Raw genomic sequence first — 234659 nt, 5'->3', positions numbered from 1 at the left:
GAAACTTAATTAGCTGATGTACACAGTCAGGGGTGTAGCTCTCTATGTTAAGGAAAGTTACGCGTCCCTGCAAGCCGATATTGGCGACCAGGGTGGAAGGCTGGAGACCCTCTGGGTTAAAATCTGTGGGGAACACGGCACAGGGGACACAATGGTGGGAGTCTATTACAGACCTCCCACCCAAAGTCCTGAGCTTGACCAGGAGTTTGCCCAGGAACTGGCTGAGACAGCTTGCTCCAGGACCACGGTTGTCATGGGTGACTTCAATTACCCAGACATCTCATGGGAGGATCGCTCAGCAAAATCTGAGCGGTCGCAGAGCTTCCTCTCGTGCGTGGATGACCTCTACCTGACTCAAGAAGTCTATGGGCCAACGAGAGGCAAAGCGCTGCTCGACCTAGTACTGGCTACTGGGGATGACCTAGTCGGCGACCTAGTGATCGATGGGAAGCTGGGTGACAGCGACCACGAGCTGATCACCTTCACCATCCGCCGAAAAGCTGGCAAGTCAGTCAGCAACACGCAAGTCCTTGACTTCAGGAAAGCCAACTTTGACAAGCTCAGGAGGCTTGTCAGTGAGGCCCTAAGGGACTGTGACCACAGGGAGAGGGGAGTTCAAGAAGAGTGGTTGCTCCTCAAGGGAGTGATCCTCAATGCACAAACTAAGTCTATTCCATCTCGGAGGAAAGGCAGCAAGAGGGCACAGCAGCCCCCCTGGCTCTCCAGGGACCTAGCAGACCTCCTGAGGCTAAAAAAGAAAGGCCTACAAAGGATGGAGGATGGGAGTCACCTCCAAGGAGGATTATTCTGTACTGGTCCGGTCCTGTAGGGAGCTGACCAGGAAAGCCAAGGCTGCAACTGAATACCAGCTAGCTTTGAGCATCAAGGACAATAAAAAGTCCTTTTTCAGATACGTGGGGAGCCGGAGGAAAAGCAGGGGCAACGTTGGACCCCTGCTGAACCAGATGGGGCAACTGACAACTGACGCCCAGGAAAAAGCCAACCTATTAAATAGGTACTTTGCGTCGGTCTTTCATCAGACCCATGGGACGCCCATGCCTGCTACAGGGCCGGGAAGTCCGGGTGAGGGTGATCCCCTGCCCTCCATTAATGCTGACTTCGTGAAGGAACATCTTGAGAAGCTGGATACCTTCAAGTCAGCCGGCCCTGACAATCTTCACCCCAGGGTACTCAAGGAGCTGGCGAGCATCATAGCCCAGCCTCTAGCGTGGATCTTTGAAAACTCTTGGCGCTCTGGTGTAGTGCCCGAAGACTGGAAGAAGGCCAATGTGGTGCCTATCTTCAAGAAAGGGAGGAAAGTGGATCCGGCTAACAATAGGCCCATCAGCCTGACTTCTATCCCGGGGAAGATCTTAAAAAAGTTTATTAAAGAGGCCATCCCCTTAATGGACTGGCCGACGCCAACATCTTAAGGGATAGCCAGCACGGGTTTGTTGCGGGTAGGTCTTGCTTGACCAATCTCATTTCCTTCTACGACCAGGTGACCTATCACCTGGACAAGGGAGATGAGATTGATGTCATGTATCTTGACTTCAAAAAAGCCTTCGATCTGGTGTCCCATGATCGTCTCTTGGAGAAACTAGCCAATTGTTGCCTTGGGTCCTCCACGATCCACTGGCTGGAAAATTGGCCCCGGGGTCGGACCCAGAGCGTAGTAATTGATGGAAGTCACTCATCGTGGTGTCCTGTGACCAGTGGGGTCCCCCAGGGCTCTGTCCTTGGACCCATACTGTTCAACATCTTCATTAATGATGTGGACGCTGGAGTCAGAAGCAGACTGGCCAAGTTCGCAGATGACACCAAACTTTGGGGCAAAGCATCCACACCAGAAGACAGGCGGGTGATCCAGGCTGACCTGGACAGGCTCAGCAAGTGGGTGGACGAGAATCTGATGGTGTTCAACGCCGATAAATGCAAGGTTCTCCACCTTGGGGAAAAAAAACCTGCAGCATCCTTATGTCATGACCCAAAGGTCTGATTTTTTTGTGTGTGCTTCGGCACTAAGAATTATCCCCATGGGTATACAGCTTCATTGCATGGAGGAGTTCTGTTGCGCAGAGAACTCGCGTGCAGGGAAGTGTTTCCGCCACTTTGCAGCGATCTTTGCAGGGTGCATTTCCTTTGCAGCACAGAAATGCACGGTGCAAAGGTTTCCTGCTCGTCGTATGCAAATTCGTGCCCCGCAATTGGCTAGTGCTAAATTATTCACACGTGGCGGCTAGCGATTGGCCTGCTAGCCATATAAGAGGCTTGAGCAGTTTCCGCCCAAGCTGAAGAGGACTCCGCATCCATCTCGTGGGGACTCTGGGTGTGCGCGGCAGGGTAATAGAAACCCTGTGTGTCGCTCAGAGGGGTTTGGCAGCCTGATCCACCGCCCACCTCTTCCCGTCTTCGAACGGAGCCTACTATAAGACGTAACGACGAGTTTTATGCGCGCTTGTCCTGGACATCCGGAGTTTGTCTGTGTGGAGCCTAGCAACCTCCACATGATTGTTCGTGTTCTGTCTGCGTGGAGCCTTGCAACCTCCACGTGTGTTCGTGTTTTTTGTTGTAACCGCAACTCAAGCAAGTTCTCAGCCTACACCACGACCATCTCGGTGTAAGTAAAATAATCTTAAAATCAACCGTTACGTGTCTGTGCCTAATTCTAGCTCGGCGACCTCCCTCTCTGACCTGGCCTGCCCGTGCAGAGCGACGAAAGCGACCCGGGGTCAGACCCGGCGCGCACACCTTATAGGCTCGGCAGTGCTATGTTGGCTAGCACTATGGAAGAAAGAGACTTGGGGGTCATCATTGACCACAAGATGAACATGAGCCTGCAATGCGATGCTGCGGCTAGTAAAGCGACCAAAACGCTGGCTTGCATCCATAGATGCTTCTCAAGCAAATCCCGGGACGTCATTCTCCCCCTGTACTCGGCCTTAGTGAGGCCGCAGCTGGAGTACTGCGTCCAGTTTTGGGCTCCACAATTCAAAAAGGATGTGGAGAAGCTTGAGAGAGTCCAGAGAAGAGCCACACGCATGATCAGAGGTCAGGGAAGCAGACCCTACGATGACAGGCTGAGAGCCCTGGGGCTCTTTAGCCTGGAAAAGCGCAGGCTCAGGGGTGATCTGATGGCCACCTACAAGTTTATCAGGGGTGATCACCAGTATCTGGGGGAACGTTTGTTCACCAGAGCGCCCCAAGGGATGACGAGGTCGAATGGTCACAAACTACTACAAGATCGTTTCAGGCTGGACATAAGGAAGAATTTCTTTACTGTCCGAGCCCCCAAGGTCTGGAACAGCCTGCCACCGGAGGTCGTTCAAGCACCTTCATTGAACACCTTCAAGATGAAACTGGATGCTTATCTTGCTGGGATCCTATGACCCCAGCTGACTTCCTGCCCTTTGGGCGGGGGGCTGGACTCGATGATCTTCCGAGGTCCCTTCCAGCCCTAATGTCTATGAAATCTATCAAATCTATGAAATCTGTTATGGACATATTTTTATGTTGGCAAATTTTTTTGCAAAACCCCCCAACAAATCATCTCCTTTTCTGAAGGGAAACTCTTTTGATGACTTGACCTACCCTTACTTTCCTGAAAACAACATGACATAAGAATTTAGCAAACCTTACAAATTCACCTGTTTAAAAACAAACCTAGTTCCTTTCTTGAAAAGGAACTTCAAGAAATAGATATTTAGTATACCAGAAGTGAAGGAATGACCCATATAAAGAGAATGAAAGCCTATAAGGAAATCTTGAGACACTGAATAGGGATATGGGACCGGAAGCCAAGGGGAAGAAGCGTGTATCTGGAAGTACAAAAGGCACCACTGAGGAATGAGAGCTGTTTGCAAAGTGGACAAAGACTCTGGGACAAATTTTTGAAGGTCAGTGCAAGGGAATGCTATAGGCATTCCCACAAACTAGCCAGTCACCAGCTTGTCACACAAAAGACAAGGCTGCAGCCCACAGAGTCTTACCTATTGTAATAATATTTAACAAAGATACGTATCTTAATAGACTGCTACTATCTTAATAGACTGCTACTACTATATCCAAAGTCTGTAGGTTAAGCATTTGATGCGATTCTAAGCAGACATGTAGAGAATTCATTTGGAACACTATGTATGATTCCAATTTCAAGAAAGTGGAGTTGCTGTGTGGATAACATGGAGAATGAATGGCCTATTCAAACTCTTGGTCTCCTCTTGTACAGTAACTGAATTTGTTTGAAAAAAAAAAAAATAACAACACATTTTGCTTCCAGAGGAGGAAAGTATTGCTGTATCCCCTGGTTTTGGCCAGAATGGGCAGGCTGATCTTTGCTCATAATGGCATACTTATTCATAATTTAGGTAATATCTTTAATGGTTTGAGCTCAGTCAAAATTTGGAATGGAAACGACAGGGTTTGCATAAGTGTTCCAAATCAATTGTAAAATTCCTGCTGAAATCAGTGGCTAAATAAAAGTTCACCGACTTCAACTGGGAATTAATAAAGCCACTTCGAGAGCTCTTGAAAAGTCCCAGCCAACAAATATGAATATTCCCCACTTTAAAGAAGGCTAATCTTTATCTTTATATTCACTAGATATCAGCATGTCATTACTTACAAATCACCTCAGGAATTGAAAATTTGATTACATCACTGTCTATTGCTCCCAATACATTTACTCGAAGAAGCTACAATTAAAACAAATACTCACCTGGTGCCACACATCATACTGAAAATCTAAAAGAAATAAAGACATTCATTCTCATAAAATCTACCACACCACAGGACAATTCTTTAAGCTTTAGAGTATACAAAACCAGGTGCTACAGAAAGCACTTTGTACAGTAATACAATACTGTCAAAAGTCTTTCTTAAGAAAACAGGAAAGTTTATATACAATTCAATCTAAACTTTCTCATTTAAGGCTTTGGGGAAAAATCTCATAATTGTAATAATTAAAGGTGTTGTTCTGAACAACATCTGTTAACAGTGGTTCTTGTTCTCCTACCCCTTTGATGTAATAAATTTTATTTTAATATCTTTCAACAAAGTACTTCAGTGAATTAAAAATTAAATCAGATCTTTCTCTGGAATATAAAACACTTCCTGAAATTTGTATAAAAATAAAATTGGTGAAAACTTCGTAAAACTAATTCTTTACATACTTTTACTGACAAAACAAGCTTGAAACAAAAATTGTACTGAATGGGGTAAACTAAATTACATTTAACGATCGAAATACTATGTCAACATGAGGAATATAATTTAGTAGAATATTCAATTTTGAAGTGATTATGGAAAATTGATACAAAATAATTACAAGTTCCATTTACTAAAGTATCTAGCTAAATTCTGGTTCATATAGTTCAAATTCTGTACAGGTTTCCCTCGCCAACCACTGGGGTTAGGTTCCTGAAAGTTCCCGTGGCTAGTAAAACCATGGTTGGCAAGACAAAAGGCTTATGGGAAAAATGGCAGGTGGCAGGCTGATGTGCGGCCACAGAAAACCATGGTTTCTCAAAACTGTATACCGTGGTAGCCAAAACGGTATATAGAATATTAAGCATGGTTACTCAAAACCGTGGTTGGCAGGGGAAACCTGTACTACCATCCGAAATGCTTCTTTTAGGTTAGATAATGAAGGCTCTTTGCCTTTGTAGTAAACAAATGTAATGCTATGTGGAACCAGGTAGGAGAGGACACCTTCGTTTAAATCAGGAGGATGACAGCTGTTATGGTCATAAAACTGACTTGCAAAAAGAAAAGAACAGAACAGAACAGAAAAGGAGAAGATTTTACAAAATTTACAAATGATGTTCACTAAACGTTAAGGTATCAATTCTGCAGTCTAATCTACACAGGGCACCTATGCCCATGAAGGGGCTCCAGATGCTATAACGGTCCACCCCCTGGAGATCCAATGGGATTTGGAGCCCAAGCTCAACACAGAGCAGTCACTCAGAAGGAAATACATTGATGACCAATACGTGTGTTATAAAGATTACACTTAAAAACAGCTGAGTGTCAAACCAAGAAAACACAATCTTTCATAAATGTCTTCTACTACACACGAGAACAGATGCAGGATGTGATGTTTTCTTAGTTTATTCATTTATTTTTGCAGGAATCTGCAACTCTTTGAGTATGCACTTTCTGGAGGTACCATGCATGCATAGCCTCTTAATGCCTTTGTACAATTTTATTTTTTAGTAGTAAGTTCATTCACAGCATACACAAATCTAAAATGTAGAGACACCATATATACAGGATTTAACAAAATCATGTCTTGTTTTAATGAGAAAACGTAACGGTTTCACACAGCAGGAAATATGGATCAGATACATGGGTACCACCATAAATAAATAAATTTTCAAGAACACAGTTAAAAAAAAAAATCATTTCAAGGTCTTGAATCTAAAATGATAATATTGCATTAACTCCACCGACCTCTGATTATTCAAACAAATTAAAAAATTGCATTAATATTTATGGACATAAATAGCAACGAAAATGCCCCAAACTAAAAAAATATGGTAAACTGCAATTATGGCCAACTTTATTTAAAGTTAACATTTTGGAAGAAAATAAAATAGGTGTAGCATGCAGAGGCAGTACTGACTACATTTTTTTCTCCTTTCTTTCATTATGGGGATTGGAGATTCACTGTAGGAGCAGACCATATAAGTTTGACAGTGCCAAAAAAGCTGTTGAAGTATCTATGAACCCAACCTTTCACCTCTTACTATGAAAGCCATTTTCACATTCTAGGGTATACCACTAAATTTAAAAAAAGGCTTGATATGAACATAATTTCATTTTTAAGCATATTTAATATTCTCACTTTCTAAGTTTTTTTTAAATATTCTTTATTTTTTGCGATCCCAATTTCAACTCTTAAATATTCCTAAATTCAATTCCAAAAGATTTTACAATCAGTCAGTGTAAAACTCTGTTGCCATTATAAAGTCAAAATGCGAGATGTGTAACTCAGACAGATACAGTAACTGAAAGAAAAAAACATTAAAGAAAACACGATTTAGTAGCATGTTACGTTCAGGAAGTACTAAGACTGAGACCAGCTCTTTAAAAATTATTACACTTTCTCATCATACCTCCCATCTCAAGAGATAACACGTACTCACACATCCCCCACCAGAGTCACGCACACAATTCATTCTGTTCTAAGACTATCTTACAAAGCACTATCATTTACTTCTTAGCCCCCTTCTTCCTCTCTCAAACAAGCAAAAGTTGATAATTACATCAAATTAGAAGCATACCCAAGTTTAGGATTTCTTTTGGTTTACTACATTTTGAAATATTTTCCACAAGCCGCATTCTAACAAAAACTTTTAAGAACTACAGTAGTATTTCTCCAATTTAAGGGAAATCATCTTAACAACCTACTAAATAGAAAATAAGCTTTTATAAAAAGTTAATTTGATTTTGCTGTTCATCTATTCTGAATACCTAATGTCCACATTAGTTACCAACTGTACCATCTATTAGCACAGCTGAGAGAAAGTTCAGTTATTAAAAAACAAAACAAAAAAATACTAGTGCATAAACTCAACACAACAGCATCAGCACCCCACCATCCACACATACAGACACAAAACTTTTATACAATACAGTGCATTTTATATGCCAGCTGACATTAGGGTTTTATGTGCATTAAATAAATATTACACAAACCAACCTTTTTGGCATAAACTACAGTTCAGTTGGGGCACAAGAGGTGTCACCTGCTTTTAAAAGGAAAAATGCATGATCTAAGATTTCAAACACAATCTGTGTTCTCACAAACTAAAGATATTCAAGTACCACAAAGGTTTTACTATTAATGTTTGAGCATGGACCTTTCCGAGTAAAAGAACAAACAGAAATATTTAATACTCTTTGTACAACCAACAAATGAGAGTAATGAAAAGATTAAATACTATAGGATTTTTTCGTACTTCCCATGTGACGGCACTGCCACTTTTCCAAAAGCATCTCTCAGGTTGTCCTGTGCTTGTTAACGAAAACTATGAATGTCTCCTTATACCAGTAACCATGCAATTGTGATTATTAGAGCTCATAGAATTTATGGGCTGCATGCATTTTTTTTAAAGCAGCATTTTCTGTTTCAAAACAAAGTGGCATAAACTGTTCAAGCATGTTACCTCTACTCTCATTGGCTGACTGTCCTTTTAGTTGTTATCATTTTATAATCCCAGGATAAACTAAAACTGTTAACAATTCAACAAAAATAGGACTGAACAAAACACTAAAATCATACAAAGGCAAAGGCGTCATACCAAAAAACTATGGAATTATCAGTACTGAGTAACTGAACATACAAACAGGTAATGACATTGTCATCTCTCAAGGAAGAAAAATATTTCAGTTTATCCTTCTCCCCGCCCCCTCATCCCCACCCTCACTATCCATTTATGCAGGCAAAATGACAAATATTTACTTGCATTTTAAGTTCCTCTGGAAAGTGGGGTTCTTTTTCAGACACACTGCGTTCTTCACAGAACATCAAAAAGCCATTATGAATGTATAAAAAGAACATTTTAATTCCGATGCCTTTGACTTAATTCCGCTTATCAATGCTACACATTTCAATAAATCTGCTAGCAATCAATTAAATAGCTTATTTAAAGATTATGCTTAAGATCTGAAGAGTTCAGGAACATATTTCAATATCATACCAGATAAAATACAAGTTCCTGACATGAGTCACAAGATCACAGTTTTGTACTGTTAACTTTAAAAATTGGAGGGAGGGAAGACAACAGGATAGCAATATGGTCAATATAAGAAATACTTCCCCTCAATTGCTGTGAAAGTATTCAGCTTTAAGTTCTGGTGAAAAAAATTCAAACGCACTGCACCAGCTTTGACCAGTACAAAACCTACCCTAATTCAGTCACACAATTTATCATCATCATTCAGCTGCCCAAACCAAAAAGTTTTGATTTCACAATTGAGTACTTTATTACACCAACCTGAAGCATTCAAACAAATTGAACATCACCTTATTGATACAGTATTCATGTGCATAAAAGTACCAGTAGGATTTTTAGTTTGCAAATATTCTGTATTCTTCACTTGATTGCAAACATTTCCTGACCAAAATTTAAAAAAAAAATGCCGTGTGCAACTTTTTGAGGTCTGGCATCTGCTATTTTATACAGGCTGGTTTACAAACAAATGTGCAAAGAAACCTTTATTGAAGAGCTAATATTGATTAATTGTTTTTCAGCTAACTCAGGTTTGGGGCACAAAGTACCTTCTGTGCTGTAAACATGAATTCTTCACAAAATTGGAAGCTGAAAAGGCCTAAGTAACAGGGCGCAAACACGTCTCATACATATCCATGGCTGAGCTCAAGTCTTCCAAACAGAATTTGGAATAGTTCTGCATTTGGCATATGTTCACTGTACTGCTACAGAGCACAGTCTCAGAAGAACGTTGTATATAAAAGCATACTTTACTTTTAGCTTTAAAACACAATGGCCTAATGAAATCATGCAGCAGTATTTTCATCTGTAATATGATAGAATTACTTCTTAGTTAATTACCAGTGTTGACACAGGTTGGTAGCACTGTACAAGCAAAAGGGATTGTAAAATCACCTCTGATTGTACTTTCGTAAGGTAATGTAATACCTCATTTACTCACCTAAATCACAATTCAAAACAGCACGTTTTGTGTAGATTTAAATTACCCTGAAAAAAGCAGCAATTACAAATACCCTTCTCTTTGTTTTCTGTGTGTTGCAAAATGTATGGTTGCATTTTCCTGTCTTCCTTTTTCAGTAGTTTACAATCTAGAAGCACAGGGAGCCTTTGTTTCCAGCTAGCTGTGGCCAGGCAAATCAGCCCTGGCTCTTCAGTTTTTCTGGATACCTGTAACATTTCACACTGTGACTTAAAGGTCTGAACTTAAAAAAATTAAAAAAAATAAAAAATAAAGTGAGGGTCACTGAGCAATAACTAGAGCCACAGGAAAAAAACAGTAGCAGCTTTCTGCCTCTCTGTGTACATTCTTCAGAGTGAATCCTTCTCTGGGTTAGGGGATCTTTTCTGCCTTGCTCACCACAACGGGATAAGAAAAAAATATCCTCCCCTCCCCAATTATTCCTTAGTGTGGCATGAATGGAAAGAGATTCACGTGTATGTCCCCTTTTCCAATTTGAAAATAGTTGGTTGGCAAAGGCCTGGCAGGCACTGAAAGGTTCCCCATGTTTCCTTCTCCTACGGCTGTTGGCTCAAGAGCCCGTTTTCAACCTAATGCAGCCCCTTTCTGAATTTCAGGTGTACCGCGGCATTTCACATTGCTCACAGCGGTTTAGAGCTGGGTGGTTCAAAAATGTGCAGCTATCACAGTTCCATGGAGCCCCTTCAAAGTCTTCATCTCTTGGCTGAGTCCGTGGCATTTGTTTGGAGCTGGTTTGATGCTCTACAGAAAAAAAGTCAGGTCATTTTTCAAATAAAGCCTTTATTAAATAAGAAAGATCTAAGATTATATTACTAAATGGTAATATTAATAATAAATGCTATATTAACATGAATCTGGAAATATTACTAAAAAGCTGCATATTACATTTGAAAGCATAATATATATATTTTTCCATTTTCACTATAAATAATAAAAGCTCTATTCCTGCACCTATATAGAATCATAGAATGTTGCTGTATAAGAGTGGCTGCTACTATTATTTGGTTATTGGTACGGTTACAGTTGAAATTTCAAAATGCTTGTCAAGAACATTCTTCTATAACCCTCTTGAGAGTTTAGTATGCATTGGTTTAAATGCGCCAGTCACCCTCCCAAGCTTTCCATTTTCCATGAACATTTTACCTGCAAAAGTCACTTTGAAAATGTTTCTTCAGAAAAGATGCATAGAATTAAAGTCTGTCACAAACTTCCTTTTTCAATATGAACATACTAATGTAGACAATTTCCCCAATTCAGCAAAGACCACCCCCTTGCTTCCTGCCAAAAGATCCTGAAAGGAAGCAATGTGGTATTCGGATAAGTTCTTTTTCATAAATATTTTAGGTACAATAGCATGAAGGAGGCTATGCAGATATTTGCAACATTCCATTGCCCTGATGATCAATAAGTGATTAATTTGCTGAAACTGTATCTAATATTACTTACTATGTTTTGAATTAAATGGTTTATTAAATTTATATACCTTTTCCTATTATTATTATTTTGAAGAGATGTTATCAACTAGCAGACATATCCAGAAGGGGTGCAGCAGTGGGGTCACACGCTACTTTCATTGTATCGCACGTAAGCTTTCATTGAGGGGTCTAACCAGAGCCCTGCTTTTGCACAGATCCACAGACCAGAGGGCGAGCACAGCTACAGCTGCTCATTAGGCCCATGCGAAGTGGCTAGTATTCACTTCAGATTCAGCTGATTCAGGGAACAGCGATTCAATTCAGTGATTCGAATCACTGTCCTGAATCAATTTGGCCAAATTTGAATCAGATATTCGTCCGCTGCTGAATCGGCCAAATCTCTGAATCAAACAGGCCCCATCCCCTGCCTGCTCTCCCAGCCCCGTCAATGGCTGCCCTGCCCCAGCGTCCCGGCTTTTTATTCATAGATTCATAGATGTTAGGGTCGGAAGGGACCTCAATAGATCATCGAGTCCGACCCCCTGCATAAGCAGGAAAGAGTGCTGGGTCTAGATGACCCCAGCTAGATACTCATCTAACCTCCTCTTGAAGACCCCCAAGGGTAGGGGAGAGCACCACCTCCCTTGGGAGCCCGTTCCAGACCTTGGCCACTCGAACTGTGAAGAAGTTCTTCCTAATGTCCAGTCTAAATCTGCTCTCTGCTAGTTTGTGGCCATTGTTTCTTGTAACCCCCGGGGGTGCCTTGGTGAATAAATACTCACCAATTCCCTTCTGTGCCCCCGTGATGAACTTAAAGGCAGCCACAAGGTCGCCTCTCAACCTTCTCTTGCGGAGGCTGAAAAGGTCCAGTTTCTCTAGTCTCTCCTCGTAGGGCTCTAGTCTCTCCTCGTTTAAGAAAAAGAAAAAAAAAGCCCTGCACTCATTGGCTCCTTCCAGGCCGGGGGGGGAGGGGGGCCATCCCCGGTGCCCCACACTCCCCTGCACTGCATAGGGGTGCTCTGCCACAAGCCCCAGAGGCCCCGATGGCCACTACAGCAGCCATTGAGTGCTGGCCTTTTTTTTTTTTTTTTTTTTTTTTAAAGCGCCAGGATGTTGGGGCCCAGCGGGGCAGCCATGGGGCGGGGGGGGCAGATTGGGGGGGCAGGCGGGGGTCAGGGGGCACAGGGAACAGGCAGGGGTTCCCTCCACCCTCCTCCAGCCCTTCCCCTCCACTCCCTACTTACTGGCATGGATTGCGGGTCCAGCTCCCTGCGGCAGCAAGCAGGGACTGCCAGAATCACCTCTGAATCGATTCAGAGGCTTTGGATCAATTCAGACCGTTTTATTGGTCTCCCGATTCGATTCAGATATTCGGCTGCCAAATAGGGCTAAATCTCCTCCGAATCGAATTAGCAAGCGAATCTTCGCACAGCCTTACTGCTCATTCCCCTCAATTCAGCAGGGAGGGGAAGAGAAGAAAAGGGTGAAGAGCAGAAGCATTTACCCCATGGGCTCCACAGCCATGCAAGAGAAGAGGTTTCAGCCAGACCCTGACTTGATAAGCCGGTGACCTCAGAGCTAATTGCTCCACAGAGCCCTGGAAGGAGCCAACACTGATCAGGCAGTGAGCTCAGAGCTCATTGTACATGTGTCCCTTTTGTCTTGTTCCTGAATTCACTACTAGCAACTAGCAGCATCTGAGTTAACTATCATTTACAAAGCATTTAATAGTTCTCCTTTCTACTGCCTCCTTTCTATTTAATTATAGACCTGGTGATTATTTCAGAACATTAAACAGAAAAATATTAACCTCACAAGCTGGAAAATGATCTGATTTGTACAAAAATGTCAAAAAGACTTTCAAAAGCCTGATTTTTCTTCCTTGAAGAATGTTTTCAAAGAAGATGTACTAGCAATCAGAATTTGTTTATATAACCTGTACTTTCAAACCATTCCCCATTCACATGCCAGTGTATTTTCCATTACTTTAGCAAGTGTCGTTTAAACAGTTGCCAGTAATTTCTCGTTCATATTCCTTATTAAAGACGATGGCGAATTCATAATGATATTTACCTAATGGTGTGCTTTGTTCAGTACCCTGGCTGTCCACTGTAGAATGCTTCAGAGGCAGATACATATTTTTACATTGCAGCTAATTTTACCATTTGAGAATAATTATTTCAAGATAAGTCAAGAACTAAAATAAAATAAAAATGTGCCAAAAACCACTGAAGCAGGATCTGGCAACCTACATTCAAACGGGTGTTGGTAACCTGCTTGGCATATGGGATCCAGCAGCATGCAGCTGTGCTGAGCCACCCATTTCCTCTGTAGCCCTCCTGCTGCTCTCTCATGCCTGTGCTTACACTCACAACAGAGGGACTGGCTGAGGGTAAGCAAACACAGGTTGGGCTCTCTGGGGGATCCTTGATATGCATCTGCTGCAAACTCTGGTCCCTGGTGGCAAAAGGTTGACCTCTACACTAAGGGATACCTGTCTGTTCCACAGGTTCCAATCTGAGCACTCTGATACCAGCCTTTCACTGTCAGCATCCTTTGGGTGCCTTTACACATGCGCTTAAAGGAGGGAATGAGGTTATTCACAAACTAAATTAACTCTTCTGTGGCCCTTAGCAAAGTGGAACCCCACACTAGAGAAGTTGTGACAATGCTGTATAGAGGAAGATTCCTCCATACAGATCCTCCACTGCCTATATTGCCATAGCATCCCTGAACTTTACCTCTGCATCTATGTGACTTGGAAGAAAATCACATCTCCTTACCCTAATTCCTGATTGACTGTCTCTATCTGGCCTCCTGGAATCCTGATGCTGTTTACTTATCTTACTTGCTTCCTAGCTTTTAGTCTCTGGGTCATGCCCTTAGGCTTGATGCCCACCTACTGACCTATGGCACCTAACTTCTTCCTAGCAGCCAACTACCTGCTAGAGCTATTGCTGTAGTCACAAGCCCAAACTGTTCCGAGTATGATGGACATCAATGAAAACAATAGTAGTTGCTGTGATTGGGCTAAACATAATGCTGTTGGCATGGATTAGCCATGCTGCAACAGCATCACAACTGCCAGATCAGGCCCCTCATCTTACTTTAGCTGTAATTTCTATATGCAACTTTTTCAATAAAGAACAAAAGGATTTGAAAAAAACAAATGCTGATCAGTACCTACATCTCTCTTTTCGTATTGACCTACCTTTCAAGAACACTAAAGCTTGTGAAGCCATTGCCCTGTATGACTCTGCTGGAAGGCACCAGGGCAAAGACAGTGAAATATAGGTGTACCTCTGATAAAAAAAAATATCTGACTGCCATATTCTAATACTCACCATCCTCTACTTTGTGTTCCCAACTCCCTTCCCCAAATCATCTACTCCTATTGAAAGTGATAAGAAAGCACTCTTGGGGTGCACGATACATCAGTCCATATCATATCAGCATCCGTAAAAGGAAAATTGACATTATCAACAATTGGCTTTTTTGGAAGATAACTTTACTGATAAATGCCATGTGCATGTGCGCAGCCGCAGTATGCATGCAGCCAGGAACACAGCCCATCAGTGTGGAGACCAGTGCCGGCCCGTAAGTCTGTTGGGACAAAGGGGTGGGGGGAGGCAGATGCGGGGCCCTGCAGTGAGGGAGGAAGTGGGGCTGGCACAGGGGCAGGTGCTGCCCAGCCAGGAGCAGGGCGGGGTTTGCAAGGGAGCCACGAGCAGCTTGCCCAGGGGACATGGGTGGCTCTGGCCACTGCACGCACCCCCAGGCGAGGCATGGGGGGAGTGTGTTGCCCGGATCTGTGTGTGGGGCAAGGGCAGGCTGCCGTTGTGGGCTGGGGCTGGAGGCAATGTCGGACTCTTCCCAGAGACTTTGCCCCGGGGCTGTACTTGGGGTGGGCAGTGGCAGTGCTGGGAGGGGGGGGCTACAGGGTGGGTTACAGCCACCCCAAAATTTGCTATAGCCCACCCAACACTCACCTCACAGCGCTGCTGCCACCTGCCCTGAGTGCAGCCCCGACCCAAGCCCCCACCCAGAAGAGCCAGACATGTCCCCTGGTCCCAGCCTGCTGAGGCAACTCACCTTCATCCTGTGCACATATCCAGGGGGCACATTTCCTACCCCCCGGTCGTTCCCTGGGGGTGCGTGCAGTGACAGAAGCCGACCCTCTTCCCATCCCCTGAATGAGCCACTTGCATCTGTGCCCTGCCCCAGCTGAGCAGTGCCTGTCCCTGCCTCAGCCCCACTCCCTCCCTCACCATGGGGGCCTTGATCTGTCCCCCACCCCCACACTTTTTCCCTCTCTCCCCGCCCCTTTCCCCCCCAACAGATTTACCAGCCAGACGCTGCTCTCCAAGGTGCTGGGCTTGCATATCAGCAATTGGATTGATATTGGCCAACATGGCTTGTTAATAATCATCCATCGGTACCGGCCCAAAAAAATCTTTATTGGTGCACCCCTATGCTGTAATAAGTTCTTTAAAACGGGATCTAAATTAATTCATATTATCAACTGAAAGTTTGAGAAAACCATGCAAAATACAGATGTTCAGTATTTCTAGAAAACACTCACCTTTTAAAAGTGTAAATATAGATTGAGGAGCCTTATCTATAAATAAACAACCCACAAAAGCCATAGATCTTCACAGTAACTACTACACTACTCTGCAAACACAGTGTCGCCAGAATTGCTGCTGCTGTATCAAGGTAAACCTGTTTAAATATTTTAATGGCACAGCTTGTAAAATGTATAAATAAAGTAACGTGTTTCCTGCTAGTACTGACTGCGCTGAAATAATTTCAGTAATATTATTAAACAAGGGAACTCTCAATCTGAAAGTGAAACCTTGCTGAGGTCTTATTCAGCAATATGCTATTGTCTCACAAAACAGACAGATGCGTATTATTGCCATCCTTGGTGCTTATTTGACAACTCACCTTTTTTACATGGCTTTGGTGGCACAACAGGACCAGGCTCTATATTATCATAAAAGTTACTTGTGGCTTTTGGATCAAAGTTCCCTGTTAAGAGAAATAGAGGAGCAGTTAGAAGAAATATTAGAGTTTACAGATCCTTGCACATTGACTTAACTTTTTCTCCCTCCATATTTTCCTGACTTATATACATACCATCCTATTGCTCTCTTTTACTTTTGAAACATCTTACTTTATGGAAGAAATTGTAGCAGACTGCTTAGCAAATCTGGAAATTATGCTACTCTCTGTAACTATATTGATCAATAAAGCTACAGTATTTTGTGCAAAGCAGTGATAATAAATTCAGGTCTAAAAATAATGCCCCAACATTTCTAGAAGCAAAATGAAGATAAATGAGAGGCAGTAATGTAGTTAAAGAATTTTGGTTAAATTGAGGTCTTTGACTAAAAGGAAAATTAATCTAGATAAGCAGACCTAAAATTACCTTGGTAACTGTACTGTACTAATGTTCTAAATTTAAGGCTTTATTATACATGTCCTTTCCACATGTGGACTCCTGAGAGGTATACTTCAATAGTTAACTTGTTTTGTCATATAAAGTTTCAATACTTCCTCTGACCTTTTGGTCTAGCCTCCTGATTTTTTGTTTTACTCGCTTTAGATTAAACTTTATCATATCTTCCACTGCTCTAATTTCAAAACATAATTGAAATTCCAGTAGGTTAGTTGTGTTTTACAAAGACAAATGAATTCTAATACAAGCACATGCAAGAATTAAAGGAATTACTTCCATACCCTGGATTAAAAGGGCAGATTAAAGTGATCTTGGATTTCAGTAGCGATTAGCCCTCATCTCTGTATAGGTTCTCTTTGTGCCCTGGTTGATATGAAACCATAGGCAGTTTCTATTCTTTCTACAATTTCATTTATTCACTGCAGTTTCGCTGTACATTTTTCATTGCTTTTGAATTTTTTTCTTGCTCTGTTCTCCATTCTGCAAGAATACAATTGACTAATTCATTTTATTTGTTTACAGATTCATAGATATTAGGGTCAGAAGGGGCCTCAGTAGGTCATTGAGTCTGACCCCCTGCCCTAGGCAGGAAAGAGCACTGGGGTCAGACAACCCCTGCTAGGTGCTTGCCCAGTCTCCTCTTGAAGACCCCCAAGGTAAGGGAGAGCAACACCTCCCTTTAAGGACCTTTATGTCAAGGTTTTATTTCCTTTAATGGACTGATGCTCCTTTAATGGTCTCAGATTTTTACACATCAGCATGCAGATGTCTGCCAGGTAGTTTATGTACATATAACAACAATAATGGCATGACATCTGAGAGATTTAAAGTGTGGGTCAGATGTGTGGTGTGGAACTGGTCCACAGGCTGGATCAGGCCCATGAACCCCCTTCCTTTCCTCCTTCCCCTCACCCAGCACACCTGATTCAGTGACCAGTTCAGCTAGTTTGGGACCTGCATAGTGTGCAGTGTGGATCCTGGAGCAAAGGCCACCCTACCCAAACAGTGTCATACATAGTGCCCGCTCTGGGACGCATGACACACATGGTACCCACTCCAGATGGATCTGCATTGCATGACATGCTCATAGCTACCATGTGACATGAGTCCCACACTGGCTGTAGCAGGTCTAGTTGTGCAGCAAGAGTGGTGTTGTGTGCAGCACTGCTGCCACTCCAGTAGAACTATAGTGCACGTGACGCTTGTTCCAGCCACTGCGAGTCACAGACCACGTACTGGATCAAGTATGCTGGGGGAGAAGGCAGGGTCTATAGGCTAGATCTAGCCAGAAGACAAGCCCTGTGTGGGTCTGATCTTTCCCAGGACAGCACAGGTGCTGGCCAGTGGGGCTCCATGGGCCAGATCCAGTCTGCAGGCCATGTTTGACACCCTGATTTAATGGACACAATTGAAACTGATCCCCAATCCCAACAAAGAAATGTTATTTAAAGATGCTGTTTTTAGTTGGTGATACTTTCTTGATATACCTATGATTATAAAACAAAGTATTCTTAAACTTTTTAGATTATTAGTTACCATGGTCTTTTTGCTATCTTGGAAAGCTGGCCCACATGTTAGCACAATGTGAATACAGCAAGTGTGTTCAAAGCTTTAAAGTGGCAGCTGTGACACAGTGAGATTACAGATGCAGCAATTTATTTACTACCAGTGTCACAAAAAGTAATAGCAGACACATGTTTACTTCTCTCAGGAGACATGTTTACAACAAAAAGCTATAAATATATTACGAAGTTGAACACTTTGATTCAGAAGCATTATCTGAGTATATGCATCTGCTACTTGATTGTCTTGACAAAGCTCTTTTTAGCTACAAATTCCAAATATTAATTTATTTAAATGTGGGCAATATTTAATATTTTTATTAGCAAGCTTTATTGACATAAAAAATCATCTAACTAGTTCGTAACTGGGGAAAGGGAGGGGAAGATAGAGGTATCATTCATTCTGAAGTAATGACTTGGTAACAGTAAAATCCAGTTTTAGTTGAAAAGAAAAATCCCAAGCTACTAGTCTCACAAACTGTATTAAACTTACATTTTACAAATAATAACCAAGCCTATACCTCTCGACTGAAGGAGGTCAACTTCTTTCAATGTACAGTCAACATTTATCTGGAGCTGTCTGTTCAGGCTTCTCAATCTGGTCATTTCCTCCGGCTAGTAAGAGAGGACCCAAAATAGCAATTGTGGAAAAGTGAGCATCAACTCCAGCAAAGATGCAACAATCTTATACAGTTTTTAATAATGTTATCAGGGAACAGGCAGGGTCACCATATGCGGGTATAATTGCACCTGAACCTGAATGAGAACAAGAATGTTTAATGACTGTTTTAATGGACTGTGCATGGGGCATTTAGGGAATGAGCAGGGACTAGAACAAATTCTAGTTAGTTAAAATTATCAGGTGTGCTCAAGCTTTTAAAAAGACAATGACAGAAACAAACTTATGATGGAAGTACTTAGATGCAAAGGATGCCTGCACTATATTACACATTCAGCTGCATATTGCCTTTAATATCTTTGAATGAAGCAAATTCTGTTCTTAGTTAAACCAAGGATGACTCCAGTGAAATCAGTGAATCCAGTTTTATATCAAGCTCAGAATTTCACTTGAAGTTTGTGTTAACCATATTACCATTTTCACTTCTGTATAAAGTCACAAGTAACATTTTTTTCCACTTCAGGGAGATCTGATGTCACAGAAAAACTTACAGCCCAATATAAGTTGGGCTAACACCTCTGCTGCAGAGAACTGATAGTCTTAAGTAAGGAACCAACTTTTCCAATGTGACATTTGCATAACTGAGTGTGGATGTTGGCCCTTTCTATACTAAAAAGTTACCCATGTCTAATAGCAGTGATTAATAATGGGTAAAGCTAAATTGATTGGTATAACTTAGCAACAAGCCTTAGCATACCCAAGTGCACCCAGTTAAAATAGAGGGCACAAGTTTTGCCTTAAATAACCTTAGATTTTCCACAGGTAGGAGGTGGAAGGAAGTAGTTTAGGAGTACAGATATATTCCAAACAGTGAGAGTAGCCCAGCTTACTGAAATTAGTTTTTAATAATTGTTGTGGGGCCTGCACAGCAAGCTCCATGTATGCCAAAACAGGTTTCCTGATTAGACCTTATTTTCAAATGTGCTCGCACAATGTTTTGAAAGCAACCATTGCTGTGGAGCAAAAGAAAAAAAAAGCAGGCATATATAGGTTTCTCTATGTTCCTAAAAGATGCCCCAAAAATATGACTCATTTTTTTCTTAAAGTACTAGATAGTAGCACAAACTGCTTACTGTTGGGATTGAGGTTGTACAGCTTACTCTTCTAAGTCGCCTCTGAATCAGATCATGCTCCATACCATTAACCTCAGCTTTCAGTCGCTCAAGCTCCTCTTTCTCAAACTTCAGTTCTTTTGCTAATCTCTCCATCCTTGCTCGCTGATGCAATAGCAAGGCTATAGTATTACAGGGAAGAAATAGTTAGCATAATAGCTGGCATAAAGATAGAAAACTCAACTCTTACACAAGTGACCTTTCCAAAAAATAGGTGATCGTAAACATGCAGCTGAGTATCAGTGTAAAGATGCTTCATGCCAAATGATCTATGATTCAGCACAATAAGGTCTTCCTGAACAAAAACTGTCTTAGTAATTTGAAGTTGATATTACCATTTTGGTCAATGCTTCTTTTTTGTATAGGGTCTTTCTCCTCTCAAAAATACAAAGGCACCTGTACAAGGAGAGAGCTTCTCAGGATGAAACAGCAACCTAATTATAATAACATTGCACTGACAAGAATACACACCAGAGGCAAGATTTCCAGAGTATAAAAGATGCATGTCACAGCTGGTGTTTAAACATGTCATCTGATTACTCACAAGTCCTCAAACATTAACCAAATGTCAACCTCATCCTTTGCAGTACTAATGCAGAATATGCAATTAAGTTTTTAAAATTGCTTCTGGCCTTTGAAACAGAGCAACTTTAGATTCCAAAGGCAATAAATTCACTTATGTTCACAGGCAAAAGTAATAAACTTGGAAAAGTCCTGATTAAAGTAACATATCTAAATAGTTATAATAATGTGACTACAAAGAGATCAATTCCTCTAGGATTTAACTCCACAATTCCATTTCCAAAAACCTTGCTCAATTTACAATTTTCCTCAAACATTTGTCCTTCTTTGGGCTGAAATTTATCACCTAGAGTTGCAAGCAAAGAAATCTGTCATTATGTTGAGCTCCCGAGGCAACTCTTGAGCAGGTTCATTTTCCAGAACAGAGATCAGAAAGAATTTTCCTCAGTATTTTACCTTGATGCCACACAGGTTTAGTTAACCCAGATGACCAGTCTGATATCTGCTGCTTTCTACCTTCTTGACAAGAGGAATGCAGAGGGGAGGGCAAAGGGAAAAGAGTTTTGCTTCTGGTATTCATAAGGGAAAATTGACCAAGTAACAGTTTTACCTGCAGATTGATTCTATGTGACTATGTTCCTGCTGATAAGCAGGGATCCCGGTTTTCTGTTTAAAAATCCATAATTCTGATAAAAATCCAAAATTTTGATGAAAAACCCAAAATCCACATTTTTCTGTGATTAAAATGAAACACCACTATACATATAGTTATCAGTTGAACACAATATTTTATTGATATATTTACAATTTTAAAACTATTTGGAAGCCTACCAGTGCCTCAATCAGTATAATAAAATAAATTCTAAATACCTATTTTGGCATTTGATTTTGTTTTATCATAGAAAATCAGAGCTCCCCCTGCCCCTTTCACTCACCAGGACATGGGTCCAGCTGCTCCACTCTACCCCCACTCCTGCCCCTAGCTGCTTTGTAACACTGAGCTGTGTGCCCTGCCCCTGCCCCTAACTCCCAAGCCATAGCCCCCTGGCCCTACTGGTGCCCGTCACTCCCAACCAACAGTCCCCTACAACTCCCCAGCCGTGCTGGTGCCCTCACTCCAAATCCCCAGCCTTGCTGGTGGTCCTCACTCCTGACCCACTGCCCCCTGTCCCACTCCCACGTGAGGAAGGGGACTGGTGTGTGGAGAACAGGGTGGATGTGTGGGGGGGTGTGGGGGAAGTATGGGTACAGGTGATGTGGGGGCAAGAAGGGTAGCACAGGAGATGCACAGTGGTGTGTGGGGGAAATGTGCTCCTTTAGATTTCTGTGCCCAGAGGGGCATGGGGCTGCAGCCTGGCCAGACCAGCTCCAGAGGGGAGCTGCCTCTGCCACCCAGAGGATGGGACCCAGTGTGGGAGGGAGCACCGTGCTATGGCCACCAAGGTGAAGTACCTCCTACGCACCTGCCAGCAGCAGGGGACACAACTGTGCGCTACCACCACACCTGACTGGCAGCCATGGCAGCACGACACTCCCTCCCATGCTAGGTCCTGCCTGCTAGGCCATGGAGGCAAGATCTACCGGGAGCTGGTCTGACCAGGCTGCGACCCTGCACCGCACTGTGGGTGAAGAAATCTGAGGGGCACATGCGTCCCCCTGATGCATTGCCTGTGCCCTCCTATGCATTGCCTATGTCTCCCCCCACAGACTTACCTGGAGAGAGCTACAGGAGCTGCTCTCCACTACAATGCCTGGCTGTCAAGTGCATGCGTGCGCGTGCCACCCCCTGTCCCCTGGTCCCCCAAGCAGTCCCTTGCAGGCTGGAAATCTGCCAGCCTGCAAGGGAAAACCCGCAGTTTACTGCGTTTTTCTCCTTTAAATGACAAAATCCATATTCTGCCACATCAAACGGAAAACCTGGATCCCTGCTGGTAAGTTAAAAAAAGAAAGCACAAAATCATTACAGAATCTGTAAGTGTTGCTACATGCAAAGCATCTGCAGTCCCTCTCTTTCTTGACCTCTATTCAAAATAATATAAATAGAAAGTTTATTAGAAGGAACAAAATACTGAAAGTAGAACTGCATATCAAAATGAAAGAGAAGAATGGGCTACAGACAGAACTAAACAAGGACGTGACAGATTTTACTGAAGTAGAACAGAAAAACAGGAGGTAAGCCAGAAGCATGAAAATGCAGTATTCTTATTGGTTGCCACTTCTGTGCCGGAAGCAGTAGTACTTAAACCTTAGAATTTATTCATAGATTCATAGACATTAGGGCTAGAAGGGACCTCGGAAGGTCATCGAGTCCAGTCCCCCGCCTGGAGGCAGCAAGTCAGCTGGGGTCATAGAATCCCAGCAAGATAAGCATCCAATTTTTTCTCGAAGGTGTTCAATGTAGGTGCTTGAACCACCTCCAATGGCAGGCTATTCCAGACCTTGGGGGCTCGGACAGTAAAGAAATTCTTATGTCCAACCTGAAACTGTCTTGCAGTAGTTTATAACCGTTCGACCTCGTCATCCCTTGGGGTGCTCTGGTGAACAAACGTTCCCCCAGGTACTGGTGGTCACCCCTAATAAACTTATAGGTGGCCACCAGATCACCCCTGAACCTGCGCTTTTGCAGGCTAAAGAACCCCATAGCTCTCAGCCTGTCATCATAAGGTCTGTTTTTCTGACCTCTGATCATGTGCGTGGCTCTTCTCTGCACTCTCTCAAGCTTCTCCACATCCTTTTCGAATTGTGGGGCCCAAAACTGGATGCAGTACTCCAGCTGCGGCCTCACCAAGGCTGAATACAAGGGGAGAATAATGTCCTGGGATTTGCTTGAGAAGCATCTATGGATGCAAGCCAGCGTTTTGGTCACTTTACTAGCCGCAGCATCACATTGAAGGCTCATATTCATGTTGTGGTCAATGATGACCCCCAAGTCTCTTTCTTATAGAACCTTGAATTAAAAATGCAGTAAAAATACAGGGATTAAAAAAACCAGGAAATCTTATTAAATTATAATACTGAATTGAGAAGTGGTTAGTTGAGTTAGTTTGAAGCCACGCAGAAGGTAGAGCAGGACAGCATCTTAGAAGCTAGCTGGTTCAGAAAAGCATGAGCCTTTCTAGGCAACAACCTACTCTGTCAGATGTTAGAAAGGAATAAATGGAATCCTGTATCTTAACCTGGGCAAAGACATTTAACCGACAAACTCAATGAAATGCATGACTTGCATCTCATGCAAACAAGGAGTTTTAGAGACCATAACTATACTATCAATTTTTAAAAAAAATACATCAACACAAATTGATCTAAAAAAATTTTAGTCAACCAAATCTTATTTTTAATATGCTTATTCATCTTCCAATAAATGACAGATACTGGATCTCTCATTTATGAGGAACCTTATTAGGTTATAATGTTATGGATCAATGCATTGAATCAAAAGCGGCAGCTGCAGTTCAGTGGTAGCTTTGTCTGCCATGTGGGAAACTTTGGGTTCAATTCCTGGATGCACATGTAACTACAGCCTTCAAGGCACTGAATGCCTGGACTTGGTCTGGCCTTTGGATTCTGTCTCGGTGATATAAAGGGAGAGATGCACAGTCTGGGTAGCTTCCACTCCTCCATACTCCTGTCTAGGCATGTGTGTCAAGAGGTCCTGATGACCTCTTATGCATATGCCATGATCCAGAAGGACTGATGGTTGCCTACTACATATATCTGATCACTTTCACTGATGACAGAGATTTAGAGTCAAATGTATATTTCTCAGATCAGCAAAATATGTAAACTCTTCAAAGTTCTCATCTTTAAATCTCAGTTCTGAAACATAAGTTAAAAATATACTATTTCCAACAGCACCAACATCACTACTGGGGCTTTGCTGTGCTACACACTACCTTTTATGCCACTCTGGCTCATGACAGATGCTACATTAAAGGTGCAACTGGATCCAATGAGGAATCCCAACAATCGCACTTTCTACCATGCCACACATGCATGGAAGGAGGTGCAGTTGATGGACTGAGCATCAGATCTTGGGCTTCCCTTACACCAAAAGTAGCAAGCTTGGTTCTCTAAGTACCCCTAGCTGAGCACCCCATTCAGCTGAGGGAGCTCCCAGCCTCTAGAGCAGGGGTTCCAAAACCGGGGATACGCAAGACATCTCTGGGGAGTATGCGGGAGAAATTGTGTAATGCAGGATTTCATTTTCATTATAATAATAATTGGTATTTAAGGGGCTTAAATATAAAACATATGCTGGTAGGGGTACGTGGGGAGCTAGTAAATCTGGTAAGGGGGTATGCAATAAAACAAAAGTTTGGGAATCCCTGTTCTAGAGCACACAGGAGTCTAGAAAGGCTCCTGTGTGCTCCAGATGCTGGGAGAACTGCCCACATGGTCAGTTAATCATGTGATGGGAACCAGCCAAAGTTATTACACATAATTTGTGTACCAAAATAATAAATAAGCTACACATTCATTAACTGAATTAAAGTGTGGCTAGGTCACTATTTAAGATGTGATTAACCAATTAATTATGTCTTAAGTGTAAAGTCTGTCAGGGTACATAATCTGTTGCAAAAAGCATATACACACACACAAAAAAAAAAGGAAAAAAAAACAACAAATCTGGAACAGATGCAAACATTTAATGACAAAACACTGATGATGAAGTCAGCTATGTTTTCTCCAGTAGTTTTGACACAATCTATGATATAGTGGATTATTTGCCAGTTGTTAAAGGTTATGTGGAAGTTACTAAGGAGATCAGAGATGGTATATGGACAGGTTGGAATTGGTAACTAAAGCAAATACCAACTGACTCACCATTCTTATTCATTTCCTTCCCACTCCTGACTGCTTTCACACCATTAATTAACTTATGATTCAGTCTAAATGGAATGGAAAGGATGCAGCAAAAAGCAATTCTACCTTGGGATGCCAAAAGAGCTCAAAGGATGAAAGGTAGAATGAAGGGTCAACTCCTCCTGTACCAAGTTAGTGAAATGGGGATTATAAAATAAAAAGGAAGAACAGAGACAGCAAAAGAGAAGGGTAGACACTTCTCATGTTAGGGGTCTAAAAATGAAACAAACTCTGAATATCTGCTGCTGGTTAGCATTATGCTGTTACTACTGTTTGAACGGCTCGAACGCCAAACTTAAATGCTAACTTGTTTCCTCAGGAAAAGTTTTAAGTCTAATCAGACAGATTTCTGAAACTAACTCTGAAGAAAGCACTTTTCTACCAAAAATGTTTGCTTTCTGATGGAATTCAGAATTAATTATTAGTTCTCATTTACTTTATACTTGGTATTGTGGCTGTAATTATTTATCCTCCTCCCCCCACCTCCACCACACACACAGAACACGTGTCCTAAACCTGTTTGCCAAAAAGGATTTGGACACACTTAACAATGTGTCAGTACACCTGTAGGTCAAGATGACTGTGTATAGGTAGTATAAACATTATCACATCTTCCCAACACATCCTAACGCACATTTCCTCCATGTAGTTTGATAAATTACTATAGTTTTGAAAAAAATTAAACTAATGACGTTCTTCTACATCAAAGCAAATAATGGATTTATTTTATTTTAATCCCTGTCCTAAATCTCTTCCCTTCTTTTTTCACTTAGTACTTGTTTTGTTTGGTTTTGTCTAAAATTAGACTCAAATTCTTAGCAGCAATTGTTTTCGGTTTTGCATGGCTACCCCAGAACCGCATGCTAAAGAAATATATCTGTTGTCAAAAAGTCATTTTAGTTCAGTTATCCATTTTACATTTAAAGTGGTCTCAATGATCATCAAAGCAAAACTTTTACAAAATAAAAACATTTGCCTTTTAAAATTTAACAGCACAGGTTCTCAGTTTCTTCAGATGTCTCATTTTCTTTAGAGTGGTAGCAAGCCACTCCAACACGGACAACCAATCTCACCAATTTATATGTATAACATTAAAATTTAAGAAATACATCAATATTTCCCATTAAAGCGTCCAGAGAATTCACCTATGGTTTTCTGAACAGACTCAATATTCACCACTTTGCAGCAGATGAATAAATTTAAAGCTGCATTTTAAAGATAATTTTTTTCAAGCTTCATTCAGTTAGAAGTTAATGAGTTTACCTTGAGTATAAGCATAGTCATCTGATCCAGAACTAGAACTCCTCTGGTATTTATGGCTTCCTTTCTCTCCTCCAGATCCTGGCATTACTGAAATGGGCTGAATAGGTTCTGGTGCTGCAGAACGCTCTTCTTGGTCCACTAAATTTAACAGATTCTCAGTTGGTGCTGGACCTACTGTGATTTTAAAAACTGTTGGGTTTGGCTGAGATACCATTACCCGGGGAGATTGTGTTGGTGCACCTGTAGGTCCAGTTGGTTGTGTGTAGGTAATATATACTGGATTAACACTAAACGGATGTTTTGGTTGACCTGACATACCTCTTGAAGGTGAGCCTGAAGGTGGAGTAGTGGCTGCATATAGTGGGTGCTGGTTTCGTTGAGATGGTTGACTACTTATTGGTGAAGGACTTCTATTCATTGGAGTCACAGGTCTTTGTGGTGGCTCAACTGTAATTTCTATTTTGTTCATGGAACCTTTGGATAAGTTAGGTCCACCATAAGGAAGGTAAGATACTGAATGACCACCTAATTTTTGACAACTTGGGGGCACTTGTTGATACGGATGGGGTGAAACAGTTGAAGGACTAGGAGGCATAAACACATGTGAGCTCTGATGGCCTAATTGAGTAGACTGCACTTGGTGCTGAGGTGATCCAAAGGGAGAAGGGCATTGAGAAGGAGGCGGTGATCTAAAAGCTGATTGAGGCATCTGGGGCTGCTTAGGAGAATACTGAGAAGGTTGGTAGTTCTGTTGATGTGGATATACCGGCAGAGGACGTGGAGTATAATGTGGAACTGGGCCCTGTGGCGATGAATGCCATTGTGTATTTTGAGGAGTCTGTCGTCCTGAAGAACTTTGAGATGTCTGTCTTATATATATAGAACCAGGAGTCCCATAAAGATTGCTTGGAATCTGTGGAAGAATTTGTAAAGCTCTGGGTACAGTTTGTCCAGAGGGGAGGTTCTGTGATACTGTAACAGTAATAGGATTTGTACTGTATCGAGGTATGTGCATATATGGAGGAGGAGGAGGGCCTTGCATAGCAGACGTGTTCATTCCTGGTTGGATGGAAGATGGCTGTTGAGGTGGTTGTGGAGGTGGAGTAGCTGCATTTCTATTCTGGTCATTCATGAAAAATGGATTGTAATTCGGAGAAGCAGCCACAACAGCTGGAGCAGAGTGCGGCTCTTGAACTAAGCAGATCAGCTGTTTACCTGCTGTGCGCTGTGGATCAATGTGTCCATCACTTGAGCTATGTACCAGTGTACGACCACCATTAAGTTGAGTTCCATCCCCTGCATGATAGCTGGTATGAGGATGGATACCCAGATTAATGTGCAAAAGGCGATTCCTATTCATTCTGGTGTCATCAGGGCTATGGTATTCCATATATAAGTATTTGTTGCTCTCCTGTGCAAGGACTCGACAACAGGCATCAAGGTTGTTGTTGTTCTAGGAGCAAGAATTGACACCTATTATTTTCAAATTACATTTAGCAACACTAACCGACTATATAACTCACCATATATTCAACTGAAGCTCCAATCAAGCCTATCTTGAACATGTTAAGGATAACATATCATGATAAGTGGCATAGCTATGAATCCTGAAATAAATTAAAGATAATCCCTAACAGCTCAAGCAGCCTGCAGTGAAACCCTATGATAACACTGCCTACTGAGTGACAGACATAAAATATAGCAAGTCCAATTAAGGGAAACAGAACCTGGTAACAGTTAGTGCTTTTACATTAATTCCTGAAAAGCCTCTCTTCTCAAGGAAACCATACTTGCATATATTTAATTCTATTTCAAATGAGAAAAAACTCTGCATGTGATAACTCTCTCACAACCTCAACCTTTACAGCATTCAAAAATAAACATTTCCATCATGTAGTATGTTATAGCCAAACCTCAATAGTTACTAATTTTCTAATCAAAATACCAGTTAAATATAGGTTTGCTACTTATTTTACTGGCAATTAAAAATAAAGTGAAACATTAAACTACAGGTTTTAGAATTTCCCTTAATATATAATTTTTTATTCTGCTCAACTTCCCTTGCAATAGACTGCCTTTGATTCCTGGACTTTATCTCTTTCTTTAACACACTATTTCAAGGATTTCTTTATCATGAGGACAATGTAGATATGACAAATATCCAAAAGGATAGCCAAGCTGATAAATACACATGCAGAGACTTGAGACATATTTTCTTAAAGAGTTAAAAAGATTATAAAGGGCCACAACCCAAAGGGGAGGGGAATTCAGGATGAGTGGTTGCTCCTCAAGGGAGTGATCCTGGAAGCACAAGCAAAATCTATCCCGTCTCGGAGGAAAGGCAGCAAAAGGGCACAGCAGCCCCCTTGGCTCTCCAGGGAACTAGCGGACCTCCTGCATCTTAAAAGACAGACCTACAAAGGATGGAGGACTGGATCCACCTCCAAGGAGGAATACTCTGCACTGGTCCAGACCTGCAGGGAACAAACCAGGAAAGCCAAGGCTGCAACAGAACTCCAGCTAGTTACAAATATCAAGGACAATAAAAAGTCCTTTTTTAGATACGTGGGGAGCTGGAGGAAAAGCAAGGGCAACATTGTCCCATCTGGTTTAGCAGGGGTCCAACGGACAACCGACGCCCAGGAAAAAGCCAACTTGCTAAATGGGTACCTTGCGTCGGTCTTTCACCAGTCCCATGGGACACCCCTGCCCACTACGGGACAGGGAGGCCCAGGTGAGGGAGATTCCTTACTTTCCATCGATGCTGACCTCGTGAAGGAATACCTTGAGAGGCTGGATACCTTCAAGTCAGCCGGCCCTGACAGTTTACACTCCAGGGTACTCAAGGAGCTGGCTAGCATCATAGCCCAGCCTCTAGCATGGATCTTCGAGAGCTCCTGTCACTCTGGTGAAGTGCCCGATGATTGGAAGAAGGCCAATGTGGTGCCTATCTTCAAGAAAGGGAGGAAAGTGGATCCAGCAAACTATAGGCCCATCAGCCTGACCTCTATCCCGGGAAGGTCTTAGAAAAGATTATCAAAGAGGCCATTCTTAACAGAGTGGCCGATAGCAACATCCTGAGGGATAGCCAGCACGGATTTGTTGTGGGTAGGTCTTGCTTGACCAATCTCATTTCCTTGTATGACCAGGTGACCTATCACCTGGACCAAGGAGAAGAGATTGATGTCACAGAATCATAGAAGTAGGGTTGGAAGGGACCTTGTAGATCTTCAAATCCGACCCCCTGCCTGGGCAGGAAGAAAACTGGGCTCAAGTGATCCCAGCCAGGTAGGCATCAAGCCGCTTCTTAAAGACCCCCAGGGTAGGAGCCAGCACCACTTCCCTTGGAAGTTGGTTCCAGATCCTAGCCACCCTAACTGTGAAGTAGTTCTTACAGATGTCTTATCTAAACCTACTCTCCAACAACTTGTGGCCGTTATTCCTTGTTATCCCGGGGGGCGCTAGGGGAAACAAGGTCTCCACCAAACCCTTCTGGTCCCCACTAGTGAGTTTATAGATGGTCACAAGGTCCCCCCTCAGCCTTCTCTTGTGAAGGCTGAACAGGTTCAGGTCCCGTAGCCTCTCATTGTAGGGTCTGCCCTGCTGTCCCCGAATCATGCAGGTGGCCCTCCTCTGGACCCTCTCAATGTTGTCCACATCCCTCTTGAAGTGGGGTGCCCAGAACTGGACACAGTACTCCAGCTGCAGCCTGACCAGTGTTGCGTAGAGGGGGATAATCACCTCCTTGGACCTACTTGAGATGCAGCTGTGGATGCACGATAGGGTCCGGTTAGCCCTGCTGACCGTGACCTTGCACTGTTGGCCCATGTTCATCTTGGGGTCAATGACAACTCCAAGATCTCTTTCTGCCTCCGTGCTCTCAAGAAGGGAGTTTCCCATCTTATAAGTGTGTTGCCAGTTACTACTGCCCAAGTGCAGCACCCTGCACATGTCCATATTGAAACACATCCTGTTTTTGTTAGCCCACCCTTGCAACCTATCCAGGTCTTTCTGCAGTCTTTCCCTCCCTACTAGCGTGCCCACCTCACCCCAAATTTTGGTATCATCAGCAAATTTGAACAGGTTGTTTTTCACCCCGTCATCCAAATCGCTGATAAAGAAATTGAACAGTGCAGGCCCAAGGACCGAGCCCTGAGGGACTCCGCTGCCCACTTCCCCCCAGGTCGAATATGACCCGTCCACCACCACCCTCTGAGTACAACCCTTCAGCCAATTAGCAATCCATCTGACCGTGTAGGCATCGATGCCACAGTCGCCTAGTTTTTTAATGAGGATGGGGTGGGGGACAGTGTCAAAGGCCTTGCTGAAGTCCAGGAAGACTACATCCACGGCAACACCTGCATCCAATGCTTTTGCAACCTGATCGTAATAGGCAATCAGGTTGGTCTGACATGACCTGCCCCTAATGAAACCGTGCTGGTTGCCCCTGAGCATCATCCCCGATGCTGGCTCATCGTATATCTTGACTTTAAAAAAGCCTCTGATCTGGTATCCCATGACCACCTCTTAGTAAAACTGGCTAACTGTGGCCTCAGCCAAACCACGATCCACTGGTTGGGGAATTGGCTCTGTGGTTGGACCCAGAGGGTGGTGGTTGACAGAAGTCAATCGTCGTGGTGCCCTGTGACCAGTAGGGTCCCCTAGGTCTCTGTCCTTGGGCCTATACTATTTAACATCTTCATTAATGATGTGGACATTGGTGTTGGAGGTGGACTGGACAAGTCTGCCAATGACACCAAACTCTGAGGTAAAGCGTCCACACCTGAGGACAGGAGGGTGATCCAGGCTGACCTTGACAGGCTCAGGAAATGGGTGGATGAGAACCTGATGGTGTTTAACACTGAAAAATGCAAGGTTCTCCAACTTGGGAAAAAAAACCTGCAGCATCCTTATAGGCTCGGCAGTGCTACGCTGGCTAGCACTATGGATGAAAGGGAATTGGGGGTCATGATTGACCACAAGATGAACATGAACCTGCAATGTGATACTGCTGCTAGTAAAGGAAACAAAATGCTTCGTTGCATCCACAGATGCTTCTCAAGCAAATCCCAGGACGTCATCCTCCTGTTGTACTCAGCCTTGGTGAGGCTGCAGCTGGAGTACTGCATCCAGTTTTGGGCTCCACAATTCAAAAAGGATGTGGTGAAGCTTGAGAGGGTGCAAAGGAGAGCCACATGCATGATCAGAGGTCAGGAAAACAGATCTTATGATGACAGCCTGAGAGCCATGGGACCCTTCAGCCTGGAAAAGCACAGGCTCAGGGGTGATCTGGTGGCCACATATAAGCTCATCGGGGTACTTGCCAGGATCTGGGGGAACATCTGTTCGCCAGAGCGCCTCAAGGGATGACAAGGACAAATGGTCACAAACTCCTCCATGACCATTTCAGGCTGGACATAAGGAAGAACTTCTTTACTGTCCGAGCCCCCACAGGTGGTTCAAGCACCTACTTTGAATGCCTTCAATAGACATTTGGATGTTTATCTTGCTGGGATCCTATGATCCCTGCTGACTTCCTGACCCTAGGGCAGGGGACTGGACTCAATCTTCCGAGGTCCCTTCCAGCCCTAATGTCTATGAATCTATGAATGAGCTACCGTGCACTAATAATAAGCTACTGTGCAGTCAGTGTCCCCACAAAGCTGTTCAGGGACACTGCTGTAGTAACTCTGGTTACTGTACAGTCATTTAGTACTTTCATCTTGTTACTACTGCACAATAGCTCATTGCTACTGTACACTAGTTCGTTACTACTGCACAATCAGTGTCTTGTGTAGACGCAGCCACTGAGCATGCCTACATGTGCGTTAATATGCTTTTCCTAATGCACAATATGAGGTATTAAATAAATGTGCATTAGGCTATGGTAACGCAAAATAGCATAACTGCCCGCTTTTTACATGACACTTAATGCATAGTAGCCTATTCTACTGCACATCAGTGTAACAGCACTTTTTTTATGTGCCACTTTAATGAGCGGTAGAATAGACTACTGCGCATTAAAGCGCACATGTTGACACACCCAGTAAATACTATTACTGTCAAAATGAAAAGCATAAATTAAAATTTTAAATTGTTTTGACTTAACATCCATTTGCAACATTTCTTGTATCCTGACACTTCATGTTATACTTTTGTAAAGAGAAATACACTTTAAAGCTATTAAAAAAAGGTTTACGCAACTCTCAGATAAATGAAGACTCTAAACCCCTTCAAATTTCAAGAATGGTATGATTTATATTTATATGCCTAGATTGGTATATATGCCTTACATTTTTTAAACTTAATCAAATCCAAATATCAAAGGGGCTTTTCCCACATCCACCTTTTTATTAGTGGCTGAAGTCTTTTTATGAGGTCTTAGTCCAAGGTAATGATAAACAATTCTGAAAAAAATTCACATAGAGTTGCAGAGTTTTTTTATCCTTATTATTTATGACAAGTTAAACAAAAGCCTTGAATCTAAATCCTGGTCTAAACCTTACCGGAACTAATAACTGCTTGAGGCACCTTTGCCCAAAGGCTTTTTGTTATATTTTATCTTAAGACTGTTGTTTCTTATGAAGTACAGTATATCTTAACAGGCCAAAAACAATTCAATAATTAGGAACAAGGACTTATTTATACTTATGAAGTTCTCTTTTCCCACCAACAGTTTACTGAAAGATTAAAAAGTTAATGCCAAAATGAGTAATGCATTTTTTTTCACTTGATAAAGAGCAATTCTTTTAGCATGTGTAAACATTTCATCAAATTAAACCCTTCTCACATTGTTTTAGTATAAAAACATGTATACTATTTCAGTAGCTTCCTAAATGAGAATTAACTCCACTTTACCAGGTGATCTGCAAGTAGTCTAGACCAGGGGCACTTAGCCTCGAGCCTGCAGGCCAAACCTGGTCCATAAAGTTTTGGAATCCAGCCTATGGGTCTGGAAATTTAGCAGTAGGAAGCAGTGGCAGTTAATACTGCCGTCCCTCCCTGCTGCCAAAATCCTAAGCTCCACATAGCTGGGCCACAACTCTCCCCCAGTAGGGCCTGATTGGGGCTTAGCCAGTCCCCCTACTCTCCCTACAGCCAATGGAGCTGGGCCATGTCCCTTTCTCCCCACAAGGCTGGGCCATGCCCACTCCCCCTTTGCAGCTGGTTAGGGGCCAGCCCACACCTGCTTCTCTCCCTATCACAGGGATGGGACAGTCCCTCTTCCTTCCACCTGGCCAGGTTGAGGCTGGGCCACATCCCCTTTCTTCCATGAGGCCAGGATACACCTTCTCTCCCTGTGAAGCTGGTTAGACTATGGCACCCTTCTCCTAGCCATCATGGGGCTGGGTCAATCCCTCTTCCTTCCAGCCAGGTTGGAGCTGGGTTATGCCCCTGCCCCCACCCCGACCAGGGCTGGATCGGGGCTGGGCCAAGCCTCTTCCCCTGCACAGTTGGATCAAGGCCAGGCCCCCTGCCCCCATCTTCATGGACATCCAATTGAAACATCCAGCCTGTGGAGGGACTGGACTGGGCCCTGCCCATCCAGTCTGCTGGACAACAAGGTTCGGCACCACTGGTCCAGACAGTTAGTGTTACTATTATATTACGTTGTGGATTACATTAATACTGAGACTAAAGAAGAACATTCAGTATATACTCAGCTAAAGTTTTACTTCTGTTATTTTGTCTTCTCCAGCTCTGCTCATTTACTGGCTCTCTCTGATACCTCAGACGATGCACTGTTTTTATAATTTTTTTTAATATCTACTTCTGTTCACAGGTGAACTATGGGGAGCTGTCCAGAGTGACAAGAGCTGAAGAATTACAGTAGGATGTTTGGGAACCAGAGCCTTAAGTTAGAGTGAGTAACAATATGGCAGTGAGCTACAGACATAGTAGAGGATAGCCAATTGCTGGCAAGCAGCTCACCTGTTAAGTAACCAGGACAAACGCATGGTCTATATACACTTGCTTTAGCTGCCAGAAGTTCTGGTGGCAGACAGCAACCATCACCTCCAACATGCTCAAGAACATGCACAGCTATATGCTTCTGGAGGTTCCACTCAGCACCTGCTCCAGAACTAATATCTTGTCAGCAAAATGTTTTAGACCGGGCCTTAGTAAAGAATCCATAGTGCTCTTCAGTTCATATCATAATGTGACATAAGGAAGAGGACATGGGTGTAGGTTGTAGCTGTGTTGGTCTAAGGACATAGGCAGAAGAAATTCTTTGGGTAAATCTGCTATCTTTTATTAGACCAAAACAAATAGCTGGAAAAATTCTTCTTTGCAAGCTTTCATATATAAATACCCTTTGTCAGGCTGAGGAAGCATCTGCAGTTGGTACCTGCTCTTCCTGGATGCATGTGTGCATACCAGCTTCTGGCTTCTTTACTATTCAGTCCATCCAGGAAGAGTATGCTAATATCCAAATTATAACAATAACAAAGCTGTTGAAGCACTTCTCTAGCTAAATTAAAGGCCTCTACTCAGTTACCTCCTCTAATGATGTGGAGCTTGGAGCAAAAAGGATTCCAAAGCCTTCTGACAGGCCTAGCAACAAATAAAAAGAGCAACTCAGAAGGTTGAGATTTCTACAGGGAACCAGATCCTCTACTTGAAGGGAGGGACTATGCTGGTAAAGTTACATCTGACACATATATTCCTTATCCCACCATCAAAAACATCTACCCTATTGAATATTCTTTTCCCCAGGTATGCAGCCCTAGACAGACAACTGGAGGTGAAAGATAATAGGAAAAAAACAGGTGAATGGAGACAGTCCTGCCAGAAAAGATGCAGGCATATGAAAAGCATCATCTTGTTTTTCATTAGCAGGCTATGGGCTTACACATTTACACTGATGCAAACAATAAGCAAAGAGATGACAAAACCAGAAATCAGTTTATGTGCTTCAAATTCAAAAGCAAGTTATCCCTAGAAACATTTTTAGTAGAATAGTGTAAGTTATACCAGTAGTGTAGTGGGTAGGCAGTTGTCTGTTTTCATCCTGGGGGAGCCATCTGCTGTGGACCTATCTGGCTATTTAGATGCTTCCCCGAACACCTAGTGTCTATCACAAACAGCTACTTCTGGACAGCTCTATCTGTCTGCTTGGGATCCCAGTATAATTTACCATGATATACAAAACATAAATTACAGCTGTTGTAATTATGTCATATGTCCAGACTGAGTTTTATAGAGCCTGATCAACATAGCTGAGACACAGCTCTGGCCTGCACGCTAAGAAGGTAAATCATTTTGAGATCACTTTTAAATTCATACTATTCGCTAACTGAAGCCTGTGTACAAAATTTTACACCAAAAACAACAACTCCAGTTATACTGAAATAACTAACTAATAATGTGAAGTCACAGTTAGCTATTTTAGTTTTATTTGCCAGGTAGACAAGATTGAATTCTCTTCACTACAACCTGCAATTCATAGGCAGGTGCATTTTTTAGCTGAACAGGAATGAGATTTCCCATTGTGTAAAAATTCAAGTTTTCCAAAATTGTGCCTCAGTAGAAAACAGAGGCCTTTTGAAATTTACAATGAAACAGGAGAGACACCTTGCATCCTCAAGGAGCTAAGCTTGTAGTTAAGGCATTCTCACCTGGGATCTGGAAATCCCATTTCAGGTGCCACCTCTTACAGATGTTGAAATCCCCAGGTGAGTACTCTAACCACGAGGCTACTGGCCATTCCATCAGAAGCATTAGAAACCTTTCTAACACATTTCATCTCAATGACATTTCTACAAAACACTGCAATTTCAACAAAAAGATTCCAACTAGACCTAGATACTGGCTCCTTCCCAGAAGTTCCCCAGTTGCTGCTTCTGGAGTGGCTGTTCTCCTCCTATCCCACACATTCACAAGATAATCTTGCATTTAGTGAATGATAAATGTAATTATGATCTTAAAACGTGTTTAAAGCAGTGATTTTCAACCAGGGTGCTGTGGCACCCTGAGATACTATGACAGCCTTTGAAGGGTGCTGCTGGGATAGAGAAGACAAGATAAGCTCAGGTTCCAATGAGAAACATGTAGGCTCTTCCCTTGCAGCTCCACCTCCCCCAAGTCACTGCAGCACAGGCTGTTCCCTGCCAACCACTCCTCCTCCTTCTTGGCCCCTCTCTTCAAGGAGATAAAGGAGATAAGCACTATAATAAATAAACTAGTTTTTTAAATGCACAGAAGTTGCAGAGGGGTGCCTCCAGAATCTAGAGAGGTGGAGAACCACTGGCTTAACGGTTTTACTGAGAAAAGTGACTATAAAAATTGAAAACCTTACTCAACCCTTCCAGTCCAGGTGTGCCTGTTTAGACTCTAGGTCTATGCCCAGACAAGCAGGGGCGTGCAGTTGGCAGTGCCACAAACCACATTCGGGGAACATTAAAATGTGCCTCGCGCTGCAAATTTATCTTCAAATTTTGGTAGCAAAAAAAAATCCTGGTAGGAAAAAAAAGCACCAGGAAAAAACACAGCGTGGCACACACTATGGAAGCAAACATGCAACAGCAAAACATGGAGGTATGGTCCTCCAGGGAGATGCTCTGGCTGCTAGCCTGAGCATCTGCACTCCTGCAGTTGTGTCCTTGCTCCTCCAGCAAGCCGAGAGCCAGGAGGAGTTGGGAAAGGGCAGTTTGCCCAAAGCAGAATAATTTGTCCCTCAAAAAGTGCATGCACAGAGAGGTGTGTGCTGTGGCAAAATTAGAGATGTAAAATTTCTGGAAATTTTGAAACCAGAGGGGAAAAAAAAAGGTCCCCCCCATTTTTTCCTGGAAAAAATAGAAATTTGGGGAAAACTGAAATATATGAAATACTTATTTTCTTAGCACCCTTTACAGATCTAAATTCACTTTCCTACTTTAAGAACATAAAATGTATTCTGTATAGCTTGGTTTGCTCATAGGATTATCATGTTTGGTGTATTTATTACATTTAAAAGTATATTTTATGCAGACAATAATTACAAATTTACTAATTGAATTTATTTTAAATGTTTTTAATTTCTGTTACAAATGGAGCTACAAGCTGCTGAACTCTAAGGAACCTAGCACCTCTTAGTTTTTCCCAGTTTATGAGAAGCAGGCAAAAATTAAAGTTGAAAATAGAAGAAACCATCAACATTACAGTAAAACAAAAAAAGTTATTACATATTCTGGACTTAAGTCTTCTCCACAATGTTAAGCAGATACAGAAAGTACTCATTTTTAGAAAAAGAGCTGAGAAAAAGAGGGGAATAAAACCGAAGACTCATTGAATACAAATTTTGCTACATGAAACTTTGTCTAATCAGTCTCATTTTTTGAGCTATCACTATCAGCAGTTTCTGCTTCTTCTGATCCTTCACTTTTATCATCTTCATGGACTTCTTAAAACTGAAGGTTTGTCTGGATTGAGACAAGCTTCTCTACTCTTTCACGTGTTAGTTTATTTCTTGATTTGGTGTGAATATTTCCAAACATAGATCGGTTTCTTTCACATGCTGCAGAAGATGGAGGAATCTGAACCAGGTGAGAAGCAAGAGGAGTCAGTGGCTGTGTCCTGCAAAGGCCTTGCCACCATGTTGCAGGAAGAATATGCTTGGCACTAGTCCCAGACTGCATTCCTGGTCCAAATACCTGAAGATGTTCTGTATTCTGCAACATCTGAAAGTACCTTTCCAACATCAAGTCCTAAGTGTGTTGCTTGTTTTGTAATCCAGTTAAATGCAGTAACAGTGCTATCATTACCAACATTTCTGCCTTTGAATCTTGGATCCAAGAGATTTGCAGCAGCATGAATTGATTGGCAACAAAATTCTTCGTATCTGTTAATGAAGTCTTTCACTTTTCTTTCTTCTGTACTTGTAAGCGGAGATACACTTAGATTCTCAAAAACAGTATATTTTATCTGGGCCATTTCATAAGGAATGCCTGACAAAAGTACACTGTCTGATTCAGATGCAGTGATTGCTGAAGAAATTCGCTTTATAATCTTCACAGAGTTCTGCAGCTGAACCCAGAAGACATCCTCATCAAGTACCATGTTCCTTACACTTCTGGATACTTTAAGATCCTCAATTATTACTGTTTTTCGAAAAGCTTCTTTGTTTTTCAGTAAACTTTCAAATGAGATCACCACTCCACCCCATCTACTTTTACTACAGTTTGAGTGTTACTATTTTATTCTTTGCATTCTTTTCTTCCCGCTTCTTCTTCAAGGCTGCAGCTACAATGAGTAGCTTTTACATGTTTTATAACTTTTTTTGCTCTTCTATAGATATTCTGCAGAGTGTCCAACTTCATGATATCATTAAGAAGCAAGTTTAGCCCATGGGATGCACACCCTATTGCAGTAATATGTGGACATTTATCCATTATGATCTCTCAAGCTGCTTTCATGTTACTTGCATTATCAGTCAGCAAAGCAAATACTTTACCACTCTCAATCTTCTGTAGGACTTCACATATTTTACTACTGATATACTCTGCAGCATGCCTGTTCTCTCCTGTTTCAATGCTTCTGTAACAAACTGGTTGAGGTGTTGTTATTACAAAGTTTATGATTCCTTCTCCCCATACATTTGTCCATCCATCCATAAGTACTGCAAGACACAGTGCTTCGTTGATTTTTCCTTGCACAGATTGCATTACATGTTCATACTGTGGCTTGCTCAAAGAATGTCTGCTGGGAAACAGTATGATGGCCTTAGTAATTTAAAAGCTTCCTGCCAGTATGCATTTTCAGTTATTGACAATGGCGTCCCAGAAGAATGCATTGTTCTTGGTCAATTTTTTCCTGATCTTCAGGTGTCATTTTGTCTACAAATGAAGCTATTGAGAGTCTTTTGTATACCACTGGTTGCAATATTTGGTTACTTGAAGATGTTGATTGGACAACCCTTTCTGATGCTGATGTTATAGAATCAGCAGCAGCAGCAGCAGGAGGACTTCTAGATCGAGAACGTTGGAAAGAGCTACTTGCACTTTCATCATCATGATCCACCTCCTCCTCACTTACCATGAAGGATTTTTTAATGTCTACAGGACACTTCTTACATACAAGGATGTGTTTGGTCATCCTTGTAGCATTTGGAAATGCATATTTCATTTGACAGTATTTGCAAATCACATATTTCTCCTCGGAAAAACTTGCAGTGCGGAAATGCTTCCATATGCTAGAAGTTGGTTGCACCACTTTGCCAAGGGAGAAAAAAGAAAAATGTTATTTAGTGGCTAGCTTGCATATATAAACACTAAGCTACAGCATATACACATTTAGTAATGGACAGAGGAGAAGCCTCCTCAGAGTTAACTGTGAACAACTTCCCTGCCCTGCAGGCCTCACCTCACTGCTAAGGTTGGGCAATTTGTCACAAAATATGAGATTAGTAGGAATTCAATTATGAATTACATAGATTATAAAAATATACTAGTGCAGCTAAAATATAGTTTAATATACTGAATTCGGAGAAATTTAAACTCTTACCTTTCAATAAAGAAGTATACTTTCTTTCCACTCCTTTGTGCTGCTTCTGTACTTCTCAAGGTCACAGGGCCAGGAAGAGGCAGGTTCTGTCCAACTCCAAAACCTTTACTCTTGCTCTGTCTCCTCTCCTGAGGCTTTTGAGCAAGCAGGACAATAAGCTCCTTGTTTCTAATGTCTACAGGAACGAATGGATGCTGCTGCCAGTGTCCATTCCCAGTCCTTTGAGGCCTAGTCAGTAAGACAGGAGCAGATCCACCAACCTCTAGATTAAAAATAATAGAGGAAGTCCACGAGGAAAGAAGGCACTGAATTCTTCTTCCTTCTCTTGTGAAAATGGCAGTGCCCCCTGGGGGCAGAAATGCACCTTGCTCTTGCATTTGAGAGTTGTACTGTACTGCTTGTCCTTCGTGTACAGAAACTGTAATGATCTGATACTGTAGATAGTCTTACATAAAAGTCTTCCTGTTAAATAGTTATTAGAAAACATTTCTGGCAAGTAAAAGGTAGCAATATATGAACACCTCCTCTTAAACATGTTATTCATCATTCTAAAAGAAAATATTTCATAACAGTTTTTAAAAATTTTTTGGAAAAAAACAAAAACGTCATTGGAAAAAACTGGAATTTTTCTGTTTTTTTCCCCTGGGGCCTTCACATCTGTAGGCAAAAACTATTTTGCCGCTGCAAGCGCACACCCCTGCACATCTGGACATGACCTAGGGATGCTGACAGATGTGCGGGGGGGGAAAAAACAACAAACAAAACCAGTGCTTTACTGAAAGAGGAACTGCATCAGTTTGACCCGGCTCCCCAGTGTCTGTAGAGTTTGCGTGCTTCAGTGGGGCTTTTTGGCACTTTTATCTAATAGTTGATTGAATTTGGTTTAATTCACAAAACAGATGTATTATCCTATTGCAGTATTTTAGTTAGTTTTCAGAATAGAGCTACATTTAAATGATTACTACTTTACAACAATTTGCTTAGTATTTTACTAGTAAGGCCCTAAACACTCTTAAAAAGTTTGCTGTAATGAAAAATACAGTAATTCATGCATTGGTTTCAGAAATGGGTGGGCTGAGTGGTGTTTCTTTCAACTCTGCCAAAGGAAATACTAAATTCTTGTACATATTTACAGACATTAAAAAGAAAACTTCCTGTTTTGCTTCCCAAGAGCCTTTTAGCCTTTAGAAACTTAAGGAAGAGATGAAGCAAAGCTTAAGTGACCTCTAGGTAGGTGATTATGGAGGGATTTTTATACAACAAGGATAAAAGGTAGATGCAATAAATTTTACTGTTATTTTTTTCTGTTGAAGCATACCTGGAGCATGCACTGAGATACCACCCCTTCTGGAATCTCAGGGAAACGTTGCCGGAGGTCTTGGAGTACCTGCACATCGAGTTGCTGACTGCCCTGCGCCATGCCAGACTGATGATGTTCTGGATTCTCAAGAAATGGAAGTCAACAGGCCTTCCAGTGATTATGATCTTCTGATGCTTCAGGCATTTTCTACAATACAAAAAAAATAGCAATCACATAATTAATATTTAATGTACAGTCCATCTAAGATAAAATAAAAGCTCTTTTTCTCTTGCCCCAACTAATGTTAATATATGATTTACCAATTTCTATAACTAAAATGAAAAGGGCCTAGTCTAAATTAAAGTTGAGAGAAAGGACTTTATTACTGAGAAGTGATGGGAAACCATAATAAGATTTAAATTATGCAGAAGGAAATGTAATAGGGCAGTCTGCAAAGCATCTTCAGAGCTTCCATACAAATACTAGGAGTAAGGAGATATAGGAAGATCTACTGTAAAGAGACATGACAATTTAATTAACATTACTAGGTTGAATATCATGATTGGAGTATCAGCACTGAAGGGCATAACTTTTTCTGTCTATGCCACCTATGCCAGGGGTGCCATGAGGCATGAGGAGATAAGCAAAGTGTGAGAATGTAAACGGATAAGCAGATAAGGCAGGCTCAGATTTGTCCCTGCCTAGAGAACCTCCAACCCCTTCTGCTCAGCCCCTGTGTATGGAGGTAAGCACTGTAATATAAATTAGTTTTTGAAATTGGGTGCCATTCAATTCACAAAAGTTATGGAGGGGCGCGTCAAGTCCAAAAAGGTTGAGAACCACTGGTCTACATTAAATGAGAACAGCAAATATACTGAGGGTATCTAGCTGAAGATGAAGGCAGAAAAGAATAGTAATGATGTTACAATGGGGATTTTTTTTTAAACATACTACCAAAACAGAGAAGATAAGCCAGGCAATTTTATGCATATACAAATATATAAAATTTATATAATAATAATTTTAACTTCCCTGTTGAAAGGAAAATATAGAAACAAAATTTCCTGCAATTTTGTAATATGTGAGGGACAACTTTCTGTTTCAGAATGTTGAGGAAACCACTTTGGGGGTTATCTACCTTGGATCTGGCTCTGACCAGAAAGGACAAACTGATCATGATTCTAAACCAAGGAAATTATAAGAATAAGAAAACAAGGACACTGGACTTAAAAATAATAGATATTAATCAACCCAGAGAAACAGTAGGTCCCAGGAGTAGATAAATTAAAAAAAAACAAAACACAGTCTGGCAAGAGATTTAGGACATAAAATGGGAGGCTCAATGTCAAACTATTCCAACACCGGAAAAAGATAAATAACGCAAGTTAATATGGCCATGAAAGAATCTTCTTAGTGATCTGGGGGAGGGTGGAGAAAAAAAGACAGACAATGGAAGGTCAGTAAGAAGTGTACAAAGGAATGGCACAAATGTGTAGCAACAAAATTCATGGAGGTTAAATACAAAAATACAAGTTACAACTGGAAAACGACTCTAAAAATAACAAGTGTTAGAAGAGAGATCCTGAAAACAGTAGGTATGCTGCTAAGTGAAGGTGAGCTATTAATGCAAAGGTGCAAAACTGCTAATATTGCTTCAATCTTCATAAAAAGAACTGCTACCAGCTGCATAGAAAAACTAAAACAAAACAGGCAAGATCACAGAGGACTGGAAAACTGGTTAGCATAGTACTCATTTTTACAAAGGGGAAAAAGAAAGGCCTGGGGAACCACAGACCAGTAAAGCTTGAATTCAGTAGTTGGGAAGTAAGTAGAGCAAATTATAAAACATGTAATTCATAAATATCTTTAGGATGAAGTCATCTTTGTTAGTCAACATAAATTTGTTATGAACAAATCACACTAAAACAACCCGACTTCCTGCTCTAACACGATAGCAAGTTAGACAGGAGATTGCAAACATTTTAAGGATAGGATCAGAATTCAAAAGGTGCTCTAGACAAAAAAAAAGGTCAATGATGAATACAAGCCCTACAGAAGTGGAAGAAAAACCAAATGCACACATACAGAAGGGAGGTAGCTGGCTTGACAGCAGCATGACCAAAACAAATCTGGGGGCCACAGCTGATCACTGGGGAGGGGGGTTCCATTTCCCACAGGAAAACATACGGATTTTTCATTTTAGCAGAGAAACATGGGGATCTAGGAATTTTCCAAAGAGCTCTCTACAGGCTGACAGAGTGCCAGCCTGCAAGGGCCTGGGGAGAACAGGAAGAGGGCGGTCAGGCAGGGGGCGCCATGTGCATATACGCACTCACACGCACATAGCTGCCAGGAAGCCTGGAGAGCAGCTCTCACAGGCAAGTCTGGAGGGGCCAGGGGGAAGGAGGATTGAGGCCCTGATCAGGATGGCGGGAATTGGGCAGGGTTGGGGCTACTGCCCAGCCCAGGTAGTGCGTGGCTGGGCAGCACAGCTGGAGCGGAGCCTGTGGTGGGGGACAAGTGCAGGCTGCCCACTGTGGACTCGGGCTCCCCGCCCTGTTGCCCTCCTCTCAGGGCCTCCGCAACCCAGCGGGCAGGATCCGGTGCGACAGGGCAGATCGGGGCCAGGTGGGGAAGCTCCTTGCCACTGCATGCCCCACACCACCCTGGTGAGGTGCCCCCTGCCCTTCCATCAGGAGCAAGTGGCAAAATTCCACACAACCATCCCCACTGCTCCCAAGTAGGCAGGGGGCACCTTGCCAGGGTGGTGCGGGGCTTGCAGTGGTGGCACCGAGCTTTCCTACTCGGGTCTGCTCTGGCCTGCAGTACCACATCCTGCCCACTGGGCTGCAGAGGACCCAGGGGAGGGCAGCAGGGTAGGAAGCCTGAGTCCGCAGCTGGCAGCCTGCACCTGCCCCCCACCATGGGCTCTGCTGCAGCTGTGCTGCCCATGGGGAAGGGGGAGCTGGTCTCTGCACTCTGCTCTGCTGCAGCAGCCACTGCCTCTAATCACAGAATCATAGAAGTAAGGTCGGGACCTTGTAGATCTTCAAGTCTGACCCCCTGCCTGGGTAGGAGGGAAACTGGGCTCAAGTGACCCCAGCCAGGTAGGCATTGAGCCGCTTCTTAAAGACCCCCAGGGTAGGAGCCAGCACCACTTCCCTTGGAAGCTGGTTCCAGATCCTAGCCACCCTAACTGTGAAGTACTTCCTACGGATGTCTAATCTAAACCTACTCTCCAACAACTTGTGGCCGTTATTCCTTGTTATCCCGGGGGGTGCTAGGGGAAACAAGGTCTCTGCCAAACCCTTCTGGTCCCCCCTAGTGAGTTTATAGATGGTCACAAGGTCCCCCCCCCAGCCTTCTCTTGTGAAGGCTGAACAGTTCAGGTCCCATAGCCTCTCATTGTAGGGTCTGCCCTGCTGTCCCTGAATCATGCGGGTGGCCCTCCTCTGGACCCTCTCAATGTTGTCCACATCCCTCTTGAAGTGGGGTGCCCAGAACTGGATACAGTACTCCAGCTGTGGCCTGACCAGTGTCGCGTAGATGGGGAGGATCACCTCCTTGGCCCTACTTGAGATGCACCTGCGGATGCACGATAAGGTCCGGTTAGCCCTGCTGACCGTGACCTCACATTGTCGGCCCATGTTCATCTTGGAGTCAATGATGACCTCCATGCTCTCAAGAAGCTATGGGTGGCAACTGGAGTTTGGGCGCTGCTGCGGAGGGCAGGGGGTGCAGATCGGGGCCTGGCCCTTTAGTTCTGGCAGCTGGGGACCCCCTCCAGCAGGATTGGGGGGCAGGAGCTGTGGGTGGGGAGTGAGGGGCACCAGCAGGGCCCAAGGGGCTATGGCTTGGGAGTGAGGCGAGCAAAGGGGGCAGTAGGAGCTCTGATTTTCCATGAGACAAAATTCAAAATCAAATACCAAAATTTATAGGTAGTTAGAATTTATTTTATTACAGTGATTGAGGCACTGGTAGGCTTCCAAACTGCTTTAAAATTGCAAATATGCCAATAAAACATTGTGTTCACTTGATACCTCTATATATAGTGGTGTTTCATTTTAATTACAGATTTCAGGGGTTTTAATCAGAGATTTACTTACAATTTTTAAATAGAGAAAACCAAGTTCCCTGCTGATCCCACAACCAGCTTGTCAGAAATGTGATACTGATACAAAAATAGCAAATGCAATTTGGGATGCATTAAGAGAAGCACTGTATGTAAGACAGTGCAGGTGACAGCACCACTCTACTCAGCACTAGTTATGAGTTGTGTCAGCTTGAGTACTGTATTCAGATTTGGGCAGTGCTTATTAAAAAGGAAACAGAAAAACTGGAAGGGATCCAGAGGTGAACAATGAGGATGATTAAGGGGTTAGAAGGCAAGCCATATATAGCAAAAATGAAGAAGTTAGTTATGTTTGGCTTGGAGAAAAGGAGATTAAGGTGGTGGTGGTGGGAGCTTTCAAGTATATGAAAGGGAGCCAAAGACAGATGCAGAAATATTATTCTTCCTTGCCACCAAGGGCAGGATGAGCAGCAACGGATTTACATAAACATCTCTGGAGAAGCTCTCAAAGTATAACAGGGTGACAACAGAAAAAAACTGCCTAAGGAAATTATGCAACTTGTCCACTGGAGATTTTCCTCATATAACTCTACCAGGAATGGTTTAAGAATAGCAAATCCTACATCTGTGCAAGAGATTGGACTATACAACTGTTGCAGACCTTTTTCACACTTACAGTTTTATAAATCCTGATACCTAATCCTAGTTGGCCAAAAATCCCCTCTCTAACTTTGGATGGGACACTAAATTGCTTGTCTCAGGTACCCCTTTGCCATAATAATAATAATAAAAATACTGCTAATTATTTACCTCCCAGTGAAGTTTTGAATAGCTCACAGAGTAATTCAAAGGCATGAAGCAGTTTACAAAAAGGTCAAAGGTTCACAAGAGTCTAGTGTCACCTACATTGACTGCCTTTGATCCCACAGCCTACATTAACATGAACATGTTGATTAGGGATGTAACCTTTACCACAATTCTGAAGCCAGGCCTTAGTGCTATGGTACCAAAGACTGGATGCTTTAACTCAGGGGTGTCCAACCTTTTTGAATGTGGGGCCAAATCACTCAGTGGGCCGGCAAGCCATATTCGCCTGATCTACATGAGCATCACTCTGGGGGAGGAGAGATGGTGAGCAGTAGAAGTGCCCACCTGGTCTCTTCCATTCCAAACCACAGTGGTGTGTTCCTCTATAGCGAGGACCCCAAGGCAGGGCATATTAGGTACCTGCTTAATTGTGTGGAGCTGTGTAGAACAGTAACTGATTCAGCAAGGATAAGCTCATGGGTACTGGAGAAGCTCTCTGCTGGTGTGACTGTGATGGTGTTGCTGCAACTGTGTGTAGTTCTAAGCTGTATATACCTCCCAGGTAGCTGTGCAGGAATCGGTGCTGCATACGTGCTTGGGCACAACTGCATAAGCATAATTGTGAGTGCCTGTGAGTGCACCACTGCGTGCTCTGGGGGTCACTCTCTGCAAGGTGTGTGACGCCATAGGGCTGTTGTGATTATGCATGCATAGCAGGTGACTCCAGGGCAGCAGGAGTGTCTGTGCAGATATGCCCAGGTGTGCAAGTGACATGACAGTACCTGCGTGTGCCACTGCGTGGGTAGTGCTGCTTCACCTTGAGCCTTTGTTCCTCTGGGTCTATATGGCCCGGGGTGTACACGAGAACATGTGTGCATGTAGTGCCCACAATTTTGTGTGGGGGCAGGTGTGCACGTGCGCATATGTGCATGCATGTGTGTTTCTGAGTGCATGGGTGTGTGCACACCTGTGCTCACCCCTGGATGCTGCCTGCCTGCCCGTCCATCTGCGCTCATCCCTGCCCCTGCCTGCATGTGCGTGCACACCCTGCCTGTGCACACAGCAGGGGTGGGGGGTGGGGGGGTGCGTGCTTGCCTGTGCGAGCCTCCCCCGGCCACCTGCCTGCGTCCCCAAACCCCAGCCAGCTCCGCCCACAGCCGTAGCCCCCCGCAGCAGGTTCAGCACCTGCCTGTCTGGGGTCGCAGACAGCGAGAGGCATCCGGGGGGCACGGGGCACCAGGACCCAGCAGAGCCCCTGGTCCGGGGAGGCCCCAGCACCGGCACTGGCCAGGCATCTGCTGGGTCCCTGCGCCCCGCCGGACTGTGCCGCCACCGCCCACGCGGCCCCAGGGCAGCAGGGGCAGTGGGCTGAGACCGTGCTCTCGCCCCTGCGCCTTGCCCCGTGCCCGGCCAAGTGCTGCCCCCGCGCCCAGCGCAGCCCCCGCTGGCCCACAGGGCCAGCGGCTCCCCTCCTGCCTGCCCGGGGGGCATGCGCTGGAGGTCCCGGGGCAGGACAAGGGGGGCACGTCTGGCCATCCCGCCGTCCACTCAGCCTAACCATGCCCACGCCAGCGGTACTTCTAAGGTGTTGTTCCCAGCTTGCACCGTGAGGCACAGCCGGGGCAGCCCTGTATCGTGCAGCCCTCGGGGCGGCAGCAGGACCCAGCTCATGTGATGTGGGAGGTCACGCGAACCCGGCCCCGCAGAGGTGAGCAGCTCCCCTCCCCTCCCCCACCTGCCTGTCCCGAGTGAGTGATCTCAGGCCTCAGAAAATGGCTTAGCAGGCCGCATGTTGGACAAGCCTACTTTAACTGCTCTGCTACTGCAACCTGGTGCCCTCCCCAACACAAGTTATTCATAAATCATTTCTTATTCATAATTTTAGTAAGTAAGGGTTATCATGTACAGCAGAAACAGAGTATGGTGGGGGAGAACTTACCAATGTGTAAATACAGTTAGTAAGTACCTCTCCCCCATTCCTTTAGTGCATAGTTGTGCATGCATGCGCTCGCGCACACACACGCGCGCGCGCACATTGTAGGCCTCAATGCCATTCACATAAATCTTGCAGAAATTTTCTACAACTTGCTTGGAAAGAAACCCAAAGCTTCAACAGTTTATTCATTAATTATACTACTTGAATAGATGGCTGTTCTTAGGAATTAAACCCTTTTCCTTCTTGCATAAGCAACAAATACTTTGTGAAGCACAGGGAAAATGAGCCTGGCTGACTGACTCAAACAATTACCCAATGTTGCCTCAAACCTCCGGGCAGTATTGTACAAATTATAATATAAATCCATATCTATTTTTATTCCATTATAACAAATGATAATAATAATACATTTTTCAAAACAGAAATGGACAATACCAAATAAGCTTTTAAGCTTCCAAAACAGATGAGTATTCATTCAAATTAACATCAAGGTAACCGGAGAATAGGAATCTGTTAGGTGATCACAGGATTAAAGTGCTTGTCTTGGATATAAGATAAGTTATCTTTGTACTTAAAGGTGAGTGACAAATCATTTTGCATTTCAGGATTCTTATATAATGTAGCAGCATCATAACATACCACATGTGACTTAGAAAAGGGAGGACTCGAGAAACAAGTGCAGTCTGAATATAACAAAAATACTTACTGGTAGTAAAGTTCTTTGAGTTTTCCTGACCCCATACAAATTCTAACTATTGCACTGTGTATACCCAAAGCTTCAACTGAAAACTTCTTTGTATCTTATATGCAGACCTGCCCTGTCACCAGTGACATAAAGGGTGCCACCTCCTTCCAAGTTCCCTCTCTGCCACAGAGTCCTACTCTGTGTTAAGTTAACTCTAAGGCAAGGGAAAATGGTAGATATGGCCAATACATGCTGAAAAAATTGTTTACTAATAAATACCTTTTTTCCTTTGAGTGATTGCTGATATACATTCTCACTTGCAGGTGAAATCAACTAATGCCCACGTACAGAGGAAGGTCAGAGTTCCCCTGCGTTAGCAGTTGGCAATCTTTGGCCTGCCCCCTGGTGTTCAAGGTGCCCCTGGACGCCTGCCCCTAGGTGTCTAAGCCAGCTGCACTTAACCTGGTTGCTAATACCTGGCTCCACTGCAAAGAAGATAAGCATAGGCATGAAAGAGCAGCAGAGATGGCAGAGTGGTGTGCTGGTCTCACTCAGATCCCCAAATATCCCTCTTCAATAGCTGTCACGTGGTGGAATTTGACATTTTCCCAACACACCATGAATTCAGTATTTTGCTGCAGAATTTGCTATATTCTGAATTTAAGAATTCAGAATTTTGCTTTCTATTTCTCGATGACTGACACTTCTACACCGTTTCCTCCCCTAGGCAAGTCAGCTGGATGAACTATACAGTACACGTCTCCTTTGCTGTTCTACAGAATAAGTTAAGGGACAGCAGAGGTGGGGATGAATAAGAGAGACATAGCTAAAGTTTATTTTGCAGCCAGGGTACAAAAACCACCATAAGTTCAGGCTACTCACCTTGGCTAACTAGAAAGGGAAGTACAAGCTCCTGCCTTTGGACCCTGTGAAAATGAACTGAAGTCCACACAAAACTGTTTCTTACTTAACATACATAGGGTAAAAGATTAAATTGGACTGCTAAACAAACCTTACTGCTACTGAAGATCTACAGTACTAAGACACCTGGAGAACACAGCAAACCAATCCATCAAAAATTCTAATATTATGAAAGCCTAAGTCTGTCTCGCTGTCTGTCCGTAACACTTTAGTTGTACTCTGATTGGCTGACAAAAACAGCCAATCAGAGTGCTCCAAGCATGGGGGAGCGCCATGATGATTCCAAAGTCGCACTAATGTCCGGACAGGGAGTGGGGGAGCCGAGGCAAGAGGCAGAACAGCAGCCGCATGGGGTGTTAGGTGGCGGCACTCCATCTCAGCCTCCTCCTCACCCCATCATTCTTGATGGACAATTGGCTAGTAAATCAATAACTGCCCATCAATGGTTACTTTCAACTACAAATTGTTAGTTGTCTGTAAGTGTGGGAAGCACAGAAATGAAAGGGCTCATGGTTACATAATAAATTAATATTATTATTACCATAGAATTTAAGAGAGCTGACTGCAGAATTTGATCCTATTAGGCTAAAGGGTACAAGGAACATGATTAAGAGAGTCAACAGCACAATCTACACAGTAAAGCCCTCAAGTAACAGTCACTGTTACCCTATGCTGGCACACTAATCAGCTTTGCATATAAATTTATGTCAAAGTGTAGAATCAACTGTTAGTAAAGCAACAACACTATTAACAAATTTAATACCATTCCATTAAATCAGGGATAAAAACATATAGCCCACAGACCAAATCCAGCCAGCAGCACCTCATAATTCAGCCCTCAGTGCTGCCCACTGACCTACATACTGCACTAGACCAGGCCCATTCCTTGGGTGTTGCTCACTACGGCCAGCACCAAGCTGCGCTATGTATGTGACTCACAGGCTGGTATCCCAGATGAGCCCGGCCAGTGCCATAATTCCTTGATCAACAGGAATCAGGGTTTTCCATTTGCTACAGAAAAACGCAATAAAACTCGGATTTTCTCATTTTAAGGAGAAAAGTGTGGGAAACAGTGGGAGAACAGGAGGAGAATAATCAGGCAAGGGCGCCATGTGCTCTTTTGGCTCACAGGGATAGTTGAATGCAACACTCCCGCATTAAATCATTTATAAACACTGAATCAGGAAAAGAAACAAAGGTAAAGTTCTTTCAATCAACCATTTATTCCTTTCTTAAAGCATAATTACAGTAAAATTACTATATTATTCATGAGATAAAGTCAAGATGGTATGTTCTAATATATTAGAAGGGGAACTGAACCCCTTCTAATTCTTTCTAGGTTAGATCATCAGCAAAGATACTGGTTTTCTCTGATAAACACCCCCCCCCCCCCCATTTTCAGATTTAAAAAAGTAACCCAAAATCCACATTTGTCCACGCTAAAAAACAAAACACCACATACATATACATACACACACACACATATACACATGCACACACACATACACATGAATACACATATATATTTGGTGTTTCATGTTTATCATGGAAAAATGTGGATGGGGGGGTTATATCCTAAAATTGGGGATTTTTTTTTTTTTTTAAATCAGCGAAAACCAGGATCCTTAATCTTCAGAAATTACAAAGGCACAAGAATTATCTCTACTAACTCTGTTGGCTTCAAAGCAAATATATAAAATAACATAAAACTAACTGATGTATGGGCCATACAATTATAAAAATAAGTGAGATGCATAAGAGCAACTGCATAATTTTCGGAGGAATTATATTTCCAGATACAGGTTTTTTGCTGAGAGATACTCTTTCAAGTAAAGTTGATTTAAAATAATTTATTAGAATTTATTAGAATTTCACAATGATAGCTGGGCCTGAGGAAACGAGAGAAAATAAAATAAATAAAAAAGCAGAAAAATGGTTAATAAAAAGCATACATGCTCAGAAAGCTGCCTAGCTCCTGTTTTTCATTTCAATTCACTTAGCTGGTATTATAAGCACTTTTGAATAAAGGGGGGAAAGCATAGATTTATGAGAAGACAAAAACCCTGCTAATTCAAGCTGCTCTTCTGTGAGAATGACACTATCTAAATGACATTTGGGTGAATGGAGACAGGATTCTCTATATTTATTACACTGCCAGTCTTCCAACCAAACATACTCTGCTATTCACAGATAAAACACAGCTTGGGTATCATTATCAGTGATTAAAGTTGTACAGAGCATATTATCTTCCACTTCAATTATGCAACAGAAAGGTTTTCAAATGATGTTCCCAGGATACTCGGCAGTCAAAGGATTTCCACAAACAACAAATAAACCTTTGTAACTGAAATACACTAAAAAAGGCTGGGTTTCTCAAAGGAACCCAATAGAGTTGGAAACCCAACTCAAAACTAAATGTAAATAGACCAACCTCCTGTAAATTGTTCTGAAAAAATCCCAGACAAAATTCTTCTGATGCACAAAAAGTAAAAGAATCCAGATCCTTAATACTGACTTAATACAGGTCTCAACACATGGAGGAACCAGGATAATGTTATAAGTTGCTTCTAATGCAATTTTGTTACAAGGCAAAAAAGATCTCGATTCATTTAGAATTGAGGTAAACCAACCTGTTGGGGGTGATGCGGGGGTGGAGGGGAGGGGAGTTTGGCTAGTCCCTGTACTAAATGCAGGATGTAAACAGACTCAAGATGCACCATATTTAATTAGCTAAAATGAACAAAGTAGGCATATGCTTCCTAACAGAATTATTGCTATAAATATTGCAACAGAATTGATAGTTTTTCCAAGTATGAAAATAAATATAAAGTAGATATTCCAACAACGCTTTATACACAACAGTCTGCCACAATACTAATCTTTAATTTGTTCCCAAAGCGTAACTCCTATTGTTTATTTCTCACATATACAAACTCTAAACTCAGTTATCCTGTTTACACACTAGTGTCTAGCATTAGCAAGTGATGAATATAAAAATTTCAGATGATATGCATTTCACTGTTCCAGGATACTTGTTTTCAATAATAAAAGCACAAATCTTGTTTGAACTATACAGAAAGATACTATTAATTCTCTACTAATTCATAAAGAAAAAGAAATCTAAAAATACTTGCTTCGGAAGAACAGAAAATGAGTGATGCTATCAAGACTGCTGGACCAGAAACTAATAAAATTTACTTTAAAAGAGGCAGAACTCTTGTTTTACATCAGTTCCATTAATCCAGATGCACAATCTTTTCTGTCCAAGAATTAAAAAAGGTAATTTATAGAAAAGCAAAATCTTGTCCAGAAGAAAGAGTCTTGAGTTCTGAAAGAAACCTAATATTGTCTTTGCTTATCAAGTTAAGAAAAGCAATTAAGATATAAAGGGGTGCTGGTTATAGACATGTTGATCTAAGGACAGAGGTAGATAATCATCACCCCTCCATTAGACTATCTCTTGAATACTCAAGCACCAGTATTTCCTTTTCAGACACTATGATCAATATCTGGAATGGTAAGATACAAACTACCATATACAAGAAACCCATGGACCAACATACTGTACATATCTGCACAAAACCAGCAATCACCCTAAATACACCAAGAAGGCTGTGATATACATCCAAGCCCTCTGATATGACGGAATTTGAGCTAAGAACATCCATGATCTGTATCTTGCAAATCTCAAAAGGCCCTTTACTCAACAAGGGCACTCCTCCAAAGAGATAGACCACACTTTTGAAAGAGCCACCTGCTTAACAAGTGAAGAAATACTGCAGTAAAAAAAGAAAATCCCAACAAATCGCACACTATTAGTTATGACATACCATCCCTCCTTGGAACCTATATGGAAAAATCTTCACACAATTTCAACCCATAATAGAAGACGACCCAATACTTAAAGAGATATGCCCAGAATCACCCATCCTAGCCTTTAAACAAGCACCAAATCTCACCAATCTCATCACTAGAAACAAACTTCCTATGGCCCAAACCAAACCAGGCCATGCCAGGAAGAAATGTACAACCTATCAACATGTCTTCACCACTCCCACAATTACTATACCCCACAACAGAACCATCACCATTCTTGGATCTTACACTCCAGAAACGTAATATATCTCATCCAGTGTACTAAATGTCCTGATCAAAAATATGTAGGAGAAACTAAAGAACAACTGCATACCAGAATGAACATACACCAAAAATGTACCAACAACAAAAATATCCAGTGACCTGTGGATACACATTTCTAACAAGACAACCACTCTCCCTCCAATCTCTCAGCATTAATCCTCAAAGGGAATGTACAAAACACCTTTTGTAGACAAGCCTACAAACTTTACTTCATAAATCTACTGGACACAAAAAAATCATGGACTAAATACAGACAGTGGATTTACGGTACATTATAACCTGCCTGCCACCCCATAACACCAGGTAACATCCCTGAATTTTACCAGCTATATTCTATTGCTAGGCCTACATTTCCCTCCCCCCACCCCTGCTCCCCACATCTGTCTCACCTATTGTCTCCTATGACCTCTGATCCTTACTGCCACACACGTGCATTTTTACAGACCTACATTTTGCATATTGGCTTCTATTCCACCCAAGACAACACAAAACAACAGCAGACTCTTTCTATGCCTGAAGAAGGGTGCTTGTGGCTAAAAACTTGCAAAGAACAATTTTTCCAACTATTTAGTTGGTCTAATAAAAGGTATCACATTTATCCAAAGAACCTTGTTGGCAATTAAGATATAAACACATTTTATGAACCATATCAGTCTTTATCTTTACAGAGCTACAACCTACAATCTGTGTACCTAAGATCAGTCATGCTGACTAAATAAAATGTAGAACTTCTTTAGCTTTTCTGAATTATTTTTCCTTGAATATTCCCATTTAGTTATCTTGTACAAATGTATCTGAAGAATTATTTAGTCCCTCCAAAACCTCCCCCCAACGTATTTTTTAGTTTAGTGTCTGCAGTCATTTATGGCACGCATGGATTATGAAAAGGACCATGATGATAATAAGGGCAAATTCCAAATCATAGTATTTAATTGCAAATGTGAAGACAATCTTCTGAAAATCCCTGGGAAGCCTTTCTGAGTGTCCAAAATGTGCAGGAAGTTGGTGTTAGGAGTTTAAACAGTACATTGCCCCTGCACCCAAAGTTTGGCTATACTTGAGAAATTTTATTTTCTTTCACATGATTTTCAGTCTGAAAAAATGTACCAGGTCTCCTAACCATACTTTTGCCTACATTCCTCAAGGTCATCTTTGGCAAGTTGTTACAGTGGTCTGTTTTCTCATCACATGTAGAATTAGTAGCATTACACTGGACTGTACTTCTCTCTTTAAAAATAGTTTTACAGCTTTCTATAAATTTCTCATGCCCAGTCAATTGTACTGCATCTACATCTACAGCAATTTTGTTAGTTCTTTTAATTTCCTCCCTTCATTTAACAACAGGCCTAAAGTTTAAATCTGGAAGCATATAATTAAAGAAGATGCTTTGATAATTTTTTCTAATTTTTCATTTTGTTCTACCATGAAGCTAATATTAGCATAAAAGTACTTTCCTCTCAAGTTCAAGTCTTTGACCTTTACTAGTTAAGGAACTGCTAGGAAACCTGAAGTTTGCATCTACATTTTACTGACAATGACACTGAACCCTCCAGGGTCAAAAACAACATCCTGATCTTTGATTTCAACAAAGTCTTACTCAGTGGCACAAAAAAACTACTCTGTACTCCTTAAGAGAAATACAATTAGTGTTGTTTATCTTACTGAACATGCCTTGCCAATGGTATATGTTTTACTTCCTCATCCATCATATTTTCTACACTACTTTTATGGGGTTTTCATTTGAACTCTACATTTTACCTAAATCTGTCTCTCAAGCATGCCCAAAACTGGTACTTCTCCTTAGGCCTCACTGGGACCAAGAAGAATGAAATGATTATCTCCTTTGGCCTGGGTAAAACACTCTGCTTAATGCATTTCAGAACAATATTTGGCTGTACACATCAATACCACACTACTGATTCATTCAGTTTGTGGCCTACTCAGTAGCTTTACTAGAGCCGATTTAGAGGAAGCAGCACTCTGCACTCTCGCTCTCCAATGTTTTCAATACCCTGGGCACTTTGAATTCACTAGATTTACTTCCTGGGTCTACTACAAGCTTTCAAGTCCCCCTTTGCTGTTCTGCTGCCTACCAAGCCAGTTGTTCTCTATCCTGTACTTTGCATTTGATTCCTCCTTCCTAAAATATGGCACTCTGCACTTCTCTTTATTGAATGTCATCTTACTGATTTTAGAATATCTAATCTCTCAAAACTGTTTTGAACTCTAATTCTGCCTTCCAAAGTGCTTAACCCTCTCCTAGCTTAGTGTCACCCTCAAATAAGCTTCGCAGGGGCACCACACTCAACTGCACTGTGGGCTGCATCCGGAACACAGGGCTCCTTGCAGACCAGATCTGGAGCTGGTGACAGGAAGGTGGTTGATGTAGCCATCACTCACCACCCACCTTTATCCCCCGCAACATCTCCCTCCCCCCCTACACACTGCCGACATGCATATCCCTCAGGGCTGTGTCACGGGAATTTAGTGGCAGGTCCCACTCACAAGTTCCCAGTCCACCAGCCTGCAGACTGGATCTTTGACACCACTGCTCTATTCTAGTATTTGAATGAAAATATTGAGCAGTTCTTTACCCAGGAGAAATTCTTGTAACATGGCCTCACAGTTTGATAATAAGTTCTTTAAGAGCTAGTTTTCAAACTTTAATCAGGTGAATGCACATCTAGATCACACTTCCCTAGCTTGATTTTGAGAAAGTCAAGAGCAGAGTTGGGGAAAATGGTGAATCTGTTTGGTGGTTGGACTTCATTTCCCTGCAGACCCCGCCTACATCACTCTGGCAGGTCTCTATGGAGACCCCAGAAGTGTCGGGGATGCAACAGGATGGGGCCAGGGTCATCAGGGAGACCAGCCCGAGCAGCGTGGCAGGGCGGAGAGCTGCTCCAAGGCCATGGCTGGGATCTTATGGTGGTGACAGTGTGGGCTGGAGCCAGGGCAAGGCCGCAATCTGCTGCCTGCACACCCTTGGGGCAGTGCATTACAGCTCGGCCCTTGCTCTAGCCCGCATTGCAAGATCCTGGCTGCTCGCCCAGGTGTGGGAAGCAGCTCCCTGCCCAGCCCCACTTGGGCAGAACTCTATGGAGAGGCTGGCCCTGCTCTATCAGGGCCCCACCACTCTTGGGGTCTCCATGGAGACCAGCTGGAACAACACAGGGAGGGGCTGCTGGGTAATGGTGTCCACCGCAGGTCCAATCCCACCCATGGGCAAGAGAAATGGTGTCATCATAAAGCCTTACTGAAGTCAGGCATATTACATCTGACATTTCCCCCTTACTTGCTAGCACATTTCTCTTGACAAAGAGGAAACCAGACTGGTTTGATAAGATCTGTCCTCACTAAACCCAGGCTAATTGTTTCTTATCACCTTTCAAGTGCTTACAAACAGATAAGGCATAAATTTAAAAAAAAATCTCTAGACATTAGTCAACTCTATTGGTCTTCATTTTGCTCATTCATTTTAAATGTCAATCCCACAGAACCACAATAGTTTGTGGACTTAAGGTCTATACCCCTTGCAAAGATAAGCGCTGTGCATAGAGTGGAGGACTGCAAATAACTGCACCAAACAGCTGTGTGAGACTGCTGAGGCACTCCAGCCAAACATGGTACCTTTTATTCCAAAGGGCACTGCTTCTCCAAAAAAACCAACAGATCAGCTCCAGCCAAAAAGAGAAGCAGATCCCTTTGAAGTAAAAGTTGCAGCAAACCACTGCACAGCTTACCTTTACTTGGCAACCCACTGTAAGTTTGGCAGGTTGCAAACCACCTAGAGCCAGGTTTTACTGTACAATTTGTCCTTGCCCAGTCCTCAGGACCTCACGATGTCCTCTGTTGGCTCTTGAAGACAGTCTCACTATTCTGAGATTCCTTAGATTTGTTCCCTGGCTACTAGGGGAAATTTCTGTGGAGTATCTCTAAACATTCTTTAATTTGTTCCTTATTATGCCTTGGTTTCTACCTTATTTTTTAAAATTTCCCAAGATAGGGTTATATAATTTTAACTTCTTGTGTTTTAGGCTCAAGCCAAAAAAACCCAAACATCAAACATCCCAACCCTCTCTTTTATCCATTATCTGGTCACCTTCACCTTTAAGTAAGAGACCTATATAATCTTGTACCACTGACAGAATACTTTTCTGTACCATTGTATGTGCTTTGGCAATTGTAAATTATTTTGTACCTCTGCTTGATTGTGTCCCTACATGCTTATGCTCTTCTTTTGCATATATTCTGTCCTTCCTTCCTTCTACTTTTGATAACCTAAAAATAAAAATACTGGACAAAAGAACTCCAATACAGCAATAAGGGTCTCTTTTCCATACTACATATCTATCACATTGGGATATTTTGCTACTGTACACTTAATACTGTCTTAATTCTCCTCATTACTTTTCCTCTTATAATCCTTTCCCTTGGAAATATATTAATTCTGTGTTTCCTGAAGCCTGCTTTTTTTAAAGTCCACTGTTATCCTAACGCTCCCATACCTTCCTTTCCTTGGTATTATGAACTCTATTGTCTCAGGACCCAAATTATCTTTCACCTTCAAATTCTCAACCTACCCCACACCTGTCAATCAGAATCACACTCCTACTAGCTACAACGAAGTTGTCCAAAACACATTCCAAGAACTTGCTGGGACAGCCTGTGTCCTGACACTTTATCAAACAAAAATCACGTAGCTAAGTCTATTACCACTATGTCTTGTCCTTTGGATGCTTCCATTAAAAAAAAAAAAATCCTAGCTCAACATCTCCTAATTTGGTAATATATAGCACATGCACTTTCAGCCCTTTAACAAGGCAATTTTTTTTTTTTTTAAATCTCAAAGTGCAGGCATTCATGACCACTGAATCTTGTTTAAAGCTCTCCTCAAACATTGAGGAATTAATGCCTTAGATGTTCTTTTCCACTTCTTCAAATAGACCTTTCTCCCTTAGTCCTTCTTTAATGAAACCATGCTAAGGCTGGCTCTTCAGGGCTCCATGTCAACCATGGAGCTATCCCAAATACTAGGCTGATCCAGGAAGAAAGGCATGCACTGGACCTAATATTTTGCTCTTTCCCAGATGTAGGTGCTCCAATCATTAGCAATATTGTCAAGACACCTGTCAAGGACAGACCATTACCTCCTAGAGGAACAAATCATCATTACATTAACACTGCTGCCTGTAGTAAAAGCCATTAAATCTGTAGATCAATGATTCTCAACCAGACATCCTAGTGTGCCTCCAGATCCTAAGATGGAAAACCATGAGGTGTGACAAGATAAGCAGATAAGATAAACAGATAAGCTTGCCCTGCCTGGAAGATCCCCCACCTCACTGCCCAGCTCCTTTACAAGGAAGAAAAGCACCATAATATATACATTATTTTGAAAGTAGGTGTCACTCAATTCACAAAAAAGTTTTGGAGGGGTGACTTGAAGATGCTGAGGCACCTCCAAGGAGTTTGAGAATCACTGCTGTAGATCTTCAAGTTATTGAGAAACAAAGACATTCTAGGAGAGTTGTGAAATAATGTATCCTCAACCACAAAACAGAACATAGAACACGCTTTTCTCAAACACACTCCATAATCAGCTGTCAGTATGTTCTGGAAGCTGAAGGGTATTATATTTATACTGAAAAAAGCATGTTCTTTCTTTAGAATGAAGCCTAGGTATTTGAAACATATTGAGCAGATTAACATTTGGGGTAAGCAAAGAAGTACTAGAGAAAAGACTACTTTAAGTGGAAGATAACTATATAAAAATTAATAAATTTATCCTGGGGGGAAAGTGGGGGTTAAGTGGTAAGAAATTCAGCAACCAACTTGAAACAACAATTTTTTGTTTTTTTGTTTTTTTCTAAAGGGATCACAAAATTCAAAACATGGTCCCTAGAAATGATCAGTTGCACTGTTCATTCCTCTGATCTCTTTATGCATGAAAACATTTTACAGCACTATGCAAACAGAAGGCTCAATGAAGGTATAAACTGCTTTTGTCAAAAAAGTTACTGTCACGACCAGTTTGAAAGAGTGAAATGCTGATTTAATGATCTTCAGAGCAGAGCTCATCAAGCTTTCAATTGTGTGAGACTATCACAACAGTTTCTAACTTCACAACCTTGGAGGTCACAATCATTCCTGAACATCAAGCAATATAATGGGGACAGCACAGGAAATCAGTACTGATTTTGTAAGAAGGCTGATTAACTGGAAGAGGGGTTCAGTTGGATAGTCTTCTTGGAAGCCAGCTGGGGAGCGGGGGGAGTTACTGGCATGGGAAAGGAGGAGTTTAAATGAGAAGTGCTTCAACTCCTTGCCCAACCCTTCCTCCCCAACCCACCCATGCACACACCATGTCCTCCTTGTACCAGGAAATTTCAGCCTGAAGAGGATTACGATCCAACTGATCACAGTAAGCAGTGGAGGCAGCTGACTCCACACGACTGATATTATACCCATAATACTCTGAACTCCCCTGCTGCATTGGTCACGTACTTTCAAAAGATAGAGTACCTTCTACACACTGCATGCCAACAATAAAACATGAGAAGACAAGACGGGAACTAGCTCAGAAGATAGAATTAGAAAATACTGAATTTAAATATATTACTATTTTGGGTCTGTTGCTTAATACAGCAGAGCACACAAATAAATACGTTGTTATCCAACAGCCTGGGTGTTACTCCTAGGTGACGATATGCTGTTTCCCCGATGCCCCTCAACCCTTGAGCAACCAGGTAAAGTAGCCAGTTATAGCTGCACAGTTTACAACTGCAGAAATTATTTTTGACTGGAATAGAGATTACCAGCATAGCAAAGCATTAGTGAACAACACACATTTGGCAAACCACTCCATGCAATGGAATCGGAACATAAATCAACTTCTCTCATCAAGGATTAACTAAGCAAAAAGGGTCTTTAACATCTTATCCCATTCATATCTATCTATTCATTAAACATCTGCATCCAATTACAGCCTTGTAAAAATGACTTGTATGCGACCTGGGTGCACATACATTGACATAATCTCCCCCCTAATTCTTTAAACAGGCTTGAGGACCACTGCTGACCAATGGTGGCTTAATTTGAAACAGTTTCTGCAGTTCAACTATTAACTAAATGTATATAGTTTAAGCGATTCAGCCATACTGACATTAAGAGTAATAAAGTTTTTACATTAACTTTTCACTTATTTAACCATTCTATTTAATGTGTTAGTGGCACATACCTAACAGATTAGGAAAAACAAATTAGTTTTCTCCAAAACTTACACCAAATCAGATATGTCTCTTTACCCTCCCTATGAGCAGGTGAAGGCAAAAAAAAATTTATGGGGATGTGACCTCTATAAAAGCATCTGCTGGCTGAAACAACTCAAGGCACCAGCCACACAGGCCAGCTAAAATAGTTACAAGCTAAGTAGTATCATGTGTGTCTATACAGCTGCTTTTCAGCCATCACTAATTTTGAGGACGATAATGTGCCTTATTTCTAGAGTTCCATTCATTTGATTCATTTTGTGCAAGACACCACTCTGCCTCAGGAATCAGAGACTGACTGGAAACTGGAATTCGCAGCATTGCAGACTGCTATATACTAAAGTAGGGGTGGGGAAGAAAGAAAGAAGAGAAAAAAGGGAGAGAGAAAAGAAAGAGGAAAAGAAAGAAAAGAGAGAAAAAGAGAGGAGATAGAACCAGACACATGCACATACAGAGAACCACACACAGAAGACACGCATGCACGCACACACGCAGAACCAGGCGTGAGCATGCATGCATACACACAGAACCTGACACACACAGAACCACACATGACAAGACATACAACCACATGCACACACAGACACATACAGACACACTAGACAGACACACACACACACACACACACACACACACAAATGCAACCAGACAAATACACGCGCACACAGCCAGGCTACTATGCCGCAGGACAAAGACCACCCAATGATGCCCCAGCCCCGCTGTAGCCCCTGTGCTTCCCCAAGGCCCCCAGCCCAGAGCCTGCCCATCAGCTAGCTGCCTCCTCCCTTGATGCTGTGCTGGGCCCGGTGGGTCCCACTGCCCCATGCGCTGCAGCAGAATGGAAGCAGAGCAACAGCCTGGGAGGAGAGGGAAGTGAGGGCAGCGCCATCCCAGCCACGGTGCTCTCACCTTGGCGAAGCAGTTCCGATGCAGCTGCAGCAGCCATGAGGAGCCAGGGCAATGCTGCTGCTCCCTACTTCACAGCTATGGCTACGCTTAGCACGGCAGGGCTGGTAGCCCCTCTTCCCCCAGTGCCCTCCTTTACTCCCACCCTTTGCTCTCTCATGTGCGGCCACGCCCCGCTGGCAGCCTGCGGGAGGACAGGTCAGGGCAGGCAAGGCAGAGCTGCAGCAGCTGCCACTGGGCAGAGTGGAGGTGGGGAGCCAGTCTTGCTGGTGGTCGTACAGCAAGAACTGCCAAAGAGACTTCTTCCCCGCCCCCAATAGCTCCTCCCAAGGGCTCTTCAAGGCGGCATTTCCTCCTGACTCTTGAAAGAGCCTGAGCAGCAACTTAAAAAAAAACCTCTTAAACAATTTCCTTGGCACATCTGGAGTGCAGAGGAAAATGTCTCCACATACTACTAATTAGCATGGGTGCGAGGGGTTGGCTATCCCCGTCTTAAAGCTTTTAGAGTTTGCTGTTTTAAAAGCCTGGAAGCAGTGCTGCACAGAAATAAGAGCAGCACCCAGGGCAGTCAAGGATGTTATCTGAAAAGGAGGAAAAAGAGAGAGCGAGAGAGATCAACAATGTTACTTGAAAAGGTGGACTGAGGGGGAGGCAGAGGGGACACGTAAAACTGCACTGATTCAAAAATTTTGAACTGAACCACATGTAATATTGCAAGTTTCTAAATAAACCAAGGTTACTTCTTTTTTTGTGTATGCGGAACTGGCAGCTGTCTAACAAAGACATTTACTCATGAGACATTATTCTTCTGGACAAATGCTGTCATGGTACTTTGGAGACTGGCCATGAACAAAGACTATTACTAACCAACCACCAACATGGGGAAGAGAATGGAGGAAATGGTAGTGAGGTGTATACTGCAAGAAAGCAAGTATAAGTGACTCAGCCAAATAAAGCCAAGGGGCACTTTCAGTGTAGTTAAGAATTTTCAGGATGTGCTGTTCAGTTTCCCCCTGCATTTAGTCTAAAGTATTAAGACAACTATAATATGGTGGGATCAGAGAAGGTAAAATTCAGATGACTAAATAATTAGTCCTAATGACTAAATTAGTCCAGATGACTAAATAATTTCCTTCCCTTATATAGGGAAGGAAAGATGAAGATGCTATTATTGAACCAGAAACATCAAATACATCTTATTTCTGTGCCACGTTTGGGGAATTCCACCTACCAACTGGCTGTATGCCTCTTAGATTACGGTATGCTAAAATGTATTTCTGTTTCTCCAAGAAGGTATTTTGCATATAGCTTTCAGAGTCTGAAGAGTCAATGGGGATAGCTTTTGAAGCAAAACAATGCTAACTCTGATGTAAAGTTTCTGTAGCTGTTCTGTTGGTCAATATAGGTGAAAGAACAAAGTGGGTTTTCACCCATGAACCTGGTCAAAGGTCATGTTGGGCAAGCAAACTTTAAAAGGAATGTCAGATGTCATCATTTCATGCATACTGATACTGCAGAAGTGAAAACAAGGACAAAGTTTCCCACCTTCCTAGTGATCTTTTATTACTTATTTTTTAAAAGACTAATTGATTTCATTTAATCATTGAACAAAACATATGACTGAAAAGTATCTTAGTAGATACTATGAAGACAAATGATGCCACAAATTAAGATAATTTTCTTCTTTAATAAATATAAAAATATGTTGAGAAATGCAACCTATTGTGCAACATGGAAGAACTGTATGGAAGCACAATTACATTGCTTAATTGTATACACGATCACAAGCAGTGATAATTCTTATCACTGTTCTCACAGTACCCATATAAAGGATACCTGCAATCCCAAGAGAGGTAGGATTCTTCATTTTGGAAAAAGGAAATTAAACACTGCTGCTGAATGTGTGGAAGTGCTGATGGGAGATGGGAATAAAGTACAACAGGATTCCCAATTGCATCAGAGAACATCTCTAATTTTGAACTCTAGGAATAACTGCCTCAGTCTGCTAATTCCATCTCCCCTCCTATTTCCGCCTCTTTGAGCTCTGCCATGGCCTCCAGCTTCCTTTCTCCTATGCCCTCTGACCTCCCCAGAAAAATAACAACTTATCATTGTGGTAGGTGCCCAAAATTACCTCATTTTTATTTTCTTCCTCTTCTATCATAGATTAAGAGCCTCTGAAACCACTTTTACAAATGGCTTTTTCATGGTCAGATAGATTTAGAACTTGTGGGCACTGACAAACACGCAGTTTGCTCAGACTCGGATTCTGTTAAGGCAGAGACGGGCAATTATTTTGGCTGGAGGGCCACTTTTACAAGTTGGTGAACTGCAGAGGGCCTCAAGTGTAGCTCCCCCCGCTGGTCACCATCTTGGGACCAGAAGTCCCGTACCCTAACCCTTGTTCTTTGTCACCGGACATCCCTCCCCTTGCCCTTGGAAGTACTCCTTTTAGGAAGGGGGTTTGCCATCTTGGAACCGGAAAAAACAAAAAATTATATACTACAAATCAAACACTGACAATAACATATTTTAATTTTATTTTTAAAAAAATGTTTGTCCTGATTTTTGTGTGTTTGCTTTGCATATTTAGAGGTGATTGCATAATAGCTCAAAATGAAGTCTTACTCTTGTATATTGTGAAGGGTGTGGGGGATATGGGGTTTGTGGGGAGAGAGGGTGGCTGGAGGTGTGTGAGTGCAGGGTGTGTGATTGTGTGTTTGAGGGTATGGAGGGGTGTGCATGGGTGCCCCCACATGTGCACCCGTGTGCCAGTCAGCACCAACTTTTAGTTTTCACTTTTTTTTTTTTTTTATTTGACTACAGAAGCATAGTAGATCAATTCTTATTTTGGAAAGAGCTTGGAAAGACCACAGCAAGGCAGAATGGTTTCAACACTATGAAATCTCTGGGTTTACCTTGGGAATTATTTCATAGATTTCATAGACATTAGAGTTGGAAGGGACCTCAAAAGTTCATCAAGTCCAGCCCCCTGCCCCAGAGAAAGGAAGTCAGCAGGGGTCACAGGATCCCAGCAAGATACACATCCAAATTTCTCTTGAAGGTGTTCAAAGTAGGTGCTTGAACCACCTCCAGGGGCAGTTTATTCCAGACCTTGAGGGCTCAGATTATAAAGAAGTTCTTCCTTACGTCCAGCCTGAAATGGTCCTGAAGGAGTCTGTTACCATTTGACCTTGTCATCCCCTGGCGTACTCTGGTGAACAGACGTTCCCCCAGATCCTGGTGAGCATCGCTGATAAACTTATAGGTGTGGCCACCAGATCACCCCTGAGCTTGCACTTTTCCAGGCTAAAGAGTTCCATAGCTCTCACCTTCTTATCATAAGGTCTGTTTTCCTGACCTCTGATCTTGCATGTGGCTCTCCTCTGGACTCTCTCAAGCTTCTCCACATCCTTTTTGACTTGTGGGGCCCAAAACTAGATGCAGTACTCCAGCTGCAGTCTCAACAAGGCCGAGTACAATAGGAGAATGATGTCCTGGGATTTGCTTGAGAAGCATCTACGGATGCAAGCTAGCATTTTGCTCGCTTTGCTAGCCGCAGCATCACACTGAAGGCTCATGTTCGCTTTGTGGTCAATGATGACCCGCTAGACCTTTTCGTCCATAGTGCTAGCCAGCATAGCACTGCCGAGCCTGTAAGCATGCTTCATGTTTTTCTTCCCAAGGTGGAGAACCTTGCATTTTTCGGTGTTAAACACCATCAGGTTCTCATCCGCCCATTTTCTGAGCTTGTCAAGGTCAGCCTGGATCGCCCTCCTGTCCTCAGGTGTGGATGCTTTACCCCAGAGTTTGGTGTCATCGGCAAACTTGGCCAGTCCACTTCTGATACCAATGTCCACATCATTAATAAAGTTGTTGAATATAGTGTTGGCCCAAGGACAGAGACTTGAGGGACCCCACTGGTTACAGGGCACCATGATGATTGACTTCCACCAACCACCACCTTTCTGGGTCTAACCACGGAGCCAATTCCCCAGCCAGCAGATCGTAGTGAAGCCGAGGCCACAGTTGGCCAGTTTTGCATACCTAACAGTGCTCACATTGTAGGACATCCTGAAGCACCCTTAAAGGATCTCCAGACACCCAAAGGTCCCTCAGCACCCTGGTAGAAAATCACTATTACAGGGGTTATGAACTGGCTTGCTTGTTCACATAACTTAATGGTTTCTTGACTGAACATCTGTTAAATATTAGCAGAGGTGCATCAACTGCGATTTTTGGGGCCAACACTGATCGCCAATTTTTAAGGAGGCATATCAGCTGATACCAGCCTGATTTCCAATACAGCTGCGTGCAGCTGGTAAGTCTCTTGTGGTGGAAGGGGACGGGGAGGGAAGCGGTGTGGGGGGCAGATCAAGGCCCCTACCGTGAGGGAGGGAATGGGGCTGGGGCAGGCGCTACCCAGCTGGGGTGGGGCAGGGCATGGGGCGGAGCTGCAGCTCATTTAGGGCACAGCATCCACTGCTGCACGCATCACAGGAGGGTATGGGGAGGAGGGGGAGAGGTGCCCCCAGATCTGGACGGGATGGGCTGCAGCTGTGGGCTGAGGCAGCACTGGCTAGCCGGAGACTGCAGCCACCCCAAAAATTGCCATAGTCACCCAATAACCCCCCTTCCAGCACCACCTCTGCCTGGCCCGCTCAGATCCAGGGGCACATGCCTCCCCCCATACCCTCCCTGATGAGCGGTGGGAGCAGCAGCAAGAGCTGCCAGAGGAGCTGTGCACAGTGGCGGGAGCTGCCCCTGCCAGAGGCAGGTGTGGGGCAGACAGGTCGCAGTGCCTGGGCAGTGGGGATGGGTCTAGCTGTGGCAGCCAGAAAGAGCCACCACTACAGGGGCTGCTGGGAAATAATGTGTACTGAGGGCCAGTTTCAGCCCATGGGCCAGATTTTGCCCACCGCTGAGCTAGATAAAACACCTGAGCAGTAACCAGGGGTTTGGGTTGTAGCTGTGTTGGTCTAAGGACATAGGCAGACGAGGTTCCTTGGGTGAATTTGATATCTTTTATTAGACCAACCCAAATGGTTGGAGAATAGTTATTAAGCAAACTTTCGGGTTCAAAAACCCTTCGTCAGACTAAGGAAGCTGCAGCAGTTGGTGTGTGCTCTTCCTGGACCAGTACCAGTAACCAGGCACTATTAACATTGCTAACTTGCAAATGTCACAATATTGGCTTTGTTACAAGCAGTCTTGCAGTAATGCAAAAAAGTTAGAGCTGGCACACTTTTTTAGGAAAGCAAAACAGAAACATTCCCACCATACCATGCAACGTAGGAGGTAATCTACTAACAAGCAAGCCTACTGGCCACAAGTTCTTATGCAAACTGCTAATTTTTCTACACTTAAAAGTATTATTATCAAAAAAATATAGAGAGCAATAATGAGTACAGTTGTATTTTCATTGCAGCCTCCACATTTTCTCCAGAGGTCCCTGGAGTATGACTGCCTAAGGGTCAGTCCAGCACATACACAAATGGAAGGATAGCAATAGGTTATAACTAGGGGTGCACCAACAGAGATTTTGGGGAGGGCCAAAACCAATTTTTAAGGAGGCATATCGGCCAATACTGATCTGATTTCCGATACAGCCGGGTGCAGCTGATAAGTCTGTTGTGATGAAAACGGGGGGGGGGGGGGGGGGGTAAGGGACGTGTTACGGGGGGGCGGGGGGAGATCAATGCCCAACGTGGTGAGGGAGGAATGGGGCTGGGGCAGTCATTGCCCAGCCGAGGCAAGGGAGGCGTGGAACGGAGCTGTGGCTCATGTGGAGCCTGCGGGGAGGGTGGCAGCAGCTCTCACTGCTGCACACCACTGGTCCAGGAGCGGCTTGTTTGGTGGCTCCCACTGCTGCTCCTGCCACTCATCCGGGAGGGTACCAGGGGGCATTTGTCCCTGGATCTGCACGGGGCAGGGCAGGGCAGGCCAGGCCGGGTGGGTTGCAGGTACAGGCTGGGGCCATGCTGTGAAGCACTCGAAGGGACACTGATGGCAATAGAAGCGTGGCCCCTGTTGTACACACTAAATGTGCAATATAAGCCTTGGTTTTAATCAATCATTCTGAGCCAGTTTGATTGGTTAAATCCAATACCTTCTTCTATTATTTCTCTCTTTTCTAGAATAAAAGCTGTAATTGTATAGGCCAACTGATTATAGATTTCCCAGGAAAGCGCTCTCAAACTAGCCTTCTCAAACAATTTGAACTAGAAAGCCATTCTCAAAAGTAAAAACAGTGGAAAAATGTCAAATAAAGAAGTTGAACACAACTAGTTTTAAAGAGCTACTTATCATTCAGAGAAGGGAAAAAAACACAGCAAGACATTAAATTCAATATGAAACTATCAGAGAAGTAGTTTATTACTAGTTGCTTTTCTATACAGAGAAGAATTCCACAGACCTAATGGTATCTCTAAAGGAAAAACAGTCTACTATCTTAAGGAACACTAATAATTGAGAGCTTAGAAATTCTTATGTGGGTTTATACCATTCCCACCTGCTGGAAATATAACCTAAGATAATGTAATGGATTTTCCTAAGCCCTGTTAAAAGGTGTCAGAAGCATTTACTTATTTCTTTACAACAGTAAAGAACAGGATTTCAGGGCCGGACGGCAAATTTACTTTTTGAGTTATTTGTGCAGTGCATCACAGGGAGAAGACAAAACTGACAGCAATAACCAGACAGATTATGAAAAAAGAATTACAAGCTCTTACAATTTTCCTGTTTGTGAAACAGACATCATGAAAAGTCTTCAGTAAGAGTGATAACTTCTCTAAACTGTTTTTATATGAATACTACTTAACAGCCCTAGTAGTCTTCTGGTAACACATATTCCATCAGCTTTTCCTTTGCAGTTCATAGAAGGTTCATATGTTCTCCACTATATAAATTTTCTTTGGACTTGAATGTGGTACCTCTACCCTTCTCGTCTACCTGCCCCCAAAATCTCAAAATAGTTCAATACTCTGATGTACATAAAAAAGTAAAGTCTGGTTAGTCTGTCACTTGGATTAACAATGACCACTAATTATGCCTAACTGACTAATTGACAGTAGCTAGTTACTTTCAACTTAGTGGGACTTAGCCTTCATGCTATATCAATAAACAGTAAAGAATGTTCCTTGACATTTATAATGAAGACAAAAATATATTCCAAATATTCCAGAACCAAAGATGCACACATCTGGTTACTAATGCCAAAACATGTGAGACCAGATCTGCAGAAATAACAAGTGCTCATGACTGCATTTAAACTTAATCAGAACTGTAGTTAAGATGTGATATGCTATATAATGTGAAATATGCTGAAAAGTATTAGTTCCTATACATCCAAAATGCAGCAATCAAAGTTAGTGGACACTTCTGACCACCTCCATACCTTATTTGTTCCAAGCTGCAAAATGGAAAAATACAAATTTTATTTTCAGTGTGTTCTGAATCTATAGTTGGAACGCCACAAAAACACCCAGAGAAAATAATCAGAACTCTTGGGGGAGGCGATACCTTTTATTAGGCTAACTAGATAGTTGCAAAAAAAGTCTTTATTTGCAAATATTTCTATTCAGTGCAATGCTTGGCACAGTGTGTGCAATAAAATAAAATTTCTGACCATAAACTGGATAAAAAGAAGTAATTATTGTTAATATACTAAATGCAGCAGAGGACCTGTGGGGAAAATAGGATATGCTCACATAATTATTAATTACCAAAATACAGGTGCACAGGTGACATCATTCCCATCTTTAGTACAGTCCAGGGGAATGATGGCAAAGGTGGGAAGACAGTCCTGACACACAGCAGCCCACAGGAGACACACTGTCTGCCCATGCAAAAAGTCAAATTATCAGCTGACAAATTAGACTTATAATGACACAGATTTGTGGGTACAGCAGCCAGTCTAGTAACCTGACTTCTGCCAAGTAAGATCTGGCCACATTCCCCCTTGGTGGGTAGTGCTGACAGGAATCAGGTCAATCATGTTCTTGCCAAGTATTATGAAAATCCTAACAGATACGTTAACTAACACAACCAAAACAAGACTTATCTATAGAAGGAACAGCTCTCCAAGATCAGTGTATTGTCAAGTACGTCTATACATAAGGACCACTGTAATTCAGGCTCCAGCAGGGGGAAAAGTGGACTCCCTGCAGGCTCCCCAGAGACAATTTCAGGCATTTTTCAGGGTGGGCTCTCCCATGCCTCTGGCTGAGGGAGACCACCATGGGGCTGATTACCACTGATCAACAGCACATAGGCTGTTCTTCAGCTGTTTTGCTTACTGGTCTGTATGAAATTTCCTGCAGGAAACTGTTTCACTCGCTCCATGGCAGAAATTATTTTTACTAATTATTTATTGGCGCATCATCACACTGTTCTTGCTCATCTTTTGAGCTTGCACTGTGCAAAATGCTGAAATCCTAGAATCAGAGATGTAAAGTTGGAAGGGACTTCAGGAGGTCATCTAGTCCAACCTTCTGCTTAAAGACCAGCCCCAACTATATCATCCCAGCCAAGGCTTTGCTTAGCTGGCTGGATGGAGGGTGAATAGGGTGAGGTTGGGAGGGAGGGTGGGGAGGAGTCCCCCTTCTGGGTGCCTGCCCCCACATCTGTGTGTGGAGCAGGGGCTTCCCCTGGTCCCATGCTGGGTCTCCCGAGCCCTGCTTTGGTTTTCTGCCATGCCAGAGAGAAAAGGAATTTTCCCCTTCTCTTCTCCATGTGCTGGGGTGGAGTGGGGCACAGCAGACTTGTGCCAGGTGTCTGCCCCCAAAGCCAGGCATAGGGAGCAGGGTGCCACCCCCTGCCAGGGAATCCCTCCCTCCCCACCCTCAGCATGGGTTTCCTGAGCAGTAGGGGGAGAGGAAATTCCCCTCTTCCAGGGAGCAGCAAAGCAGGGCTTGGAAGAGGCGTGCGGGGGGGGGAAGAGGGAGAGAAGTCCCCGCAGTGGGCGCACCCAGTGCCCCATGCCTGGCTGTAGGTGCCAGTACCTATGTTTGCGGCCCCTAGGGGAGAAGTACTTACCTGCTCTGCTTTACCTAGAGCTTTTAAATTCCCTGCCAAAGTGGAGAATCAAACAACCTGATTGAGCCCTACCGGGGCTCAGCCTGTATTAAGCTGACCCAGGAAACACATGGGGCTTGCACAGTGTTTCCAGGGCTCTCTTGCCTTTCTTCTCCATGCTTCGGATACGTTTTATTTTGGGGGGGGGGGGGTGGTTAATAACTTTTCTCCCTTCCTTCCTCCTCTCCCATGGTTTCAGGCCATTTCTGGACAAATCCCAGTTTTTCAGGTCTTTGAGGAAAACACTAAATTTCAGGATGTCTCCTGAAATCCCCTGAAACCCGAATTGAGGTGGTTCCTGTCTATATGGCGAAACAGTGCCATGACCAAGACAGCCCCGTATGCATTAGCTGCAGGACTGAAAGCTGTACTGCTACCTGTATTAATTTTGTTTCCTGATCCAGAGCTCAGGGCAACACTATACCAGGCCCAGTGCAACACTAATGCAGGGATGCTGCTTCCCATTCCAAAGCTGAAACATCCAGAATTTGCTTTAATATTTCTCTCTAAGTCTTAGTCTTGTAACACGTAGACCCCAGTAAGCCAGATAGCATATTAACATCTAGCACTGTGCCCTACAGACATACCCATTTTATGTACAAACTAGTGGATACAGTCTTTACTTTATGGCATCCAATCCTTTAATGGATTTTGACAGATCACTTAAATATCACACACACCTGATTCTCTGCATTTATCAGTTCTGGTAGTGGAGAAAATAAACTGGAGCTAGAATTCTGTCAACAGGGTATCAACAGGGTGAAATATAGAATGAATGCCCATGTTTCCTAGGTAGGTTTCACATGAAGACAACTAGGTAAAATCAGAATTTTTAACAGACTCCAGACTCCTACTCCTCAGAAAAATAGGGCAATTGGCTAGTTACCTCAGTTGCCTGTACACGAATCCATGGAACCTGGGAAATAAACAGAAAGAATTGGAAGTCCTTGCATAGTCAAAGAACTATGACGTAATGGGAACAACAGACTTGAGATAGGTCGCATGACTAGAGCACTGTCATGGATGGGTACAAACTGTTCAGGAAGGACAGGCAGCGGAGAAGAGAAGGAGGATTTGTGCTATATGTAAAAGAGCTGCATGATTGCTCAGAGCTCCAGTAAGAAACTGGACATAGGCCTGTTGAAAGTCTCTGGGTTAGGGAGGAGAACAACGAGGGTGATGTCATGGTGGGGGTCTGCTACAGACCACCAGACCAGGAGCATGAAGTGGATGAGGCTTTCTGCTAGCTGTCTGAAGAAGTTTCCCGAATGTAGGCCCTGGTTCTCACAGAGGATTTCAGTCACCCTGACATCTGCTGGGAGATCAATATAGCAGTGCACAAGCAATCCAGGAAGATTTGGGAAAGTGTTGGAGACACCTTCCTGGTACAAGTGCTGGAGAGGCCAACTAGGGGCTGTGCTCTTCTTGACCTGCTGCTTACAAACAGGGAAAAATTGGTGGGGAACATACAAGTGGGTGGCAACTTGGGCAGCAGTGACCATGAGATGATTGAGTTCAGAATCCTGAGAAAAGAATGGAAAAAGAGCAGCAGAGTAAGAACTCTGGACTTCAAAAAAGAAGACTTTGACACACTTGGTGAACTGATGGACAGAATCCCCCCAGTCTGAGGGAGAAAGGAATCCAGAAGAGCTGGTTGTACTTCAAAGAAGCCTTGCTGGAGGCACAGGAATGACCCATCCCAATGCACAGGAAGACCTGCAATGTGCAAATGCAAATAAGCTTGTCTTAGCACAGAATTCTTCAGTGACCTAAAACACAAAAAGGAAGCTTACAAGTAGAAACTTGGACAAATGTTTAAGGAGAAATATAAAAGTATTGCTCTCAGGCATATAGGGATGAAATCAAAGCCAAAGTGCAACTGGAATTGCAGTTAACAAGGGATGTGAAGTGTAACAAGCATTTCTACAAGTATATCAGCAACAAAAGGAGGATCAAGTGTGGATCCCTTACTAAATAGGGGAGACAACCTAGTGGCAGATGATGCGGAAAAGGCTAACGTACTCAATGCCTTTTTCACCGAAGTCTTCACAGGCAAGGTCAGCTCCCAGATTACTGCACCTGGAAGCACAGTTTGGGGACGAGGTAACAGTGGCAAAGGACCAGATTGGAGACTATTTAGAAAATACAGACATGTACAAGTCCATGGGGCCAGATGCAACAAACCTAAGGGTACTGAGAAAGTTGGCCAATGTGATAGCAGGGCTGCTGGCCATTACCTATGAAAATTTGTGGCTATTGGGAGAGGTCCCAGATGATTGGAAAACGGCAAATCTTTAAGGGAGGAAGGAGGATCCCTATGCCCATCTTTAAGGGAAGAAGGAGGATCCTCTCCTCAGTCCCTGGAAAAAATCAGATCCTCAAGGAATTCATTTCTAAGCACTTGGAAGAGAAGGTGATTAGGAAGAGTCGGCATGGATTCAGCAAGGACAAATCATGCCTGACCAACCTGCCTCCTAGGATGAGATGACTGGCTCTGCAGATGTATGGAGAGCAGTGGACATGATATAACTTGACTTTAGCAAGGCTTTTGCTATGGTATCCCACAACAGTCTTACAAGCAAGCTAAGGAAGTACAGGTTGGCTGAAGGGACTATAAGGTGGATAGAAAGCTGGCTTGTCAGGCTTAGAAGGTAGTAAAGAAGTTAAATGTCTAGTTGGCAGCTGGTATTAAATGGAGTGCCCTGAAGTCAGTCCTCGGGCAGGTTTTGCTCAATATCTTAATCAACAACTTGGAAGATGGCATGGAGTGCACCCTCAGCAAGTCTGCAGATGACAACAAGCTGGGGGGAGCAGTAGATACACTAGAGGGTAAGGTTAGGATTCAAAGAGACCTAGACAAATTGGAGGACTGGAAGTTTACATTAGATATTAGAAAAAAAACTCTCACTAAGAGAGTAATAAAGTACTGGAACTGGTTACCCAGATAAGTTGTGGAGTCTCCATCCTTGGAGGTTTTTAAGACCTGGCTGGACAAAGCATCAGCTGGAATGATATAGCTGGAGATGGTCCTGCTTTGAGCAGGGGGTTGGACTAGATGACCTCCTGAGGTCCCTTCCAATTCTAATTTCTATGATTCTAAGATTCCACTGTTAGATGTTTTTGTTTTTGAAAACTCTACTTATTTTTCATTACAGCCACTGTCATCTTCTGTTAAAATTTTTCTCAGATGACACTTCATACCTGATGGCATTGCCACCAATTGTCCACCAATCAAAAAGGTTGGGTACTACAGGTATAGGAAGTTCTAACTCAGAACCGATTCGGAACACTTAACTCTCTTAGCTCAATAGCTACTGATGCCCCTTTTCTCCAAGAATCTGTCCGATCCCTTTTTGAATTATGGCTAAACTGTAAGCTCCCACAACATTTGGTGGCAATGAGTGCCACACTTTTGATTACATACTGAGTGAAAAAAAGTATTTTTCTTAGTTTTAAACTTACTACCTACTAGTTTCATTTTATCACCCCTTCCTCTTGTATTGCGAGAGACAGTAAATAATAAATCCCTATATACTTTTGCTTGGCCACTTGTTAATTTGTAAATACAGTTCACCTTGGTCTTTATCACTTTGAACATTTTTTGTCATCCACAAATCTGGCCACCTTGCTACTCACCCCTTTTCCAGATCATTTATAAGTATACCCCAAAATACAGATTCCTGGGGGACCCTGCTGTTTACTTCCTTCCATCCTGAACACTGACCTTTTATACTCACTCTTTGTTTTCTATCTTTCTAATCCACAAATGGGCCTTCCCTGTAGTCCCAGGACTACCTAACTTCATTAAGAGCCTCTGTTGCAGGACCTTGTCAAAAGTTTTTTGTAAGTCCAGATATCCTATGTCTACTGGATCATCCTGAGTCACCTGCTTATTGACACCTTCCAAGAACTCTAGTAAGTTCACGAGACATGATTTTCCTTTGACAAAACCAGGTTGATTGCTCTCCAGCAAGTCATGTTCATCCATATGCTGAACAGTTCTTTTTATTTTTATTATTATTTTTAACTATTTTTTCTATCAGTTTTCTGGGAATAGAAGTTAGACTCAGACTGCAGTTTCCTGGTTCCCTTCTACAGCCTTTTTTAAAATATGGGAGTGAGATGTTTCAGATAGCTCTACTTGGTGCCTCAATCCTGAGGCTAGAAACAGGATCAGGAGCAGACTGCAAGTAGAAAACAGATAATTCCATTCATGTTGCGGTCAGTTTCTGTAATTTTGGCACACCTGCACCTGGCATAGCAATGTTCAATGCCCAGTGATCTCATTTGATCACGACTATAAGTAACTCTTTGCTCCCACATTGAGAAGCTGGCATCAATCCAACTCTATATAGCAATGCAGATACTTTCAAGTAAAAGGGCAGATATTTCCAGTACCCTTATTATAGAGACAATTTATGAATAAGTATTTTCTTCTGTGGGACTTTGGACTGCTTCAACTGGCTAAATGGCCTGTATGCCTTTTTATAGTTTCTGGAAGAAGTCAGGATGGGAAGGGAAGTAAAAGTGGGTTCAGAAATTGTTCCAAAAATATTTTAAGTGGCTAATCTACACCACCTGCAAAGAGAATTAGATTATTTGCCTCCCATTCACCCTCAGGAGTTCATCTAGGTCTCTCCAAGAAAAATGCTAGCCAGGGGCTCAAGGATAAGCATCCAAGAGGTTTTCTCCATTCTTGCACTGAATACATGCCAAAAGATGCGTGTTTCCCTTGGATATCTCAGCGTGGAATACAAGTAGGGATCTGGGTGGAGCTATTAAAGAAGGAGCAGCTGGTCTTGCAACATTCTGGGGTTGACAGCATCCGTATTGCATTCATCACTCTGCAAAAAACTGGAAAGGGATTTTGAGGAGGCAGCAATGCGTCACAATCTGATGAACTGCTGCCAGCATGCGCTACAAGGATTCAGGAGCCAATTTGCATTTGGCATACTGCCCTTGCAGCTTCAATCACCTCAGTTAAGTGTGGGTGCACACGCACAGCAGGGACAGGGTGAAGAAGACTGCTTTCCTTGGAGCCCAAAATTTGACTCCTTTCCCACTCAGAGCAAAGGGAACTGAGGCAACCCTGCAGAGGCTGGACTGCAAGGAAAACTGTTTTCTGCTCACAGTGAAGCCCCACTCCACAAACAGACACTAAGAGGAAAAAGGGAAGGGAGCAGGAAACCCAGGCTCTTGAACTAGCCTTTTCTGAAACCTGAAGGGACACCATCTACTACAGGTTTATTTTAGATCTCTCTTAATACTGCTGTAAAAATATGAAAATATGTTTTGGAGATCTGTTGGGCACTTGTTTTCTTCCCAACCAATGCTAGATCTTTAAAGACCTAAAAAGGAGTCAGGATGGATAAAAATCTATTATTTTTTAAATAAAAATCGGATTTTTTATTTAAATCAGATTTCTTTGATTCAATTATAGTCTTTATTTTTTTTGTGAAAATGCTTTTTATAAAAAATAAACCAATAAAACAATAGTTTTAATTTGAGATGCATTAAAGCGCAAAGATATCATCACGGAATAGGAATTATTACTTCTAATGATATACTATTTGTGACAATATATTCACATAACCTTTAGGGGTGCAGCGATAGAGATTTTTTGGGCTAATACCGATGGCCAATTTTTAACGAGCCATATCGGCTGATACCGATCCGATAGCCAACATACAGCCCCACAGCGTGGAGAGCAGCAACCAGCTGGTAAATCTGTTATGGGGGAAGGGGTGGGAGAAGGGAAGGAGGGTGGGGGGGACAAATCGAGGCCCCTGCAGTAAGGGAGGGAGTGGGGCAGGGGTAGGCACTGCCCAGCTGGGGTGGAGTGGGGCACGGGACAGGGCCACAAGCGGCTCATCTGGGGGGGTTGGGGGGGTGCCCCCGGATGTGCACACGGGGCAAGAGCGGGCTGCCGCTGCGGGCTGGGGTCGGGGGAAGCGTTAGGAGGGAGCCTACAGGAGGGTTGCAGCCACCCCAAAATTATCTGTAGCTCCCTCCCAGAGCTGCCGCCATCTGCCCCAAGCACAGCGCAGCCCAATCCCCCATCAGGAAGAGTCCAGAGCAGCCCTGGCCCCAGTCCACAGCAGCAGCCTGCCCTTGCCCCATGTGCCAATCTGGAGGCACATGCGCCCCCATGCCCTCCCAGGGTGCATGTAGCAGTGGGAGTCAGCCACCCCCCGCACCATTCAAATGAGTTGTTCTCAGCTCTTGAGTTATTTAGAATTGCAGAATGTACAGAATTTAACAAGTTACACATTACACAAAATAATCAAACAATGCAGTAGAAAAGCAATTAGAAGGGTTCTTGCTATAGCTCCAGAAGTGCCTATTTGAACCTTGCTCCAGACTCGCATTAAAGACCAACGACACCTTTCAATTTACTCAACTGTATACAGATATCTAGTCATTCAGGCCAAGATGCTAATGGCAACTGGGTGCAATGCTAGCTACATCTATCCCTTGTATGTTATTACTTTAAGTGAAAAGGGTTTTCCAACTACTGCAGTGAGACAGGTAAAAAGGAGAAGTTGCTAAAGGAGTCTCATACATGAGTCACAACTAATACATCCTCAATGCTAGGACCTGCAATGTATGGCTCTGATGCAGAATATCACCCTGCACCAAGAGGCTCCTGGGATTTATCTAGATTGAATCTCATGAGAAATTAACAATGATGCACAAAAACTTGTAGGCTCAGGGGCCCACCTGCCCTCTACTGTCATGTAAATGATTATATTTTACTTCCAAGTTAACTTTTCATATACAACTTCAAATTACTTTAAACATTTTGACATTGCTCATTACTCAAGAAAACTACTTCAAATTTTAATAATTTAAAGATACATTCCTCCAGCATACCAGAAATGTAAAGAGAAAAATACCAAGTTAGGTTATAATCCTGCATTTTGATTGTGCAGAAATGCTGGGGACAGATCCAAATCGGTCAATTATATACCTAAACATGACTTAAATTCTACTTAAGTGCCTACATCACAAAAAGTGATTCAGATGAATTCCACTCCAGCCGCTGCAAAACCACTTGGGCGCACAAATTCATTAGGTACCTCCATTTGGCATGAAAAGATCCCTACGGCATGTAAACTTCAGCTTCTGAGCATGCTCAGCAATAAGCCAGTTCAAACAGGTAGGCACCTAACTCGGGTTAATTTCATCTGGAACCCAGATCAAAGCTGGAGAGGTGCCTCAGTCCATTACATGCCTCTGTGCATGCCTACTGAACACCAACTGCATTGAATTCAGTAGGAAGCACAGCACCAATGGTCAGTTTTACTCACAGAAGGGAGGAGGGGAGCACAAAAGAAAACCCAGGCAAGGAATGGTTATAGACAGATGTAACAACTATATGGCTATCAAAAGATAGCAACAGAAGCTATAAGGATGCAACTCTGCATGATTCTGCATCAATACAAGTCTGGCAAACCCACTCGCACTTTAGCCTTATTTTCTTCAGTGTCTGAGGCTGGGGCAATCAAGCTAACCTGTATCACTATGGGATACCACAAATGTGACTTAGATCTCAGCCATTTTAGACTCAAGGAACCCCTGAGAAAATGCCAGCTCTTAGATTTCACTCGTTTTTTACTATAAAAAAAACAGTAGGGCAATTCTTCCGTTCTAAATAACTCAGGACATGACAACAGTTTGGACTATTTTCTGACACTGTGGATTCCTATTTGAAATCTCTGGGTTTACATTATAAACAGTGTCTAAGTCCTAATATTGAGTAGCACCCTTAAAAGGATTTCATGGCATCTTAAGATGCTATAGCAACCTAGTTTAGAGTCGCTAAGTAGATAAAAAACAGCAGCAGCTCCCCAGTACCTACATTTGTCCATATTCACTGAATGCTCCCACTTTGCCAAGAGGTTACAGCACATGAGGTTACTGTAACAACTAGTAAACTACTAGTGGTCACAGCACTAGTTTAGAAGTTGGAGACGTGGCTCTATGCCTTCCTCAGCCTAAAGAGGACACTACATCTTCCACTCCCCAAGACTGTGTCCTAACGATGAGGCTTATAAACCATGCCAGTTGAATCTGGACCACTGTACAGATGGCAATGCAAGAACTAAGAAGCCAGAAGAACAAGCAAGAGGTAGCATAACAAAAAGCCCAGTGGTAAGGGAAGCCCTGAAGAGAAGGGTGGTGAGGTACCAGTCCCTATTTCATGAATTATTTAATGCATTTTACATTAGACAATCGGTAGACAAAATAGAAACCCTGGAAGCAGGCGCTAAAACACAAGCTCACCCCTTTTCCAGAATGAAAGGAAATAACTGAAGCAAGGACAATTGCATTGCATAATTCTGTAATTACTGCAAAAAACGGAGTCGTGTTAAACAGCACTGCTACATATTAGTGTTTTAACATGGTCAGTGTTAATACAACCTGCATTCAGTGTAATTAAAACATTAATATACAAATTATCATCTCATTACAACAAATAAATTAACTTTTCTGATAATTAAAGTATCACTGGAAAACTTAGTTACACACAGTGATTTTTTTTTTTAAATCAACAGCACTATTTAGTAGTAAATTATTTACTAAAACTGAGAATCAAATACATGCCACCAACCTAGGATTAATTTTTTCCCATTTTACGATTTGACAGTTTAGTAAGACACAATATTTCTTCTTACGTTTCTCTTTATCAATTTTCCTTTTTAAAATTACATCAAAATGCACAGAAATTTATCTCAGTGAAATACTAGCAAAAAATGTGGGAACACTTGTTTCAACAATATGCTGCAAAAGCTGTCTTCAGAGTTCTTACTGAATATTACAAACCAGTAAATATTTAATAGAGAGGTGCTCTGCAATTAACATTGTGGAACAGGGGTGTCAAACATTTGGCTGATGGGCCTGATTCAGCCTGTGGAGCTGTGTCATCTGGCTGGGACTTCAGGGGTAGGACTCATCAAATCAGGGATCCAGGTTCTCTATTTGCTGCAGAAAAACGTGAATTTTCTCCTCTGAAGGCACCCCCTGCCCACACCAGGGGGCACAACACCACGCTGCTGCCACCATCGCACCTCATCCTGGCAGCCATGGCAGCACGGTGCTCCCTCCCAAGCTGGGTATGATGTGCTGGGCTTCAGAGACAGCTCCCGCCTAGAGCTGATCCCATCTGGCTGCAGCCCCACACCCTGCTATGGGAACAGAGACCTTGGGGACACACATGGCCTCCCACCTCTGTGCCCATACTCCCCCTCCTCCACACACTGGGGGACTGATGCCTGGGGATAGGGCACAGTGGGTCAGGAGGGAGGGCACTGGCAGAGCTGGGGGGCTGTGGGTTATGAGTGAGGGGCACTGGCAGGACCAGGGAGCTGTGGCTTGGGAGCGAGGGACAACGATAAAGGCAACAGCAATGGCAGGTCACCGGCATATATTGGCCACTCAGAACTACAAATAAGTGGCGGGGACAGCTGCAGCAGGACCTGCATCCTGGTAAGTGAAGGAGGTAGAGGGAGCTCTGATTTTCCATTATAAAAAACTAAAATCAAATGCCAAAATACACAGGTATTCAGAATTTATTATAATACAATGATTGAGGCACTGGTAAACTTCCAAACTGCATTGAAATGGTAAATATATCAACAAAACATTGTGCTCAACTGATCTCTCTCTCTGCATTTCATTTTAATTGCAGAAAAATGCAGATTTTTGGGGTTTTAATCAGAGAATTTGGGATTTTTTTTTAAATCAGAGAATTTGAGATTTGTAAACAGAGAAAATCAGGATCTATGCCATCACTGAAAGCTGGGGCATTGAGTCACACTGGAGCTGCACTGCCACAGTCCAGATCCAGCCCACAAAGAGCCCCACAATGTTGATCTAGATCAAGGGCCAGAGTGACTGACACCCCTGCTACAAACAATACCAGATAATGAATTTATGCACCTTGCCAAAAAGCTATCTAAATAAGTGACAAGTAAAATTGTCCAGACTACTTTCTTTGTTGGTGTACTTCATTATTAATTTAATAAAATTAATTATTAACTAATTAAAACTAATCACTATGAATGATTATTTAACACTACCACATGATACCTCTGCAGTAGAGCTCCTCAGTAGAAACACTTTGCTATACAAGGTTGGGTTTGATATGCTACTTACAGCAATGGATCCAAAGTACTGATCTACCCTAAATAGACAGCTATATGAACAGTGTACAATACAGAAACACTTAGGAAAAGAATAGTCTTAGCAGGCCCAAATACTCTCACCTTACACATGCACGTTTTTATATTCTGAACAGACCAAGTAGCTGGTATCACAAACAGCTTCATTTAAAAATGAGTACAGCTTATACAAGCATGCAGCAACATTCATAAGCATTTCTACTACTGCCAATAAGACAAACCATGGTGGTTTAAAAAAAAAATTCTGGCTCACAAGTCAACATATCAAACCTACCTCCAAATACTGATAGTAAGAACTACTATTGACTATGGCTAAATTCTAGGAGTCGCCTCAGTTCTTCAAATGAACTGAAGACTTACATTATGACAAAGATGAACCTCAAGCAAATGTATTTAAAGTAACCCAAAAACACAGATTTATCATAGCCACATTAAAAAAAGCCCACTTTTCACTGTAATACACTTCTGTACTATTGAGAATAAAACCACAGATTTCACAATTTGTGTCACAGCTTTTTCCTGACTCTCAGACACACTGTATAAAACTATAAACAAACAAACCCCTTGCTAGCTGCTTTTCTCTGACACTTCACAGGACTTTAAAAACAAAAACAAAAAACCTTGCCTCCAGGGCATTTCTCCAAAAACATTTAGCAGGAGGAAAACAAGATATTAAAAAAAGAGAAAAGAACTTAGAATGTTTTAGAGAATAAAACAGAGGACTTATTCAAATAAAGCATTCATTTTCTTTTTAACAGAAATGAGGGGGAAAAATAGCTAGAAGAATTTTTTTCCTGGACTGCAATTTCTCTTGTTTCTTTCCCACCAATGGCCCATTTTCACTTCTTGGCCCTTCCATCTCTGTAACTTTTGAGGAAACAGACGGCAATCCTCATAGGAACCTGAAGGAAGTCCACACCAGTTTAGATTTCTGAACGAGACAAAGGTGTTTTTGTAATATTTTTACTGGACAGCCTGCTTTGTTGGGAGAGTTACTGGACAAGCTTTCAGGCACAAAATGCAATGCTCTATGCTCAACATCTCTCCCACTATACCCACTAAAGGTATCACCAAAGAAATCCTCATCTCATACATTTCCTTGCCTATCATGGCTACAATAGTTCTCCCCACTGGGGTGGGGGGTGAAGGGAGTGCAAGGTTTGACTCAAATCTGGTTGTGGTGGGTAGGGGGCATGCCCCAACTCTGATCTGCTGCCAAGGGCCTGGGAATTTGGCAGCAGGGGAAGGTGGTAGTATTGCCACTGTTCCCCTGCCACCAAACTGCCCGACCTGTGGGGATTCAGCTGCCATGGCTCTGTGGGCCAGGAGTTAAGCACCCCTAGTTTATATCATACTTAACACAATCCAGTCTGTAGATGATTTTTGTTCCATACGTCCATTTTTAAAGTTTTGTCGTCCAAGAACAATCACTCGAAGGTCAGCAATGGCATGTCCAAGGAGGTTAAATTGTTCCACTACAGAAGGGGTTGTTAACCAGATGTATGCATACTTGGGAAGGCCCCAGCGGGTACATGGCAGCATCAGGGAGAAGAAGGGGGCAGGGCCACCAACACTCTGCGCTGCTTGTGCTGCTGCACACCACCGGCGCTCTTGTTTTTACCGGTGCTTCTGCCACCGCACGCTGTCATGTACTCCATGTTTTGCCACTACTGATGCGCAGGGGACCCCCTGCTCATCAATCATCCGCCAGGAGACCAATGCCACTTGTCAACCGGCCGCCAGGGGACTCCTCGCTTCTTGACCGGCCACCGGGGATATACCAACCAAAAAAGGTTGAAAACCTCTGCGCTACAGGCTTGTCTGTCTTTCTGGTACAGCTGTCAGATCAGCGTTCATTCATTCTTACACACAGGGATCATCCTTCTGATGTCTTTTGACTCCCTTGTAGAAGGCTCCAAATATTAAACTAAAATAGTGAACAAAATACTAATTTTATTTGTAAAATATTCTTTACTTAGACATCACTTTAGACAGGAAAGTAAGTTTCAAGTGTTCATGCTGAAGTTTGTTGCTAAAACAGTATGCAAAATTCATCTTCAATGCACTGTCTTATTTCAACTTGCCAGTCAGCTTCTCCTATTTTTCTCAAAGCCCCATTCTGCACAAAAAACTGGACCTATTTTCTATACTGCTACTTAGGTAGGACTTGTTTTTTCAGATTCTCCCCGTGCTCCTTTTTGAGGTTAGGAGGTAACTCCTATAGACCAAGCCATTCATCACACTAAGTAGATAATAATGCTACCTTCCCAGCTGTCCACTGAAACTCACTCTTACAGAATTCAGGCCCCAACTTTAGCTGGTCTCAGCAAAGCTGGTACTTGGAGCAAGCCCCTTATTTCTGCAAAACACTGACTACAAGATCTGAAGCTTCATTTGGGACAGCAGTAGGTAAGTGTACCCTACTGGTGATTTTTCTGCCACCCAAGATGAATGGAATATTTCTATGACAAGGAGCCACCACAGGCCTAAACCATACACAGGACAAGGAGAACAGACCCTGAGCTCCACCAAAGAGCCACAGCTCCGCTCTGAACCTGTACATAAACCATTTCCGCCTCTGTGCCCACTCTGAGATTGTCAAAAAAACAGCTTACATTACAACCTCAGTCCTGAAAAACAGAGCTATGCTCAGCCTTAAGATCAACACTGATACTTCATAGAACAGGCTAATAAAGGCAATACCACTACTGGCATGGACAAAACCACATAACTGCAGGAAGCTGAGACACAACTTTGCAACACAGAGTTTTACAAACTCCTGACAGAGGACCCTATGGCAAAATACCAGAAGGAACTAGATAAACTCTTAAAGTAGAAACTGAAGCACTGTGCATTGTATGGATGGCATACATACACTACCATATTCTCCAAAAGGCAGAACGTGGTGTTAGACTGCTTCACTAACATCTGTTAGTTCACTGCCAGTTCCTGACTAAGTGCATACCCTTGCATAAACAGCACAATCTCCGTAGTTTGATCATTTCTGTTGCATTGGGAATGAGGAGGAAGCAGCATCAACCCACATACCTACTTTAGTAAGAAGTTAACCAAAACATGAATACATTTTGCATGTCACTACAAAGGCAAAACATTTACTAGAGAGGCTCACTGCAGCAGAAAATCAAATAGGAAGCACTTGGTACTAGTAGTAAGTTAGCCCCATTGTAAATCTGATGTACTTGCTGAGGACTGGGTAGATGGCAATATAGCGATAAGCATCCTACAAGCAAGCAAACCAGTCAAAAGCTTATAGACAGAATGGAGGAAAATATTATCCTGAATCTGAAGTGGTATGTGTACCTGTTCAGTCTGTTCAAGAAGGGGATACAATGAAGATCCTTTTTCTCATCTGTAATGATCAAGTATCCAAGTAGAAGCAATGACACCACCTTAAGAAAAAGGCTCACATAATTAGGACCACTGTAATTCTGGGTCTGGCAGGGAGAAAAGTATGCTCCCTGCAGGCTCACAGGAACCAATTTCAGGTGTTTTTCAGGTTGTACTTCGGATTCTAAATAGCAATCAATACTGCTTTTCTCATCAGATCAGGAGTCACATTACATGAGGAGCAGAAGAGCTTGTCACTGTCTGTATGAAGAGTGCCTGCAGGAAACTGCTTCACTCGATCTGTAGAAGAAATTTTCTTTGCTACACAGGGCATCTTCACACTGCTCTTGATCATCTTTTCAGCTTGTACTGTGCAAAATGCTGAAATAGAATCATAGACATTTAGGGTTGCAGGGACCTCAGGAGGTCAACTAGTTCAATCCCCTGCTTCAAAGCAGGATCAGCCCCAACTATATCATTCCAGCCAAGGCTTTGCTTAGCTGGCTGGATGTGGAGTGAGCGGCATGAGGCTGGGACAGAGGAGGGGAGGGGAGGGGAGGGCCAGGCACCCCCTGCCAGGTGCCTGGCCCTACAGCTGGGTGTGGGGCAGGGACTTCCCTTGGCCTGGCACAGGGTCTCCTGAGCCCTCCTTTGCTCTGCTGCTGCATGGGAGAGGAGGGAAATTCCCCCCTTGCCTTCTCTGTATGGCAGGGAAGAGTGGGGCTCAGGAGACCCATGCCAGGTGCTTACTCCCAAAGCTGGGCATAGGGTACATGGTCCCCCTACTGCAGGGGCTTTCCCCATCTGACACCCATCTCCTGGGCTCTGCACAGTGGGGCAGAACAGAGAAGGGGAAGGGGAAATTCCTCTCCACTCCTGTGCAGCAGCAAAGCAAAGCAAGGCTCAAGAGAGCCGCCCCACACAAGGGCAAGCCCCTGCGGCGGGAGCACCCTATGCCCCACACCTGGCATGTCTATGCCTGGGGTCACTGGGGCAGGGGGTACTTACCTGATCCGTTCTGGGCAGGGCTTATAAACTCTCCACCAAAATGGGAAACTGAACAATCTGATTGGGGCTCAACCTGTTCTAGGCTGCCCCTGGAAACACGTGGGGTTTCTGGGGCTCTGCCGTCTTTCTTTTCTGTACTTACAATTAAGTTTTCTGTTTTTCTTTTAAACTTTTTTCTCCACCCTCTCTCCCTGCCACACAGTTTCAGGCCATTTCTAACCAAATCACAGTTTTCCAGGGCTTTGGGGGAAACATTCAATTTCAAGCTTTCCCCTGAAGCCCAAATTACTGTGCTCCCTATACAAAATAAAGTGGCCCTGGAGAGGCAAGGAGTGACAGGGGGTCAAGAAAGAAAATTAATGAGAGCAGTGATGTTCAGCAACCATTTTCCAGCCAAAGTCCTATGGAATGAAAACTATGTTGCCCTGAAAACCAGTTTCTGTGCGCTTGTTTTGGTGTGTCACCCTAATTTTATGTCATACCTGCTGCATCTGGACTGGAGAATGATGCAAGATAAGGACAGAGAAAAACACCTTCTGAAATAACAGTCACTTCTTGGGCAAGCATGCAGGCTGAAGTAGGATGAAATCTACTAGTTCTATGTAAGGTGTACCTAAATAGCATCCATTGTTTGGCTGAGCTGGAAATACCCAAGAATCTTATATATCCCTGAAATCCTTAAAAAATGTAGCGTTTCATCACTTATAGTAGGTGTTTTCAAACTTTTTCGATGACTGTACCCCCAGGTGGCCGGACGCATACCTCTGGTTGACTACCCCTGACTTATAGCACCAAGTCAGTCCACTTGAACACTGGATCATCAATGTTCATCTGAACCTTCCTAGCAAAGTGAAACACCATAGCCCTAGATCAGATTTATCTGTTGCTGCCTAAAGGGCTGCTGTGGCCCCTATATGGCTATCTGTATCTCTCAAATCTTCCTTTTATACTGGCAGAAGCTGAAAGAATCATGCAGACACAACTATTCAAAAGCTTGAGTAGGTGAGGTGTATGCACACACACACACACTACATATAGATACATATATACACATACACACAGATATGCCCTCTCCTGCAGTGGGATACACACAAAGTACTTGAACAATACAATTTTTGCCTTAATAACAACTCTCATGATAGAGCACTGCAAGCAGATTTAACACCTGGCCTAACAAATGTTCAGGCTAATCTAAAAGCAAAGCAAATCAAGCAAATGGACATCCAAAGCATCCGACTTATCTATCCTGCTACGAATTAACCTGCATATCCTCAAACAAGCTCTCCATTGATATTAGCAACAGGAGCTTCTGTACAACTCACCTGGGGATTTACAGGACAGCAAACACCATACAAACAAGTTTTCTGCTCAGTTGCTACTTTATTTTTAAGCGGCTTTAGAAAAGTAAATTGGCCAGGTTCAAGCACAGCGCAAAATATGCTCAAGCCGACCTCTCTACCTACCACTTCCATCCCCTTCGTACCTTCTTCTGGCAACTTACCTGCTTAAAAGCAGCAACGTTAGCGTCGACTTTTTAAAACTCCTTCTCAGTACTTCCTCAAGATCTCAGATTAGCAAACAGTACCTGTTAGCTCTCCCAACTACCACTGCTTCCCAGCCCTATGCAAAGATCTGGAGCTTCCAGGTTTTCTATGCCATGACCATTTGCCTCTAAGATGTGGAAAAGGCTGAAAACACAAAAATGCTTCCTTATCCTATGTAGGGCCCTGGGAAAATGAGACATACCAAGTCCAAACTGAGAATTCACCAATTTGACTATTGCAATGCATGCAAGCTCACACAAGCACAACTCTTACCATTTGTTGAAGATCAAAGAAATGCCCAATACATAAGCTAAACAAAAAAATAGGACCTTCTGTCAGCTGATTTAAATCATCTGAGATGTTATCATCACCACAAATAGGTATGCATTTTTCTGATAGAAAGGGAATTTTCAAGTTGGTTACCCCTTTTAAAGGCAACCAAGGAAAGCTGAAGTTTAAAGGCGCAAACTTTTAGAACGTAAAATATTAACGCTGCTATGAACCTTTACGTCAAACTTGTGATCTGTAGAACTGAAATGTTTGGTTAATGCTAAATTTGCCTCAGCAAAGTTTCCGCATATTTTTGCCACAAGAAATGAAGAAAAGACTAGAAATGATCTGGTCCATAAATAAATGCTACTCTGTGTAACCTAATCATGTTGAAATTGTTCCATTCCCAAATTAAGTGTAAATGTTTTAAGTACATACCTAGCAGCTTAGGCAGACAAGGTTCTTTGGATACATTTTTATTAGACCAACTAAATAGTTGGAAAAATTGTTAGTTGCAAGCTTTCAGGTAGGGAGAGTTTAATGTTTCTTTGTGTGCTCTCTTAGGTGGAATGGAAGCCAGTGTGCATACTGACTTCCAGTCCACCCAAGAGAGCACACAAAGCAACAACAAACTCTCCCTGGGCCTGAAGAAGGGTGTTTGTACCTGAAAGCTGCAAAGACTAATTTTTCCAACTATTTAGTTGGTCTAATAAAAGATAATCACATTTATCCAAAGAACCTTGTCTGTTTATGTCTTTAAACCAACACAACTACAACCAACATACCTAATGGCATGTTTTCTTTAAAAAAAACAAATATAGCTTGCTGAATGCAATAAACAATTTGACAAAAAAACCCACTGTTCTAGTTCAAGATCTGTTCTTAATCAGCTATTAATTTTTTTTTTTAATCTTAGGTAAAATCAGATAAATAAGTTACTTTTCCACAGAAGCAAGGAGATAAAGAAATATGTACGTGTGTACAGAAATGGGTTTGCTGAGGTATACAATTTAAACAGTCCAGTAGTGAGATAACCATCTTTTTCTATCATCAAATTAGACAATGATAATGTGGAGACACCAAATTCAACGATATCTTGAAAAAGATATACACAGAAAGTTCTAAACTCTCTCATACCCATTTACACGGGATCCATTCTGTACCTAAGCTACTATGACTACTACTTCAAAATTACTTGCACCCCTCTGCCTTTTGGGATCTAAGCTTTCTTTGTTATTCCCTCAAAGGTCAAAATTCTCCACTGCTTAAAACCTTCAAAAAGGTGACAATTTTCTATTTGATAGCTTAAGGCAAACTTTACCATAGGCTCAAATCTGTCAGGAGTTAATCTCTCTGATGTTATTTTAAAATGAAAACAGGCTGAATTCAAATTTATATAGGATGCTGTCTTCAGACAGAAAACTGCAGAAGTCAACCAATAACTATTACAGTTGTGTTGACGTTGCGTTGGCTTGATTATTCTTGCTACGAGGATGTGATCTGGTTGCATCTGGACTGGTACAAAAGATGTAAAAAAAAGTTTCCAAATACATAATGTGTTTTAGTCAACAACTGAAAGTGTTGGCTTTTTTCAGATCAGAAGAACAATTTCAACCACTTAATAGCAGTTAAAAAAGAATCACTGATTTTTAAAGACAACTACCGGCCTGTTTAGATATTCAAAATTTATCAGAAGTAAAAATAAAAATGCATAGCCTAGACAACAGCTACATGAATGATTTATATAATCTTAAAAGTGCTTGATCAAATAGTACAATTTTAGTCCAAAGCAAGTATTAAGAAAAACGCAACAGCATTGGAAAAAAGAGAAAAATATTAAATTAAATCTTGCTTAGAACCCAGCACTGCTTCACACTCACAAAAAATAAGCTGATATATAATCTCAAGGGATAAACAATTCATCATTTCCATGTTATACTGCTAAGCTAGTCACTGTAAGACAGGACACAAAGAAAAATGCAAATATTCACACACCCTGTTAAGCAACTCATTTGGTAAAACTTGACATACAATTTGCAAAGTCTGCCTCCAATGTAAATTATATCAACAAGCAATTAACCTTTGTTTGACATATCCTACAATTTTTTCAAATGCTTTTTTGAATTTGAAACATACACAGTTCAAATATCTGACACAGGATGACAAACTTTCATACTTAAAGGTGATACATGATGAGATTTATTTGACCTTGTGTGTGTTTGAAAAGGGAACAAGATCAAGGAAAATGAATAAGTGAAAAACCAAGGCAAGAAATAAAGGAGTCAATGTTCAACACAGAGCTACATACCACATCCAGGTCTTTCCTCACTCACCTAGGATATCTACATGTCCACTAATGTCTTCATATTTCTTTCAGTTTCATAGACTAATAAGGCAATCCCATCTGAAAACAAAATGCCTTGTATACTCATTTATTCATAAAATCAGAGTCCCAAAGTCCTGGCTAATATCAGCAACAATTTCACTGAGGCCACAAACAAGATATCTACCTTTGCACAGAACAAACAGACAGAAGGCATTTGAGGATGTTTTGTACTACAGAAGTTTCTACAATCATGTCAGATAAGAATTCTTCCAATGTAGGACACAGTATGCAGGACATTTATCAATTGTTTTTAAAACCTTCAGCACTGTGGGTCTTACAAAGGATAGCTTTACACAAATCAGGGGTTCAGCAGAATCTGACAAGTTTGTTCCATAAGAAATTTGAGGCAGCACTAACATATGAGTAATGTCTGGCCCAACCTTCAATACTTTTACCCTTGAGACTCTCCTTTTCCTTCTGTTGGGTGTAAGCCCTCACATATTTGAAATTGCATACAAAAAAATGCCGTCTCAACAAACTTCTCTGAATTATTCTTTCCAAACGATTTTCAGAGAGAAATGAACCATCATCTATCCTTCCCTATATAGACATAATAGCACAAAAAAAACCAACGGTTATAAAAAGTGCAGCCTCCATTCAGTATACATTACATAGGTCATTGAGGGACACTTTCAGCTTACAAAATAAGTCTTTTTTTTCCAACCAATAAAAGTAACACCCAAAACAAGTTTGTTTACACTGTCCCAGGCAACTTTACTCTTCCCTCCATTTACTTTTCCTTTCGTGTTCCAGTCTATACACCAACAGGGAACAGGAAAATGAAACCATAAATCACAAAATGCTTTGTATATTTGTTTGACACTTTGGTTCTTACCCAACAAAAAGTCTAACAGAAGTTCAAAGAACAGACAACCTGATGCACTAACGTGAAGCCTCTCAACAGGCATTACAGTCAACTTGTAACTTATGCTTCATTGCAGTATTTGACAAATTTAACTAGAACATCAGAAAATATCCCACAAAAGGGGATTCCACACCTTACTAAGTTTTTATTAAATTTGGCATATTGACTCAATTTAGGAACGTCATCATATTTTTCACCAGGATTTCTGTATTTCAACTAACGTAACTAACTACAATAAATTCTATGATTTATTTATGTATAGCATTACACAGTGGTTTTGTTACAGAACTGTAGTTGTAGGAATAAGAACTTAAAAGTATTACCCAACTTGGATGCACAGATGTTGCAAGTTTCGTTCTACTTTGTAAAGCTAATTAATTAATTTCACATTTAAGCCATGTGACCAGAAACAGTTTGTGAAAGTCATACTTCAATGATGCTGTGTATGAGCCTCTGCAGGACTTTAGGTACTCTGCTGAAGTTTTGGCTAAACAGAGATGTTACTGAGGGTAATACCTGACTCACATAATTTTATTATCTATGGAAATGCAGAATCAGGAGATAAACCAGCCTGACCATCAGCTCCCAAAATGTTTCTGGTAAAGAAAAATATTTAACTATAAAGTGAGCTAACATGACAGTCACTGAGAAGAAACCCATGTGGTATTTTAAAGACTTGATTTTCAGATTACTATTGTATGTTTTAACTTGAGAAACACCTGAAGAAACAAACTCAAGTTACTTTCTAAGCACTTTAAAAATTATTCTGTGGATCTCAAGTTCCAAAGTCAGAAGAGGCCATTTTTAGCTAAAGGTGACTTCCCACAAAACATGGGCTATTAAAACTTCAACTGTTCCTGCTTCACATCTAATATGTCATCGGCTTGAATTGGGAACATACAAGAACCTCCATGCTACTATGCATGCAGCCCCATGCCTGCCTGCTGGGACTAACACCAACCCATGCCTCCATGCAGAAACAAGGGTTGACATGGGTCTTAGTTTACCAGGGATTCCCCAGGACCCATTCCACTTAACACCACTACACTGGGGCCTGTGCTAACCCATGCCTCCATGTGAGCTACAGGTCCCAGTAAGGAGGTGTGGGGCAGCAAGGAACACAGGGAATCCCCCCAGGCAAGGGAAACCCATTGCCCATTGTCCCACATCAGGCAAAGTGTGTTACACCCAATAAAGCAAAATGATTTTGGTAGGATGCGTCTCACCATGCACAATCCACACTTTGTTTGGCAATGTCTATTTTTGCCAAGGTATAACTGAACTGTTACCCTAACTCGAGCCCTGTCCACACACAAAAACTCAAATTTGCTGGTAATTTGAGTTGACTTGCCCACCCAGAGTCACAGGATACATCTTGGGTTATCAGCCGACCTGTTGCGTTCTCTATAGTTCAAACACTTGAAACCTGGCTGTCCTAGATACAGTTGAGTAAATTAACTGTAGAGTTAAGATGGCAATAGCAATTTTTCTTCTAATAAACCATTAACGACAAGGCAGCAAGGACTTTAACTGATATCTGCCCTTGCTAATGCACCGCAGACAGAATATGAGTGTACTGTGCCTACAAAATCACTACCATAAATTTACTACCCAACTTAACACTCAGAGAACAACACTGCATAGACAAGAGAGAGGTAAAACTTAACTCCTCCTGTATATGAACTTCTAAGTACTAGGACCATGAACCCCATTCTTCTCTTCCCAGATGATTAATTTGATTAAATAAACTAAAAAAAAATCCTTTGACCAGAAACTTCAAAAGCATAAACCTCAAGGAAAACTCTAATCTTTGAATTTCAACTTCACAAAAAGATTATAAACATTTTAGCTGCTTATACATGTGACAACAAATCAAACTTTTAAAAATGTGAATAGGCCATATAAATCACTTATGAAATATCAAATGCTACGTTCAATTGTAGCGCAACTCCACTAAAAAGTGACTATTAGAAAAATACCACATATTTTTCCTCTGTGGTCAATTTTTCTCCTTACTGTGGACAAGAAACATCCAACTCAACTTGACTATTTACAGATGACTGATAGAAGGAAAAGGTCATTTGATCCAGAAACAAACAAGTAAACGTGGAACTCCATAATAACCTCTGTACAGAGTTATTTTGTAGATTCTTTAAGTTTTGACATGAAACCATGATAAAAAATAAATTTAAGGTTCACAATCCGGCCGAAGGGGCCTAGCTGCACCTAAAACAAAGACTAGTATGTATGGTGATTTAAAGAAACAAAGTTAAAGATCAGATTCAATTCTAAACCCACTTCTTTTTCTTTATTCCTATTAAAATTCAGTAAGTGATTTTGTGTGAGCCAAAACACGCTATAGCAGCAGTGCTCAAACTTCCAGCCCTGTGGTCCAGGTAAGCAGCACTGTGTCAGCCCACAGGCCAGATCCTGCAGGTAAGGTCTGTTCATGTGCCTGATCTAGCACAGGGTCATCCACGAGTGTGATCTGGCACGCCAGTCCAGCCCCACATGCCAAATTCACCTGCAGACTAAACTGGTGCACTGGCCCAACTGTACGCACCAGATCAGGCCATATAGCCACTACACAGACCACATCATCTGACTCGCAAGGAAGCAGCAGTAATTAAAACTGCCACCACTATCCTACTGTCAAATTTCCAGCTCTGTAGAGACCCTGGCTGGTGACAAAGCCCTGCTGACCTGAGACTGAACACCGCTGCCTTATAACATTTATATGAAGACAAGGCACTGAAGCTGTCTTCCAATTTCTGCTATCAACCAACATCCTAACTCAGAAACAGGACCAGTAAACAAACTAAATATTTATAGTTTGAAAGGTCACAACGCCATTCCTTCCCCACTTCCAAGCATGGCCTTTGAATTATACCTAGTCTCACTGGGAAGAGAACTTCCTTCATTGCTCATGTTATTCTCCTGTAACCAGACCAGAAAGTACCAAACATTTAACCAGCAAAGAGATGTACCTTAAAAAAAACAAATAGGAAAACCCAAACAAATGAAAAGGAAACCAAAGCTACATTTTGCTTAGTGCTGTTTCTTAAGCATCCCAAGGACCTGCCCACCCTTGCTTTTCTTTAGGACTACTAATAAACCCACTCAACCCAGCTCCCATACAGCTGGCATTGGCAAGGCATTTTTTAAAAGTCCTCGGTCCCTCTGTGGTTTAAGGCCTGCCCAAACCAACCAGCACCAGGACCAGGCCTGCGCTAGTTGTGACTGGGACCTAGAAGCCTGAAGAGTCACTGGGGCGAGTGCCAAGCCCCAAACAGGCAAGACCGGACAGATGCTACCAGAGGCCCTGGCAGAACACCTGCCTCTTCTCTAAAAAGAGGGGAAAGGGTGGCAGGGGAGGGGAGGCAAGATGAGGCTACCCCAGGCAGGGCACAGAACAAGGAAGCACAAGTACGCACACACACACACATGCGTGTACACCTACACATATGTGCACGTGGAAGCACACACATGTACACCCACAACCATATAGGAGCATGTGTGTTTACACACCCATACATACCCAGTCAGGACAGCACATGCATGTACACCCCCACACAGGAGCACATATGTATGCACACACCCCCCCCCACACCCGGAAGCACATACATGTACACACCCACAGACCCCGGAGCACATGCATGCACACCCCCACACACGAGCACATACGTGTAGAAACAACCCCCTCCACACACACTCGCAGCGCCCGTTCTACTCCCCGCCCCCACCCCACGGAAACAAGGCGTGTGGGGGGGGGGGCGGGAACCTCGTTCTAGGGCTGCCCCTGACGCGGGGGTGACGGGGTTCCTACGCCCCGCGGAGCCACCTCGCCAGCCGCTCCCTAACCTCCAGCAAGTCTTCCCCGCCCTGCCCCCCCTCACCTCACCGTGCGCGGGGGGCTCGGCTCCGGCGGCAGCACCATGCCCAGCCCGGCCCCCGGTGGCAGCGGGGCGGGGGGGGAGGGGGCGACTCCCCACTCCTCCTGCGTGGTGCGCGGGGGGGAGGGGAAGGGGGTGGGGTCAACCCCTGTGCGCGCGGGTACCGAAGGGGCGGGGGAGAGAGGGGAGGGGGCGGGGGTCCGTCTCCGGGGGACAACAGCTCCTGGCAAGGGGAGCGGCGGTTAGCCGTAAAGCACTTCCGGGATCCAGACTGCGCCCCGCGCCCATGCGCAGGGCCCCGGGTAGAAGCCACCGCCCGCGCGCAAGGGCCGTTCTCGCCAGGCTCAGACATGGCGCCGCCCGGCGCGGTTCTCGCGAGACTCGGGAGGGAGGAGGAGGAGGGGTTAAATGGGAGCGGTATGAGCGCTTGGAGGCTGTGCTTCTGGCTGCGTCAGCGTAACGAGGGGTAGTATGGGGCGCTGGTTGGAGTCCTGCCGCCGGCTCCGTAGGTCCTGGGGCAGATCCTCTCCTGGAAAGGGAGGAAAAAAAAAAAAAAAGAAAACCCTGAAAAAAAAAGAAAGAAAGGAGCATCCCTTAAGACAGCCCTGCGGGGGCCCAGGTCCCTGCTCAGATCTTGAGAAGCCTGTAGTGAGAAGGACAAGTTAAAAGAAAGTAGGACTTTTTCCATGCTGTGTATTTTAAACAACGAAAGACTTATTAAAAATAAAGTATTAAAAAAAAAAAAAGCAAGACCCCAGAGGTTTTTATTCGTTTATTTGATGCATGCCCGTGAGTGGATCTAGGGAAGGTGGGGGCAGGTTGCGGATGGCGAGATGTATCCTCACCTGTCACCTAGTTTTGCTTCAGTCGAAATGATGCTGCTAGAAGCCATGGGTGACTGGCGCCTCCTGAGTCTGGGGGGGGGGGGCACCCACAAAAGCTGGCGGCAGTGGGAATGGGTACGGGGCTGGTAAGCACCCACAAACGCTGGCAGTGGTGTCAGCAGCACAGATGCCCCTGTGCGGGGGGGGGAGGGCACGTGCCCCCCTGTGCATGGGCAACTGGTGTCTCGAGTCTGGGGGGGCACCAGATCACCGACGGGGAGAGGAGGGTCCCCCAACAGCCAATTGCTGAGCCCAAAATCACCAACAGTGAAACAGGAAGTGCACTTTCCGGCAGCACTTCCAGTTTTGCAGCTGGTGCTTCTCAGGTGGTGCACATGCACCCGCATACACCCCCTATGCATCACCAATGCCCCCGTACCCCCACCAATCATTCGCCTATTCTAGAAGCTTTCCAAATATGCTGGGGCTGATGGAGGGTTATTTCCACTGAAGCAAGATCCCAACATCAACTTCATTGGAATGAGCTGAAAACCAAGAAGCAGAGCTGTGAAATAGGAGCAGCCAGCAAACGAAAGGCCGGCTTGACTGGTGAAACATCCATCCAGTCCATTAAAAGAAGAGGGAGTCACTGACATCCGTAAAATGAAACAAATAGAAGGGATTGGGTAGATCATCAAGAGCCATGACAAATTACTCCCTCAGCGCTAACTAGAAATGCTGCTGCTGCCAAGCATTTGGTTTTAAACTTTGGGTGCAGCTGGTATCAAAGAAGGGTGCAAGTACACCAGTGCCCTATCCCGCCTAGATCTGCACCTATGTGCATGTTTTGGGTTTCTTTTGTTTTGGCAAAAGCCAACCTGCATTTTAGGACTTGGGATGGTCACCATGTTCACATACATTCTCTGTGAACCAAGAAGAAAAAGGGTTGGGAAAGAGCAGTGATAGCATGTCATCAGCTAATCAAATGGGGGGAAAATAGCAATAGTCCAATCCTGTAGTGCCAATGGGCCTGAGCAAAATTAAGCCTATCATGCTCAGTGCTGTAGCACAGGGCGAGATACAGCCCATTTCCTGAAAAGGTGACAGTCCCAATAAAGAAGTATTTTTATCCCAAATATTTTATTTGCAACTGAAATACACAGACAGCCTAGATTATCTTTTTTTTTTTTTTTTTTTTTGCTAACAAACTTCTTTTTTTTTTTTATGATGGATGTTAAGGAAACATTGCTAAAAAACTGTGCTGGCTGCAGCTGGATTTGGGAACATTCAAGTACATTATTAATTCATTCTAGATCTGAATTTAGTATCAAACCCTCAGAGGTATGTGTGTACCTAAATACTATTAAAGCCAAAACCCATCAGCTGCTTTCACTATATGAAATCACTCTTAAAGGAGAGTTGATTGATCTACCTCTTCCTGATTCCATCCATTTGGCAACTGCAGCTATTAATGCAACAGGGAAGTAATATTAGGAAAGGATCTGATGTATTTTTAAATTTTGTTCTAATGCGATTTAGCAACTGAAAACAAGAAAAGTCAGCACCATTTAAATCAGCCAGTTCTTTTGAGATAGATGTTTAGGAACCAGTGCATTAGACATCACTATCATATATAAACATGTTTTGTTTTGTATGCGCTAAAGAAGATAAAATATCCTGATACCTTGAAAAATAGACTTCAATACTTTTTAATATTAACAATTCCTGGAATTAAAATGGAATGTATTAAACCTAGTCCCATAAAAAACTTCCAAAAGAAAATGCCCTTGGGTTCATTTTCTTAATTTAATGCTTATGGTGGTCATTACCACTCATGCCTGAAAGACTTCTGGTTTGGATTTAAATACAACCCTGTGTTCATTTCTGAAAATGAACAAAGAGTGTGGTTAGTTCTGCTTCCCTTCCTTTTGATGAACAGTAGTCAGAGAGACCTATTTTGGAAGAAAGCAATTTTCTGCATGTTTTGTCTTAGCAGTTACAGTCAAAGAAGCAACTAGATAAAAATGACTTTACATTGTTCCATACTTATTCTTGCTCTATGGTTTTCACATTGAATTAGCTCTATTAACAAATCAAAAGGTTATTTTTCTAACTGCCAGCACTACAAGCTAAAACTAGAATCTCTAGAAAAAAAAAAATCACTGTGTTCACTTCCTATTACATCAGAAATAGTAATAACATTTCTGTCACTGCAAATTAGCTGATAGTTTCATTTGATAATGCATAAAACATGATAGGATATTTTAATGTTTATGTTATTAAGCAATACAAAAGAAGTTCTCTCCCCTGCAAAGTAAGTAAACATAATTCAAAATACACAGAATGTATCCTAAGAACTCCTCTTTAGAGCTAAAAGATGCTATTTTTCCATATCTGCATGAAGACAAATGAAATCTACAGAAATTAAGGCTGACTCCTGCAATTTGTTGCACATAGGAATAACTGCACACCCAAGGGAGTGCCCCAGTGACTGCACCAATAGTTTAAACATGAAAAACTGCAGAGTTGGAGTTAAACAGGGTTCTTTAACCAAAAGTCTACAACATTCTTCAACCAATGTATCTATCATTGGATAATTTTTATTCTATCTATAGAACTTTATAGAGAATTATATCCCTACACTAAGCAGTTTTAAAAGTCTCAGACTGGCTTATCATCTGTTATTAAACCCTATTTGACTGTTTCATAAGAGCAGTTTATTTGACTGTTGCCACATTTTAAACAATATAGTCTTGATCTTTTCTGTATTTAATTTCTCTCATTGTCTTGTGCTCTAGAGACAATACAGAGAGTGAAATTCCTTTAGGGAATCCAACCTTAATCATAGCTTTATCCCTCCTTCCACTTTTCTCTTTGAAAAAAAAAAAAGACTATAAATAACATTTCTATTTCCATACAACTTTAAGGTTAACAAAGAAATGTTTCCCTTCGTTAGCAGTGATCACAAATTTAAATAATCTGATTTCAAAATGAAAATCTCATGGGATCTATGATGGAAGAACAAACACAGCACTACAGAAGTGGAAACCCCATGTTCTGAACCTAATTTTTATTTTGATGTCTTCATCCACCATACTATAAATCAGTTGCAACTGGCATTTGATTTGCCTTGGGGAGGGATAAGCAATACAATACCTATCATTTCTCAGGAAATGTCTAGGATTATCCAGCATTGTTAATTTGCTAAATCTCTGTTATGTCTCAGCCTTAGGAGTATGCTCGATTGGCAAATGCATATTGTCCTGCAAATTTTCCAAGATTGATCTTGATGTTCTTCAGTACTGTAACTATTTTCTCAGTGTGGCAGTAGGCACTGACAGCCCCTTGCTATTGTTTTGAAGGTATTCCTTTGACATAGAGCACAACAGAGACACTGCAAAGAGCAGAAGAGTGCCAGCATGCACCTTTTACTTGGCTTTTTTACATGACAGAAAAACTGCAGAGCCCATAAAAGCTGCAGTCCCTATTTACTCAGTTAGTTTTCCACATGATGTTTGTTATTTTTGAGATTGTGCTTCCTTCCTAGTCTGTAGGCAAGGAGGAACAAAATATTACAGAAATATAGACCCTCCACAAACAAAGATACATATGAAAAAACTCATGTTGCTTAAACTAGAATTTCTATATTACAGATTGACTTTGCTTTGGCATAGTCTCTTTCATCAGAACTAATCTTGGCCTGAAACCCTAGTGAATCAAGTCAATAATGCATATATTTAATAAGCAGGCCAACATAATATTTTCTGATTATCCAAGCAGAATGTGTAATGTGGAAAAAGTTTATACTATTGCAGTTTCATCCTAAAGGGGCTTTTTGCTTAAGACCTAATGCCTGTTTATATCTGGGCTCAAAAGTATTAGTAATAAGAATTCAAAAAGGACTAGTGTGTTCTCTTTTATTTTGTCACTGGAGACTCGTATGAAATTTATATTTGTCCTTCCCATGATGGAGTCCAGTGGGGGCCAACCTTATTGGCAGGCATGCCACAAGTTAACCCTGCATCCTCCTCAAGTGCCACTCTGAACCCTTTCCCCTGCCCAGTCTCCTGTTCTGCTTCTTTCCCTGTCTATCACTGTGTTGCCAGGCCCCTCCCAGATCTGCCATGTGCCACACACCTACTGCTCATGCCACCTATGCTACAGGTTGGCCACCCCTGATACAGTCCAATGGACAGCATCCTTTCATGGTGTTTTTCAGATTTAGCCTTAGTGTTCTGAACCAATTCTACATCTTGACTGGTATCCTAAATATCCAAAATCCCTCCCCCATTGTTTCAATAATTTAAAATGAGAGAGAGGTGTTGCTCTGGTCTCCTTTCCACTTTCCATGGTGTTACTGTGTTCTATAAAAGCCAGCTGCTATCATATCACCCCAGAGCTGGCTGTGCTTCCTAAGCATATCCATCTTATTATCCATGATCTAATCAGACTAAACAGATATTTAGATGGATAGATATTGAACTTGTCAAACATGTTTGTAAAGCATTCCAAGTTCTTTGTGGTTTAAAGGTACTAGTATGGAAACACTGCATTGCCTGTTCTTGACCACATGCTAGGAGTTTTTGGTAGACTGCAATCTATTCTGCAGTAGACTAATATTTTTGCCTTGGACTTCTATCAGACTCAGTTGGCTCTGAGTTGTTGTGTTGGTGATGTTGCTCTTCTATTTAGAAGATTTTTTTTTTTTTATGGAGGTGTGGGAGTTAGTACTTTCTGAGTTGTACTGACTGCCTGTCTAAACACATCATCATTTACTACTGTCTACTCCCTAGTCTTACCGACAATACTAGTTTAATGCGTGAACATGAATATAGGCAGCCAACAGATTAACACATCACAGCAAGTCTAGCTAATGGTAAAAGAAGTCTCAACCAGAAATGTTGAAACCTGCCAGAAACAAAGAAGTTGTATAAGAGGAAGCCCAGGAATATTTTCAAACAATGAGACCTTTCTGACCCAATGAAACGAAACTGGAACGCTGCGCAAGGTCTAGAGGAGAATATTACTGGCTAAGGATCAAATATATAATATTTTCTTTTCTATCACTACCCTCTTCCTGTCTGTGGAACAGATCAGAGGCCAATCAGGTAAGAAGAGTCTGACAGATTTTAGAAAGTATTACAAAGCCTTCCTCTATATAAACGCCTTTTTACCATAAGCGACAGTAATAATACAAATATCTCCTTCCATTCTGAACTCTTGATGAACTCCTCAGAACAAAACTTACCAAACCCCCCACCAGATGCCACACCAGTAATTTCACAGGTTTCTCAGAAGCAGGTTTCAGGAAGAATGGGTCTAGCCTTGCCCTGTTCATGACCTACTCTTCCAAGTTTGCTGACATGCTCATGGAAATTCACCAGTAAACCTTCATACAGCTCCCCCATTCTCAAGCTCTTGGTCTCTGGTCATATCTGACAGCAGGTATTGGAGACAAGACAGGGAACAGCCTCACTGGTGAACTACTGGCTCCTGAGCACATCAGCAGACCCAAAAGGGGTTTGACCCCATCCTCCACAAGACCCATTATTGCTACAGTATAAATGAACCTTATCAAGGCTTCAGAGAACTTTGCTTTTGATCTTGATTTTTCATGGAAGGAACTCATATACTATGTTGATGGGCACTGTAAAATCCTAGATAAATTAATGCTACATAAAGAAATTGCAATTGAGCCCTTAATGATTTTCTTTTGTACAGATCTGATTAGTCTGGCAGTCTTTTATTTGTAACTGGAACAAGATGGCAAAAAAGAGAGACTTGTAACAGTGCTCTTGAACAGTGCATCTTCTGACAAAAAAGAAAAAAAGTGTTATTTACACTCTCCTCCTACACAGTTTCAGAGCTTAAGCATAGTAAATAAATAAAGTAGTACTATGGAAAAATTATGCCAGGAAATAATGCATTTTAAATAGTATTTTCCCTCCATATGTAGCTTTCTATTGGTGAAAAGTGATATGCTTATTAAGTGCTATATTCTCCCTCATGCCCAAGTTTATGTCAGTACAAGAATAAACAAATGCATTCACTCTGCCTAATTTAGGTTTACCATTGCACGTCATTTTTTTTCCAACAACAGCTACAGAAAGAATGAAAAAAAGAAAAAATATATATGGTGCCTCCCTCCTTCCACCTCCTCGTGGAAATGAGAAGATGAATGAAGAAAACAATCAAATCTAAAATAAGAAGTTAACTTCTGAAATGACAAAGTAGTTAGGAGTTAGTCAAATAGGAAGGAGCATGTGTAACACTGCAAGAAATAGTTGTCTGGCAGCCAGCATACTTGTTTAAAATGTGTTATGGTTATTATTTAATTGTTAATCATGTTCCCACAGTAGGGTCAAATTCTCCCCTCCTGCACTGAAACAGAGTTTAGGGGAAATGTTGGCAACTGGCCCTACAGATTTGAAGAGCGTGACTCTTCATTCACAGATCAAACTGTGAGTGTGGAAGTTCCCGAGGAGTCAGAACATGTGGGCAGAGGCTGCTGATCCAGTAGTATAACTAGAACAGGATGACTGAGGAAGTAGGCCCAAGGAGCCAACTTGGGGGTGGGGGAGGTGCAGAAAAGCAAAAGCTACCGCCATATCTGCACAACTGCGCAGGCATCCTGTCAGCAACTGGAAATTACCATGGTCTTCTAGGTGCCCAGCTGCTGATTGTTATACCTCTGGACTGACCCACAAGAAATTCTATCCCCAAGTGACACTTAAGGTCACCCCTCCCCATGACAGCCTGCCACAACCTTCCACTCCCGCCTGCTCCCTCCTATTGCATAACACAGAATTATGGACCGCTGTAAGCCGTGTCAAACATGCTTGAACTTTTTTCTTGCAGCTCTTTAGAGATCAGTGGCTCCCAACCTTGGGGCGTGACCCAAATCAGGGTCGCAGGGGGTCTGCCCCTCGCTCCACCCCTCCCACCTGCAGGGCTCTCTTGGTGCATGGTCTGCACGGTTCTTGCTGCTGCTGCCCCCCGTGATCTTGGCCCAGTCCAGGCTCTGCTGGTGCCACCAGGCATGAGAGATTTGGCAGCGGGGGCAGGGGTCACAACCTGGATTTAAGGTCGCAGTAAAAATAGGTTGGAAGCCACTGCTATATATACCCCAAGTGGCCCATGCTACAAAAAGGGGACTCCTCAGTTCCAGCCGTAACAACAGATATGCTCTGATTTCCTATGCAGCCCGATGTGCAAATTAATCTTATGGATAACTAACCTTAACTGTAGGGTTAACATACAATATTACATATTTACAGTAGTTATGATATGGCCCAGTTATAGTAGCATTACCACTTGCTGTTGCTGCAACATCTTAGTGGTTGCAGAACTTTCCCAGAAAGTAGGAGGCATGAGTGGATCAAACCTACAGCTCCAACCACCAAGGAATCTGTCCTAACAACTAAGCTATAAAATAGATTATCCAACAACTTTTTAAAGCAAAATGCATATTAAAAAAATAATCTCTGGCCCAGTTTTTGCTGTACAGAAGCATCTACCCCCTCTCCTGCCCCCCTTCCTCCCCCCCCACACTTGATTGCCCCCATTCTGGTCTGATCAATTTTGCTGTCTTAGTCTGTAGGGGAAAATAAATAAATAAATAAATAAAACGTATGTAGTTTCCAGGCTCTCTTCCTTAGATTATGCCAGTGTGCATATTTTGATTACTTTGTAATTTTTAGCTGTCCGTGACAAGTTACCTAGATAGCGAAGAAACCTACAGTGTTACTTCATGGTTTCAGTTCTGTTGTCTCAGGGGACCAAGCAGCTTCTCCTGATTTTGGTATGACACACTTAAAGCAACTGACCACAAAGCCCATCAAGAGCTAGATGCCTATAAAAGTTTGTTAGATCGGGACTTGGAAAGAAACCTTGGCCATTTCAGTTAGTAGTGGCTAAGTTGCTTGAAATCTAATATTGTTTATCTAGAAGCCCAAGAACAGCAAGTCTTTAGAAGACTGAGATAACAGTCTTTTTCTACCATCAGGACTGCACTTTAAGCCTAACTTAATGAAAACAGCTGTTGATTCTATTTGACAATATATTAACATGAAGAATGCTGTAAGACTGAAGTGGCTATTCCAGGTACAGCCATCTTTCTATTCCTTTTTTGACTGGATTCAGTTTTATTTTAGCTCACCTTTTTTCTACAGCACCCAGTACAAGAGCACTAAAATGCTCAATCCCACTCTTGGTTCCATTTGGGCAGAAGCCCAAAACAATTATAGCTGCACAATTCCTGTTGCTGCCTGATGGTCCCCAATCAGGCACTGGGGCCCCTGTGTTCATTCCATTCCATTGGGGTCCAGTGCTGTTTTTTACATGCCAAAATTGTCATGGGGAGGACAAAAAAGATGATGTTGTGATGGGGGTCCGCTACAGACCACCAGACTAAAAGGATGTGGTGGGTGAGATTTTCTTCAAACAGCAGAAGTTTCCCTGTCACAAGCCCTGGTTCTCATAGGGGACTTTAGTCACCCTGACATCTGCTGGGAGAACAATACAAGTGTGCACTGGCCATGGGTGACTTGTGCCTCTTGAGTCCTGGAGGGCACATGCCCCTCCTGACACCAGTCAGGAACTGGGGGGCGGAGAGCCCCCCGGCAGCCGATCTCGCTGACGTGGGTGGGCCCAACCACCTTATCTCACTCACCAAAAAGTCCCACAGCCACTGCCGGAAGCGGTGTGGCTGCTTTTGCTGGCAGCCCCACTCCCTGGCCAGTGCTCGTGGGGGGGGGGGGGGGGGGCGGGCACTGGTGCTCCCACCTGCCCCACTACCCACCAGCTCAACAGGGAGCGTGGCCTGACAAGGAGCGTACCAGTGCTCTCCTGGGGTGCACACGCATCACCATTAGCAGCGGCAATCCAAGAAGTTTCTGGAGAGTGTTGGGGTCAATTTCCTGGTGCAAGTACTGGAGTGAACAAACAGGGGCCATGCACTCCTTGACCTGCTGCTCACAAACAGGGAAGAATTGGCGGGGAATGTAGTAGTGGATGGCAACTTGGGCAGCAGCAACCACAAGATGACTGAGCTCAGGATTTTGAGGAAAGGAAGGAAGGAGAGCAGCAGAGTAAGGACACTGGACTTCAGAAAAGCACACTGACTTGCTCAAGGAACTCATTGGCAGGATCCCCTGGGAAGTCAGTCTGAGGGGGAGAGGAGTCTAGGAGAGTTGGCTGTACTTCAAAAAAGCCTTACTAAGAGTGCAGGAATAAACCATCCTGATGTGCAGGAAGACTAGCAAGTATGGTGGGAGACAAGTTTGGCTTAGCAGGGAACTCTTCAATGAGCTAAATCACAAAAAAGCCTATAACAAGTAGAAACTTGGACAACTAAGGAGGAGAATAAGAGCATTGCTTGGGCATGGAGGGATGAAGGGATGAAGTGAGGGGTAACAAGAAGGGTTTCTACAAGTATGTCACTAACAAGAGGAGGATCCGGGAAAGTGTGGGTCCCCTTAGTGAATGGGGGAAGCAACTTAGTGACAGAGGATGCAGAAAAGGCTAAAGTACTCAATACCTTTTTCACTTCAGTCTTCACAGGCAAGGTCAACTCCCAGACTACAGCACCCAGCAGCAGTTTGGGGAGGAGGTGAGCAGCCAAGTGTGGCAAAAGAACAGGTTAGGAACTATTTAGAAAAGCTGGATGTGTACAAGTCCATGGAGTTGGATGGGATGCAGCCGAGGGTGCTGAGGGAGTTGGCCAATGTGACTGCAGAGCCACTAGCTATCATCTTTGAAAACTCATGGCAATCAGAAGAGTTCCCAGATAATTGGAAAGGGGAAAATATAGTGCCCATCTTTAAGAAAGGGAAAAAGGAGGATTCAGAGAATTCCAGACCAGTCAGTCTCACCTCAGTCACTGGAAAAGGCATGGAGCAGGTCCTCAAGGAATCCATTTCTAAGCACTTGGAAGAGAAAAAGGTGGTTAGGAACAGTCCATATGGATTCAGCAAGAACACGTCATGCCAGACTGGCTTGATCGCCTTCTATGACATAATGACTAGCTCTGTGGATGTGGGGAGACCATTGGATATTGTATACCATGACTTTAGTAAAGCTTTTGGTATGATCTCGCAGGCAAGCTAAGGAAGTATGGGCTGGATGAATGGACTTTAAGATGGAAAAAAATGGCTGGATTATAGGTCTCAGAGGGTAATAGTCAATGGCTTGGTGTCTAGTTGGCAGCCGGTATCAAGTGGAGTATCCCAGGGGTTAGTCCTAGGGTTGGTATTGTTCAATATCTTCATTAATGACCTGGAAGATGGCATAAAGTGAACCCTCAGCAAGTCTGCAGATGACACCAAGCAGGGGGGAGTAATAGATATGCAGGAGGGGAGAACTAGGATTCAGAGTGACCTAGACAAACTGGAGGATTGGACCAAAAGAAGTCTCATGAGGTTAAATAAGGAGAAATGCAAAGTCCTAATTTTAGGATGGAACAATCCCATGCACTAGTACAGGCTGGGGACTGATTGCCTAGGGTGTTTGTACATGAGATAGTGTTTGATCCTCATTCATTTACCACGGCTGAAAAGTTTTAACCTGGGTTATTGTGGTGCAGCGTGCTTGTGTTTGCACTCCACACTCTTTTGAGCAAGTTAAGTCTCGTGTGTTATTCCCCACAGATTCTGGCAGGGGGAGGCAAAATACCGATCTACCCTCAGTAATGTCTTTCCTAATGCATTAGAGCAGGAGGCGCATGTAAACTGGCCTTCACAATCCCTGCCCCCTGCCCCCACTGGGAATCTCCTACTAATTCCCCCCACCCCACCCCTCAGGCACAGTCACCCAAAAACCCTGTCACTTGCACCTGCCTAGGCTTGGGCTGGTCTCCCAGTAGGCCACCCCCATGGTGATCCTGATGACAAGCTGTGTGAATCATCCCCTCCCATCCCTTTCCCTTCCCCCCATGTTACAAAGTCATGAGAATTTATGTATATAGGATTTATTTACTTATTTATTTATTTATTTTACTATATAAATAACTGATATGCTATCAGAAGTGTATGGGGTTGAGACTAGCGGGTGGGTGGCCATTGCTGCCATGGCTAGTTGGTGGTGGTGGTGGTGAGCTCTTAGACTGTTCTGGCTTTTTAGGACTAGATTTCCCAGCATTCCCAAGTTGCTAGGGCTTGGAACAGTTTCCATGGGGACACATGCTGCTTCCCCTGCTCCCCTTCCCTGCCCACGTTGCACCGTGAATATATTTATGTAGTGTGACATATGGCTTTTGGAGGGGTGTTGCAAAATGTTTTTGAAATGGTGGGTGGTTGTTGGTGGGCTTGGAGTGGAATATGCCCTTCTCTCGTCTGCCTTAGGAGTGTGACCTTCAGGCTGTTCACTTGTCCCCCATCCACCCGCCTGCTGCCAGCTGCCCTCTTTCCCCCAGCCAGCCCACGGGAGTTACACTTAACCCTTCCAGTCCACCTCCCCCCCGCCCTGCTCATCCTCCCCTCCACCCCCATCTGCTACACTGCACATCCCTGCAGACAGACACAGATGTTTATGTTGTAAATTGTAAAAGAATTCATGTTAATCAAAAGAAAGAACAAGTGCTGTTAGTTGCTGTCAGCAACATGTGCTGCCTGACAACCCCGCACAAGGGCCACCCAACCAGTTTCTCCATGTGCACATTGTCCTTGGTCCCTGTGCTGCTGCCTGGCCACGTCTGTCTGGCCACTGCCTGTTTCGCTTCTTCAGCCCACACCTGGCTGAAAACCTCTCCGTGGGTCTCACAGATGTTGTGCAGCACACAGGCTACCACTACAATGGCCATGATATTTTCTGGCTCCAGTTCAAACCAGCACATAAGCGCCCTTTCTATTGTCCTTTCAGTCAGCCAAACGCACATTCAACGGCCATTCTGCAACTACTCAGACAGTTGTTGAAAACCAGCTTCTGCGGGACCATAATGTTCCCTCAATAGGGCATCACGAGCCAGGGCTTTAGGGGTAGGCAGCATCCACTAATATAACCAATGGAATGGCAACACCGTGGATCACTCTTGTGGACTCCAGGTGCATAATGTCCTTTCTCCATGAGGCCAGGGAGCAGGGAGTTTCTGAATACGTGCGCATCATGCACACTGTCAGCTCACTCTGCAAAAATGTTCATGAACCAGTCCTGGTGGTCCACCATGACTTGCAGGATCAGAGGCAAATCCTTTCCCGTTTGTGGAAGACCTTCCCCTCCACAAAGGGCAAAGCACTGGGATGTGAGTGCTATCTAAAGCCCCCATGCAGTTAGGGAATGCCATATCACTGAAGCCATCTGACTTCCTGCGGATTCCCCAGGCCAATAAATTTGTTTGCAGTGATGTCCTGCAGCAGCTGGCATACCCCCTGAGTTGCCACCCGGGCCGTGTAGGGAGCCACACCGAACTGGTTCATGATGTAGCGGAGGCTGGACGGGGTGGCCAGTTCATGATGGCAATTGCCACTTGCTTGTCCAGTGGGATGGCCCAACGCATGTTAGTGTTGTGTCTCACAATCTGGGGCCACAGCATCAAGACAATATGATAAAACATCTCCCTGGTTATTCAGAATGTCTTCAGCCACTGCTGGTCATTCCAAGTTGTCAGTACGATTCACTGCAGTGCTGTGCACTGTGCTGTGCACGATTCACTCCTGTGCTGCAGAAAAGGTCCTGGGGGTTACAATGGACAGTAAATTGAATATAAGCCAACCGTGTGCCCTTGCTGCCAAGGCAGCTAATGGCATACTGGGCTGCATTGGTAGGAGTGTTGCCAGCAGGTCAAGTGAAGTAATTATTCCCCTCTATTCAGCACTAGTGAGGCCACATCTAGAGTATTGTGTCCAGTTTTTGGCCCCCCAAGTACAGAAAGGATGTGGACAAATTGGAGTGAGTCCAGCTATGAAAATGGTTAGGGGCCTGGGGCAAATGACTTCTGAGGAAAGCCTGAGGTAACTGGGCTTATTTAATCTAGGAAACAGAAGACTGAGAGCAGATTTAGTAAACAGCCTTCAGCTACCTGAAGGATGGTTACAAAGAGGATGGAACTAGACTGTTCTCAGACAAGTGACAGATGAGAAAACAAAGAGCAATGGTTTCAGTTTGCAGCAAGAGGCATTTAGGTTAGATAATTAGGAAAAACTCTCTCACTAAGAGGGTAGTAAAACACTGGAACAGGTTACTCAGAGAGGTTGTGGAATCTCCTTCCTTGGAGGTTTAAGACCAGGCTAGACAAAGCATTGGCTAGGATGATCTAGTTGGGGGTGGTTCTGCTTTAAGCAGGGGGTTTGACTAGACTTCCTGAGGTCCCTTCCAACCTTGGTTTTCTATGTTGCCTAGATTTGAGTGACTAATGAAAAAAATTAAAATCTTGGATCACACCCTCAGCTGCTGTAAAATGGCACAGTTCCATTGAAATAAATACATTACAAAATGTGGAACTATACTAGCTGAGGCTATGACCCTATACAAACATGAGAACATTAAACTGCATGCAAGTGCAGGGCCTTATTTTCCCTTGGCTTTGTACTTTGTCTAATAATTCACACTTCTGAAGAGGGGAAAACACAAACCCTGGACAGAATTAAAGAAACACTTTACACAACCCTGGAATGACTATATAAGAAAAGGAAGTCAAGAATCCGGCCTTGACTGAATAATAGGACAAATACCTGCTGTATCTGTGCAATTTGGGTGAAGCAAAACAGTCCTTACATGCATAGCGCTGAGTTCAGTATTTGGCCTTGAATGCCTAGCCAGATATTCAATTAATCACACTGTACTAGCCCCACAGACTCTCACCATTTGAATATCCTTTGTTAATTGAAATCCATCTGTGGAATCTTGAAAACATCTTGTTGCTTAGGACAAAACCCTACCATGCAGCACAGTGCTCTATTTACAGCTATATCAACTGAAGAGACACATTATGGTCATTACCGCAGCATGGCTAAGCAGCAGACATGTAATTCAAGTGCTTCCCACTTCTGCAGTGATCTGTAGACAGACAGATTCCTTAGTTTCATCCACACTTTGCCACAGAATACACTTTAGAGCTGAGATCCACACTGGAGACTATAAATCTTGCACCATAATCTCCTCTGCAGTAGCCAGTTTCCCTCTTCTGCTGAGCTGTGGCAATTTAGTTACATTCACTAAAGATGCACGACTAGTCCCTGAAGTACTGACTTCTAAATATGCAGCAGGCACCCTACATTTTAAATCAGTAACTCATAATGTGCATCTGTTTTTTAAATATTAAATTAAATGCACTTTGATCACTCCCATGGAAAAAAAATGCATTTTACAAACAGGTTAATGAGAGGGTCTCTTGGGGAGGGTTGGCTTTTTTTGGACATTTATAGGATGAACCACAACAAAAGACAAAAAGTAGTTACTACTCTTACTTTAATGATGTCTTTTGTTTTCCTTATTTGACAAATTTTGCTAAATGAACATTTATTTCTTAAGTGAACATCAACTTTGTTGACAGCTCCATCTAAAATTGTGAAGAATAACATGCCACGTTCTATGCCATGCCTTGCAGAAAACAGCCATGAAAGGATAAGGAGGACAAAGATGATTTCCTGTCATACTTGTGCTCTCTGAATTCTAGGCCTGACTGGACCTGCTTTCTCTTCATCCAACCTAGAACAGCCCCAGCAGGTCACAGTCCTGCCTCTATGGACTTCATGGTCTTGCTCAACCATATAAAACTACTTCTGTCATAGGGCTAAACTCATCCTCAGATGCACTTTTTTTCTTATCATATACTTATTTCTTGTTGAAGCCAAGAGGCTTAACTATAGACCAGAGGGCCACATGTTAGCTCTAAATAGGTCTCCATCACTCATGGAAACGTTTGAATGTACTTTAGTCCTGTAAACTCAGAAATATTCGGACATCGCTAGCCCTAGCATGTGAAACAATTCACCATCAAGGCCCACAAATAAATCATTCACAGCACGTTGTACAAGCATGTTTCACTGCTTACACAATTGGTGTGAGGATTTCATGGAGAGTAAACAATAGGACTTGAAGGATTACTCCTCATTTACCAAACCATCTAAGCCATTTTTCAACCTGTTGAGTGTGGTATGTTGCCCTCCAAAGCCTTACAGCTTTCAGTGTAAAGCAACAGAAGAATTGTATGCAATTTGTAGCTGTAAAACACTATCAATCAACTTCATAGAAAGTGTGCCTGCGTGCATATAAAATCTCTATCGCTGATCTCAGAAGCCCTCATCCTCTCCTACTCAATTTTTGCTTTCTTAAAATAGATTATGGTAGGTAGGTTTTTCCTGTACTGCTTCAGTGCATTTCCTCTTGCCTACACTTGAATGCGTCTTTCCTTCTCTACTGTATCCGCATGCTTTATCTCCTCCCCTTCAAGACCATCTTGGCAAAGAAAAGGACAAGAAATTTACCTGTTTCAAACATCAAAGTTCAAACATCCACCTTAACCTAAATTTGCCTTATAAGAGGTGTATGGAGCCATCCATGGGCTTTGCCCAGATCACCTGTCCCAAGATGCGTCTCCATACAGCTGATCCACTTCATTGGCATCTACAGACACCGCCCAAGGCCATCTTCAGGTGTGCTCTGGGAATGTCCCTGCAAATGAATTCCCATATTGCACAATAAGCAAACAGATGTCTTCCTAGTTAAGGCATCACAAACTAACTACCTTTGGTCACAGCAATGTTTTTGGGTACTTTTAGTGTGACAAGGGGCTAGTATATCTGCTCATTTGTGCCACATCTGTTTGCACCTTAATTCTGACATTACAGACCAGCCCATCTCCAGCACTCTGAAGGTTAGATTTTGTATCTACATGGCTATATATTAAATGGGATTACTCTGGATTGGTTTCAACATAAAGGAGTGTAAGATCTGACCCTTAACAGGGCCAGCACCGTGCTTTTTACTATGGTAATAGTATATTCTCCTGGTTATGCTGCTGCAAATCCAATGAAAATTAACAAAGTCAAAGTAGCTGTCCTGGATCTACACCAATGTGACTGTAGAATTTGATACTGAACATTCATTTTCTTGTCTTTCTATACAGGCAGTAGCAAATCTGTGTGCTAAACATTATTCTACATTTCTCCATGAGTTGAGGATTGAAGTAGAAATGTAATGAAAAGGGGGCTGGGCTGAGATCAAAGTAGTTCACACAACTAGGGAATATAGGAACAGGCAAAAGTTCTATAACATGTGTGTTAAGCAAGGACCAGTAATCTAAGACATCTTTATGTGCAAGATTCTTTTCTCATTTATATCACGGCAAATGGAGTACAAGTCCATTGACTTCACTGGTGTAACTGAGAGCAAGATCTGCCCCTATAAGTCTTTAAAGGAGGGCAGCAGTCTTAAGATAGCACTATCCCATATCTTGAATTAGTAATGACTCTGCAGCCTGTGTCAAGAAAGCATGACCTCTTAAGTTATTACCTATAAGAGTCCAGCCTCAGACAGTATCAGTGTCTGTGGGACTCCGCTTTCATTACCCATGCAGGGACCAGCTCTTACTATGTTGAGCTTGCTAATGTTATGTATTACCTACTTCATAATTTTGTGTCAAATGCCTTCTGAAATCTAAGTAGATTATATTCATTCCTCCCTTTGCTCTGTCTATGCTCTCATCTCTTATTAATATCCTTAGGTCTTGCCTACCACTGAGGTCAAATTAGTCCATAATTTCTTAGCTCCGCCTTAGAACTATAAGGAGGAGATTCTGTTTGCTTAAGCGACTCCTTCAGCAACTGCACTTCTTCCAGATAGCTCTTAACAAAACTCCTTATTTGCTTCATATTCTTTTCTGCATTTTTCTAGAAGATGCCACCTCTCCAGCAAAAGCTGTTAGTATTTCTTTAGCAACTTGAGCCAGCCTTATTGTAATGCAATTGCCAATGTTATTAAGTTTAGACTGTTCTTTCTGCATCTCCAGCAACACTTTCCTTTTCTTCCTACAGTGAGAGCAACTACATTTTTCAAATATCTCCTGTTTGCTAGTGAAGTTTCTGACAATGCCTATATAATATCCTTCAGTTTTTCCACTTTACGCATATGAAAAAGTATCAAAAAGGAGCAGGAAGCACAGGAAATTGGTCATAGATTATTAAAAAAACCCACTGTCTATCCTTAGAAGTCAGTGCTTATTTATACCGGCATAACTAAGGACAGAATCTCATATCTGGTCTCCTTGGTCTTCCACTGCACCTTAACCTTTCTCTATCTGGTCATTAGGACAAAGATTTTTTTATCAAAGGCAGTGTGCTTCTAATCATATTTAATACATATTTAAGAATTAATCTGCAATAATACAGTGAATAATAATAATTAACTTTTTCTGTGGTATGGTGGCAGAGCAGTTAAAGCATTTTACAAAAACAAAAATGGACTTAAAAGCAAAATACCAACATTGTTTTTGTTCAGTTTGTACAGAGCCCTCTTTGCCACATCTAACTTTCCCCAATCTGTTTTTATACTCGAGCAGTGGTGTTTGATATTATTTTCATTTCCATTTGGGATCTGAATCCAAGAGGTTTACAGCGTGCCAATGAGTGCTGTACGCACATCAGCAAAAGATAAAGGCATAGCATACACCTGTGCTTTATGGCGGGCCACTTATTCCATGTCACAAACTTGCAGCAACTGGCATAGCTTCAAAAGACATGTGTTTGATAGACTTCCATTTTTACCATCACTTATGCAACATGCCACAAAAAAAGTCATAACTATGATTTTCTCCCTCAAATCTATTTGTGACTATATGTGACTCAACTATAGTTGCTGCAAAATGCTACCTTGCTGATTACAGTAATGAGTATTTAGACAGTAAGTGGTAGTAATCAGGATGGCATCTGATTTTTTTTCTGTCAACATTATATACTGATAACCTCTTTCCTATTGAACAGGTAGTATGTCCTTAATTATTAATAATCATTAATTATTTATAAGCCCTTCCATACTGCACAGGGTCCATTCCTGCAAAAGCTTTAGAATGCTTAAGTCTGATGACAATGCTTCCTTGCTAGAACTGACATCAGTGGGATGATTCACTTGTTTCAAGTCAAACATTGGCTAAGTCTTTACAGGACTAAGGTCAAGAACTGCTGGCTCTCTTCCCTATTCCCACCCTTCACCCACCCAGCAAGAAAATATATTTACATAACTGTTGTGCATTATTTTGAAAATAATTCATGCCCACAGACAGAGTAGCCCTATGAAACCACCATTTTCAAAACTGCTCAATAAAAATTCAGTTGTTTGGAAAATATAATCCAATTGGTAATCAGTAGGTTTACCAACTATGTAGCATTTGGAAGGGCTTCCAACTTTGGGAAAAGACTATAGGCTTTATGCCATACTGTGGACATACGTGAGACCAAGGCACAGCCAGTTCACATATAAATAACCCCTTGACACTAGGAAGGGTTGTGTTAAACCTTGTTGAAGTCAGTGGTTTTAACAGCCAAAATTTCTTTCAAGCTGAACATAAAGAGGCTATGAAGTTATTTTAACTACCCAGGTAGCTGAAAACACAGCACAACCCAAAATTTAACATATGCAAGCCTTAAGTAGAAGCTGAAACATGTCACCCAAAGAGGACCAATAGAGGAAACATATGGCATTATTCCATACTTCTGCATTTTCTTTATTAGCAAAGCTATGTTTATGTGCGTATCTGTGAATGAAGCACTAGACGAAAAACAGAAAAGCTGAGAAAAAGATAGCAAAGAATTTTCCATCAGTTTTAGCAAATAGATTTTTTTTTAAGGTCCCTAAATATATTAATGTAGACCAAATAAGATTCATAATGAATAGGAAGTGGACTTATAATATTCATAGAATATTAACTAGTTCTGCATGAAAAAAGTAGATCTAATGAACACCACCTATCATCATTACTGGATGCTGAAAATGCTTTTGATCAAGTCAAATGGCAGTTGGAAAAAAAAAAACCCAAAACCCCCCAGACATCACCCTTTAGATACTTGCAGACTAGGACCAACATTTCATAACTGGGTAGCAGCTCTTTAAACCAGATGCAGTCATGAGAGTAAAAATGGATGTTTATCAGAACGTTCTCCCCGCTTAAGAAGTACATATCAGGGACGCCTACGGTCACCTCTCTTTTTTGCTATGGTAATGGAAACATTTACCCCATCTGTGATGTATTGTGCATTACCATTACGTATAGTACTGTTTCTTTAAAATGCTGATATGTTGTGTGCCTCTTTAGGCAGCATGTTTGCTTTCAGTTTAGGTTCCTGTTAGAACGATAAAGTTACCAGACATGTAAACTTTGTGGTCTCCTCTCTCCTGGACTAGATTAATCTGCCCACCACTATGGAGCCGCAGCATACGACACAATCAATCAGAAATAATCCAAATGTACAGAGAATAAACGTGGGGCAAGAGGAACATTACATTAGCATTATATGCAGATGAAGTTATATTATTACCAAACCGATTAACACACTGTCTGAATGATAAAAGGAAATAAATGGTGGCAAGGTTTCAGGATTTGAAATTAACTATGAAAAAAAATCAGAACTCCTAAACCAGATAGCTGTAAACATAAATGGGTAACTACTTCATTAAAGTACTTAGGGGTGAATATTATTAAAAAGTGGCAGGACTCATATAGTTCTAATTATATTCCTTGGAATGAAAGAACCGAAAGAGCCTTAGAAAATTGGTCAAAATATGGAATTTTATGGTCAGATAGAATTGCAACAGTTAAAATGACTATTTTGGTACAATTTAATTTTCTATTCCAAACTATTATAGTGCCAACAAATCTCTTAGATGAATGGAGAAACTCAGGTGAGTAGAAACCTAGAATAAAAAAAAATCCATAATGAAAAGATCTCTTTAAAAGAGGGGTGGGGACTGATGTTTCCAAACATTACATATTACTGTCAAGCCAGTCAACTTAGAAAACTGGTGTATTGGATAACAATTCACAATAAGTGAAGTTTTGGTAAAGATAGATCAAACACACTGTCCAACAACCAAAGTACTAGGGCTAAGGAAATTTTCCAGGCCAAATTCAATATATAATTACCCCTTTATGAGAACAATGAAAATCCAGGATAACAAATAAGAAAGTAAGCCCATACCCATCACCTGTGGCACAGATATATAATAATATTTACTTTAATCCTAATAATTTATTAAGGATCTTAGGAATCTGGCAAGGTATTAGGATCCCATATTTTGGGCAAATATTAAAAGAAAATATACTTGGGACTTTTGAAGAAATACAGCATACCACAGGAGGTATTAAAATCCCAATTTTACAATACCTGCACTTGAGACACTTTTCAACACATCCGCCAAAAAAGGTAAACCTGAATGAAATTAGTATGACAGAATGAAAGAAGACATTGGTCACACCTATGAAACACAGCCCTATTGGCAATTCTAAACAGCTATATAGAAAAGAAAAAAAAAACACTGTAATGACAAAGTGGGCATCAGAAAACAGTCTCCCATTCTTTGGCACTATCTGGAACAATGGTTCTAACATGTCCATCTTCACAGTAATAAAAGCAATTAAATCCTATATCCATAGCATCTCATTGTAGCAGGACAGGCCCCAAGGGCAATGAGGATGCCCCCTAGTGACCACATTAATCCTGCCCTGCTCACCCACTCTGCTGCCTTTCCTGCCACACCTTGATGGTAAAACAAAGTGGGGAGGCTGCCCCCAGAGGCCAATGAGCTCCAGGTGCTCTTCCTCGTTCTATTTATTCTGAGGCTCAACTGACCTGCTTGATTCAGGGTTGTGACCCCTGCCAACTTCAGTGTCTCCTTAGGAGGCTCTGATCCCTCTAGACACTGGCTCTTCATACTGGGATCAGACCCTTCTGGCCCCAACTGCCCTAAGGGCTAAAATTGTGACTTCCAGCCACCCCTACAGCCATACCCATACCTCACAGGTATTCCTCTGTTCTATTGAGCACTGCACCCTCCAGCCCTGCTCTCTCATGGTCTGAGCTGTCTGTCCCTATGCTGTCGTGCACCAGATCCCTGATCCTGGCTGAACCACTCTATTGTTCTCTCCCCTTAACTGGGCCCCTGTTCCTGAGTTTCTCACTCTACAGGCTCATCCAGATGAGTGCGCACATGCCTCTTTCAGTGCCTCAAACCCCTTTGAGACACTACAAGACACACGTGTGGGAACAAAAAAAAGTTCCCTGTGCTGCAAATTTGCAGAATGGGGGCAAAATTAGACCCCTGGATATAAGGTAAAAAACAAAAACAAGACAAACCACCTAAAAACTGCCGCAAAACAGCAGGGCAAGTCGCAGTCCCAGACTGTGCCCTGAGGCAACTGGATGCTCGGGTCCTCCACAGAGATGCTCTGGTAACCAGCGAGAGTGTCTCCATGGCTGGCCCTTGCCTCATGCTGAAGCACACTGCCTGCCCATGCAGAGCAAGCAGAGTGCTAGCTGCAGGGACCTGGACCAGGGCTCCATGCGTGGTAAGTGGTGGGGAGGGGGTTGGAAGAGGGGGCAGGAGACCATGAGGGGTCTGCTGCCCAGCCCCAGTCCCTGCACCTGCAGCCCCCCGATCACTGCCCCACCCATCCCCACCCCCCGCTCACTCCCCCAGCCCTCCCAATCAATCCCCCACTTGGTCCCAGCCCCCCCCCCCCCCGATCCCTGCCCTGTCCATCCCCAGCATCCCAGCACTCAAAAACCCCAAAACCAAACAACCAAAAACAAAACCAGCACTCACTGGCTGTAGCAGCAGCAGCTGTTGGGGCTGCTGGGGCCTCATGGCAGAGCCCCTGCCATGCGCAGCTGCTGCTATCAGGTCATATGGGTGCTGCATGGCTCAGCAGCATGCCAAGCTGCACCACAAGCTGTCTGGGAGCTCAGGGTAGCTCCAGCTTTCACCCAGAGCCCAGCGCTGCTCAGCCCCAGCAGCCCTGTACTCTGAAACAGTGCATGCTCCTCTCTAGGTAATCTATTCCTCAGTGAGAATGTTCTTCCTATTGTCTAATCTAAATTTCTCATTGCAGTTCAAGATAGTTATTTCTTGGCTCATGCCCTGCAGCCAAAGACAAGAGTTTGTCATCATCCCTTTTATAACCATTTTTCAGGACTATTACCAAATCCCCCTCCAGTCTTCATCTCTCCAAACTAAGTAATCCCAGGTTCCCCATTTTTTCTCCGAGTCACATTTTCAAGACCTCCAATCATTTTGCTCTCTGTTGGATTCTTCCTAGTTTACCCACCTCTTCCTTGAAGTGCAGTGCCCTAAACTTGATACAATACTCCAGGTAAGGCTTCATCAGTGCTAAATAGAGTGGAAGAAATCATTTGCCTGACAAGCAGTGCATCTGTTAATACAAACTTTTTTATTATAATACAACCTACAGGCATTTTTTGCAACAATGGCACACTGTTGACTTGCAGTGAATTTATAGGTCACTATAATGCCCAGGTTGTTTTGTGCAGTGCTGCAGCCTAGTCAGTTGCTACCCAAACTAAACGCATGCATTTGATTACTGCAAAGTACAGAACTTTACACTTGTCTATATTAAATTTCATTCAATTTATTATGGACCATATATCCAGTTTATCAAGGTCATTCTGAATCCTAATCCTAACCTCTGAAGCAACTAGAACTTGCCCATCTTGGTGTCATCTATGAAATGTAATTGTTTACTCAATCCTATCCTCTATTTAATTTTAGTTAAAAGAAGGGCTCTCGCTCTCGCTCTCGCTCTCTGAATTTACTCTGAATTATAAATCACTTAACATTTATTTACTTGAAGAAACCTTGGAGAAAACCTCTCTTTTTCCCTGGGAAAAAAATATACATATATACACAAAGATGTAGTTTTTCCAAGAGGAAAGTGAATAACTAACACCTCAAATAAGGTACTGCTCTTTTTCCAAAACCTGAGTTAGCAGGCATTGCAAAGAAAGGGTGCACAGATATTTATCTCTGTGTGTGTTGAGGGGGGGCATGGAATAGTTCTGAAAAGCTACAAACTCCTGAACAATAGCTCTACAGCAGCTGGTTTGCACCATGGGCTGTAGAATGGGAATTGGTAGCATTACTGTGTACCTTCCATCTCTCCCTGTAATCTCTCTGCTAAAATATATTGTGTCACAGTACTAGGGTCAGTGCATGCACCTCTGGGTCCTCTGCAGACCACTCTCTTGGAACCTGTTCTGTCAAACCAGTTTTCACCCAATACCTGCCCCTTCTTCCAAGCAGAGCCAAGGACCACAGAAAAGAAGTGACCATGGCAAGAAACAAGGTGATCTTTCCCCTATACTCTCCCATGCAAGAAGCACAAGATCTGTGTACAGATATGAAGCCACCTCATATTTTAGCTGGCCTTCCTGCTCCTGAACTGCAGCCACACTAATCAATAATCCTAATACTTTTTGTAAGAATTTTAATTAAATCCAGCTAAATGCAGTTCTACCAAGACAGAGGGACAAGTATTAACTTGTGATAAACAACTGCACACAGGTATTAGCTAGAAGTACTGAAGCAACTAAGGCTTTAGCCTCTAAGTTTCAATATCCTGAAGAGCTGCTGCCTACCAGCAAGATAAAAACTCTGGGTTTTTTTCTCTCCAGGAAAACAACGTACTATCTTCTCCTTGCTGTATTTGAAGGCAAGAATGTTTTGATCTCCTATATTGCTTGCTATGCTGATAGGTAGGTATTAATACATAGGAATGTGAAGCCAGAGGCCCAGAATTCTGCCACCATGTGGTTAAAGTTGGAGTGTTTAAACAATTCTTTTAAAAGGAAAGAACAAAGTCAGCCGCAAGGTGACTGTAATGGTAATTTTCCTTAAAGCAGGTCCATGAAAGATTTTAAAAAAGGCCTCGAGGAGAAGAATTTATTCCATATTTTATAGCTGAAGAGGTTTGTGAATGATGGACATTGTTACAAAACAAGCAAACAACCTTTTATAGGCTATAAACAGTAGCCTAGTGTGATCAGTGTCAGTCTTATATTATCTGGGGCCCGGTCTACAAATATTATTTCGTACCACTAACTATTTTAGTCATAGACATGATCTATACTTGTATAAAGGTGGAGTTGTACTAGTATAACTTATTCTGACAAGAAAAGTTAGAGCTAAAGCAATATAATTGAAGTGATGCAGAACTTTACATCACAAAGCAATAAAAAAAGCCCCAAACAAACCCTGCACTTTGACTTACAGCAAGTGGAATGAAGAACACGAGTTTTGTGGTATTTAATTTGAATCACTGAGGAATTGCATTGTGGAAAATGAAGATTCTATGGTACAAGTAGATAGATTTTTAGCTGTGTGATAGATGTACAGACAAAGCACAAAAACAGCCTCTCAAGCTTTCATACAAAAGAGGACAAAAACATTTCTAGGAAGAACGTTTGGTCATGAGATAATAGATGAATATCTTCTACCTTATTGTAGGGTCTATACTCCATTTCCTATTCCAGCAAATACATCCACTGACTTCAGAGCTATACAAAAAACAATCATTGGGAGATTTAGCACCTGAGAGCCATAGGCAAGAAAAATGTGATTTGTGATTCATTCTCAGGATAAAAGTGTTCTGGGTCTGCTGTCCTTGCACAATTTTTTTTCTCCTTTGTCTATTTTATGTAGAACCTGAGACAGGATGGCAAGGGCTGGCTTCTATTATTATAGTAAGGTGATGACTTAAGGTAGTGCTAGGCACTGTAGCAGCATATTAAAAATCAACAAAATTGATATATTATTATTAACAAGATACTGTGGGCAGGTTTACATGCACTTTAATGCACAGTAGACCAAGAGTGACATGTACGGGTCGCCCGTGGCGGTGCACCCCTGCAAAAAGGCGCCGCCAACATGGCCAGCGGTGCCTGCAGGTGGTCGCCACTTGCTATCCCGCTGGCGTCTACAGGCAGCCCACGATCACCCCTGGCCACCGCCTGCAGGTGTTCAGCGCTCACCACTCTCCCCCTTCTCCCCCAGACAGTGCAGGCGGCATCTGTGGGAGCTCCCTGCTCACTGCCGCTGGGCTCCCGCCAGCATAGCCATGCCCCCCCAGGCACCGGGGGCACGTGCCGTTCATGCAGCAGACTATTTATAAGATTCCTCATGCCCATTGCTGGACCAGGGAAGGTGCAGGGCTTCCCTATCCCTGGGTCGGGCACAGACAGCAGGGGCAGCAAGTTCTTCCTTCTTGCATCCAGAAGCACTGCCTGCCAGAAAGCATGGGAGAAGAGGGGAGTACCTACACTGGAGGGGAGAGGAGTGCCGAATGGTGGGGGGAGGAGGGGGCGGGGGGAGTCTACCTGTTTTGGGGACTCTAAAAAGTCCACAGCAGCAGCTGCTGCCATGGCTTACCCTACCTGTGAGGTGAAGGAAAGGAGCACTGGTAGCAACTCCCACATGCCCCTTTTCAAATGTCTGGATCCACCCATGCTCATCTTCTACTGTTTGTGTTTACCAAAAGCATATCTGACCCTTTTACAGCCTGTTTATTCTGCACCAGCAGCACGTGTTAGAAAGGACACTGCAAAGCATGCCCTGCCCAGAGCCAGAAGTTCATCTGCTAAGGCTGCTCTACGTTCATACTGCAAGGTGCTCGGGGCCCTCATTTCCCATTGGCTATGCAGTAAATAAAGGTTTCGAGGTTGGGTCATTCTAAGAGTGTTGAGAAGACAAGGAAAATTCTTTTACATACAATTAACTTGGCAGCATCTCTAAATAGCTAATATATTTTAACTACTACCACCACACACATGCACACGTGTTCTCAGCTGAACCTCACTGCTATAAAGCCCAATTCTTACTTCCACAGATGTTTCTTTACATGACCTGAACGCTGTAAAATACTTGAACATAGATGTAAGTCATAATTAAGCTTATGTCTACATCAGTGGGAGACAAACATGCTACAAATTGAAGTCCAAAGTACAAGATGAGTGATACTCAAGTAACCGGCCACCACTATCACCCAGTGCCATAAAATCCCATTACCATTTGGATGCACAATACAATTCAGTGGCACCCTGCAGCTCCTACAGTACGAAACCTTAAAGCCAGCACCAGCCCCTGACTTTCACTGTAATTCCAAATGCCGGAGCTCCCTTTAACTTGGCATCCAGAACTTGCATGCTAAACACACCAGCTGCCTGTGCTACTTGAGACATTCATGCTCTACATCAAGACCACTGCGGTGCAAAGGGCTCTCAGCAGGAGAACTGGTGGCAGAATTTCATGTGGGCTGTAAGTAGGTAGGCTTCCCTGCATCATATCCCCATTAGTTTTTGCGGGGGCCCAAATTCACCATCAATGCAAATTTCAATAGACCATGTTCCCAAGACAACCTCAGTCCTTCATATTACTGCCTTGGTGTCCCTAGAACAGGTTCTGGGAAACTTGATGTGTCCCAGCAAAACATTCAAGGACACATTATATCTACCAAACATTTGTTCAAGACCTACTGCTACACTGAGCAGAAATTTCTGTACTTACCAGGAACAAACAGCTCACAGGAATGAGAGTTTACTACTCTCAGTCACTACTCACAACAATCTGAACAGGAAAATACTACTGAAGCAGTCCACTCACTCCAAGTGAATTTTAAACATTTCAGTGTTTAATATTAAATTTATTCAAAAGTTCTTGGGGTGGAGGGGAACCAACCTCCCCCCCCCACCCAACTCCCTTCTTAGAAATACATTTGAGGTTGCTGAGCCTGAGACTGGCACCAGCACCACCACCACTCTTGTTGAAGGTCTCTTTCATAAGAATATTTTGCAACTCTGAAAATGTCAACCAGAACTGCCCACAGCTTCTATGGGGACCAAAACCCTAATGTGGCACAGAACGTAAGATATTTATATTCCCATCACCCTGGGGCTAGATTTGGACCTAGGCACCTCAAAGGTGGTGAGATCATGAATTGAAGTCATGGACTTCTGCTTTACTATGCCCACTCCTGGCAGTGGCTTTTCAGCCATATTCTTCCCTTTCTGTTCTCAGCATCTTAGTGGTTCTCATTTACATATCAGGGCTAGGGACAGAAGTTACCCATAAACCAGTTTAAGTAATCAGAAAGTGGTCTAAACCCGTAACAGAACGTAAATTCAGTGCACATAAACCAGTTTTGAAATGGCTGAAACTGGTTTAAGATAAATCTGGTTGAACGTAGTATCAGATTTAACTGATTTGGGTCAAACTGCTTTATGAAACTTCTGTCCCAGACCCCTTCCTGGTGCAAGCTAAATCACAGCCCCCCAGAATCCCAGCATGCTTTCCAGCCCTGGGCTGGGCTATGCTGTCTGCTCCAGCAGAGAACGGTTGTGGGGAGGGAAGGGGAGGTGGAAGACAGGCAGGGATTGTGCCCCCCCCCCCGGAAAACCCTGGCTGGGGGCTGGGGCTTGGGAGGAAGGGGGGGGGGCTAAACACCCCTTCCCCAACTCAAAAATCACTGCTGGCTGCAGCTGTGGGCTACAAATCCAATAGGCATCTGGAAGCAGCCCCTGCCTGGAATCAGGAAGAGTCTTGCTGTTGTGAGTCTGAACTGCAAGTCCGAGAGACCTCAGGGGTACCAGGAAGAGGAAGTGAACACAGTCCATGCTAGCTATGTGCCAGAGAGCCATGCTCTAGCGCCCCCGGCTTCTGGCCTGAGCCACTGCAGGCACGTGGCTGCATTTCTTAAATCAAAAGTAAATGCGTGTCCAGTTGTTTCTCAGTTTAATTTCTGCATCTTAGACTAACTTGCCTAGACTGAATCAATTCAGCCTCAGGCTTTTTGAGTACTGTGTTCAGTTTTGGGGCTCCCACTAGAGAGGATGTGGACAAATTAGAAAAAGTCCAGCAGAGGACAACAAAATTGGTGTGGGGGCGGGGGGACATGGCTACTGAGGACAGGCTGAGGGAATTGGGCTTATTTAGTCTAGAGAAGACAGAGTGAATTTAATAGCAGCCTTCAACTACCTGAAGGGAGATTCAAAAGAGGATGGAGCTAAACTGTTCTCAGTGGTGGCAAATGACAGAACAAGGAACAATGGTCTCAAGTTGCAGCAAGGGAAGTTTAGGTTAGCTATTAGGAAGGATTTTCTCACTAGGAGGGCAGTACTGGAACAGGTTACCCAGAGAGGTGGTGGACTCTCCATCCTTGGAGGTTTTTAAGACCTGGCTAGACAAAGCTTTGGCTGGGATGGTCTAGTTGGGGGTGGTCCTGCTTTGAAGGTTCCAACCCTTCTTTTCTATGATTCAATGACTGTCTGTGCTTAGCCCTAGTGAATGGTGGAAGATAAACTATTTATTCCCATTTAGGGCCTGATCTTGTACAAAAGAAAGTGCACAGTGTGGTCTGTGGCCCTTACAAGCATAATGAGTAAGACCAGAGGTGCTGACACACCACTGGGTTAGTCCAATTTACATAGATATAATGCCATTGAAATAAGGGATTCACACAAGCATGAAAATGAAATAGTGCCTTGTCACTTGATCCTGCATACATGTGAGTGCTTCTGAGTTACTGTCAAGTTACTTCTGTTTAGTAGCAACAATCAAGGCTAAGACCCACCACACAACCAAGAAACTCATTAGCACGATAGTTGTGTTTAAGCTTGTATCCCCTAATATATTGCTATTTTCAACCCATGTTCAGCCATTTTTAAACCTCTGTATTTGTGATAAAGAGAAATGGTGTGCAGGGACCTCAATACCGTCTTCCAATCAATACTTGATCCCAAACAGATCATACATGCATAAAAGCAAAACAGTGAAAAACAAGGCAGGAAGTAGAGAGATGCCTGATCATGTGTCAATGAAAACGAGAAGAACAAGAATTAGACCATGTTTAAGAATCTTTAATCTTCACTAGTGGCAAAATGGTTCAGACCTTTTAATCTGGAACAGACAGTGGGTGCATCTACATATGCATTAATGCACCTTTCTTAACATGCATTAAAAATTTAGAGCCGCTCTAATTAAAGTGCTGCCACATCTCATGCATTAGCATCCCTGCACTTAAAAATGGCATTGGGGGTACTTGAACTAAAGCTCATCCTATGAGCTTCAGTTCAAGTGCCCCTGCCAACATTTTTAAGCTTGGGGACACTGGTACACAAGACTCAGGAGGTTGCTGAAGCATGGCAATTGCCACACTCAAGCAGGCTTGATTAATCAAATCTGCTCCAATGTACTAGAATTTCAGCACATCAGAACAGCCTCTATGCTCATATGTAGGCATCCTCCAGTATGGGGTATTAAGTTAATGCTCATTAGGCAGCACTAATACGCAGTAATACATTTGCATGCTTTTCTGGTGATGCTTAATGTGCAGATTATTTTACTGAGCATTTGTATAATATCTGGGGGGGGATATGTAATTTAGGGTTGATTAAACCCCTATGTCATGTACACACCCCACTGATTTACCCATCTCTCCAGCAGGGAGGGGAGGGCGAGCTGCCAGCAGGCAGAGTGGTCCCTGGGCTGCAGGGGAGGTGGAGGGAGCTGGTGTTTTCCTCCATGGCAGCAGCAGTCTCGCCCCCCCAGGCGGCACCTGCCCGCAGGCACCTAGCTCAGGTGGTCCCAGGAGGCACTGCAGCCACAGAGGGAAGCACCCGGCTCCTATGCAGCTCAGGCAGGCAGGCAGGCTCCAAGGGGAGGTGGGGGGAAAAAGATCAGGCTTGTCGCATTTCTTGGGTGGAGCTTGCTTTCCTGGGCTGCTGCCAGGCTGCCTGCAGAGCTGTGGAGCTGCACAAAGCCAGTGCCTCGCTCCGCATCTATAAGGGGAGAAAACTTAAACTCCTTGAAGGACTTTTAGTTTGCTGTGCCCCAAGTCATTTAATGCTGCCGAATTTCCTACAGCAACTGGAATTAATGCACAAGACGCACCCAACGCATGCAAATACTGACACCATTAAAGAGGTGCAAAAGCATTTCGCCCATTTTAAGTGTCGTGCACACATGCCTCTTGTTTCATCTACACATGGCCATGGATTTTTATGTGATGCTTTAATGCACAGTAAAATAGTGTACTGAGCATTGAAGTGCTCGTGTAGATGTGCCCACTGACATCAATGAAAGACCCAACAGGCACTGAGAATTGACCCCTTATTAACCAAATTCTCCTGTGTTATAGTGGTGTAAGTCTGCAGTAACTAATGCTTTCAACTGAGTTGTTCTGTACCTGCCACTTGTCACAACCCAAAGTTGTGATTTTTTGTTTGTGTGCGCGCTTCGGCACCACTAAATTATTTCCCACCAATTTGTTGCTTTCTTTGCAGTGTGCATCCCTTTCTTGCATCGTAGTGATACACGCTGTAAAGGAGTTCCCGCCATTTGTATTAGGATTTACGCCACGTTATTGGCCCATTCCTAATATAGGCACACGTGGCGGCTAGCGATTGGCTTGCTAGCCGTACATAAGGCTTGGGTAGTTTCCACCCAAGTCGGAGGAGGGAGGACGAGAGAGATTCTGTGTGAAGATCTCCAAGCACTACAGATCCTCGCGGACCCGGTGCGCCTCCCCTAAGTAGGCAATAGAGGCAATAGAACCGAGCCTACGGAGCTTTCGCTTCTCGCCTCTCCCCATCACCAAGCGCAATCCTAGACGTATCCCTTTCCTGTAACTTCGGACCCCCGGAGCCTAGCAAACTCCGGGGAAAACATATCGGACCCGCGGAGCCTAAGTAACTCCGAGGAAACTTTTCGAACCCAACTTAACCGGACCCACGGAGCCTGAACAACTCCGTGGGAGCAATCGATTTGTCAGAGTCCTCCAACGAGGGTTCAAGCGGGAGCTGTGCCTGGAAACTTATCCAGCCTACACCGATACCATCTTTGGGTGTAAGTAAACAATCTTTTCAATCAACCATTACGCCTCCGTGACTAATTCTAACTTGCGTGCGCTAAACCGCCCCGCGGTTCTCTCCCGCCCCGCGTGCCCGGGCTGCTGGCCACAGCCCGTGTGCACCGAAGACGGGTCCGGTTCGACCCCGGCTCACCCCCGGCTAGCCCATGACGGCCAGAATGGGATCAGAATCACCGCCGCCCATGGCGACGAGGGCGGGATCGGGGCCCGGCCCGCACATGACGACGAGGGCAGGATCAGGGCCCGGCCCGCACACCACTGACCTAGAGCAGAAATTGGCCCACCACCTTCACTGAACTTATGAGGAACACCTTTTTTATACTGATCTAGCTGTTTCAACTTCACAGAGCCTATAGTGTTGGAGTCAAAGTAATTAAAAAAGATGCATTTAGCTAATGTTGCTTACAATTTTGTGCACAATCTCTCTTGCATTTCTGCAAATCTCATTTTCTGTTTCTCTTCCCTTTCCTTGGGCTTCCTTATACAAGCGCCCTTTTGGGGCATGCCTATACTACCTCTAAATACATTAATGCTGGAACCCTTCCTTCCCTCCCCCCACCCCCAAAAAACCCCCCAACAAAAACCAAAAAACCAAAAACAAAATGTAGAAAGGTGGTACTCAACCTTGTTTTAGACCCAAGGCCCTTCTCCATAACTTTTGTAAATTGGACAGCACTCCATTTCAAATATTAAATTATTTATTACAGTGTTTACCTCCTTGCAGGGGGAGCTGGGCCTTGGGAATGGAGGAACAGTCAGACAGGGACTGAGCATGGCTTAATCCCCTCACACCTTGCAACACCCTTCAGTGGATCCTGCAGCACCCCTGGCTGCCCAAGCACCCTGGTTGAGACACCAATCTAAATACTACCTGGAACATGTATCACTCTCAATTTCAGAGAAGCTTAGTGATGCATACCTCTTACTGCTGTATGGGTAGTTAGACAGCATTTTTCAGCATTTAGTGCATACATAGAGAGGCAAGTGGGTTTTCACGGCTCTCCTGCACAGGTGGAGACTGTATAGGTATGCACTTTGAGACCTCAGCAGGTTTGCTTTAGCTCACTGCAGCTCAGCACCATTATTTGTGTGGTGTTAATGCAATGCACATTTACCCAGGTTTCAATTCTTTTTCCTTTAGTGGCACAAAAGGGTTCTTTCTATAAAAGTTTTACTCACAAGTAGCAGCACAGGAACCCCTAGAATCACATTTCTTTTTAAAGCCTCTGAATAAAAGCCATTTTAAAACACCTGAATAAAGTTTTAAGTTTCTATACATCTCTTTCTGAGGAGAAAAATGAATATATACCATTCTGCAAGATTCCTGGAGGTATTACAGAGATTTGTTTTTGGAGTAAGATATAGTACTCAATCGCATAATGACAAGAACAACCATGCCTTACTCTTTCCTGGACCTTTTCACTAGAAGATCTGAAAGTGCCTCACAAGAATTCGGTATCATTATTACTATTTTACAGGTAGGCAAACCAAGACACTGAAATGTAACAGTCCAGTGGTAGAACTAGGAAAAGGATTCGGTTTTCCCTAATTCCTCAAGTGATGGAATTAGAAACTGGCTCTAACAAACACATACATATTTCTTATACCACTAGAAGCCTTTTATGCTACAGAGCATCTGCTGCTTTTTCTAAAGTTTTTCACACTGGCTAATTTAAACAGTTCCTTGCCCAAGGCAAAAATCTAAAAATACATGAAAATTGTATACGGATAGGAGTGCCCATTATGGCCTAGTCTGGAGGCATACTGATGTCTATAGGGAGAACAAATACTTCCGTTCTCACCAGATAAAATGCTTCATTTTAGCTTTCCCAATACCCCAAGACTATTATTGGTTATGCAACTGAGTCCCACAACAGCTAAGCTAGTTCACAAGGCAGAAATTTCTCTCTAAAGGTCCACTACATACTCTTTTCTCCAGTTAGCCTAATTATTAAAAATATGTAAAGAAATAAAATCTCACCGTCAGTGAGATTTGTCATCTAAACCTATGAAAGATCAAAAACTTCTCTATTGTTCAGTCTGGCTTTCTTACACTGGACTGCACTAGCATAACTAGGGCAAGGCCCTTGGGGCAGCAACCAGAGGTACCAAGATGGGGCAGGGACAATAAATAAATGAATACGATCACAGCTGCTGCCTCACAGTTGTGCTGGCAGTAAGACAGCAACTGCAAGTCACTACTGCCTCTGTTCATTGCAGCTGCTCCAGGAGTCAGGTTAACTTGTTATGCTTCTGCTGGACCTAAATCGTCTTCAGGACTCTGCCACTGGTTTGCCAGCTAGACTTCAGCAAGCCATTTCAGCTTACTGTGCCACTTAGTTTACTTCCATCAGTTAAAAAAAAAAGAAGAAGCAATTGGGGATGATACTGACTCCATTTATAAATGGATCTACTGACGTAACACAAACATAAGAAATAGGTATTAGTAAATTTTAGCAAGGCACATTTTAGCTTGACTCACCACAACCTTAACCCTCATTTGGTTGCAGCTACATATGCAATTAATGCAATGCAATATACTCTGGAGCTGTTTGAGCCAGAGTCAACTGCTCCTCGGTGCAGCATCTACACATGCACCTGGGGCAGCAGCAATTTGAGCAGTGGCAGAGAAGCCCCAGGCTGACAGGTGGCATGGGAGGAAGGGGGCAGGAAGTAGAGTGGGGTCAGCCCTGGGTTCTTGGTGGCAGAGGCTGGGGCATGAAGGTGCTGAAGTGCAGAGTTGCATGGCTAGGTGGCAGGCAGAACCTGCACTTTAGCACCCTTGTATCCCAGCCAGTCCGTCACCATCTACACATGCATTTCAGTGCAGTTACTTACTCCGCCATAAGGTAGTATTGTCCCAGAGTTAATTAGCTAATTAATTAAGGCTGAGTTAATTAATATACTGCACCCTAATACTGGCACACACATAGACAGTGATGCTTTACTGCAGAGCAAATTAGTTTACTCCGCAGCATGAGTGACTGGTGCCTCCTAAATCGGGGAGGGCACCTGTAGAAGCCACTGATGGTGGCAGCCCTGTCAGGGGGGGCCACCAACCTTACCGACAGTATCAGTGTCGCTGTTGGGGGGGGACCAGCCCCATCAGGGAGGCACATGCACCCCTGTGAGTCCCCTACCAGTCACCTATGCTCCGCAATAAAGCGCATGTGCAGATGCACCCATTATGTCCTAGTTTGCAGCTTTCCTTGACTGGAAAGCTAAATAATTGATCCACAGACTTTGGAGTTCACAGTTAATTACAAGATAGATTATGGACTTTGCTGAGCTAGCTTGTAGGTTTACATACGTGGGGCCTAATTCTTGGTAAGTGAAGCTTACTCTTTAGTTGTATTATAGAAGAAGAATCATGCTTATCTTTGGGGAGAAGTAAAAGGGGTAGATATTTCTGTGCAAATCCCTATTAAAAGAACTATAGTTTATTCTGCTTAGTTTTTACATCTGCCATAGTCTAGAATCCCCCTCACTGCTCAGTGCAACCTCCTGGGGCTGCTATGTTACTTTGAAGAATTTAAAGATCCTTTTTCAATGTTTCTTAGCCTTCAGGCATCAGAAATTGCCTAAACCTTTAGTGTCCCTAGACTGCCTTTTTTAAAAGAAAAACCTATAGTGGCAGTGTTATGATGGTTGTTGTGTTGAAACATTCATAATACATACCATTGGTAGTATGTATTCTTTATGCTTTAAAGTTTTACTCCAAATTTAAGGAAACAGATGTGTGTGTTGATATTCAACTTGTAAATAAAAGGTTTTCCTGCACCTTTGCTAAGTTGTATGCCAAACTCCTGGCCTACTTTTTACTTAATGTAAGTAAAAAGCACCAAAAGTATAAGCACTCTTTAATGCTACAGGTAAAAACATATGGGAAAGACTCAGTCAGTGGTGATCGCTGCAGCCACTCCCAGAAGCAGCCGTAGTCACTCCTAGAAATGGCTGCAGCAATTGGCCATGGTGGAGCCCTCCACCCCTGGCAGCGAGATCAGCCAAAGGGGGACCTCCCCTCCCCAGTTGGCAGGATGGGCCACAGGGAGGACACGTGTCCCCCCTGACTAAGGAGGCACCAGTTGCCCATGGACTCAGTTTTCTCAGGGCACATCTACTCAGATAATTTACAATGCTAGGCAGTAGCATTCTGAAAGGTGCCATGCTGCTCCTTCCTGGAGCCTGCCTGAGGCCCTAGCAATGAATCTGGAGCTTATAATACCTATGGCCTCTCCTCCTCCACCCACCTGTCCCCCAAGAGGCTGCTAGAGCTCTCTCGTGGGTCTCCGTAGCAGAGGCCTCAGACTAGCTGTGGTCATTATCCAATTAGGGACTTGTTGATTACTGCTGAAGTCCTGCAGCTTCCTGGCTCTGCTGTTTAGCTCCCAATACCAGGTGGTAAAGACAGCAGCTTTTCCCACACCAGAGTCAATGGGTTCCCAGCAACTCCTGTAGGTTCCTGCAGCCTGCCTGTGGCTCTTCGCAGGACTCTGTTGCTTGCCCTGGATTAAGCAGACCAGTCTTCTCAAAAGGTGCCCCATCTCTCTCCAGCCCTCTCCTCCTCAGTAATGGGGTAGTGGCCCTGTTACAAGGGGATGAGGGCAGTATCAGACTCCTAGAAGTACAGCCAGGGATACTTCCCCCCCACCCAATATTTAACATACCTCTCCCCTCAACTCTCCCCTCCATCATCTGTCTCTTGTTACGATCCCCCTGTTTGCCCTTCCCGAGGGAATGGAAGTAACATAGGAACAGAGGAGTCCTAAAGGACCAGGCTCAACCAAGCCTTTATTTGAACAATACAACAATGGCTCCGTTGTTAGTAAAGCATTGGGTTACAGCTCACAATAGAATGAGGGGGGCCTCACTTTCTGTTGAGTAGGGTAGGGGAGATGGGACAGGGGGTGCAAAAAGGAGGTACCAGTTGTGGTCTGAGCTCTTTTTTTCCTCAGGTATGGGCTCTCCACAGAATTCCCACACTTGTCAGTGATATGAGCTTAGTGCTTAATATAAGTTACATATTGCAACAGGAACATAATGTTAGACACAACAGCCACAATCTAGCCTATAAAACAAAATTTAATATCATGTAACCAGCAGAATGCTGTTATGCCCAGACTATTCCCAAGGTGGGGAGGGCAGAGGTGACCCATGTGGACTTTTTAACTAATAGGATGCAATTTAAGACAACTGATACAGAGCCCTGCCCTAGACCCCACCCTCCCCACACACACGGTGCCTTTTTCTGGGTCCAGGAGCATTCAGGGTGCAGTCTTTTGGGGGTCCTGTGGATTCCTTCTACACTGTAAAAAGGTTTGAGACCACTGTCTTAAGTAGAAGATCACCTTTGGCATTTAAAAGCAACCCAAGATCTATCATGCACTGCCACGGCCCTGCCACCCTCCTCCCCCCCATGCCTGCCCAGCAGGTAAGTCTGTGGGGAGGGGAGGAGGTGGGGGGCAGATAAAGGCACAGGGAGAAAAATTATTTGGGGGTGCACCTCCCCAGCAGGTAAGTCCCACCCAGCTGGGGCCCCACTCAATTTACTCCTGCTCCTGCCTCTGCGGCACTGTACCTCACTGGGGGGGGCCTCAATCTAGTCCCCACACCTTCCCTCCCCCATAGACTGACCTGCTGGGCTGGGGGGCACAGATGCATGTACATGGTCATTCAGCCCCCCCACCCCAGCCTCAGATCAAGTCCAAGAGGCTCCAAGATCTACTGAGAGAGGCTCCAATATCTACTGGTGGATCGAGATCTGCTGGTTGGTGATGACTGCTGCAAGAGGAGGGTGGGAGCTAGGAAGTCTAGGGGGAGCAAAGATTGGAGATGCAGATTACTGCAGCCTGCTCAGGCAAGAGAATGCAGCACTCTGAAGCACTCCATTCAGGAGGAGCAAAGGGGCATGTGCATAAGTGGTGGAAGGGGGGGCTAATGGGGCCCAGCCCCCACAAACATAGGGCAGCAGATATACCCAGAGGGCAGGCTGGCTGCAGGGGGGAGGGATACATGTGCACTCAGATACCTGGACACTCACAGCCAGGATTGCAGCGGGCCCAGCTGCAGGCAGGTAAGTTTCTTTTAATCAGGCTGGGGTGGGAGGAGGGGGGTGCAGATCAAGGGTGAGGTAGGGGCAGGGTGAATCATCCACCCCTGCCCTGCTCCCTCCTGCACTGTGGCAATTGCCCCACAACCCAGCCCAGGGAGCAGAGGCTGAGCCCAGCTATGGCTCGCTTATGCCCTGTGCAAAGATCGGGAGCCCATGTACCCCCACCCCGCTTTGCTCTCCAGTGTCACGCCAGATCTGGAGGAGCCACTGGGCTCTGATTGCCCCACAACCCAGCCCAGCTGGTGCCTGATTCACCATAAATGGGTCCCTGGCCTAGCAGGGTCATGGAGCAATTAGAGCTCAGCAGCTCCTCTAGGGGCATGGTGCGAGAGACAAGAGGTGGGGGACATGCCTGCCCTCTCCCGGCTCCCCCATGGTGCGCAAAGTGGTAGGAGCCACCCACCTGCACCTCTGGAGGAGCCACCGGGCTGTGCTGGGTTCTTTCCTGGGACAACCTGGGGTGGGCGTCAGGTCCTGGGGCCTCTGTCCTCTCTAGCCCAGTGGTTCAGCCAAGGCTGGCCCCAGTCTGGGCCAGGTGCAGGGCAGTGGTTTGCAGGGGCCACCGGTGCCAGGCAACAACCCCAGGCATGGGGGAAGGGGTGGCCTCATAGGCACAGCAGGCCCCTCAAGCCCATCGGCTCGTAAAGAGCTGGCATGGTGCTGGGGAGCCAAGGGGTGGGGGAGGGCATGTGGGCCCCCAATATTTGCATAGGGCATGAGCAGGCCACAGCTGGGCTCACACTCTATGGCCTGTGTCTGTGCCTTGCTGCCATAGCCGTGCCCCCCCCCCCCCCCCCCAGCCTCTCCTGTTTGCAGGGGGGACACTCACGCAGATGTGTGCGCACACTCAATCCCCATCCCCCAAATTTTGTCCTATCTCCACCTATGGACATGTGTATTCCCTAGCTGAAATGTTTCAAAGTGGGTTTTGAATTTAATTGTTACTTCTGTCTGCACACAAAAGGAGCCATCTCTGTAGGAAGAGAGACACAAGAAAAAACAATATACCTATTCCGCTAAGTTTCCACGCCAGGTGGTATCCTGCTGAAACACATCACAGTGCACCACATCCTACCTCCTGGCCTGAACCAAAAGTTGGAGGGGTGGGTGGGGAAACCACCTCAGTGCAGTGGGCTGACCAGTTCTGCTAAGAAGTAGAGCCAATGAGCTCGAGTGCTATGTTCTGTGAACTGGAACCAAAAAAAAACAACTGTTTTCATGGTACTGCCTCCAGTGTCTGGCTTTGCCTTCCTGCAGCAGTAGCACAAAAATAGATAGGAGAGTAGGGCATGAGCCCTGGGAACTGCCTAATGGCAGGAGTGGGGTGTGTGTGCAAAAAAGGAGCCTTAACTCTTGGGCCCAGCACACTTTTCTTCCTGCACCTTCCCCAAAGTGGCTTCAGCTCCGGTTCTGACTCCAGCAGCTGGGAGCAGAGAGGCACATGATACAGAAGGAGCAACTAGTAAGTCATTGGTGCTGGGGAACACATCACTTCCTTTTTTGCCACTGAAAAAATCAGGGGTTTTTTGGATGTTTGGCCCACACGAGCAGCAAAAAGGAGGTGACATCTTCCCCAGCAGCCCCTATACTGTCACCGCCCATGACACAGTACCAGCCAGTTATGCCTCTGTCCTATCCTGCAGGACAAAGTAGCCACCCTATTTCAGGTTTAGATAGATAGCATGAGCCAAGCAGAGTAGTGTAATTCAGCACAGCACCACTTTACTGGTAAAGTAGGAGGACAAGCATGTCTATAGTCTCAGTAACATTTTTTCTTTAAGCCACATGCTAAAAATCTTGGGGTAAAACACTGACAAAATGTCTATAGCCACTGTCACTTCAGTATCTATGGTACATTTAAGCTATATTACAGAATCATAATAGTGCAATGTGGCAAGGCATTTTGATTCTACAGAGGTGCTCAGCAAGACATCAAAAGAATCACTGTATAAATGCAGGGACAGAGCATAAAAAAGCTTTATTGGCACTTGCTTGAAACAACCTGCATATTGTAACTCAGTTGTTACCAGTCCACTAGCTTGCATACTGTGTGTCCATAAAATCATTATATTACTGTCCCCTTGTCCACTTGACGCACATATTATATATGCATTTTATGTTACAGCTGGGGAACTGGGCATCAGCCCCACAGAAGAGCATGTTAAGGTTTGCAGTTTAAGAAACACTATTTTTATGTTTGTTGCTTTCTCTCTACTTTTCTTAGTGTCTGTAGTGCCAATGTGTCTCTCCCTGCCCAGATTATCTGAGCTGTGAGCCTGGACAATGCTTATCTTGTGGATAAGCTTTGCGACAGCAATAAAGTATTACCGCAAGTAGACTTTACCTCTTTGACCTCTAGTTTCTCAACTACACTGCTATCCATGTAAGATTTATTTTGCTTTTGGTAAAAACAGCAAAATAAAACAGAAAAAAAAAGAGGGTTTTTTCAGACAAAGCCTAGCATAGGTGTCAACAAGACAAACTTGTTCATTTTAACTTCACTTACAAAACATTCTTGTGAGGCTCTGTGTACAGTCAGATAACATGCAGTATGCAAACTTTACCTGCTTTTTGTAAAGCATACTTTACATATCTCCATTTCTGCTTGTAGTTCCTTACTAAAATATTTATCTAAATTAAGAGATGTTTTGTTGTTCATGACCACCAGGGGGCATATTAAAACTTGCATAACAAAAGAGTTTAGTTTAGAAATAAAATAAATTCTCCAATTTCAAGTTCAATCTTTATTATTGTTATAGGTCTGCCTTGATTTTAAACCTATTAATGGTAACTTCTCTAAATAGTGATTCACCAACACTCACTTCTAATAGCCTAAGCTGCTTAAATGAGTGTTTTACATTTATTTTGATAATGATTTTGTTTACAACCAGCGACAGGGTCATGTTAATCACTTTAGTTTAATCAGTTTATTGTACAAATTTTTGTGCAAGATCCAATATTTCAGATACAGTACTTATGGTATAAAATGAAATCTAATTTTGAGGAGTCTTCAAATACCTGAAAGCAGATTACAAAGAGGAGGGTGATTAGCTTTTCTCTGTGGCTACAGAGGACAGCATTACAAGCAATGGTTTCCAGTCTAAATTTCCTCCCTTGCTGTTTGAGATGAAGAGGAACTTTCTGACTATGCAGATGGTTAAGCTCTTGAACAGGCTACCTGGAAAAGCTGTGGAATCTCCATCCTTGGAATCATAGAATCATAGAAGTAGGGTCGGAAGGGACCTTGCAGATCTTCAGGTCTGAACCCCTGCCTGGGCAGGAAGAAAACTGGGCTCAAATGACACCAGCCAGGTAGGCATCAAGCCGCTTCTTAAAGGCCCCCAGGGTAGGAGCCAGCACCACTTCCCTTGGAAGTTGGTTCCAGATCCTAGCCACCCTAACTGTGAAGTACTTCCTACGGATGTCTAATCTAAACCTACTCTCCAACAACTTGTGGCCGTTATTCTTTGTTATCCCGGGGGGTGCTAGGGGAAACAAGGTCTCCCCCAAACCCTTCTGGTCCCCCCTAGTGAGTATATAGACAGTCACAGGTCCCCCATCAGCCTTCTCTTGTGAAGGCTGAACAGGTTCAGGTCCCGTAACCTCTCGTTGTAGGGTCTGCCCTGCAGTCCCTGGATCATAGGGGTGGCCCTCCTCTGGACCCTCTCAATGTTGTCCACATCCCTCTTGAAGTGGGGTGCCCAGAACTAGACACAGTACTCCAGCTGTGGCCTAACCAGTGTCACGTAGAGGGGGAGGATCACCTCCTTGGCCCTACTTGAGATGCACCTGTGGATGCACGATAAGGTCCGGTTAGCCCTGCCGACCATGACCTCGCATTGTCGGCCCATGTTCATCTTGAAGTCAATGATGACTCCAAGATCCCTTTCTGCCTCTGTGCTCTCAAGAAGGGAGTTTCCCATCTTATAAGTGTGCTGCTGGTTACTACTGCCCAAGTGCAGCACCCTGCACTTGTCAGTATTGAAACGCATCCTGTTTTTGTTAGCCCACCCCTGCAACCTATCCAGGTCTTTCTGCAGTCTCTCCCTCCCTGCTAATGTGCCCACCTCTCCCCAGATTTTGGTATCATCAGCAAATCTGAACAAGTTGCTTTTCACCCCGTCGTCCAAATTGCTGATAAAGTAATTGAACAGCGTTGGCCCAAGGACCGAGCCCTGGGGGACTCTGCTGCCCACTTCCCCCCAGGTCGAATATGACCCGTCCACCACCACCCTCTGCGTATGACCCTTCAGCCAATTCGCAGTCCATCTGACTGTGTAGGCATCAATTCCACAGTCGCCTAGTTTTTTAATGAGGATGGGGTGGTCGACAGTGTCAAAGGCCTTGCTGAAGTCCAGAAAGACTACATCCACGGCGACACCTGCATCCAATGCTTTTGTGACCTGATCGTAAAAGGCAATCAGGTTGGTCTGACATGACCTGCCCTTAATGAAACCGTGCTGGTTGCCCTTGAGCATCATCCCCAATGCCGGCCTATCACAGATGTGCTCCTTGATGATCTTCTCAAAGAGTTTCCCCAGGATTGAGGTAAGACTGATGGGCCTATAGTTGCCCGGGTCCTCCCTCCTCCCTTTTTTAAAGATGGGGACCACAATGGCTATCTTCCAATCATCTGGCATCTGGCCCAAGCACCATGAGCGCTCGTAAAGCCGTGCCAAGGGCCCTGCAATAACCCCTGCTAGCTCCCTCAACACCCTGGGGTGGAGAGCATCTGGACCTGCTGATTTGAACACGTCCAGCCCCTCCACCAGCACTCTAACCCAGTCCTCCTCAACCTTAGAGGAGGAAGTTTGAGAGCAAGATGGACATACAGCAGCTATAATTGAGTTTACTTCTCAGATATATTCATCTATTGAAAACCAACTAATGGTACAATATTTCTACATGTTCTTTCAATATCATAAAGTCACAATATATTATATGACAAAGTAACATCTATCCAACACTTATTCTTTGGCTGAAATTCAATTCAGTTGTTACTTGTTACATGGATCATTGAGAAATTACATGAAGAAGGAGGCCCAACTCCTCAAAGCACAAATAACTTCATTCACATTGAGTAGTCCCCCCTGAAGTAGGGAGGTTCTGGCTAGAGAGCATCTTGGGCCTCTGTGCTCAGGGTCAGAGCAGTTGCCATATTTGGGGTCAGAAAGGAATTTTACCCCATGGTCAGGTTGGTACAGACTGTGAGGGTACTCTGTAGCAGGGTGCATGGCCCTCTACCAGGGACCCTTTTAAGGCATATATTGACAACATTTCACAGAAAATGGACTGCCGTGGTTCCCCTGCTTTACCCGTGTCAGGTTGTTAGGGTTGACAGTAGCTTTTATGTAGGAGTTTAGATGAGTTTGAATGGGATGATTTATGTAAGTCTGATCCTGCCTCAGACACAGAGTTGGATTAGATGAGCTCTGGAGGTCCCTTCCAGCCCTACTTCTCTATGACTAAATGATCAGTGGGACTACTTGGTGCATGTCTTTGCTGAACTGGGACTGCTGTTTAGAAAACACATCTTGTCAGAACAGATCCATCCAGTGTGAGACCCCCTTTTGTTCATGATACAATATTCACTGTCACCATCTAAACCAGAGGTTAACATGGCACGAGGACCTAAGACAGGATTCTCCAAATACAGTCCCTCAGAAACGTTGAGCAAGGCCAGAGTTGCCTCAGTGTTAAAGATATGGATTCACAAGCTAACATGCGGGGAAGCAGCTCGCCTCCTAGGACTCTGCACTACATTCTTTAAATTGCCTAAGCATTCTTTTCTTTGCCATTGCTGCGAGGCAGCTTATTGAACATATCAACATGACCTTGATGGCAGAAATATTACTAACAAAGTAGCAACATAGGAGCGCATTCTAATGGAAACATTAGACTGGAATTGCATATATGGTCAGTCATTTTTATAATTAACACCCAGTAAACTTGTCAACAGAGTTCTGACTTTAAAAGATGAGCCAACTGTTAAAAGTAGAGGTAATTAAGCATTCATAAAAAATGCCAAGATATGTGGTATATTCTCCCCATTTACAGCCTTTAGATCAAGACCAGGCATGCTTTCTCTCACTTGAGAACTAGAAGCAGGAATCATAATGGTCCTCTCTGACCTTAAAGTCTAAAAAGAAATCTAGATTTCACATCATTGTTCATGATCTTACAGAGAAACCATTTTCTTCATCATAGTCTCTGCAGCTTCTCTCTCCAGCAGGGCAATACTGCCTCTTGCCCATATCAGCAAAAAATGATGATTGAAGCACAATAGAAGACATATGGGAGAGGCAAATAATGATTACAGCTGTTTAGGAAACAAGATAATGATTAGAGATGCAGTCAGCCATGTTACTCTGAAGTCAGGCAGAAGGCAGGGCAGAGTGGAACCTTATAGATTAACAAATTCAGAGGCAAAGTAATGTCACAAATCTGAGTGGTTTGCATTTTACAGGGATACCAAAAACTTGAAATATTTCATACTGTAATAAAAAAAAAAGTTTCTGTAATGACTTCATGCCCCCCCCCCACAAATGTCACGATAGTTTCCACCATAATATTGACAATTATGACAAATTTTGTTTTTTTAAAGAAAGAGCAGTTTTCAATGAAAAAAAGTTTGGACTCCCCCCACGCTAAAATGATGCTTGGTCTTGTTGATAGAATTTGTATGCAATAGCAACATTTCATTCCTCTCCCCAGCTCATAGTTATTATCAAAACAAGGAACCAAGTTACCCCTTCTGCCTCTAGTGGGGTGAGACGTGATGGTGAAGTTGACGTGAACAATGGAGTGACAGAATGATTTTCCTCTTCACCTTCTCCTACCCAGCAGAAATGAATGGCACTTCTGAAAACCAGGTGGCCTATCTAGATGCTTTAGGCACTCAGCTTTGACATATTAATAAGAGGTGCCAAAACTTATCAGTCATATTATGGCAATCAGCAGGTGAATATTAAGATTGACATGGGTGAATTTCAGCCAGGTGATAACATGTAAATCCCTTATGGTCATATGGGAGAAATACTAATTGTACGTAATGCCATCACATCTGTGCTCCCTATCATTTGCTGTCAGGTGAAACACTGAATGCTACACCCCTCAAAACCAGTAGCATTTTCAAGTAACCTGCCCTTCAAGCTGATTTCTGACAGCATTCCCTTACAAAGGGATCACTTAAACTCAATGCAGAACAAACTAGAGACTGTACAAAAGCTTTTCTTATAACTTGTAGAGAATAAAAGAGAATTCAGGCTTGTTTAGAAGTGAGAAATTTGGTGTACAGTTATTTTCAAATTAAAATGGCTTCTTGCTATACCTCCCCTGTACTAGGTTAATATCAAACTGTGTTCCAACAAAAGGCTAGATGCATTGCTTTTTCTCACCATACTGCTGCTATAGTTTCTGGTGTCTGTTGGACTAACCTGCCTTTTTTTCTAAGGTCATGAGAAACATTTGTTATTTTCAAGCATTATTAACGTGAATATTTTAAAGGGTGGTTGCCAGGGGGGAAAGACGAACACAAATATGGGAGACAGAAAGTAAAAGAGACTAGAAGAAAAACTATTTATGTGTATTTATAAAAGCAAATTATTCAGGACTGCTCTTTTAAGATGCTGCTACCCCAGCTGTACTTACATTGTTGTTTTTTCCTCTAGTCTACATGTTTTGGTACTCACTTATTTTCCATCGCGTACTTCACTTATTGCTTATATCCTTCAAGTTTTACAGTGCTTCTTACTTATCTGTGAAAATGCTGCAAGATCAAATACACTACGCAATCATAACCTTCTGCCATTTCACTTTGGGGGTCAATATGAAAATGAAGCATATTGTTAAATGTAGCACTGAATAAGAATAACCTGGAACATATGCTCAAGCACTTTACTGAGTCAGGATTTTCAAAATTAATGGAGCATTTCAGAAGACTATGAGAGGAAAATATTACTTCTCACACATTTCACTCTGGCAGCACTGGCTTCATGGGGGGGGGAGAGGTCTCTTTGAAGATCTGTTATGGATGGGATTGCAGTTTCTCTCATATACAACTCTCACCACATGTACAATCACAGCTTACTTTCTCTTCTCACCTGCAGATTGTCCTTAGTCCAGAGGTGGTACAGCTGCTCTTCCCTGAAGCACCTTTTTACCCCTATTCCTTTGGAGGGGTTTTCTCCCCTGCTTGCTGACATTTGTTAGTAGTGTTCTCACAGACTTCTGTCATATCCTTGGGGACCCTTCTTGCCTCTTACCTTGAAGATTTTTACCCACAGCTCCAGACAGCAGTTATGGGGCTGTGGTGGCTTTCCTGAAATGGTATGGATTGCTATTAATTTTAGAGTTTTACAATACTGCCTTATCACTATAGCATTCGAGTTCTTCCACGTAGTAGTAACATCATCCACTGCATTGTTCTCAGATCCTTCAGCTCTTTTCCCCCTTATGGATTTTCAAAGGGCTCTAGCCATCTATATAAATACAGGGATAACCCTTCTTATGATAAAAGAAAGTTTAAAAACACAACCCCGAGGGCTTTCAGCTAGCTTAGACCTCTCTGATGTTCCTTAGTCCTCAGTTCCTTTATTGTCAAGGTCATCACTTGCTCCTAAATAAGGGAGACAGTGTAGGGAAACAACTAATTTACCCTGTATTAACAAGCAGAGGACCATACCTTTCTATCACTTCCCACTTCCTGTTTTCTCCAGTTGCATCATCCTTGCATGACTGTTTTTCCTTCTCATATTCCCCTTTCTACTACTTGATTCAAGAAATGTCTCTGAGCACTTCCTAAAGCAACCCACAACTCCTCCAAACAGTACCAACAAGCCGCATAAGCTGCAATCTTTTATAGCAGCTATTTTCTGATTGGCAGGTTGGTCACAGCTGGGGAAGCTAATCAGGCCTTTCATTAACCTTTCTGGCCTGCTGCCGCCTGTGTTGTGCATCCCCATAGTAGGTATATTAAAATCTCTGTTTGTGGACACTTGCTTTATTCCTTATAAATATTTCCTTTCTGTTTGTAGGGGACTAATGATCGGAATGTTATGGATATAGTGGAGTAGCTTTGTCAAAGAACATGGTTCTGCAGCATTTCCTAAAAGTGATCAGACTCTGGGTTAACCTACTCTCCAGCTCAAGTTCAAGCTCATGTTACTTAGTTAAGAAGACTGTGTCTCCAGCTCCTACATTTCATCCTAGATCTCCTGGTGTTACTTGCAACTATGCTACATCCAATATCCATTCAGATGTACTCTCTCCTGTTTCCGAGTCGCAGCAATGTCATAGTACAGACAAGAACCTCCTATAATGTCTGCTACATAGCCCCTACTTCTCCTGGTACCCTTACATGGTAACTGTTGCATAGACTACTTCAGTCTTGATTAACCTGTGACACTTACAGCAGCAGTGGATCTTAAATGCAGCATGTTGAAGGTTGGTCAGATGATTTATGCAGGTGTAGATATATAGCCACAGGAGCAGAATCAATTCATAGAAGTAGGGTCAGAAGGGACCTTGTAGATCATCGAGTCCGACCCCCTGACCTGAGCAGGAGAGAAGACCGGGCTTAAATGACCCCAGCCAGGTAGATGTCAAGCCTCCTCTTAAAGACTCCTAGGGTAGAAGCCATCACCACTTCCCTTGGAAGTTGGTTCCAGATCCTAGCTGCCCTGACAATGCATCTGGAATACAAGTATCCTTGTTATTTTCAGTGAATATAGAGGCAGCATTTTCAGAATTATTTTAAACATGGCCAATACTGATCTGTAGAAATGCTATTTAATTCCTAAAAAGTATGGTTGGGTTGGCCATATGAAGTACTTACAGCTTAATGCAGCATAAGCGCATTGCCTTAGGAATTACCAAGCAAGGAGGTAGGGAAAAGCTGGTAGAGGTGAGAAAGCGGGGAAAGGTCATACCATAAATTTATCTTCAAAGAATATTTTATTCAATAATTGGGTAAACTCGTGGCAGACCTTCCAAAGGTGAAAGCAATCTCTTCATCATGAAGTATTCAAGCAGCTGATGACTTCCTGAAGGATGCCATTACTTTCTACTTGAAGTGGGGGCATTCTTCTGCACTAGTAAAAGAGATGGGGAAGATTATACTGTATTTACTATGTGCTTTTGTTATTGGACTAAAAACAAACAAACACAAAACATGTTGTGATCTGCTGTCATTAAAACTAAAGGGTGTTTTCCTGCTTGTTATTCTTTCTACTAACATTGATGTGGTTACCCACACCTGAAAGAATTTAACAAGAAAAAAAAAAAAGAAAGCTTACCTATTGTACCTGTGTCAGAAATAAGGTAAGTATTGTTCTTAGAATGAATTCCCCACTGTACAAAAGTTTGGCTGAGATTTTCAAAGAGTCTAGGTAACCAAATTTCAGTGGATTTTTTTGAATTATCTAATGCCTTTACATTCCTTTGAAAATGTTAGTCCTCATAGTCTTATTCATATACTTTTTTTCTGAAAATTAGCCATCCAAAAAAAGGGCTGTACATCCTAAATGTGGAAACTGATTTCTATACCATAATGGAGGTAGCAGGGTGCTGGAATAGCAGCAGGGGGCTGTGCTTGATAACAGTTCACCTAGGGCTGAACACTCCAACTGATGGAGCAGGGGCAGAGTCTCCTTATCAGCATCAGCCCCTCTTCCGCTGTAGGGCCAACACCTATAGGTTTCTCTGTCTCAGAGCTGCTGCCAATTCTTTAAATGTTTCTGATTTTGAAAAAAACCCATAGAAACTTTCATTCATCAGTTATCATTCTTTGTTTAACTTTTTTGGAGTTTTATTTATCATCCGTTTATATTGGGAATTAATTTTCTTCAGGTAAATCACAGGGTGGGAGCTTTTCAAAAATAAAAACAAGCAAAAGATTGAATTGAAGTATGTGCATTTCAAAATGGAAAAAAGAAATTAGAGAATCACGAGATGGTGACCAGTGGGGCCTAGTTATTCCCAATTCATGTCATCTCTAGCTATATAAATTTATTCTGACTATAGTACCATTGACTTGAGGACTAACCTACTTCTCCATGAGAGTACAGTCCTGAGATCCTTTCCTGGTCTACTTTTTGAGGACTCTATGAAAGGTTAAGTTTCTTTGAAGAGAATAATGGTAGAAACTACAAGGAATAATGTTATTCTGGATTTAAATGCAATGGTTTTCAATTGAAGGACTAAACTGTAAGGGACCTGTCATGGCATTCATACTTTTATTTCCCCTTACAAAGCATGTCAACGTGTTTGTACCAGAGCCACATAGAGAACTATTCTGCAAAGTATTTAGGGAAGGATTATGCCTTTGGAGTACACCCTGCATTACAAATACGATGCAAAGATGCACCATACCTAATGGAAGTTTATACTGTTAAAAGTATTGGGGACCGCAGTTTTGTTGTCTAATTTCTTTTCTTTTAGTCCTCTAATCAGGAATAATTTTTAGTTGTTTATAGGAATTTATAGGGACTTGGCACCTAAAATAGGTAGTCTATCTTTAAGGGTTCTTGGGGAGCACAACCAAAGTGGTCTTGCCACTTTTGTTCTCGAATTAGAGTTCGTGCTCCCATCCTTAGCACCGACTCTTCTGGTTACTGTCTAAATATGGCCGAGTTGTGGGTGAAGGAAAATCCAGTACTAGTCTAAGAGGTCTTTTTTTCCCTCAGTACAAAAGATGGGAGGGCTGTCTAGCTCCTATAGTGGGTTGTAAGGTATGGGAACCTTCTTGATGCACCAGGTCAGTGACAATTATAATTCCATTCTTTAGCCACTAACTGTCGTAGATACCGTTTCCCTTTTCCAGACTTTTGCTTCGTTAGGTCGATTCCTGTTTTTCCTTATCAAAGAGGTAGCAGTACCAGTGTATATTTAAGTGATTAAGAAAAAGTAAAATTCCTTACCTGCAAAGTTGTTCACTTTAGGATTCAGTATACATTTATTGAAGCCTTCCTGTGTAATGAGTTATTGATTCCTACCTCTGGCCATTCTTTTTGTTACGTACACAAGTAAAGAATCCACTCAGTGAAAAGAAATAGATGCGAGGCATTACATGGATGTTTTTAATACTAAAATTATCTTTATAGCATGGGCTATAGCCATGCTATTCATGGCTGTGGGAATAAAAACACGATACAATAAGGTGCAATAAACAACTGGTATGTCAGGGGGAGTAGTATATATCTGGAGACCATTAAGTGATGTTCATCCTCGCAGAGCGGGCTGACGAAGGCCTATGAACTCTTGACCCTGATTAAACTCCATTTTCAGCACCCTGTTCTGGGGGGCTAAAGCTAGAGTCAAGAGAGAACCAGGTGCTAGACTGGATCTTTGCTTATGGATGAATTTTACATTTGTGTGGTACAAAAAAAGAGCCTGACTGAATTCAGAGATACAGACAATGCTGTGCAAATCTCAAGTTCTGGCACAGTGAGAGTCATAGGTACCAACTTTTATTTTTGCCCAGGGAGTAGGGAGCTCTTCTGGAGCCTCTCTCAAATGCCGATGTCTCAAAAATATTAGGTGTCAAAATTAGCAAAGCAAAATACAGTAGCTTGACAGCATAAGCGACTGGCACAATGTAGGGAATGGGAAAAGTGGTCTCTTAGCTAATCATCTAGCACTGAGATGCAAGGGAAAGCTTTAGATTTTGGCGTTTTCACTCCATTCACTTTTCCTTTTCCCAAGAGTGGGAGGTAAGTGGTTTAACCCAATTTATTGTAGTGATACTGAGGCCTTCAGCTTCAATCAAAAATAATTTTAAGTTATGAAAGAAGTATTCTAGATTGCTACTCTGAGTAGAATGAAGAATAATGCTTTTTCTTCTCTCTCTGTATCATTTCCATGGAGTACGCAGAGCTCTATCTTCTTGAATGAGCTCTTGAAGTGAAGATTTCTAATGTTTAGGTAAAGTCAAGGAGAAAGATCATGAAATTTAAAAGAACTAAAGCTGATTAAAAGAAAAATGTTTTTCCTCTCTGTGTAGGTAGATATAGCTAGAGGTTGCTTGTCCTAGAAGTAAGGATCTGAAATGGCAGAAAAATATTGATGACAAAACAAGGTCTTAAAACACTGAACATTTAACTCTGAAGAATGTTTGGGGAAAAGGAAGGACAGAATTTAGCTTTTAATAATTTCCTTTTGATTGAAACAAGTATCTTTGTTAGTGTTTCAGTAGCCTATTTCCTGGGGAAGTAACCCAAGATGGAAAGGCTGTGAAAAGTAAATTTACAAATGAAGTTAATAGACATTTTCAAATACAGAAGTCTTGAGAATGGGTGGTTTTGAATATTTTATCAAAGTTGTGCGGGCAGGGTCAGACCCCGGGCCCTTTTTGTCGCTCTGCACGCGAGCTGTGGCTGGCAGCCCGGGCAGGCCGGGTCGGAGAGGGAGGGCGCCGAGCTAGAATTAGGCACAGACACGTAACGGTTGATTTTAAGATTGTTTACTTACACCGAGATGGCTGTGGTGCAGGCTGAGAACTTGCTTGAGTTGCGGTTACAACAGAAAACACGAACACACGTGGAGTTTGCTAGGCTCCACGCAGACAAAACACGAACAATCACGTGGAGTTTGCTAGGCTCCATGTAGACAGAACTCCAGATGTCCAGGACAAGCGCGCATAAAACTCGTCAATACGTCTTATAGTAGGCTCCGTTCGAAGATGGGAAGAGGTGGGCGGTGGATCAGGCCGCCAAACTCCTCTGAGCAACACACAGGGTTTCTATTACCCTGCCGCGTACACCCAGAGTCCCCACGAGATGGATGTGGAGTCCTCTTCGGCTTGGGTGGAAACTGCTCAAGCCTCTTATACGGCTAGCAGGCCAATCGCTAGCCGCCACGTGTGAATGATTTAGCACTAGCCAATTGCGGGACACAAATTTGCATGCGAAGAGCGGGAACTCTTTGCACCGTGCATTTCTGTGTTCCAAAGAAAATGCACCGTGCAAAGACTGCTGCAAAGTGGCGGGAACACTCCTTTGCACGCGGGTTCTCTGTGCAGCAGAACTCCTCCATGCAATGAAGCTGTAAACCCACGGGGTTAATTCTTAGTGCTAAAGCACACACAAAAAATCAGACCTTTGGGTCATGACAAAAGTCAGTTCACCTGGTACTATCAGGAAGTCCAAACAGGCTCTCAAAAATACACCAGCTATGGCATGTGATTGCAACCACAATATTAAGATGGATTTGAAATGTAAACATGTTACTTCTCTGCATATGAAGCCTAATTGAGAGCAGTGCTAGGCAACTCTGCACTGCTATAGGGGTAGAGCATCTTCTACATCCCCTGTGCAAAATGAAGTTTCTTTTCTACCTGGGAGAACTTTTGCAATCTTTGAATTCCCCTCAACCTAAAGAAGGGTATTTTGGATCCAAAAGCTTGCAAAGAAAGAATTTTTTTGATACTATTTAGTTGGTCTAATAAAAGATATTGCCTCTAACTCAAGAGTCTTGTGAGATAAGGCTTTTACTAGCATAAGGACACAAGGATGGAATATTTTGCTACCTACAAGCTACATATGTGCTAATGTCTTAAAGACATTTCTATTTCATCTGCAACAGAAGTAGTAAGCAAATATATTCAGAGGAAAATAGTACACAGCTCAACCACATATTCACTTATCTGAACTACTGGAGAAAAGACTTTGAAAAGTGTTACCTATATTCTGCTTTGGTTTAATTCAGTGTACTATTTGTGACCCAAATAGCTCATTAAGACTAATGAGGTTGTATGTAGAGCCATGTGCCTCCATTTGCATATAACTGACAATAGCCCAGGGGCAGGTGATTATTTCGGCTGGAGGGCTGCTTCACGAGTTTTGGTGAGCTGTCGAGCGCCGCATGGGTAGACCCATTCCTTGACAGTTGCCCCACCCCCTCATCGCCATCTTGGGGCCAGAAGTCCCACCCCCTAACCTTTGCCACCAGACATCCCTCCCCTTGCCTCCTGGAACTACTCTTTTTGAGAGGGAGTGGCCTTAGAACTGGAAGTTACACCCTGTCACATGGTCTGTGTCATAAGACCCACTCACCCAACACCAAACCTTGCCGTGCTAACCACATCTGTCCCAGAATCCCCTGCCCTCATCACATGATCCCTGACATCAGAAGGTCTACCCCTCGACTGGGAAACACTGCCCCACCACAGGGCCCACCCTCACAGTGCATGGCCTGCTCCTGGGGCCTCAAGAGTTCTGTCCTCTAGGCCATGAAGCACAGGCACAACTTCTCGAATAGCAAGGGGTTGTGACCCCTGTAGCATCCTGCCCCACCAGTAGGGTTTCAGGGGCATCAGACCTCCCTGTGACAGAAGCATGCTTTCATGCTCAGTGCAAGCACCAGATCACCTCCTGCCTATAGGCCAGCCACCCACCTCACTCATCTGCCACACCTTGATGACGTGCGATTATGGTGTTAATTAGGTGGGAGGCCGCCCATTTTGCACCCCAATATTTAGAAGGTGGTCCGCAGCTCCATTCCATCCCTACAATATGGCCCAAGCCTCGAAGATGGCACCTGAGGCAGCTAAACTCAGCCATTCCTTCGCCCATTAACTGTGATCCCCTCTCTGGGAACTTCGGCTCCTTCTTAGGCCAGTCAGAACCCCAAGCTTCTTTGCCCTGCGAGTGTTCCTTGTGATGGTCCCCCCTCGTGGTGTGCCCCTGGCCTTTTTGACCCCTCTCTGGGTCCTGGCCCCATAGACTAATGGACTAATCAGGTCCCTTGGGTCAGGTCTAAGTTGCCTGCCTGGCTTTCAGGGATTGTGGGGGGTCCCCCATTCCTGGCTCAGGTGCTTTGCAAAGCATGCCTGGCCCCGAGGGATCACTTACCCGAGCAGGTTCAGGCACTTCAGGAAGCTTACCTGGCCTTCCCTGCATTAAATAACCCACCCAAAGGTGGGGGCCGAGGTTAAGGCACCCCGACCCACCTTTCATTGGGGAGGTAACTGGCCTCGCATTTTCTGGGGGCTCCCATGCCACTAGGAGCCTCACCAGGCTACCCTTCCCTGACAGGGTGCAGTTTTAGGTTATGCCCAGGACCAATGAGGCCTCCAAACCATCCCCACAGCCTCACCCTTCCTCCAAGGTGTTCCTGGCAGAGCTCAGCAGAGAGATGTTTCTTCTCTGCTGGCACTGATGATGAACTGCCCTCTGCTCAGGGAGCTGGCCTTAAAATGGCCACCCTCATCAGGCACCTGCCCTTCCCTGGTCCAGTCCTTAAAGTGTCAGGCACTACCAGTGCCCTACCACACTCCCCCAGAATGGAGCCAAACCCATTGAGTCAAGGACTGCACAAACAAAATCTTTCAGAACAAATAATTTTTACAAAGTTTAGATAAAGTATCATATACTAAAAATCAAACATCTACTATAACAGATTTTAATTTTATGTAAAAAAAATAATTTAAGTAGTGATTAACTTAACATTACTTAACATAACTTAATTTAGCCCACCTCATCTGGCCCTGTGCAGCAGCTAAAGCTGGGCAACCCCCCTCCCCTTCCCCTCACTGGTGCCAGCATGACCTGGCCCATCCTAGCCCACCCCACATGGCACAGCAGAAGTGGGCCCAGGCCCAGGTTCCCCTCAGTGGCACTGCAGGACCTGTCCTGTCCTGAGGAGCATGTGGCTTAGCTGAAGCTTCGTCTCCCTGGTGCCGGCCTGGGCTGGCCTAAGTGGCATGTGACAAAGCCATGCCTTCTCCTGACCTCTGCTAGCCTGTCCCGGCCAGTCCTAGATGGCACACATCTCAGCCACCGCTTCTCCTTGCCAGTGCCAACCTTGCTGGACCCGACCTGTCCTGAGTGGCACGTGAGGAAGCAGCAGCTGAGCCAGCTTCACCATGTGCCACTTGGGACAGGATGGGCCTGGCTGGGTGAGCACCAGCAAGGAGAAACATTAGCTGAGCCATGTGCCGCATGCCGCTGGGCTGGGTGAGCTGCATGCTGCTTGGGAACAGCTAAGCAGCGGCTTTCCCTCCCCAGTGCCAGCCTGGCCGGGACAGGCAGGTACAGGTAAGTACAGGTAAAGGGAAGATGTGGCTTTGCCATGTGCCGTTCAGGCCAGGCCGAGCCACTCCCAAGCAGCGCTGAGCTCAGTCTCCACTTCTCCTTGCTGGTGCTGACCTGACTGGACATGTCTGGTCCTGAGTAGCATGCGATAAAGCAGCACATGGCTGAAACCTGCCCAGCCATGGCTTTCCATCCCCAGTGCCAGCCCGGCCTGGCCCGAGCGGCATGCAGTGAAGCCCACCCAGCCACCGCTTTCCCTTACCTGCTTGACAGAATCCTCTCCAGTTACATAGCAAGGCAGAAGCCGGCCTGAAGCCAGCCCAGGCACCCCTTCCCCTTTTCAGTGCCACAGGATCTGACCTAGCCCCTCCTGCCCCTCTCAGATGTGCCTGAGCTAGGGGTGGGATGAGGCCAGCTGGTCAGGCTGGTGTCAGGGTTGTTTGCCTGGCAACTAGAACCCAAGTAAACAGCCCAAGGTGCCTGCAGCCAGTGGCTTGTGTCACCTGTGGCTGCTGGAGACTTCAGGCAGGCAGCCACCATTACCTGGCTTTTGAAGGGGCTCTGTGGGCTGGATGGAAGTGCCTGGCAAGCCGGATGCAGCCCGCAGGCTGTATTTTGCCCACCTCTGGCCTATTTTGTTTATTTTTAAATGAATCCTGGCCTTTGGGAAGCTGTTTCCTCAGATGCAGCTGGGAGTAAGGAGTCTTTCCAATCAGGTTTCAGAGAGGGTTTGACAGATTCATAGATTCATAGACATTAGGGCTGGAAGGGACCTCGGAGGATCATTGAGTCCAGCCCCCTGTCCAAAGGGCAGGAAGTCAGCTGGGGTCACAGGATCCCAGCAAGATAAGCATCCAGTTTCATAGATTTCATAGATTTTATAGACATTAGGGCTGGAAGGGACCTCGGAAGATCATCGAGTCCAGCCCCCCGCCCAAAGGGCAGGACGTCAGCTGGGGTCATAGGATCCCAGCAAGATAAGCATCCAGTTTCATCTTGAAGGTGTTCAATGAAGGCGCTTGAACAACCTCTGGTGGCAGGCTGTTCCAGACCTTGGGGGCTCGGACAGTAAAGAAATTCTTCCTTATGTCCAGCCTGAAACGATCTTGTAGTAGTTTGTGACCATTCGTCCTCGTCATCCCTTGGGGTGCTCTGGTGAACAAACGTTCCCCTAGATACTGGTGGTCACCCCTGATAAACTTGTAGGTGGCCATCAGATCACCCCTGAGCCTGTGCTTTTCCAGGCTAAAGAGCCCCAGGGCTCTCAGCCTGTCATCGTAGGGTCTGCTTCCCTGACCTCTGATCATGCGCGTGGCTCTTCTCTGGACTCTCTCAAGCTTCTCCACATCCTTTTTGAATTGTGGAGCCCAAAACTGGACGCAGTACTCCAGCTGCGGCCTCACTAAGGCCAAGTACAGGGGGAGAATGACGTCCCGGGATTTGCTTGAGAAGCATCTATGGATGCAAGCCAGCGTTTTGGTCGCTTTACTAGCCGCAGCATCGCATTGCAGGCTCATGTTCATCTTGTGGTCAATGATGACCCCCAAGTCTCTTTCTTCCATAGTGCTAACCAACATAGCACTGCCGAGCCTATAAGGATGCTGCGGGTTTTTTTTCCCAAGGTGGAGAACCTTGCATTTATCGGCGTTGAACACCATCAGATTCTCATCCGCCCACTTGCTGAGCCTGTCCAGGTCAGCCTGGATCACCCGCCTGTCTTCTGGTGTGGATGCTTTGCCCCAAAGTTTGGTGTCATCAGCAAACTTGGCCAGTCCGCTTCTGACTCCAGTGTCCACATCATTAATGAAGATGTTGAACAGTATGGGTCCAAGGACAGAGCCTTGGGGGACCCCACTGGTCACAGGACACCACGATGAGTGACTTCCATCAATTACTACCCTCTGGGTCCGACCCCGGAGCCAATTTTCCAGCCAGTGGATCGTGGGGAACCCAAGGCGACAATTGGCCAGTTTCTCCAAGAGACGATCATGGGACACCAGATCGAAGGCTTTTTTGAAGTCAAGATATATGACATCAATCTCATCTCCCTTGTCCAGGTGATAGGTCACCTGGTCGTAGAAGGAAATGAGATTGGTCAAGCAAGACCTACCCGCAACAAACCCGTGCTGGCTATCCCTTAAGATGTTGGCGTCGGCCAGTCCATTAAGGATGGCCTCCTTAATAAACTTTTCTAAGATCTTCCCCAGGATAGAAGTCAGGCTGATGGGCCTATAGTTAGCCGGATCCACTTTCCTCCCTTTCTTGAAGATAGGCACCACGTTGGCCTTCTTCCAGTCTTCGGGCACTACACCAGAGCGCCAAGAGTTTTCAAAGATCCGCGCTAGAGGCTGGGCTATGATGCTCGCCAGCTCCTTGAGTACCCTGGGGTGAAGATTGTCAGGGCCAGCTGACTTGAAGGTATCCAGCTTCTCAAGATGTTCCTTCACAAAGTCAGCATTAATGGAAAGCAGGGGATCACCCTCACCCAGACTTCCCAGCCCTGTAGCGGGCACGGGCGTCCCATGGGGCTGATGAAAGACCGACTCAAAGTACCTATTTAATAGGTTGGCTTTTTCCTGGGCGTCAGTTGTCAGTTGCCCCATCTGGTTCAGCAGGGGTCCAACGTTGCCCCTGCTTTTCCTCCGGCTCCCCACATATCTGAAAAAGGACTTTTTATTGTCCTTGATGCTCAAAGCTAGCTGGAGTTCAGTTGCAGCCTTGGCTTTCCTGGTCTGCTCCCTACAGGACCGGACCAGTGCAGAATAATCCTCCTTGGAGGTGACTCCCATCCTCCATCCTTTGTAGGCCTTTCTTTTTAGCCTCAGGAGGTCTGCTAGGTCCCTGGAGAGCCAGGGGGGCTGCTGTGCCCTCTTGCTGCCTTTCCTCCGAGATGGAATAGACTTAGTTTGTGCATTGAGGATCGCTCCCTTGAGGAGCAACCACTCTTCTTGAACTCCCCTCTCCCTGTGGTCACAGTCCCTTAGGGCCTCACTGACAAGCCTCCTGAGCTTGTCAAAGTCGGCTTTCCTGAAGTCAAGGACTTGCGTGTTGCTGACTGACTTGCCAGCTTTTCGGCGGATGGTGAAGGTGATCAGCTCGTGGTCGCTGTCACCCAGCTTCCCATCGATCACTAGGTCGCCGACTAGGTCCTCCCCAGCAGCCAGCACCAGGTCGAGCAGCGCTTTGCCTCTCGTTGGCCCATAGACTTCTTGAGTCAGGTAGAGGTCATCCACGCACGAGAGGAAGCTCTGCGACTGCTCAGATTTTGCTGAGCGATCCTCCCACGAGATGTCTGGGTAATTGAAGTCACCCATGACACCATGGTCCTGGAGCAAGCTGCCTCAGCCAGTTCCTGGGCAAACTCCTGGTCTAGCTCAGGACTTTGGGTGGGAGGTCTGTAATAGACTCCCACCATTGTGTCCCCTGTGCCGTGTTCCCCACGGATTTTAACCCAGAGGGTCTCCAGCCGTCCACCCTGGTCGCCAATATCGGCTTGCAGGGACACGTAGCTTTCCTTAACATAGAGAGCTACACCCCCGCCCCTTTTCTCTACACGATCCCTCCTGTACAGGGTATAGCCATCTATCCCCGTGGTCCAGTCATGGGTGGAGTCCCACCAGGTCTCCGTGATCCCTATGACATCGTAATTGTTTGCACTGAGCAGGAGGATGAGCTCCTCCTGCTTATTCCCCAAGCTCCTGGCATTTGTGTACAGGCAGGCAAGTGCCCCCTGGGGGGCTCCTTCCTTGCCCACAGATTTTACCAGGGCTGGGGCTGGGGTGGGCTCCCTTGAGTGCCATGATCCGCTGGCTTTGCAAGGATTGTTCAGCGGGCCAGCAGTGGCGGTAGTCCCCCCGTCCCCCAGCGGGCTTAGTTTAAAGCCCGGTGGAGCAGGTCAGCCAGTCTGGCTGAGAAGAGCCTCCTCCCTAGGGGAGAGAGGTGGAGACCATCTCTTCCCAGCAGCTCGCTGCCTCTCTCGCCAAAGAGTGGGCTGTGGTCATGAAAGCCAAAGCCTTCCTGACGACACCAGCGCCGCAGCCTTTGGTTGACCACATAGATCCTCCTGTCCCTTCTCAGCCCATAGCCTGAGACTGGGAGGATAGACGAGAACACCACCTGTGCCCCCAGACCCTTAAGCCCCGCTCCCAAATCCCTGTAGCGCCTCATGACCTGGCTGGGAGTGCTCCGAGCCGTGTCATTGGCGCCCACATGAATAAGCAGCATGGGATAGTGGTCTGTGGGTTTGAGGAGCTTGGGGATCCTCTCTGCAATGTCCCGGATGCGGGCCCCTGGGAAGCAGCAGACTTGCCGGGCTAAGGGGTTAGGGTGGCAGATTGGCCCCTCCGTCCCGCTCAGGAGGGAGTCTCCCACAACAAACACCTTACGTTTTGTCTTGGGGAGAGCAGGGGCGGGAGTTGCAGTTAGGCCCATGTTGCCTGTGGGGGCCGGCAACTCAGCAGGGTCTGCTGGGGCAGCAAGAGGTGCGTACCTGTTGCTCAGTTCTGATGGGGGAGGGGCCTTGGTGCGGCGGGCCTTAGGGCCCTTGACCACCTTGGTCCATGCCCCTGGCTGGACACAGCAGGAGGTCCCAGAGTCCTCCTCTGGCCTGGAGGGAGACTGTGATCTACCCTCTGCCTCCCGGGGGAGAAGGGCCTGGCAGTAGGAGTCTATCTCCTGCTCGCAGTCCCTGATGGCACGCAGTCTGTGGACTGTGGCCTGGAGCTCCTCCAGCTGGCGTGCCAGAGACCCCAAAAGGGAGCAGACCCCGCAAGGGGAGGTCGCCATGCTCCCAGGCCCCAGAGCCTGAAAAAGGGACAGGCAGCCCCTGCAGCCGAGAGCCAGGGGCTCCGTCTGCGTGGAGCCCGGAACTAGGGGCTCCGTCTGGGTGGCCGTCTCTGAGGTGCCAGAGGGGGGGGCCGCGGAGCCCAAGGGGACCCTCGGGGTGCGGCACGTACCCATCCGTGTCATGCCTCAGGTAGGCTGGCTACGGCTTGGACTGTCTACCCTGGTTTGCTCTTGAAGGTGTTCAATGTAGGCACTTGAACCACCTCCGGTGGCAGGCTGTTCCAGACCTTGGGGGCTCGGACAGTAAAGAAATTCTTCCTTATGTCCAGTCTGAAACAGTCTTGTAGTAGTTTATGACCATTCGACCTAGTCGTCATCCCTTGGGGCGCTCTGGTGAACAAACGTTCCCTCAGATACTGGTCGTCACCCCTGATAAACTTATAGGTGGCCATCAGATTGCCCCTGAGCCTGCACTTTTCCAGGCTAAAGAGCCCCAGGGCTCTCAGCCTGTCATCGTAGGGTCTGCTTCCCTGACCTCTGATCATGCACGTGGCTCTTCTCTGGACTCTCTCAAGCTTCTCCACATCCTTTTTGAATTGTGGAGCCCAAAACTGGACGCAGTACTCCAGCTGCGGCCTCACGAAGGCTGAGTACAAGGGGAGAATGACGTCCCGGGATTTGCTTGAGAAGCATCTATGGATGCAAGCCAGCGTTTTGGTTGCTTTACTAGCCGCAGCATCGCACTGCAGGCTCATGTTCATCTTGTGGTCAATGATGACCCCCAAGTCTCTTTCTTCCATAGTGCTAGCCAACATAGCACTGCCGAGCCTATAAGGATGCTGCGGGTTTTTCTTCCCAAGGTGGAGAACTTTGCATTTATCGGCATTGAACACCATCAGATTCTCATCTGCCCACTTGCTGAGCCTGTCCAGGTCAGCCTGGATCACCCGCCTGTCTTCTGGTGTGGATGCTTTGCCCCAACGTTTGGTGTCATTGGTGAACTTGGCCAGTCCGCTTCTGACTCCAGTGTCCACATCATTAATGAAGATGTTTTCCTGGCTCCTCTAAAGCTTTGTTACTGGCTTCAGCAACCCCCAGGTTTCAACCCAGGGGTTGTTTAGAACATGTGCAAATCTTTTCTTTATATTTTAAGACATTTCCCTTGAGCCTTTAACTGTCTCTATTGCCTAGTGATGCAGTGTATCTACAGGCTTGTTCTCATGCAAGGCAGCTAAATAATAGGTTCTCTTTATGGATTTAAGAGTGTGGGTATACAGTAGAAGCCAGCCAGCATTGCTTTTAGCAATGGGCAACATTTTACAACTCTCATAAGAGGCCCCTGCTGGGTGTCAGAAGTGTTATCTAGTAATTGATCTCAAATTATAAGAAAAATATTACCTGATGGTTCCTTGGTTTTGGCTCAGTCATTCTACTGCTAAGAGTAGTCTATAATAAAAGGCCTAATCCTGCAAATACCAAGGAACTCCTAAGAAGCATACTGCTCCCTCAAACTCCTGGGGAATTCAGAGGACTTTGTTTTCTCTAAATTGCTATTCAGCACCTTCTAGAATCATGCTCTGATGTTTCTCTGGACCCAACAGGGTCTCCTTTTTTTTTTTTTTTTAACTAAAATCAGCATCTACTTGTAAGTGTGAAAAGCAGCTGCTGAGAGTTGAGGTTACTGGATTTTTTATTTAACTGTTGCCTGTTCTTCCTGTCTGGCTCAATAATATTCTCCAGAACATCTTGCTGGTACTTGTACATCTTGCCTTGGTTTTGGTTTGCTAGGACTTTGATTCAGTCCTATCGGGGGGTGGGGGGGGGGGAAGCAGGGCAGGGGAAACAGGGAAGTGAAAAGGCTTTTTGTTGTTCTGACAATTGCTTCTCAAAATTTGGCAAGTTTACAGCTTTTTCACAGCCCACCAAAAATAGTGCCCCCATAGCCTTGCTATGGATGGCTGTTGTATATCCTTGCTGTAGCATTGCTGTGGATGGCCCACCTCTGGCACATGGCTGGAAATCAGCCTCTCATCTGTGACAGCACTGACAACAGGGATATGCACAGAGTGGAGGAAAAGAAGAACAGAGCTGTGCTTTGAGGCCTGAAGAAAAACCTCAGTTTACTCAGCAATAAACTAAAGGACCATGCATCATAGAAATGGGTCACGGGCTGGTCTCAGTCATCTTTTGGAAATCATTACCACAAAAATGAAGTACAGTAAAAGCTGTGTTAACCGGCACTTTATTAGCCAGAAATTCATAGATTCATAGATGCTAGGGTCGGAAGGGACCTCAATAGGTCATCGAGTCCGACCGCCTGCATAGGGAGGAAAGAGTGCTTGGTCTAGATGACCCCAGCTAGATGCATATCCAACCTCCTCTTGAAGACCCCCAGGGTAGGGGAGAGCACCACCTCCCTTGGGATCCCGTTCCAGACCTTGGCCACTCTAACTGTGAAGAAGTTCTTCCTAATGTCCAGTCTAAATCTGCTCTCTGCTAGCTTGTGTCCATTGTTTCTTGTAACCCCCGGGGGCGCCTTGGTGAATAAAACCTCACCAATTCCCTTCTGTGCCCCCATGATGAACTTATAGGCAGCCACAAGGTCGCCTCTCAACCTTCTCTTGTGGAGGCTGAAAAGGTCCAGGTTCTCTAGTCTCTCCTTGTAGGGCTTGGTCTGCAAGCCCTTAACCATACGAGTGGCCCTTCTCTGGACCCTCTCCAGGTTATCCACATCCCTCTTGAAGTGCGGTGCCCAAAATTGCACGCAGTACTCCAACTGCGGTCTGACCAGTGCCCGATAGAGGGGAAGTATCACCTCTTTGGATCTATTCTTCATGCATCTACTGATGCATAATAAAGTGCCATTAGCTTTTCTGATGGCTTCGTCACATGTTCATCTTGTTCGCCAACTCATGTTCATCTTGGAGTCCACTAGGACTCTGTGACAGCACTGATCTAGGACAGCACTGACCACTAGGACTCCAAGATCCCTTTCCACTTCCGTGCTACCCAGCAGGTCATTTCCTAGGCAGTAGGTATGCTGGACATTTTTCCTCCCTAGGTGCAGCACTTTGCATTTCTCCTTGTTGAACTGCATTCTGTTGTTTTCTGCCCACTTGTCCAACCTGCCCAGGTCTGCTTGCAGCTGTTCCCTGCCCTCTGGCATGTCCACTTCTTCCCATAGCTTTGTGTCATCTCCCCATAGCTTTGTGTCATATTAACCAGCATCCAAGCAATGCGGCAAAAGTGAAACCGGAAGTACCACTTCCAGGGGACTTCCTGTTTCGCCACTGAGAGCTGAATTTTTCTTTGCCACTTTTTCGGCCCACAGCCCAGGGCAAAGCAGCCTGCGTGGGAAAAAGCAGCCTGAGCGGGGCCCCCCTCCCTGTTCCCCGGCACAGTGACACCAGGGAGTGCACCAGACGGTGGACATTTGATTAACCGGAATATTCGATTAACCGGCATCCTGCATTCCCAGGGGATGCCGGATAACAGAGCTTTTACTGTATTTCTGCAAATGAACTCTGCCCTGATCCACTGGGCTGCTCCAAAGGGCAGTATTCTTGTTCCTATTATTCTTTCCATGGTATTTACTGTAGAGCAGGGGTTGGCAAGTGACCCATGGAGCTGCAAGGCTTTCCCTGTGTCTGTGCCTGCACCAGGGCTGAACAGTGGGAAGTGGGGCTGTGGCAAGACATCTCCCAGCTGCAGCTCCACCTGCACCTCTGCCTTTTTCTCCTGCCCCCTCAGCTCCTGTCCAAGATGAGCTGGATGGTTTTAGTGGCACATCAGCAGCAGAAGGGCTTTCATTTACACTGCTTCTCCCAGGTCCATGATCCAAAGCTGAAATGTGGGAGACAGCAAGCAGGTATGTGTATAGAAACCTGAACATGCTTGATATTTTCTCTCTCAGGCCTACTTGCTCGTCCTACTTAATATAAGCCTGAAAATAGCAGCAGGAAAAGAAAAAATACAGTTTCTAAAAGATTTGTAAAATGTACCTGCTGTACTAGGGTGCTGTATGAAAGACATGGAAATTTTCCCACTTAATCCTCAAAACACTTCTTGTAGGCATTCCACTTTGTGAAGAGAGGCAAGGAAAGGCTACACGACTTGTCCAATGAAACAGAAGGGTCCACTGGCAAAGCAGAGATTAGAACTCCAAAGTTTCTGGGATCCATTCCTGTGCTGTTAAGAAACTACCTTTGAAATGTTAATAAGAAGTTAGCAGCAAGATCAAAAGCAATCCTGGTTTGCAGTGAAGTGAGAGCATCACAAGTAGAGAGTGTCCTCCTTCCCAGTACTGTGCACAACCAGAAGGCAAAAAGGAGTTGGCTTTCCTGCAGAATAGTGTGTACAGAGATCTGGGAAAGGTGAAGGCAGGCAGAGCTGCATTCTTGTGGTCTATGAATGTCCAAAAGTAGTCTTAACAAGACTACAGTTTTTGTCCTCTCTCCCACCCTGTATCATATTGCTAAGGATAGTGTCCTAGAGTCCCTGAAGAGCCCCTAAAATTGGACTTTGAGCACTATTTTTCTGTATATCTTACTTCAACAAGCTAGGCCAGAGTAATGACAACACTGTTCCTTTTTGGAGAGCCCAGGGATCCTGGCTTTCTCAGAGTAAGGCAGAATAGATGTGCACCTTACAGACTTACTAAATCAGAGATATCTAGCATAAGCTATCATGAGACTGAGCTCACTTCATCAGATTCTGTGATTTCTCAGAATAGCCTGCGCTGCTGCCATCCAAAGCCTCTTCTTCAGTTTTTCCATCCTGGAAAGAAGAAAACACCTGATAAGATGTCAAGAGTGCCAGACTGTGACAGCTGAAAAGTGTGCCTGTGTGATAAAAGTGCTTGCTGAAGGCTCTATGAAGATTAGACCAAGTGTTTTTCTGTATTTGTTTAGATATTAAGCTATATGTTGTTACTAAAAGCCTAATTAAAGTTTAAGATGTAGTGAGGCCTTGTATAAAGTAAGGCCTAGTAAATTTAGCAAAGCCTAGAAGTAGTAAGGCCCTGTGGTGCAGTTAAAATTACCTTATCAAAGGAATGCAATGTTTGTACTGCTATTGGTCAAACTAAGGCCAGTTGAAGTAAGGGGAATCTGAGTGGTCGTACATTATCAGTGCCATTCAGGAGCTATAAATTAGCTGAAATATCCAGAAACCATTCAGAAGGAAGATACAGCTCTGTAAAAAGGATTAGTTAGCTGTTGCCTGGATCAGTGGGCCCATGGACCTCGAGGAGCCCAAGAACTGCATTTCGAGGTTCTTCCCAGTACCTCTCAGACAGCGTTGATCGGAGACACCTGACTTCACTGAACTTTGTGGAAAGAGAAGCTTGCTGTGTATCAGGCATCAGAGGGGACCTGCCGATAAGTTGCCAACGCGAATTGCTTTTGTCTGCCATTGTTTGTCTTGTTACTATGCATTAGTTGTGTTTTTAAGTCAATAAACCTTTCTTACCTTTCTACCCCTGACCATACTCTCAATCCCGAACCCTCCGCAGGCAGCTGGGACATAAATTGGTGTCACAAACAGGATTGAGAGGCTCTGGTCTGGAGAGAAAGGGCAGAATGGACGGAGTTGTGTGGGCCCCGTTAGCGGCTTTGCTTAAGGAGGTGATGGGGATGGACAATCCTGGGTGGGATAAGGATAGGTTGAGACCTGCCTGGAGTGACCCGAGAACTGTACCCGATCATTGGGCTAGGTTTGCTGCTGCTGCCTGGGGTAAACCCAGGAAGGGATGCCTGTTGTGGCTGCTGGCAACATGCCTACGGTTAGGGGCTGAAGAAGTTACCCAGCTCCGGGAAGAGGTCACCCAGCTGAGTAAGGAGTTAGAAGATGTGAGAGATTCCAACAGCGTGGCGTGTGAGGCGGCGCGAGCCGCTCAGAGCTGCTTGGAGACTTTAGAGCAGAGGGAGGCAAAAATTATGATCGCGCATGTGGCTGCTTCCCTCCAGAAGAGGGCGCAGTTAGCACAGGCTGTGGAGCCATCCTCCCACAAGATCAAACAGTGTGTTTATGGACAGAGACTAGAAGTTGAGCTATGGGAAGATGGAGAGGAGAAGACTGATGATGAGCCTGGTGTTGAACTGCCCCCATATGTCCCTGCCCAGAGGGAGGAACTTAGCCAGGTCTTTCCCGTGGTAGTAACCCGTTTAGGGCTGCAAGGAGGGAATCCCCAAACAGAGCTACATTCGTTTACCCAGGCAGAAATAAGAGATATACAAGAACAGCATAAGTCCAGGCCAAGAGAACCAGTGATAGACTGGCTAATTCAAATGTATAGTTAAGGAGCTTCTGCAATTTCAGTGAGTAGAGCCGAAGCAGCCCAAATCATTCTGCGCCCCGAGCTCCAGTTAAATAAGTTTGCAGGAGGTGATGAAAATGTTACTTTGTTTTCTGCTGCACTCTAAGCCACTGAAGCCAGTTACGGTAATATGGAAGAAGAGCTTAGCCCTGCCCCTCGGGCATGGGCCAATTTAGAGAAGGCTGTCCACTGCTTGTATCAATTGGTGCTAACTGAAATTATTCGTGCAGCGGTTTGGACTCACACGCCAGATGCAGAAGTCATGACAGCATCGTTGTGGAGGAGGTTTTGCTGACAAACACCAACAGAGTGCACTTCGGCCTTGTTGGCCTTGGAGCCAGAGGCGGTAGATCACCCAGTAAGAGATGTGATCCGGCAATTAGTGCAGCTTCTACCCATCTTGCAGAAGCCAGGGCTGGCTAAGCTGACAAAAACTGCCAAGGCCATGGCGGTGGCCTCAGCAAAAGACAAACCCCCTGATCCCCCCGAATTGTTGGAAAAAGCTGGAGAAGGCTGGCCCAAGACCCCGCGAGCAAAACTGTGGAAAGACTTGTTAGCTGCCAGTTTTAATGAAGTGCAAATTGATAGACTGCCCACCAATGTTTTGCGAGGGCTGTGGGCTAAACACTGCAGTGAAAAAGCAGAGGCGTCAGCACCACCAGCAGGGTCACCAAAGGGATTCTCTGCCCTGAGGGCAGAACTGTTTACATTTTCCCAGGCACCTGTAGGTCCACCAGCCTTTACCCCGTCTGATCATGTGGTCTAGGGAGTCCGGCCAGCCCAACCCCCAAAGAATGCGGCCACAATGGGGGCAGTAGCAAGCCGGGGACTGATATCTAAAGTTAATATTGGCCTCTAAATTCAGATACCTGTACAGATTCAATTAGGTAAAAGTAAAAAGTCAATTGATATACTGTTAGACACTGGTGCCCAAACTTGCATTTTAGATTCCACAGATTGGAAGGGGGAGAAAGGAATCCCTTATCAAGTAATTGGAGTCGGAGGCACCAGATAACCAGGACATCTGGTCCGAGCAACCTTTGCATTAGCTAATGGCTCTAAGGTAACAACGGCAGCAGTAATACATAAAGGGGGACCAAGCTTACTGGGACTTAATGTACTAAGAGGACAGTGGTTTGCCCTCGAACAAGAAAATTGGCAGTTTGGGTGCGCAGTGCCTCACCAAGAAACAGAAGAAACAGCTATAACAGCTGTAACTTGATGTAGCATGATCCCACTAACCCTGCCTCACATGAAAGGGGTACACAGACCCCAGTACTGAACTCCCCCCGAGGCCACCCAACCTATCCAGTGTATTATCAGCCAGCAGTTAAAAGATGAGACTATTATCTGAACCCACTCTCCATATAACAATCCAGTGTGGCCAGTGCGCAAGCCAACTACAGAGTAGCAGCTGACTATTGACTTTTGAGCTTTGAATGCTAATACAGACCCCTTGATGGCTGCCATCCCATCACTACCAGCCTTGACAGAAAGCATCCAGTGTTATAAGCCTGCATGGATGGGATCCATTGATATCAAAGACATGTTTTTTGCTATTCCCATCCAGGAGAGCCACTGGCCAGTATTTGCTTTCATGTGGATAGGGCAACAGTATACCTACACCGTGTTGCCCCAGGGGTGGATACACAGCCCCACCCTGGCTCATGGGGTTTTAGCTACAATAGTTCATGAAGTTCAAGAAAAGTACCCCGACATATGCATGTGGCAGTATATAGATGACGTCATGGTAGGCAGTCAAGACAGAGAGGCTGTATCAAGGCCTTTGAATCATTAAAAGAGAAAGTGCTTACCTTTGGATTCACACTGAACAAAAAATCCAAAAGGTAGAGCCCCAGTGTGAATTTCTAGGAATAGAATGGCAGAATGGGGAGCCACAATACCAAGTGAGGAGCTGCGAAATATAGTGGAGACCCCAACTCCCACTAATGTGAAAGAACTGCAAGCCCAATTGGGAGCACTCCATTTTTGGCGTATGCATGTTCCTGAGTTTAGCGTATTAGTTTGCCCCTTGTATAACCTATGTAAGAAGAGAACTAAATGGGAATGGGGTCCTGAGCATAAATATGCCTTACAAGCTCTTAAAGAAGCAGTAACTGTTCATGCCTCCCTAGCAGCATGACATCCAGAAGGAGAGCTTTGGCTCCATACAGGTGTCTCAGAAGGAGGACCACACTGGAGCCTGTGGCAGGAGTCCTTGGAAGCAGAAGGAAAACCCCTTGGATTCTGGAGCTGAGGCTGGAGAGGGGCAGAAGCCAGCTATACTCTTTTAGAACAGATGTCGTGTGCAGCAATAGCAGCCCTGGAAGCCACAGAAGCACTGAGAGGAGAATTACCCACAGTTATCACTACTCTGATACCTATCCTCGGAATGGCTCTGTCAGACCGCCAGTTACCACCTGCGGGGACAGCCCAAGACACCACAGTCCAAAGGTGGATTTATTACATTTTGAGTGAAGTCCAATGAGTCCCCAGAGGGACGCCCTGCATTAGTTGAAAGAGTCACTGAAAGTACATAATGTTTAACCTGATCAAACAAGATGCAGTGAACCTTCACCCATCAAAGAAGCACCTCCTTTCTCACCTGAAATGGAGATCTCAGCTGATGTTGAAGTCTGGTTCACGTATGGGTCTGCTCAAGGTCGTGCCTGGAGAGCAGCTGCCTTGAGGATTCAAGATGGCAAGCAAGTAGTATCACAGGGCCTCGGAAAAAGCACGCAGTATGCCGAGCTCCAAGCACTGCTTGGTGTGGCTATGTAGGAATTAGCAGAAGGTCCATGTCCTAGAAGGCCCATCTATATTTATACCATCCTTGATGGTACTAGAAGGATGTACTAAATGGCTACTCCTATAGAATAAAGAGAACTTTAAAAGACAAGGACAAGATATTTGGAGCCATGAAGAGTAGAAAGACTTATGGGAGTTAGCCCAAGATAAGCTTCCTCTATACATCAGACATGTAAGTGCAGCACATAGAAATAAGGCAGGAGAAGGCCCGGAGGCAAAGTGGAATAGGCAAGTTGATCAGCTAACAAGAGAGGAGAGTGCTGAAACCTTGTATGTTGAAGAAAAAAATAAAGCAGCTAGTCCATCATTACCCAATTCCTTCTCCCACTGTACACCTGGGGAATGAGCCGCAGAATGGCTACATTGACAACACGGACACCCCAGGCATGATGGAACCGTTCGCCTGGCCCCATCTTGGGGCATTCATGTAACTAAGAAAGAAGCACAAGAAATAGTCGGTGCATGCATCACTTGCCGTGAGGTAAAAATGCGACTAAAACCCTGCCCAACTGTCCCGTTGTCATTACATGAAGAAAAAGTAGCATGGCAAGTATGGCAATGTGATTTCATAGGCCCCCTCCCTCAGACTTCCCGAAAGCGACAGTACATGTTTGTAGCTGTAGAATTTGTCGCAGGAATTACATTTGCCCACGCCTCAGCAAGAGCTACAACCCAAGACACTTGTGCAGCACTGGAAACTTTGCTAGCTGTGTATCCACCACCTATAGAACTACAGAGTGATAATGGCCTTCACTTCCACAATCATCTTGTGTATGACTGGACCGCGAAACATAGCATGTTATGGACATCACATCCCATACCATCCGCAGTCTAACGGCTTGGTAGAGTGAGTCAATGGCATCCTCAAATGCAATTTGTGGTTAGCCGCTGGCTTGGCTCTTAAAGACTGGGACTTGCAGTCTTTAAGAGCTATCAATTGGGCCAATAACTGAACCCATCCAGGAGGTAGGGCTATGCAACAGGCCTTTGAATTGAGTAGTTCCCGTGAGCCGGCAGTAGAGCGACCTAAGAGTAGTGACCCAGGAAAGCTCCAGGCAGGAGATCGAGTAGTAGTGAAGTATCCTCAGGGAGATAAATAAGAGGGAACACTATTAGCAAAAAGTATGCATAATACATGGTGGGTATTTAAGTCAGCTTCACCTAACGGGAGCCAAGCTCCTTGTTGTCTTGTTCCTACGGATTGGCTCTGTCCACAAGTGCAGATATAACCATTCCTAATTGAACCTGCCACTGAAGAGAAGTCCTGCTCTGTCACCGGTTTGAATTGACTGGCACCATGAAGTAGTAGACTGTTATGAATGTACTCTTTTTATTAATGCCTTATTGTGTTTCCTGAGTAGGGTATGTCTACTATCCTTCTTACTACCCATATATTAATGAACTTGCTCCTGAAGACCTCAAGGAGTAGCCTGACCCTGAAGAGCGTCCCCCAGAAACGCGTTCAGATGGCCTTCACATAGTCCAGCTGCAGTATCCATACTAGAAGAAACCCGCCACCCCGGAGCAAGTGAAGTCCTGGTCTCTGAGTAGAAGAAACAGGATAGTTGACTAGCAAGGTGGTAACTGTCAGTGCACCTGTGGTACCAGTTATTATCTTAATTTCATTCCTTACCTGAAGGCTAGAATAGCTAACTGTGGGAGGAAAGGTGATTGTTGTAGCTCTGCTCGTTTGGGAATTTGTTGTTACATACTTTCTGAGAGGAACCCCGTTGAGCTCAACGCCCCTGAGTTTGTGTCCCTAATAGTGCATTCTGCATCTGTTCAGCCTCTCGACCCATTGTGTTTATGGGAGAATCTCCCCCCTCCCATCCCTGTGGCTGACAACACTCTCCAGTGATGGTGTAAGGCCCACCAGGTGGGAGAGTGCATTACAGGTTGGAACAAAGTTATTACATAGTTTGTGAATCATACTATACAGAGGCGTGGTGGAGTGGTACCGACTTTAATACAACCAGAAGAAGGCTGTATCTGCAAATCTCCACCACTTATCCAGATCCTTTTATACCAGTGGGGTTCCTAAAGCAAATCAGTGCGATGATTCTGTCAGGGCAATGGCGTTTCATTAACCTGATACAGCATTGTCCCCATGAGCAACAGTGAGAGCTCTTTCGCTCTCTGGGAGGTGAAGCATAGTTACAGGCTCCCAAAGAATGAAGGATAAATGTGATCTGTGAGAAAACGAGGTATTCACTACTATCTCTGGCCATTCCCCAATGGGAGGCGCCGACACCGCCCATGTATAACTCCACACCCTGGTAGAGGTCACAAGTTAAAATCCCAACCCTCCTAAATGCTTCGTTGTTCACTGCCCAAGTATGGTTCAGACCAAAACAATGGTATGTCCAAGCTACTTTTCCAAACTGTTCAGCAGGAGACTGGGTAGCTAAAGAGTTGCTTAGATGAGAATGGCCAGCTATTTTCCATTCCATAAGTGCACTTAAGTCCCACAGATAAAGAGATACTCCAGGTTATCTTTGAGACAGACTTAACTCAGCTATGAATGTATGGAACTTGGATAAATCCCAGAAAAACACTGAAGGAGTAGCCAGTCTCAGACAGGTGGTAGAACCACTCACTAGGGGAGGCATGCTCAAAGGAAAAAACATTAGCGCACACTGATGAATTGCTAACTGATGTAAGATTAGAGAAAGCCCGTCTTGCCCAAGTTATGATGGACACTGCTTTTAAAGCAGACAAAAATCAAACTTGAAGTACTGCTTGTGCGCAAGTTCAGTTATAATTGAATATGCATTTTTCCCAAGTAATAAACAATGTTAAAAATAGAGAATGGCCCCCTGGCTTAGAAAATCATGAGATGCCTGCAACATTTAAAGAAAGATACCCCTATCAAAGTACCTAGATTACCACTTGGGAAGGCTGTGATAAAGGAAAATGTTCATTCCTGGTGCAGGGGGTAAAAGATGGAAACTAGACCACTGCTTATTTGCTAAACACGGGGCTAGGAGGAGCATGCCTTTCAGATTAGAATCTGCATCGCCCCATATTGGAAATAGTTACCCCCGATGGCCCTCGGTATGTAGCACAGTCCCCCTTAGTTCAAATTAGTAGCACCTTGATTAGATTAGGGACCCTATAGAGAGGCTGGCCTCTCAGCCCACCTAACATGACCTGCGTATATGAGTTACCTATTGTGTCATATGTAACAATAGGGCAACGTGTTTGTTGGGAAATACCAGGTTGTTTGCTGCATAAAAATAGTACCACCTGGTCTTTATGCAGTTCGTGTTGCTTAGGAGCTAAAAGTGGAGCCGTTGCTCTACTGCAATTAAGTAACCATACTATTGCCCTAAAATGGCCAGAAATTTCCTCTGAGACCATACCTCTCAACTTTACGATACCCACTTCATGCCACGGTTAGAAAACTAGAATGAAGTAAAAAATAAGCTGCAAAGCCTTGAAGCAAAGGCTCAGCAAGGCACTCAGTTGGCTCTCCTTGCTCGAGAGGGTGGGCAAATCATCAGTCTAGCTGTCAACATGCCTGAGCCTTGTAAATAGTATGATGTAATCTGTACTATTTGTGTGTCACCAAGTGTCACTTCAACTATGTGGCTAACCATCTTAAGCATCATAGTATTCTGTATTGCCCTAGTGGCAACAGCCAAATAGTGTTTTAACTGTTGTTGTCATAAATCTGTTCATGCTATGCAATTTAAATTTATAGATCCCTCCCCATTTCCCGATGTAGCACATGTGGCTTTAGTATCTCAATTGTAGCTATCATAGTGCTTCAGTAAGCAAGGAATAGAGTGTGACAGCTAAAAAGTGTGCCTGTGTGATAAAAGTGCTTGCTGAAGGCTCTATGAAGATTAGGCCAAGTGTTTTTCTGTATTTGTTTAAATATTAAGCTATATGTTAGTAAAAGCCTAATTAAAGATTGAAATGTAGTGAAGCCTTGTATAAAGTAAAGCCTAGTAAATTTAGCAAAGCCTAGAGGTAGTAAGGCCCTATGGTGCAGTTAAAATTACCTTATCAAAGTAATGCAAGGCTAGTACTGCTGTTAGTCAGTCTAAGGACAGTTGAAGTAAAGGGAATCTGAGTGGTCGTACGTTATTAGTGCCCTTCAGAAGCTATAAATTAGCTGAAATATCTAGAAACCATTCAGAAGGAAGCTCTGTAAAAAGGATTAGTTAGCTATTGCCTGGATCAGTGAACTCACGGACCTCGAGGAGCCCAAGAACTGCATTCCAGGGTTCTTCCCAGTACCTCTCGGACAGCGTTGATTGGAGACACCTGACTTCGCTGAACTTTGTAGAAACAGAAGCTTGCTATGTATCAAGCATCAGAGGGGACTGCTGATAAGTTACCAATGTGAATTGCTTTTGTCTGTCATTGTTTGTCTTGTTACTACATGTAGTTGTGTTTTTGTTAAATCCAAAAACCTTTCTTACCTTTCTACCCCCGACCATACTCTCAATCCTGAACCCTCCACAGGCGGCTAGGACACTAGACCTTCTATAATGTGATGAGAAACACTAGAGAATAGGAAAAATGCAGAGGGAGTTTGAGAATTAAGACTTTTCTTAGGGAGTTAAATAGAATGTCACACCCAGGAAAGGCACAGAAAAATGCCTGTTGGAACTAGCCATTGACAAGTTTTCTTTACCAGTACCATTTTTAGTACAGTTAAATTACATAGTTCAGGGATAATATGCAGTCTTGCTATATCTTGATATTATGGGTCAAGTTTTGCTTTACCCGTGCAAGCCATCTGCACTGATTTCTAATGGAACAGAAAAAAGGAGTGCATTCAGATAGACTTTGACCCCTGGAAAGCAGCCTAAAATAATAATCTGTGTCAGATGAAGACAAGCCATGCCTATTGTTTTCGGTTTGGCTCACTCAGCAGTTTGATATTTGAACATTTGGCTTATCTTATAGGTGAGAAAAAGCATGAAGATTGAAACCCTTCTCCTGTTAAGCCTCATGCAACTACAGGGTTCCAGTCAAATGAGCTTTAGTTCAAGCACCCCCGCTGCCATTTTGAAATGTGGCGACACTGATACACGAGATGCTGCAGTGCTTTAATTAGAATGGCTCTGAGAGCTGATCTAACTAAAGTGCCACCTCCCCACCCCTGGAGCACTTGTATAAATGCCCAGAGACTTGGTGGGATAGGTTGCATGACTGGAGCACTATCATGGCTGGGTACAAATTGTTCAGGAAGGACAGGCAGGAGAAGAGAAGGAGGAGTTGTGCTGTATGTAAAAGCTGTATGATTGCTCCAAGCCCCAGTAAGAAACTGCTCATAGGGCTCCACCTGTTGAAAGCCTCCGAGTTAGGGGCTGAGAGGAAAGCAACAAGGGTGATGTCATTGTGAGGGTGTGCTATGGACGATCAGACCAAGAAGATGAGGTAGATGAAGCTTTCTTCAGACAACTAGCAGAAGCTTCCAGGTCACATGGTTCCCATGGGGGACTTCAGTCACCCCGACTTCTGCTGTGAGGGCTGCACAGCAGCACACAGAAAAACCACAAAGTTCTTGGAAAGTATTGCAGACACCTTCCTGGTGCAAGTGTTGGAGAGGCCAATTAGGGGCCATGACCTGCTGCTCACAAACAGGGAAGAATTGGTGGGGGATATTGAAGTGGATGGCAACTTGGACAGCACTGGCCATGAGATGATTGAGTTCAGGATCTTGACAAAGGGAAGAAAGGAGAGCAGCAGAGCATGGATTCTAGACTTCAGAAAAGCATACTTCAACTCCCTCAGGGAACTGATGGGCAGGATCCCCTGGTGGGCCAGTCTAAGGGGGAAAGGAGTCCAGGGGAGCTGGTTGTATTTTAAAGAAGCTTTCCTGAGTGTGCAGGAACAAACCATCTCAATATGCAGGAAAAATAGCAAATACGGCAAGCAGCCAGCTTGGCTTAGCAGAGAACTCTTTGGTGAGTTTCAACACAAAAAGGAAGCTTCCAAGAAGTGGATGCTAGGACAAACAACTTGGGAGGAATATAAGAATATTGCTCGGGCATGAAGGGATGAAATCAAGAAAACCAAAGCGCAACCAGAGTTGCAGCTAGCAAAGGACATGAAGGTAACAAGAGGGGTTTTGACAAGTATGTTAGCAACAAAAAGAAGGTCAGGGAAAGTGTGGATCCCTGACTGAATGTGGGAGGCAACCTAGTGACAGCTGATGAGGAAAAGGCTGAAGTAAACAATGCCTTTTTTACCTCAGTCTTCATTAGCGATGTGTAGGGGGTGCCTGCAGGGGCACGTACACCCCCTGAGATTGGCAGTGCAGCCCCTAGAAGTGTCTAAAGATGTCTGATTAGATTTATCGAGGATTGACAGGTTCTACTGCAGCAAACTGTGTGTGTTGCTAGCACAAAGTTCAAGTACCTAATTGATTCTAGGCCTAAATGAGCACCACTTACAGACTATTGTGATGGAAGTTCTTAATAAAGACCATATATTAACCTTCCTACCTATGGGTTTTGTATTAAGAAGGAACCTCAATCTGAATATTTATGTGGGATTCCATATTTAATTGAGCTTAATAATTCCAGGTCAGTTTACTCAGTTTACAAGTAAAAGGATGTCTTTCCCAGCCATCATTCCTAAAGCCTCGACCTTGGATCTTTTAACTCCTGTATAATCAATAAGAAAAAAGATCTTGTGGCACCCAAATCCAATCCTCTGTTACATGTAGCACAGCAGAGGAAAGAAACTGAAAGAAAATTAATAACTCAATGATGTTGGAACCACGATAGCCCTAAACAAACACTAAATAAAAATAATGACAAACTATAAATGACCACAGGTAAAGTTATAAAATATTGTGGGGTTATTCAGTCAATACCAGTTTAACTAGCCAGAGCTACACTGGAACACAGCTTTCTGAGCTGGATAAGATCTCATCTAACACAGCCAATGGCTATAACTAGATGTGAAGTGTTGTGTGTCACCTTTACGATAGTGATATATTGGGTGATTTTTCAAACAGCAGATTATTAGAGAAGTTAGAAACACTACTAAATAAAGCCAGCAGGATAGTGCCAGGTTTGTGATCCCAAACTATGTGACAGAATAACTACAACTTTTAAAGACTGAGAAACAATAAAAAGAAAAATTAAACTTTTAGTAATTTAGTAATAGAATTATTTATACTGTTCTCTAACCCATACCAAAGTGCTGTGCACTGTAATAACAAAACAGCAACTAATTAAAGTTCAATAAATGATTTCAGAGCATGACTAATCCAGGACAAAGGAAAAATAACTAACTAAATAAATAAACATCAGCCTTTAATGCATTTCATCTATCATTCTTCTCAGACCAAAGAGAGAAGTTTCAGCCAAAACAGAAGAATGAATCCAGCACCAGACCTCCCCTGTGTAATCAAGAGCAAATCCACAATGTTCATACACCTTGAATCTACAACAATTTCAAAGGCAGTTTTTTCAACAGCTCTTAGTATGGGCCTCAGTTTTGATTACCATTCAAGTCAATGATAACATTTCCTTTTATGCAACAGGACTGGAAGTAGGCCATTCTGGTCACCTTTGAAAAGCCATTTGTGAAAATGAAAAGAAACATTTTCTAAAATGTTTAAGTACCTGAGCCCCACTGAAAGCTACTGGGACTCAGCTATGTAAGTCTCTTTTAGGGATTCTTGAAACATTTGCTCATAATACAGTGAACCCTACTTAAGAAGAACCTAGGTATATCTTTATAGTAAAGGAAGATCCAGGCTCTGATATTTTGAATTTATTTAGATTCAAACTTCAAAAGATCCTCGTCAGCTCTATCTCTACCTTAGTGGATGCATCTATATGAGATGTTTACTGCAGAAAAAAGTCCCTGTCTACATGTGTGGTGCGTGTAGGATGGAGTAAACTAATTAACTCCATGGCAGGATAGTACTCGTAAATACAAGCACCATCCTGTGGCAGTGTTCTTTACTCTGCAGCAACGCACGTGTAGACACTGATAGGGCTGGCTGGGACATGAGGGTATTTCAGTGTGGGGGTTGCAGGCTGGCTAGCACCAGACCAGAGCACCCTCGTGCCCCAGCCAGATTCCATTCCATAGTCTGTTTGATGCTGGTCATACATATTCTTCTAGGGTCAACTCATTTCGCTCCAAAACTCAAAATTCATGTGTGATTAAAAAAGTATGAGCATGAATCCAGAAATTTAAATGTAAATCTTATAAGAAAGGAAGCATTTTATTTCCAAAAATAAGCCCTTCTAAAATGGTAGTTACCATAACTCATGCTGGTACCTGAGGAAGAATGAATTTTAGTATGTGTTAGTTCCTATGATCTGTGTTTCTTTCCATATTTGGAACATACACCCATTCACCAGCCAAAAAATAGCATTTTGTTATACGCAATGTTTTGCTATACAATCACCCTTCTTAAAATGTTTTTGAAACATTACAGTGTTATCCTAATTCTCTCTCTCTGTGAAACAGCTTGACTGCTGTCCATTTTAAACTCTACTGAATCAGCTGTATACCCATTTTGTTGATATATAACTTCTTCATTTGCTAGAAAATTTTATTATATGCAGGTACACTAATAGACTGGTATTTAAAAGGAAAAGTGTAAATGAAAACATACTCATTTAGAACAAAAACTTGAATATGGTTAGAAACTGAATGGAAAATAAATTATTTTTTAAAAGGATAATATAATTTTTTGGTAAGAAAAAAACAAAACAATTTCAAACTGTAGATGAAGAACAACATGCACAAATCTGACAACCTGATTTTGGTGTAATTCACTCTCACTGACAGGAATCCAAGATTGGTAAAATAATTAATTGGATAAGATCTAAATCACCCCAAGCATTCCCAACCATCAGTGAATTATTGAACTTTATACAAATCAAACATATGTGGGGAAAGGACAAGAATACACATGATAAAAATCAGAACAGAGTACCATATGTCAGATAAGGATTTTAAAGCACTGAAGTGTGAAACTTAACATGCCCTGGTTCCATCTCTCATGGTGCTGAGTGCCAGCTTCCTGGGGCTGAGAACCCCGGGTTCCCAGTTATTTGCTGGAAGTTGAGCATATTGAGCTACTAACAGAAAACACTTAGGGTGACATTCTAGAAGATGGCATTGGGAAGAAAGCAACATAAAATGAGAGATGACATTGATGATGAGTACTGAACTACTCAAAGCAATGTGTATACTCTAAGTGCAAGCATAACCAGTCCCGGAAAGATAATTGCTGCCTCCACCATGTTAGTGATATGCGATTTACTAATCTTATCAAATAATCTAGAATTCTATCACTTTATAGTTTCTTTTTTTTAAAGAAAAAAAATTAACACATCCTGAGCCTGAGGGTGACAATGACGGCGGAAGATATTTTCACATTTCTGAAGGTCACATCAAATTTGGCAAAACATTATCAGAGTAGAACATTTCAGTATTATATCGTGCTACGCATGTAAATGTGATGTGACTTTTATTGGATTCCCATCAAGATTTATGAATAATATATAATATTAATGACAAACAGCTAAACACAAGGATATTATGCCTACTTCAACTTGTTATATTACAGTTTGTTGGCTGGCTGAGAGTACCTTGTCTGTATAGATGCCATTAGGCAGGAAGCCATTGTAAACGGGCTGTCAAACTTAATTGTGTTACCTTGTAAAAATACCCTTAATAAATAAGGGGCTGTTCCTGAGAGGAGTTGAGCATGCCTCACTGGAGTCATCTGGAGCTGCGGCTACTCGTCATCTTGTAGGAGAAAATTCAGAGGTTGCCCTTCCTCCCGTTGAACAAAATGGTAATTTCATTATTTAATGCCTGACCCTACTTCTATTGCAGTCAAGGATAGAAGGTTTTTGAACTTTGTTCTATGCATGGATGGCTCTGGGAATAAAAGCACACCACCATAGGATGCTAAGTACTTGCTATAGAAGTAAGATTTACTGGCCAGTGCTCAGTGGAGCACCGTTGCCAAATGAAGTTCATCATAATTGCTGTTTTTCTTAAACCCCAGCACCTGGGGAGAAGCGATTATGTGATAATCACAAGTTTTCTTTGTTTCAAAAGGAATGTCACAACAGGAATTTCTTAGGTCTCATGGTTGCAGAGAAATGAACGATCATGCTAATGATGAGTATGCCCTAAAGATTCTGAAATCAGAAGAAAAATAAAAAGAATACAATGTGTTTTCACTCTCTCACACAGTAGTTTCTAAGATACTTTAGCGGATTTTTGGAAGCCTGACTCATGATTTTTAAGTTTTTTATAATGGCAATACTGCTAGATTCAGATTGACAGATGTCAATACTTCAACAGATTTTAGGTTGACTTTAAGACACTTCATAAAGTCAAACCAAGTGGTGATAACTGCAGTAACCTACCCTGGCTAGGTTTTCTGATAGTCCCACGTTGCATGAACATGCATGACATCAAGAGTAATTAAAAAGGATTGTCAACATCTCTTTAATAATAGATAATATTTACCCAAAGGGAAGTTTTTAGAAATACAGGAGTTATTTTCCAAGGCTTGGACACTGCATTACGACCTAGGCATTGCTGGGACCCAGGGCCTTCAGGCCTGGGCTTTAACCTTTGTGCTTAGCTTAAGCTATATGCTTAGGTTGAATTATGGTCAAGACTTGTACCCAGTGAAAAGGAGCAGATGGAAAAACACTGGCCCTAACATAAAACAAATCAGGAAGTTGCCTAACTAAATTGAATAAATATAGCCTGGTCAAAAGAGGAACAGTCAGAGCAAAACCTACCCCCACCTAAGAATGAAGAGATTACCTCAAAATAGAAAATTCCAGTTAAGAGTGCTCATATTTGGCAAACATAATCAAAATTATTAATGTGCATTAGAATGAAGGCTTAGGCTAATTTCATGTATTAAGAAATGCAGGCTATATGGTATATGAAGAGAGGTGAGAGAGCGTATCCTTCGGAACCTATTCCTGAAAGATCTGATCACTGGTCCAAGATTCAGAACTCCGACAAAGGAGTCAGGAACCCCAGACAAGACCTCACAGACTGGCTGTTGAAAGTGGGTGCTAGAAGGCCATGGCCCCTGCCTGCTTGATGCTTTACTGAAGTGAGTCATGGGGAAAAACTGGATGGTCCTGTCACTACTGTGACAGGGGCAAGCTCTCATGCCTGATGCAAGCACCAGCCCGCCTCCTGTCTATGGGCTAGCTTCCCACCTCACTTTCCTGCCATGCCTTGAAGTAATAGTATTAGGATATTAATCAGACAAGAGGCTGCCCATTTTGAGCCCCGATGTTTAGGGGGATATCCGCAGGTCCGTTCCACCCCTACATTGCAGCCCAAGCCTCGCAGATAATAACCACCAGTGGTTTGCACTTGGTCTTTCATAACACATACACACGAACAGACAAACAAACACATACTGGGCTCCAAGCCCTCAGCCCCATCACTGGGGCTGCACACACCACCCCCTGACTGGAGCCTGCCACCCTGTCCAGCTCAGGTGGCCATAGCCTTGCCTGGCCCTATACCCTGCGGTATTACACCCTGTGAGGCTCAGGTGGCGGTAGCCATGCCTGGCCCCCTCTCAGGGTCCCTGCAGCCACAGGACTCACAAAGAGCCTGGGCACTGCTCCAGGTCCTTCCACTGACCTGGGTTCCTGCCTCAGGACTCCCATGAGCCCCCTGTACCAGTTGAACCCACCAGGGATGTGCGGGCTGGGGTTATAAGGCATCCCACACTCACCTTTCACCGGGAAAGTGATTGGCCTGGCATTTCTTGGGGACTCCCCGGCCACAGGGAGCCCCACCAGATCCCTCCTCACTTCCCCAGCGGGGTGCAGTTTCATGTCTGACCCAGGACAAATGAGGCATCCTCCGTCCCCATTGCCTCACCCTGCCCTTTGCAGTGTTCCTGGCGGAGAGCAGCAGATAGATGGTTTTCCTTTGCTGGCTGATCACGAACTGCTCTAAGCTTAGGGAGCTGGGCCTTAAAATGGCCACCCTAATCAAGCACCTGCCCCTCCCTGGCCCAGTCCTTAAAGTGTCAGGCACTACCAGTGTCCTGCTAGATCTACCAACCTCTGATGTTCTTCTCTCACCTGCTATGTCTTGATATGTGTGTGTGTGTGTGTGTGTGTGTGTGTGTGTGTGTGTGTGTGTGTGTGTGTGTATCCTTACCCCCAACATTACCACTTCCCAATGAATGGTACACATCTCGGTCTTGATCTTGTGTCGACTGGATGTGTTGCTGGCAGTTAGTCTCTGGCTTACTGAATGATAGTGTCTGTAAGTTTGAATCAATTCATCCAGGCTTCATAAAGCCATGACTTAAGTCAGTCCCTTACAAGTTCATGGGTCAACCACATTTAGATCAGTTCATTCCTGAGGTCCATGAACAATCAACTTAAATCAATTCCTTACCAGTGGATGAGTCCATCAATTGAGATCAGTTCCTTAAAAGTCCATAGGAAGCTGCCCTTCTCTGGGGCCAAAGATACTCGTTATCATGCTTCCTCCACCAATCCAGACAGATCACACCCTATGAAAATACAGTGACACGCTCATCGCTTTGGCTAGGCTTCTCTCAGCACCTGAGTGAAGTATTTTATGTTTAAATTTCTCCAGTCCTGCTCTCTTCCCCTCACATTGGCCATCCAATGATGTTGCATCCATTATATCTTGGAGTGGTCAGCATGTTGTATTGCTTTAAACTAACTACAGTATTAGGACTGTACTTCTAAAGGCATACACATTTGTTATTGGTTAAGTAGTAACTGTCCAAGTCTTAGATATAACCTCTGGTACAAGGTCCAATTTAATTTTACTGGATGTAACAGCATTCTTCAGTCCTGCTCTTCCCTATGTGCAGTCATCAGCAAAGAGAGACTTTTAAGGACACATCAGACAAAGCTAAACACCTGTGCAGGGAGGTGTAGGTCTGGGCATTTGAAGTCTGGGCATTTTCTCTCCATGACCAGAAGACGTTAGGGTAGGAGAGAGTAGGCAGAAACTGGTCCCCTCCTCTCCCTGTTCACAGTGCATTTTACCACAGCTAGCCTCATATGTGAGGACTAGTAATCTATTTGTGATGAGGATGGGCCAAGTAGCACACTGCTACCACCCTGAAGCAATGGAGCTGGAGAGAAAACATTGCAAGTGATGAATTTCTCCCCTGTCCTGCCCTAGGTGGTAGCACATGTACATACATCCCTACCTGTTCAAGGTTTAGAAGCAAGATTACAAATTAAGTGCACCTCACTTTCCCTGGCAGTAAAGCAGTGTTAATAACACTTTACTTCTTAGAGGTGTTGTGCAGCTTAATCAGCTAAGGTTTGTTCAGTGCACCTTTATGGTAGAAGTGCTACACTTCATTACTTCCAATATCTCACATGACAAGCTTAAGAAAAGGAAAATGTATCAGGGGTTGTACCAAGTACGGAACCCCAAGCACACTTGAAACCCCTCTCTATCATGCAAGCACATTTAGAAATTATTTTAACCAGTTTAAAATTTTTCCAGGGAAGAGATGTTGCCTGCTTCAGATACTGCATAGTGCAAATGTGTGGCATTTGACTCAATTTCCTGACATCACATAAAAAATTAATGATACAAAGCCTTGGAAATTATGTATACCTTGGCTGAGTGGAAAGAAGCAGTTTAAGCTTCAGTGTCAAGAAATTCAGATTTGGGCACTGCCAGCTTATTGTACTGCCCCTACTCTTTTAGGCTCTTCCTTCTTGGACAGTTATCTCCCAATTGACACTTTAGCCCCAGAGATAATGTAAGGCCTTTCACATCATCTTTAATCACACTGCAAAGGTTTGAGTCACTTTTCCTGTATCTAGTGAAGTATAAAACATCTTCCCTCCAACATCTGGCAATATGAGATGAATACTAGCTATTAAAATGATTGCTACATTCTGACCAAGCATAGTCACTCCACAAATCCATTATGTCTAACGATATCAAGAAGGACAAGCTTCTTCGTTCTTCTGACTGGACCTTGGAATAAATCTTTCATTTCTTCAAAGCCATTGTGTTGGAGTGTCTGTTAAGTAGTAGGCAAAAAAGAAAAAAGTCCCTGGTAAATTAGAATCATTATGTCATACTACCTGACCCCCCCACAACAAATTACATTTAGCTCCTGACTTATATTGGATATACATTTAAATTTATATTAATTTACAATCCCCTTTTCCTCTTATAAAGTGCTAGGAGTTTCTCACTAAACGGAAAAAAAACCCTGAGCTTTTAGAGTGTTTTGAAATATTCACTTCTTCCAACAGACCCCCAAGGATGTGAGCATGGAGTTAGGGGTTTAATAGGGGGGCAGGCCTTCATTTCATTTTAGCTCCTTAAAAATGTGAATTATTTGTGCCAGAGTAACATGCACTAGAAACTTTAGGTGTATTCACTTCCTGAAAGCTAGCAATGCTGACCTTAATTTATTACTACTACTGCTGCTAGTTATGGAGAGACAGAAGCATTCTCTGTGCTGTACAAAACATGGAAGGCAACGCTGCCGCTATACAAGGGGACTTAAGTGCTCCCATCCACTTCTGCATGAGGAAAGACACAAACCTACACCCAACTGAGGTTGTGGAGGAGTGCAATGCCAGATGTGTGGCATTCCCTACAGAGGCTCTCTGCGGTTTTGGGCAGGGTTTGGAACCAGAAGGAGCACTCTCCACAGAATTCTCCCTTCCTTAATCAGCAAGCTCCCGTACCAACAAGCAACATTCACTCCATCTGCATGAAAGATGCTTTGTTTCCCTGCACATGGGTTACACAAAACTGTAGTGTGCCAAGGGAAAAAAACTATCAGTGGCTAATACAAGGCTCGTAAGTCCTTATTCAGGTACCTAAAGAACTGGTTTAATTTATCAGCAGCATTAAATATCCAGCAGCTCTTGTTGATATCATTGGAGACTTTCAGATGCTGGTGCTCTGGACTGGTAAACATCTTTATGGCCTGTATCCAGATTTGGGAATACAGCTTTGGCATCCATATTTTAATGTTTTCTCCTCAGCTTTCTAAAATCCATATTACTTCTCATTATTTCCCAAATATTTGACATACAATTAAAAAAGGAGGAGCTTATTTTCGTGCAATGGGTTGCACCCAATGGTTCCAAAAGTCCCTTCCAACTGTGTAATTCTAGGTAGTACAGTGGGCTAATTCCCTATATCTGTATCTTAAGACACTTGTGCTCCTCATATTTTTGCTCTTGTTAAAAGTAACATATTGGCCCATATTACTAGATCAGCCAGATAAAATCCCACATGAGAAGCAGCCTGGTTTAAAAACAAGCACAAGATTGGAATAGCATTGTGTGACTAGGTCAGACTGAGGCTGGTGGGCATGGTTCTTTGGGTAATTTAGCATGTGATTGTACTCTTCTTGTTAAGTCTACCTAACAGCAGAACATCCTTGTACATTTTCTGCACTGCAATGTAACAGATTATAAAATGGACAAGGTTCTTTGGGTAAATCTGCTATCTTTTATTATGCCAACTCAAATAGTTGGAAAAAATTCTTCTTTGGAAGCTTTCAGGTATACATTCCCTTCATCAGGCTGAGGAAGCATCTGCGGCTAGTGTGTGCTTTCCCTGAATGGCGTGAGTAGTAAAAAAGCCAGAGGCTGGTATACACGCAAGAAAGCCAGTCAGTGAGGAACATATGCACTGACTAGCATTCTTGCATGCATAGCAGCCTCTGGCTTTTTTACTACTCATTCCATCCAGGAAGAGCAGACACCAACTGCAGATGCTTTCTCAGCCTGATGAAGGGTATGTACACCCAAAAGCTTACAAACAAGAATTTTTCCAACTATATGAGTTAGTCTAATAAAAGGTAGCAGATTTACCCAAAGAACCTCACCTGCCTATGGCCTTAGACCAACATGGCTACAACCTATACCCCTGTAACATGAGTGATGATGATAAAAACATTAAAACTTAATCTAAGTCATTATTAATAAAAGCCTACAAAGAGAGTGAAGCCACATCCCAGGCAGATATTAGCTACCTTTGAAAAAAAAGCCCATGAGGCCTGCTTTGCAAATATTGCCTACCCTTCACAGAAACCCTGCTGGTCTGACTGCTTTGCCAACAGCTGTATATTTGTTATAGTAAAATCTTATTGAACTGACACCACACATTCACATTTCCATCTTCTCTTGCGTGATTCTATATTTTCAGAAAGTGCTGACAGGGCTGATAATTCAGAAAACAACTTTGCATTACAGGTTTTTGTTCCCTTTTTTGTGACCTTACTGGTAATTAAATGTTTAATTCTCACAAGGAAAAATGTGAAGCAAAAATTGGCCCTGCTGGCCTATCTCCTGATTTATGGGTCAAGTCTCTAGTTATTACAGGCAAAATTTTTAAGTCTCTGATTAAGAAGCCCTACTGATTTAAGGATCTCACAAGAAATGTGTGCATAATGAATTATCTACAGATTATAATTCAAATTGTTCCTTGATGATTCATATCACTTTCCTTTATTAAATTACCATTTTAGGAGTCTAACAAGGGCAATGCAAAGCGATGAGATGTGACATTAACAATGAATATAACAGGTCAAAAGATGCACACATTTAAAGGAAAACACTGTAATTTTGTATCAGGTGTCTGCAACTATTTGGCCTCACCTAAGCAACCAGTAGAAGACAGGTTTAAGGCCAAGTAATAACTAAATATTGCACTGGTGATGAGTTCTGGCCAATGTACTCCATTCCATTTTTTATGGATCTGAACATATTTCCTTTTTTTTGCAAACAGCTGCACTCCAAGTCAAAGCTTCTATTGAGTTGTCTATGATGACAATCAGGTCCCAATATGACAAGATGAAAATTTTGGATTTAAACTTAATTGCTAAACAACAAGAAAGACTCCGACACCTCCCTGCCTGTCTACCATATGACACCTCCAGGGCTCTGCGTTATCTGCACATCAAGGAGCAACTCACAAAGACACCGTCATGGACCCAGAGGAACAGACTTCCACCTTCAGCTACCTCTGTGCAAAAATAAAGTGTATTTCCTACCTATTGGGACTTTTTATCATCTTTAATTTTCCCTGAGCCTGAGAAAGGGCATGTGAGCCCAAAAGCTTGCAGAAATTTTTTTTTTTTTTTTTTTTTTGTGATTTCTTAGTTGGTCTAACAAAAGGTATCATCTCTGAACCAAGAGTTCTAGAGGTTTGCATTTCTATGAAAAAGGCTGCTCCCAATTGCCTGAACGTCAATTGTCTCTTTGGCACTGTTACAGGGTTGCAGAATGCTGCTGCTTTTGCACCTACTGTCCAATATGCCCAAGATTGGCAGGATAAGGTCCTGATGATCTGCAGTTCTTCTGCCATCTGCTAGCCTGTCTTCAGAGGACAGTGAAAGGTGTCTATTTTTTAAAATCTCTGTAATTTATGCCCAGATCCAAACATCTACCTAATTGTTTTAGAGATTGTATGAGACTATCAGTCAACAATCACATCATGTTAAAGGACTCTGGTGTTTCATACTGGGGGTGTTACCACATCTATCAGGCTGACTTGCCCCTGTCAGGAAAAGTCCTGTAACTTCTTCAATCAATGAAGTGCATTAGCATTTTTGTACCATTCAGTCTCATTGTATTTCCATTCTCTTGATCCTACTTACTCTCCTATTATTTCTCTGCCTCAGATCTCCAGTAGTTTATACCTTTTCCTCAAGTGTATTTTCTCCGTCAACTAATTCTCCTATTTAATTCCAAACCTAACCTTTCTCTGGCTTTCTTAAGCTATGTATCCCTCCTGACTATCTAACCTCTTCAGTCTTGTTTATTCTTCCATTAGCACCATCTGTCTATTTTTGACCAATGTATCCCTTACCTCTGCATTAATTTCTAAATCTGTATCTTACATCTGAGGTACTGTTGACAGGAAATAAACAGGTATTCATACAAGTTCATCAAAAACCTCTCAAAGAAATTATCTGTAGAAGGTCAGCAAAACAGTATTGATCCAAAGACAAAGAGACAATTCTTCTCTCAAATAATTTTGCTACAGCTATACTGGTTAAGATAACTCCAGTACAGAGAAAACGAACAGTCCTTATGCCAAAGCCAGCAAGAGTCAGCAATGTCTAAATTGTACAGAACTCCCCAGCTTCTTTGAGACACAAAGGAAATCATCCAATCTCTAGTAGAAGCAACTGATACCAGTCAAAAGGGAACATGCCCTTTAACGAACCAGGGTAGAAAAATCCTGATGAAAAACTATTAAAAAAACTATTAAAAAAAGATGATATGGGAGCACTGCCTGGTTAGTCAGGAAAGATATAATCTGGGAATTAATAAAACATTAGTGTCAGCAATTCTTAATGTGTGCATATAATAACAATTTCAGTAGACTTCTTTTTTTTTAGTTTATTATTTTCCTTAGCCCTGTTTGTAATCCCATTGATTTCAAACCATTTAGTGCAGCTAAGGGGACTTTTCACAGGAAAGAATGAACAGGTTATAAATCTTGGTAATTAATTTACTTTATTTTTCTGCAGGTGGCAGTGCAAAGTTGATAGAATTTTTTTTTTTAATTATTCCTTGCATCACACATCTCACACATTTATTTTGCAGTCATTTCTGTAAGTTTCTCACTTTTCAGCATCATGTTCCTTTTGCAATGTCTAATCTCAAAAATGAACATTTTCTTATCATTTAATGTTTAGTTTCTCCATTGCACTTCAGGAATTTCTCAAACTATGAATATAATTGTCTAGTTTATGAGGATTCTGCCTCCCCACCCCCAACCTTCACACACACACACACACACACACACACACACTTTGAAATCTGCTTAGTATGAACATTATTCAGCTTAAGGTTGAGATTCTCTTTTTGGTGAGATGTTAAAGAGAAGATGTGAAAAAATTTTCAAAAGTAGTACCAGAAGGAGATGGGGATGGGGATAGGAAAAGAGTTGCTAGAATTCGTTTCATTTATTTAATTTTTAAATGCTGAAGTCCAGTCACAAAGTCTTAGGGATGTGAATAGCTATTTACTAGTGTAGCTGCCAAAGATGAACATCAATGGGTAAATGCATGAGTGGAGAAAAAGAACTCTGAATAGGATTTCCATCATATTAATTTATTTTAATATTTGGCATAACTTTATTAGTCATTGAAGATGTCTCACTGACCATGTCTTGGGACATGAAGTCCCCTAGTTATCCACAGACAGGTGCAAGCTTTCTATTTACAATACTGTGTCCTCACGCTCCCTTTTTTTCAGCATCTTGCTTTTACAGGTTCTAAAACAGCCTAAAGGCCTTGCCGCACATTCACTTGCAAGAGCTGCAAATCATTGGAATGTAGTGACCTATTCATGTTATATGTGGTAACAGATTATCCTCACCTTAAAGGGAACAGCTTTGCAATACCAGGACAGCCTTAACACATGCTGAACTGCTCGTGTTTTAATTGCACTTAATAAGTGTTAAATTAAATCTTAGGGTGTTATCACGTGTTCAAGAATAAGATACAACTTTCCACCACAAATTCAAGTATAAGATACAACTTTCCTCCACAAATTAGCCTGTCCACAGTGTAATCTACAGTACAGTGGGAGAGATGCTAGTTAACTTTAAATAGGCTATTGTTACATGTACTGGAAGCAGTCTATATTCAAGCAACACACATCTCAGTGTGAGCTTTTCAGGCAGGTAAGCTGCTTCTGCTACCCTGAACTAGCTTGTTAAAAGTTAGCTCAAGTATCTCTCTGCTACAGTGCAGTATAAGTTGGTACATCTATTTCAAAAATCAAAATCTACATGAATCCAATTTTTGCTTCCTCTTTTCATAAACTAGACAAATCATTACTGTGGCAGGCCCATGCCCACAGTGCTGCCACTGGCGTGTCCTGTCCACCTGGATGCTACCCTGGGGCCTACTTGTCTGCCATGACTTGGTGTTGTTTAAGGTTACCTGGAGGTGTTCAGTGTTTGTTTTCTTTGGTCCCAGGGCCTCTGCCGCTATATCTTCTGTGAGGCTCCTCCTCCACTGCACCTCACCCCTTCCCACTCAGGCTGTCTGCTTCAAGTTGATCAGCTCTGGAACAGGGTGCTGGCACTGTTTGTTCCCTAGGAACTCCTACCCACACTGTTTCCTACCCACACTGTTCTTCCCAGGAGTATGGCCAGGCTCTCCCACCTTAATGAATGTACAACTTAAGTATAACTGAACACAAGATGCTTTGACAGTGCGGGTGAGCAGGGCAATGATGCTCCCCACCTCTAAGTCTTTCAATTCCATGCTCCAGGCTCAGCAGAAAGTATTTTACCCAGCTCCTACACGCTTCCCCAGGTGCAGGGATACTCCAGATGGGCCATCGCCTTAGACCTGTAGGCAACCAGCCATGTGCCACACTGCTTCAAGAAATATTCCCTCACGCTTGCTTGGGCCCTGCAAGGCCAGCACTGCCCTTGCATCTGGGCTTGCTTGTACGTGACACACTGAGTCCCAGGGGCACCCAAGTTCCCTCTCTTGGTGGGTCCCACAAGTTTGTCTCGGGCAGCCCGCCTCCCATCCTGACTGCCCTCAGACTACCTGTCAGCATCATGGTGAGCGAGTGGTTGCTTGATCAGGTATGTGTCCCCTGACTCATTGGTTGTAGCTCCTGCGCTGATACCTACTCTCTCTTCCACAGGTTTCCAGCTGTCTGCGGCTTTTCCAGTTTAGCAGTTTAGCTCCTGCCTCAGGAAGAATCCCTGGCTCTTCTGCTGTAGGCAAGCATATTTCCAGGCCCTGCAAAGGATTTCCCCCTGCAGACTGGGCTCTGGCAGCATTATCCAGCAACCACCTTCTGGTGGGGCTTGCTGGTTCTGCTCTGGTTGCAGACAGAGTATCAGATAACACTTCTGGTGCCCCCTCTTCCCCACCCCAAGCTACAGCTAAGGAGCTCCTTTTATCTTGGGAGCCCTTCAGGGCTGGCCCATTTCATGGGCCCCTCCTGGCCTCATGGTGCTGGCCAATTTCCCCACAGACTGACCACCTGGATGCTGGCGCTGCCGTGAGCCTGCCACAATTACCTTACACTAATGATTTTCTTAAATTATTTCTATATTTTCCTCAATGTTTTAAAACTTATTTTGCATGCTTGCTAGTTTTCTTTCCCATCATTCTTCTCATCCCTAGATTGCTGTATTTTTTTTAAAATTAGACTCATTTCCTTTTAGATTCTTTTCCCTCCCTTCGTTGTCTATTTCTGTTTCCATGCATTTGCTTCAGCTGTCTGGACTACTCTTCTCATTTACGTCCTGAGAACGTATTGGACTTCTTTTCTTCCTGTGTGTGTGCATATGTGTGACTTTTGTCTATTATAGGTAGCAGGATCTATACCAAGGTTGCTGGACATTGCCTATTAAAAGACCCCATTTTCATCTGTTTATAAAGTTTTCACTACATTATGAAGAGTTAAGGACTGGGTGGGATTTTAAAAAGTATTGAACAATGATTTAAATTCTGTTCTACTTGGTATAAATGGTGAAATAATGATTGATTTAATGACAGCAGAGTAAGGACAATGCTGAGCTCTTTTGAAAATTACACTGACAAGTTCTAAAAAGCAAAGTAAGACTTTGATGTAGAGTGTCAAGCTGTGAAAAAGAAAATCTTATTTCAGCTCACCTAGAGAGCAGAGTTACACACTGGGGACTAGACCTCATAGAAACTGTAATCCCTGCTGAAAACTTTCTGAGGGAGGAACAAGTGCTAATTGAAGAACCACTGTTACTGCCTGGTGTTGCATATTGCTTTCTTTGTAAAATTAATTATTCATAATTAATAACTTGGAGTCCTTTTGCTTGTCTATGTCTCTGTGTCCCTCTATGGCACATTAAGAATCAGAAACTTTATACAAAAATAGTCAAGTCCCATTCCTGAACTTCTAAGAAAGAGTTATCAATATTTTTATCCCACACAGTCTGCATCTCTGGTTTCAAAAGTCACATGGTATTCAGCAAGCTAACTCATGTTTAAATAGCCTGTCCACATTCACAGTGCTTCAGGCAGGCACTGTTACTGGGTGCACTTCACAGGAAAAAAAGAGACATGCTATGGCAGCCTTAGACAGCTGTTTTGGTTGGCACTGCATTGGCGCACAGCTTGCCTGCTCACCTTTTCCAAGATGATTTTAAGGAAAAATATCATGCTGTTTTGCTCACTAAAACCTTTCCATCTCTTTGGGGCATGGGCACATATGCAAAGCTGAGCTAAATGGAAATACTGATTTGCTAGAGGTATGGCATGCCAACCCTTCCAGCTGAGAGCACAGGAGCCAGAGACAGTCTTTCCCTGGGAAATGTATTTAACAGAACAAACAAACAAAAACACAAAACAAACAAAAACACCTCCCCCAAAAACAAAAAAACATAGCTACATAGTTGAAGCATTTAAATGCCCTGTCCATCTCCTCTTAATCCAAAGTTATTCTTCTCAGTCTTCATTTAACTTGGGGTTTTATTTTTCTCTTTCTTCTTCCTTGGAGCAGCACTGCCTGTCTATGAATGATTAAGCGTGCTGCTGCTTTCTGTCAGGATGCATTTTCCTTCCTTTTTACAATTCCTTTCCTGCCTTTCTTTTTCTCTCCATACATCTGCTCTCTGTTTCTCTATTGTTCTTACCTCCTCTTGTTCTTTCATTCATTGTCTACAATTTCCCTATCTCTACTGCCACCCTTTTCTCATCCACATCCCCCAGTCTTTTATCTCTCCTCTCATTCCCCTGTCTCTCCTCTTTACCACTTCCTTCTGTCTACCCCTTCTATTGTGCTAATATGCTGACATACAGCACTAAAATAGCTTGACTCTAAGTAGTCTCTCCAAGTATCTTCCCCAGTGCCCTGCTGTGTTCCCTGAATACAATAGTGCATGAAGATGAAAATAACATCAGAAAACAGACGTTTTATTTATATATTTCACTTATTCGCATAGATCATATGATGTTGAGTGTATGTGAATATATATATATATATATATATATATAGCCAGCTTCTCAGAAAACAACAGAACAACACAGCTTTAGAAAAAATCACCAGCTGATGATCTGACCCATTACTTTTAAACCATCCCATAGAAAAGCAGACCCCATCAAAAAAAAAAAAAGATTACATTAGTATTTCACCATCCTACTTCTTATACTATTGCAAAAAACAAAGCAAAAACCAAAAAAACACCACTTTCAATAGGATATAGACTGGCATATGGATGAAAAAGCCTTTTTTGCGACTTGGGCAGACACAGGAAGACTTGAGGATAAAGTGGTTCCATAGGTCACATGGACTTCTTACTTGCTATAGCAGTAGAAAACAGTGGCAGCAGGCAATGAGAAGGATAAGCCAAGAGTCCACTGAGGACAAACTAGGTAAATGTATATACATCTGAGATGAGTGCCCTACATCCTAACCACTGGTGTACCCTGGGCTGTAGCTATTAGGGGTTCCCATTCTCTCTCAGTTTGATCAGCAGTTTTTTCTGATAATTTTTGGATTGAAAAAGGTAACTTAAAATCAACATTTTTCCATGACCAAAATGATACATGTATATCTATACATTAGTGCTGCTTCATTTTAAATCACAGAAAAATGTGGATTTTAAATTACTTTTTTAATCTGAAAATTGGGGATTTTTTTTTTTATCAGAGAAAACCAAGATCCCTGTTGATCAGATAGTTCACTGTAAAATTCAGAAATCTTCCCAATTAAATTTTTATTGACTTGGTACCACTTGCTGAAGAGTTTTCTTTTTGATGAATCAGGATTTTCTAGTGGGAAAACAAAAATGTTTAATAGAAGAATTCCCAGCCAGCACTACCTAGAATCGTTACCTCTCACAATTAAGATCTGAAGTGGGGTTAAGACTTCTGAGTCACTTCGGGCCTTGTTATACTAAGTTTGGGTGGCTCCTGGGGCCCTGGATTGTCAGCACATTAACACTTTAAAGTGGTTTTAAGCACTTATTATGCAGCTCAAAGAGACAGTCACTCCAGGGCAGGATTATCTCTGATCTGCACTACCCAGCTCCTGTTCCATTAAGGTGGGACACTCCCCACAGATGTGCTGCCCAAGCTGCAGTCAGTCCTCCAGTTTCCCAGGATCTCTCATACTCTTGCCCATAGAGCAGGGATAGAAGCCTGTCCTGGCTCACCAGCCTTCTAGTGGCAACTTGCAGCTACAGCAGCTCCTAGTCCTACCCCTGCTCACCAGGCCTCTTGGCAAGTCACAACTGTGCAGGTGGGAGACGGTCAGAGGTGGTTTGCTGTGTCTGGTCTGTTGCTTTCTATGGGCGCAGGCACTTGTGCTTGCAGCAGCTCAAATAGGACCGGTACAAATTTGAGCCAGGGATTTTTGCCTCAGCACAGATGCCCAGACATGCACTTTGATGTGGTGCAAGTTGTACCACTGGGGACAAAAATAATCCTGCCTGGCTCCTCCAAGATCTGCAGCCAGGGGGAGCTACAGCTTGAGGCCAGCTCCTGTGCTGGCCCCAGAAATGTAAAAAGCTGCCCTGTCCTGGCCCCATCAGTACAAACACCTGCCCTGGCAAATAGCTCAGGGCTACTCACTCTCAGGATTTCCGAGAGCTGCCTCAGGAGTTCCAAATCTAGTTCTTCCCCTTGGTGTGGGGGGTCTGTAACTGACCCCTACCACCAAATCTCTTTCCCCTTGTCCTCCATGTATCCTAACCGACAATCCTTCTACTTTATCCTCCTCCAAATCCATTTTGATAAGGGTTGATGTATAACCCTCTTTGACATAGAGCGCAACCCCTCCCCCTCTCCTCCCCACTCTGTCCTTTCTGTACAGCTTATAGCCCTCAATGTGTACCACCCAGTCGTGGGTAGAGTCCCACCAGGTTTCAGTTAGCCCCACTAAGTCGTAAGTGCTTTCTGCAAGCAGGAGTGCTAATTCATCCTGCTTGTTCCCTATGCTCCTAGCATTGGTGTACAGGCACTTGAGCCCTGTGACTGTCATCTTTGTTGCCCCCCAGTTCTGATGCCCAGTGGGCCCCCTATTGCTTACCTGCTTATTGCTCACCTGTGCTGTACTGCTGGCTGTCCCTTGGATTGCAGGTTCCTGATGTTCTCCTTCTTCTTCCTCCCCATCCCCTGTCTGAGCTAGTTTAAAGCCCGACATAGGAGATCAGCCAACCTATTGGAGAAAAGACTTTTACCTTTTGCTGAGAGGTGAAGTCCATCATGCCCCAAGAAGTCCCCTGCCAGGAAGTGTGGGTCATGGTCCAGGAAGCCAAATCCTGCACCATAGCACCAACTCCTCAGCCATAGGTTGACCTCTCTGATGCAGGTGTTGTGCTCCCTACTGCGACCTCTGACTGGGAGGATGGACAAGACCACCTGTGCTCCTATCTCTCTAAGCCTGGCCCCCAGAGCCCTGTAGTCACCCATGACATGGTCAGGACTACTCCTAGCCATGTCATTGGTTCCCACATGGATGAGGACCATGGGATAGTAGTCCGAGGGCCAGATCAGGTCAGGAATCCTTGTTGTGACATCCTGGATCTTGGCCCCTGGCAGGCAACACACCTCATGCGCCATGGGATCTGGGCGGCAGATGTTTCCCTCTGCTTCTCTCAGTAGGGAGTCGCCCACTATGATGACCCATCTCCTCTTCCTCCAGTAGCTTGTCTGGCCCTCAGCTTGCTCGGGGATGGATTGGAGTACCTCCTGTGCTGCTTCCTCCACCACACTCTCCTCCAGTGCAGCCAGGAACAGTGATCACCAAAAGCTGGCGTGCCCCACAGAGCATGCCTGTTTGTGTGGTCTGTTAGCGCGTGGCTTGGGAGCGCGGCTCCCGGCCTTCTTAGCCAAGAGGCTCTGGGGGGCTTCCCCTCTGGATCCTCTTCAGCTGCACTGGCCCCTGCCCCTCTTACCTTTCTCACTGCTCTGCTGCTGCTGTTGCTGCCTTCGCTGCCCGGTAAGTCAATTGGGTACACGTGTGCTGTTGGCACACGTGTATCTCCTCCGACTCATGCCCCAACTGCTCACCAGCGTGCTTGGCAGCAGGTCTGGAACTGGACCAGAAGCATTTCGAGTCCACTTCTGGGTCTGCCAGAGAGTGTGCTGGGGGGCCCCCTGCACCCCCCCCAGCTCGGTGACTGGTGCCTCCTGGGTCTGGGGGGGGGGCCTGGGGTCCCCCTGTGGCTGATCACTGAGCTGGGCAGGTGCAGGGAGGCCCCCCAGTGTGCTCCCCAGCAGACCCAGAAGTGGACCGGAAGTACACAAGCGTTCACAAGCCACACCTGCTACTTCAAGGTACTTAGAAAAAGCATTTAAAGCTGTGTCTATGTCCGAATCACTGATTCTGTGAATCAGCATCAAATCTTCAGTTTTGGATTTGGCCGAATCAAATCAGGAACAGTAATCTGAATCAATGAATCAAATCACTGTACTCGATTCAGGCCAAATCCAAATCCAAATCCAAATCGAATAGGGCCTGCTTTGCACGCCCCTATCTTGAAGCGTCTCAAATCCCAAGATGAATATGAGTCGTCAGTATGATGAGAGACCAGTTTGAGAGACCAGTTGGCGGCTTCAGCAATGGTGTCTCGAGGCAGGCTTCGGCTTCCTGGACAATGACCCACACATCATGACGAGGGACATGCTCAGTTGGGATGGGCTTCACCTGTCCCCCAAAGGTAAGCGTGTGTTCTCTTCTAGGTTGGCGGATCTCCTCTGGCGGGCTTTAAACTAGGCTCATCGGGGGGAGGGGAAGATGAGGGCGGGGGAAGCCGTGGACCACCAAACCATGTGGCACCCACAACAACAGCCCAGCCTGAAGAAGGAGAACATCGGGAACCTGCAATCCATGGGGCAGCCAGCAATACAGCACAGGTAAGCAATAAGCAGGTAAGCAATAAGGGGCCCTTTGGGAATTGGAGCTGGGGGGCAAAAAAGGCACCAGTCACAGGGCTCAAGTGCCTATATACTAATGCTAGGAGCATGGGGAACAAGCAGGATGAACTAGCACTCCTGCTTGCAGAAAACACCTACGACTTAGTAGGGCTATCTGAAACCTGGTGGGATTCTTCCCACGACTGGGCGGTACATATTGAGGGTTATAGGCTGTACAGAAAGGACAGGGTGGGGAAGAAAGGGGGAGGGGTTGCGCTCTATGTCAATGAGCAATATACTTCGACCCTCATCAAGATGGAATTGAAGGAGGAGAAAGTAGAAGGATTGTGGGTTAAGTTACATGGGGGGCAAGGAGAAAGCGATTTGGTGGTAGGGGTCTGCTACAGACTCCCACACCAAGGGGTAGAACTAAATTCAGGGCTCCTAAGGCAGCTCTCAGAGACCATAAAAACTAAGGAGGCAGTAGTCATGGGGGACCTAAACTACCCAGACATCTGCTGGGAGACACAGACAGCAAAGTCCCACCGTTCACGCACGTTCCTATTCTGCATACAGGACCTCCACCTGACACAGGAGGTACACGGTCCCACTAGGGGGAATGCCTTACTGGACCTGGTATTGGCAACAGGGGATGATATGGTAGGGGACCTACAGATTGGTAGTCACCTGGGGGACAGTGATCACCAAATAATAGAATTCACCATAAGACGTCGAGTGGGTAAGGTAACTAGTAGGGTGAAAGTGCTAGACTTTAGGAAAGCTGATTTCAATGAACTCAGGTGATTAGTCAAGGACACACTGCAGAGTAAGAGTTTTTAAGAGATGGGAGCCCAGTAAGGGTGGCTGTGCCTTAAGGAAATGATCCTTCGGGCACAGAGGGAGATGATCCCAATGCAAGGAAAAAGAGGGAAAGGGGCCAGGAGGTTTCCTTGGCTGACCAGAGAAATCCAGGGCAGCCTGCAGACTAAAAGGGGAGCATATAAAAAGTGGAAAAGGGGAGAGATTACCAAAGAGGAGTATACCTCCTCTGCTCGCACTTGTAGTGAGGCAGTTAGATGGGCCAAAGCTACCATGGAGCTGAGGCTGGCATCCCAAGTAAAGGATAACAAAAAATTGTTTTTTAGATATATAGGGAGTAAAAGGAAGGCCCAGGGTGGAATAGGACTCCTACTAGATAGGCATAAGCAATTGGTGACGGACAGGGGGGACAAGGCTGAACTCCTCAATGAGTACTTTGCCTCAGTGTTCCTAAGTGAGGGGCAAGACAAGTCTCTCACTGGGATTGTAGAGAGGAAGCAGCAAGGCACCAGACTGCCATGCGTAGACCCTGAGATGGTGCAGAGTCACTTGGAGGAACTGGATGCGTTTAAGTCGGCAGGCCTGGATGAGCTCCATCCGAGGGTACTGAAGGCACTGGCTGATGTCATTGCACAGCCACTGGCGGTAATATTTGAACACTCATGGCACACGGGCCAGGTCCCGGAGGACTGGAAAAGGGCTAATATGGTCCCTATTTTCAAGAAGGGAAGGCAGGAGGACCCGGGCAACTATAGGCCAGTCAGTCTCACCTCCATCCTAGGCAAAGTCTTCAAAAAAATTATCAAGGCTCACATTTGCAAGAACCCGGCAGGACAAATTATGCTGAGGGGAAACCAGCACGGGTTCGTAGCAGGTAGATCATGCCTGACTAATCTAGTCTCTTTTTATGACCAGGTTACAAAACGCCTGGACGCAGGAGCAGGGGTTGATGTCGTATACTTAGACTTCAGGAAGGCCATCGATACGGTATCCCACACCATACTAGTAAACAAGTTAAGGGGCTGTGACTTGGATGACTACACAGTCCGGTGGGTGGCAAATTGGCTAAAGGGTCGCACCCAGAGATTCGTAGTGGATGGGTCGGTATCGACCTGGAAGGGTGTGGGCAGTGGGGTCCCACAGGGCTCAGTCCTTGGACCGATAACTCTTCAATATCTTCATCAGCAACTTGGACGAGGGAGTGAAGTGTACTCTGTCCAAGTTTGCAGATGACACAAAACTGTGGGGAGAAGTGGACACGCTGGAGGGCAGGGAACACTACAAGCAGACCTGGATAGGTTGGACATATGGGCGGAAAAAAACAGAATGCAATTCAACAAGGAGAAATGCAAAGTGCTGCACCTAGGGAGGAAAAATGTCCAGCATACCTACTGCCTAGGGAATGACCTGCTTGGTGGAATGGAAGCGGAAAGGGATCTTGGAGTCCTAGCGGACTCCAAGATGAACATGAGTCGGCAGTGTGACGAAGCCATCAGAAAAGCTAATGGCACTTTATCGTGCATCAGCAGATGCATGACGAACAGATCCAAGGAGGTGATACTTCCCCTCTATCGGGCGCTGGTCAGACCGCAGTTGGAGTACTGCGTGCAGTTTTGGGCACCACACTTCAAGAGGGATGTGGATAACCTGGAGAGGGTCCAGAGGAGGGCCACTTGTATGGTTAAGGGCTTGTAGGCTAAGCCCTATGAGGAGAGACTGGGGCACCTGGACCTCTTCAGCCTCCGCAAGAGAAGGTTGAGAGGCGAACTTGTGGCTGCCTATAAATTCATCATGGGGGCGCAGAAGGGAATTGGTGAGGCTCTACTCACCAAGGCACCCCCGGGGGTCACAAGAAATAATGGCCATAAGCTAGCAGACAGCAGATTTAGAGTGGACATTAGGAGGAACTTCTTCACAGTTAGAGTGGCCAAAATCTGGAATGGGCTCCCAAGGGAGGTGGTGCTCTCCCCTACCCTGGTGGTCTTCAAGAGGAGGTTAGATGGGCATCTGGCTGGGGTCATCTGAATCCAGCACTCTTTCCTGCCTGTGCTGGGGGGTGGACTCGATGATCTATTGAGGTCCCTTCCGGCCCTAACATCTATGAATCTATGAGTCCCCCATGCTTCTGTGGGACACTCCATGCTCCCCAGTATTGCAGCATTCGCAAGCCGCCTGCTACCTAGAGGCATGTAGAAAAAACATTTAAAACTGTGTCTATGTCCAAATTGCCATATCTTTCTGAATCTCTCTGAATCAATTCAGAGGGTTCCAATTCAATTTGAGAGATTGAAGAGTCCCCTGATTTATTTCGGATTCGGAGATTCAGCTACCAAATCAGGCCAAATCTCTGCTGAATCGAATCAGGGACCGAAGCTTCACACAGCCCTATTGCAAGAGACACATGCACACTCATCTGGACACTCCCCATTGCTCTGACTGGACATCACACATTTAATATGGTCATAACTATTCTCCATTCCTTTCTCCCCTACCATTTTCATTTCCATGGCTAATTATAGGGTGAGACTGCACCAATCTGCAAGCTAGTACCAGCACCAATCAACACTTGTACGGCCCACAGTGTAGGGTGTAACAAGGCCCTTAGGCAATTGTGAGACTCTTACCTTTAGTATAGCCAGGGGTATCTACACAGCCAGGGGTATCTACGCAGAACAAAGCAGTATCATGTGAAGATGTCTGTACTAGTTCAGACCCCAAAAGCAGCATAGTTACATTTAAATGGTAACCCACCTGGCTGATATACTTTGCTCCTAAGGAAGCTAATTAGCCTTGGTGGATTGCTTCTGGTACATTCATAACTAGCTTGAGTATCACCAAATGGCTTGGCATTCTGCAATGTAGATATACTGTATAATAGTAGATAAGGTTAGATAAGGTTACATATAACGTAGATAATGTTAGATATAAGCAACAGTATGGAAAAAGTGAAGGAGTAAATTATGGTTGTAGCAGGCTTACCTTTCAGAGTTTGGGTTTAGTCCCAGGTTTGAGATCCTGCTGTTTCGATTGGTGGAGCCCATCCACCAATCAGGGGGCAGTAAGAGAAATGAAGTCACGCCTGTTTCCTGAAGGGAGGGAGAGAGGAGCTCCCTCGGACCTGATTGAAGACTGCAACACTCTGAGGTCCAGAAGACTTCAGAGGCAGAGCCCTGGAGAGTATAAAAGGAGCTGCGTGTCCAGCATGAGGGAGATGCATCAGGGATTGAGAAGAAACAAGAGCAGGGCTTAGAAGAGCTGAGGAGAGCTGCTCAGCAGGGTGAAGCAGTAGCCCAGGAAGAGCCCCTAAAGACTTCTATCTGTGGGGAGCTGCAGACGGCTCCAGTGGTTAGGCTCTCAGTGCGCAGCACAGCGCATGGTGCCTGGACCCTGGGAGCTGTGTGAGGTGGCTAGGGTCTGCAACCTTTGGTGTGCAGCCAGAGACACAATGTACAGGCTGGTGCACGGAGCAGGATCTTTGGAGCCGTTGGGCAGCTCAGGTCCCCAACCTCCGCACGAGGCTGGGAGCTCAGTGCAGGAGGCACTGCACAGAGGGTGAGAGACCCTGGGAGCTGCTTGAGGTGGCTCGGGTGTACAGCTGCTGACATGAGGCAGCAGCTCAGCGTAGATGACGCTGCCTAGAGGGTCTGGGAGCAGACTGAGCCCCAGTGCTGCACAAGGCTGTCCGGGCCTCCAACCCCTAGCATAAGATGAAGCGCTCACTACACACAGCGGTGCATGTGGCCCTAAGCCAGGCCAGCGGCAGCAGAGGCAAGCGGCAGGAAAGCCCAGCGGGGAACAGAGCCTGACCTGGAGAACAGGAGGCAACCCTCTGGGACTGTGGAGTAGTAAGTTACCCTGGAGAAAGGGTCCCTACAGGGGAGGGACCCCCAGGGTTGTGAAGGGGTACCACGTGGACCACTCCTGGGTCATAGTGAGTTGGGGCTTAGGAGTCTTTGGGGTCTCCCTCTCCTTTTCTTCCCCCCACCTCCTTTCCTGTAGTGGTACCTTGGGAGTGGGGTCCCTGCCCTGGAGGGTACCCAGGTAGTCTAAAGATTGCTGGTTATATTTGTAGACTGTGCCTTATAGTTTATGTGAATAAGCTGAAGTAATAGTTTGTATATTAATAGACTTATAAGGTTGCCTGATCAATATCCTTTATTCTGGGTTGTTCCATTGTTCATCTGTATTTTTAAATAATAATTGGGGGTGTGTATATATATATGATATGGGGTTTACTGTTTTGTAAATTTGTATATAAATGTCCTTACCCTTGAATGGTTTTGTTGTAATAATAAATTTGTATATAGTTAAGTAATTGACTGATTGGGCCTGACTCTATAGGGGATGGAGGTTGCTGCTGGGCTGTTGTGTCCCCCCACAGCACACTGCCCTGCCAATAATTCCCTCAACTGAAGAGGGGAGTACAAACCTGTGTACACCTGCGCTACATGGTCAAAAGCTTGATGTGTGGAGAAAGGAAGTCAGAGGAGTCAAAAGAGTTCTGGATTGTGCAACTGTAAATTTGTTTGTATGGAAATGAAAATGGTAGGGGAGAAAGGAATGGAGAGTAGTCATGACTATATTAAATGTGATATGTCCAGTCAGAGTAATGGAGAGCAACAGACCAGACGCAGCAGATGTTTGTGAGCTGTGAGTGACAAAGATGGTAGAAGCCCTGTGAATTGGTAAGATCACTCATAAATAGGGTACAGGGGGAGAAGCAGAGTGTTTTAAGGACAGAGCCCTGCAAAAGTGAGTTCTTCTTTTGCTACATCCCAGTCTCCCTTAAAGGCATGCCATGAAAGCCAGAGAAAATTAAGTCCTCTGGGAGGGTTTCCATCATCAGTGTCTGACAATTTCACTGACTTCATTAAGAGACAAGGAAAGGATTGGCAGCATAGTGATCTCTGTTTTTTTTTTTTTAAACAACTCAACATGTCATAACATGTTTCCAGCACTGCTGCAAACCCCCATAAAGCTGAAGAGTCTGTATTAAAAAGCAGATCAGATTAATGTCTGTAATAATAGCTGTGTTCTCGCCTCATGTCCTCCCCCTCCCCCGCCCGCTTTCTTTGCTGTCCTTTCCTTCTTTTTTTCCACGATTTTCTTCCTCTCCTGTTGCTCCAATGCCACCACCGGCTTTTCTGTTCAAGGGCAAAAGTGGCCTATCCCAAACGTTGCTTCTTATCTTTGTAAAGAAGCAATTAAAAAAAGAGGAGTAACTTTTTGCTTTATTAGCCAGTAGGTGGAGCACATCTACTGTTTTAAATGCCAGTGGGCTTTTTTTTTTCCTCCCTGTAAAACAATCTGTCATTTCTATTGCAGTGAAGCAGTAGATGCAAAGCAGTATAAAACTAAACAAAACAGCTAATCTTGGCTGGACCATAGCATATAATATTGTGACTTGGGTCAGCAATGCAAGGTCAAACATCATCTGATCTAGCCCAGTGAAATTATTTGAGAAATACCACATTAAGCAGTTTCCAGTTTTATGCAATGTTCTGTTTGGTTTCTTTTTTCTCCCTTCCTCTTGGTGAAAGAGCCCAGGCCCCAGCAGCTGAGCATGGCTTTTCTTGCATTTCACAATACCCCAGATGCACTGCCCCCTCATTCTAGTCTCTCAGCAGTTTTATACTACTGCTGCACTGATTTTAGCAGAGCTGCTCCTCATTTCGAATGGTCTTAGGCAGATCAGAGCCAGGTTCCATATAGGTAAAGGGACACTCTACTCTGTGCAGACACTGACACTGAATTAGTGAGACATTTTGAACGTGCATCGCTTTAGTCCTAGCACTTCGTGCCCAGCATATGTTGCATGATATTCCTCATGCACTCATCGTTAAACATTTCACCCTCCCCCCTTGAAGCCTGCAAGCTGTACAGGCTGCCATGAGACAGAACTTGTGAAATCTAGCCCTTTTCCCCTGCACAGGTTTCCCAAGAGTTCTCTCAAGCCAATGCTCCCATTAGCCTCAAACAGCCCCAAAAGGTAAAGGCTCACAAAACAGCCTGTTTCACCAGCAGTGCAGTGCCTCTCACCTAACTGAGATTACTTCCTGGGTGCTATTAAAAAATGGTTTTACTTTCAGTACAAACTTGTTAAAAACCAACCAGTGCATGTTTAAGAGGATATTTTAAAACACTATGAAGGAGAACAGTGGTATTTACTGCACAGTCCATCCAACTCTCAAAAGGCCTGTACAGGCATTAATTGATTAAGAATGTGAGCAAGAAAGTGCAAAGTAGGACAAGGAGATCTGGTTTGAACTTCCTGTGCTAGGGTAAGCTGGCCTGTCTCCACTGAGTTCAATAGAGCTGCGTCACTTCATGCCAGATGATAAGCTGGCTCTTTTTGCTTTTCTTTTGATCAGACTGATATTGCCACTGATTGTCAGTGTCACATCTACTTCTGGCTCAACTTGCATGCTCTCAGTATTTGCTGGTAAGCCGTTACTCACTCAAGTAGCCCCATTAGCCTCAATAAGAAAGGAGTAAAGTGTTCGCAGGTCTGGTGCACTGTGATTTCTCAACTGCATTAAGAACATGTTGCAACACATTTCCTTTCCCAATGTTTGTGCTTCAAGCCAGTGGGCATGTTGCTATAGATAAGACTGTAACAGACCTTTCTCTCGCAAACCTAATAAGTGCAAGAACAGGACCATTTTGCCTGCATTTGCACCAATATATCCAAAAGTGTTGGCACTTGGATGCGAATGGTCACTCCCCCTCTTTCTGTAATGGCCTAGAGACTGCTAGCCTTCTCTTTGTAGGTAACAATCATTTTTGAGATAGGGGAAATGACTCTCATCCTGCATTTTACTGTGTCTACAATTAGCTTATGAAAACACATTAGGCAGTTAGAGGCTTAGCAATCAACTCATAGGTGCTTAGGAGTCCAGATTTGGAAAACAAAACGCTAGCCCCAGGTAGGAGACAGGGTAAGGACTGCAGTTTATCATAGCTGTGTCAATAATGATATCTAGCAATGACGCATTTCATGGGTTGTGGACTGTGTGCAGGTGTACATGGCTAATTTAATACAGCTCCTCTTGTGCTTTGAGAAAAGGTGTACCCTCTCCAGTACTATGATGCTGGTGTCATCCCTTGGGCAAGGACATGACAGGTACAAGACCCTTTCCATACAGCCTCATCGCCTCCACTAAGTCCTGCCAGGAGGCATTCCCCCTCGAGAATGGTGGGGGAATAATGTCCTACTCCAGCATGAGTGCCCTGCATTGGTGGCAGGAGCTGCTTCAACCCTTTCTGTATTTTATGTTTCATAATTTTACAATACATAAGATGATGCCAGGAAAAATATGGAGACCAATTGCATTCAGTAATGACCGTTGGCCACTGTTGTATCTTTCTGGAGTTTGTTTAATTCCCTATTGGTATTTCTGTAAATCAAAATGGCCTAGTTATTTACATCTGAAAATTGAATGATACACTAGACCACAATTTCTCTCTCAAATATGTGCTGCTAATGTATTTAGAAATTATCCAGATGCTACAGATTGCCAAACTAGCAGTGCCTATGTTTGGGTCTTCCCCGCTAGTACTACAAAGAAACAGGGAAGACAAGGAAGGGCACTGGATCATTTTTCTTACCTTTGCCTTGCAATGATAGAAGATCATTCAGGTTTGATACACCCATCTGATCCTACACACCTTTACCTCACTGTGTTCCAGAGGAAAACCAAAAGTCTGGCAAAGGCTTCTACTAATATGCCGCTAGGGAAAATTCCTTTTCAACTCCACGCTGCATGATGAGTACAGCCCTGTGTACAACAGGAAGAAGCACTGAGCAAATTCTCCCCCTGTAGACATCCCGTATAATCACATTGGCATAATAAAGGTGCAAAGCAGGACAGAATCTAGATCAAATTACCCGATCGACAACAAGACTTGCCTGAGAGGAAAGCAGTGAAATGTGTCAGGTGTTGACATGCAAATTCATGCTGCAGCATATAGCTATTGGTTTATTGGTTGCTAAAGGAATTCAAATATACAAGATGATGCAAGAAAAATATATAAGACACTTGTGGGGTGTCTCCAGTAGCCTGTTGCTGCCTGGTCCAGACTGCTTATCACTCTCTCTCTCTGGCTTACTGCCACCACTCCTGCCACACCTTGATGTTAAAGGATTGGTTTGGGAGGTTGCTCTCAACCAGCCAGGAACCACCTTTCTGCTGAAGGGCTCTTTTTTCCTCTCCCAGGACCAGGCTATGACCCGGCCTTCCCACCCCAGTCCTCAAGTCAGGCTCCTGGTCCCTAAATGGCTCACTGGCTCACAGAGATAAGTAGTTTCCTATTAGCTTAATTAGAAGGCTACACCCCACTGCAGTCCTGCCTCCTTCATTTAATCATCTAGGCAAGGTACAGACAATCAAAAAGCCCGAGGCTGAATTGATTCAGTCTTTGCAGGTTAGTCTAAACTGCGCAGATTAAATTGAAACAGAAGTGGGCAGACATTTACCTTTGATTCAGGAAATCCAGCCACACACCTGCAGCGGCTCAGGCCAGAGGCCAGGGGGCGCTAGAGCACAGCTCTCTGGCTGTGTGTTCACTTTGTCTTCCTGCTAGCTGAGGTCTCTGGGATTTGCAGTGCAGAATTACAGCACCAGGACTATGCAGGGCTGCTTATTACTTCCTCTTCCTGCTTCCAGGTGCCCCTGGGATTTGTAATCCACAGCTGCAGCCAGCAGTAAGTTTGAGTAGGGGAAGGGGTGTTTATTTAACCCCCCTCCCTGGCTCCAGACTCCAGCTGGGGTCTACCTGGGGGCGGCAGTCCCCTCCCCCCCCCCACCTTGTAGACTGGGCTGCATCCCCAGCTGGGCTTGTCCCCCTACTCCCTTGTCAGCCAGCCCTCACTACTCTAGCTAGGGAGCAGAGGGGCAGGGCCAACCCTGCTCTCTGAAGCAAACAGCACAGCCCAGTCCAGGGTTGGAAAGCATGCTAGGATGCTGGGGGACTCAGATTTAACTTCAACCAGGAAGGGGTCTGGGACAGAAGTTTCATAAACTGGTTTGACCCAAATCAGTTAAGTCTGATATTACATTCAACCAGGTTTATCTTAAACAAGTTTCAGGCATTTTGAAACTGGTTTATGTGCACTGTGCTTCTATTCTGTTATAGGTTTAGACCAGTTTCTGAACATTTAAATCAGTTTATGTGTAACTTCTGTCCCTCACCCTATAGCTCAGCTCCTGCAGCCCCCTATTGACACCCTGGAAGATACAGCTCTTTTAGTTTTGTTGCCTGATGCCACCTTCAATCATAAGGTTCAGGCAGCACCTCTCATGGTCTTTTGGGGCCTGCCTGGGAGCTCTGGGCTTGACAGTGGCTCCTTCTGCATTTTGAAGTCTGACTTACATTCATAGAGGTGTCTTCTTAAAAAGTGCTTCACCCCACTCTGACCTTCCCTCTTCCAGTAACATAGTAGGGGTCCTGTTACAGAAGCCATAGACAGATCTTCCTGACAGTAGAAAGAGACTGGGGAGAGAATTGCTGAAGGAACAGACAGAAAAGTAGAAAGGCAACCTAAAAAAGAACCCAGGTGGAAAAGACAGTCCAGTGAAAAGATGGAGAAGATGAAAGCAGATAACATAATATAGCCATCTTCTCTGCTGCTTAGACATCATTTAAGGGCCCTGAGCTGGGTCTAAGAAGAGGTTTTCTCCATAAATATGTCCCTCTGCTGCTGCTGCTGCTGTACAAGGCAACATATTTGAGCTGAAGTTGAGAGTTAGCATACATTATCAAGCCCCTATTTCTCTACAAGGCTTTGTTGTTCATTCATTTGTGTGTCAGTGATATGCTTATTGCTGTGGAGAGCTGGGTCCTGAGAGATCTTTTGTTTCAGTCTAGCTGCTATTATAGTTCCTTGGCAATTGTATCTATTTAAATTATAGCTTATGTTGGCACTCTGCACCAAGGGCATTTCCTCCTATGTGTTTTGGCCAAACAAAGTGAGGCCCTATACTCTACTTGATGACATGTCCCATGTCACAATTTTTTTGCTCACTATAGCCAAATTAATTCCAAAATTTCAGGCAAATGCTCTAAAAAACACTGGGCAAGTAACTGTCTGCTTTTGGTGACTATTGGAAGAGTCTTTTGAATGTAAAAAGTTGTTCCTTGCTGTCCCCATGCCTGCCATTTAACACCTATAAGGACAGATGCTCAGCCAAGGGGAGAGGTGGGGGGAAGACACATAAGGAGTCTTCCTCCCTTCTAGCATGCAGCTACCCTGTAGCTGGTGCCATGGTGGGAAGAGGAAGAGAAAGAAGGAGTACTAGGAGTTCTCTTGACCCTTCCAAACCAATGGGGTGGGCAGAAAGAAAGAAGGGAGAGAAAGGAGATGTTGACATGGGTAAGTAAAAATTGGGCATTACAGATGGGTCTTGAAATGGGACAGAGGTATATGGGGGATACTCAGAGCCACTGTCATGATAGAAAACAGGGCAGCTGAAAGCCTGGGGGTTGTGATAAAGCACATTTGTGAAGTACACAGCCTACAGAAGGCGCAAAGTTGCCTGACCCTCCAGTTACAAGCTTGTCATAACAAATAAGAACATTTTTTAACCTAACACATATGCCCAGCTTTGGAAAAATTAAGAGCTCCACGGCAATAGCTCAAAGTACATGAGTTATAGACAAAGGAGGTTGAATAGTTTAAAGCAGGGCACTAAATATTCTGAATGAATGAAAACACTACATTTGGACTGCTGCGATTCCTGGGACCACTTACAATGAATTGTGTGATTAGACAGCTACCAGTTATTTGTGAAAAAAAGTTTTGGAAACCTGAGAGTTATGAATTTTGGCACAGAAATGTGAATATTGAGAATATTAAGTGTGATGCTCAGGTTACTTGCTATTCTCCTGTTTAAAAATAGTTCATTGCTTCAGTATTATGCTTTAACTACCCAGGCAGACAACAAAAAAAGTAGCCCGTGGCTCAGTGTGACCATCCACTGCTACCTCCTTTTTCTGGTACAGTCCATTCTCCATACAAATCAAGACTTACTCTCCCTCCCAGTTTCCCTGTTTGATACACCTGTCATGTCTTAATGCTGTCAGTGGGGGAATACAGCCTTGCAACCTCCTATAGCTGCAACACCATTTAGGCCAGGGACAGACGTTACACATAAACCAGTTTAAGTGATCAGAAAATGGTTTAACCCTGTAACAGAACAGATGTTCCATGCACATAAACCAGTTTGAAAATGCATGAAACTGGTTTGAGATGAACCTGGTTGAATGTAGTTATCAGACTTAACTGATTTGGCTCAAACCGGTTTATGCAAAGTCTGTCCCACACCCCTTGCTAGTTTAAGTTATATAGGAGTCCCCCAGCATCCTGGCATGCTCATGTGCTGGGCAGAGCTTTCTGCTCCACAGCTGGACTGGGCCCTTCCATCTGCTGCCTCGCTGAAGCTCAGCACAGACTTGCAGGCGCAGTAGGGTCTGCTGGCTTCCCCATGCCCTGTGCTTCCCTACATCTCACCACTTGCTGCTTAAGCAGAGATCCCTTCCTCCTCTCTGCCACAGCAGGGACTGTAGCCAGCATGTGGCATGCTAGCCAATGCTGAGAGGTATCTGTGTGTGTCTATCCCCAATTTCACTGGGATAGGCAGACAGAACAGTGACCACTTAGGGCTTTTGGAGCTAATCAACAGGTCAGCTGGTAAGCTGTTTAAGAAATTTTAAGTAATGTGGAGAGAGGCTATTGTTTTGTTAATTGAATGAAAAAGACTGTTATCAGCCCCTCCCACTGCTGGCTTGCTCGCGTGTCAGTTTGCTGCAGACAGTATGATGAAGCAGAGAGGGAGATTGAAAAGCTCTGTATCATCAACAGATGCATACAGTGCATACCCCTCTCCCCCTGTCCCCCTCCCCTTGCCTCAGAGTGCTAGCCTGGGGCTGAGGGCTGGCAACACTCCCATCAGTTGAGCAGTGAGCAGGGAAAAGCCTAGGACCATGCAGGTAGACCTCCCTAAACAGAGAGTCCCGCTGGGGCCTGGCCAGACCCCGCTCAGCTCCGCTCAGCTCAGCTCCCTGCAGAAGGGAAGGAAGGGCTGTTCTAGCACCCCCAAGCTTCTAGCCTGAGCCATGGCAGGCATGTGCCTGAATTTCCTCAGTCCAGAGAGAATGTCTGTCCAGTTTCAAACCAGTTCAGCCTAGTCAGGTTAAACTAACCTGCCAAGATTGAATCAATTCAGGCTCAGGCTTTTTAAATCCTTTTTGTTCCTAGCCTTAGCATTTGTTATCTATCCTCACAGGACTCATTCCCATCAGTCATATCCATTACTCCGTGCCATGTCCTTCCCCACATCAACCTTTTCCTAAACCATTTTTTGTCCATTAAATAAGCCTCTGACTAGTCCCAACCTTTCTTTGGGTATAAATGGGCCTCTCTTTCTCCAAGCCTTGTTGCTGTGTCAGCTGTTTTGATCTGGCAGGAGCTGCATTCTCCCCACACTGCTGCAGCACGCACATCTTTCCCTTCCTGCTGAGGGCCTTCCCTTAGGTCCCTGGAGGTGGGGGAGGGAGGAAGTGAAGGGGCTCCCCAGCCCATTTTATCCCTCCCACAGAGAGCCTTTCCCTTTCTTCCTTGTACTGGAGACCACAGGAAAATGTGACAATTAGGAGAACAGTCACTTTACAGACTAAGAAACAAAATCTCATCCAGGCAAACACTGGGTTCTTTCCATTTCCATGGCTCAGCACCTCTTGGGATTGGGTCCACTTGGTCAAGTCAGTTTGCAATCTGAAGTTTAGATCTCGCAGTTTGATCCTGCACCACCAACTGACTTCCCTACTTGACTCCCTACATCCTGCCCCACATGCAAGCTAGTGGAGTTACTCTAGCACCACAGGGTTACACATCTGTACCAGTGTGACAGGACCCACTCAAAAGTATGGTTCAGATGGCCCAACTGTGGGCTGAGCCTACATTCTCTGGTCCTCTTACGATGATCTGCCCTTATCCTCGCATAATCCTTGATGTAAGCTTAATACCTAGGGAGGTAGCCCTACCATCTTAGGGGGGTGTCTCATGGTACAATCTTCAGACTAGTCTTAACCCCCAGCTCTTTTCCCATACCCTCTCCCCATCACTGGTCCTAATCATGGCCCCCCTGCCCCTGCATAGCCATACTTAGGGATCTTACTCCTTTCACTTGGCCTCTTGGTCCTGCTAGCTCTTGTTCACTTGGGCCCCTGGCCCTGTTTCTGCCTCTGCTGTCTCAGTCTCTGCTCATTCAAACCTGGGCCCCTGCTCTGGCTTCTGCCCCTCAGCTTCCACTCTCCCTTTTCAAGCTCCTGGACCTTGTAGGATTAAAACTGCAGTGTGCTCCAGGGCACTCCACTGCATTACCTCCAGACTGCCCCTGATAACCATGCCCAAACCTCTGCTATTTATGAACAGATTCTTAAAAGCAACATAAACCCACTGGGTTAACAGAAACAAGCATTAACCAAGACCTTTAACCTATCTGGGTTCACTCACGGACAGGGAGATGCTCCCCTGCCTCTACTAGAAGCTTGTCCTCTCCTTGTAGACCTCAGCTACCTACATTCTGCAGGAGACCTCCTGTCCCTGAAACACTCTGGGCCATAGTAGCCAGTTTGCCCTGAAAGCAAGCCTATATAACCAGCCAGCCTCACCCCTACCTGTCAGCTGATCCCTGCTTTTCAGCCCTAGTGCAGGGGTCCCCCATTATCAATCCATAGCCTCATTTATCTTTAGCTTGCTCCACCAGAGCTCTGCACTAGTTCACAGCCCTGAGTAAGTTGCTCCTCATTAAGGAGCTTCTGTATCAGCTTGCAGCCCTCATCTTATTTCTGGTGTGGGGCTCAATCTTTGTGAAGCTGATCCATGGGCAGCTTATTGCCCACAGTAGCCCTGCTCCTCTAACTTCTGCCCTCCCTGAACTGTTCCCTGCTGCGTACACCTTCCTTCCACTGATAAGAGACTTTTCCTCTGCTCAGTTTTGAGAGGGTTGAGCCTTTTGCCTTGATGTGAAGCCAAAATAAAATTGTCTGAGTCTTTGTCCCTTTGGGCCACAGAAGTCCTGTTCTTAAAGGGTTCAGGGTTTTTCTTCGCCCTTTCTTAGTAACAGTGATAGGGTTCCCAGTTACAACTAGATACTATTGATTTTGCTTAGTACTTCCTTTGGAAGAAGAGAGGATCCAGGAAATGGACTAAGTCCTGGAGCAGGACAACAACCTGCTACCTTTTCCTTGAGGCTCATTACAACGATTCCATTGAGACCCCAGCGAATGCTCACAAATCATGAACCTTCCCACGGAAAACCAGGATCACTTTGCAAATGTCTTGCTAACCAAAGAGAAAGTTATATTTGAAGTTAACATTATTAATAGTCAGTAGTTTGACTAGGTGTACCCACAGGCCTGAACTTCACAGAAATACTATAAATATTTTGGAAATAAGACGACACTCATACACAAGTAGAATGCATCAGTAAGCACCAAATCTAAGAACTGGGCCTGTTTTCTATAAAGTTCAGTGAATCTACACTGAGCTGGAGATAAATATGAACTATATGCCTATCCCTAATGATAGAAGAAAGAGCCTATTGCACCTTGGTAGGTCTGACCACGTTGTTTTCACACAAGGTTGCATTTAACATAATTAACTAGGAATACATATGACAGACAATTTTATGCTGCATCAGTTACGAAACATGTTACACACCATCTGTGTGTACACATGCAAGATATACCTGGCTGTTGCCTTAGCACATATGCCTGTAGGAGATTGTTGGGGTTTTTTTAAATTACATCCAAATCTTCCCATTGCTGTTTCCCCACAGTTGTTTTTGTGTTGTGGCTGACTTAGGTTTTTGCAGTTAGTATATTAATTAACTGAAGCAAAATACATGGCAAAGGCAAATGATTAATATTGAAATGATGTTGCTTGCCTCCAAAAAAAATGATGCACATCAGAGCTTGGCAGAGGGGGATGAAGTTTATAGAAGGATCAGGAAATCACAAAATAATGGATGACTTGCTTGGAATACATCATCCGGTTCTTGCTTCTGCTTCAGCTAGAGGGACCCCACATGATACCTTTCATAAATTAAACTAATCTTTCCTTAAAGATGCTGAGTGATTTTTTTCCTGCAACAAAATTGCTAACCAAATTGTTCCACTGTCTCAACGACCTTGAAATTATTCTCCCAAATGTTTGGGCTGATGCACAAGCAAAATCTTTCCTCTAACACCCATTATATTAGCAATGGTTTAACAAGGTTTCTCTTCTCTCCACTGTTTCCTATATTTATAATTCTCGTTTGTCCACTTAAGCTGCATTTTGTTAAGCTGAACTGATTAAGATTCCAGTTTCATACTTGCACATGGGCCTATTGTACAAATCCTGTAGGGGAGAAAATTGCTCTCCTAAGCAGATGACTACAAAGCTCACTATCCTGTGGGATGCCAGCTGCCGCAGGTGATGGGCTTTGCTTGTCCCTGCTATTTAGATAAAGAAACCATTTTCCTACGTTACAGCTGTTCTGTACCCAGTTAGCTAGCAATGCTAGCACTGAAAATAAGTCAGTCAGCCCTGTTGTCCCCTTTTATCAAAATTCAAGCTGACCCCCTTTTAGAGGAAAGGGCCTAAGACCGGGTTATCCAAGGAACCTAGAAAGAGAGAGGGTCTGATGGTTCCACAAAGTGATGCTCTCCCAAGGTTCAAGCTACTGGTAACTGGTTCACATCAAGAGGATGGTAACAGGGTGGGTTAGCCCTTTAAATGGGAGCAGACAGCCCTGTTTTCTGCAGGCTTCTCCTGGCTGCAGGCACATAGCTGCTCAGGCGGTACCTGGCTAGAAATTAAAAACTCGGAGGAGAAAAAATGGAGCTCAAGCTGACAGGAAGGAGTGGTATGTGGCTGGGAGGCAGACTGCGACCCAGATAAGCTGGACACCAGGAAAGGGCCTCAGAAAGAGGGCCTCTCCTACTGCCTGGAGAAGGGCTGCAAGTTGTGGTGGCTGGTTTGCTTGCTTGAGCAAAAGCTGCATTTGCATTTAACAAACCAGCTGAGGAGCTGCCATGAGGAGAAGCCAGCCTGAGAAGCAGTAGGGTCATTGGCCTATTTGCAGACTCTGGAGTACATTTAAGGACTAGCTGAGGTGCCCTGCCCACATGCAAGTCAGGACCGAGCCAGCCTGCCAAACAGAAAGATCACTAACCCACTGCCGAGGGCTTTTCCATGCAATGGCTGAAGTTCATATAGCTTCTTGGTGTTCCTTCCATCCATGTCAACCCCAGCATAATGGGAGAAGAGACTCACTGGAGTGCCACAGAGAAAGTCAAGGAACGGAAAGTGTTTGATCCAACAAAACGGAAAACAAAACCCTCCATATAGGCAAGGGGAGTCAAGTCATGTGGATCTCCCTTCTCCCAGGAGGATGGTGTGAGAGTTCTCCCCGAGAGCTGAACATGGAAGCAGCCACAGACCTATGCAGGATCTTACTGAAGCCAGTGGGGCTCTGCATGGGTGCTGTGGGCCTGAGCTGAGTGGACATCCTGTAGGATACAGGAAAATATTTTTTAATTGCTGCATAGCAGGGAAACTCCAAGGTGAGGGGAAGGTATGAAGGCCCCATTTTGAGGCCCCAGGCTTCATTTCTCCTCTGATTCACAATAAATCTATTCCTAAACTCTTCTCTAGGAAGGGTGGTAACCACCTCAGTGCTGCTGATAGCATCACGCACACGTTCCTCCTAAGTAGGTTATCCTTCACGCTGCACAGTTTCAAACCTACACAGTACAATTTATCAGTTGGGAAGGAAATACAGGGAACCATCCTTTGTCTTTTCTCTGTGTCACAGGATAATGTACCACACGTAATTAATTGCACCTGGAGGATTTTGCAATCTCTTTTGCAGTAAGAAGGCAAAAGAAAAAAAAAGCACTGTCTTTGAAGGCTGGAGGATTTTTTTACATGCTTGTCAGATTTCACCCCATCTCCAGAATTTCCTTAAGTATTTGTATTAGCCAGATGTTCAATTACTGTGTGCAGCAGAGACACACTGAACCCTAAATTAGATCTGCAGAAGACCAGAACACATGCACACATGGAAATACGAACAGGCTTCCTTTGAGCATTTTGGTATTGATTCATTTTGATTTGACCAAGGAGAGCTCCTTTAAAAAAGGCATTTTGTGTACACAAAGCCATTGTTTTGTTTTAAAACCCCAGTGCTGGCTTCGTGTCTGCAAGGAGCTGCAAATAGCTGCATGACAGATTTGGCAGCTCACTGAAACGTGTCTGCAGTGTGGCAAAAAGGCAATGGCTTCCATGGATTACGTGACTCACGGAGCCTGGAACAATGCAGAATGGGGCAGGGGTGTGCCTAGCTTCAAAAAAGGGCAGACTGAGTGAGGCAATAATACTGCCTCCAGCATCTCTGTCTTTAAAAGTGGAGTTCCTTAATATACAATGGCTTTCACAACTGCCAGCTCAGCTTTGCTTTGAACATGGTACATATCCAAAGGAGCTGGGCTTGGTAGGAATCACTGCCTTATTAAAGCAGGAGGGTCTGATGCTTACAAAGCCAAGCTGTGCCTGGCTACTGCATGTTTGGGGAAGGGAATGAAAAGAAGTAGTCTTTCCTTTCAGGATCTCACTGAGAGAGCAGTGTATTCTTGTTACTCCCTGAAGGGTGTAATACCTGATGTTTCTCAACCCTACCAGACTAGCTGAGAAATGGAACTATGCCTCCTGCCTCGCTCTGGCTGTTTGTGGAGAAGAGAGCCCTTTGCACTTGACTTACAGATGCTGCAGCAGCTGCATTACAGTACTATTGTGTGGTAGGGAGAAATTACTCCATTTTCATATCAGTTTAATCCCATTCAGTCAAGTTACTCAAGTACAAAAGTATGGAGCATGTACCTTCAGCAGTGGACAGAGCAGGGCTCTGTGGCTGCGATGTGACAGCTGGAACACAAATGGCTTTGCCAAACAAGCCCAGGCTGAGGGGCATTCACAATAATAGGACATTCCATTCTAAAGCCCCTAATTTAAGAGATGTTACTGCTACGCATTCAAAATAAAGACATGCCGAAGTTGCTACTTTAACTCTGTTCTTTTCTTGAGAATGCATTAAGCTTAGTCTTTAATTCCAGGATCACTTACTATGTTGCAAACAACAGAATATAACATCATATAATTTTTCTACCAGCCAGCAAAGGAGTATTTTGTGAAGTAGTTATTTGGAGGAGACATGAGCAAAGGTTCCATTCCCTGGGGGTGTCACTACATTTTCTCTAAGCCTACTCGCTGCGTGAGTTGCTTTTATCTAGCAAGAGCTGTTTTCTCCTCCAATACTGGAGCATGTCTTCATCTTCCTGCTGAGGCCCTTCCCTTAGATCTCTCTAGGAGTGGGGCCTCCCAATCTGTTTTATCCCTCTTACAAGGCCCTTCCCCTTCTTCCTGGTAATGGGGACTACAGGAGAGAACGTCACATTAGGAGAACAATTGTTTTACAAACCAAGAAACATGATCCTAGCCAAGTGGGTGCTGAGTTCCCTCCATTTCCATGTCTCAGCACCTCACAGGCTTGGGCTCCCTGTGATTAGTCAAATTAGAGGTTTGCACACTGAAGTGCAGATCATAGTGAGTACAATCAGGGCCCTACAAAAACACTTTCCTTATTCACAACCTGTTTTGAGCCTGTTTCACTTGCATATTGCTACATTTTCATTTCAGTTGAATCCCATCTAGTCAAATTACTCAAGTATAAAAGTGAACATACTTAAACTAGTACAGAAGTAGAATAATGTGGGGGTGAATCAAGCTTCTAGAAGACTGGGGCTTCCACGATTTCTCTTTGTGTTGCTAGGATGCAACAGAAAAAGGTCCTACACATCTGTAATTAGGCTTTGGAAAATAAACTGGATGGGACTGTGCTATAATCATGCAATTAAAGACTCTATCAATCATAACTGATACACACAAATGAGTGGAGTTGGTGGGGGGAGCTTTCCTTTGACAAAAGTATTTTTAAGCATTAGGGGTGTTTTAAATATAACTTAATGATGTTTTGTTTGGATTTGTTGCTGTTATTTTTTTTAAATAAGTATATTATAACCTCCAGCACTGTCATCTTACTCATCTCATCTGCAAAATGCTGTTTTGTGGTGCTCTAGGCAAAATAGGTCTTCGTAGCCATTGGATGGATGGTTCAACTCAGGAGAACTTTTTTCTGCCCAGTATCTGTTGCCAGGGTAGAAACAATGTCCCAGTGTCAACCTAAGATATCAGTTGGGAAGGTACTCTCTCCTCCTCCTCCTCTCTGTGCTAGAGCTGAGCAAAAATTCGGTTATTCAGGGAGCAGAGAACTACTATCACAGGGTTCAGACTATAAACTAACATTCTGGGAAAAGCAGAGCAAATGGCAGTAATGCAGCAGTCTCAGCAATTGCTGATGCAGACTACTCCACAGAGACAATAACCTTTTGTGCAAAATTTCACTGCAAACAAAGTACAAAGCTGTCAGTGGCAGCCACCTATTAAAAGGATTTCCCTTTTGTTACACAGAGGCACCAGCATTGCTATTTCAGAGGTAAATTATTCATCACAGTTAATTTGAAGCTGTATTTGAACCTGGAGTGGAGTTACCCAGTTTTACCCTTTACCCCGTCTTGATATTATCATCATTCGTTGCTCTGGTACCCATAGCAACAGCCACTGTGTTCGACACGTTCACAGAGCAAAGTGCTGCTAATGCCTGACATTTATCCAGCTGTGCTTCTCAGCAAGGTGTTTGTCTGTCCAAAGATGACACGATTTCTAGCTCTCCTGCTGTTTGTGGGGGGACAGGAGATCAAAATAAGAGGCAAGATGAAATACTTTTAGGCTCATATTTTCTAATGTCCTTAAATGTTAGGCTTCCAGGTCTAGATGCGGCCACTGAGCTAACCAGGTCCAATTTACAAAAGGAAGAGTAGCCACAAACCCTATTAAAATCATTAGGAGTTGTGGATCCTCAGTGTATAGAGAAGTTAGATCACTTTGTATCTGGAGGCCTTAAAGGCAAAATAGAGATCCCTTTCAGAGCAGGTCCCACCACCTGCCTATTACTGAGGTTCAGTCCTTCAAGACTTGGTATGTTAGGATGGTTGTGGGAGCCTCTCAGTCCATGATCCTCTATCAAAAATGCCTGAGCTCAAAAAACAAAGCTGCATGAATAGGTAGTCTGGCAGCCCATGTTTATAACAATCCCAGTGCACTTAGGACCAAATACTGTTTTGCTGTTGTGTGCCCAAGTGGCATTTATGTAAATCAGAAAGAGGGTGGCTCCATGAAAGGGACCCTGGGAAGGGAGGGGTGCTTCTAGATCCAGCTTTTAGAAGCTTTTCTGCACCTTGCATTTATGTATTTTATCCAAGAAATATTAAACGGCACTGGGATCATTTTTACCCTGTTGGGGCCAGGAGCTAGGGTGAAAATCCAGGGCACCTTCCCTTCTACAGCAATGTTTGTATCACTGAGCCACACTCCCTCTACTTGTTATCCTCCTAACCTCATATACCTTCCCTTTTTTGGCTGTTGACTGGGCCAGCCTGAAGAGGAGGGCTGAAGGGTGCTCAGGGCAATACTGAGTCCATGGCTTTGTGGTTTACAGCACTTTACTCAGAAGCACAAGATGAAGATTCAAATCCCTTCTGGGTGAGGGAGATCTAAAACTTGAGTTGCCTGCTTTCTGGGCAAGGGGCCCTACACCCTAACCTATTAGGCTAGAAGGCGAGAAGGCCATCCTTCCCTAGTGTCATACAGTTGTTAGTTGTAGTTCTTCCTGGGCTATACCTTCAGGAACTCACATGGAGTTATGTGCCTACCAAGCATTTCTATCCCAGCCCAGAGCCTGGGCACCCAGCTGACCATGTAGTCTAGGCAAGAATAGCTATGTGAGTAGAAATAGAATCTAAACTCTACAAAAAAAATGCCAAAAATTTGCACTTTGCAAGGCTATGTCAGTGTCATGTAGGCACTGGGGCTAGGGACAGACATTACACATAAACCAGTTTAAGTGATCAGAAACTGGTTTAAACTTGTAATAGAACTGTTGTTCAGTGCACATAAACCAGTTTGAGAATGGCTGAAACCAGTTTAAGATAAATCTGGTTAAATGTAGTATCAGACTTACCTAATTTGACTCAAACCGATTTATGCAATGTCTGTCCCAGACCACTCGCTTGTTTAAGATAAACCAGACACCGCCAGCATCCTAGCATGCTCTCTGGGCTAGGTGGGGCTCTCTGCTCCACAGCAGGGCTGGCCCCTCTCCTCTGCTCCCTGGCTGCAGCTCCCCCCAACCCACCACTCTCTGCTAAGCAGAAATTCCCCCCTCCCCTCTGCCTTGCTGAGGAGATGTCTGTGTATTACCTAGCAGACTACATGCTGGCTACTGTCTGTTTTAAATCAACAGATAGAATCAACAGGCAGAATCAACAAGTAGCTGGTAACGTCCCCCTTTCTTAATTGGGTGATAAACACTGTTATCAATTCCCTGCTGGGCTAATCACAGCGTCTTGGGGAGCGTGGCCACACCCCACTTAGCTCCATGCTGTGGAAGGAAGGGAGGGCTGTACTAGCACCCCCAGCCTCTAGCCTGAGCCATTGCAGGCATGTGCCTGAATTTCTGGGATGTCTATCCGGTTACAAAACTGATTTAGCCTAGCCAGGTTAGACTAACCTGCAAAGATTGAATCAATTCAGGCTCAGGCTTTTTGAATGTCTCTCTAGCCATGAAGATGAACTAATGACAAAGAGGTTAATCTATTTTACATATGGAGATTTCAAAATGCTAGCCTTTAATTTCTTTTTTTTTGGTTGTAAGAAAAAGAGTTTACCATTTAGGATGACCCCGAGGAGGATCTGTTTTGGGTTCTTCAGGGCCAAAGCCACAGGTGGCCTATCTATCCTGAGACAGAAGTCAAGTGACAACTGCTATGACTTTTTTACCCAGAGTGCTGACTGCGTGGTTGTCAAAGGTCAAAAAGCAGATAGAATAAAACCGATGTACAACAAATAATCTTTCTTAACTTTTGACTTCCTTTAAAGTCTTTAAAGAAATTGGTTTTCAGCTTGCTATCGAAGAAAAGGAAGCTAATTTTAGGATGGAAGTATTCTCAGACTTCTGACAAGCCTGAAAGTCTCCTGCCAGCTTCAGAAGAACAAGAAAAGTAGACACTACAGTAGAGTTACTGTGCCTGAGACCTCTTTCCCTGGGAGTCAAAATGCATGAAGAAACTTAAACAACTATCAAATAAAATATTGAAGCAGGTGATCGTGCTCCATTATTATTCGGAATAAAGTCCAACTCCTATTAAATGTCTAGCCCATTTTGTTAGACACTAATGTTTCTGATGACTTTTACTTAATACTTAATAGAATTAAGTGGAGCAGAACGTTGAATAACAGGTATGGTGGGGGTCTGAGTTGTGTCTCTCTACAATTTATTCTAATACTTGTATAATTTTTTTTTCCACAAATCAAGAATCTTTGCTTATGTTCTTTTTTGTTTTGGGAGAATTTTTTTCCTGTTGTTTATCAGCTTGTTGATGGAGGATTGGGGCTATGAAGTTTATTTTGTTTTGGATGCACTAGGGACTTGTGTGGGTAACTCGCATTAATCTTATGTGCAAAAAAATAAAAATAAAATTATCCTGTACATCAACCTGAGACTAGAACCATTTGTCTGGTGAATGAAGCACAGATAAAAATTATCTTCTGATAGAACTAAAACCCACTTATGATGATGTTTTGATTATTTATTTGACATATCATAGATCATGAACAAGGCTATCTTTATGTGCGATGCACCAAAATTGTTTCGCTTTAAGGGTTTGCCTGTTCATCTTCTGTCAGGACATACTAAAGCTATTCTGAAAACACTCTACTTCATGTTATACTTTACTGCATTTTGAGGGCATAAATATGCCTAGTAACATCTTCCTGTATCTACCAGACTTGCATTTCCACAAATAACGCCAAAAATATTCTTGGATTTGGCATCACTCCTCATTCCCATTTCTAACCCTTTCAGATTATACAGCATTGGCTGGCCAGCTGTGATTTCTGGTATTAGTACACACTATTACTACTACACTGGAACAAGCCTTTCCATGTTTCTCCCCTTTATCAACTCTGTTCATTTCCAACTCTTAGCTGAAAACAGCATTGACCCTTCACTTGTCTATATGGCTTAAAATTTACTTTATCCTTGTATTAATAATACTTATTTGGATTTTGCATTTTTTCAGGGCACAAGCCTCTTTCAATGATCTTTGTATAAAAGATGCTATATATGCAAAGTTGTATATTTGCTGTATCTCACCTCATGTATTTTGTCTGTAGGGATCTGCAATGGGCAGATCAGGTTCAGAGGAATTAGGCACCAAAGAACCAGGTAGTTGTGGCTGGGCTGAATAGGTTATACTGAGACCCCAGCTACTGCTTTCCCACCACAAGGATCCCAAGTGCTTGCAATTCAGTACAATTCAGAACATGTTACGTCAACATATTGACATGCTGGAACTGAGGTGTTAATTGCAGACATCTTGCTCTTCTAGAAAACTCACTATGCCCTCCTTCAGCATCCAAAAGGGTTTTACCTTCTGGAGAACATGTTCTTATATTTCAGGTGGCAAATGCGCACACCTGTTTGGTGAATTAATTATACTTCTATGTGAAGAGTAAGATAAAAATAAGTCTGGATGTGTCTTACACCTAACAATTATAGAGTTAACTGCTAAAAGCAAGCATCAGGACTGCAAGCAGTAGGAGTGAAGTTTAATGGTACACTTAGACCATACTAAAGGCACTTAAAGCAGAAGCATCTGAACATTAAAGGTTGTTAACACATGCTAAGTGCCCTCTGAGAGTCCCAAAGTCACACCACTTCAGGTGAGGGTTAAATCTGAGTCATGCTACCTAACAGCCTGTTCCATGGAGATTAAAAGAGCAATTTGCAGTCCTCCAGTAACCCAAGATGCATTGCTCACAACCCCCATGCTGCCTCACCCCTCCTGCAAGAGCAGAGATAAAGCCCAGGTGTCCTTGCTCCTAGCCACATCGCTGCTCATAAAGCCCTCTCTCTAGTGCCAAGTTAGAGCTGTGCAGGCAGGAAACTGTATTAACTTTTAACATGCAACTACTTGAAGCACATTAACTTTAACACCACTCAGCATCCAGAGCTTTAGTATGTCTAAATGTAATATGCAATTTCACCCTAAGGGTTTTAGACTCAGCACAACAGAAATGGCAATACACAGAAAGAGTGGCTCAGAATATATGTATAAAAGCTAGACGTCACTTTTGTGTCTACAAGATTTCTTCAAAATCTCATTCCTTTTTCCTACCCCTAGAGTTTTAAATCTGACCAAGTTTTATGCATCCCCACACTATTAAAAATGATATATTGTTATCACCTCCCATAGCTGGTAAGCAAGGTTATCAGCTTAAACAGCTTCCTTTATGCAGCTGTTATACTTTAACATGTTTATCTAGTGCACCTTGTCATGATGTGGCACCTCTAAATGTATCTACACCCTGATTATGAAGTGATTTAGAGTGAAACAAGATGCTGATGGGAGTAGAAGGAGAGTTTTTTTGAACACAGACACAGGGTTGTGAAAATAAAGAACAGGAGGGGATCCATTTTAGCATTTCTACTTCTACCTGCTTTAAAGTGAAGTCCTGGAACTTTCCTGTTTAACTCCAGTTCTTGGATATGGTCAATTGAGAGTGTTACCATCCTTGTCAAGGTAGTTCAGTTTACTTCAGTCAAAAGTGGTGCAGCAAGAGACATCTGACTTGCACAGCTGAGGCCCAGTCCTGCTCAGTTTGACATCAGGTGGAGCAGAATTAGACCTATAGCATAAAGCCTTGTGTTTCCTAACTTGGACTCCTATCCCCACAAAGCCCCTTCTCCAAGTTATTTAATTGATTAAATAACAAGAGAAGTCTTAAAAGATGTCTCACTTTTTGACATGTAATATGCCCATGCATACATGCTTGTTTTTTTATTCAGTAATGTAACCCAAACAGGATGGTATGTAGAAAATGATAAGGAAGGATATACTTGTGTTCAAGGCAATAGATTGAAACCTCAGGAGATCTTGGTTCTAACTGATACGTTCATCTCAACCCCTATATAATGGTTTTAGCGATATTTCCCCAACCTCGCAGGACTGCTGTGATAGCAAATTTGTTTACATCTGTGGAGTACACGGGTGTTAACAGGGACTATCTAAGCACACAGATCTATTACAGTTCCGCATTACTGGGAAGAAGGACTGTAAGCAGGTACTTAGACAGCATAGTTACAGAGAAAAATGTTCTCAGCATGGCAGTGCAGAGTTGGGGTGATAGGCTACAGAAGTCTGTGGGAGCAAACCATGTATACAAGGATCATGCACCAGAAAATTCCATAAAGGAAGAAGAATTAGTATTGCTAGTGACAAGCCTCTCTTTATCCTTCTTCTTCATCAACTCTTCAGCTCTTTTAGGCTAGGGACAGAAGTTACACGTAGACTGGTTTAAGTGATCAGAAACTGGTTTAAACCTGTAACAGAACAGAAGTTCAGTGCACATAAACCAGTTTTAAAATGGCTGAATCTGGGTTAGGATAAACCTGGTTGAATGCAGTAATCATATTTAAGTGATTTCCATCAAACCAGTTTATGAAACTTCTGTCCCAGACCCCTTCCTTGGTTCAAGTTAAATCACAGTCCCCCAGCATGCTTTCTAGCTCTGGGCTGGGTTGTGTTGTCTGCTCCAGCAGAGGAGGGTTGGGGGGCGGGCAGAGACTGCTTCCCCCAGCAAACCCTGGCTGGGGTCTAGGGCTAGGGAGGGTGGTTAAGGCCCCCTTCCCGTGGCTAACCCCACTTCCCCTGAGTACAGAGCAGAGCTGCCCTGCCCTGATAAACTTACTGAAAGTTACTGCGGGCTGTGGCTGTGGACTACAAATCCCAGAGGCACCTAGAAGCAGGAAGAGGAAGTGATGAGCAACCCTGCAGAGTCCTGCTGCTGTGATTCTGAACTGCAAATCCCAGAGGCCTCAGGGGCAGCCAGAAGAGGAAGTGAATACGCAGCCCATGTTGGCTATATGCCAGAGAACCATGCTGTATCACCCCCTGGCTGCATTTCCTGAATCAAAAGTGAACATGTGTCCGATTGTTTCTCAATTTAATCTGTTCAGCTTAAAATAACCTGCAAAGACTGAATTGATTCAGCCTTAGGCTTTTTGACGGTCTGTACTTAGCCTTAGAGACTTATCTGAAAGCAGTCTATTCTCTGCTTCCTCAGTACCTTAAGTTTTCTCTACCTTTGCTATTGTTTATTAACTTTCTGTTTATATTGGTTAACTCTAAAGGGTATTCTTCACAATAAAGCCACTGTAGGGGACAGAACAGAGAATGATAATCACCTGAGCTGATTTCTTCTCAGCTGTTGCATTCTATAAACACCTAAAGTGAATGGGAAAGCAGTTTTGCTGGAAGCATGTCATACCCAGCTTTCTGCTTGCTATAGCACAGGCGTGTGCATGCTGCAGCTCCCATCAGTGTCTCACTCAGCAAATCCTGCTAACCATCTTGCACAACCCTCAAAGAATGTGTCTATGGTTGCAGACCAACGCAGTTGTCCACTCAATATCAATGAATGATTATACCCGAGAGCAGATGCTGTTGCCCATGTCACTCATCAGGGCCAGCATTGACAATTACAGCAAAAAATTTTGAAGGGATCTTGAGCACTAAACAAGTCCTTGTTTCCAACAGTGTGTTGACTTAAATTGCCAGGTTCTGCCTGCTAGTGGACTCAAGTGCTTCAGGTCAGTATCACTGCTATGTCATCATTAAAAACAGTACAAGCTTCTTAGTTTGAAGCTGCCTCTCACTAGCTTTTGCAAAGGACTTGGTCCCAGAGAAAGCTGGATTCTATCTAGGTATGTCAAGCTCAACAATTACAACACTAGCCAAGTGATGACGCTTAATCAGTAAACCAAAAATGGCTTTGAAAATGTTCTGGTAATGGGCACCATGTTTGTTGAACAGTCAACATCAAACTGTACAGGGACCCATAAGATGAGATCTCTCCACCTTGTACAACTGATACAAGTGTTTTGTATTTTATGTATGCAGGTCTGAATGTGAGAGTCTGTAAGATGTTATTCTGCCCTGTCTTCAGCTTGACTTCAGGCTAACACAGCTAACTACCTCTCTTCCAATAAGAAGGTTTCATTCTGCAGAGGACCTTAAAGACTTTGGCCCCTTGAGAAAGGCAATAAGATTGCCTTATACTGCTGTTTTCCTAAGCCAAACTTCTTTGGAAGTAAAGGAACCCTATTCCTATAAAACACTAAAGCCACCAGCAGAAGGTGGCAGGGATGGAAGATAGCATGTGGGTTGCTTACCTAGTTCTATATCAGCAGCGAGATGGGTTGTTGGGATGCTGAACTTATATGTCCAAAAGTGTACAAAAAGAGGATGTGGGACTTTTGTCCTTAGCAGTCACTTACGACAAAAGCAACGCAGCAGCCCATATCCAAACTGGAAGATGCGTTCCCTTTCTTTGCATTACCAGAAGAGAAACTATTGAAAGATGTGTGAAGAGATAAACCTTTTACCTAAGAATCAGTTTCAGCCAAAAGTACCTGTTCCTTATTACAAATACCCCCATGGCCATAACTGTAGATTAGTGGTTATAGGTTAGTAGGTTAGGTTATAGGTTAGTGTCAAGTCCTACTGCATGGAAGAAAACACCCATGCTGTGACAAACTAGAAATGTTTTCTAACAGTTTTTGATCAGTTTCTACATCCAGGATCAAAGTCCTAGCTATATATACTGCCCTAGGCACAGAAACACCCCATTCTGTCTCTGAAGGTATGGTTAAGGCTAATGTAGATGCCACAATAACGTTATAATAAAGTCAAGTTACACATTAAACTTAGACCATACTAAACGTGTGGAATCTTAAGTGTGTTACAGTTAAAAAACATGCTGTGTGCAGTTGTATGTTAACAGTTGATATCATTTCTTGCCTGTACCTCTGACTTGCCACTAGAGGGCTGACAAGTAGGGGTGTAGCGAGGAGGCAGGATACCTGAGCTCCATCCGTTCCCCAATGGGTGAGGAAAGATGCCAGAAGCAGTGCATCCTGGGATGCTGGAGGACTGCAGATGGCTTGTTTTGTCTCCATGGAGAAGGCTGAAGGTACCCTAATATGAACCAAAGTTAACCCTTGCCTGAAGTGGTGTAACTCAAGACACTCAGAGAGCACTTAGCATAAATCAACAAACATATGGACATTTATGTTTTAAGTGCCCTTAGCATGCTCTAAGTGTAGCATGTAACTTCACCCTTAGACTAATTAAGATAGACCAATGGTGCATAATTTTTTTTTCCTTGTGGGCTGGATGGACAGTGCCCCATCTGTCCATGGGCTTGATCTGGCTTGTGGTCCCAGTCCAGCACTCAGGTTAGGTGCAGCAGGGCCCCATCCAGCTCTATGTATATGTAACACCCACACACATTATTTGAATACTGCTAAGGCAGACCAATTAATTGAAAGGTGGTCATCACTCCTGATGAAGTGGCTAGCATCACCAAACTGGTTCCATAGGTCTCTTGGAGGTAATTTTAAGACAATGGTCTGGACATAATGAGGGAGGATAGGAGGTGGTTCTCTTTTAGTCCTAGAGGATGCAAAATACACAGCCATAAAATATACACCTATGGAACCAGTTTGATGACTCTAACACTTCATGAGGAGTGATGACCACCTTTCAATTAATTGGTCTGCCTTAGCAGTGTTCAAATAATGCTGCTTCTTGATTGGGACCCTGTGATGAGGTCAGAAAAGTTATTTAAGGGTCAGGCCACCTGGGCTGGGTCTCTTTTTTCCTCCTGAGGCTGCTGAATCCTGAACGCTGAACTGGGAGCCAGAAAAACCTGCTTCCCATGGTGACATCTTCCCGCCCTCCCCTTCCCCCCTTTCACTGGAGAAGCAAACTGGAGCTATGTGAAGAGAAAGCCTGAGGTACAGGGAGAGAAAGTTCTTTCCCTCTTCTTTTCCCTTTTGTTTTTCTGAGTTTTGAGTGGGATGATGCTAGGGTGGGGGTATCAATCCCTGCAGCAAACTAGCCAAGGTTGGAGCCTGGCAGTTTTACTGCTGCGCTCTGGGCCAGGGATGAGAGCCTGGTATGTTTTAGTTGCTGTTGCAACTTCTTTTGGGTTCTGCATAGCTGTGTCACTGAACCCCAGTTGCATGTCTTGCTGGCAGTTTTGGCCACACAGGCCTTGAGTGGGATGATGCCCAGAGTGTATTACTCCCTAGTGCAGACTGACCAGGAAACAGAGTCCTGGCAGTTGCTGGCCCCTGTGTTGTGGATTGTAGTGTCTCACCATGGTGGTATAGCTGAGACTATGTGTCTAGGCTGCAGCCGTAAGCCTGGGCCCTTTTTGTGGTTTCACAGCTGTTGCATTTCAGCCCACCTGTGTGAGGCTGAACCCGAGCCACATGCTTGACAGGCAGATTTGGGCCAGGGTGAAGCTTTGGCACTTCTTGTTGCTATCCAGGCCTCAGTGGTGCATAGACATGGTCAGGTTTTTTGCTGCCCAGTGCAGGCCCAGTGAAATAGGCCTGGGCCTGCTTTTGTCCCTTTTGCAGTTTATGCCCCAACCAAGTGGTGTGGTTGGGCATTAGATGTAGTTCAAGCCCAAGCCAGGATAGGTCTGGCCCCCCTTTTGTTGTTTCCTAGCTGTTAGGTGTCAGCATGATAGTGTAGCTGAGACTAAATGTCCAGGCTGCAACCAAATATGTCTGGTACACTTTTCTTGTATGTTCAGGCTCTGGTGGAAGACAGGCCCTTTTACTGTTTTGCAGCTGTTGTGCCTCAGCATAGCTGTATTGCTGAGCCCCACTGTACATTTACTGCATGTCTGGGCCTGGCTTGGTGGGGGCTGGCACGTTTTGGACCTGGTGGGTTTTGGGTCTGGCACATAGCTCTGTGTCTTGACCAAGCAGCGTGGTTGGTGCTGGTTGCAGTTCAGGCATTTTTGCTGTTTGGCTGACCTTTCTTTGAGTTATCTTGCAGTTTCCTGTCCTAGCGGAACTGGGATTAGGACTAAAATCTTTTGGGTACAATATGCTGTCAAAAATTGCAGTTAACTTCACAAAGCCACCATGTGGAAGTGGAGATGGGCACTATGGTTCCTCACAGAGCAACGAGGGGCCCTTTGCAATGCAGTAGGACCTACACTCTCTAGCAGCTCCCTGCAGCACAGTAGACCCACCAAGAAGCTCATAGGACTCTCCGGTGTGGGTCCCCCTCTCTAGCCCATTGCTCAAGGGCAGGTATAGGGGTGCAGGCCCCCAGAACTACCCATTGGGGAGCCTCAAGCCCCAGACTGCCTGGGTATGGGTAAAGCCTCCCCAAGAGGGTGCCACCTCTTGATGTTGCTTTGTAGTTGATAGTGTTTTAAAATTATGGTTAGTGTTTACTTTTGTTTTTTCTTTATTCTTTGTGATACATTTGCATTTTGTGTTTACACTGCTTTGCAAGGAAAGGGTTGTTGGTTTTATTTGACACCCTAGTGAATCATTTAGTGTTTCCCAGGTAGACTGGGTGGGGGCTTGAGCCAAAGTAAAATATATTTAGTACCCCCAAAATTGAACGTGGCCTTTGTTACTGCTGACAGGTGCTCAGCAGAAGGGTTACATATATACAAAAAAGTTGCTCTGAAGAAGCCAGCCTACCTTTGGAGCTGATTAGACTGTGGGCTGAAGTGAGAGCTCTAATAAGAGATCCAGGAGTGGGTGTCTGCTCCAGATACTGTAAGAAGGCCAGATGCTCACCAAACAGATGTAACATGTTTTCCTTCCTCTTTGGCACCTTTTTTCCTTCTTCCATTCTGTCATGTTACTGCTTCAGTTCTTTTCTCACCTTCCCTTCTTTACCTTGTTTGTTTTGGAACAGAATAAAAAAAGAAAAACAATTAGATATGGAGCTTTATATCAATACTTAGATAGGTGGACAAGAAGGTTGGGGATGGAGGAGAGCAGATCTGGGATCAGGTCCAGTACCAGACTGGAAGGGAGGGGAAAAAAAAAAATCACAGGAAGCCAATTTGGACTGAATAGCAGGTTGGAAGGCTGCTGTTAAAAGAAACATCTTCATTTTTTTCTATCCAGTAAACACAGCATGAAACATAATATACATGAAAAGACAAAACAAAACAAAAACAAAACACCCCTATTACAGTCTTCATTTTTTTCTTCACTGAAAGAAAACCTATTGTGCATCTAATAGACCAATCCTTAACAGGCAATGGCCACCTTAGCAGGAAAGCCAAAACAACATGGAAAAACAGATATTCTTGAGGAGGAGTGGATCAGTGTGTAATGGAGACTGCATTGTAGGCAGTCTTGTTTAGTGGTTAGGCCACCAGAGAAGGGCCAGAGACAGGGACAGCATCGGAAACACAGACACACTCCAGGGTCAGGAAGCAGACATCAAGTTACCAGATCCAGGGGGAATCTAGGGCCAAGGTCTGAATCACAAACCAAGTCAAAATTCAGGAATTAGAGGCTGAATTACCACATTGGAGGGAAAATCCAGAAGCCAGAGCCCAGTAACAGAGCAAGAAGGTGCAGCAAACCAGAAGTAGTACATCACAGGGGCCTGCCAGGGCAGACCATCAGCAAGACAGTCTGCTAAATGGGGAAGCTGCTTTCCCAGCTGCTCTCATTAGCTGGGCCAGGGGTGCCAGTGAAAGCACTAGGCAGGTGTGGCCCACTAAGCGGCTAGCCCAGGCTGGGCCCCCCATCCCATGGGCCATCTTCCAGGCAACACAAATCTCTCCCATGCTCCAAGTATTTTGCCCCATGTCTGCAGGACACAAAACTCCCTCTGCTAGATTTGGGTGCCTTCCAAGTCTCAGGAACCAGCCTCCACCCACACTTGCAGGCCTCTGAGGCTGGAGCCAGGGTAGATTTTTTTTTTGGGGGGGGGGAGGGGAGAAGGGTTAAGGTGAAACACATGAGAAGTAACAGGCCCAGGCCCCCCAGGCTCAGGAAAAGCTGTGGGAGCAGGCCTTGAAGACTGGCCTGGCACAAGGGCTATGGTAGTTACATGGGCAGGTGTTTGTTGGGCCTCTACAGTGCCAGGGGTCTATAATTCGATTGCACCTGGAAAGGTGAATCTCTCAGAGTATTGCCTTGTGGCCTAGCCCCACCCTGAGGCCCACTACTGTTCAAGAAGACAAACCCCATCACTTTCTTGGACCAATCACATTAAATAGTACTACATAAACTTATTAACATAATTTTTCCTGCTCTGTTGTTCTATAACAAGGTTTCAACTGTGCATGCCTCAGTTTCCTAAGCAGGACATAGCGTCATCGAGGGCAGAAGTGTAGATGTTCCAGAGACTTAACCTTGAGCCATCCTATGCATGCGTAACCAACGTTATGACTCGGCCAGGAGTCACACTGTTTACAGGAGCAGATTGGAGGGGTTCAGGGGATTGATTTGGGATTAGGGGTCTTGGGAACCAGGACCCAAGTAAAAGCAGGCCTGAGGGGTCCTGAGGACAGAGCTGGACCTGAATGGGAGCAGAAGCAGGCCAGGGGAGGCCTCCGAGATGCAGCTGGGATTACAGCAGTAACCAGGACAAAGGCACTTAAAGAGGGGACATGATATAAATCTTCCAATACTTGAAGGGCTGCCATAAAGGAGGAGAAAACACCTTTTCTTTCTTGCTGCAGAAAGGAGGACACAGACCAATGGCTTGAAGTTGCAGCAAAGTCAATTCAGATTGGCTATCCAGAAAAACTCCTTCACTGTGAGACTCGTGAGGCAGTGGAATAGACTGGGGAGTTGTGGACTAAGCACATCACTGGAGGTGTACAAGAAGAGGTTGGACAGCCACTGGTCAGGGATGATCTAGGCATAGCTATGCCTATTTTCTACCATGGATATTTCCCATGCTTCTGGGCTTTGAAGGTTGTTCCTGCCACTACAGCCAAGTCTGGAGACTTCAAATGGGGTGTGGCAATGCTCTTGTTAGGAGCAAAGCCAGTTCCAGGCTAGAGGATCTTGCTCCTCGACTCAGGGTCAGACTGATCATCATCGTCGGCAGGAAGGCGTGGTCGTCAGAGGCGGCGCTGCGTCGCTGGGTGGGGTTGCCGGAGACGACGCTGCATCGATGGGCGGAGTCGCTGACCGAACTCTCGCGGATTCCTCCGAAGCTCCACCCTTCTTTTCCGGTTCTTCCACACGGTCTCCCTCTTGCTCGGCGCCATCTTGGGCTGGCGTTTCAGGATCCCTTCTCTCAGCCGCTTCTTTGACCGCTTGAATAGCCGTATGCAGCTGGGCTTTCAAACTTAAATTCTTGTTCATTAAATCAGTTATCGTACGGAAAGTTGCACTTAACTCTCCCCCCTTGTCGTACTGTAGGGCCACCCTCTCATCTGCAGGGCGCCCCTCTGTCTCCAGATCTTCGCGGAGCTCGGATGGAAGCTCGCGACCCCTTAATCTAGATGCCACCATGTAAGGGGAGAACCGGCCGATTGGCACCGGTTCTTCACTCTCCCGAGCAGATCGTAGGCAATGGGCACACTCCCAGGTGAGGGTCGGGTTCACTGAGCCCGCCGGGTTGACTCTGGTGAGAGACACAGTATCGAGGGGCCTGAACAGGACCCACTCGTCGCTCATCATACACCCGAATGCTGCGGGGTGCAAATACACTTCCCTCTCTCTCAGGGCTCCGTCTTCGGAAGCTCCCTCTTCTCCTTTCAGCGAAAGGCGTCCGCTGATACATCTCTCACCCGTTCCGCCCGCCTGGTGGTAAGCGATATGCGCCTCCAGCTCCATAAAACTTTTCACTTGGCGTTTTTCACCGTGCCAAGGGCAGTTCTTAACTAATTCTAGCTCTAGCGTGTTTTCTCCTGATCCCATCCTTGTCGCCATGTGCGGGCCGGGAGTGATCCGGGCCCTTTTTCACGCCGTGGGCTGTGGCCAGCAGCCCGGGCACGCTGGGTCGGAGAAAGCAGGCGACACGCTAGAATTAGGCACAGACACGTAATGGTTGATTCAAGATTGTTTACTTACACCGAAGATGGTTGCGGTGTAGGCGGGACAATTTCCCAGGCAAAGCTCCGCTTAAATCCCCAGTTTGAGGACTCAGACTGTACTCAGATCACTCCCACGGAGTTGTCGAGGCTCCATGGATCCTTTTGCGCGCAGGGAAGAGGGATATGTCGAGGATTGCGCTCGGTGACGGGGAGAGGCTAGAGGCTGATCAGACCCCTGTTGCCTTCTTTGAATACGCTGGGTCCAATAGGATCCTCAGCGCTTAGAGATCTTCACGAGACGTGAAGTCTCCTCCTCCTGATGTTCATGGAGTCCTCCCTTGCAGGGTTCTCCTCGGAGTTCTCCAACTTGGGCGGAAACCACCCAAGCCTTTTATACAGCTAGCAAGCCAATCGCTAGCCGCCACATGGGAATATTTTAACACAAGTCAATAATGGGGCTCGAATTCTAATACAAATGGCGGGAACTCTTTGCACCGTGCATCTCTGTGCTGCAAAGAAGAAATGCACCCTGCAAAGAAAGCTCCAAAACGGCGGGAAAATAATTCAGTGGTGCCAAAGCACACACAAAAACAAAATCACACCCTTGGGTTGTGACAATAGGATCCCAGTGAGATAAGCATCCAAATTTCTCTTGAAAGCTTGAACCACCTCTGATGGCAGGCTTTTCCAGACCTTGGGGGCTCGGACAGTAAAGAAATTCTTCCTTATGTCCAGCTTGAAACGATCGTTCAGTGTTTTATAACCGTTCAACATCGTCATCCCTTGGGGTGCTCTGGTGAACAAACGTTCCCCCAGATCCTGGTGGTCACCCTGATAAACTTATAGGTGGCCATCAGATCACCCCTGAGTCTGCGCTTTTCCAGGCTAAAGAGCTCAATAGCTCTCAGCCTGTCGTCGTAAGGTCTATTTTCTTGACCTCTGATCATGCATGTGGCTCTTCTCTGCACTCTCTCAAGCTTCTCCACATCCTTTTTGAATGTCGGGGCCCAACACTGGACGCAGTACTCCAGCTGTAGCCTCACCAAGGCTGAGTACAAGGGGAGAATGACGTCCTGGGATTTGCTTGAGAAGCATCTGTGGATGCAAGCCAGCATTTTGCTCGCTTTACTAGCCGCAGCATCACATTGAAGGCTCATGTTTATGTTGTGGTCAATGATGACCCCCAAGTCTCTTTCTTCTCTAGTGCTAGCCAGCGTAGCACTGCCGAGCCTATAAGGATGCTGCAGGTTTTTCCTCCCAAGGTGGAGAACCTTGCATTTTTCAGTGTTAAACACCATCAGGTTCTCATCCGCCCATTTCATGCACCTGTCCAGGTCAGCCTGGATCACCCTCCTGTCTTCAGGTGTGGATGCTTTGCCCTAGAGTTTGGTGTCCTTGGCAAACTTGGCCAGTCCACTTCTCACTCCAATGTCCACATCATTAATGAAGAGGTTGAACAATATAGGTCCAAGGACAGAGCCTTGAGTGACCCCACTGGTTACATGGCACCATGATGATTGACTTCCATCAACCTTCACCCTATGGGTCCGACCACGGAGCCAATTTCCCAGCCAGCAGATCATGGTGGACCCAAAGCCACAGTTGGCCAGTTTCGCCAAGAGATGATCATGGGATACCAGACAGAAGGCTTTTTTAAAGTCAAGATACAGGACATCAATCTCTTCTCCCGTGTCCAGGTGATAGGTCACCTGGTCATAAAAGGAAATGAGATTGGTCAAGCAAGACCTACCCACAGCAAACCTGTGCTGGCTATCCCTTGGGATGCTGGCGTCGGCCAGTCCATTAAGGGTGGCCTCTTTAATAAACTTTTCTAAGACCTTCCCCGGGATAGAGGTCAGGCTCATGGGCCTGCAGTTTGCCGGATCCACTTTCCTCCCTTTCTTGAAGATGGGCACCACATTGGCCTTCTTCCAGTCTTCGGGCACTTCACCAGAGCCCCAGTAGTTCTCAAAGATCCGTGCCAGGAGCTGGGCTATGATGCTTACCAGCTCCTTGAGTACCCTGGGGTGTAGATTGTCAGGGCCAGCCGACTTGAAGGTATCCAGCCTCTCAAGGTGTTCCTTCACGAGGTCAGCATTGATAGAGGGCAGGGGATCTCTTTCACCCGGAACTCCCTGTCCCGTAGTGAGCATGGGCGTCCCATGGGACTGATGAAAGACCGACGCAAAGTACCCATTTAATAGGCTGACTTTTTCCTGGGCGGCAGTTGTCAGTTGCCCCATCTGGTTTATCAGGGGTCCAATGTTGCCCTTACTTTTCCTCTGGCTCCCCACATATCTGAAAAAGGACTTTTTGTTGTCCTTGATACTTGAAGCTAGTTGGAGTTCAGTTGCAGCCTTGGCTTTCCTGGTTTGCTCCCTGCAGGACTCAACCAGTGCAGAATATTCCTCCTTGGAGGTGAATCCCATCCTTCATCCTTTGTAGGCCTTGTTTTTAGCCTCAGGAGGTCTGCTAGGTCCCTGAAGAGCCAGGGGGGCTGCTGTGCCATCTTGCTGCCTTTGCTCTGAAATGGAATCAAATTAGCTTGTGCATTGAGGATTGCTCCCTTGAGGAGCAACCACTCTTCCTGAACTCTCCTCTCCCTGGGGTCGTGGTCCCTTAGGGCCTCACTGACAAGCCTCCTGAGCTTGTCAAAGTCAGCTTTCCTGAAGTCAAGGACTTCAGTGTTGCTGACTGACTTGCCAGCTTTACGGTGGATGGTGAAGGTGATCAGCTCGTGGTCACTGTCACCCAGCTTCCACGATAATGTTAGGTCTATGTTGTGTCATGGTTGAGGGTAGTCTTATGTAGAATTTAGATAATGGATCACGAGGGATAGTTTGGATAGGGATTGGGCAGGGGTTACACTAGATGACCTCTGGAGGGTCCCTTCCAGCCCTACTTCTCTATGACTTTATCCAGGATGCAGTAGAACCCCGGAGGGAACAGGACTGAAGCCAGGACAGGAATGGGTGCCAGAGCCAGAGCCAAAATGGGAGCTGGAGCCAGGGGCCCCAGGAGTGGAACAGTGGATGGAGCTTGGACTGGGAACAGGTTCAGTGGCTCCAAGAGCAGTGCAGGCACAGGGGATGGAGCAAGGACCAAGTTCAGCAAGGCTGGCACTGAATCTAGCATTGGGGGGCAGGATGGGCTTCAATGAATCCAAGGTAAGGAATGGAGCTGGAGCAGACTTTGAAAACTCCAGGAGCAGAATGGGAACAGAAGCCAGAACCAGATTCAGAGGCCTTGGAAAATGGTCAGGAGCTGAAGTGGGCTTTGGACACTGGGAACAGAGCAAGGAAAGAGGCCAAATCCAAAGTTGGGTCAGAGGCATCAAGTGCTGAACAGGAACAGGAGTCAGAGCCTGAGCCTGGTTTGGGATCTCTGGTCAAACCCTGGCACTAGAGCCTGGGTGCGTTTCAGGGACAGAAGAGGAACTGGAGCCAGAGCCAGGAAAGGCAGAGAACTGGAGCTAGAATTAGAGCTAGCCTCTATTAGACGTCCAGGGAGGGGAGTGGAACTGGACCAGAACTGGAATTGCAATGAGGGTCAGAGCAGGCTTTGGGAGTCTTGGGAACAGGGAAGAATGTGGAGCCAGAACTCAGCCCAGAGCATGCTCAAGGTGCTCTAGGAACAGAGACTGGAGCTGCAGCAGGAGTGGACTTTAGGTGCTTTGGGAACAGGCCTAGGCTTGGAGCAGGAACTCTGGAGGCAGGGCTGAAACCAGAACAGGAGCTAGAGCCAGAGCCGGAGCAGGAGCAGGAGCAGGAGTTGCTTCAGGTACTCTGGGAACCGGCCTGGAACTAGAGCCAGGTCTGGGGCAGGAGCAAGCTTTGAGCACTCCAGGAACAGGACTGAGGCTGGAGCTAGAGCAGGCTACTGATACTTTGGAAAAAGAGCTAGGACCAGAGCCAGAAAGAACCTGTGGTACTCCTGGAACGGGATGGGAGCCCTGGCTCAGCCCTTTCAGGGCTATCCAGATAGCCTTGTTCAGAGAAGGTCAAACACTGATGCCATGGCATCCAAAGTTAGCCAGGAGGTGGCTTGAAAGCACAATGCCAATCCAGGGCATCACCAAGAAGGAGGTGGATTATTATGCATATCTGTACATACCTGCCCCCCAGATGTACATATTATGTACATCTGGGGGGCAGGTACTAATGCCAATAGGTGGTGGCATTAGTAGAGAAACCCTGCAAACCTCCCATAGCTGCCATCATAACTCTGTCAGAGGTTTCCTATGACTTGTAGGTAGTTGGACAAGCTGATGCTGCATAGGTATTATGAGCAGCAGCTTAGCCATTGGGGTTTTCTGCTCTTGCTGGGGGTGGCAGGGTCTTCATCTAAGTTGACACTGTATTGCTTGGCCCCTTTACTAAAGAAAAGCTCTGTTAGCAGCCAGTAAAGCCTTTAAGGGAACCTCAGTGGCTGAGAGGCTCATAATGGGGAATGGGGCCTTCTCTGTAGCAGATACTCACGTTCTAGGGGGAAGGAGGCCAGTCAACATGCAATGGACCAGGTGGATGGTCTGGAGTGAGAGAGATAGACAGACAGACAGTCATGGAGAGACAGACAGATAGAGAAGGACTGGGACAGAGACAGACAGAGTGATAAAGAGACACAGACAGAAAGACAATGGACACAGAGTAAAAAAAACCAAACCTGAGAGCAGGGGCCAAAAAACCAGGGGCCAGCCAAAAAGTCCTAAGAGTATGAAAGACCAAGAACTCACACCCTGAAAGAGGTGTGTGAGGCAGAGTCAGTGACTTTTGGCCCAGGAAGGGCCAGGAAAAAACAGAACCAAATGGGTCCAAAGGCTCAAAGTGGAGGTGTGGGAGAGACAGACTTGATAAAAAGGTCCAACAGCCCAAAAGGGGGCAAGTATCACTAAGGCTATGGAGCCTGGAGGTCTGCAACCCAGCAAAGGCAGGTGTTAGCAGGGCCAGTGCCAAGGTCTCACTAACCCAGAAGCAGAGCCAGGACCCAGAAAGGAAGTGGTCAGAATCCAGAGAACACAGCTCAAGACCAAAAGGGTTCAGAAGCCTGTAGCCCAAAGGGGTCTAAAAAAGCCCTGAAAGACCAAGGGCTAGGGTGGCCATCATAGAGGACAGTCCTTTTTTCCTCTGTCCTCTATTGATATGAAACCAGATGCCTTTATGTCCTCTAGTTTTCTCTTGAAGAGAAAAATAGAGGACATAAAGACATCTGGTTTCGTATCAATAGAGGACAGAGTAGCAGAAAACTGGACTGTCCTCTGTGATGGCCACCCTACCAAGGAGTCTGGCAATCTAAAAGCAGGGCCGGAGCCCTAAAAAGGTCAAAAGGTTAAAAAAGAAAGGAAAAGAAAAAACACTGATAAGATTGACAGAGCTGGGGAAGCCTAAAATCTCATTTGGCCTGAGGTGGAGCCAGGGTCTTAAAATGAATAGGCCAAAGGTTCTTGTGTGGCTAAAACCCAAGGGCAAAGGGGCCAGAAAGCCCCAAAGTAAAAAACTGTGCCCACAAAGCATAAAGATGGCCAGGGCAAAAGAACCTAAAAATTGGTCCTGGGTGAGACTTAAAAACAACACCCCCGTGGAACTGGTTAATGTGGTGAAGCTACTTGTGGAGAGGTAATCTCTACAGAATGCCACATGTTGCCACCCCAGAGAAGGCAAGCCTAAAAACCCTAGCTCCCAATGCCTTGCGGATCACCCGTTAATAAAAAAGGCTAGGGAAAGCAAAACCTGACAAAAAAACCCCCTTATTTAAAGACCCCAAAAAAAAAAAAAGTGTGGCGGGGTGCTTAAAGAACCTGCCACTTAAAAAAAAAAAACAACTGGTAAAAGAGCAGCCTCTACAAGCAGCTAGGAGGAGAAATCTCTGGATGATTTCCAGCCTAAAGTGCTAACAGATAAATGAATAAATAATTAAAACCTGTACTGCATCCTCAAGCAGATCAAGTAAAAGATAAAATAACATACCGTACCACTAAAAAATAAAAATAAAGGCCTAAATGGCAAGGGCCTTTGTGAAAAAGCCAGCCACAGTGTCAAAAGTAATTCCACGACCTAAACTAACCTAAAAAAAGTTGAGCCCCCTCCCTTTTTCTCTTTGTGTTTTGTAAAATGTAAAGCACCGCTAAAGCATCAAGAAGTGCTTGGTATAAAAAAAGGTCAATTTTAGTTGTATTATGCATAGTAATCGTGGTGCTTATTTGGCTGTGTTTGTATAATGCTATTGCTGTAAGCAGTTGTACTATGAACTATGCTAAACAATGACATGTAAAACAAAACTTCACAATAAGCTATAAATTATCTACAAAATAGCTACAAAAAAGAGTGCATCGTGTAAAGTATTACCTCCAGGGTCTCAAAAAGTTCAGCTATGCCAAAAATAAAAAAGGCCATATTAACCATTTGTTTGTATTGTCATCCTTTTGTTTGCTTTCTTTTTCTTGCTTTGCTTTGCTTGTGCTTTTTATAGTAAAAGTTGTAATGTACCATAGCTTCATAAATTCCCCAAATTTGTGCAAAAATCTAAAACAAAAAGTAAAATAGTGGCATCCTAATAAAAACCAGGCATGCTGTTTGTATGAAAAGGGCTTGACCCTTAACATTTCTCCAGACTCGCAAAACAAAACAAAACCTAGTGGTGCTGCAGTGGCACCAAGAATTTGAGCTGCCAATTGGGAAAATGACAAAAGCATCGTCCATTGTACAGGAAAGGTAAACAACTTATGGCCAGAATCTTTGGGGACCTAATATGTTTTTGGCAATTTTCTCTGGTCTAAACAGCCATCTTAACAATCAAATAAGGTGCTAATTGCTAAGTAAAATCTTAAGTAAAAGGTTTAATAAGCATCTTGGGCCATACATTTCCTGGCCCCAGTATAAAAGGCCTATTTAAACTCAATTGGCTAAAACTCGGTTGTCAGGTTAAAAATGCTAAAGAAAAAAACGGTGTCAGGGGGGATATGGGCGACATTTAAACATTAGTTAAGGGTTCATTACAACATCCAGACCGTTAAATCCCTATATCATGTATGCCATTATATTTTTCCTAAAACAACTGGTAAAGGTCCTCCTCACAACCCCAATAAACATTCCAGGTAATTCCCTTAATTGTGCTCCATTTAGGAGGTGAAGATTTAAAACCTTCAAGGAAGGGATTGATGGCTAAAAAATAATATTTAAACATTTGCTTTTAAAAATTGGCTTGTAAATACATTAAATACTGCATTAAAATAATGGTCCAGGGCAGCGGCAAGGGTTAATTCGTTTCTAAAAGTCTGTTTTTAACTAAAAGTCTGTTTCCTTCAAGGCCAGCCATTAGATACAGAGATACAGTGTCCGTGTGTCTAGCCAGCACACATCCAGTCTAAAGCCAAGGGACAAGCAGGCATATACAGGCTAAAAAATTAAAAATATATACCATAATGTTTCCTAAAAACCCCAAAATCAAAATGTAAAAAACTCTGTTGCTGTGGCCAGGTCATAGTAATGAGCGGCAGAGTCCTTAAGATGTCCAGTTTTGGCCAAGGCATGCGCAAATTAAGATGTGTGCATGTAATGAGTTTGTTAAAACAAACAAAAAAATGCTAACAGAACAAAACATAAACAGTATAATTAATGACCATAAAAATAAATCAATGATGCCCAAAAATGATTTGTAAAAAATACAAAAAAACTCCAAACAAATTTCAAAGCAGCAAAGGGCCCCAAGGGGAAATCCCAAGGCCACCATAAACAAAAGGCATACCAACAGCTCATCTCATCCACCCCGCTAAAAAGGGTGGGCCTTGGCCTCCAGGCTGCTAACATCTAACTTTCAAACCCCTCCCCCCCCCCCGCCCCCCCAATAAAGTTCATGTACTAGCCAAATGTACTAATATAAAATAAAAAAAGTTATTTTGTTTGTCTTGCCTGCATTATTCTTATCTGCTATTACTGTGCATCAGTAACATTTGTCTATTATCAAATAAAAAGTCATAATCGGTCTAAAAGTTTAGGTATGCCCAAAACAAGGTGGGCACATCTATACGTGCCCCCCATGGTGCAGTTGTTACTGCACTGTCATTTTGTACTTGCTTTAGGAAGTACGAAATGATGACTCAGTAACAGGTATTACTGTGCTGTCCCGGTGGCACAGTTATTTTTAGCAGCTACATGGCTATAGTGATGCGCTATATTGAGGAAGCTTGTCACTATGGTGACGTAGTGTTGGCATCACAGTTTGTGCCCGCCCATGCTATGTCACCATAGTGTCTTGTGTATACGCGGCCAGCAAGTCGTACACCCAGTACCAAAACCACTAGGGGCTAGCCTGGAATAACACTAAGATCACACTTTACCCCAGGGATAACACAAGGATTTCTGACATGTCTAACCCCTGGTGCATGGTGCTAACCGCAGCCGTGTCCGATTGGTCAGGACCTGGGGTGCCAGGTAGCTTTACCCCCTGCTCAGCTCACCTAGGAGTGGCCAGAGGCTCCCTGAGAGGAGAGGCTCCCTTTACAATGCAAAGACCTTGGAGACTCAGAAATAACTATTTACATAATTTAATTATATGCCAAAAATAATTGCCGTATACAAGCAAACATTGAATCATATCAAAAGTTTGAACCTCTCTATTTACAATGCACAAGGATAAGTTTATATAAAAATAACAGTTGATAACTATTTACACTTAGGGGATGATCCCAATCAACAAGTACAAAACTAATAACTTATGCACCAGGTTAAATACTCATTGTATCAAATCGCTAATTAGTTATTTACAACTAATAGCCAGTCACCCTGACTTATACCCAAGAATGGAGGGAGGGGCAGTCCCTCACTCCTCTCATCACATGCTTGCAGGCTCCAGCTGCCTCGGGCATCCCACGCAGGGCCAGGCATCTTGCAGTCGGCAGAGGCTGTTTCCACTCCAGATCCCTGCAAAACACAAATTCTCCCCCACGAACCTTGGTGCACACTTCCCTGCCTGTGCATGGCCTCTCCAAGCCTACCGAGCTATTTACGCAGGTGAGCCACAGAGGGAGAGCAAACTGCTGTTGCAAACCAGGCGGCACCTCTGGGCTCACTCTCCACTTCAAAGCACTCAGGCACACCAAGGTTTCCCCTCTGATTATGCTTCCCTGGCTCTTAGCCCACACAGGCATCCTGGGACCTTTCCCTACCTGGCATCTCTTTCCACTCAGCTGACCCACTCCCGCCACAGTCTTTTCCCCAACCACACACACAAGGGGTTTATCACACTCTTATTTACCCCCCAAGTCTCCAAGCCCAGTGGGGAATTGCCTTCCTGCTCTCTGGTGGTTTCTCAGGGCTATGTCCCCAGTCTAAGGAATTTGTTCAGTTCACTCATGAACTCCTTGTGATCGTCCTAGGGGTCTCCTCTCTCCTGCTTGATCCTTCAGGTGCTCCACTGGCCTCTGGCCTGCTCACTAAAGGTCCAGCAGGCAACC

General features: G+C 44.2%; 1 protein-coding gene across 5 annotated transcripts; it reads right to left on the bottom strand.

Annotated features, from left to right (window-relative positions):
* Positions 1-6092: 6092 nt before the first annotated feature.
* On the bottom strand, positions 6093-142028 carry TAB3 (TGF-beta activated kinase 1 (MAP3K7) binding protein 3). 5 transcript variants are annotated; one of them, XM_019486286.2, is made up of 8 exons: positions 141890-142028; positions 140582-140799; positions 41392-41580; positions 26592-28044; positions 19905-20065; positions 18674-18767; positions 16077-16160; positions 6093-10455 (listed from the first exon to the last, which is right to left on the bottom strand). In XM_019486286.2, exons 3-8 carry the CDS (start codon positions 41491-41493, stop codon positions 10307-10309), a joined length of 2043 nt encoding a protein of 680 aa, XP_019341831.1. In that variant the 5' UTR covers positions 41494-41580; positions 140582-140799; positions 141890-142028; the 3' UTR covers positions 6093-10306. The 5 variants fall into 5 exon arrangements, with proteins under 5 accessions (XP_019341831.1, XP_019341832.1, XP_019341834.1 ...); XM_019486287.2 differs by lacking the exons at positions 140582-140799; positions 141890-142028 and adding an exon at positions 94693-94910 and having other exon boundaries at positions 26592-26729; positions 26910-28044; XM_019486289.2 differs by lacking the exons at positions 140582-140799; positions 141890-142028 and adding an exon at positions 94693-94910 and having other exon boundaries at positions 26910-28044.
* Positions 142029-234659: the final 92631 nt, after the last annotated feature.

The sequence above is a fragment of the Alligator mississippiensis genome, chromosome 1, assembly GCF_030867095.1.
Source record: "Alligator mississippiensis isolate rAllMis1 chromosome 1, rAllMis1, whole genome shotgun sequence".
In the NCBI taxonomy this organism is placed as follows: Eukaryota; Metazoa; Chordata; order Crocodylia; family Alligatoridae; genus Alligator; species Alligator mississippiensis.
The sequence above is the reverse complement of the archived record's forward strand: the minus strand, read 5'-3'. Positions and strand labels throughout refer to the sequence as shown.

What these genes read in the sequence shown, in the direction of transcription:
- TAB3 (XM_019486286.2), bottom strand. Translation starts at nt 41,493, where the DNA reads ATGGCGCAGGGCAGTCAGCAACTCGATGTGCAGGTACTCCAAGACCTC. An exon ending in TATCTCAGTGCATGCTCCAG is followed by an intron (nt 28,045 to 41,391) that starts GTATGCTTCAAC and finishes TCTTGCTCCTAG; the next exon opens with AACAACAACAACCTTGATGC. An exon ending in TGACCTCCTTCAGTCGAGAG is followed by an intron (nt 16,161 to 18,673) that starts GTATAGGCTTGG and finishes TTCTCTTAACAG; the next exon opens with GGAACTTTGATCCAAAAGCC.